This window comes from Anticarsia gemmatalis, chromosome 2, assembly GCF_050436995.1.
Source record: "Anticarsia gemmatalis isolate Benzon Research Colony breed Stoneville strain chromosome 2, ilAntGemm2 primary, whole genome shotgun sequence".
NCBI classification, from domain to species: Eukaryota; Metazoa; Arthropoda; class Insecta; order Lepidoptera; family Erebidae; genus Anticarsia; species Anticarsia gemmatalis.
In genome coordinates this window covers 4,103,733-4,392,090 of record NC_134746.1, presented here as the reverse complement: position 1 = coordinate 4,392,090, position 288,358 = coordinate 4,103,733, and the positions used below count along the sequence as shown (strand labels likewise).

Here is a 288,358-nt window from a genome sequence, read left to right as displayed (position 1 = left end):
CGACTTTTTACGTGCCCTCCGAAACACGGAGACGCCCTGTTCAATTACCACTATGCGGTCACCCATCTATGGAATGACCGCGCCAAGGTTTGCGTAACCCACAGATCGTTTACCGACCGGTGAGCGCAACTGGCTATGGGCGCCTCAATGGCTTCTAACTTAACAATGCTTTCAAGGCTTATAAGTAAAAATATGTATCTATTCGCTGTTTTACAAAGGGAAGAAAAAGGTCAGCTGTCAGAAATTGCCGAACGGATTGATTTACAGCTAAAACAGGCCACTTCGAGTTTCATCAAAAAGAGATTAAATAATTTTACGTTCAATTATGAGTTCGTTTTTACCAATTATAAACTCATTAACATTTTTATGTATGGCTAATAAAACGATAATGAAAATCGGCGAACCGCTAATTAAATTAAGTTACGATTAATTTGGACAGAGCTTTTTACTCCGCTTCATCTACGACATATATTTTTTTGGCTTAATAAATAATAACACCCTTTTCATTTTTCTTCTATTTCTTTTATGTACTTTTTTTTTATTCTCCAAAGGTTGCCAGTAGTAACGACGGCATTTTATGCTGATATATAAATACTGTAGTCAATAAATACCGATTCTTAAAATATGTTTTAAAAGTGCTAATGGCTACACAATTTTTTAACTGTTTCAGGGCTATAGTTAAGTTACAGTTTATATAATGTATTTAACTCCACTTGTGTTTTTCTCTTAGAGGCTAAGGGTCAACCAATTTTCTTAATTGTGTGCAGAAACTTAGTCGAGAATGCTTTGTTATTTGTATTAAATTATCTCTTATGTGTACAGCAATTACTTATAATGATAGCCGTGGTATCTCGGCACCATCAATGTTGATTGACATTCTTGACTTACAAGTACGTGTTTACATTGTTACGCAATGCAGTAGTCACTTGAAGCAACCCTTATTATTGGGGAGTTGTAAATTCTACGCACAGAAAAAAATAAGAGGTCATCGCGTTTATTTTAGCAATGGTCGATTTTGCGTATTTATTTTTTTGTTCTGTGGGTCTAACCGCAGGAAACTTTCATAGTTTTATCTCTATCATTTTTACTGCATTGTCTCAGACACATGTATGAAAATGCATGATGAATATGAAAACTGTGGCAATCTGAAAACCTTAAAAGTCTTATTGTGAGGATGTCATTAAGTTATGTAAGGGAACCTGTTGTACCTAGGCCGGTTTTTTAGAAATATATTTTTTATTGTGATTTGACGTGCAGCACACAAATCATATTTGCATATTTTGAAATGTCAATTATTTGGGTACTCACCAAAAAAATATCAGAAATGTATATTTAATACTTACATAATATTTTTAAATTTAAAAAAAAATGGGAAATGTGGCCAAGGTACAACATACCCTATGTACCTAGGCCAGTAGTACGTTGTACCTAGGCCACATTGAAATTTGGGGAAAATTTAAGCAAATTATCAAGTTTTGTTGACTAAAATCATTTTATTTGATTTATTACAGTACACAGTATTATTACAGTATACAGTATTTAACAAAACATTTAAAAAATTCTCAAATGATCAAAATTTAGAAATGATCAAAATTAAAATAATATTCATAGCTTTTTTTATGCTTTTCAAACAAAATATTTAAACAAAAACAACTAACTTTGGCCACCGTTTCGTTACATCACATCGCTGCGCCTGCCAAACTCCATATGTGTATTTTGATGTTAAAAAAAAATGAATATTGTGTCCCAAATAAGAAAAAAGGGTTTTCTAAAATCTCACAAAAGACACATGTGGAACTTGGCAGGCGCAGAGACGATATCACATAATATAATATAGCAAATCAATATACCTATATAGCATAGCAAAGGAAAACAAAATATTGAAACAACTTGCTGACCCGCGCAACTTCCCTTGCGTCACATAAGAAAGAATGGGTCATAATTTTCCCCTTTTTTGTAACATTTTTTACTGTTACTCTGCTCCTATTGGTCATAGCGTGATGATATATAGCCTATAGCCTTCCTCGATAAATGGGCTATCTAAAACTGAAAGAATTTTTCAAATCGGACCAGTAGTTCCTGAGATTAGCGCGTTCAAACAAACAAACAAACTCTTCAGCTTTTTAATAGTATAGATTATCTTTACCTATATATAAATTACTAGCTGACCCGCGCAACTTCGCTTGCGTCACCTTAGATAATGGGTCAACATTTTCCCCGTTTTTGTTACATTTTTCGTTGCTACTCCGCTCCTAATAACCGTAGCGTGATGTTATATAGCCTATAACCTTCCTCGATAAATGGGCTATCTAACACTGAAAGATTTTTTCAAATCGGACCAGTAGTTCCTGAGATTAGCGCGTTCAAACAAACAAACAAACAAACAAACAAACTCTTCAGCTTTATTATATTAGTATAGATTATTTCTCTCTTAAATTTTAATCAGTCATTTGGACTAGCTATTATAAAAACACTATCAATAATGTAGATATATTATTCAGCCTTAAGCATTTAGTAGAAATCCCAGTACTTCTGTATCTCTGGAACATAATAAATTTCTCTGTTCTTGTTAACTTTTTGCGGGGTTTTAAACTCCTCTTTTTCAGTTCATTTCCAGTTTTTAAGTGATTTTTGCATCGATTTCTGAAATAATAAAGATATTTCATTAGGAATATTATTACGTAAATGTGAAATAATTTAATAAAACATTCTCCTGGCCAAAGTATAACATCCAGGTTGTACCTTGGCCACTGGCCAAGGTACAGCTGATTGACAGTGACCGAGGTACAACACTACTCCAACTTCACTAAAACGGTGATTTTATATAGTTTAGAATTTAAGTATCTCGTAAGTTTTTTATTGTGTTAAGACTTGTAAAATCAAAGAACCGATAGCATATAACAGTTAAGTGACTATTAGAAAACTTTTAAAACTATTAGACTTTAAAATATATTTGAAATACTTACTTTTTCACACAAAAAAGTTTCAGCGTCGATAACACCAAACACCGGCTTAAAGGCGGAATGCGACTAACTTTACATTAAATAGTCTGTAGTGACGTATCGAATACCGTAAACAGTAGAATTTAGTATCGCGCGAATATTTGAAAACGAGCCCCGTGGCCTAGGTACACATAGTGCCAAGGTACAACAGGTTCCCCTACTACGAAGCTTGGTACGGAAATAGTGACTTTGATACTCATGGGAAAATTTGTTTTGTATCAGCGTGAGCTAGATAGAACTATGGTAGCAAAAGATTAAGAAGAATGATGATGTGGTGAGTCCATTGGCAACTAATGGAAAAACGCAGGCTCGCAGTAAAAGTATCCGGAAAGAGATCGTGATATTAGGTATTCCGTCCGTAAGTATGTTCGAGGGTTCTTATCCATATCCATACTAATATTATAAATGCGAAAGTAACTCTGTCTGTCTGTCTGTCTGCTACTCAATCACGCTTAAACTACTGAACCAATTTCCCTGAAATTTGGTATGGACATATTTTGATACCCGAGAAAGGACATAGGCTACTTTTTACCCCGGGAAAATGACGCATTTCCCGGGAAAATTCAGGTGGCGAACGAAGTCGCGAATAATTAATATAATAATGACATTAAATTAACAAAATTCCGTTGTCATGGCAACTGTTTTAATGGCGGATATGCCTTAGCGCGACTTCGTTATATTAAGAGATATAAATAATTTTAAGAATATTTTTTGTGAAAAAAAAAAACATATTTTATATCATCACGCTACGACCAATAGGAGCAGAGTAACAGAAAAAAGTGTTTCAAAAACGTGGAAAATTCTGACCCATTCTCTCTTATGTGACGCAAGCGAAGTTGCGCGGGTCAGCTAGTAAAACATAAAGCTAAGTTTTCGAGTTTAAAATTGCATATAAAACACAGATATAGTTACATTAAACTGTTTATATTTCTGACATGGAAAATTGGTTCTTTGAGAATAGTTTTAGCTATTAAGGGCACTTTAATTATTAAGATTTGTCAAAGAAAAATTATCGTACAACTTTTACTCGATTACAACGCCTATGTATATTTCCTGCTATTAAGATAAAGAAGTAAAATATTTTTTTGTATTGATAGCTCTTTGGAAAATATCTGTAGAACTATTTTTTTTTAATTTGCAAGCAACCTTTTATTTTCATTGGTTCAGCCAGTAACGGTAAGATTTAATCAAAAACAGAAAAGAACCAGGAACTTTTTTTATTCGTAATTATTATAATTCATATCATATCACTCGCCAATAATCTTAAAATCGCTAAGAAACGCAACAAATCACAGTTGATAAATATCAGATAACCAAAGGACAAGTGGTATATAGTTCGGCATAGGGCTGATGGACGTTCACATGTCCTTAGCCGGTGGAGTGGTGGTGGAGTAGTCAGTCGTTGGCAGTGCCGGCCGACATCGCGACCCGGCTGGCCGATACATCGGCTCCTCAATCGGTTTCCACATCTGTGCATTTTGCGAAACTATTCTGCGTTCATTGTGCAAGATTTATCGAAATGTTGCCCACCACGGTGCTTCTGTTCGTACTGCATTTTGTCGCCGCTGATCTACGTAAGTTTTAAAATTTCACTACTTTCTTTTCTAAAAAAATGTATTTTTTTATCGATTAATAATTTAATCAGATTTTTTTTTATAATTTTAATCGATTAGCTCAAAAAAGTTTAGACAACACAAACGCACTCATTCTAAACTCAAACCACTTATTTAATTATTGTAAAGCGACAATGAAAAAGAAAAATAAAGTTCGTTCAGTTTTCAAATATTTTTTCGCGCTCTATGTGTTATAAATATTTTTTTGGAAATTGAATTGGAATTTAAAAAAAATAAGGTGCTTTATTTGGTGAATCATCATCATCAGTACTGTTGTAATTCAACTTTCACGAAATTATAGTCATTGATTGATATAATAGTTAGAACTGCAATTCACAAATATGGAACTGTCGTTTCCTAATCGGCTAATCGGCAAATCTTGCAGCTTCAATTATTTTGTACAAGATTAATATCAAATGAGATCGATTAGATAGCTATTCCCACATTCTATGCAATGAAGTCATCAATAGAAATATATTTACGCAAAACTAGCAATTTTATTAATAAAAAAAGTGCGTCGCGTTACAAATATCTTGCAACGACGCGGGTGTCGGGCGCGGATCAAGCCGTGCGTTGTGACATTATTGCAGAACTCTGTGGGATTGCAATAAACGACTATTATAGACGGCCGACTGCTGACATACATGCTGATCTTGTAAAAACAACATTTGGATCCCATGTTTAGCTCAGATATTGATTTCCGCGATCATTTGTGTCGTACATAGAGACGAAATTACTTTCACGTTTAATATAAGTAATTTTCTCTTTACAACATACGGCTATAGATGAGATTATCTTTTATCCCAAACAAAAAATAGACGCTGATTGGTTTTGTTTAGAATTCTTCAAATGAAAAATGTACACTGCATGAGATGTCATACTGGGTATGTCGTAATAGAATTCTATGGTATAGGATAAAAAAGTTGATACGCCCATGCGTAGAAACATTATTTTCATAATTATACTCGGATTTTACATAAGATCGTATTGATAATTCCTATAATAACTATATACTACAAGTTCTCCTTAAATATTCACTTAAAGTTGAAGTCAAATAACATTACGTTTTGTTTGTTTTGGTATTTTCAATGCTATGTTAGGACATAACTGACATTGAATATAAAGTTCCAGATAAACATTTTCGCAATAAAGTACATGACACACATAATCATACGAGTACGAAAAATATCGCATATATTGATTTGTCAGCTATATATTTATTTCTAAATTCTTCAAACGCCAAAGTACTTAGCCGGTAATTTGCTTCTTCTAGAGATTATTTCTTAATGCATCGTGATTGGGACATTGCATCAAAATGTTGTAATATATTTGTGTTTTGCGTTAACTAATAGATAAGTCCGAGATTAGAAATTGAGTGTAACGGATAAATTCTGTGTCTATAATTAATTGTTTGTCTATTGAATCAAAAATATCCTGTCGAAAAAGAAAACAATTAATTTGTTTGTTTTCGCTGCTTAACTTAATTTTTTTTTGCGCGCTAATCTTAATTATCTTAACTCTCTTATTTATATAGGAGATATACATTTCTCAAATGACCAGTAAAGTATTGTTAAGATATATGGAATTGTATTTTCCTTTAATAATTTAAGCAGCAGCTTAGTAGTTGCGTAGTGATCTTACAATATGAAGAGGATAACCGGAAAACAAGACATTAACCGGGTGAAAAAAGTAAATTTATATTAATATCCGAATCACTATAACGAGCTCAAAATAATGTATTATATCGCCTATTTAATAAAATATTATTACAGTAATATGGTATCAATTTATAAAATTACAGTTCATTCAAAACATATTGTGGAAAATGAATGAATAACGAGAACATATTATTTAAAATTATTTATACTGATTTGCAGGCATTACCTTTAGTATAATTTTATAGCATTTTATTAGGTCCACAATTATACTAAGTTTAATAAATAAATTATCTCTATTATTAACGTATTAAAACTAAATAGTTATACTATTATGTCATTCAGCAGATTATGTAGGTAGTATTATTGAACAAAAACTGAAAAAAATGGAAACTATAATCATTAAAATAAAAACCGCGAAAGAATTACAGTTTTACGTTTTCGGTTCATTGCGTAATACAATCTAATCGACAAAACGAAAACAACAACAATGATTTGAAAACTGCTTTTGTTGACGGAATGTTAATAAAAAATATAAGCCATTGCTTTCGTTCTAATTTTTTGTGTGGACTTTTTGTCAAACATTGCAAGTTGTGCAACTTGAATGACTCGAGTCTTGAGGTCAATAGAACTTAATGACTTTATAGCCACGAGAACGCCTAGTAATTTATGTGTTGTAGTAAAAACGTAAGGTTGGTAAAATATTTAGAGTTAAAATGGGTGTATCCAAGGGTGACAAATTAGGAATCAGTTCGATTTTCAGAGATTAATACGCATAGAATGTCAAAGGATCACAAATTATCATGATGATAATTTGTGAAAAGATTTACTACGACTACAAGCAAGGTCGCTAAATAAGGGTTTATATAAATAGAAAAAGTTTATTAGAAATTATATCATAGTAGTTAATGGGTAGGCCTAATTAGCTTTAGACAATAATATCTTTGAGACGGTGATTTAAAGGGACAATCTAAAGGGTTGTCCATAAACAATAACAGCAATAAATGTACCTTTTTTTCAGTGTATATGATCTATTTGCGCTAGGCAGCGGTCGCATATTTCGGGGCCATACTAGTGTTTACCGCGATGTAACGTGTGACATAACTGCGCACGCGCGGTACCTGTTCTCAATTAGCGAAAGCGGGATATCTAGATTTTGTACTGTTTATTATTTACTCGTCAAAACATTGTGCATTACACGACTTATTCGATTAACCCCCGGTTTCTGAGGTACATTTAGCTGTAGTTTATCTATTCAATAGCTTTTAAACTCATATAAAAAGCGCTATTGAATAGATACACTACAGCTAAGTGTACCTCAGAAACCGGGGGTTAATCAAATTAGATGTGTTTTATAAACTGCAAATTTTGGAAAAAAATCGGTGCAGTATTTTTTAAGCAGTTTGGTCAAACATGCCACAACTACTAAAAACTTGACTGAAAACCTAGAAAACGCTACTATCGCAGGGTATAAATTAGAATCGCAATTCTACGGTTAACGAGCGTTTAACATTTATACAAAATAACTCTGGCGATATACGATAAATACGATAGTAGAAGATATTCGTATCTCTTGTTATTTCTATGCTATATGCACTTTTCCGGAATTTTCCTAAGATTTTTTCATGTTTAGTAATATTGTTTGTATTGTTACAGCGCCATACATCAAGGTGTGTCAGCGGAATGACCCCAACGTCGACAAATGCATCATGAACTCAGTCGAAGAGCTACGGCCAAAGATGATTGGGGTGAGTAGGCTTTATATAAATCAATAAACATTTTTTCAAAATAGGTACTAGATGTCTGCTTCTATCTGCGGGTTAGTTGTCAATTAGTGTTGTTGTTAACTAACAACAGGGTAAAAAAATGTGATCTAACATAATTATTATCGAGACAGCAAATTTTGTGCAAGAAAATTAGGCCGCTGTCTTAAAAAGCGTTATGTAAAGGTCCTAAATATTACGTTTCTTGATGAAAAACTAAAGCATTACATATTCAAGTTTATTTATTTACAAAAAGTTCTGGTAACAATTCGTATTTTATAACATTTTTATATAAATAACTACTTTAGTTCCGAACATAAACACTCACTGGTGACAGAATAATTATTTGGTGTTCATGTCCCTCTATTTCGATACAATATGAATGGTTTGCGTGTAGTCTTTATCTTCCATCTCTCTCGTTTATTACTGACCGTCGGAAGCAGCTCCGGTAGCAGCTCCTGCAGCGGCGTCTTGTCCAGTTGCAGCTGAGTCTGCTACGGACGCGGCGTCGCCAGCCTCACTTGCTGTGCCCGCTGCAGCCGCTGCATCATCATTATTAGCTGCAGGGTCCACTCCATCGCTACCAGCTCCAGTAGCAGGGTCAACACCATCGCTACCAGCCGCAGTAGCAGGGTCCACTCCGTCGTTGCCGGCCACTGCAGTAGGGTCCACTCCATCATTACCAGCTGCTGTAGCAGGGTCCACTCCATCATTACCGGCTACTGCCGTGGGGTCTGCTCCATCGCTACCGACTGGAGCTGTTGGGTCCACGCCGTCATTACCAACCGGAGCTACTGGGTCGTCTCCAGTCGCTGTTGGTTCATCTTTAACGGGTGGGGGTATGGCAGGCGGTGCGTCTTTAACAGGCGGGGGTCCAGCAGGGGGACCATCATTAACAGGCGGGGGTCCAGCAGGCGGCCCATCCTTTACAGGCGGCGGTCCGGCAGGCGGCCCATCTTTGACAGGTGGTGGTCCGGCCGGAGGCCCCCCTTTACCAGGTGGTGGTCCAGCAGGAGGTCCACCTTTACCGGGTGGGGGTCCGGCAGGTGGCCCACCATTACCTGGCGCAGGAGCATTATTACCAGCCGGTGCGTTTCCAGGTGCTGGTGCATTATTTCCAGTAGGAGCTCCACCATTTCCGGCCGCTGCTCCTGAACTTGCAGCAGCTGCTGATCCATCATTGCCAGCTGCAGCTCCTGAACTTGCCCCCGCTGCGGAGCCATCGTCTCCCACTGGCACTGCTGAGCCTGCTGCCGCAGCGGCATCATCGTTGTTAGTTGCTGGATTACCTGGGTTGTTATTTGAAGCTTGAGGTACATCCGCAGGGACCTCATCGATAGGGGCATCGCCACCACTATCGTCCTGTTCAGTTTTGTCGACATCTACTGTGACGTCGACGCCTGAATCATTACCATCAAACTCCGACTTGATAGACGATTGATCTCTAATTATGTTTCCGTCTTCGTCACGTCCAGCAGAAGAATCAGCACTAGTTGAAGTTTTTGTAACACCATCCTGCGGACTGTTCCCATTTTTCTTATTTTTAATTTCTACGATTACATTTACATTAGTCTTCTCACTGATGCGTTGTGGTGGATAATCATCAGTGACAACTGTGCCATTGCGTTTTCTAGTGTCAATTATGATATTAGTCCTTCCTGACCGTGTGTTCGTTGGCATAGAGATCTTTACTGCATTTGGTCGCAGACTCCCTTGGCCGCAATTGCTTTGACTATTTCTGAGGCAAGGGAATTGGAACGGGAAATTGATTGGGTAACCTGGGAAGCCATCTATGTAGCTAAACGGGAACCTTAACTGTATCGTTGTGCCTGCTGGTTTGACAGGTGCAGCTTGATACAAGTCACTCTGAAATAAAAACAAACAAACACGTTTAATTAACGTTTCCATACACTTGTCACGGTCCCTTGTAATAGTTTTTCTTTTATTTTTAGTGATTAAAATAATTAAAATTATGAATTTATGTAGGACCCCAAAAATAATAAATTGCTTACCATTGCAAAATGCGATAACTTCCAAATTACAGCCAAAGCTAAGTCATTAAACGGAATTAAACCTTATAGATATCTTCAATATCAAACATAAATCGAAGCAGGATTATTGAGAGTTAGTTACTACATTCATTATAGATGTTGGATCTATAATGAATGTAGTAACTAACTAATTGTAATACTATTTTACGAAAAAAATATTTTTCATTCACAGCTATACTAAACATCAGCAATATTGAAAAATTCGTAGCTTACCTGCAGAATTCCTAGGACCACAATCACAATAGCTTGATGCCAACCCATATTGAGTTTATGAATGTTGAAATATCGTCCCCGGCTTATATACCCTCGTGTAACAACTGATAGGATTAATTGACGTATTTGTTTAGTTTCATTGTTGGTATCATATCAGGAGTAGAGCACGTAGCGCTCGTTAGAACAGCGATGATAAGACAGTCAGGTGTAAAACTCACGAGGTCCGATATACTTGTTTACGTCATGAAGCACAAAGGTTTACGAATTCCTATTTGGTGATCGTAGGGCTGAAATATGTTCGTGAATAATTTGTTAAGTCAGTGGCTTGTTGCGAGGGGTGTGACGTGTGGATGATTCTGATAAACTTCTAACGCTAGGATGGAAACGGTAGTTATTCTTTCGATTGTCAGGCTCTGTGATATTAAAGTTTTATAAATTAAGGTAGGATATTCTTTATTTATGTTCCTTTTGTATTACATTGTCTAAGTCCCTGTATTGATATGCCAGTTTTGTCGTCATTGCATCTTTAGGTCTATTCTCTCGTTGATAATTTCGATATCTGGGGGCACGGAAGTGCCCCCGCAAGTCGAGCAAAAAAAAAGCGGCACGGCCGTAACATCCTTTTCTCGAAGCAATTCGGGCTATTTTTGACACCCCTATAATTTCGTTGTGGATAAAACAAGGAGCCTGGATTTTCAGCAACTAATTAGTCATTGTATAAACACGGTATATTTAAAATTTCAGTCAATTTGATCCAGTAGTTTAAGAATGATAACTTGTTAAAATTTCGAATTTTGTCACTCACTGATTCACTGACTCACTGACTCACCGATCATCAAAAGTATAAGGTACTTCTAGCAGACTTAGAAGCTTAAAATTTAGAATACAAATAGGGTTTAGTGTCTTAATCATGGGAAAAATTTAATATTTTCTAATTTCGGTCCAGTTTTCTAAATACACCAACTGTGACAATAACTTTGTAATCCCATATAAATGTATAAGATTACAAGGTTACATTTGCAGTTAATGAATTATTATTACTGTAGAAAATAAAATAAATAGGTGTAAATAGGTACCTACTATATGAGGCATAACGGGAGGGGGTATAGGGTGGGTAAGGGTGTTTAGCCCATGAAACTGAACAACATTCCCATAGGAAAATATGTTGAATTATGAAAAAAAACGTCTTTCCATACAAATTGGACTTATGTTTCCTCTACAAAAAGAAGTGAGATGCCATCAAAAACATTCTGTAAAAACCTCAAGTCTCGCCGTAAAAAGTTGTGAGATCTATATAATACCAAGTCGATTAATCTATTTAGTCTCTACTTAAAGGACCTTCTGTCTTAAGTTATTACGTATGTTATTATCATGCCAATTTAAAAAAAAATACCTTTAAAACAAATAGATCGACTTGGTCATCGCAAGAAAACACAAATTCACCATTAACATTTCAGGAGCATTAACTTCTCGTCGTGCTGTGTAGTGTGATACATAATAATAATCAAATCATGCGATGGCCAGGTCGGTCTATTTGTTTTAGAGGTATTTTTTTTTAAATTGGCATGATAATAACATACGTAATAACTTAAGACAGAAGGTCCTTTAAGTAGAGACTAAATAGATTAATCGACTTGGTATTATATAGATCTCACAACTTTTTACGGCGAGACTTGAGGTTTTTACAGAATGTTTTTGATGGCATTCCTTTGTTTCAGAACATTTGTCATTATAACTAGCCGCAGATAGTATCGATATTTCGATAAACCTGTATTTCATGTACTTTTGCGAAGTGACATTCTAAACAGATTGATATCAAGGATCAAGTCACGTATCTTATTTATTACTTCAAAAACCTTCGATGTAAACAAAACCCGTGTTTCTGAAAGTAAACATGTTGCAAGAGTCTCAGTCTTAGGGACTAGCACAGTTGTGTAAATACAAGGCACATATCCTTGGGCATTGAATTAGGGTGAGTGGCGACCGGTCTCTCGTTGGGAAACATCTAACACTAATAAATTGTTAATTTGATAGCTAACTTTACATGTATTAGGTATCTGATATTTTAGAGTACTTGATGCTTGATTGGGTTTTCATAATATGTCAACATATGACATCCTACCTTTAGTTAAAGTTGAGAAATATTTTAAAGTTTGTTGAAGACGTCAGAAGAGGTGTTTCATTTCAAGAATATAAACATGGGATATGTACGTTTAAAAAAATAACGAGGATAAGGTTGGGGATGTCATTGCTTGTTAGTTATTTGTAGAAAAAAATATACGCATGTTTTAATTCATCTTCTAAACTCTTAGTGAGATGTTTTAGTATATCTTTGAAAAAAAAAACGAGATATACTGAATTAAAGATAATAGTGTTAATATTATTACTTTATCTGATCCTGAAATCAGGGACGGACGTTTAAAAATGCATATTTTGTCAGTGAATTTGAAAGTATGTCATTGTCAACAATTTCATAACTATCTCCGGCAAGTATGTCAAGACGATATTTGCGAGTAACAAGTGTAAATTCAACAATATTATGTAGGGTCATTGTCGAGTGACTCATAAAGATTCATCTGTCACTTGCAAGCATGTTTTTGTGGCGTGTTAGGCTTAGTTTAGTCTTTCAATTTTATTTCAGTATATTTTTAATTTGCAGTTTGAAAAGTGTACAACCCGTATAGCTGTATTCTATTCTGTAGTTAGCCAAAAGCCTAACAACCCCTTTCATATTTTGGGAGAGTCTCTTACCTAGCTGTAAAACACCTAATGAAACGACTTGAGAATTGTTTGTTTTGCAGAATTAAAAAAGGACCGAGTGAATTTGAGTTTCTTACTCACATGAAAGTTAAATTGCACGTTTTCAATTTTACGCTTTTAATAAAATGAAATAACGAATATTCCAGGGTATCCCAGAGTTGAACGTGCCTGGCATCGAGCCGCTGAGCCTGGGACAGATCGCTTTGGCTCGAGGACCTCAGGGCGCGAAGCTGACGGCCGTCGTCAACGACGTCAAAGTGAGGGGACCTAGCAATTTCATTATTGAAGAGCTTAAGTGAGTATTACGCTATTTTATTTACATATCACTTATCTATTAACTTCTTAAAAAATTAATAGCCTCCTTTACGCCCTCTGTCTTACACTTGTTTATTATTCTAGAAATACATTCCTTTAATCACTTCTAAAATCATCACTCACTTTTAAAACCAAAATCAGTCAATTGTAAACCAAAATAATAATGTAAAAAAAAAGTTTGTTGAACCGAGTTTATTATCTATTACATTTTTAAATCCATACTTCCATACTTATATGTATTATAAATGCGAAAGTAACTCTGTCTGTTTATCTGTCTGTTACTCAATCACGCCTAAATTACTCAACCAATTTGCAAGAAAGTTGGTATGGAGATATTTTGATACCCGAGAAAGGACATAGACTTCTTTTTATTCCCATGGGAAAATTCAGGTGGCGGACGAAGTCGCGGGTAAAAGCTAGTATAAAATAAATGAAATAGTTTATTTTAAAATTTGTAAAAAACTGTAACTAGGTTTTCATTTTCAACATTCAAATTTTAATTTTGATGTCATTGGTCGTGACGTAGTAGATCCCTTTTACTAGATTTAATGAAGGCTTGCAAGTATGCACCGAAAGTTCAGTGCTCTTAAACTGGAATAATTATATTTTGTACAAACACAAGGCCAATTAGTTGTGAAACTTTACTTGCAGATAGATCACAACTTTTGTATTTATGAATGTATATTTATTTAGAGGTCATTGATTTAATATAGGATTGTTTAAAACGCCGTTACATTCAATAAAGTGTTGGCAAATGTTACGTTGAAAGTGATAATGCACGCACATCTTTTTTATATTATTATTATGCGCTTAATGTGTTTATAATGTTATATAATACTAGCTGATTTACGCGGCTTCGCTCTAACTAATATAGCAGTTTGAAGCTTCCATAATACATTCTCGACTTGTGTGATACTTATAAGACCCTAATCTATCTTAATCTCGCGGAGACCTGTAACTTAACCCTAACCTAGCAATTTGTTAAAAATATCTACATCACTCTCTAAATGGCTTTCGGGGAAAATGTAACGCAATTTTTTATTTTTTTCAAATAAAAGAAATTTACTAACTAACAATTTCCTTAGTTCTGTAGTATTCATATAGTGTATGTAAAGTACTAAAACTGACATAAAAATATATTATATTGTATTGTAGAAGTATCTCGTAAAACAATAATTGTCACTTGAGCTAATTTAGACGAGCGTGAAATAGAGTCGTTTCGTACGTGTTTCCTTCAAACAAAGAAACATATTTTACTATCATAGACACGTTTGTCTAGCGTAAATGTATAACAAAGTAAACTCTCTAACATTGATTATGAGCTACATATTTTGATGGCAGTAAACTAAACAATTTTGAAATAGATTTTTTGCGAGACATTGTTAAAATCGGTTATCAGTACCTTGATCCTCTACCACTATCGACTACCGATAACCGGCTAGCTATCGATAAATTTTGCATTTTTGCAATCTTATCAGCGCCCCTAGCGGTCTGCAAAGAAACCATTTTGGCAGTACATTTTAAATGTCAAATTCTTGATACTCGACAGTATCGATTCTAAAGAATATTGCTAGTATTAATTAACATTTTTGCGTTATATGGCATTAGTAGTGTGAATAAAATATTCTAGATCATTTAAATTACTTGTCCTTATCTAAAGTACAGTAAGCTCCAAAAGTCGGTGAACAGAATCAAATTTTGTGTACAGGTGTTTTGTACATTTGATTTTTGGACTCTTGGAGCTGACTACAAGCCGAGGACATGTTTATAAACATCTTATACACTCTGCGGTATTTGCATGTGTATTCTTAACCATGTTACATAAGAAGGCTATGTAAACCACAGAATGCATCTATAAATAAACCTTAATGATCTTATATTCATTAATATGGACAAAGTCACTCTCAAGTTAATTAATATGACAATCACTGTCTCAATCAGCCCTGTCCTATTGATCAGTGGTTCACAAAGAGCTGAAGCTTTTATCGTGACCTTGGATCAGCTCATGATGTATGCACAGTGTTCACTAGAATAGGCAATAAATGAAGGATGAGTGCTACAAACGTGCTTCAAATCGAAATGGCAGTTGATTCTCTGATAAAAATAGGTGTTGAATGTAAATACACGTATTTTCTAGTAGGTTCTTAAGATTCGTGAAACATGAGTGAAATATGTTCAGTTTTTTAAATTCTTATGTATAAATTGATCGTCACTTCTTTATTGATTTGTAATTTTATGGTGATACGTCTCATTTGATTTTAGGTATTGAGCCTTTCAGGGGAACGTGTTGTAGAGATGTTGTTTTTCGGCCTTCTTCAAATTTGAGAACATAACAGGCCAATTTCGGGATTTTAATTAAGTCTCTATTTATTTTATGATTTCCGCATTTTTTTATAGAAAACATGAAAAATGTTACATAATGCTAAATAAATATCTATAAAAAGTTCACGTAAACCTTATATTATTCTAATTTTTAGGCGCATTTAACTTATTTTGTGTATTTTGTGCTAACGTTTTACCGACTTATATTTCTAGGTCCGATCTAGACAAGAACAGGTTCGACTTCAAGCTGCTGTTGCCGAAGCTGGACTTCGCCGGCAAGTACAAGATGGACATCCAGGTGCTACTGCTGAGGCTGCAGGGCAGGGGGAACATCACTGGCACTTTTAGTTAGTATACTTTGTACTTATTAAACATCTTTAAAACAGTTATTTAGTAGATGTCTCACAAAATTACTGATGCAGTTTGACTGTAGGTAGGGTATGACAATATATTAACTATAATTAATTATAATGAAAAATTATAGTGAAAAAAGTTAGATGAGATTAAAAGTGGATTGACCCTTTCCACCAATTTAGTAGAACCTACCTAAAAAAAGACGGTTGTGTTCTAAGTAGGGTTGTAAATTATAATTATTGTGATAATTATCTTAATTATGTTAGTCGTAAAATGGACTGCAATTAAACAATAAATGATATCCGGCAATAAATCAAAGATAATATTGTCTCAATCCTAAATAATATTATAGAAATACGTAAGCATTTCTTGCTCTGTGCAACCCAAACAATGCACTCAGGAATTGCAGTACAAACATTCCTATCTATCGCTAAGTCAAACTCGTTCATGAAAGAAAGTGATCAAGCAAGTCAAGTCTGGAATGAATCGATGCGATGCGTTATGTAAACGTTTCTATGTCAAGATCACTGGACACGGTAATGTTGCTGAAAATATATTACATCATCACTATTGCTACTGATTTTTATCAAATTCAGGTTATAGTTATTGTTACCTTTTAAAACTATCTATGTCCTGCAGTTTCACTCGAGGTTGTAATTATGTCTCGACTCCTTTAGATTGAAAAGTGATATTAACTAGATTATTCTTATTCATTAATGTGCCCGTTTTTGTAATCCCACCGATAGTTTAAATTTTTTTAAAGTCTCACGACAATTCATCGTATCCCTTAAGGACTAACTTTAATCGGCGGGAAGAGACCCTTGCCTGGCAGTAGGACAGCTATAGGTTAAAGAAAGACTATCTTGATACAGTCGACAAGGCGCAGACGATAACATTTTCTTTTCTATAGTCTCAAAATAAATCCAATTAAAAATACATATAAAAATATAGTGTGACTCGAGTGGTTTATTCACGAGTGAAATGCACGTGTATTTCCCAAGCATTAGTAAATAGTAAAGAGTAATGTAGTTGGGTGCAGTTGCACCAGTGCGACGCGCGCCTGCCGGTGCGGTGGCGTCACGAGGGATTGCGGTCAGAACAAGCGGCTCACGGGACACGCGGGCGCGATATAATAATAGAACCTCACTACTTTGGGCTTTTGGGAACCCAAAGAATTAAATACTTATTGAAAGTTAGAAAAATAGAGACATTAGCTCCTACTGACTGACAAATGATACCTGAAAAATGTGTCAACGCCATCTGGTAATAAAATTGAATATAAGAGCTAAGGTAAAACGAAAAGTCTAACGCTGATATTTCAACAAAATCTAGTCATAAATAATTAAGGTACAATAAAAAATGTGCATTTATTTATTCAAGCTCAAAGATCATGGTCTGCATTAGCTATTTTAATGGTTTTTTATAGATTTGGTGATTAAGTCAGTCCGAGTGTCGTAGGTAGAACGTATCCGTATTGATCTACCCATCAAACATTGCAATCTGTTCTTTATAATAAAGATCTTTATTCTAGGTCTATCTAGAATATCTTTGACTATCTTCAAGGCTGTAGTGTCTACTTCCGTATATAACTATTAAATTAACAAATACTAAAAGTAATAAAGAGAGTCAACATAGACTTTATATTTGTGAATAAGTAATAATTACTTGTGAACAGCAAACTACCGTAGTCTATGTTAGATTAAAAGCAGAAATAAAATTGTTAGCTTTCCGTATTTAATGCCCAGATAATATTTACTTAGTAATAAATTATATGCTTGTTAGATGTAACGACTAGATTAAATATATTATTGCAATGTAAATACGTCATAGGTGGCTATTTAACATTTTGTATGTACTTATGAATAGAGTTAATAGGAAATACCTTAATGATTTATTTATCAAACCTAGTACAATCAAGGAAGTTTTCAGACTATATTTATTCAATGAAAACTTTTAAAAAATCCATGATGCTTTTGCGTTTGACTGTAAAATGTTAAAACGTAATTCACGTTTAAATAAATTTTCGGTACACGGGTTATCTTTGCTATCTTAAACATGCTAGACACAAAACCGGGGTAATTTAAGCTCGAACGGAATAAAAGACAAAATAGTGTCTCTTATTTTATGTTCATAGAAAGTACCTTGTGAATCCCTTTTTAAAATTTCTCTATCAACAAAATTTTACGTGAAGTTTCTTCTATCTTGTACTCAACACAGTTTACTAATGGGCTATGCAATGCTTAACATAGGTGTTAACATTACGCGAGCAGCGAGCAGCACGTGCGTCGTACTCGCACTAGGTAACTGTGTTCTAACATGCCACCAATTTATGTAATTTGCATTGTTAATACTATCCAATATGGTAAGGAAATATTGGGGAAAGAAACGCAATTGTATAGTAATCGGTCACAGCCTAATAGTGTCATTCACTGCGTTTCTAGATTGAGGTTTTGAAAACACAAGTTTTTTGGATTCTGCAGTTATGTCATTGTTGTGTAGTACATTATTCTGTTAGGATATTGGAAACTAACAATATTTTTTATTGGATTGAAGACATAATCGCTTTGGACAGAATAGAATTTGTGTATCAATATGTGTTGTCGTTTGGTTTTTATATAAATAAAGATGCTCCTTTTTGGACAATAGATTTACTGAAATCGAATCCAAAATATTTATTTTTTTATTTAATTTATACACTCCTGTCTTGCTGATTGTTACTGTGCAGGTAGTAACTGTGTATACGTTTTGATTTCATTAATTGATCTCAAGCATGACAACTAAGGAGATCAGTAATTTAGGGCTTCTTTTGAAGTTGTTGTATGCTTTGTACATATGTCAACAAATCGACAAGCTCAAAATGAAAAAAATGCTACGAACGAATAAAAAAAGGTACTACCGGAAACATCATACAGTTACGATTACGTTCCAATGTAAAACATTATCTAATATGAATCCTAACTCGGTTACTTTTCTAACTAGATACAATCTATAGATCAGTTGTGTGTAACGTAATTTTATACCTGTATTTCCACGCTTTCCGGTGTTATGTAGAGATTAGGTTTCTATCTGCACGTGCTCATATAACTCATTATCACGTAATACATCCAAGTTAATGTGTATCTCACGGCCAAAAGTCTTAAGCAAATTAATATTTGTTTTGTATATGTAGGTATAACGAGAATTTGAAGTCCTCATACTATACTTGGAATGATAATGCGTGATAGCGTCGTTTACCCTAATTGGTAGTATTTCTTGAATCTATTAATGAAATAAATAGCTTGTTAAACTAATGAATAAATTATTACCATCTTCCAGAGGACTACGCTTGCAACGTCACAATGCGAGGCCACAAGGAAATCCGCGGTGAGGACGAATATCTTCAGTTCGATCCCTTCAAAGTGAAGCTCCGTGTTGGTCAGTCCTCCATCTATCTGACCAACTTGTTCGACGGTGATCCAGTCCTCGGACCTGCCACCAACAGGGTTATCAACGAAAACTCAAACGTATTCTTAGAAGAAATAAGACCGGTCCTAGAGCGCAGCCTTGGAGAACTCTTCACTGAAATGGCGAATAAAATAACATCGAAGTTTACTTACAAAGAACTGTTTCCGTGATATCTGCTCAGTATAAAGATACTTTGTAGTTTTAAGTGTACTTTGTGATTTTTGCACGTTCATCTAAGTGTATGTTCATGGCGTAAGGTGTCAGAGGCTTGTGGAAATTCTAAAAATATCAAAAGAGTTGGATTAAATTTAAAATATCATTGAAACCATTACTCACATAGTTTATAGTGTTAGAAGAAGTTCAAACGCACAATATTTTCTTACACATTGTAGTTTACATCATCCATCATAATATTTAGGTCATTGGTCTATCATCATCAAAATCATATTTTATTTTGTCATCCAACTCTGAACTTAATAAAGAATTGTAACTGCGATTGTAAAGTTAGGCTTGCTGCACACATATTCGATTCGACAATATTAATAAATTATAGAACAACAAAACCGACTCGACTACTTGTTCGGCTTGTGTCGATCGGGTTAATCTACATTTGAATGCCGGTTGATACCGGATCGAATATGTGTGTAGCGTGCCTTATAAGCCTAAAAGAGTAAACATGAGACTAAATATAAGGTATCGGTAATTTAAGTGGTAGTCTAAGATTGTAAATAGTATTATTTAAAGGTAATAATGTAATCGACTGACGCAGCTCAGAATTGTATCAATTCAACGATTATTGGACTTTTTATTAATTAAACAATCTTGCTATTGTATGAACAATTCATTAGTTGTTTAAGAAAGTTCATATTTACTTATTTTCTTGTTTATTTAGATATTAATAAAAACGACTGAAGCATATTCGAAGAAATGTCGAGAATTTGTATGTATCAAATCTTTTTTATGTTAAAATTCTTTGACTTGTATTTTTTTATTTGTTCTATAATATTATGTTTTTACTATCATAGTTCTTTCAGTGATATAAATCGATCAGTTAAGTCTTGTAATCAAAATTTATTTTATAAATTACGGTATATGAATTAAGTGAGGAAATAAAAACTCGTCAGTGGATTTTTATAGTTGTTTTTTTATTTTATTTTATTTGTTAGAATCACACAACTAAATACTTACTACGTAAGAAGATATAATAGACAAAAACAATATCATTATATTCCGAAAACTGAGCAATTGCTCACTGACCGGACGCGGAGCATCGATTGCTCCGGGTTAATGGAAACGTAGTCTTTTGCATACTAACAGCTAAATAGTGCTAGCAAGCCATAAAAAACTATAATACAAGATTCCAAAGTGCTAAAAAGGATGTTAAGAATAAGAACAAAGGTAACCTAAAATGGAAACCAATAGCGCGATTAACACAAGCACGTTTGACTACGACAATCGTACCAATTCTGCAGCTTATAACCGCAGAGCTTCTTTTTTGCAATGTTCGTCATAACAAATGCGTGTTACCCACTCATTACTTCGCCAAAATGTTGCCAAATCACATCTTCCTATTTTTTGTTTTCTCTTGTACTCAATGTATAGCAATTAGCATGTCAGCGATAACAAATGATTTAAAAGATCAGCTCTAATCTACGGTCATTCGTTCCGTCATTCAATTAAGAACTTTAATTTCCTTTGAAAGAAATCTGGGTGAAGTACCGATTTGTTAGAAACTAGAAAACCCAATTGTTACGTGATCACAAAAACTAGTTTATTAAATTAATGGTGAACGACATTTTTTTATTTCTTTAACATCACGACTATTATACCAGATTTTGACGGGCATACGGGCACGTTACCAAACTCCTGTATTCCTTTCTCGCTCGTTTTCAAACGCCTAATCGTTTACAGATCTTATATTTCAGAAAAGTATTTGTGCGATACTCTTTAGTTACGAAACTTTAACAAACAAAACTGAGTTTTATACAACGATTTATATAAATCGCGCTTCCGCTCTCTTCCGCTTGGCGGCGCTACTGTAGGAAAGAATCTTGCCTGTTATGTTGCATCATAACAATAAATGACTTAAATTAAATCAAGTGCCAAGGATTTGATAATTATAAATCTCTGAATCCGGTACCAATAACGTAACAAAATATAATGTAACCACTAATAATTTTGTACATAACAATAAACGTAACATTAAAACTCTGAATGTCAATGTTTTAATTGAAATTATGACATTAATGTCATGGCTGTAATAAACAGAGTCGTTCATGTAGATCAGAAACAGAATGTAAAGCAAGATAAAGGCAGCACAGATGAAAAAATATGCTTAAAGGTTTTCTGAGCAGCTCTATAAACCTAGATGCAATGATACCATGACAAGCGCAATTGTACTTTTTCTCTTACATTAACAACTAACAGAGCACTTTTCCGTATCTTTACGAATATACTTATTTTTTAAAGTTTGTACATTGATAACTGATATAAAATCTAGTCTATCTGAGATAGAGTATCCCTTCAAACTGGCAATCTGAATTAACTCTCCCTACTAAATCCTAGAATAACATACCTAGAAATATGAGAAGATGCAAGTTAATATTTCGCGAGCAGCGTGTGTAGTCCATCAATCTATACTAATATTATATAACTGAAGCGTTTGTTTGTTTGATTGTTTGTTTGTTTGTTTGTTTGAACGCGCTAATCTCAGAAACTACCTACTGGTCCGATTTAAAAAAATAGTTCAGTGCTAGATAGCCCATTTATCGAGGAAGGCTATAGGCTATATATCATCACGCTACGACCAATAGCAGCAGAGTACCAGTAGAAAATGTAACAAAAACGGGGAAAATTTTGACCTAATCTCTCTTATGTGACGCAAGCGAAGTTGCGCGGGTCAGCTAGTAGTGTATATTACTGGAATCAAACAAAAGTATGAGAAGTTACTCGCTCTCGACCCCCGTTGAAGTGTAAAGCATTTAATATTCTGTTCTTGTATACGGAACATTTATAGGCAAAGCAGTGTGCTTACAAATAATGTAATTATGTAAAAGATGTTTGTTTGAGAATGAGTAGAAATATTTTTCTGAATTAATTGATGTGCATGGCAGAAGTGAAAAAAATATAATGATTTTTAAAATTTTATCATATATTACTAAACAATACCTTGGAGTTGTAAAGGATTGTTATCGATAATTATTTTTTGGTTAATAGTTCGTTAATCCCAAATAACCTTCGAAAAAAATCTGGTTAAAGAATTTTAATTACACACTTAAGCATTTAAGTACGAATTCTACTGTATTACAGTATTCTTAAAGCTAACATCTAAACAAACGTCTACGAGTGATCTACAAATTCATTCGCTTAAGAAAATATGGAATAAAATGACATTACGTTTTATCACCGTACCAGACGGAATAGTTATTAATAAATAATTTGCAGATCATCCACAAACGACTTACTATAGTCTATTTAAATCAGCTATAAGTTAGGTAAGAACCAATTCAAAAGTTAGATGTTTGTTCATTTTGAAACGGTCAACGATGTCTGAATCTTCACTTACAAAACGTATCAGAGTCTAACATATGAATCAAGTTGACGACCCAAGGCCTCCTGTATTTTGAAACTGACGTAACTTAGATTTCGTTAGCAGGATGTCACATCGTTTATTTCAACGATTTTTACGCAAAAGCGGACACAGGTAAGTAAATAAATGCCCGGCAATCACACTCTTATCTTATAATGATGAGGAAATATAGACAATTTTTGTCTATTACCGAAAGTTTCTTAAGAAAATGTATCGCTACGGTTTAAAGTGGTTCGGTGTGTCGTAAAATTAATGACACACATTACACATTCTTTTGTTCGGTTATGTATGGTTTTATTTTCGTCTGATTGTTAATGGTTAAAGATATTAAAGCAGTCAGTAGGCCTTACTTTACTGATGTTTGACAACAACCGCAATTGGCCTAACATAAGTACCCGATTTGGACACATTTGGTTATTGTGTTTCAGTTGATAAAACTATTTGATAGCCTCTACACTTATATGGATTTATCCTAAAATAATGGAGCTTACGTACGATACGGCAAAGTGGCGATGGACTACATAGTGACTATCAATTTGACGTACGCTGGTTGTAAAGAATACGCATGCTAGATGGGTGGCAAGGAATAGATGGTTGGCAAGGATCGTGATCGATGAAGGAGTTTAGAAGAGACTTTTGCCCAATAATGGGCAGGAAAAACAATATAGGCACTTAACATACTACTTACCAACTGGTTATGGGACTGTGCTAAAAGTTGCGTAACCCATTGATGCAAATGGCCTCAATAGGACATATGAATATATTGTTATGAAAAGAAAAAGAATGGTCCTTTATTATTCAAATAATCAGATAAACTATAACATGTCTCAATATTTTTTATATAATGAGAGATGAATAACAAGCGAATTGATGAGCAGGATAAAATCGGTAATGTGGTGAAGAAAACAAATGCATATTTTAACAGACTATCAATTTGCGTCCGGGTCGACCCGGTCTATTGAATGTAATAAAAAATATTAATAAGTGCTTGAATAACCTGCCGTTACCTGCCGTAGTTGAAACATTTCATTAAAAATGTTTTGTCTGGGGTTAAATGACTGACACAAAAAAAATAGTACTTTGATTTTACAGTACCAATATTTATTGTCTGATTTTTTACGCCCGTTTTCTATAAACGGATTGATTGTACTGACTTATATCAAAACTGTGCATACTCGTATATATAAGAACGATCTGTATTAAGACGAGATTGACATTTACAATAAATTTTGTAACTGACTATGTATTATGACTGACGTACTTTTGAGCGTGCCTAGGATTGACATAACGAAAATTCGCAGAAATATTGCTTAACGCATAACTTCTTTTTCCGCAATTCTTGCGATTTTTTATAGGATTCATTACTATTTTTTAATAAATAAACCTTTACTGTCCCAAAGCCGGGTAAGGTATTTTCATCTCGGAATGAAGAAGGGAGTCCTTGAGTCCACCACGCTGGCCAAATGCGGCTTAGGGATTTTTGCATTTCTTCAAAAAATGTGTTAAAGAAGAGTTTTTTTTATTGAAGGTTTATTTATAACTTGTTACAAAGGGTGGTATTAAGAACCTTGTCTACGGATATTGCAGCAGTAGTTCCCAATTTATGAGTGAGATAACGCTTGTGCAACGAGGTGATTGATCATTGCTCGCTACTTTATGCAATAGATCGCGGAACTACGCACAGATATCGACACTGTTACGGTATAGTTTTTATAACAAATTGCGCTCATTTGTTTTGTTTATTATTTTATAGTTCTAAGTGTTATGTGTGTTGTACAATGACAATGTATTTATAGATTGTTTGTCGTATAGTTAATGGTGAACCCAGTGTCAATGTCGTTCAGGCCGCAAGGCCTTTGACATGGCTTAACTGTTATCTGAGTAGACAACAACCGGGACCGACTTTTTACGTGCCCTCCGCACGGAGACGTGAAGCTCAATGTGGTCACCCATCTATGGAATGACCGCGCCAAAGGTTGCTTAACCCACCGATGGTTTACCAGCCGGTGAGCGCAACTGGCTATGGGCGTTTCGCGTATTTATGGATACGTTTCATGTTATCGTTAAAGATCCTAGGACTATAATTTTACAGCGTCCGTGGCGCAGCAGTAAAACTCGTCACTGCCCGCCGAGGATGGTGGTGCTGAGAGTAGTGGGTTTGATTCCATTGACGATGTGACAATGGAAACGGTGGCGGGTAGTGAAGTTGTAGTGAATAGGTTAGACCGTGGTATTATTATATTATCACTAGTGATTTAGGGTATTAAAGATTTCTGACGAGATATTTCTTTTAGCCGAAACTTCGTAACGAGACAGGTTTATAGGCAGGCGACAGGTTCTATCGAATTCAGTTTGAACAAGGCACGCAAATAGTTTAAACGCGGAAGTCAATGGTAGGAGTTAGTAAAACATATAATTAATGTTAAGTATTGGCTACTGTCCTATAAAACCCTAAAAATAACTTCCAACTTATTCTCTACATACGTATTAGTTTTTTCTATGACTCGACTTTAAACAGTAACCACAAACTAGGTAGGTAGCGTTATAATCAGTGGATGTAATGCGGACATGACGCAGCGGAACTGGAGCTAATTGTAGGTGAAGTTGACCATATCTGTGTGGATCTGATGTTCGTTAGCTGTTTACTTACATCGTGGCTTCTTCTCTTCCTGTCCCTTTAGGATATAGGGCATTGTACGTTCTGTATTCTTCTAGATGTTTCGATATGTGTCTTTTACTTTTGTTTGATTTCCGTAGTAGGTTTTAGGTGTTTATCTGTATGGATGGTTGTTAAAAGCAGGGGTTATGAAATGTAAGTTGATAGCTGAAAATTTGTCCTTTGAAAAATACGGCAGCGGTCAGGGAACCGAATGTTTAAACGTAGATTATGATAATAACATGTGAGTTAGTATTAATGTGACATCTGTAATGGTCCTACTAATTTACTCCCGACAATCGAATACAAATTCGATTGAGTCGGATTCTTGACTAATGTCAAATTCAATTGATGATCCCTACCTTGCCAGAGAACTTTATTTGCAAATAATGGAGTTTATATTTCAATATTGTCACACGAGTAGACCCTAGTTACGTTACTTTGATAAAGCATAACATTTATTATATTTTTATAGCAGACTATAAAAATAAATAATACTTTACTTAGCTGTGCATGATGTTATATAGTTGGTTAGGAAAATGAGTTTTGAAAGGGGAATATAAGGCAAACAGTAACTACATAATTCATGAGAGCATTCTCTTCTTCTATATCTCATCCCTATCCCAAATTAAGTAAGTCAGCACAGTATCTGGGGGCACGGAAGTGCCCCCGCAAGTCGAGCAAAAAAAAGCGGCACGGCCGTAACATCCTTTTCTCGAAGCAATTCGGGCTATTTTTGACACCCCTATAATTTAGTTGTGGATAAAACAAAAAGCCTGGATTTTCAGCAACTAATCAGTCATTGTATAAACACGGTATATTTAAAATTTCAGTCAATTTGAACCAGTAGTTTAAGAATGACAACTTGTTAAAATTTTGAATTTTGTCACTCACTGATTCACTGACTCACTGACTCACTGACTCACCGATCATCAAAAGTCTAAGGTACTTCTAGCAGACTTAGAAGCTTAAAATTTAGAATACAAATAGGGTTTAGTGTCTTAATCATGGGAAAAATTTAATATTTTCAAATTTCGGTCCAGTTTTCTAAATACACCAACTGCAACCATAACTTTGTAATCCTATATAAATGTATAAGATTACAAGGTTACGTTTGCAGTTAATGAATTATTATTACTGTAGAAAATAAAATAAATAGGTGTAAATAGGTACCTATTATATGAGGCATAACGGGAGGGGGTATAGGGTGGGTAAGGGTGTTTAGCCCATGAAACTGAACAACATCCCATAGAAAATATGTTGAATTGTGAAAAAAAAACGTCTTTCCATACAAATTGGACTTATGTTCGCTCTACAAAAAGAAGTGAGATGCCATCAAAAACATTCTGTAAAAACCTCAAGTCTCGCCGTAAAAAGTTGTGAGATCTATATAATACCAAGTCGATTAATCTATTTAGTCTCTACTTAACGGACCTTCTGTCTTAAGTTATTACGTATGTTATTATCATGCCAATTTAAAAAAAAAACCTTTAAAACAAATAGATCGACTTGGTCATCGCAAGAAAACACAAATTCGCCATTAACATTTCAGGAGCATTAACTTCTCGTCGTGCTGTGTAGTGTGATACATACTAATAATCAAATCATGCGATGGCCAGGTCGATCTATTTGTTTTAAAGGTATTTTTTTTAAAATTGGCATGATAATAACATACGTAATAACTTAAGACAGAAGGTCCGTTAAGTAGAGACTAAATAGATTAATCGACTTGGTATTATATAGATCTCACAACTTTTTACGGCGAGACTTGAGGTTTTTACAGAATGTTTTTGATGGCATGTTTTCTTCCTCAAAAACATGCTGTCTTCATCAGGCTAATGTCTTTACAAACGGCCGCCTACGTTAACCCTCCTTGGAAATTTTATACATTCTATGAAAGTTAAAATTAGTCTTGTTATGAAGGATATTCATATTCATGAACAACAGAAGTTTTTGTTAAAATGCGTCATGATATAAATGAACTCTCATCATTTTATTGTTGCAACTATATTTAACACAAGATTACTTTAATTCCTGCAATTAAGAGAGAATATTGTTCTGAAATATTCTTAATAGTAGTTTATGTAACCTTTACCGGCATTATTTACGAGTATTAAGGTATAATGCAGTAATACATAAACCTATAACTATTATAAATGCGAAAGTTTGTGAAGATTCGTGGATGTTTGTTATTCTTTCAAACTAAAATTGTAGAATTGATTTACATGAAATATACTACCGCGTAAACTACCTTTTAATCGGTAATAACATATTAAGCCCTATCTTATTGAGGCGCTAGTGAATACCAGTTACTTGCTAAGATAGTGGTAGCAGCGGGACTCATCAAAATATGTATATTCATATATGTAACTGATATTGCTTTTAAAGCCTTGCTCTTGGCGACAAACGTTTTTTTAACTAATCAACCAGTAAATAATTATTAATCACTTCAAATAAAATATTTTCAAATATCGACCCTCCTATTTAGAGAAACTCTAACTTCACACCAAATGTAGATGTCCTCTCCACCCGTTAACAAAATACGTAACTTTGTTTTTAAGTATTATGTATTATTGTAAAGTTACTTATTTTACGTAGTCTTTAAAATTAAGTTGACTACAGAGTAACAAAGATGGAATAAAGGAAAGACAAGTATCAACTATATAAGGTTAAACTAGTAATCCCAGGAAAGGCTACTCGAACTACAGCAAAATATCTTAAGTACCATATATTTAATTCCATAAAAAATGGTATTTCCCCAAATGATTTTCCTGTAGTTGCTTAAGCGTAGTACATGCAGGGGCGGCGGTGTTTAAATAACAGATAATTCGGCGCGGGCGCACATTCGCGCACACTCGCTGGCTGCAACCTCACCAATTGCATCCTGTGACTTGTTACTGAACCACGCTGACAATATGAAAGTGTTCGTAATCCTCTTGTTAAGTGCTATTTGTGTCCATGGGAGAGTTACCCGTAAGTACTTTGTGATATTATTTTTGAAATAGTGAAAATAGTGATTAATGATGTAGGAAAGGACATAGGAATTACAGTTGGATGTTCTACTTTAATGTAAATCTATAACAATTAAAATTAAATAACATAATTATTTAAAATTACAATTACTAAGTTTAAATAAGAGACAAAGAGGTCGGTTAATAGAAACAATAATAGTATAATTTTGTATAACTAGAAAATTTAAAACGTAAGGGTTTGTTTAATTCAAGTTAAACGCTTAAAATTGACGATTAACTGCGATTGAAGTCAGTAGTGACCTAAATATGAAATTATATTGTCATGGATTAATTTTATTAAATTAAGTAGGATTTAGTTAAAATGTAGATAGTCCTATAAAATTACGTAAGTTTAAACAAATTTTAGTTACGTTTATCGCTCTAACACGCATTTCTACAATCAGAATTAATCGATATTAATAAAATTACCAAACAATTTCCAAATTTGTCGCGAAATAAATCGATTTCATGATTCCAAGTTAACCTTGGCTTATCAATATGTGGATTACTGTCACCGGTCGTTTCGAACAAAAATAAACAAAAAGCATGTTAAAAATATATATTTTGTAATACTTATTGGAATGAACGTTGAACTGTAAACATGGTTTCGAGAGCAAGGTTAATATTAATTAATTTAACGAAAAATTTACTGAAAAATTAGTTTTCATGTCATTAGGTCAGGCTAGATTTAGACTGAAGGCTTTTTCATATTTTTGTTGAAATTAGGACGTAATTTTAAAGCTTAATTAATTAATCGACTACTGAAATTAAATTTGATTACTAAACCAAAACATGTAGACTGATTTTAAGCAATTGTTATAACTTTAACTAATACTATAAGCCTGCGTTATCCCACTGCTGGGCAACGGCCTCAGGTTAAACAATGCAATTGAATTTTATTAAGTTATTATTCAAATTTATTGTAAAGGCAGGTCAAAATTGTATAATAATTTATTTGTTGTATTACTTAGATCCGGAACATTTATGACTGAAATGGCTATAATATGATTTGTGCCCGAGTGTATCGCAAAGTTGATGGTTATTGTCAAATACTTTATAGTTACGATAATAAAAGTGATCAAAACTGTATTATAGAATCTTACAAAATAATGCTAATCGATATACTCCAGCTATCGAGATGAGTAAATTGACCGATAATAATATAATATACCTTATCATTGAATAATTCAGTTCTACCAGCCGTAATTAATAAAATTGAATTTTTTTTATTGTCAATACTAATTGCACCGAGATTGCGATTTGACCATAAACAGCTGTTTTAATATGTAGTAAAATAAAAGTGTACTTAAAGGCATAATTTTGCGTATGCGTTACGCTCTGTTAATTAAAGATTGCGATTGAGATTGCCAACATACCTTTGATATTCATTTACAAGCGGAACTTGGATAAGAAGAGCTCCAATATGGCCATTTTTGTAAACTAATTGACATTTTAGAAATTATGATCGTCTCTGGATCTCACCAACAAATTCTCACTTATATATTATTATGTGAGCATGTTTGTTTCTTTAACATATTTAGCACATATTACTTTAAAATAACTCCTGAGATTTGACATCTAAAACAAAAAAATAAAAACGCGATCATCCTACTATCCTACTAATACATATTATAAATACGAAAGTTTGTGATAGTGTATGTATATTGTATGTATGGATGTTTGTTACCCTTTCACGCAAATACTACTAAACCGATTACTATGAAATTTGGTACATAGGTGGCTGAAGACCCTGAATAACACATTTTTATCCCGGAGTTCCCAAGGGATCGGGATTTACACGGGAAGGGTTTCCACGCGGACGAAGTCGCGGACGGCCTCTAGAAGACTATAAAATGATAAGATTTAACCAAATAGTCATAACTGTTAACTAACCAATAAATTAAATCAAAGGTGCAGTAAACCATTGATACCCCGAGCGTTATGGGACATATGTATAGCGATCATAGACGACTATTATAACCACAGTCCGTCTTTCTATCACCATAATTTACAATATTCTGACATCAAATGTTATGTTCTGTTCAAACACGTATAATAATATTGTCTCCTCATAGCTGGAAAGTTGATTTCTAACTCAAAGTGGTATCTGTACAATAATAAGCGGAAAACGAGATCTTATTAAACTGTCTCCGTGTTTTACACTGTTCACGTATATTACGGATACTTCATTACGTCACAAGCCATCATCATCAGCTTAGACGTTCTTCCAACTATGTTGGAGTGGGCTTCCAGTATCAGATACAACTGAATATTAGTATTTTACATGTGAATCGGACCTCGACAACCCAGTTACCAATACGGTACCCTTCGGTAAGACTGATTCTCTGACTTTCAAGCTTCTGGCTACTGTTAACGGTTGTCGAAGATCTCTGAAAATAATATCTGGGCCACATAATTTAAAGTGACTTCTGAGTCACGGAGTGTATATGTTACTGTAAAAGCCCGAACGGTGGTAAATCCTAAGATTTTCCGGTATAACCTAAGATTTACCAACTCGCAATGGTAAAAGTCCGAACAATTCTTTTATTTCGAACTTTTACCTATATTCATTTGATGATGTCGAGATGTCGCCGGAGCCCCGCTTCGCGGGGCTCCTCCTTCTGGGTGGTTAAAAAAAAATAACCACGAAGACTAAGGTGGGAGCTTCGCTTCGCTCGCTTGCCCTTAGCCTTCTAACCTAACCTACCCATGTCGCTTTGCCCAAAACTCCTTCTTTATAAGTATGTCACAGTGTATAATTATACCGTGAAATAGTTATCAACATAGTTATGAAGAAGGATTTTTTTATATATCGTAACATAGTTTTTAAACTCTGGCTTGTTCGGACTTTTACCATTGAGAGTTGGTAAATCTTAGGTTTTACCGGAAAATCTTAGGATTTACCACAGTTCGGGCTTTTACAGTAACATATATATGCATAAAATGCTCACCCATTCCTATGCCTAACCTCGGCAAGCATAGCTTATCCTGAGAGATCGATTCGCGCGGCTGTCGTTACTGGAACTAGCTGTACTCGGGCATGAGTTTCTCGTTGCGTATTAAGTAACTGTACATAGCGAAAGAAATTCGATATTTTCCCATACTTACCACACACTACCTGGTTTTGTCTTTATTAGGTTATAAAACCGTATCGATGTGTAATAATTTTCTGTGAATCCCTACTTTAGTATAATTTGCGATGTTTCCTTGTTATGCCTAAACCGCTGAACTGATTTAGATAATTTTTTGTACAAAGGTAGTTTGGGATCCGAGAAAATACATGGAGTAGTTAGGTAGTGTAGTTTAAGCTATGTAATATAGTCGGATAAGAACTAGTAATTTATAATTGATAGTGTAACCGTGTTAGATAATTTAATTGCTCATAGCAGTAATGTACGATTATGTGATACAGTACGAGGTGTAACTCTGGTACTTTTCTAGATTACAATAATAATACGATTTGATAATAAATTACAAAGACCCTAATTTAGGACTATATTATTGTACTATGATTATGAGACTCCAATTCTTTTGTTTTTTAAAAAGACAACTCCCGCACTAAGAATTGCTCTTGTGTCGCGGGGACTTTTACAAATATACAAACAACGGACACAAAGCACAACCAGACCTGAAACAATTATTTGTGGATCACACAAATAATTGTCCCGTGTGGGAATCGAACCCATGATCTTTCAATACAGTGGTATCGGCGTGGCGACCTAAACTACTGCGCCACGGAGGCAATTGTCTTTATTTTAATGAAACTGTATAATAAACAATTTCTATACATAATATAACGACTTAAAATAAAGAGACAGTCTAGCCTTGAACAAATTACTTAATAAAAAGAAAGAAGTTGAACTTGGCATGAAATAATACCACATATTATATTACGTATGACGAAAAGTGATGCGAAACAATCGTATGAAATCGAAAGTACTTTCAATTATTACGGGCGTTGTGCCAAAAAGTTCACGTACACTCACGACGAAAAATATATGAATACACTGCTCACTACATTTTCAATTGCACTTTTTCGTAAGAAAATGTCGTGAAAAACATTAAACGGTAGTAAACGCTAGTAAGTTTACAATTTGTATTATAGAAATTCTGTTGAAAATGTCGCAGGCTAGGCTATACTCAATAGATAAATGTGTATTTATCTATTGTAGATCAAAACAATGTCGATCAATAACAAGCGACTCATTATTTAGAGTGCAATAATTTTTCGTTTTAATCATTTATTTGTCAGTTTACTTGTGACAGATTATAAAGTATCAAAACCATTGCGGTTTTGCGTTTATTTTAGTATAGTTTAAAATTTTTCAACATTCTTTAATCACTCGAGATAAATTATAAAGTAATAAAGGGGTTTATAATGTTTCGGTCACATATTTTTCCATTCGACTGTACCTTCGCAATTGGAAGGAGCCTCGGCCCGCCCTGTATGTAGGCCAGTGGTACATAAGTACTGGTTACGTGTAAATAACTTATAAGATATGCTTAAGGCGCGACACATTATGTGGTTGGCGGGAATATTGATGTCTGTATTAACCATTAGCGTTTTATGACCGTATTGTGTGGCCGGTACGTTAGGTATGTGATCGTCTGTAGTAAAATTATAAGATGTTATGCTTTGGTTTCTCGTATTTGTGGGAGTATATTTGGTGTGGAGAAGAATATAGGAGCTTCCTGAGGAGCAATTTTTATCTTGATCGACTAGAGCAGTTATCAGTAGCCCGATTCTCGACTACTGTCTAGCTATCGAAAATTTTGTATGAATATCTGATCAGCGCTTCTAGCGGACGTCGTAGAAACTATTTTGGCAGTACATTTTAAATGTCAAACTTATGTAACTCGATGTAGAGACTTCCGACTGTAGATAAACGCGCTAAAGCATGGTTAGCGTATCTCGACACAATTAATTTCTTTAATTACTATTTAAAATTATTATTTACGATGAAAGTGATTTAATCGTAATAGGTGTAGGTAATCGAACTGGAGGTTTTTTTTAGTAGCAGCTTGTTGCTATATTCAGAGCCATGAAGTTAAAACGCGCCTACTATACTTCTAATATTTATATTATTTTCATGTTTCGTTATATTGCTTTTATCTTTGTATTGATTCTGTCATGGTATGGAAATGTGTTACCAGGAAGCATAGGACACATGTATCTGACATACTAATAGACCGTTCGCTTGTGATATGAATGAATAACTCGTTATTGTTCGGGATGACAATGTGCTTGATTTTAGATAAACAATTATTATCTATGTAAAATAATATTTGGAAGGTTAAGGCTTTTCCAATCAGTGTATTTTATAAAGCTATTTTGTGAATTTTAGAGTTAAGTTTTAGCGTAGGCCCGCGGAAAACAGTAGCTTTTGAAATTTTTACCTATGATGAAAAAGTAGCCTATGATCTTTCAAGGATTTTATCTCGCACTTTGACAAACGTCATTCCAATTGATTTACCAGTGTTCGAGTGGAAAGACGGACCAACAAAAAGACACACATTAACATGTATTCTTAATTATATCGTGAAACATACAAATAAATGTGAATTTTATTGAATGTTTTTGATTAAAAGGTCTGCGTTAAACCCAGCCTTAATCGAAGGAAATGCATCTAGCCCAAGGTTCGTACGTTCACTGTGGACCGAATAGAGTTTAGGGCTAAACGTCCGATTACCGTTTTGTCGCTAATTCACGGTTTAACCAACGGAAATATTCGCGGTTGGTTGCCCTTTAAAATTATAAAAATGTTATGCAACTAGCTTGTGTTGGCATGCCCTCGTGTTTATTTGTGAAAAAATGACACATGTCCTTTAAACCATTGTTACTCAAAATCAGTTTAGAATACAGGCAAAGATTGTTTTCGCGATTTGGGCAGATAGATATTATTTCATTTTCTTATCCTGTATCACGTATCTCAGTTGACGACTAGTGTACGTCAAATTGATGTTCACTATTTAGTACATTTTATCAGTAAAAATTATAATCGTAAGGGAGAAAACAATGTACAGCATAGTGACTTTGAAAAAGTTGTCAATTAGCATACGTGATAGCTCTCCTGGTTTAGTGCCTTACTGACTTCCAGACCACTTTGTCATTCGTTGTTAATATAATATTACTTTCATACTGTAAACTAAACATTTACGTATTATACATATGTATGCGATATTTTTATACTATGTGACACACAAATATTTGTAACGGTTAAAAACCTTTCCGTGATTTCAATTCCAGTATTTCATTTTGACATTAAAAGGTCAAATGTGACATAATTATCAACTGTTTCTCAAGCTTTGTTGATGCAATTTCAGTTTGTCAATCTAAACTGAATTTTTTATTATAAAAAACTATATTTAAAGAAAAAAATTGCGATCACATTCCATTGCATTGATCACAGATCCAATCACATGAATTCGATTCTTTCTAAAATGTGCACACATCGCGAATCTTTCGTTTTAATAATAGTAAATTATTATGAATCTAGTAAATAATAATATATTTTTGTCCACAGCGGATTACTTCCCAGTATGCAAAAGGTCAGACCCTCAGGTGGACAAATGTGTCCTGGACGCTATCGAGGCCATGAGACCTCAGCTGAAGGTCGGGATCCCGGAGGTGGACATCCCTCCCCTAGACCCCTTCACTGTACCAACCCTTAAACTGGACAGAACAGCCCCTAACCTCAGACTAAAGGCAACAGTTAAAAATGGCAGAGCGTATGGTGGTGAAAACTTCAAGATAGAGAAGTTCAAGTAAGTTTTATACTATTACCTTTTAAATAGGCACAGTTGTTTAGTAAATTGTTATGTTGTTATATGCCATTCAACTTAGTTAATTACTTTTTACTAGACAATACCCATATAGCAGACGTGAATTGGTATGTTCACATGTGATTTGTAGGGTAAAAAGTATGCCATCAAAAACATCCTGTAAAAAACCCCAAGTCTCGCAGCTCAGTCTCTCGACCGTAAAAAGTTGTGAGATCTATGTAATACCAAGTCGATTAATCTATTTAGTCAATACTTAAGGACCTTCTGTCTTAAGTTATTACATAAGTTATTATCATGCAAATATTAAACATATTTTACGTTTAAAACAAATAGATCGACCTTGCCATCGCATGATTTGATTATTAGTATGTATCACACTACAAAGCACGACGGGCCACCAACCAAATTCCTCTCAAGAGTCTTTCCGAATATGATTATTGAGATTAGCTCCTGAAATTTTAATGGCGAATTTGTGTTTTCATGCGATGACCACGTCGATCTATTTGTTTGGTTACAACACACAGAATTGTGACACAATTAATGTAATAATGACTAGTTTTTTTATATTAATGAAGGCCTATTCGAACATTTCCAGACTGAACTTGAACAACAAATACGCGGCGGAGATCAAGATGACCCTGCCCAGGTTGTCGGTGACGGCGGACTACGACGTGCGCGGCTCCAAGATCCTCACCCTGGACATCAGCGGCAAGGGCAAGCTGGCTGGCAACTTCAGTAAGTATTCTTACACTATTATACATACATACATACATATTTCAATGTCTATTGATGAAATGGACCAGTCTAACCTTCTGTATTTACTAACATAAAAGGAGAGGTTTCAATAGTAATTTTGGTCTGATCTGACTGCAATATTCTTTTCGAAACTACAGCGAAGAATAGTTGCGGGTACGTAGTCATATTGTCTCTACACAACGTTTGCTCTTTATAGAGGCTACGGTACAGGGGTTAAGGAGAATTTACTAGTTAGTAATTAATTATATTCAAGGGAGTCGTTATATTACCCATTTTTAAGGGTATTGATGTATTGAATAACGGAATATAATATAGAGTTTTACTTGTTAATTAAACCATTATGACAAATTAATTCATTTTTAATTATATTCGGAACAACAAGTTGTTGGATATAACTCAACAGATTTTAATGATAATCACCGGATTTATAGTGTTTACGTTCATTTAGTTTCATTTGCTTGAAATTACGACGATTACCGAATCTTACCGGGTCAAGTGCGTATAACAAATGAATCGCTAACTTATTCACATATTTTTAATTATTATCATGCAAAAAAATTGTAATGTCATTGACCTTTGCTTAATACAATTTTTTGTGACATTTGTTGTTATTGTTATGTTATTTGTTTTTATTCTTATGTTTTAAAAGTTAAACATGAAAACAATGTTTTGTTCCGATTCACAGAAAAAAAAGGTTACCAAAAAAGCGGTTATTTTATTAATTATGGAAAACATAAGGTTATGCTTTACGAACTCATTAATTAATGTGTTTTCGGAAAGCAACTTTGAGATTGAATTTCATAAACGTTTTTCGTAATACATTACTTCGAGCTAATTACGAGTAAATAGCCGAGTAGCGTTTCCCCATACATATCGATGTAGATACGTTTCGTATGAAAAACTAACCTTCGCCCCTAGTGTAGCAATTGGGAACTAAAATATTATATGTCAAACTTTTAATACCGAAAGCAACGAGTGTAGAAAATTGAGTCACAGGATTGCTAAATTATTGTGTAATTTACAGAGTTTATCTTTAAAATAGTTAACTTTAAATGTTATTTATTTTCACTGATGGCATAATAAATGGCATAGTAAATAAGTTTCACAATAAACTCGGGAGCTGAAGCACTTAAAGGCTAAACATTTAAAGAGGAGTTACTAATGCTTGACATTTGCAAGCAAATACATTGCATTCAACATGTCCTTAGTCTATCTTACACATTGTTTACTGAATCTGTATTTGTTTGGAATTCTAATGTCAACAGGAAAGATCCTTCATTGAGAAATATTCTTAAGAACAGCTATGATAACTTACGAAAATATTTTTTAAGGTCTCAATGTTCTTGCCTAGACTTGGTTTGCTAGCTAGCTAAGTTAAATTTACTGAACTCTTTCAACATTTATTTGTCTTTATCTTATGATTTTTTTAAAGAATTAAACGTGTAGGCTATTCATACTAATTTTAAATACACTATTAACTTTATAATCAGATCAGAATATTAAGTATGTCAGTTTTATCACCCGGTTGTGCCTTTAGAGCTACAGCACCTAATATAATAACGGCAAAGCGATTTTGATTTAATACGTAATCTCTGTAAATATAATTCAAACAGAAAAATCTCTTGATGTTTAATAATCGTTAAGAACATCTTGAACGCAAGTAAAATTAGTATTAAACAAACAAATGTGCTTTATCCACAGCCGGAATCACGGTGATAGCCAAGGGTATCGCGAAGCCGACCGCCAAGGACGGCATGGAGTTCCTTCAGATTGAGAAGATCGTCACCAAAGTGAGGATCAACAACGCACAGATCGCTGTGGACGACACACAGAGACCCGTCGCAGGTAACGTATGCTATTATTATAAAAAAACGAGCTTCTGCCCAGGACTTTGACCGCGTGAAAAGATTTTAACATCATCCTATAATCCGGGCTATAAACTATCACTGTATCGAATTTCATTTAACTCCGTCCATCATCAAATACGTCCATAATAACAAAATTTTCACATATATAAAAGGATAATGGCTGTATAATAAGAATCTGGATTATGAGCTGTCATTGAATTTACAATAAAGATAAGAAAGGAAAACGCATATACTTAACTTAAGAACAAAGTGGTGCTAGCCTTTCATATGTCATCGTGAGTTATGTTTTTGACTCAAAAATTATATTGATTAACAGTGTACATAAAAATATACTCTTTCCAACCATAGGCAGTAATTGTCAAGCAAATACAATTTCTGTGCCCCTCAAAATTTTTGCAACTCATGTCATTAGACATTGCAACTCACTTTTGACTTCTCTTAATTCAATTTTAATGACGATATACAAATAATGTACCAATACTCAGTCCAAGTAGTTCCTAGAACGTAAGGCGTTTATTTAACTCGAGTTTAGATTAAACGCTCGAATCAAATGCTTTACAAACACGCAAGTTTACATAATATTCGCGTCACAGTTTATTACTTCATTTTAGTTCGAGATTAAAGTGACTTATGTAATTATAGGTATCTAAAAGTTTGTTTCTGCAACAGTTTCGTACTAGTTTTGCATTGTCCGGCCTGCTAATGCTAATTTGGTCTCCTAACCGAGTTTGAATGTTGCCAATATTATTTTTCCTAGAACTAAAACGCAAATCTGTATTGCTCCATTCTTAAGCCTATCCGAAAAACAGATCATTCAACAATGGTTTAAATACTGCTTTTGCAAATAGCAAAATGATAGACACCTATTATTTTTTTCTTGTATATTGCAAAATTAAATACGTTATTGTTTTTACGTTATATGGCGATCTGGCGACCACCTACAATGCTATTGTGTCAGCTTTTCAAAGAAGTGATGAACTACTTACGACCAAATTATCATAGGATCCTCAAAATTATTACAGTTGCTTCAATACACATCAAAATAACAGTGTTAATATGACACGTTAAGTTTGACTTAAAAAAAATATCTTTGGAGTTTAGGCCGTTAATTTTTTATTTACTTTTTTTATTAAAGTTTTCCAGAGTATTTAATCCAAGTTGTTTTTATTCTACAGCGACGTCAGCAGCGTCATTCTTCAACGCCAGTCCACAAGTAGTCCTGGACATCCTCAACCCCTTGATCGACGAGACCGCTGCAGCCGTCATCAAGGCCTTCGTCAACAAAGTCCTCGCTAAGATACCCATCAATGAAGTTCTTACAGAAAAGAAGTAGTGTAACTCTAGAACATTCCATTAGGAACCGATTTTTTCATTCGAGGAGTAACTTTGACAGTTATTGTTTGAAGTAAATGTCAAAGTAATTTTTGGAATAAAGTTTAAAGTGAAAATGTCGGCCTTGTGAAAAATGTTTTTTGATAATGTTAGATAGGTTATTTATAATAGATTAGATAGAAATAAGCCTAATAATAATGACAAAATATGTTATAATTTTGTATAAAATACTTATGTACATATTTTAATGTTCAAAGATGGGTATGTTCTAAAAGACAATTTGTTACTAACTGATGATAGGAAACTTCGTAAACCATTTCAATAGATAACCATTGTTAGTTTATTTGAAATACCGCTCACCAGCAGATATACCTGAGTTGTAAATAAAATCCTAAAATAGCTGGTAATTTATCGTTTTTTTATATAACAGTGATAAATAATTTTGCTTCTCAGTTTTGTAAGTGTTATAATATGATGTAAATCGCGTAATGCGTATAGAGCGAAAAGTATGTATTATGGTCCCTATTTCTGGTATGCTCAAATATTACGTATTCCTTAATTGTAAATAGCTTTAAACATTGATAATTCCTTCTACTGCTAAGTACAATATTTTGTGGTAGTCCAAAAATCTATTGTAGGTATTCAAAATGTGATATTTTTTTTACAAAATATTTGCCCCTGGGCTGAATGGATTGGATTAAGTACCTGCTTGTTTAGATGAAGGCTGTCTGAAGTTTGTTTTATAAGATTGACAAATCAAGATCGAAGGAAGTTTAATAAAAAATACAAAACAATGTTTTTGGATTTTATTATTTTCCTCTTCCCAAAGCAAAATTTTATTCATCCTTTTTCAATTGCAGTACGTTTTTTTAAAAAAAAATTGAGTAGACGTAGATACCCGACATTATTTTACCTTATCTTTTATTATTTAAAATATCGCGACAAATGAAAAACAAGACTTTATTTTTTTACGCTCATAATTTATATAAATGTACACATCATATCGGAATTGAATGATATCTTTTATTTTTCTCTACATAGGTTTAACCATTTGTGAATTGTAAATTACTTAAATTAAAAAACATAGGTATAGACTCCTGACGCAGCATACTGTTGGAGATCAGTCACCAAAAAACTGCCAATTTTTGAATAAATTTAATTAAATTGAAAAGAGGAAATGAAGAGTATTTTCTTTAAAGATAACCTAGTCTTTTCTTAGTAAGCATTTTACTATCAAAGTAAAATCAATTCTATTTATAGAAAAGGAGAGTCTCAGTACATACATATAATGTAGAACTGTGTAAGGTCTGTCAAGAGCAGTGTTTAAGGCCAGGGCTAACAGCCGCTTTTCCTTATTTCATTAGTAGCGGCAATAAAACATACTTCCTCGGTGTGCTCTACATGCGCGCGTAATGTTATATGGACTAGAATGCAAATGTTATACGGTTTGAACTTGTAAAAAAGTTTTTCATTAAGTATCGTTATCAAGTCTATTTTTTTTTATTATTTTGTAGACAAACTGTTTACGAATAGTTGAGATCCAGATGTTTTTAATTAGTAAACATATTTTCGTATCATATTCGAAGAAATTCGAAATGTATGAGACATTTTGGGAAAGTATCATCCATACTGTTAAGAAAATGCTAAAGTCGTTCTTTCTATCCATTTGTGACCTTTCGCGGCTCAACAAAATTTGATCAAACTTCGGGTACTTTCTTAAATCAACCCCTAAAAAAGAAAAAGTAAGCTAGGCCCTAATATTTTTAATGGACGGTAGTTTGAAGAAACCGAAGAAATCTTCAGAAATAAATAGATCTACATTAATAAACACGACGAACTATATTATGTGCATATTTCAAATGATTCTGTACCTACTTCGTAACCCCACAATTCTCAAACGAGGCTGTTCCCACATATGGCAACTAGTACATACATAGAAACTATTATAAACCACAGTTTTTCATCGCTTATATTAGATCTAGTCAGATTCTAAGTAAGAACGGTAAATATGGGGATTTTAAAGTTAATAATATTAGTTATATGTGCCTACGACGTGATTGGTGGACGAATTAGCAGGAATGGGACAGAAAATAATTATAATAAAGTGGAATTAGGTAAGTTTCAAGTCATATAATCGTCAGTGTAGCATAAATAATGGTTAGAATTGAATAGTTCATTATTAATTTCATTTCGACGTAATAAGGCAGCTAGCTCGTTAAAGGAACTATTAAGTGCCTATACAGTTGACCGTACCAAAATCTTTGTTTGATTGAAAAAATCCGCCCTTTCTAGGTACAGAACAGTTACTTGGTACAGTAGAAAAAGTAAAAATTCTATTGATGTCAGATTACTAAAACATGTTTATTTAAATTTTTCGGAGATATATTCATGCTGTCAAAACATGGAATAAAAAACAAACCGTCTTTCAAAACTCGCAGTCGTTATACAGCCCACCGTCTCACAACATCTAATTAAATTATTAACTCTAGCCAAATCAGCATGTCACTACACGGACCCCAACGTAGCGGACTGTATCCAGCGCATCGCGGAACAAGCGAGGCACCTCCTCGCTCAAGGAGTACCGTCGCTCCACATCCACCCTCTGGAACCTCTCAAGATCCCCAGCCTGAGACTTAGGCAGCACAACATGCCGAAGAACGCCTTCAAGTATGACGCCTGGCTGTCTGATGTATCGCTCGAAGGATTGACTAATTATACGTTTAATAAGTTGGAGTAAGTCTATTCTTGATGCTTTAGAAAGGACATGTGGTATGCTTGATTCATGAATGAAAAACGATAGAGGCAAATGGCGTACATTAAAAAAATTAAAAATTATGATTTAAAGTCAATTTTTCTCTAAAAAGTGGTAGGCTTGTAAATTTAAGTGCGAAAATGTATCTACTCGCTCATTGGGATCAATTACAGATAAAGTTGTGAGCAAAATAATTTTATAGATTCAGCAATACTAAGCATTGACAGTTGATCTTTAAAATAAATTTATACCACTTCCTTAGTTAATGGATACAATATAATTAATCTCATGGTGAATAAGTCTTAAGCGTATCTATTCTTTTAGCGTGTATCCCGAAGAGTTGAAGGTGACAGCGAACATCAGCGTGCCTCACTTACTCATGTCTGGAGAGTACGTCGTGTTGGGAGAATTCCAGATGCTTCCGGTCGAGTCTACCGGCAAAATGATTGCTAACTTTAGTAAGTAACCGTTAGAGGGACAATTGCACTCATTCTTGTCTCTGTACCTACATAACCGAGATGAGACAGATGTACCTGAAACGTTATTTATACATTTTTGCCATATCAAGATTGAAGCTAAACGAACATTAGATCTGTATAATAAAAAGTTTTAGTTTTCAGTATATTATTAAAGTTCCCACAAAACTACATTAATTTTATACAAGTATTAAGACTAATTCTTCAGAAGTATTTTTGTCAATGAGAGCAATATAAAAGTACTACTTATTCCACAGCCGTGTGTACAGCAGCTCTTGAGGCGCTAGGAGCCCGTGTTCATAAGAGGATGGTGATACGTGACGCTAACGTCCACCTGCGCTGTACTGGACCACTGAAGGCCAGTCTCATGGAGGCACATTCCACTACTGGCGAAATGGGTACAAAAATTACATCTACTTTTATTTATTTTTTTGTTATATCTACTTCAAGACAAGGAAAGCCACGATTAACTAACCCCAGTTTCTGAGTACATTTTGCGGTAGTTTATCTGTTCAATAGCGTTTTTTTTATGTGAGTTTAAACGCTATTATATAGATAAACTACCGCTAAATGTACTCAGAAACTGGGGGTAAGACCATTCCCATAAATGCAGAAAAAATATTAAGGTACCTGCGGGTATTAAGGCCTAGCTAAGGGAAATTTGTAATAAAATGAAGAATATCCAATATAATCAACCAATTTTTATAATAATCAGTCATGCACTTATATTACTACAGAGTTTAAACAAAAAATAGCTTCTCTAGCTTAAAACTAAAACAGTATATCACTTTTAAAAAAACGCAGTCTTTAGGCCTTATTATAATAGGGTAGGGTAAAAAGGCCTATACTATAAACTATTCAAAAATCAACTTAAACTACGTAAATTAGTATTCTTGACATCAATAATCATTAACATAAGGCAATAGAAAGCATAGTAGTCTTAATAAATTAAATAAATTGTCCTTATTCGCATCCATCAGGACATTGAAAATCATCAGTATATTCTGCAGTCAAACCGACACGTTCTTCGTGGTACCACTTGGAACATCGCGAACATTGTCCTTTTGCATCATCCATTCTATCCTCTTTGCAGGCATGACCGTACCGATCATTTTTTTTGTGATTTTTTTTTTGTCAGATCGCCTTCTGACCACAATGCTCGTTTGGGAGGCATTGTGACTGCAAGCACTGAAAACAATAATAAATAAATTGAAAATATAAACTACGTATATACTACCCACTAACAAACATTTAAAAAACACGCTCCTACTTATATAGCAGTAAAAAAAATAGGAGTATAATAAGGCCTATTGTAAAATTTTATAGGCCTTAATATCCGCCAACCACCTATTTACAGAAAAGAATAATAATATAATTTTTATAACTACAAACTCTCTTAAAACGGTAATCTACGGACAAGCATACGTTAATTAATAAGCGGACAGTCAATACAGGTTTGTAAATATGATATTTTTTAAACAACTTACGTTTTACTGGAGTCAATTTTTATAATTCGTGCTGCTGAACCGCACTTCTGAATGATTTCGACGATATTTGCGGGAGGAGAAGTGCTAGAGTGCGTCCGCCACTTTGCAGCGACTTGTATACGCTCTGAGCTTGTGTGACTGTAATCTTGATCGTCTACTACTGTATTTCGTACGTTTTTTGTTATTTAGGCCTTATTACCCGACAGGCCTTAATACCCGCAGGTACCTTACATCTAATCCTACTATACCTAACGTCATCGATCAAAGATATGGATTAGGCAAGTTTTATTTAGTGATATTTTAGTTAAACAATACTATTCTGTTTTACAGAAGTATTGCAAACCCCATTTGCAAATGCAAAATAAACATTTTAGGAACTCTTAAACATCTTAAAATAGCCATAAAGACCCAAACACGAATTGTTAAATGTACATGACGTGTATTATTTTACCTATTTTAAACAACAAAATATTAAGTTATCATTTTTGCTTAATTGTAAGATTTAAGACTAATTTTTAATACTCTAACTATTTAATAAACTTTGAATTATAGATTTAATGATTGCTAAGCCTTTAAGATTAAATTTATTATTAAATTCAACAATATTTTATACATTTTCAGAAATGATAACCGATCACATAGCTAGCATGCACTCGGCAGACATCGCTAAAGAAGTCCAGCCGGCCGTGGAGACAGCACTCGCGATGGTCCTTGAAGACATAGCTAACAAGTTCCTTAAGTATGTTCCTCCTGACATGGTGTTCCCTAACTAGAGGACATTGAACTTATCTAACAATGACATGCCGTAATAGCCTGTTTCAAATCGAACAAAATTTTGCAGGAAAAATACATATATAGATTTAAGGAACTCGTTTGTGAGCTTGTAAAAATATTTATGATTTTTGTAAGATAACCTTACCATATAATTCATTAACATACAATATTATTTATTTATATATTTAAAGCGTCGTAATTGTAGGCAATAGTCATTTTATAAATATTTTTTAACATAAAAGTGTAAAATAAAAGTAAATATATTAGTTTACTCTTTATGCTGTTAGTTATAATCTGTCTAATTTCGAACTTTATTTATTTAGCGTTAATAATTTATTTTTTAAAAGATATATTAATAGAATGTGAATATTTCAAAAACAATAAATACTACGAATCAGTCAATATTATCTTTAATATGTTAATATATTATTAAGAAAGCCTAATGCCATTTTAATTATTTATTGCATAAAATGTTACTACACACAAAAATATGTTTAAGTAACATGAGTACCAATAAGTACAAAATAAAGGTAATTGTTAGTTCATATTGTTTACTTATTATAACATCATTGTTATCTTGTGTTCACGTTCTGATAATTATTTAGTAAATGTATTACTTAACATGTGTCTTTATTTCTTCAAGAGCGGATGTCTTTAAAATCGTTGTTAATGGAAAACCTTTCTAGAACAACCATCATAAATAAGTACCTTCGTAAATTCATATATACATAGGTAATATCATGCCTTTTTCAGGGAAAGACCAAAGAACACCACTTGGCACGATTCTTACAAGTCCCTTTATTTGAGAGAATAGAAGAGCACTTTCTCTTATATTCCTCTTTGAAGTTTAAGGGCAACAAGAACTAACTAGTAAGTAACTAAAGTACCTACACTTTATTGTCAACGCAACATCAATAATTACCAGACGTCATCAGAGATCATCGTCATATCAATATCATCATCATCGTCAGCCAGAAATACATATAATATACATATACATACATTCATACATTATTCACGCCTTTTTCCCAAAGAGGTACACAGCTACCAAAGAAATAATACACAATAGAAATATTATTAATTATACCTATACCTTCTTCTATTACAAGTAAATCAGACGAAGTGACACTGCTTTGAGATAGAACGCACGATCAACAGATTATCCAGTTAAAACAATAAGTCTAAAACAATACAGATCTCATAATGAGATAACTTTCAACTAACCGTATAAAACCAGATCACTAATCAATCGATACACTTCACACTAATTCATTAAACAACATGCGATATTAGACCTTGTTCCCTTTACAAAGAAGCTATTGTGCAATGAGCCTAAAGTATGCCAATCTGTTAGGCCACGCGGTCAGCCTATGACCATATTACGTCACGACCAGTAAAGTTTGCGACACTACAACCACTTGCCAAATGTATTCTCAACCTAAATTTGTACTAATAAGATTTAAATTTCATTGATAGGATGCAAATGAATTGTTTTTAGGTCAAAAGACTCCAAAGTAGCATTGTCAGTGCAATTTCGATGTCGTACTATTATTTAATATATAGGTACAATGACATTTATAAGTAGTATTTAAAATGTAATCAGTATTTAAGATGTAGGAACAGAAGTAATTGTTGCAGTTGCAAGAACAAGTTTCATAAGATTTGCATGTAGACGGTATAAGTAAAAGTGTAGGCACTTGTATTTTGTTTATTTTCTTCTTATAATATTCAGTACTAATGCTTATGATGAGTATAGTTTCATCTGTGGTAAAGATCAAGTCGAGAAATAATTAAACGTAGTGAAAACTTGGCACTTAAAATATGGCACATTCTGAATTAAGTAGGCACTAAAACCGAAAATTTTAACTGTAGTCAATACATGTTGTCAACACTTTGCAGCTATGCCCATTGCCCATCGGTCTTTAGGTCGTTCAAAACGTTTGTCTGAATGTAAATATTTCTGCTATCGCAACACCCTAAGGAATTTTAAGATACATAGAAGTTAAAGTTCTTTGTGTTATGAAATCTGTTAGTTTTTATTGCTCAAGACACATTTAAGCACTAGAGAAAGGTAAATAAGATGAAATATGCGTGAAGATTGTGTTTAGTGCTGTTTGTTGGCAAACCTACTTCGTTGGCTTTGAGTAACTTTGTTCACTGTGTTGCTCACGTTAATTTATCAGGCGTTTTCTTGCACGTTTGTGAACAGATGTTGTAGTTTAAAAGATGTGGTTTTTTATACACTCGTACAAATATATTAACGACAGAGCACGCATAAATAAAAAGTGTTTGTACTGAATTAAAAGTTATTGTGATTTAAAAAAAACTGAAAGTTAAAGTATGTATTTGAAAGTATTATGCATGATTTTATGAAATTAGTTTAAGAAATTCCAATCAATACCTACTTGAAAAATAAATATAGATCAATCACCAATCTCCAATCAATATTATATATAGTTCTATATGCTACAAATGAGTGGACATAATCGATCTTTTAAAACATTATTTGAATAACGAAACAAAAAATCTACAAGACACCTATTTCAGTTCAGGAGCGCTTATTTGTTCACAGGCTACCAAAAATGATCAAACAATATCTATGAAAAGTGTCGTGCTGCAGTAATTGCGTAATCCTAAAGTAGCAAACCATCAATCTAAAACAATGAACAAGTTTATAACAAATCCGATCACGTGTCATCCCTGATAAGATGAAGATAATATTCTCTAAGATAACATTATGAGATGTTACTTAACTGATAACTTATAAGTTTATCATCACGTTCAAGTTTATACTTAAATAAGTGCTTGGTTAAGATGTTGGTATTCAGGAGACAGAATCAAAGATGTGGTCGTTTTTGTGTTTAGTGGGAGTGATCAGTGTTGCTGCGGGATCGAAGAGTTTTATCAATTGTAAGTTTGATAATTCATATGTGTAATTTTTTCATTAGTTTGCACGTATGATTACTTAATAAAACAAAACTCAAGTGTTTTGTGTATAAAATGTTTGTTTGGATCATTAATGGCTGTTTAACCACGTGCAACATCCTGTGGGTAGATAAAGACTGCGGGTGTAGCAGAAGGGACAACTAGTTGTTTGTGCGTCTTGTCGTGATATCATGAGGAAGTTTTGTTCAGGTGTTGAAAAGTGTTATATTCGATATTTCTTTTTAGTCGGAGGTTTCGTGTGTCCGAGAGAAGAAAAAGCATTGGGAAGATGTTTAAGAGATGCGCTCAATACTTATATTCCTCAGCTAGCTACGGGTATGTAGTCAGTCGCTAATCTTCTTCTTAATTAAGCCTTATACCATGGAGTTAATGAGTATAATGTTAATTTGCAGGAGTGCCAGAGTACGGAGTGCCACCCTGTGAGCCCCTATTAGTACCGTCGTTATCCATCCAGCAGTCGACCGGACCCATCTCTGTAGTGTCCAACTACTCTGACGTCACAGTCACTGGACCCGCTTCCATGAAAGTCAGAGAGGTCCAGTAAGTATCTACATGACATCTCCTTTTTTACCTCTTGTATCCAATAAGATAACGTGTAAGAATTACTCCTTCACTGGGCACCATGAATTTGTAGTCCTATTAAATGGCGGCGTCCTACCAAATAAAGGGTTGGTACTAAGAATATCTTAATATAACTTGGTAAACCCAAAAAACATCTTTTGGAACATGAGAATGGAACCCATGAATAAATAATTAGTCGCAGGAATTATAATAAGACATCAATTTATGGGACTGAAAATTCAGAAGCCGGCCATTTTTTTTATTTGATCATTCACTAGTATATTTGTTTTACAGCGTTAATTCAGCAGATCACAAAGTGATAGCGAGACTGTACATTCCCGAGCTGAAGATGAGAGGTAACTACAAACTGTCGGGACAACTCCTCATGCTGCCTATTGAAGGAGATGGAGACTTTGCTGCTAAGTATGGTGGGTAAAGCAACTTCTTTTGTTTGTTTAAGTAACTACAGAGAACCAGAAGGGCTGAGCCGTTGTGTATATTTAATTCAAGCCAAAATAAAAAATAATAGCTCCTTACCTAATGCGCAAACAAGGATATAAAACAATTGTGTCAACTACAAAGCGTTTTAATTCAATTTTAATATATATTCAACATTGAAAAAATACCTGACAGGCAATAACCTATTTTTGTAACAAAAATGTCAAGAGCGACTTCAGCTAGCACTCTTCTTATTGGCTTTTCTGGTGCTATTTTTACAATGTACCTATGTAATGTAATTCTTTGTCCAGGTGATATCGACGCATTAGTGACCATAGTCCTGGGTCGTCAGCATCGCCACAATGATGAAGACGCGCTCACTTGCGAGCACTTGGACGTGAGCTTCCATGTTGGATATGCGTCCATGCAGCTTGACAACCTGTTCGGTGATGGAGATGGTGAACTGAGTAAGTCTTCAAATTCATTACCGAACTCATAATTATGTACCTACTAACGATTTCTAAATAACTTTGATGCGCACAACTAAACGACTTCATTTCTTTTAATATCAAAAAGTTCCAGGTACAAATTTATTTAACTCAGAAAGGCTAAAAACTTCAGACTTTCTTCACCTGAGCGTGACAAATAATCATCTAGAATCGATCCCGAAATCCTGTTCTCGAAGATTGACGATACGTGTTAAGTGTTTTTTTAACATAAATATATGGGATTTTTTTCCATATTTTCTAATTCATTCATTTTCGATGAAATGATAATTATTGCAAAAGCAAAGTGGTTCTAATATATTTGAATCCCGATGAATGGTGATCAGTCAATTATTTTCTTTAGTGTAGCTGCATCTCTCTCACTTACCTTCATTTACTTCTATCTTCCCTCTTCTAGGCAACGCAATGAACCAGTTCCTCAATGAGAACTGGCAAAAGCTAGCCGAAGAGTTGCAGACCCCGATGGAGGAAGCTCTCAGGGACTTCCTCAAACCACTCGCTGATCACGCCTTCGGGACTTTGAACGCTGATGATATACTATCCAAGTGATAACTAATGTATTTATTGTAGATTTTAATAATTTATTAAAAGTATTTTTAAAGATTAGTTTCGGTGTTTCATTGGAGGATGAGTTTACAGTAGAGCTATTCGTAATTGCCAACACAAGTTTAATATTATGAATGGTTTTTATTGTTCAATATTTACGGAAATATTGAACAATACAACTAGGAAAAACTATTTTTTGCCACATATTTCTTTAGTTTTGCCATCTAGCGTAGTATAAAGTCAAGCCTTATAAATATTTTATTTACTTAAATGTGAGATTCGGAGCAATAAGGGTCATAGTAGTATTAATGTGGCTTGGTTTTGAAGATATGTAATGTACAAATAAAAATACAGTAAATAAGTTCGAAATAATATATTTTCACAAAGTACTGCTTATCACAATGTCGATTAAAAACAAATAAACGTATTTCTTACAAACATGAAGTATTAACTATCGTATATGTATCTACTTATGTTCTTAAATAAATAAAGCTTAGCTCTATGCCTTCAGAGGCTAACGTTAACTCACTAGGTATTACCGTAGTGCCATTGCTATTTTATATAGAAATATTACAAACTAGATTAATTTTGGTAACAATGCTTGTGTTATCATGGAATTTGCTCTCTCTTGTAGATGAAAATATATTTGAAAATTTGGTAGCTAATTCATATTTTTTAAACGTGTCAATTAATATAATTTACGCACTAATTAGCCGTTTAAGATAATCAAATGTTTAATGACCTAATTGGATAATGAGTGCGTAATATATTTTCACTGGGTATAAAAATGTTTATGTGAGTTCTAAGTTCTCGCTTAGAATTACATAATTATATAGCTGCATAGTAAAAACTAATTTAGTTTATAAAATTTGCTTCTGGCACCATTTCTCTAAATTGTATTTAACAAAATATTTTGAACACTTCATTTAAATACTAAATACCTATGGGTTGTTAAACAAAAGATCACACGGTAAAGAAATATAAAATATGTGATTGTTCTGTCGAAATAGTTGATTTAAAATTAAGTACAATTATTGTGTTCTGAAACAAAGAAACTGAAGGAAAAGTATTAAAAAAACATATTATTATGATTGTATTCGTAATACTGACGAATATTAAAAAAGAAAAACCTAATCTTTGAGATCAAAATTAAATGGAAAAATTTTATGCGGGCGAAATGTGACACGGACGGACGAATCAAAATGCATCTTTAATCATCGAGAAGACTAAAATATAATACTACTATACTATATGAAATGTGTAAAAAACAGTAAAAGTTATTAACACATGAATTTTAGCAAAGTAAATCCTCGTAGACGTGAAAAAACTAGATGTTACTTTATCTAAGGAAAGATTGTTCGAAAAAGTAACATCATTCTAAAAATCTTCGCTATAAAAACACAACCAAGCTATTGACACAACTATTTACACTATACAAACATCTTGCATACTGTGGACGCTATTCTACAACAAAATACTGCCCAAGATTATAGCTAGATATTGTCATATCAAACAAAAAGTTAGTACAAAATACAATTCAGTAATACAAAAATACTTGGTGGAACACAGACTAAAATTATGATCACTCACTTAGGGCTTAAGCCATACGTCGATGGGAATCTTTGAAAAGGCCGCGTTGACGAACGCTTGGAAATGCTTCGCAATAGACGATGCAGCCGCCGGTCTCATCTCTTCAATAATCTCTGCCGCGTTGTTGTTCAAAAACTGATTCATTGCCTCTCCTATAACACCACGAATAAAGGCTAATCATTTACATAAGTGTTTAATTGTATTTGTTAGCAAAAATCAATTCGGAAGTTGCAAGTAGAAATGGGCACTGGCATCTTTTGCTTTGGAACCCATTGTACTCCACTTTTTATCACTTTTGATTCTGACTAAATGTATCCTCTTTAGATTTTTTTATTGCTGCTGATTAAATGAAAAATCAGAGAAAAAGTCATGTTGAGTCTAATGACATGATAGTTTACATGCAAAAGAGTCACCCGCAGAAGTTACCATTAGCAAATGAAGTCGCTATTTTTATGCGTATGACTTGACATTTATATTACAAAGTAAGATGGAAATGTATGACAATGTACCCTGTATGGAAAAAGAACGTCGCATTATCTTAAATTAATAAACCAACACCAGCAGTTAAGCATACAAAAGTCCCAAATTCACCAAAAAGTAACCATAGCTTTGGAAGCACTATTTTCAATATTGGTTAAACCAAATGCCTTTAGAGCCCAAGGAAAGATCAGTAAGGGAAAGAAAGAAAAGGAAGGGGAAACAAAAGAAACGATAGATAGAAGCCAGAGGGAAGATAATAAAGATACATACCAATAACGCTTCCGTGGTTGACGGTGTCTCGGACTTTGAACCTGGATGTCCTAAGTTTGAAGTCTACTAGCAGTCTGTCGGCCAACATGTATCGCACGTCGTCACGGATTGATTCCTTACCGAAGATCTTTGCGATGGCCACTACGTCACCTGAAATGGAAACAAGAAACTATTATTCTCAAATATTATAAATTAAGATTGGCTAACGTACTTGAAATGTTGTTTTTTTATGCTATATTCTTGGTAACAATAGATTATATTAGAAACCAGTTAATGAATATATTGAATGAAAATCAGTCTCTTAAACGATAAAGGCAAATATAAATTGAATCGTCTCGTAACTTTATAGAATGTAGGGATCGTAGCAAGTAGCATTCTTTGGTGGCTTACTCCCAAAAGAAAAGACATGATTTTATGTGTGCATATAGGTATGGTAGACTACTATATCAAACAGGAAAAAGTTTTAGTCTGAGCACCACTTTTTGCAACAGAAAATCAACAAATTCTTACCGAATGATGCCCAGAAGTCACCCTGTGACCTGACAGGGAAGAGCAGCACTTGTCCAGACACCTCATAGCGGCCAGTGATCTCAATACGAGGGAGCACCAGCCCCATGTCGATACGCAGCTTCTTCACGTCAGACCTGCGAGCAAAACATTCCTTTTGTGTCGAGCTACACAAATGGGGAAGTGAAATGGTACATGGAAAGTGCATGGTTATTTTCATTGTCAAAGTCAGAGAAATTGAAGCGAGTTTTAGTTCTGCCTGTGTAATGATTCCTTTTTTTTCAATAGTATATTATAATAAGAGAAGGTTTATGATTTTGTCTATTATGAATTGAATAAATCCTGATACCTTTTACGTATTATAAGAGATTTCATAATTTCAGTGGAACATCATCTACTTATTATGTGTCAATAAGCTGAACTCGGGTAAAGTCTAGTCTAACCTTCACTTTCGTTTAATTTGGCCAAAAAAATAATTCAATAATTTGGTTTCTAAGATATACGTGAGTAGTACCAAATCTATAACAAGTTTAACTAAAAAAAATGGCAGTTGCGTATGAATTTCCACAAAAAGCATGACAAAGACAAACTTTTCTTGACCCTTTTCCCCGGCAGGTGCGTAAACATTACAACACTCGGCCTCAACGCTCCGCTAGCCCATAGCAACAATGTCGTAAGTTCCTAATTCCACAGTTACCACCATTACCCGAGTTCCCACACATTTTGACTCATCTAATGCAATTATAATGCAATAGTTAGTATTTCGACACTAAGTACTACACTCGTAATACTCGTAATATGGTACTGCACTCTTTAGCAAACAGAACAAAATTATGACATCAGTAGCGCAATTCTCGGTACCGTCGAGTATCGAGAGTTTGACATTTAAAATGTACTGCCAAAATAGTCCTTACGCTAGAGGCGTTTATCTGTAGTGCGATTCTGTACAATTGGATCCATCAAATATCGAGAAATTGACATTTAAAATGTACTGTCATAATAGTTTCTAAGACGCCCGATAGAGGCGCTGATCCGATTGTCATATAAAATTTCTCGACAGCAGCTGGCTGGTTGTCGGTAGTCGATAGTGGTAGAGCATCCAGCTATAGTACAATTCTTGAGCGATAGCCGTGCAATGGAGATTATAGTTTCTTTTATTGTTTTAGAGTGGCGCAAGGGAAAATGGATTTGTGGATCTACGACCTTTACAATAAACGTCGTTGATTCACAAAAAATGAAGTGCATAGAAGTAATGAATCTCTATTGTTTCGAAGTCGTTTGTAAAAAAACAATACACATTATTAGGAGGAAGAATCGTAGCGTTTGTCTTGTTTTACACTCGCTGCCAAATGGTTTGATATGCCTTATTAATATAAGGCGTATTGAGAGCGATTTTTTTACGGGTCATGACTGGCCTCTTAAATTCATCACCAATTGACCAATGACTTTGGCCTTTAAGAAATAGTAATATAAATTGTTTCAACTAAATAACGTTAAAGAAATCGTAAGGAAAAAATTGTCATCTGTGTTTGTAGTAAATTCTTCACAATATTGCAAATGATCTGCATCAAACGAATTGTCACAGAAATGTTTCATTACTTAAAGAGGAGCGGTGGTTTTCGTCATCGGCAAGCAACATGGGCGAAAGCTGTTTTTGGGTATTAAGGACAACAAAACGTTTATTACAATCAGTTATTTGTGTTGCCTCACAGACACATCTTATTTTGTCACAATCAAGTCATGAGCGAGTATACGCCATTATTACCACAACGCGTTGTAACGTCACTCTGTGAACTTGTCGGTTACGACAGTATTTACACCAATTTTATACTTATTCGTTAGCAATAGCGACAACACAGACTTGACCTCGATACAGACTCTCTAGATACTGAGTTTTCTTGTTTTAAACAATTAAATTAGAAATTTTTACGACATTTCACCTTGTAAGTAACCCACAGAATTCAATATCGGTCAAAATTGTTTGAATTTTCGCGTACGACGCTTTAGTTTATTTGCATATGTATGTATGCATAATAAATTATGCTGAATATGATTTAAGTCTATGTTACAACATTTTTGTAATCATTTATAACCGTATTATAATATGAAATTATGTAAATGTGTCGGTGTGTAAAAATTATGCATAATGAGGTTCTAGACTGTAGGCCCAAAGTCATTCGGTCACGGCAATCTTTCTCATCTATGTAATCAAAATGGTTATTTTTATTTGATAGGTTTATAACTTCACTTCAACTTGAAGATGGAAGGAAGGCTAAAGCAGTTACGGACTGGCGACCATGGAACGGGTGAAGATCGCAAGGAAGGCCTAGCCAACTAGATGATTGGATGACATCGTGTAATGTGTAAAAAATGTCGTACTAAGGGGAGGCCTATACTCAAAAATGGGTAGAAATGGGCTGAATAGATAGATATGCCAATGCTCTGGCTTCTATTTAAACTGATCACCACAACATCACTCTAAAGTAAATAAAATGCCACTTTAGGAAATCATTACAAATAAAATAGTGGATTCTCCGATATCTAACCTCTGGTTTCTGAGGTATATGTAGCGGTTACCTTCATTGCAACTCAATCAAACCACTAACCTGATCTTCGTGATAGTATAATTACTGGGTCCGACTACGGTGATGTTGTTGAAGGCAGCCGTTACCCTCACGGGGCCAGCAGAGTTCTCCATCACCAGTCTGTCAATGAACAGCGGCTCCACGGGCGGCACCCCCAACTCCGGGATACCCTGCGACAGGTACGGCCGGAGGTGGTTGAAGGAATTCTTGATACATGAGTCCAGGTTTGGATCGCTTTGGCTGCATGGCAGGATGTAATCCGCTGGAATAGAGAAAAGGGCTTGATTTAGTTTTATGAAGACAAGTACATTGGTCCGATTTGAAATGAAGAACTCATGAACAGCTAAGGAGATAATATTACTACGCCAAAGAGGTAGAGATTACCATAAACATTTAAAAAAAAATCTCAATCAAGATTTTAGTTAATGAATATTAAAAAAAACAATGATGTTTTAAAGCAAATGAAAGAGCTCCTTATCTAAATTGACTAATTTTTTTTGTCTCAAGACGATGTACGATGTGTATGAGTGTCTCGTATCTCAGTTGACAACTAGTGTACGTCAAATTGCTGCTATGAGGTAACGTGATAATCACTATTAGCTAAGGAAGAAAACAATGTACAGCGTGTTTGCAAATAGTTGTCAACTGAGATACGTGATAGCCCTGGTTATGACTACGGACCCATCTGTAGTGCAATTCTCTACAGTCGGTACTATCGAGTATCGCGAGTTTGACATTAAAAATGCACTGCCAAAATAGTTCTTACGGAGTCCGGTAGAGGCGCTAAACCGATTTTCGCGTAAAATTTCTCGATAGCTAGCCGGGTACTTTTAAACTCTCGCGTTGCATGTTTAACGTGTAATAGAATACGGGAATTAACGCGAACACGCATTTTAAGGTACATTAGCTAGCCGGTTGTCGGGAGTCGATAGTGGTAGAGAATCTCAGTACTGAATAGTGCATAGTTATGTCACACAAGAAACAATCGGCAATGGCCCTACAGCCTTCGTTACAGGGCGTATCTAACCGGACGATTTGTTCCTGCTTCCAAATGCGACAGTACATTACAACAGCTCGTATTAGCATACAAACATAACCTAGTGTTATGTCACTGTTCTAGTGGGCGCAAGTCAGAACAAACAAAGAAATATGAGATCGTGGTGAAATGTACACCTGACCTGCCTATTGTTCTATTATAATAATATGCGAAATTCAATTGCCTTGCAAAAATCAATTTTACGAATGTCAAACTTATACTGACAATAGGCTTACGCGGCGAAATAAAGGGCCTATATTATGACTAAATAACTGATAAACGCACTTAAATACTTCTTAACATAGACTCACTGATAAAATCATGCCCATCACACAAAGATTCGCCCTGGGTGGGATTCAAAACCACGACCCGAGGCGCTACGGTAGTCGGCACTGCGCCAACTGTGCAGTTAAACAACCCTATAAAGTATTTTTATGAGATTTATAAGCCTTTTTTTTAAATATTCACATCGTATAACCTGATGGCTTATTACAAAGCAATATACTATGATTCTAAGGTAAAGTTGGCACAATGTCACACATACCTACGCTGATTTTATTCAAAGTGGAGAATTATACAGCACTTATACTCATTATATATAGATCTGATCGACGGAGGCTTCACGTAGAATGTTAATAATGATCACTTGATAACATTCCTTAATCATTTGCTTGGATTACTAAGTACAATTAACAACTAGATGCACTTATTACAATCTAATGATTATGTATTAATCCATAAAGACGAATAATAATTATTGTCTTACTAAATCGGAGAAAAAGTATTTAATACTATTTAAATTATTACTAATATTCTAAATAACCTTTTATTAAAGTCAAATATTAATATTTTTAACTGAATAAAAAACATACTCGGAATTAAACAACTACATTCTTTCACATAAAACAAATCAACAATCAACATTTCAATTACAAAAACATAAAACCACTAAACGATCATAAATATCTAACATATCATAAACTCGTAAATAACGTCCATTAAATATAACAAATTTGTATTGAACTTGAACCAGTTACACGCGGTTACACAAGGTCACTGTGTTATGTAACTGTTATACAACACGACACGGTAACCCACTTGCACTGTTTGCAATAGAAACACAACACCGAGAAACTCCCATACAAAACTTGGAATTTGGAAGCTATACTAATATTATAAAGCTGACGAGTTTGTTTGTGTGTTTGTGTGTTTGAACGCGCTTATCTCAGGAACTACTGATCCGATTTGAAAAATTCTTTCAGTGTTACATAGCCCATTTATCGAGAAAAACTATAGGCTATATATCATTACGCTACGATCAATAGGAGCAGAGTACCAGTAAAAAGTACGAAAACTGGGAAAAATATGACCCATTCTCTCTTATGTGACGCAAGCGAAGTTGCGCGGGTCAGCTAGTATGTGATATAACTTGTTGATTTAGAAATTACGTCAGGTTATTAGCAAAGTTATGAAAGTTTACGATATTAGTATGATTTTGTTAATGTTTGTATGATGTCATCCATTCATCTAAATTGTAATATTGCGGGGTATCCCCTGTATTCAAATAGTCATTATTTTCTAACGTCTGTAGTGAAAGTTGAAAGAAATTATTCAGTTTGAGATATTAGAATGAGATGAATATAGTCAATGAGATTTATTTTTTATTCATATACTCGCGGTTTTAAGTTTCAATGAACTTGAAGATTTCAGAAAAAAAAAGGATTTTTACGATAGAGAGCATTAAACTGTAGAATATGAATTTAAGTTTCCGGACTTGTTTAGATTAATGGTAATTAAAAGGAATTTTTCATAGGTCTATATTTTTAAATTATCTATTTCTACAATTAGTATTACGGAAGTGATCAATGTCAACAGTGTTTTATAATTGCCCAATTGGCGGTGTCACCGGTCAAGTCATCATTGATAATGATACGATTGAACTTGTATGATATAATGTGATTATGAGTTAGCATCCCGACTCTAGACTGACTTCCTGAAGTTATAATATAAGTATTTGGCCAACATACATTGCGTATATATATTTTTTCCAATAGCTAGCAATCGCACTAACCTTAGTTCCTAGCGGCCGAAAAATTATAAAACATTTTATTCAAAGCGTTTTAATAAAACAGACAAAACAAAACAACCTGGGGTGTTGTCTTGTCTCATACGAATTTTAGGTGTTGCAACAAATGTGCAGCAATTGCAACTATAGAAAGGTATTCTAATGACTTAAATTAGATACCTCGCAATAAAAACCAGTTGTTAACTACTACAAATTGAAACTTCAGGTCAAATTGAAAATCAAATCAGTTACATTACAAGTCTTAACTTATTCGGCTTATTTAAATAAGGCTTGTAAAATGTATTGGTTTTTATCATTTACTTCAAAAATGAAACACAAAAATAATGTAACCTTTTTTATAAACCGTTCCTGAGTTACCAATTCTTCGTCCATTCTTCGAAATCCATCCATTTTACGTTCCAATTCAGTCAATTAATATCTAACTACTCCGTAGATTATGGCGAAACCATATTGTTTTTATAGGTATTGTGTCCCATTGTTTTACTATGTACAATTCTTAGACCAGCAAGTACAAAACACGATCAGAGTTGAAATAATATCAATGTTGCAACAAGAATGTGTTCACGTAACGAGGTGATTGCAAGCACCCTCTTGTGAAACTAATTGTGCTTGTGAACATTTAGCCCATGTCTGACCATCACTCAGATGAGATGCTCAGTTTTAATTAGATTTTTGAGATGCTTCAGATAGGAAGAGAAAATAAATGCGTAATAGAACTTTTTTTTTACAACTCCCGCACTTAGAATTGCTCTTGTGTCGCGGGGATTTTCACAAACACACAAACAACGGACACAAAGTACAAGCAGACCCGAAACAATTATTTGTGGATCGCACAAATAATTTTCCCGTGTGGCAATCGAACCCACGACATCCCGACGCTATGGTAGCGTCGTTAAGCTAACCTTAAAATCTATTTTTTTGTCTAATTCTTATGTTTCTATACAAACTTTTGGACTTTCAAACTGCGGCGTATTAAAAATGTGTCTAGATTAATTAATAAACCTAACACAATGAACTGCAGACGCACTCACAGTGATGTGTGAATTTAAGTAGAGTTTTTGTTAGTATGCTGTTTGACTTATAGCAGCGTTTTTTTTTGGTTATGCAGTCTAGACGGGGAACTTTTTTAACGCGTTGCATTCACTTATTTATTGAATCAGGCTAATTTATCAAATCTTTTTACATGACGTATAGATTATATGAAACCCAACGTGTGTGTTACAGTTGGACAGTAAATCTAAATTAATAAAACTGGAAATTCTCGAACCTTACTTTGGTAATAATTTATTTATTTATTCATCCTTACAACCATTTTAACATGTTTACCCCAATACAATAGTGTAGGTATATTATAATAATTAATTATTAACTATTTAGGTAATAATACAATTTATGCAGAGTTATATTCTAGACTAAATAGTAATTCTCCTTAAACTTGACCTCAGTGCAAATCGACGGTCCCTACGTACAATAACCTAATTGCAAAACGCAAATTTTACAGGAGAGCGGTTTGAAGTTTCAAACACTTGTATCTCAAGTTCTATCAATCGCAGAGCTATGAAATTTTGCACGAAGTCTTTATTTGTTGTCTTTTATGAGAAAATAAAATAAAAACGTTAAAATATATTCATTTTATTTCAACTTACCTGACGATATTTTGATGGCTTTACCTTTATCTTTTACATTTTTCATTTTCTTTTTTGCGCGAGCGCAACAAGCCCGCATGTGGGAGTTACGGGGGAGGCGCGCGGGGGTGTTGTTGACTTGCCAATGTAAAAATTAAATGTCTTAACTCTCACTAGTGACATTTTACATTGGAAGTGTTGTAGTTCTGGGGTTTGTCGAGTGTTGATTTAGGGTAGAATTAAAGCATTTTTACTAATTTTTCTTTGATCAATCGAAAGTATATGACAACCGGAAAGTCACGGAAACAAAAAAGGCAAATCCCGTAAGTACCACTTGAGGGAATGTACGTAGGGACCGTCGAAATGCAAGCGTGCGAACATTCTGCTTACAATGAACGGTTCTAGTAATCAACGGATCTGTGGTTATAATGATCGCTTTCCTTATTATCAGTTCGTGAATAGTTTTATTACATCGAATACATCGTTGTTAAACATATTCTTATTCTTTATGCTGGTTCTACATTTAATTATATCTACAATTAAATGCATGAACCCATACCATCTGCAGATCATGATGCAATTTTGAGAGTCGCTAGATCGGTTGTTGGACCAAAAACGTCTCAATATGATTTGGCAAAAACACTGCTAACATCTACGATTGTTCTTAATTGTAGGTACTGGGTGCTGAAAATAGCTTGTCAGTTTAGTTTACTTTTAGTTCTAACTTTAGGAATTAGACGATTCTACAAAAATTAAATATGCTAATGTTATTTTGTTCATCGTAAAACCCATTTCATTGTTCATTCCAAGCATTTTACGTAGCAAGGATCTCAGCAATCTATCGGAAGGTACATAAACAGAATAGCTCATTCATAAAATCAGTTGGCAATCGTGTTTACGACAGTTGTCAACAAATGAATATTCCTATTTTCCTTGTTAGTAGTTATCACGCGTGTGTAATGTATGCGAGGCAGGTGCCGCCACGGTACAACATAATGCAACACTCCAGTCATCTGTTGCAATTGTACAGTGCAATGTGACTGCCTTTTATTTTGTTGAAATGTTTTAAGTGCTTCTCTGAAAGCAAAAAACGATCATAATTGCACGTTGCACACAAAATTTGCCGTCTGATCAACAGATGGTTACGATTTTCTCGATAGAGAAGCAAAACATAGGATTTTTTTTGCACCGTTCACTTGATATGATAACGCTTTTTAAAGAAGAATGTTGAATTTTATTACAGTTATTTTGATTTTCTTTATAGCTAGTTATCATTTTCGACAAGTCGAAGTCGATCACATTTTGTATTACAAAACAATAACAAATCTATCTCTAATCCCAAATTAGGTACTACAGTATTTCAAATACGGGCAAGCAATTCCCTCAATTTTCTTCAACAACTCAATCTCCCTGACGAAACATTAATCACATGCATTAAATTAAACTCTACTAGCAATAAACTTAACATTTTCCTCTCAACGCAAGCGTGCTACTTTCTACCTTCTGTCGAAACATAACTACAAATAATTCCCAATTTCCAACTACGTTTCGCAAAAGTACAATTCCATAATAGTAAGTATGTTCCATTACTTCCATTATGTGTAATGAACAAGATCTCCTCACAAATGAGTGTTGCAGGACTCAAGTTAGCCAATTGATTGATGTGCGGTTTCGTTAGCGAAATGAAAGGTTTGATTAGGTTTAGTGTCTAAGAGTATGTCTACATAGAGCTATTGATGAGTGTTACTTAAGCAATAAATGCTGGTATCTTTTCTCTGTCGACAGGTCGTTGGTAGGTATATCTGCTAAATAAATAAATAGAGGACCAAGCAAAAATATACATATTTTGAAAAATCCCATCTATTTATTTCTTTCTCAAATGTATGTTATCTTATACAAAATTTATGTTTATACTGTACTTTTCGGAATAGGTACTGCTTTGTATTACGAACATTAATTTAATGAAGAGTTTTACTTAATTTTTTTATTATTATGAATAAAAATAAGTTAAATGAGCTCACGAATAAACACGAATCAAACTTATAAGAATAAGAGATTTCGTCATTAAGTTAACAAAGCAATAAACTAAGGCGTGTCCAATTCATCACAATCAAATAAAACCATGAAACGAAATGTCAATCAATTCATTTTTCGTACGATTTTTATAAATATTCATGAGAAAGCCATGCGTTCGAAGGCTGATATCATAAGTCTGGGAATTCGCGAGGGTACTCCGGCTGTGTGGTAATTCGTGACGCAAGAGTTGGTGTCAAGGCTGCACCTGCGCGGGCAAACTGCGGCCACTGACCAACTGACGTTGTTGGGTTACAATTTTGGAAACGTTTGGAAGTTTAGAGCCGTTCATTCTACAAATATTGACTTCGATGTGAATGATAATACGGTAGATATATCTATAGTCAATGAGGCTTTAGAATGCCGTAAACTGTATACGAATATTGATCATATGGTCGTTTTTTCGGTTCTCGCTTTGGGTATTATGAAATATCTAAATATTTTTTTACTGTTTAATTGGCGGAATTAAACAAAGCCAGGATCGCAATGAAGCTACAAAAAGTGTCTAATTTCTTGCGGGATATTCTGTAGCTTAGTGTTTGGGACCAATTCCCGTTTACTATCGATTTCATTAGTCCTAATAGGACTACTTATATTAAAGATGAAACGTGGTCGTATTATTTCATCTTAGTATATGAATATCACGTATATGGGTATAAAAAGTTGTATTGTTTTCTTAGCACATAAAAATGTCGTTCACAAACAATAAAACACAAACAAAAACAAATCAAATACTCCAATTGCTCCGGTGTAATTCTCTTCACGTACCACCAGTTAAAACAGTCCCACACATGGCGGGACAAGGCTACAGACTTCAGGACCCCATACGTTATTCCGCTCAGGTGTTCAAAGCAATCTTTCATTGTCAGAACTCTCAAGGATGAAGCACTCGATCCTAATGTACTATTGTTGTCCTATAACTAATATATCGTGACATTTGAAAATTGGTTGTAAGTGTCACTATGAACTTTTTATGTCGTGATATCAAGCATGGATTTGGTATTAAGGTTGCACGATATGGCGATTATTTTTAAGTGTGTGATGGCTGATTGTTTAATTATGTTATGTTAAGGTTAACTTTGAAATTCTATAACGAATGTAAAATATTTTATTGAAGACTCAGTGATGTTTAATATCATCTTAAATTGAACGGGAATTACCGCGAACATATATTTTACTTAACGTTTCGAAGCAGCTTATAATGGTTGTGATTGTTAAATAATGATTTTAAAAGTAAAGCTTAATTTTCAAATCACTACCAAACATTTTCTTTTTGTTACGTCTAGGTATCAAACCAATAAATCATGTGCGTAAACGTTACACGATCTGCAAACCTATGCAAAACAATTACAAAATACCTTCCGAACAGTAATTAAACTCAGGACATCTCGCCCCCTAAATCAAATAAAACCTTGTACCATCCTCGAAGGTAACATACGCCGGGAAATGATCTATTACATAAGTAAATAGGCATCAATGAACACGCGTAGCATGTAACAACGCATAATCAACGTAATGTCTGTATGTTTGGCTGAACTACAACTTTGACCCCAAGACGTACGCAGTAAGAAACGTGAGAGCGTTATTTTTACATGACACTGGCGTGATGAAAAACGTGAATAAAAACTGCGAAATAATTAATATTTATATGCTATTTTAGAAAATTTCTCATATAAGAAAGATAAAGGATTCGCGTCCCTTTTCAAATTGTATGAAATAAAGACGAGATAATAAATTTTATGTTACTTTACGACATCATTAAGTTTAGATAAAGGTAAGAAAAATAAATGTAGCTTTACAACTCACAACAAAACGCATTTCTGTTCATAATAATATATTCCAAATGGACTTGTAAAACACTGTTTTCGTGTTAGTTTATTCGAGCGCATAGAACTTTAAGGTGTCACGTCACTATTGTACAGGTATCGTGGATTCGTATCCTAGACGATATAATCACTCTACAGGTATACCCTTATATAGGTATCACTTATCTTAAGTGTGATTAGTACATAAGACATTAGCGCTCATTATGTGTATTCATGATTAGCTTACTGCCTGCAAAGCCAAGTTTACTTCTCTAATATTTATATTTGATGTACTAAAACGTCTAAATCATTCCAGAACCAATATTAATAATTACTTTTTTGCGTCTGCAGAATTCAGTGATTACTACATATTCTAAAATAAAATCTCCCACCGTGTCTGTATTTCTGTTCGAGAATTATTTGTACATGCTAAACAGACAATAATGCGGTTTTTTACCAATAAACAAAAGGAATAAAGTTTTCATATAATTTATTAAGTTTTAGTATAAATGAACTGTAATATGATGATTCAAGATATCGAAAATGATTATTGTGCTCGGATCGGGTACCAAATATGGACTGTACAGTCCCAAGTACGCTAGTTCCATTATGTAAGATCATTCGATATTATAGATAACATGAAAATCTTCTCGATATATACGTAATTAAAGACACGCAATGCAATCACTTACAACTAACTCTTAATTGAGATAATTTTATTGCGTTTAACCTGGTTCAGTTCCAAGTTTCACTACATATTTTAATAGGTACATAATAAATGGAAAAATATGTACTTTATCTATGTAATTAATGTTAATGATGAACAACGACGTTTTAAGACGTAGGCGCTAGATAAAAAATGCTTTCCGTCCACAGGTTTATCTGCTGCCATTATTATTTATTATTGTGTATTATTATTGTGTACATACATAAAGATAAAATTATCTACATAAACATTAATTAAACGCACGTAAAAACAATGTATTTTCAAGGACTTTGTCCAGAAGTGCTGACATTATGGCAAAAGGAAAAACTTTAAAGGTCGCAATCCATATTAGTTGAACAGATACTACTTACTTCATTAGACGAGATATACATACAAATTCTAATGCCTTGCTCTCATAGAAAATAAGGATACAACGACTAGCAATATAACTTTTTCCTCTACTTTAACAGTTTATATAAGAATAATTCTCTTCAGGAAATTAAAAAAAACCCTCTATCTGAACTGCCGATACTTAATTAAAATTCTGGGATATAAGCTGCAACGTTTAATTTTATCCGAATCGGTTCAGTGACCCGCGCAAGCGTTGTATTGTAGAGTCACCTTCGTATTTATATCCAGCGTGGACTTGAACAGATTGCCATATACCGCTTCAAAGATTATTACAATGAGCTATTAAAGTCTCCTAAAAGTACTCCTAGGATAAACAACTCTAAATATCAAGATTAAAAAGGTATGGAGAGGACAACTAGTCGTATGAATCAGCTGACCAACAATGGGAGTCTTACTTCATAATATTGAATATTCATATCGCTAAAACTCCGAATGGGTCGTAACGAAATGCACAATGGCCCAAAAAGGCGTCATAATTGGCTATAGAAATTAAAAAAGAAATGTGCATTTTGGAAAATGAAAAATACAGTCGCCTATCACAGGGACCATAGAGTAAGAGGACCTATAATATACATAAATATACCATAGAGAAATCTTTTAAAAAATGTAATAATATTCTCAAACAACAATTCTAGACGTATTCAGGAAAGTTAGCTTCATTGGGCATTTTTGAGGGCTATTATGAGTTTCCTTCAGGCTTACTCTAGACTGCCTATAAAGATAATATTCTTACGTATTGAACAAATACATATAACTAGAACTTTATCGTAGCGCCGTTGGAGCAGTTAACGTCTAAATAAATCGCTACTGTACCTCGATTCTCAAGCACTATTGACTACCGACAACCGGCTAGCTATCGACATTTTGACATTTAGAATGTACTGCCAAAATGTTTCCTACGACACCCGTCAGAGGCGCTGATCAGATTTTCATACAAAATTTCTCGATGACAGTTCGGTTGTCGGTAGTCGATAGTAGTAGAGAATCGAGCTACTGGTACATGGCCATCGGAATGGCTACCGAAGGCTTCTTAATCCACGATCACATAATAAATCTCACGTAAACTAATAAAGAGAGCACAGTAAGATCTGTTACTTAACAGTTGGGCAAGGCAGTGAAATGAACACCGGAGCTGGGCCGTGACGGCTTGTATAACGAGGAAGCCGATGAGTTACCAACTACTGTCACGCGAGATTACACCACTTATCAGTAGGGACATGTTTATCTTCAAAGGTGTGGTAGGTGCTGCACGGAAACTAGGTAGAGTTGCTAAAGTTAGAGACAATGTGCTGAGAAATACAACCGTAGTTTAGCCCTAAAGAAGTAATGGTTAGCTTATCAGGTGGAATTTTATCTACCGCATAGGTTAATCCACACTCATCCTTTAGCTATAAGACTGGTTGGGAATATCTGATAAGATAAGGGGCTTAGAGCAGAAGGTTTACATTACAGTTTTCAAAAGCTTACACTACAAGAGTTCTTATATTATAATTCTTATTGTCAGAAATTAAAAAATACGAAAAGTCTTCGAGTTCACTTTTCACGAAGAAAATGGAAAACAAACAATTTGAAAAAAAGACACTCAACATGCAGGAATCACAATTTTCTTTCAAAAGCAACAGTTTACATCAGCGAACACAACAAGATCAAAGCCAGCCGGCAGAACAAACTCACTCGCCCAAACTCGTCAACCAAACAACCATTTCAGCGAATTCTTAATCATAAAAACAAACAGACATAACGTATTTGCTAATTACTCGTCGGTTTCGTCACCGGTAACGACTCAGCCTTGACACAAATACACTAAATCACACCTTTTGACAATACAAAATTGACCATCATTGCTTGTTCACACAATTTGACTGGACAATTTTGGTTTGACACTGAATTGACAGGTCATGAGCGATTTGACCCCGCTTCTTTGCAGTGACAAATGATGATCGTTTTGGAAATGCTTATAAAATTAAAGGGCTTCGAAAAATATTTGCGTCTGCTATTACGGTTAAGTTCATAGATTTTTGCAAATTTTGCTCAATTTTTCCTGTCTCTTCCTGTTGTAAAATATCAATTTAATTGGTCCAGTTAAATAAAACTATGCATATTTTTTTATTAGCCTGTACCTATGTCCTACTGCTGAGCAAAACTTCTTACTTGAATTTTCAGTCCGCTCGGTGTACTGTTGCGTCCGGCCACCAATCACACATTTTATCATTTTCTAATTTTAATACGTTAATAATAACACGGGCTTGTCTAAAGCTCTTACTAATAAAAAATATAGTTTGTTCAGTTCTTTGACTCTACTATTTAGTAGCGAAAATATTGCACACTCCGTCAATCATCGCCAAGTGGGTCGAAATTGTATTGCAGTATTGCCAACCTACTCATATTATATTTACAAAAGCTAATTGTCACAATCCCCATTAAAGTTCATCATGAAACTTTTATGTGGCAACATTTGACATTTAAACTATGAAAAGGAGCGCTAACGACTTCCTAGACATACCTTTTCGAAATTTGAATTCGAATAACGAACTGTTAACTTTTTTAATTTATTGCGATTCAGGACATTTTTTTCGGAAACCTATATTTTTTTCATTAATATTATTATTTCGACTTCTTCACTATATATTTTTTTTATTTAAGCTATAGTGTTAAATTTAATAAATACTGCAAGATTTATTATAATTTTTTTCGGTTTGCTTTCGTTACAGATCTCATATTTTTGGCGCAAATATTGTAAGGCACAAAAATAGGTAGTACGGTGAAATGGTCTCCTGCAAGTCCAGTACTAAAGTCTATCACAACATTCGTACCTTCATCACTACTCGAGAAACAATCGCAGCGTCAACAAACAGAAAACTCATAGAGATTGAATAATTTTCTATTGTCACTATACGTATAGAGAGACCTTTGTTATAGAAACCCATTATTTCAACGATCTATGACCGATAAACATGGCATATAGTTATGTCCAAAATGTACCTACCTACCCGTAGGTGTGTAAGAGTGCATGAAATACACCCACGCTTCGCCATTTACAATGTTGATGCCACGGAATAGGGGGCGAGCTTATTGACATATACCACACATTTCTTCTTTTTTTTTTTTTTTTTTGGGCTCCTCTAAAGAAATATTCTATTATACATCTAAATATAGTAGCACTATGCCTGAATCGAAGTCGAGACCTTAAGATTAGCAGTCTAGTGTACTTTAGTCTAGTAGTAGTAGTAGCCTAGTCGGATAACCGGACCACAGAAACAGTCCTATGTACCTGTACCTACTTAAATAACATTCAAAGAGATCTTTACTATGCTATTTTATAACAACTCTACAGCACGTTGCAAGTAGTTCTTGAGGTATTTTATAGATGTCTTGCAATTTTAAAATACAACAAAACCTCGTGTAGCAATAAATTAGCAAACAAATATCAGCAGTGACTATTAAATCAGTTATATTAATATTCTAGGCCTCATACACAGCCTCTGTGCAACACGTAAAGGTCAATTTTCGAAAAGATAGTTGCAAAACAAAGTTGCTCCATACTCCGACACGCACACAATATCTGATTCACAATATTTCATAATGGCTCTGCAACCCATGGGTTCGAAACATAACAATACGAAAAAATAGAAGCAATCCTTATAGTGACATTGAAAAATTTACTAAGTGCCCAAAGAAGTTACAGGAGGTTAAAGATAATCAATTGAAACCTTTAAAAATACACGTAATTTTCATAAAATATTAATGTATTTGATGTTTTGATTTTTTTAATATATCAGGTCAAAATCTAGTCACAAAAAAAAAGAAAGAAGAAACTTGGTTATGGTAACTAAAATGTGCTGGAGCAAATTAAAATTTGTGAGGAGCATTTTTCAGCATTTAGGTATATAATCTAAGTTATTTATTTATAAACACAAATAAACAACTACATAATTTTATGGATAAAAAAACAAAACATGAAATATTTGATTGCGTTTATTTGTGTGCGTGTATTTTATTAATAACTATTGCACAGTTTACTCATGCTATTAATATTTGATCGAATAGAAATCGTCTACAATCGAGAATATTTAGTTCAAAACATTTTCTAAGCACCAATAGATTGTAATCAAACAAGAGTGTTAAAATTTTGATTACAACACGTAATTATTGCGTAGGCACAGCGTTAAGTAGTAAATATGTTAATAAAATGTCGGCCGCCGGCATAACTAGGCTGATTTTGACATTTATATTATGTCACTGCTATGTCAAATAATGCTAATGGAAGATATGTATAGAATTTGTTTACTTAAAACAAAAAATGCCGAATACGTAAATGCTTGGGTAACCAAATATTTGAATGCGTTTTGATCTTCGAAGGTCAAATAAAGTTTGATAAATTAAGATAATATGGCTATAGAATTTGATTTAATATTTAAAATAACCATAACACTAGCTCGTAAGAAAATAGAAGCTTGTTGTAAGACCACAACATGCAAATTTTATGACAGTTGTTATCTAAATTATCTATGAATGATTGATTGAACGAAAGATTCAGTTTCGTTTAAACAAATATGATTATTTTATTGTGATGTGAGAGTAGTTCATTTTACTATATTTTTGATTGTTAGTAAATTCTATTTCTGCGAATTATAAATATTGATAAAATTAATACTTACGTATATTGACTGCATTATCGTTTTCCGCAGCTTCACCATTGTGACATATTACCGTCAAACATAACAGCAACACCGACAATATACAACGATCGGCCATTTTCATTTTCGCTTCTAAATTTAAATTTGGAAAACAAACAAATTAAATTTATATTTTTTAATAAAAAAAAATATTTTATTTTTCAATGTCAACAATCCATTTTTCACTGAACATTCGATCACTAAGTTTTCGTATTTTCGTTTTTTTTTCTACGTTCGGAATTTAAAATAGCCCGCGTCCGTTGTACGTCGTTTTTACTTGGCAATAGGCTCGCGGTCGGACGGTAGGCGGACAGGCGCGCGTCTCATTTTGTTTGAGGTGAAAGCAAGGAGCTATGTGTTTTATTAGCTCATGATTTTCGACATCCCTGTGTACTCCCCACTACCTTCGAACTATTTACTAACTACTAAGGACGAGGAGTAAAGTTAGGATTAGTACGTCTCTTATGGTGTATGGTTTGATGAGTAATAATTGCGATTATGTCATGTAAGTGAACGTTACGAACAAAGAGAACACGGGTTAACCAACGTTTGTTTCCTCTATACTTTGTCATGCCCTAAAAGTACAACAGTACATCGGTATTTCGCTCGTTGCAAATTTAATGATCTATTGTTGAATGATTATTGAGGATAATTCATAGGAAATGTCCGCGTCGCGATTTTAATCGAGACTTCCTAAAAATGTATTGTGTTTAAGTCGCCTTGCAAATTGAGATAGTGCAAAATGTTTCCAATAAAATATAAGTTAATTTAACTTACGCTGGTACCCATTTCTTTAAAACTAACGAAAATAAATTAACTTGATCAGTTTCAGTTAGTAAACAAGAATTAATGCTCTGTGGCTCGATTTTCCAGATCTACCGTTAATTTGTTACCACTATGAACTTAAGAGGTCAAATACTAATTAATCTTACCAACTTTAAAAAACCTATAAATTGACAAATATTAAATATAAATCTGTGTTATTCAAATGTAATCGACAGGAGCGTGTAACCATGACCTTCGTGTTATATAACCACGGCAACACGTAACACCTGAGAAATCAACATTTTTACCAAACAGATCTCAATTCTCGCTAAAGTAAACCTCCTTCGTTTGACTATACAATGCTGTCAAAACTGTAAAAACCTTGCCCTTTTTACAAAAAAAAACAAATAATATAGCGCGGCCTCTTTTCAATGGTCTATATTTTAAAATTGTTCCTTATTTTTTTTTAATCACTCATATATATTACATTGTTAATGATCTCGTTTAATTTTTTAAACAACTCGCAAGTGTTAATTAAAGGGATTTTTTATCTGGTCTTAATAACTAAATAGTATTTTTGACTCAATTTTGTTTCCTTCATTTAACATAAAAAACACTGTTTTGGCGTCTTCCGCAATGTTAGTATTTAATTAATTAATTTGATTATTGTGAACTGTAAAATACATGATTTAAGTACAAAAAAAAAATACGATAAGATGACAATATATTGAGTAGTAACGAGCGGGTCGCGACAATATGGTGACCTCTGATATTTGCGTGTAGGAACACGAGATCGATACAAATTTGGCTTTATCTGTGCTATGGCAACTATCAATGTTTATTTTAGCGCCAGTTTACTGATGCCTTTTTTTTAAGAATTTTATAATAATATCATTATTTTCATGAATATTACATTTATTTTTATTATTTCACTTAAGGTTCGCCAAATCAGCATTCAATAATAAAAGTTGATTGAACTTTTTAAAGCTTCCTGAAAGTAAATTTTAGTTTTTTTCATCCGTTTGCAGACCTACACAATTTTAAAAATACCATTTTCTTCTCTCAGGACATAGGACCAACAAACGGGTAGGTAAGATGGTATAACTACCTCAGTAGTTTCGTTTCTCTTCCGACTCTACCTTCTATTATAAAGGGTTTTAATCGGGCAAAGTATAACTTTAAATGAATAAGCAACTGTAAAACCGCCTTTATTAATATCGACAAGTCAATTAAATACTTTAAATTCTTGTTAATTACAAACACCCGATTACACATGCTTTACGCGAATGAAAAACGTGATACAGATACGACAATGACGATGTAGTATTTTACATACAAATTGGACTCCAGGCCAATATTCAGCCAACTCCGACTACGCAGCAGTTAATTCATATTGGTCTTGTGTGTGGACACCTGCTATGCTCTATGGAGTACGCACTCTATGCCCTCATATATCGGCGAGCAAGTTTACCGACATAAGCCTACCTATGGCTATGTGTGCTTTTCAAAACACAGTCTAATAACCAGGCCAATCATTGAAAAACACTCTTAAATTGTGCTCACGTCCGCAATTTATAGCTATAATTCCTACATATTAATATAGTCTTAGAGATTTGCACATTACAGAAGATTAATTACAAGGGTAGTTACAAAATGTTTTTAACACGTATTTTGAACAAAATGCAGCCTTAGTGCAAGCACTAAGGCTCCTTATTACAAGTAAATAAATACAAAACATATGTAGCAAAAGGGTTAGCCTTTAATAAGTAATAAGAACACAGAATATAGATTTAAGTCAACTTTTCAAGAGCATTCCTATATAAGGATAACTTGCGAACTATGTTTAATTAGCGTTAAAAATACTAATAACATTAACATTATCTGTGGCTGATATTTTTGTCTCATTTATCTTTGATTCGGTCATTACTTCTTCTCATACTACCCCTAAACGTTTACCGAGATTCATTTAGAAGGAATCTTCGAGATGTTGACTTACATTGCTACTTTTGTACTGACATGCTGAGCAATCACCATACAAAACAATTAATGGATAGCATTTAAATATTTATGTTTAAAGTCTGTCGGTCGTAATGAGTGCATGATTATTATAAAGTAATAATTTACACGCTATCCAGAATAACGATGTGTCTTGACTCAGTATCTCTCCCGCTTTCGAAATATAAGCTCCATAGACTGTGACAAAAGTGGCTGTGATATAAATTTAATCGTCATTCATAATTTTAAAAAATAAATTTATTTTTTCTTTGAAATTATGTAGCGGCGTTAACACATTCTATTTTTAAAATAGTGCAATTTAAGACTTTAAAAACTTAGGACTTTTTTTTAAAACATTTTTTAATTATTCATTCAAAATGGGGTGGAATTTTACGCAAAAACAGTGGTTAACAATATTTGTTATAGCCATTGCTGACTTTTGTAACGCTATTTGTGTCGCGCTACAAGCACCATTTTATCCTCAAGAGGTTGGTATTTATTCTTATATTTGTATATTTTAGTTTTATCCCAGGTATAAGCATTTTTCGATTTTTCTTTAAGCAGTTTCGTAGGAAAACTGTTTCCGTAGAGTGAACTTTCAAAATTAAAATGTATAAAAAATAACATATTGCCTTTACAAACTGCCTAAAACATTTCTATCATACTGTCAATTATAAAAAAAATCAGTAACTTAATTTTCATATTTTCTCGATTAATCATATAAACCTTTTTTTAAATTAGTATAGGTACGTATTCAGTTTTTCTTTAATGAGAATGACATTTAAAAACTTTTTTTTATTTTAACATGCGTCGAATTTTTAAATCTATCAATAAGCACGAATATAAATTCGTCCTTGACAATTTGAAAACGATCAATCGCTCTCTAGTATTTCGTCATCAAAATGGACGAATTATAAAATTATATACAAATTTAAACATAATATTATAATTCGGTATTCGTCATCGTATAATAATCGTATCGAATAACACGTAATACTTTTTAAACTGAAGATAACTTAATAAAGTTAGCATTGAAAAACCGTGACAGTTATGATTATAGAATTATGCGCTCTCACTATGCAAATTGGTAGACCAGCGTTTTTTTTATAATAAATGATGAACATCATTGAACAATATCTAGTGATGAAAAAATAGTAAAGACCGGTTTCAGGTAACATATCCAATATATAAAGTGGCAGATAATGTACAAAAAAATCTGTTAATATTCCACCTGATAACTTAGCCGACATTTCAAAAGAGCCACAAAGCAATGTTTGTCACCAGGTTTCGATTAATTATAAAGTATATTTCAGGAGAAACATAAAGAGCGGCATGATGAATAATATAATAGAAAAAATGTAATAGAATATTAAATTTAGCCGAAAATTCGGAAAATGAAAAGGGTAGCCTTCAAATTTTCTCTTCGATTTTAGACCTATCTATGATATAATATAATATGTGCACAAGTCTCAATATTCTTCAAATGTTAAATTATAAATAACTACAAAACCTATCGCAGATATTTTATTTATTTAAGGAGTTTATTTGACGATTTAGCGGCATTTGCGGGTCCATCGTGGTGGAGCATGGCACAAGATAGACAGGTTTGGAAGGAAAGAGGGGAGGCCTTTGCCCAGCAGTGGGACACATAAAGGGCTAACAAAAAAAAAAAGGAGTTAAAGTTTACTGTGAACTTGCGAATAATGACAAAGCCTATGAGTGACCATTAAAATATAATTGAGACTAGAATAATTATGTACAAGTCATTCATGACTGTCCCAATTAGGTCTCCAACGTAAGCTTTTGACGGTCAGTGATGACTAAGATCATGTTCAGATGACGAGCGTTTAAAGACCGTCGCGCGCATGCGCTTGAAAAAATCCGTTTTCATGTAATGTTTCTTAAACATATGAACCAGCATCTTAGCATAGTCATGCAAATCAAAATTCAAAAGACATCAGTAACTCATTTCACAAAAATCGAAAATCATAGGAGAAGCTTCAAGTTAGTTGGTACCACGTCTGGGGCTCGCGATAACCTCCGCGCGAACTTATCAGCGCCGCGCCGCCACAATCGCTCGGCGCTGCGAGAGTGCGAGCACGCGGCTTATATAACAACACATAGCTTTACATTGTCTTCTTATGTATGTGCATTTTTAATTAACAGTATTTGTAACTGTAATTATTGTTGCGAAAATTTCGTTTTTGTTTTGCTACGTAGTGGTTTCGATGTTTGCAAATACTCCTAAATGACACGAATTCCAATTTTCGAGTTTTACCTGAAGCTGTTAAGGCCGGCTCCCTTCTTAGGCGAGCTTTCGGCAAGCATTTTACTTGCAAGTGCCTACTGCAATTAAACTAACAAAATTACTGCTGTAACGCCTTTAGGGAGGTCACGGAGTTCTTAAGAATGGCGTATAGTGAGAAGAAGCTATAAAATAAATTATTTACCCCCGGGTTCTGAGTACATTTAGCGGTAGTTTATCTATTCAATATAAAGCGATATAAATTGAACTCATTAATGTCCCACGGAATTAGGGAGGGGGTTGGGTCTAAACGCTGGCCAAGGTCGGGTTGGTGTGGCATTAGTTTGTCATTGGTTAGTCAATATCTCGCGTTTGACTAATGAAAATAAGTTCCTACACTCTTTTAAATAAGACGTATTTTCTTCTGAGTAAGGTTACAATACAAATTTCTAGAATCCATGCGTAACATAACATTAATTTATACGCAAATGTGTTAAGCATGTACAAAATCCCACGGTTCAATTAGTAATTTGATAAAGCAGTGCAAATGCGTAAATTCGTCCGTTACGTCACACATCTTGGGTACACACACTCCACACGTAACCCGAATATTGTTGACACACGAACTCAAACCACTTCGATTGAAGATTGAATTAAGTAAATGTAACAAAAGAATGAGGTAATCCCTAACTTTGATTATATAAATCAGTAAGGTTTTTGCGAAACTGAAATATGATGGAAATACCTTATGTACGCTGATCATTATCTGCCTGTTTCTGTTTCGTGATTGGGCAAACCATCATAGTTCTACCTTAAGAAAATGTTCAGTAGATTTTTGTTTCGAAAGGTTAACGGTAAATTGCTTGTCATTTATACTTGACAAAATAGTCAAATTAGAGACCTTTAGCTTTTAATGTTTGCATTTACTAGTTCATTCATACTTGCTTAATCCATATGCTGCCTGTACGGCTAAACCGCTGAACTGATTTCGAGTAAAATTTTGCTCAGAGATACTTGGAGAATAATCTATATCTTAGCTACTGGCATGTTAAATAAAAGACTGAAACGTAGCTAAGTTTCAATGATATTTCAATCTAAAGTTATACCTACAATACTGTAGCTCGATTCACTACCACTATCGACTACCGAAAACCGGCTAGCTAGCGCCTCTAGCGGGCCACATAAGAACTATTTTGGCAGTACATTTTAAATGTCAAACTCTCGATACTCGACAGTACCGACTGTAAGAGAATTACAGATGAATCTAGCGTGGAATACTAAAAACGTGGTGATTACAAAAGCAGTATTAAATCATAATCGGGTAGGGTCACAATAATTTGTGCAACGTTACCTTGAGAGCGCATGTTACGTGATCGTCATCAGTCACCGCACTCACCGCACTCGGCGCACTCGCGCGACGTACCAACATGTCATCATTCACATATTATTATCTAATTCAACACTCATTATCATATTTTAAGAATGAGAGCAAATTTTTAAATTTTCTTCCAAAAATCTTCTACTTACTGCAACTTTTGAGTCACTAATCCATAGGTATTCTTTCTATAAAATTAACTAGTGTAAAAAGAATTCTATGTTTTAATGCAGGTTAAAAAATATAAAAAAAAAATTTCTGTGTGTTTTATAATAATTTGTCCAGTCGTTTTGATTTGATTGAGCAACTAACATCCAAGACACTTAACGATTTAAGTATCAATATAATTAGAAGCAAGTAATAATCTTCACTCCTTCTTCAACTCTTTGGAAACATGTCAGACTTTATCTGAACTTCAAAGTTTAAAATATTGATATTGATCAGTTTTGCTAAAGTAATATATTTCCACAATATAGGTTACTCTTGCAATGGACTTAACTATATTTTATCAATTTTTCTTCTACTCTCGTAGTCTCAAAGTTAATTTACTTTAATGTTACCAAAATACATTTGTTTACATGTCATATCGTGTTCCCAATAAATTACGAAACGCCTGTTCTACATCACCATCGAATATTCCAACTTAATGTTGAATCGTTCCATAAACGTATCTTATCGTATGTTCTAGAACGCGACAAATGGTCCGTGTACTTGAATGATAAAGGGTGGTAAACAAAGTTCAATGCAAGTTGTTGATAGTTTAGCCGCTCTACTTCTCACTAACGATGTGTTGTGGTAGGCTTTATGTTATTCCTCGATGATTGTTTTTTATTGGTCGATTTATCCATGAAAAAAAGTACGCAACGGTATTTTTTCGTAGTACATTAAGTATTGTTTTAGCTTGGTGATTTAATGTTATAATACGAAGATACGTATATAATTATTTTTTACTACACACACTTTAAGTATTAGCTGTAAATTATACACGTACAAAAATTAGGAAAGAAAATTACTATCTTGATAATATCGATAACGAACTTATAGAGAAAATATCGAAATTATTCTACAAATAAAGTAGACGATAAATAAAACGGTTATTTTTTTTATTGAAATATACAAATAGGGACCCAGAGTAATAATGAAAACCAGATACGAGGCTATTTTAAATGTAGGTTATTTTAAACCTATCTAGTATGTCTAAGGAGAAATTATCTTTTTCCCAGCGAGCAAAACAAAGGTCGGACTTTAAACCGAGTATAACTTGTTTACTAAGATTATTTTTATTGTTAATGCAAATGCGGTAGTACGGTTATTTACTTTAATAATTATTGAGTAAATTAGGAATTTTTTGCATCAAAAAGAAATCAAATTTCTATTTTGCGACGTTTTTATTAAGAAAAATAAATATTCTTAGTACAATCAACCTGGGTAACTTTGAATCTTTTGAGTAACATTGACAGTGGGAATATGAACTAGTTTCGATTATTTTTTCATATGAAGCCAACACAATTGATATAGGTTTATTATAGTTTTGCAAACTTTTATCAATTGTGTTGGTTTCATATTGACCTAAATCTGCCTTAAGGGAAGGCCAGAACCACGGCTAACTTCCAAAAAAGTAGAAAGGTACGAGTACCTTTAACATACAGATTTTCCTAACTAAATTAAAGAAAAAAATCCTTTAGGAGTAATGCAGTAATAATCCATTTAAGTTGTCACATGACGGAATAATCGGTTCTTAATCTAATAAATCTTATACATACACGAACGAGTATATTAATTAGTCCAATTATACATTTGTATTGATGCATCTAGAGGTCAATTTCACTGACCGCGTAATACACAAGTAGCTAAAGTTAATTGATTTACTAGATGTTAGATAAAACATTCAATTAAAACCTCTTTATCTATGTATTACTTTGTATTTATCTTGATACAAACTTGTGTACGCGTGTCTAATACATTTTACATGGAATACAATACAAACGTCATTGAAAGACATTGAGATAAATTACTAATATTGTAATTATGTTGTGTTATCGGATTAATTATTATTTAGTAGAGGATACAGATTCTGGGTGGAGTTTTGATTGGAAGGCAGTTGACTTATAAACTTGTTTAAATTACAATACTTCAGCAATTTCCAGATAATTCTAAGTTTCTTGAAATTGAAATATATCTACATTGGACGTATTCAAAATTTCTTATAAGTTCCCTCTTAACATAGAAAACGGATCTCGCCATAATGTAATTCCTACTTGCGGCACTAATCTACACAATTGCCCAAACTTTTTTCATATAATTTATAATACGAAGAGTTTTTTTTTGTAACTAATAATTGGAACCAAAAGAAGAACATCCTATAATCGGTATTTAAAATTTATTTTATATTTCAGGCTGAAAAGAAAGGATGTACGGCAACAGAGTACGGTCTTGTGTTCGGCGTGTTCGAGCTGATCGTGTTCCTCGTGAGTCCACTATATGGAGCCCATCTAAACAGGATAGGACCCAAATTGCTCTTCAATGGCGGAATACTAACGACGGGAACATGCGCCATTTTGTTCGGGTAAGATAATTTTGTAATTGCCGACTATAACTTTGATCGAAATAATAAATAAAAGTATTAAATAACAACAGTATGGTGTTGAATCCTATTGCAAACAAAAAGGTTGAATATGTCAGGGAATGTTATCTACTTGAAAACCTACATTGTTTAGTAAAGAGGTTTAATTTGCAAATCGCAATTTTATTTATATATAACTGGCAGTTTTACTCGAAAAAAATAGCAAGATGCCTTTTTCCCAAAAAAAGAAACAAAAAAGAAAACTTTAATGGCATTCTAAATTTTTTTCGACAGTAAATGACAGTACTTACCAGAATAGAAAAAAAAATCGTGAATAAGTTTGTATTAAAATTAAATGAAATAAAATTCATGATTTAAACATTTATTTCTCTTGTATACAGAATGCTGGACAAGGTGGAAGGTCACGTGCCGTTCATCACGTTGAGCTTCATCATCCGTATCGTGGAGGCGATGGGCAATGCCGCCTTCCTCACGGCCTCCTTCGCCATCATCGCCAAGGAGTTCCCTAACAATGTCGCCACCATGTTTGTGAGTATTCCTTTACCTACTCTTTCTTACTCAAATATGGTTACTATGTTTTGCAATTTAATTGGCTTGTGTTGGAAACTTTAGCTTTCTCGCAGTGACAGTGTGTAAAAGATGTGTTACTTGATTTTTAGGCTACAGTAAATTGCCAGTAAAAATACTGATATTTTTTATTATTTGTGGAAATTAAATATCAAAGACTATTTAAGCTTCCATCTTGATTAGTGCGGGTGAGAATCCCGGCAAAAAACTAAAATAAATAATATTTTATATTTAACTAGCTGACCCGCGCAACTTCGCTTGCGTCACCTAAGAGAATGGGTCAAAATTTTCCCCGTTTTTGTAACATTTTTCGTTGCTACTCCGCTCCTAATTACCGTAGCGTGATGTTATATAGTCTATAGCCTTCCTCGATAAATGGGCTATCTAACACTGAAATAATTTTTCAAATCGGACCAGTAGTTCCTGAGATTAGCGCGTTCAAACAAACAAACAAACAAACAATCAAACAAACAAACAAACAAACAATCAAACAAACAAACAAACTCTTCAGCTTTATTATATTAGTATAGATTTAGATTAATTACCACAGGAATAAACATCTAATAAGAAGAATGTAATGTGTAAAGTCAGAAAGTTTGTATTGGTCGTACCAAGTGATGTTCTTTGGTCCCTGGCTACCCCTACGGGAAAAACCAAAAATAGTAGTTATTTGTTAATTGATACAAAATAAATATAATTGTATTATTAAGTCATTCTGAGCAATACTTAAAAATCTTTCGCAATGATGCAAAATGAACATTCAAAGACCACACAGGTCGTTTTTTCAGGCACATATCATACCGCGGGACATATAGAGTTCAGACCGCGGGGTCGTGGGGTTACTGACTAACGCGCTGATAACGTGCCATTGACCTCAAATGTACTGATAATTAATATACTGTGTACCTAGGGTTAGGATTATTAATTGAATTGTTTTACTGGAGATCTGTTATCGAAAGTTGAGTGTTTTATTCAAGATTCGATTTATTGTTAACTAGCTTTTACGACTTCGTCCGTCACCTGTATTTTCCCATGGGAATGCGTCATTTTCCCGGGGTAAAAAGCAGCCTATGTCCTTTCTCGGGTATCAAAATATCTCCATACCAAATTTCATGCAAATTGGTTCAGTAGTTTAGTCGTGACTGAGTAACAGAAAGACAAAGTAACTTTCAGTCAATAATTTCAGTTGTTTAGACGACAAGAATGTAACTACTAAATATATTTGAACGCATTATCATCGTTATTATACGTACTGCTATACTGCCTAACTGCTGGGCAAGGGTCTTCTCCCGGAATATGGGGCAGAGTCAGAGGACTTTGCCCCATTTTGCTTGCCCGTTACCTGAATTCCGGCATAAATTGTGAAAACTATTTTAATTAAAGGTTATTCCGTAACATCTTTTTTACTTACTTCTTACGTGTTATATCTTGTGTCTGTAACTAAAATATTTACAAATGGAAAATATGTAACTTCTAATTGAATTATTAATTTAGAAATAAAGCTGGAATTTAACATATTTTGTCACAAATTAATAAAAAAATGCTCATCATACACCAATGAATTGACTTTATAACGCCTGTAAAATTGTATGTAGCAATCTTTTAGTGCGTAAAGCTATCAACTATTTATTAGGGGTTGTAGAGTCATAAATACTACCGCACACTTCATTATTTTCCTTCCAAAAAACAAAAAAGAGGGCCAATTTCCTACCAACTTCGACGATCAACAACTGAGTAACTAATGACAAATTTTAGATAAAAAAATATCTGTGTACTTAGCATATCTAGTGGGACCAACATTTTTTAAGTAGATTTTAAACATCATAATATCGAATATAATATATTAAGTTATTTTTCTATACTAATGTATAAAGCTGGAGAGTTTGTTTGATTGTTTGAACGCGCTAATCTCAGGAATTACTGGTCAGGAATTCTTTCAGTGTTAGATAGCCCATTAATGGAGGAAGGCTATAGGCTATTATATAATCACACTACGACTAATAGGAGCAGAGTACCAGTTAAAAATGTTACAAAAACGGGGAAAATTTTACCCATTCTCTCGTACGTGTCGCAAGCGAAGTTGCGCGGGTCAGCTAGTACAACATAGTTCTATTCTCATTCCGCAGGCTTCCCTGGAAACGTTCTTCGGTCTCGGTCTGATCGTCGGTCCGACGCTAGGTGGCGCGCTGTACGCATTAGGCGGGTACTCGCTACCGTTCGCCGTGCTCGGCTCAGCGCTGTTCTGTGCGGCCGTCATGAGCTGCGTCGTGCTGCCCAGGAACCATGATGATGAGGATGTTAAGCCTAGTGGACGTGAGTATTATATAGGAAATCCATTAATTATTATTTAAATAATATGTGTTATTTCATAGATTTGTTAAAAGAAAGAAAGAACTCAAGTTTGTAGTTAAAATCATATGATTAAATTTAATTTTTTTGAACACATATTTAAAGTTATAGTCACGTTCATTTAGTCATAATCATAAAATTTATGAATTAGGTACCTTCTTTGGTTAAAGTTTACTCAAAATCGCTATAGATTTTTGTGGAAACGCTACTGTTTGCTATTCTGTTCCAATAGGCACATGCTGTAAAATATCAGCAGTAACAATTGAGTTACTTACATAAATATCAAAGTATCTATCTACTATCAGCTTATATCAATGAAAAATTCATTGATAAGGTTATTTAATTTTGTCTAATATGTAATCGCGATCAAGCATTGCAGTGCTATGCTATGTTAAAAATACACTGGTTGTGGTTGCAATTTCTGATTATCTGATATCTGCTGCTCCTGCAATGCAAATATATATTTTTATGTATAAATTTGACAGAAGAAATAAACAAAGTGGTTATTAATTTCCAGCGACAATGATATCGCTGTTGAAAGTGCCTGGCGTGGTGTTGTCCGCAATCAGTATTATATCTACCAGTATGAGCATCGGCTTCCTGCAGGCCACGCTCGAACCACATCTAAGACAAGTAAGTACATTATTCACTAACAAATCATTTTAGCCACCAACTAGCCTAAGATAATTTCTAATTCAGCATGCAGTTTTGTACTTCGATACTAAGTATCAACATTTTCGAATTCAAGACACTGTCTGTGAAAATGTTGCGAAAGTAATATTAAAAATATCTTACAATTTATACGTGAAACTAAAAAGTAAAACTTTTCACTAATCTACGTAGCCTAGGTATCATACTCGAAGATAAATCTTAAAACAGCAACTTGTAGGAAAGCAAATAAAAGTAGCTTACCTGAACTAAACTTAATGAAAATATCAAAGAATAGCAGAACTAGAAAACTAAAAATTTATTAGATTTTGTAGTGAAAATTTGAAACAATTCACATAAAAGACCAAATAATCATCATCTTGTTCTTCCTCCAGTTTAACTTCTCCCCGATGGTGCTTGGTCTTATGTTCGTGATCAACGGAGGCGTGTACGCGGTGTCAGCGCCGGTGTGGGGCTGGTTGTGTGACCATCCTGCTGTTAGACCTAAGGTCGTCATCGCTTTCGGCTGTATCTTCGTAGCAGCTGGCTTCCTGCTCGTAGGACCTGCTCCCTTCTTCGATATGCCTACGTAAGTATTTATATCCCCTATATTATTATTAACTTAAAAACAGTGGTTGGCAGACACCTCGTGATCCGAACTTACTTCAATTAATGTACAACTTTTAAGTTGTCTGTAATACTAATAGTATATTAGACTCTAGTTCTCATTGGCGGAACCCTTCTTCGAGATTGTAATAGACAATCATTGAAAGCATTCTTGTTTTTTGTTTTCTTACTTCATGAGTACTTTGAGAACATCTAAACACTAGTAAAATAAAGCCTATAAGGTATTTTATTGAACTCGCTAATTACTGAACTAGTCGGATTTTGGAGTCCCACGCCATTAGTTACAGAAGTGAAAAGTACGGCACATTGCTGATGTCTTAAAAGAGTATAATTCTAAAATGATGTATTTTGTTTGCAGAATGATGTGGGTGACTATAATGGGTCTGGTGCTCCACGGACTAGGTATGGGCAGTCAGCTCGTCGCCTCCTTCTCTGACGCACTTGGAACTGCCATGTAAGTTACACTTTACTTTATTACATAGAGTTGATTTCGTATCTCTAACGACTATCGACAACGAAATAGCTATCGAAAATCTTCCTATAAATAACGGATCAGCGCCCCTAACGTATCGTGTAGTAACTAATTTTAAATGTCTTACTCTCGATAGCACTGAGTGTTGGCAATTTCGATATGATTTTTGGTAGAGTGATAAGTGATTCGCCATGAACTGACATAGACTATTTATTTTAATTCATAGCTCATTGCTGCTTTATTTGATTACAGTATGTAATTTAAAAAATACCTAAGTAATATTTTCTTTCGAAGCAATGACCGGTTCCACAAATTTTTGCCTTCAAAAATACTTCTTAATAGTTTTTTTCACTGATGACATAATTGCATCCGAACATGTTATCAAGATAAAATTCCTGTATAATCGAAATATAATGACTATTATGAGCAACCACTAAAATATGCATATTTTTTATCTCTTTACCCGCTTTAAAGAATAAATACTGATAATGACAAGCATATTTTAAATACCATCATGTTTTTTAACCTTTAATTGTGTGATATTGCTACGAGAAGACTGGGCAGGGGACAGACTATCGTAATTTAGAAGACATAGTTTTATTTATTTACTTAAAAATACGCCATTTTAATCTTATTTTAGTAAATTTGACGGACATTGTTCTTTGAGAATTATTACGATGACGTTCTGCTCTGATCGTAATACTATATTTTTTCTACATTTTCAACATCTGATACATTTTACTTAATTGACACATTATCTTCTTTATATGTCAGTCTGTTTATTATTAAAAACCATATATGGATATTCGTTTAGTATATTTTGAATTCAGTAGAAACATATGCTGCACAGACGGAGAGGAAACTCTATTTCATTAATAGCTGTTAATTTCCTAACAATAAAATCTATTTTCATCAAACTATAGAACAAAAAGCCTTATTGAATCATGATCATATTTCCTAATTACATCTAAAACAGTGGCGTGACCAGAACAATTAACTACAAACTCCTGAAGATCATTAGTTTACAACATAGATTCGATTTTATGTAAATGATCGGTATTGTTTTCAAAACACGGATATTTATTATAATTGATAGCAATGAGGAATAAACCTTGCAGTATTGCACTATTGCAATAATCTATCAATATGAATGAACATCACGCAATAATAACTACAAACCTGAGAAATAATGAATTATCGATATACCTAATTAAAAAAAGAATTCTCTTAAAATGTTTAAAGAACCATTCTGTCTGGCATATAATAATAATATGTGTATTGTGTAGTACTAATTTTCAATGCATACAAATCGCCAAAATAGTCGGATAATAACTATCTATGGGCAACTCAAATATAACATGTTCTTCTCCAGAGTGTAAAATTGCTCTACCAAATTTTGTGGTTCAGTTGATTTCACTTACAGTCTACCACTTTTCTATCGAGTATCGAGCGTGTGACGTCTAAAATGCACTTTACAATGAGTTCCCATGACATCAATTACATTAGAAGCACTTCATACAAAATATGTCGACTTTGTTTCTCTTACCTTTTTTAAATTATACTCGACATTCGTAGAAAATCGTCACTCTATAGAGTACACGAAATCATAAAATTACTTGGTATAGTATAATAATCCCCTTAGTTTCAAATCTATTCTCTCTCTCTTAATTTCTTAACCTAAAACGTCTTATCCCTACAGTGCGAGTGGTCTCCCGAACTCGATAGAGACATATGGCCTGGTGTCAGGTATGTGGACGTCCACGTTCGCGCTGGGAGCGTTCATCGGACCCACAGTCTCCGGCTTCCTGTTTGACTACATCGGCTTCCGAAACTCTACTATGTTTATATTTGTTCTACATTGTGTTGTGGTGAGTTACCTTTTAAACTATAAATAACTATGGGAATGTCATTTAAAGTTGCAAATTTTATAAGGCGTTAATTCTAACAGGAATAATTACAAAAAAATGGATGCATTTAATTTAATCAACTTCAATGTAGATTCCCGAAACGCATCAATTCAAATAAATATTTACTCAATTTAAGCGTCTCGAAACTACAATCTTTAATTCAAAATGAAAAATGAATACTCGCAGAGTGGCCCACGTTTAGTATTAGAACTTATTGTCTTAAAAACCCGTAAACAATCCTTTCATTGATTCGCAAAACGTAATTTTGTAGCTTCTAGTTCTATGGCTTGACCAATGTCAATCTTCAGAACGGCTTTAGTCCTATGTACTCCCTTGTTTATTCCTGTACTCTTTTGTTGTCGTTTATGTACAGTTTCAATAGGTTTTTATAATTTATAGTAATTGTTCGCAGGCAATGTTAATGTTAATGTTCACGTGTGTATGTGACCGTACGTCCAAGATGGACGTGTCGGTGTCGGCGGGAGATCTGCTGCAGATCGACGGCACCCTCGACGAGTCTGTGCTGCTTGGAGATAAGATGCCGCCGCCCAGGACTAAGAGGTAAATATGTTATTGGATTTTCTGTACGTCGTACTTTTTGTTATAGGAAAATAACTCTGTCTGCTTCATGTCTCAATAAATCTCACATTTGGTTGCGATGCTCATACTGAGTGAAAATTTGTGAAGGGATTTTAATTGGGTTTGCAGTGGTGAACTCACCGACACTACTCGAAAGCTCCGTAAACACTTGATTGGAAATTCGATTTATTTCCCAAAACGTTACAGTTTTGTTGCAGTTACAAATTGCATTAAAATTTGATGCATTTTAAATCTGGTGCAGCACCTGCAATTGTTAAAGAGCCAGGCATACAAGTTCATCACGATGTTTTTATTACCGTTACGCCACAATAATTATTTTAACTTCGAATATTCGATGGTGTGTTGGATGTCGATGCTGCTGAAATCACCACTACCTCTATATATACCCCTTAACACCAACATCAAAATCACTACAGCATCGACATCTATATCCACAGGAACGAATACAAGAGATTCGACCACGAGCCATCAAACAGTCGTCGTTGCGGCATCAGCGTGGAGAAGTCCCGTCCTCCAGCGATGAACAGTCTCATCGCTTGCTCCAGCTACAAGAACAGACGGTCGCCCTGGAGCCAGCGGACTCCTAGGTACAGACCCACTTATGGCTCCCTCGACCATAGGTACAAGGGCGCTTATGGCACGTAAGATAATTTTATGTGTATTTTTTAAGGTCTTTTGGTACGAAGGGATTCTTATAAATTCAGTTCTAATAGCTGCATACATACGTACTTAAAGGCACGCTTCCTTCCCATAGGGATAGATAGAGTGTGTTTCATATAATTCTGATTTCAAATAATACTGAACGGCTCGAGTTTATACGGTGACGATCCCTTTAAGATTCGATACATCTGTTATGAGATTAGAATACTTCGTATCAAATTCTTAGATTATATTATTATCGTTTAATGGTACCTATGTATATAATGCAAGTTTCAGTGTTTTATACTTTTGTAAATATAGTATCTACTATTTTATTTTTTTATGTATTTTTGCTTAGACTTACTTTTCGTTTGAAGAAACTCTTAATTAATATAAACCTAAAGGTTTTTTTTGCTAGCACGTTCGAACAAAGAAATTCTTCACATTTATATTATTAGTAGGTACATTTACAAATCAATTTCCATTATTGTTACTGACCACGTGTAAATCTATTATGAATACTTAAAAACGGATTTTTGAACGTATATTTATATTATATTTAAAAATCACATACTTACTTGCATTTACCATACTTGTCGATATTTATTTTAGTCTCGATTTAGTGAGATTTTAGTAATAATCTTAATTAAGTAATAATATTAATGTATCGGTTTAAAACGATCAACATAATTATTTTCTACATTGCGAACCCTGATTTAAATTTATGATGATCTAATTAGATCAAAGGTGTCACTATTTTACACAAATAGAGTAAGATTTACTCAATTGGTTTTTTTTCAATAAATATAATATACTTACAGATTTCTTTTCAAATCAAAAGTTAGGTAAGTTCGTTATAATATTATTAATCTTTGTTTATAATTCCTATTAATGTTAAAACTTTGTAAATATATTGTAACTAGTATAACAATATGTTAAATCAATAAAATATACAATACACCTCTTGTTTTCTTTCAAAAAGTTTAAATTAATTAAGTAATTAAGATTCGAACAGAACAACCGCTGAACCATGAAGATGATTTTCGAAGACTCCTATAAGTTTTAACCCATGTGACAAATGGAAACGCGTCTTTATCCAGAATACAAGAAGTAATCCTTGTATTCGTCACACATGTTAAGGCCGAGCTAAGGGTTTGTTTTCGTTCATAAATAGTTAGAAGAACTCACAAGTATACAGGGTAAACTAAACTTATTTCCTAATCATAACTAAATAACCAAACCCAACCCGCACTTGGCCAGCGTGGTGGACTCAAGGCCTAACCCCTCCCCCTCGTTTAGGAGGAGACACTTGCTCTGCAGTGGGACAGTAATGGGATAAAAAAAAAAAAAACCACACATTTTCTTACGTGAAGACGCTAAATTATTTACGTGAAAGGTGAGTGCTTATATTTTTAACTATCAACTAAGGAACTATTCAAACCGGTTCAAAGTTTGTCATTTGTGTAAACAGGTATAAGTCTCAATGATTGACTGTTAAGTACTGTGACGCAACACTCCGCTTCGCAGATGATGCAACGTAATGAGACGGCAAATGACACCGGTTGGACCAATACCATCTTATTTGTGACTACTTTATAAGTACTACTCTTGCAATAATGATACAATTATTGTTATAACTACTGCTGAGTACAAGTCTTTTCTCGTTATGAGAAAAGTTTTCGGTCTAGAGTCAATAGCGCTCCTTAGTGGGAGTGGGACCTGTTAAAAAATATCTTTAACATACAAGGTACATTCACCATAAAAGCAAGCGTAAATTAGGTGCGTGTGTACGTGTATCCCTAAAGATTAAACAATCCTAATCGTAAACATGTAATATGCCTTTGTAAAAGTAGAGTTAATTTCAAATGTTTGTGGGTTTATGGACTATTATATCGTGGCCGCATGGACCATACTTTAATCAGCTGAAGAAGTGTTCTGCCCAGTTTTACCGCTATTAACATTTGCTTGGGTGCTATACTAAACCACTAAGACTACTTCACCGCCAACTAACATGATAACATTAAAATTCTTTATACAAGTTAAAGATGTTACTGAAATAAGAACAAGGTAAGTCATACATCTCACAAGATTTATTCGTTCCATAATTTTGGACGAATTCCAGAATAAAACGCTAAGAAACTATCAACAACCGTTTAGTATTCTACATTTGTATTGAATGTTTTACTTTCATCAAACATGACACGATTTGTGTTGTCGTGATATCGACACTTGCGATTGCAAAATTGTTTTGAACTGATCAATCGATAGATACCTATTTTATACCCGCAAGGCGTTGACAACGGCTTTGATTTTAAAACCGCAGTTCGGACATCTACTAAAGAGTTTATTATCTATTATAGAAAAAAATAAAGTAGTATGGAGATAGTTGAAGACGTTGGATAAATATGATACGTTTTATCTCCAAACGAAGATCTTAGGAACAAGTTCTTTAAAGAATTCCATAGTTATGCTGATGCAGTTCCGTTACAACCCTAATATAGATTACTCTATCGTCTAGGTTTGCTTGTTAAACCAAAAGATACGTGAAATCATGTATGTTTGTATGTATGTAAACCAAAGCTTAAAGTCTAAGAAGCAACATACATGAGGTCACTCCGTTACATAATAAAATACCTCTGCATTTCCCGTCGTAATCATCAACGTTTAAAATACCAGATTCTTTAGCTATGTACTCTTATCTGATGCAATAGTATGCACACAGCATTACGCTTAACGCAAATATACATGACTCTAATTATAAAATAAGCTTAAAATTAGTACCTACTACCTACCTAGCTAATCTTAAAATTTTAGACGATAAAACATAGAAAACTCCATTTCCTACAGTCGGTAGTAACGATTAATAGCGCAATTCTCTGCAGTCTGCAGAATTTGACATAAAGAATGTACTGCCAAAATAGTTCTTGTGGAGCCCAGTAGGGGCGTTAAACAGATTTTCGTGTAAAATTTCACGATAGCCGGCTGGTTGTCGGTAGACGATAGTGGTAGAGAATCGAGCTACTACAAGCGTTTGTCAATATTACAGGAAGACAATTTCGTTAACAAGTTTTTTCAAAATACGCTAAGGGCGCTGATCGGTATTTTATACAAGATTTGTAGATAGCTACAGTTACTCGAGTGTCGACATTCGATAGCGGTAAAAAATTGCTGATTTATATCAATTCTGCATAGCATTGGATACTTTTTGGTACATTACAGCGAATTCTTATAGAGTAGCTTATAAATCACATAAAATAAAAGCAACAAATCAACATTTGCAAGTTTATAACACACATTACTTAACATTAAATCGTAATCAACCTTGACATCGCAGATGTCATAAACAAATCATTATATAGGCACTACATTTACACTTATTTACCGTGGTAGCATTGAACTAGATACAATTTTTTGTCCTTACGATCTCAATATCAAACGTGAGATAACTAGACATATTTTCTTTGAAATAACATAAGCGTACACTAATTTAGGTTTTAAATAATACAACTCTTTCACGTTACACCAAATTCTAAAACTATTATTCTATTACAGTAAGTTTTCATTGCTGGTTATATAAGATTACGAAGTCTCGTTGTATCAACAAAAGCGTCAATGTATTTGAAAGAAGTTTTGTTTATCGTTTGTAGATTGTGTTTGAGTGTGAGGTGTGTAGAATTTTGCGAAAGCAAGGACGTTGTATTGGCTAAGGTGGCAGTTTACAAGCCAGGGCGGTTTCTCTCGCGCCGATGTCGAATCGAACATTGTTTACGATTCTCTTGATAAAATGACTTTGATTTAATCCATCTACGGATTTTACGGCATAATGCTCATTATGGAGTAAATAAACGATATTTTGTATAAGTTTATTATAGACTTTTTTGAGTTTTATGTGATTTATGTAGGCTTACTTTTCTAAGTTGGTTAAGGCTTTCTCCCCAAAGCTGGACAAGTATAGATCAGATAAGGCATAGTCCTTATTCTATTAATAACTCTTTAGTAGCTTAACGCACTGTTTTCTTTCAACATTTAAACAAGAAGCAAATACAACAGCAGCTAATTTTAACACTTACTAGTAAAATGTCTTGGCTTCACCACTTTTTCAAAATCACAAGTTTATGCTATAGTTATGACTGATCTTAAGTTGCATTCTACTCTGCAAGTCTTAACACGCAGTTCAGAATAAATAAATAATAATTAATAAACATAATATAATGAATAAGATCACGTCATCCCACAGAATAAGGTGCATTTATGCAGGAAACGTTCTACACAGATTTAAAACTCGAAACTCCAATTATACATCTTAGTTTGTATTTTATGTCTTACAATTAAATTTTGTGGAATTAGATCGATAAATGATAATCAAATTTGTCTTTTAAGCAAGATTCTGTACCCTCGCTAAATAATTTACATTTAAGTAGTAACCTATATGAGTTTGTGCGACCAAAAGAATAAGAGATTTGTGAAAATAGAGACCATTCCCAAAAATGAATTTGCAGACTGGAGTCGTCAACATTGCAGGTTTATTTAATTAGTAATGCTTAATCTAACTACTACTACGGGCCGAGACACAGCCCCGAGATACAACTTAGACTGCATGTAAATATGTATGCACTATGATCTTCCAACTACAGTTCCACAACTTAGTAGAGAGCTTGGGTACTCGTAATTTGACTAGAGTGTAATAAATAATTTCACCATATATGTCCAAAACAAAACAGCATTCTTAACACAGGCTTTTAAACAACATTTTATTTTTACAATCAAACATACAAACGATATATTATACACTGATTAGTGTACCTAGATGTTTAATGTAATTCCTATAACATGCACTATACAGTAAAGCCACTCATCCTTGTATTTCTCATTGCAACGACTGATCTCAAGAGGTCACGGGCCACTTGACACAGGCCCTCATACAACCTTCACTAATATACATAATAATAGTCGCTTGTGAAAGTCGCACACCGTTTACGGTAACATGACGGCTGAACATCTTTACTTGAAGACATTGCGAGCATGGACACAATCAATCATAAAAAATAGTAAGATTCAACTTTGAAAGGGGAATTGTAGTTTGTATACTTTGTGCCTACTAAGGAAATCAGCAAATTGCACAATCAGTACAGAATATTGCACTGATCAATATCTGTTTTTTCATTTGATTCTATGATAATATTTGGTAATAAGTGGATTGCTTTATTTCTTCATTATGAGATCTTGACTATGACTCTACAAAAAACAACATTTTAGCACGCCATCTGTTGGCTTGTATACTGCTACACACTGAGGGGTAGCTACCCCTAAATGTAATGACAATGTAAGGAACGTAGGGGATGTAGGGTCGCGCGCAATATTGAGATGGCGACACAGGAAAAATTAAAAGTCGGTGTTAAGATTCTCCGCGAGTGAATGACTACCGCGAGCCTTTAGACGGAAGTCATACTTACCTGGCATAGGGGACACCGTGATCAAGAAGGCGGTTCCCCCAGGGCGAGACCTCTCCATTGCACTGCGGTTTGGTTGACCCCTGCGATTATCCCTAATGCGGATAACTCGGATGCGTAATTTTTGGTAGTGGGGACTGCGTACGCGCTGTCCCCCTTGTAAAAGTTATAAAAACACCTAATTATAAAGATTCTGGCCCTTGATTATATTAAGCTTGTCGTTCTACTCCGGAGATTGATCCTCTATGTAATCTCTACATCGTACGTCTAGCGCAATAAGGACAGAAGCACGAGTGGATAAATTCAATCTTTTTTAGCTATGAATAATACATATACAGTCTTATTATATCAATTTAAATATTCGTAATGACTATAACTACGTATATATTAATTACCATAATCTATGCAAAATATAGAATAACCAAATTCAGAATGATCGATCAAAATATTATACGTTAGGCAAAAAAAAATAGCCCGGAAGAAAATATGTCAGGCTAGATGTCAAATTAAAAAAGAACAAATTTTTAAAGTGATGACGCATCAAAAACCGCAAAAAACTTTGCGATTCTCATTACAGTGACGTCACATTTTAGTCGGTTAGTCACGTTTGGGATCTTCTTGAGACTACCAGTCTGACTGCAGTCTTTAATTTGGAATTTTATTTTGAAATATTGCATTGTAAAAATTTAAATTTGTAATTGATATCTAATTTCGTTTTGTTATTTATTTATTTATCTGATGAATAAATGAATCTAGAGAACAATTCTTATTTTATTTAGACTGGATTAGGTTTCCATATCAAGGTCTTTATGACCTTCCCATGGCTTCCTATCTCACCTGATGGTTAGGAAAGACGAAGACGAATTAATTAAGATAATCTGCTGTGCAAACTACATTTTGGTGGAATTCCATTTTGGTAGAAATACAAGAATGTAGTTTACCCTTGCGAGTTTAGCGAAGTCATTAATGGGTCCGTTCCGCTCGCGGTGGAAACCGGGCTTAAGATGCCTTATCAGAAAGTAAATCAAAATTACTTATTTCGGGCTACTGCCCATAGATAAATACCTTAACTTACCAAGTATATAATATATACCTAAACACTTTCTTTCAATAACACACTATCATATGTCAGTAATACCTATGCCTTAGCGCCAACATCAATCAGTCATAACTACCAATATTATAATCTTGCAAGGCCGCGGTACTGGTGAAATAAAATGATCGAGTTATCAGAACAGTTGGGTAAGATCTATTACACAATAAACCTGCACAAACTCACGAGCAATCATTATACTTGATAACAAGTTCTCATTATTATATTACGTAATTGTTTAATAAATATAATCAGGCTTACTATGACACTACTATACTAGGACAATTAGGGCTTTTTTTCGATAATAACACAATAGAAAGAAGCTCTTAAGATAGAGAGTAGAGAGCAGAGATTGTATGAAAACTATTTTATGAGAGAGAAAGTTTGTAGGATTGTTTTTTTTTTTTTCATTAAATGTGAGTCTGTAGCTAACAAAATTTTATTATATTATGAAAGAATTGTTATTGAAAAATAGCCGAAAACTAATAAAAAAAAATATTTTCTTGCGGTCGCAGACACGAGCGCAGCGTCCTTTAAACGTTTATAGTACTTAAAGGTATTAGAATCAGTACCTAGTCTTGAATTCAAGTGACGTCACAAGGCGCCACCACTGATTATCACACCACGAAATGAACATTAAGTCATTATCAGATGTAAATAGATTCGTATTGTCATTGTACAAATATTTTATGTGATTTACACCCACGCTCGATCTATGTTGGTCTGTGTATGGACGTGTATGGACGTCTTGACCTTGCCTCATGATCATTTGAATCAACGGCTTTTTGTGTTATTACTTAAATGTAGGTTAATTTGAATAAGGACGGTTTTAACGTATGATGACATTTTGTGATAGACTTTGAATAACTACATGTTGATGTTTTGTGTTCTAGACAAGTCTCATACTATCTTGAAGATCAATTCTCAGATTTCATTAAGTATAATGAAGGACTTTGCCTGAAAACTTTCGACCATATAAGTATTACTAGGGAATTCATAAGATTATTTCTACTTCTAGGCCAAAAATACTTAAACCACATGAAATTACACTACTTGTATGTTTTAAAAGTAATAGAGTACAAATAATTATACATATACATAAGTAGTTGTTCCACAGAGACTGCGACAAAAACGGTGAGTCGGCAATGTTGCCGGTACTGTAACAGGAAGGTCCTGATATCATCGCGAAGACCCGCTATGTGGGGTGGAAGTACCAATACTTGGCTTTATTATAATATTTATTTAGTAAAGTATATAACCATTTCTCAAATCATTAAATAAAATATATGGTAAGAAATAACTTTTGAAATGATAACTCAGAACGAAATTACAAGACATATTTTCAAGTTTTATAGAAAGTGCGGGGTGACAGTTTTCACTGAAATAAATTACAACTTAATGGTTCAGTATTTATAGTTTGCTTTTAAGAGTAACAAATTAAAGTACATGTAAGACAGGCTAAATCACCATCAATTCTCAAAACACCACTGACATTGAGATTATAAATACAATCCAAAAAAAACAAAATCTTTTGTCAGAAAGACGCTGAACCGATTCAAATATCACCGCCGATTGACCGCCATTAAAATTCTCAACCAATCAATTACAATGCCGGTATTATTCGTTCACCTTACGACGATGGCGTACTATGGCCGACCAGTCGGGCAACACTGAGTCACGACTCGCGGTTCAAATTTCCAACCGTTTGCACCCCGAGACTAAATAAAACCGGTAATCGGTAAAGTAGTAAAACACCGACTTTAAGGTATTTAGGGCTAAGGTTGAAGCAAAAACCTTTTAGTAAAAGGTTTTGGAATTTCTATACCAAATATTTTAGCTTTCATTCGTTACTGGGGACTTAGGGTATTGTTTACGGGATATTTGTTGCCTCTCTCTCTCTTCTTCAGTTAATGACAACGCAATGATAAAGTAAAGATTCAACGTGATTTAAGACATATCTGCGCAGTAGTTAGATTCATTTTTATTTTCCGCTTAAGAAAATGGCACGCAAAATGGCGATCACTATGTAAACATGTCAAGGAAAACTAAAGGAAAGTGACGAGCCCTAGCACAAACTAATTACTGCAAGGCAAAGACAACATTGTCATTCAGCCTACCTTCTTTAAAAAGTAAATACCTACTTGAACGAGCGCCAGAAAAGCGAAAAGCCACAGATTAAAAACATTGCAAAGTAAGTTTATTATCGGCTTGCAAGTGATCGAAAGTCAAGTGCGAGTTGTTTTAAGTCATGGACACACCTGACGACGCGTGACCCTTTGGGTAACTTTCCTTTGGCAGGGGAGCGCAACCTTTTTTTGCAAAATGTTTTTTTTTTTCAAGACGCAATAATTTTTAATTGTTCCAAGGCCTAATTATCAGTCTACCGAATAACATTGGACATTTTCATTAATTTAGAATGATTTTCTGTTTTGCGTTAAACTATAACCAATCTTAAGAAAATATTATTATTTTTGCTCTTTGTGAATTAGTCAGATGAAGTCGATAAAAATCTTAAAAAAAAGGTTATTTTATTGAATGTTATTATTCTGAAGATAAAGGGAGGTGTTTATATCCCTCGTGTGATAACTTATAAATATTCTAAATCGGTTGGTTTATAATCTGGTCGGTGCAGATTCAAACAGGATATTCTAATTATTTACAAGAATCCTGTATAAATAAATAACAGGTTTTCTTCTCCTTATGTTACCTAAACAAGTCGATATCATTACCATGGCTGGTTTTAAAACAATAATGAAAAAATACAAATATGAATATTTCTTTACAATATACGATTTAAATTATTTTCTTTGCAGTTTTTTTGTTGTTGTTGTATAGTTGTTATAGCTAACAAATTTTAATTGGCATAAGTGTAATAAGTGATCTACGTACATAACATTACGCCTGTTATAATCCCCGAAGGTATAGGCAGAAGTGTATGAAATTCACACGAATTCCGCGATTTACAATGGCGGTCTCATATAATAGGGACGTGTCTTCAAATAAGATACCAAAATAGCTCAAAACTCGAAAATGTTCTAAGCACATATTTTTTACACTTTTTTACGTGTTGTCAACTAATTTAAAAAAGCAGAAGCGCCATAAAGTTCGTGGGACCGGTTTAACGGACCTATTGAAGGTTCACCTTGACTCCTTCGCAAATGTCAGCCATGGAGAAACAAAAAACTAAACAATACAATATCTAGGTATAATGTTTGATGATATAATAGTTTGAGAGGTCGTTGGCAAAAACTGTAGTACCATTAGTTTTTTTTTATAATTGTCCGTTATAGTTAGAGTTCTATGTATTATTAATTTGACTGTAATCTGCAGCGCGACTTTTCTACTCTCAGTACTATGGAGTACCGAACGTTTGAAAAATAATTTGGAAATATAGTTAGCGAAAAATACGAAATGAACGCTGAATGCAATCGGTACTCTCCAGGTACTAAAATTCAGATGCAGTTCTCATGCTATATATGTATATATATAGCATGAGAATATAAAATACTTATTTTTTTGATAGCTTTTTGGTTGACGCAAGTTAATGACATAAAATTATTTTGGAAATAGGTAACTTTGTAAATTTATGTATGTAGGACGTAGGTAGTTAGTACAGGTATCGAAGTATTTTTAACAATTTTATGCTCTTAAGATATCAATAATATATAAGAATCGATGTTTTTATAACCTGATATAAAAATGGTTTTGAAAACATGATTTTTAGTAATAATTCGATATTTTTATGATTAATGGATTAAAATCGTGTTCTTTATTTCTATTAATCTTGTTTTTAAAATATGTCGCTCTTGTAGGCTCATGTTTTGGCCACGTGTCTTGTCAAAAAATATTTAAATTCGGACAACCTTTACAAGCCTACAGCATATTATTAAATTTGAATACTAGGAGTTATTCATGTTTTACTTGGTTTTTAATTAGTAACGCTAATTAATAATAATTGAGCATTGAACTTATAGGCGGATTAGGGATTAGCAAAACTTCAAAAGGGCCGAAAGTAATAAAAACCTTTAAAACTTCGATCCTAATTATTCTTTCCGTTGATTCTTACACGCAAAAAAGGTACTTTGGTATCAAATAAATAAGATATCATAACCTTTAATTTTCAATTACGTTTTAAACCCCATAAACAATACAATATTAATATGTCAAATGTCGGTGTAGTGTCAAAATGTTGAGCACCCCTGCTCCGCACGCAACTTTTTTATTTTCTTCAGAACATTGGAAAGGAATGACGTCAGCTTTTCAAGGACTCACCGCACATCAGAGTAATGTTTTAAAAAGTAAAACTTTGAAGGGCCCGCTTTACTTTCGTTAATACTTCTTTCGAGTTTAACTAGTTATTGACAAATACACTCAGTTACTGAATAATATAAAGTAATATATTTAGAAATAATAGATACGCAACAGATTTTAAATCAACCTCTTCGGTATTTAATTTCAGGATTCTATAGAGTTAAGAAAATTCTTCTACTGTGTAATTGCAATATAATAGAAAAGCTAGACATTTGAAGATAAATAAACTGAGTGCAGTTATTTTTATAAAAAGTATGTTTTTCTAAGTAAATGATTAACATATCCTTAGCGACCTGATATTTTCTTTTCCACCGTGCTTTGAACCGATCAATTACTATTTATTCATTCATCGTATGGTCAGTGGTTAACGACTATTATCTAATTTAACAACAACCAGTACTGACTTTTCACGTACCTTCGGAAGCGCAGAGACGCTCAGCTCAAATGCTACCACAACGCGACTACCCATCTATAGAATGTACGCATTAAGGTTGCTTACTTGGTCCTTTATCGTTAGCTAAGAAGGCAGCAAAATCTGTATACAACAGGCTTTTTAGCTTCTATTTCAACACAAATACGTCTATTTAAAACTGTCAAAGTTGTGAAACACTGCATTTTTAGTAACGTATTGTGCTAGTATTTTCTTTCTTTTAACCAAAGACAAACAAAGACAAATTAGGCTGTCGTTTACTTTCTATTCTTCTCTGATAACCGCTGTTAGGAGAGTTTTGAAATACTCTTATTATTGTGAAAGACTAACTATTACTAAAGAACAAGAGAAACACAAAAGCACCAATAAAGATAAAACAGTCCGGGGGATTAAAAAAAGAATACTATATTATTTGAGTACCTATAGTAAACGATCTTAGAACCTAATCTACTATTACACTATTCCTACATTTTATTTGCTAAGCAAAAAAGGGGCACTATCTACTACTACTACTACAGTGAAACTGACATTTCTTGAAAATGATTTCTATTCATACTAGCGGACCCAACAGACGTTGTCCTGTCTAATTAATTAAAAAAACATTGTCCAGCGGACAAAATTGTGAATCTAAACCATTCTCAGATCCCCTTGAACACACACAAAAAAATTCATCAAAATCGGTCCAGTCGTTTAAGAGAAGTTCAGTGACATACACACTTACAGAAGAATTATATATATTAAGATTAGCACGCCCTAGAGCTGTCTAGATTAAAAAAGGAGTCGTATTACCCCTTAAATTGTAATATTCCTCAATCCTTCCCGTAAGCAAGTAGAAGGAAGTATATTACTTATTACCTCAACAAAGCTAACATGGTTTCCAAATTAACACCACTGCGTGAATAGGATTAGGTATTTACCCTAATACGCGATTGTATTAACTACCGGTTACAGTTTTACACATAATTTGTTCATAGGACATTCAACCCTAAAATAACTACGTAGAGTTGTAATTGCGATGACATTTTTTTGAGATATATCACTTTTGAATACTAAATTGCTACTATTTACTAAAAATAGCATTTTTATCTTTGTATCCAAGTTTTTAAGTTGAATTTACCGCGCCATTATATTGAGATATATCACGTTTTGATGTTCGTTTTGTGCTTGCTAAATGCAAAATTAAATTAAGGACTTACATCCTTATTGTCGAGCCATAAAGTTGAATGTACCTTGGCATTTCTTTGGCACATGTTGCGTTTTGCTCTCGAAAGTGATAATGTCCTTTTGTTGATAGAATCCGTGTGGTCGTATTAGTGACAATTAGGCACTGTGAGTGTAAATTCGAATTAATGTCCACCTCGATTCGATGTTCCTAGTTAGTAGAAGTTAATTGTAAATAGGATTGGTTACTAATTAATTTATCGGCAATTTCAAAACATTTTCAAAAGGGGAAATGATCATAATCAAAAGACTTATCGTATAATTCAAATTATATAATCAAGCATACTATTTTAAAAGGCACATAATTTTGGAATAAAATTTACGTTACTATTTTGTTTAAACAATTACTAAAAATTTTGTTATACCCCAGAAATTACTGAAACAATATGAAACCCGATTTCTAATACCTTATCAACAACAAAGAACCACTACAAAAAGCTACTAGGTATTACAAATAAAAAGGGTTTACATACAGGTCAAAAGGCCACACATACAGCCTTTTAACACAACTGATATCAGAGGTATTCTTAAAAGGCATTGTTTACAATCCTTTCAGTGTCACGGAGTTATGAGACGCGTGCCAAAAGGCCGAGATACAAACACGACATGTTTCAGCTTTCGTTTTCTTTGAGATATGATAACAAAACGCACTTTCACTTAGCCTACTAATTTATTGGGCAATCGACTGAAAATGTTGACAGGATCTATGGTCACTTTAAAAATAGATGTTATTTTTTTCCTTTTGTTGTGTAGTTTAAACAGCTTTCTTTCTACTGAAAACTGACTGTAATATTCCGATACCGGTAGAATTAGACTACTCCTCTTACAGAAAACAGATTCCTCTAATGACAAATACTTTTTCGATCAAATATTTTTAAGTAGAAAATCAGTTCAGACTTAAAAATGCATAAATAGTAAGTTATTTTATTGCATAAAATATTGTACAGATCTAAATTATGACTAACAAATAGAAGAAAAATAATGAAACAAACAGGAATCACATAAAACCCCATTTAAAACCATCACAGTATTAAAATTAATTTTAAAGTATCATTTCAAAATAGCGTTTGATGACAAAGCAATTTGTATCCAGAAGTTGTCTTAGTGGCGATTACTTCCTATCTTAAAATGGTGTTATTTATTAATTTTAATTAAGGTGACGTTTAATTTTAACGGCAACGTTCGATATTTTAGTTGGTCGAATGCTCATAGCCAGTCCTAACGTGGTAGTACAAGCTTTAGAAAATATTTCCGGACAGATACTTTGGAATATACACCAAAAAGGTGACAAAGATTGTACAATATGACAAAAAAACATTAGAAGTTGATTTCAGCAGATGAAGTTCTAGGTTTGGGTAGAGCAATTTCGGCTAGTCCTAGCTAAAGGTTATATATATATAGATTTGGCTCTATAAGGCCATTTCTTAATTGTCCCAGTACTGGACAAAGGCATCTCCCATAATAATTTTATACATATAGTACAACAAGTTATCGACTAACTTGATGCCGAAAACTCTTAATTCCAAAATAAACATATCGCTGACTTGTAGACTGGCTGAGAAATAGAGCCTATACACATAAGTCTGTAGACTCTGTGAGACTTAGAGACCCCACATTCGCTTTCTGTCTCTAGCCAACGTGCCTAGACTAAGTTAACCTCTAATTAAAAAGAGTTGAGACATACCGGAACCCAGGTCAGTCAAGGTCTATCATTCAATAAGTCTGAACTAGAGGTCATTGGCACGACCGCTCTATATAACCACTTTTTATTTACTTACCTTCGAAAAGGACAACCTCGGAAATACTAAGAAAAGTAATTATTTTGATTTGAGTCAACCTTTCATGAGTGACTTAGTTAGTATTTCTACTTGTATGTATGTATACGAAACATTCAATAATATTTTATTTCATATACATACATACCTAAAACCACGCCTTGGCCTCATGAATCTAAGTAGAGTAGGTAGAGACCGAAAAATGACACTTACTAAGTTTATTTTAAAAGATTTTTGCGCTCATACAATATACTTGTCAATTTAGCGCTTATTTTTAGATTGTATTAACCAACAAAATTCATTATTATATGGTTTACAATGAAAGATTTTCAAGCAATAATTAGGAGTAAAACCTTCTTGACTAGCAAGGTTTGGGGTCCAAATATTCACTTTACGCAGTCGTTTCCGAAAAATCAACTACTAATTGTGCAACTTTTTCATTGCTAAAACTTAATGGCCCATTTCAATTCCAAAAAATCAACCACACAAGGCTTATCTGCGATAATAGCAAATGAAACATACAATTTTACATAGCTCCTCTAAGACATAATAAGATGATTTGTGATTCATACAAATGTTATTGTATTGTTATAATATCTAAGTGACGTCATCTGAAATACGTAGCGTGTTACGTTTTATCTGGAAATCTTAAACAGGCTTTGGGGTATTTGAGTGACGTCACCTAACGATGAGAACATCCTTTTGAACCTGATTCATGTATCTATAGGTACTAATGTATTGTAAGAAGTAGTACTTACATTAGTTTCTTTTAATGTTTTCGTACTTAAACGGTGAGAGGGGAATCCTATTGCTAAGACTTCGCTGTCTGTTTGTCTGTCACCAGGCTGTATCTCTTGAGCCGTTCAAATTAAACTGTTTTTAAATTTCCACAGATGATATATTTCCGTAAAGTTTTTATAAAGAAATAGACATGATTTATTAGCGTTTTTTTAAATTATAGTACAGAAGTTCAACTCGCACTTGGCCGGTATTTATACTAACACCTGAATTAAAGGAGGAGTTATGCCTTGAGTCCGCAATGATCGCCAACTGCAAATTGGGGTCGGTTGTACATGTTTCACTATATAACAAAAATGCATAAACATATTCTATAAAATAATTTGGTAATGATTTTTATTTCCAATGACAAAAATTCCAATAGTTACTTAACAGCAGATAAGTATTGGGAATTCCCTCTTCTAAAGTGACGCTCACTGGCTATTATAGTTTCAAAATAAATGTAATTTAAATGCAGCCTCCGCTCTGACCACATGTGCTAACTTAGAAATACCTAATGCCTATGAAACAGGTAACTGACTCATGTATTTTGTAATCATTTACTTGTAAATTCATATGAGAATCTTGGATTTTTTCTTGCGGTTTTTTGACCTTGCAATTTAGTTTAAGGCCTAGGACACGAACTTATGACTGGGCGATGACAACATTGTAGCAAATTCGTAAGATGCACAATGGGTCTTATACGCGGTAAATATTTTAAAAGTTATATCTTACTAGCTGACCCGCGCAACTTCGCTTGCGTCCAATAAGAGAGAATGGGTGTACTTTTTCCACGTTTTTGTAGCATTTCTCATTGCTATTCCGCTCCTAATGGCCCTAGCGTGATGTTATACAGCCTATAGCCTTCCTCGATATATGGACTATCTAACACTGAAAAAAAATTTCAAATCGGACCAGAAGATCCTGAGATTAGCGCGTTCAAACAAACAAACAAACTCTTCAGCTTTATAATATTAGTGTAGATTTACTGCCCGACGTTTAGATCGACCTATTTGCATCTAAGTATTATATGCACAAGTCGCGATAGTTTAAAAACGTTAACATTAAAGCATTTTACGTCGAAGTACTTCAAAATATTGGTTTACCTACCTACTGAAATTCCGTTGAATTTTATAATCTTGATTTATTATGCAAATTCGTTCATATGAAACTATGAATCACTTGTAGAGGTCATTCATCTGTTAAATAGCTGTAGATTCTCGTGAAGATGTAGACTCAAAGGCCATAGGGTCGTATTTACTTACCTGTACGTATTACATCATTCTGTTCGTGAAAGAAAAGTATTTTTATCTTCTGTTACAAACTAATATTGTTTTAGCATCATTAGTAATTTTTCCTGCTGTGACCTGATACTCATAACACAAGTTAGATCTTACCATGGGTATCAGTGTTCCAAATTGCTTTGTGTTTAAAGATTGTTTCAATTGTTTTAGATCTGAATAAATAAAAAATAAATACTTTAAAATTAATCTAGAAGAATGTGCAGTAACTTAACATAAGAATACCCGTTTGATTACTTTTACTATTCGAAACTTTTATATCGTTTGCAAATGAATAAATAATTTTCTTTTAATTAAAGACGTAACAAACTACATAGCAAGGTGGGCTGTTTTTCACCCTTCGCTTTGTTCTTCCACACCGACGAATGTAATTAATTATGTATAAATCACAAACATTTAAGTAACGTGCAACATTGTTGCAAGGGAAACATATAATCAATTACAACTGGATTGGGAGACTGCGCCACTTGATTTCGAACAAGAAATGTATTTTACATTACAAATTAAAGAAAAATTGTTTTAAATCAACTTCAGGATATAGTCCGCTACTCTATCTTGAAGATAGCTATCTAAAAGTTGACGAGGTGTTGGAAATGTAACAATGATACTTCTTGCACAAAACACCACATTACAGTTTTCGATGCTTTTTATAACATAATATCACGCCTGTTTTACTATAAGCTGTAGCAAAAAAAATATAAAATATCTCGTATCCAAATGATGCGATATATTTTAAAAATTAATATTTAATAGTCTCATGCAATAGTTGTGATTTTACAGTCATATACCGGACACGTTTCCAACCTCCATGCTACTATTGGGAAATAATCTAACGTTAATTAAAAAAGACCAACAGTACTTTACACGAGCAGGGAACTGAACCCGAGACAATTCAATCAGCAGTTAGCTTCTCTACAGAATGCGCCACAGAGGCGGTTAACTATTAAAGTATTAATATTTTTATATAGCAACAGTATTCGCATAACAATGACAGCGCGGGATCCTTCATGTTATAGTCGATGAGTCACCGCACTCCTCGTCCGTGAGGCCCAACTGTCCCTGGCGTTCAACGGTCGGGACTTTAACAAAAACAAGCCTTTATGACGCTATCAATCGAACTTCACTGTAGTTGTAACTTCTGGGTACGAAGTCTACCGCGTGGGAAGCTTCTCCGAGTACAAATATATACTACTTATATTGATGTTAATCCAGATAGGTAAGAGAACTATCGGATTACCAAATTTCTGAATGAAAAGGATTTTAACCAAGTAAGAAACATTCAAATCTGAGACTGAGCTTTTGGTCCTTCTTGGCATTTAAGTTACAGCACTGACAAATAACATCTCAATCATTTAATTCGTTCAGCAACGAACGTTTTACTTGCTACTATTGTGTTAATCATACGCTTTTTTTGGTAAATACCTACCTATATTTTGGAAATATTTACTATTTGGATATCCGTGTTTCCATAGCGATTTCATCCTTTTATTTTATTTCTAGTTAAAGGAAAAGATCCACATCGTAAAGGAAGGAAAACTTAAAACAATGTTACGTTTTTCTTGAGGATGAGAAACCCAAAATTTGCATACATCTGACGCAAATAGTAGACTACTAACAGTTTTAAACAGATACTTAAAATGTCATCTGCATTCCAGTTACGTAATGAATAATATTATCTTTACAATGATACATCGACATCTTGTTTAAACGGAAGCTAAAAATATTAAGTAAACATTATATCCAACTTCTTCCTAAGCATCTCCTTCTGGAATAAAAAACAAGTCCACAGACAAGTACAAACAAGTAGACAGGCTGGGGACTTTGCAACCTTTAAGAACGGTTTTAATGAACTCATAAACATGCTAAGTTTTGCACGATAATTTCTTTCACGGTAAGAACAAGTAAACAATATTAACTTTATAAATAAACCATTTCGCTATTAATAACCAAAACAAGGCTTAAATATCTTCTGCATTTCCATCAATAAAATCAGGTTCATCATCAAAACCAATAACACGATTTTATAATTCCGCCATGACGCATAACCTATTTATAATCTTAAACAAAGCAGCATTGTGCATGCTTGTATAGTGACATCACAGAGGCTTCTCCGCACATCCTTTCATTCATGACCCCCGGCCGACGCAGGTAGATAGATAATGTCGGAAATGCAACGCTTATTGTTCCTCCAGGTAGACATAGAGATGCCCAAAAAGGTGTATTGTATCGATATATCGTGTCGTAACTGTATCGAATGTATTTTTTTTACATATATGGTGAAATAAACATAGATTGATACAAAGGTCTCTATTTCTAATGATTCTAATTAATATATTATTTTGTATAAAATACGTCTCTCGTATAAATATAAAAATAATTCATATTCTGTAATAGATTTTATCAGAGTTGTTGTTCAACAAAATGTAAAACAAAAATAAACCTATACGATATCTGTATATAAAATTATTTTGTTATGATATATTAAGAGTTTTATAATTATAAAGCATGGTCAAACTTCGATGTGATATGCTTATTTCGATATAATATCGAAGAATATCGTATGGTCAAAATATCGTATGAAATATCGATATATCGTATAGTGTTGGATCGATAATCGTATAGTGTTGGATCGATATATCGTACCGTAATGGGCACCCGTAGGCAGATATTAGGCGAGGTGCACACGCAATGCAGAAAAAACTGCCTCAATTACTCGTGGGAATAGTCTATAACTGTCCGCTCCTTCTGGGAATTACTTTTGCGGAATTTTTGGCGTTATCGATTTGGTTTTGTTAGAAATGGCGATGAGAGTCGTCCAATGGTATCTAATACTTGTAATTTAAGTGAGCTTAAATCGAATCGCTTTTATTTAACAAAAGGCTTAAACTTAGAACTTTAGATAACGTAGAATTTAAGCATATATAGACTTAAATACATACATACATTAAATCACCGTATTTTCTTCTTTTTTTTTCTATAGAGGCAGTCAGAGACCATAGAAAAAAAAACATAATTAAACTTACAGTTACCGGTTAAAATAATAAGTAATTTGAATATCACTATATATTTAAATCATGGGGGATCTAAATCCCATTAAAATAATATTGTTATTTAAAGCAAGTGTTTCCCCGAGGCGCATGTTTTGAGGCGCCTCAGGGAAACACGGTCGGTGAGCCCTCACCTTGAGGTCAGACGTATAACTTTATATATGTTTGAGCTTTTTGTTCATGTTTCTAGATGGCAGATAGAGGTTGTATTAGCTGTATTGTTATATTTGGTGGTTACTGAAAATACGTTAAAGCTACGTCTACAATTACAGGTTTCTTGAGTCATAAAATCACGTTTTTTTCGCCTGGAGTTAGAACCAAAAAACTCTACTTGCAACGGTTCCTAAAACTTACGTTACTTCATTCACGTCCATACAGCTTATCTTACAGTATCTAAAGGAGTATTATGTTTATTCTGCAAACCTTACAGGTCATCTCGACTAACACACAATTGCAGTTCTATAAAACATCAAAGGCACACGCTTCCCATACGACCGCCCTACAAGTATCAAGTGTATTCTACCGGCACACATCGCAATCAGTCCTGACATGGTCACATGCCCACCGGCTTAAGACAGGAAGCCGAGTACCTCCGAGTAATGCCGAGTGCCACCGAAGGGAGACGAGCAAGTGTGCCGTCGGTCAAGCGAAACCACTGGGCTTGTGAACTCTTGTAACATACTAACCTTGGAGTTTGAGTTACTGCTTGAAAGTAGGGTGTTCGGATTTAAAAATAAAGAAAAAAGTAATTGTTTTCTTTTTTGTTCGAAGTAATGTTGTTGTAAAAAAAAGGTAATGTTGCCAGTAAAATCTGTGTGTAGGAGGGTTGCAAACACAAAAATAACGGGCTAGTTTCACAGTGTTTGAATAAGTGCCCGATAAATATCTATTAGATAAAGAGACAGCCAAACACACGAAAACTACTTTAAAAATTCACCTGTTAAACTATTTTAACTAACTAACTAAACTATCTTATGGATAATTAGAAATGACGAAACAGGACCTAAATGATGAAATCTATAGAATTTATCATAATTTCGTGCAAACAATATTAATTAAACTTGTAAAGAAACGTTAATATATTCGGAAATGTGAATTACTCGAAAACGACACATAATACGTAGTTTTAATACAACTACCGCAAATTACATACATCGTTAGTAAGAACAATTAACTTTCAATTTCACTTTTTAGTAATCATTATATGATAATATAACCTTACACATAGTGAGGTTACCACGAAATAATGTAAATATAACGATACTGATCTCAATGAATGATCTTTCAACTTAAAAAAAAATGTTTATAGTACTCCAGTAAGTTCTCAAAAGTATTATATAACTAATGTTTTAGTAGTTGGAGTAGAATTAATTTTCTCTAAAACCAAAGGCTGGCACATTAAACGACATTTAATATAATATAAGTGATATTAGTATGTGGACGTTCTTTGATAACTTTTGTACGCAAATCCCCTCGAGATGCTTGAGCTTTGATGACACTCGGTCATCTGATTCTAACCTAAGCAGAGCTTGTACTATGGTAACCAGATAACTGATAAACATGCTTATATATTTCTAAATACATACTCATATAGATAAATTTACAAACAGGCTCAGAACAAATACTTGTGCTCATTACATTAATATTTGTCCTGGGTAGGATCCGAACCCGTCATACGTAGCGTGGCGAGACTACGTTAACCACTGAGCCAAAGGTGCAGTTAAAGTTTTTATTAAACAAAATATTTAACATCGAAAGTGTTTGCATCGAAAGTTGGTAATCACATCACTCGCTACATGTTACTATAGGATATTTGAAAGCTTTCCATCATTTGAGCGATGACTCGCCTCGTCAGTCAATTACCATAATTGCACACGTACTTTTTACCTTGGCACCGCTTCACAACATTGAAAGTAGTTTTTTCGATAATATTATATCAGAACGATTCTAGATTTGATTTTTTTAAACTGCTCTCGAATTAAAATTAATTTGAAGTGGCGATAGGGCTGACAAACTTGCGAAATGTCGCGAAATGTTACGTATCTCAGTTGACAACGGTACATTCGTTGTCAACTGAGATACGTAACTACTTAAGTTCATGATTACTTTTCAGTACATTGCTGCTTTAACGTAACGCGTAAATCACCATATTCTAAGATAGAAAACAATGTACAATGGTAGGCCCCTGGATTAGAAATAAACTTATATAATGTAACTTAAAACAAGTAATGCCATCAAAAACATTCTGTAAAAACCTCAAGTCTCGCCGTAAAAAGTTGTGAGATCTATATAATACCAAGTCGATTAATCTATTTAGTCTCTACTTAAAGGACCTTCTGTCTTAAGTTATTACGTATGTTATTATCATGCCAATTTAAAAAAAATACCTTTGAAACAAATAGACCGACCTGGCCATCGCATGATTTGATTATTAGTATAATGTATCACACTACACAGCACGATGAGAAGTTAATGCTCCTGAAATGTTAATGGCGAATTTGTGTTTTCTTGCGATGACCAAGTCGATCTATTTGTTTTAAAGGTATTTTTTTTTAATTGGCATGATAATAACATACGTAATAACTTAAGACAGAAGGTCCTTTAAGTAGAGACTAAATAGATTAATCGACTTGGTATTATATAGATCTCACAACTTTTTACGGCGAGACTTGAGGTTTTTACAGAATGTTTTTGATGGCATCTCACTTCTTTTTGTAGAGCGAACATAAGTCCAATTTGTATGGAAAGACGTTTTTTTTTTCATAATTCAACATATTTTGCTTATGGGAATGTTGTTCAGTTTCATGGGCTAAACACCCTTACCCGCCCTATACCCCTTCCGTTATGCCTTATATAGTAGGTACCTATTTACACCTATTTATTTTATTGTCGACAGTAATAATAATTCATTAACTGCAAATGTAACCTTGTAATCTTATGCATTTATATGGGATTACAAAGTTATTGTTGCAGTTGATGTATTTAGAAAACTGGACCGAAATTAGAAAATATTAAATTTTTCCCATGATTAAAACACTAAACCCTATTTGTATTCTAAATTTTAAGCTTCTAAGTCTGCTAGAAGTACCTCATACTTTTGATGATCGGTGAGTCAGTGAGTCAGTGAATCAGTGAGTGACAAAATTCAAAATTTTAACAAGTTGTCATTCTTAAACTACTGGTTCAAATTGACTGAAATTTTAAATATACCGTGTTTATACAATGACTGATTAGTTGCTGAAAATCCAGGCTTCTTGTTTTATCCACAACGAAATTATAGGGGTGTCAAAAATAGCCCGAATTGCTTCGAGAAAAGGATGTTACGGCCGTGCCGCTTTTTTTTGCTCGACTTGCGGGGGCACTTCCGTGCCCCCAGATTATTAATAGTCTATGAATTGCGGCTGTAATAGTTTTCTTAATGAACTCGTAGACATGACTTTGACACAATGACATGTTAAATTACGAGTATTGTCGTCTGTAAACCCTGTCTGGTTTGCGGGCACGAGAAAAGACAACGATCTCTCGACCGCTTATGAAATTTCTTGATGAAAAGCAAGTGTAAACCTACAAGTTTTCGTAGAGAAAATGTTTTAGCCTGAAGATTTAAATGTTATGATAATAATACGGGCTTATGATTAATCTGAACGTTTTCAAAATACGTCTCAATCATCATAAAAAAAACTTCGTTTTACAAAATTAATCACTTTCTAGTTCATCGAAGGCACTTGTCATAAACAAAGCGTTTATTCTTAATTTGGAGTTAAGTAAATAATCATTCAAGCAAGTCAGAGACAATGTTCTATAACTTCTTACAGTATGTGGGAAATGCCCATGTATAGCAGATGACTTTATGAGCTTGGACTTCATTGAATGGACTATTATTACACCCAATAAGGAGTAGCAATGACGTACTATAATTATTGTATTATAACTAAGAAACGCGGCTTTCGTTACTTGATGATAACTGCTGATGATGTATGATTCAAATCGGGCAAGTAGTTTCTAAATAAACGTTTTCGAACTAACAAACTATCACTTTTAAGCCCTAACCTTTAGGGTTCTGTAACCAAATGGCTAAAATTAGAACCGTTATACATTCGTCATGTCTGTCTGTCAGTCTGTCCCTTTGTCACAGGCATTTTATTCCGAAACTGTAAGGACTACACAATTTAAACTTAGTAGGTGCATGTGTTGTTAACCGCTGTAAGATTTTTTTTCGTTTAGGACAAGCATATCTGCTTTTCTTTCACGTCTTTTCCTTTTTAAATTACGATTATTTTCAGATGATGACCAATAGATATTGTTTTCAGATAAATTCGTAAAGCATAACAAAAGGTTATCCGGTTATACCCAGTACATATGTCATGATCAAATCCCTTTGTCTATATACAAAAGACAATAGATCTTATGACGTTTTCATAGAACAAACGACAAAACATTGGTTTTTACGTGAAAATATGGAAAAATAAAAACTTGATTATCTTGATGGATCGATAACGATGTGGTTTTATATGATCGGTAGGTTACTTATTCGTGATAAGTGGTCGAGGAAGCGATACTAGTAATACAAGTATCTATGGAAATTCCCGATCGTGTTTTGTATGTACTACATGACTGTCTTATTTCTTGAAATCTTGGAGTTTTTATTAAAAAAAGGAATTATAAGCTAGGGGCAAGTTAGATTCATATTAGGAATAAATAACTTTATATACACATTTTAACATAATTTGTAGAAAAAAAGTTAAACTAGGCTTTAAAATAAGGTATGTAATATACCTATGTCAAAATATTTTGTTTCACGTAGGAAAGCATTACGCGACATTGATTCTACATCTTCCACAACGCCACATGGATGGGAGCTCATTAATTTATACTTCAAAAGTTTAAACTCAAATAATAGCTTCCGGAAAACACTATAGAAAATCCCGCTATAGAAAAACATATTTAAGAAGATTTGAACTTCAGCTATGAACTGAAGTAAAGTTCCTTATGACTGTACAGTGTACACTCATCGATGAATACAAATTCCAAAAAACAATTCAAAAGCATAATTCGCATACGGAATTCCATTATCATGTCAAAATGTTTGAAATTGTCGATAGCTTCAATCGAGTAAAGTCTTTAGAGCGCAGTGGCAACACTCTTCGTTTCCGAGTATCCACTGCGATAAGCTTGCATTACCTGAACTTTTGCACATAACCCGAGCAAATTGAGAAGGCCCGCGCTTCCATGACAGTTCTTTATTGTTTTTAAAATTATTTGGCATAACGTTGGCATAAGACCGGTAACTTTTTTAATTGCTGCTGTCATGTTTTTTTTAATATTGGTAAATCTTTTTTATAAGCTTTTTGTCATACTTTTTTTTAAATATTAATGTTGTTGTATGTTTTTTATTTGTTTGTTTTTGTGGCGCCAAAGCTTCCAATTAGTTTTGTGATTCTATAAACCATGGTCAAACAAAACCAATAAGTAATATTCGTCAAATTTGTTGAGATTACTGTTCATCTCGTATGTAGAGACTAAACTCCGTAGGTACGTTGTCTTATTCTACTGAAGCTTAAAGTTAGAGAGGATTAGTAGATTTTCTTAATTACTTAAATTGAATATTGCAAATCATGATAACCTTGCCTTTAAAGCCTTTAGTAATAAATACATAAAAACAATATACACATGAATTAACTAACACGTATTCTAAAAGTTTGCTATTTGCTATAGTAAGGCACCAAGATATATTGAATGGAGTGTTGTTTTTCTATTAAACAATAAATCAAACACTAGAATCGAAATCGGCCTTCCAAAAAGGTAGAAATTATAATTATAGGCCACTGTACCGAAGTTAAAACAGGTGTACCGGAGATCAATAAATCTAAATGGAAACATGTAATTGTTCGAAAATATATAATTTCACACTAAAATGCAATTGATAGATAATTTAAACAATATCCTTTTAACTATTCAATACAATACGTTAATTTAATTAAACGGAAAACGCATGTCCTAATGTAATGAATATCGTTTTTCCGTAATAAAAACTTATTGAAAGTTTCAATGGCAACCTTGGAGGTTTTTTCGAGTCTCATTATAAATAATTAGAAAGGAATTGTTTCAGTGACTGAGTTATACCTTACTCTTAGAATAATCACTTTCAGTTATTTGCTATGACACAGTTTAGACCAATTATATTCTAGACGACGAGGAAAAAAATATTGCTAGTTTATATCATTACTTTTAAGATATGTATTATTTATTTTGTAAAAAAGTGACTTATAAAATTGAATATAGCTAGTAGTAGATGTCAATACAACCTTAGTTAAATCAAAATAGACAATCACGAAACTCTTTCCGTCAACACAGAAAAAAAAACAAGCGTTCTATATTTAAAAACACGCCTGTCGCAAGATATCTGACGTCTGATATCAAAAGGAAGCGGAAAAGGGAAAAAACTTGAAAGAAAAAAAAATGCATCGGGGTGTCGTATTCTACTCGGTTGGGTAACAGGTGTCGCCGGGTGCAGCACGTGATCGCCCACCGGCCGCCACTCGCGCGCGCACCGCCACCGCCGCCGCTCCGAACGAACGCGACCCGCGCGCTATCCGTTAATTTTGAATATTCAAATTCATATTCCAAGTGCTGTGCAACGAACTTGTCTGGGATTTTGTGCGTGTGATTTTTTTTTCTTTTTATTTTTTAATTTGGTTGTGCCACTTCTTTGAACAGGTTGGTGATTTTTTTTTTTTGTGCAAATTTTTATTTTTATTCATTTACTTTAATTCAATCTTCTTATAAATAAAAAAAAATGTGGTAAAATATAAACAATTCAGTCAATAAACGTACGTATTTAAGTGATATTTGCCGCAAAGCATGGAATGTCTTAAGAAAAGATATCAACGAGCGACGAAGCTACATAATGAGCTTTAACGTTCCAACGGAAACGCGAAGATGTTCGTAATAAAACTATCAACGATACTAATGGATGAATTATACTATTTTAGTAACTATTCGGAAATAGTAATACTAATTATTAAGTCATTTTATGGTTTTTAAACAGTTTTTTTAATGTCGAAACGATATATGTTACGTAGTTTAGTATTCAAATTACGACACAGACTTTTGTAATTGTACTAAAGCCTTAACATAGTAAGAATTGGAAAGTATCTAAGTTAAGGACAATGGTTTGAATGCAATATAGCGGACAATTGATACAATTTATTACACGCTTAATAACTATTTATTGAACCAGGAAATTGCGTTTTAGCTATTAATTAAATACACCGGTCCGTGAACGATCTGTGGGTTAAGCAGCCGTTGGCGCGGTCATTCTTTGGATGGGTGAGCGCTTAGTGGTATTTGGACTAAGCGTCTCCGTGCTTCGGAGGGCACGTAAAATGTCCCGGTTGTTGTCAATTAAGATAACAGTCGTTAAGCCATGTCAAAGGCTCGGGAGGCTTGAACAACTTTGACACTAGGTTGACCACTAACCATACGAAAGATAGAGAGATAGACCTTACATGGAATCACGATCAACTTATGTATAGCTCAATAGACATAATGAGTTGCAATATTCAGTTTTAAAAAGGCGTAAGGAACTTTATCTCGGTATTAGCATAAGACCTTCTTATTTTATAGTCGCTGGACTTAAGTATTCAGTTAATCCTTTCACTAAGATTTAAGTACTTACCTGATAACAAAAACGCACCATGTATAAGCTCTGTATTTAATGACTCCTTGGAAGTACAGTACAGAGTAATGGAAAGAGTTTTACTACAATATATAGACGTCGCCAAACAACTTGAACCAAATTTGCGGTATAAGATAGTAAACAGAATGTAGACCCAGTGCAGAGGACACTTGGTTGGCTGTTATACCAGTTGGGTGGTCGAAGCTGAAACGCCCTCGCCTTTGCGCAAAGCTATTATACCTAAACTGACCTAAAAATCGTTCACTAAGATGTAGCGAAATTGTTCAAGTTGTTTTGCGGCACCTATACCATTCTTAAGAAGAAGGTACGATTTGACTACCATCAGGATAAATAAAGATAAATAAGACTAGAAAAACGATAGATTGTCCGTTTTACTTTTTAGAAAACAGGTAGTTTTATGAATCAATTCTTATTTTTCATATATATTTGCTAATATTTACTTCGTATTGCTAAGAAGAAAGCAGGTTATTTTACTACGGGCTGTTCTTCCATAGTCAACTTACTTTTGACCATTAATTCTGACCTTTTTGATAGATGACGTACGAGAAGAATTTGAAAATCTTTACTTTTTTGTCAAGTTACGTATAAATAATGTAGTCCAAAGGTAACTGTTAAGAATAATGCTAGCTTTTAATAAAAAAAACGGATTTTAATCATCAAAAATATAAAAAAACAGGGAAGTAAGAAATATAAGTTTTCAATAACTTAAAGTGTCGATATTTCTTCATACGTAAAGATTATGTTTTTGTTCAAACTAAATGTTTCTCCGTGACTTATCATCACGCTTCACACAGGGTTCTAAGCAGTTAAGTAAAGAACATAATTATATTTACTTACTTATGTAACAACGATGTCATGAGTTTTTGCTTATCAGCTATATGAGGCAATGTGAACTTTATTGCGAAAGCAATTAGATAAGAATTTGATTGGTTATTTGAATATTAATATGGAGCTGCAGTTTTAAATGGTTTGGTAAAAAATCTGCTTGGATGTTTGTTGCTTTTTTAAGCAAAATATGCCACTAAATGTCATTTGAGTCTAACGTTACATTAGCTCTAATTAAAAAACAACAAAAATGACTGCCATTTTGTGACGAAAATTTATAAAATTGACGTCTTTGGTTCACTTTCTATACTTAAGAATAAGTGTTCGGTAACCTACCTGCTGGATAAAGTGATTAATGTAATAAAACAACTGTCAAAATGCTAACAGGTAAACTACCTAATATTTAACCAGAAGTAGCAAAAACGGTTTTAAGTGAAAGAAAAAACCTATAGAATTTATCTCCCGCGGACGGAGTCACAGTACTTAGTACATAATGAAGTGTTTTTCAAATCGTGTTAAAATCATAACGATATTTGCTATGTATTTATCGATGATATTCAAATTATATTTACAAACACGATACACTGATATAAGTGACTTGATGGACGCTCTATATTAATTAGTATAAACCTATATGTATCTGTTCACTGTTTTTTGTTAGTCTAGACTATAGTCTATATTGCTAAGAAGTATGTTTTCACTTTGTTCAAAAATATATGGTTACCGAATTTACTGATGTAAACAACTATACAATATTATAAAAAATGTTCGCGCTGAAAAATATCACGTACTAGCTCTGGCCCGCCACTTCGCCCTCATGGACAAAACATCAGAACTGTCTGAACTTTTTCTAAGCTTGTATGTTGTTCTCTTACTTAAGCTACAACACTGTTTAGTTTTATCAAAGTCCGTTCAGTAGTTTTAGCACGATTGGGAAATGAACATCCATTCGAACATCTCTAAACATCTTAACTTTGGTATTTTTTATTACTTAGGAGAACTATGTATGCGAAATTTTATCGAAAATGAATTACCTTTTTTATTCACCACGTTTAAGCTGCATCGATCGAGATATTGCTTCTAATATTTTATTTATGTATTTAAATACTAGTATTTAAAAGTATATTGGTGTCGTGACCGTGTGTCCTTCAGCTTATCAAAGATAATGAATTGGCAAAACGTATTGGTTTTTTGACTTAATTAACTAGATTTTATTATAGAAAACACACTCCAAGTTTTGCTAATGTAATGAATGCGAGATTTTAAGAACGAATCTGTGATTGTTCCTCATTTATACCGAAACTACTGAACGGATTCCCATGAAATTTTGCATACAGTTAGCTTACAACTTAGATGAACGCATAGTAGTATTATAAGTCGTAAAAAATTGTATCCTTATCCACATCCTATGTATGAATTCAGGTTAGGTATATAAAGTCAATTTGTGTGTCAAATAAATTCGTTACTTGAAGCAAGCTGAAGCGAGTAACAAACAGACATCGTATTTATAAACGTTGGCGTATAAACTAACATGAATATGCTTAATCTATACATTGGTTAATAGAGACGGCTAAGACGGCTAACCTAATAGGTTACGAAGTATCTATGTAATACAACTTTACCTAACTTTTCTAGGTAACGAACGTAATTTTATAATTATTATCACGTAATGAAGCAATCTGTTGAACTTGCTTCTACCCGATGTTTACCTATAACTTTTCGTATTATCGAAAGTAGATATTTTTAATATTTTTTTTATTAGCATAAAACTAAACGAAGTATTGGTTTTGGAAAAATATTTTGTAAAATGACTCTACCTCATTATCTAAGGAACGTTTGTAACTTTTCATTTATACAATCGTAAAATATGATCTTGCGTGGATTTTTATTGAGAAACCATTTAATGTATAAGTCAGTCGATATATTTTTTTAATTCTCGTGCAAAGACTCCAATCCGCACTTGGCCAGCAAGGTGTACTCAATACCCAACCTCTTGCTCTTTCCGGTAGAAAAGCCGAGCCCAACAGGAGCATTTTAATAGCCCATATTTTTTGTATCGGTCTCATATACAAATACACTTTCAATTCACAAGATAAAGTGCACATATGTATATTAGTCTGGTATCCTAATCGAAGGGAAAGGCATCTCGATTAGCAGCGCGTCACTCATGACATGCCAGTGGCGAAACTGTTACATCACTAGCATGTGCTTCACATACCTTTTAAACTTAGTTGATGCACTTTCATTTGAATTTAGAAACGTTCTAGGATGCTGTCATCTTGACAGATAGTTCCCGCCTTTTTTATAAAAAAAAGATGGTTGTTGAGTAGAATCTTGTGTACCTATGGATTTTTATTTTGTGAAGTTTGTGTGTTTGTTAATCTGTAGAGGCAAAATTGAGAAATTTGTCTCTAAAAATGCTCTGGTGAAGAAAAAAAATATTATCCGTGGCCTGATATGCATTATTTACTTGTAACAAAGTTGCTCAGTCATATTTTACTTATACTAACGATATGCCTCGGATTCTCCCGATTTACGAACTTATTTGTAACACACAAAAAAAAATTAAATGACTATCTATTTCAGTTTCGAGGCATTTCGAGTTTACCACGAACAGACAGATAAACGTAGCTAGAGAACTTAATTTTATAACATTAGTGATTGTCAAATAGTTGTCCATACAAGGATGCAAATGTTATTCCGCCAGTGTGTCGTGTGTCCACCACGAGTGGTCAAGGTCATAGCTTGAACTTCGGAACCAGTCTACGGTTTGATGGAAAAATTACTCGTTTAGCGACAATTTTGTGTTTCATACTCACTTCCTGAAATCCGACGTATGATATGGTAATTTCTTACTTGTGGCTTTGTCATGGTTAAAATATGGTGGTGTGGTCGATTAACTTGCATCTGTACAGTGTCTACATACGTATATAAGATCAGGCCTTTTTCATATAGGGGTAGACAGAATAAGTAACGCCACTTGCTACGATCATATGTAACTTTTTTGTTTTATTTATATCCATACATCTTGTCAAAGTGTTTATATTTTTACTTTTTTTACTCCTCTTTGCTACTCATATCTCACCCCTGACTCTACCATATAACATTAATTAATTCAACAAGAGCTCTAGCCTTAAAATGTACTCAGTCAGCATTCTAAAGCTATTCTTTCGTATTAATCCAAATAAAATCAGTAGTTTCATCGTAAAAACAAAAGCATAACGGTCGCATTTAGAATATATTTATAACGCCTTAATAATAAAACGACAATGCCATTTAGAATGTTAAATAAGTCCACAATAAAGAATAGCGACATTTAATAGTCTATGCAAGTTTTCCTAACATCAACCTTGGAGGAATGCCACAGATTATAAATGAAAGAAGATCAAACGCGTTAACAAAACTGAGGCCAGATTTTATCTGCTGACGTCTCTTGGATTCAGTAAAAATATTCGCTTAGATAAAAAACGTATTGTTTGGTTTTATTTGCGTATCAGTGCTGTGTATGAATAATAATTAATTAAATTATATTTTTTTTTTGCCAGAGGTTTTGACAAAAAATAACGTATAAAAGTTAATTGAAAATAGGTAAAAGGAAATACTAAAAACATATTTCATAAAAGAGACGTCATTACCTTGTAGACTCTACTACAAGGTAATGACAATTGACAAACAGAGAAACTTTAAAAAAACTTTTCCATTTATCGATCCATTTTAACACAAACTAGTTTAAATTCCTCTAACAATAATGAACTGGGTAATAGTATTTCATAACAAAAGTTTGTATAATTGGGGAGAGCGTTCAAATCGCAACCCTTGTGATTGTGTACACCCCCTAATGTTTCACTTCCTGTATTGATGAAACAAACGGCAAAACACATCACTAGGTGAATATAACAATGTGTATTAACCAGGTGACAGTATTCAAATACACTGTACATAGATTGTGATAAAATTCCCACCTCTACAGGTTTTTCGATGTTGTTTCGCTACCTTTTGCTTGCTTTAAACTTCAGTTTTTAAATTAATATCACGATGAATGTTGTGCCCATAGTTTTAGGCAGGTGTGTATCCAAATACTCGAGCCTATCGCCGCAAACCGTTTACCCGGTTACTAATGAAAAAAATTCAATAGAAATAAGAAAATTGCAATACCACTTGGCTCTCGATTTAAATTCGACATTAGTGCTACAATAACAAATCTCAAAATGATTACAGAAGGATCCAAACTCTCCTCTAAACTAAATAAAAAAACAAAAGAACACAATACCTTTGCGTCGCGTCGCAATAAAATCATTGGAGAAAAAGTCCCTAACATTTGACAATATTTTAGCCACAATACAGGTTCTGTATACATATAATATAATGCAATATACAGCTTCAGCATACTTGCAGTCGTGTATTTACAAACAGTCGTCACAGTGTGACAGAGACGGGTGGTGAGCGAGAGAGAGGGAGAATGTTTCGGCGTCGTGCGCTGCGACTTGCCAGCGTGCACTATGCGTTTTTGCGCCTGCATTTCTGCAGTTTTGGGTACGGTGCAATTGTTAAGAGAAAGCGGATGACCTTATTACACCAGACATCTGGCATTCAGTTCGGCAGAATTATAGTTAACGTAATGTTTACCAAATTGATAAGAGTATGAATAACCAAACCTTTAAAAATGTTACATGTAAATTGACCAGCTCATTGTAATTTAAACCTTGGCAATACGTCTATAAAAACCAACATCTTTTTTGACTGATTATCGTTGTTTTAATTTTGCAATTAAAATTCAACTTCATATCTGCCCCATCTTGCCATAACAAACTAATCAACCGACACAAAAAACTGAGCATCAAAGAACAGAATACAGGATTTCCTTCACATTTCCCGCTCCCGCTTCCTCTCGTGACTCACGCACAAGCGTTAGACAAAAGCGGGCGGACGGCCTTCGCTCGACCGGTTGCCGGCGGCTTACTTTCGCATTGCAAGCCACCACTCGGTACTATTCAATTATTGGTCCAAATCGAACGACTAACATGCCAACATTTCATACTAACACATCAATCGTGGTTTAAAAAAGTAATGAAAAATGATTGTTTTGAAATAGAATTTCAGTAGGGGTTATAGAAAAACGCTTTACACTTGTATTGCGAAACTCAACTACCGCAATTATTTGGTAGAAAACTTGTGTATTTTAAGACTACCTATCTGAATTAATTGAAGAAAAATCTAAAATGACTGAGAGCTAAGATATATTTTTTTTATATTTATGACAGACGGGTCTTTTCAGCTTTAAAATACTCCAGCTCTCTACAAGACAGACGTACTCTGCTCTTTGCAGGTCTCCACGATACGAAATGTTTAAAAATAACCCCATATTGAGATCCGTCTTCATTTTACTACTCTCCCTGCTTTTTTCCTACTCATATATTATACATATGCACAAAGGTGCAATGTTAGCAAGTAATTTTCCTAGCCATAACACTTTAAATATATAGTACTAATAATTGCGCAGGAGCTTTAAGCCCACATTGTGATGGTATTAGTGTCACCAGAACCTGTTCTAAGTACCCAACAGATTAACACACAGACCGCTATTAGCGCTAAACCATAGAGCCTTATAAAGAACTACCTTCTGAAGCGAGAAGATTTTAACATAGGCTGATAATTTGAAAAATTTATGTTTTCGACAAATTCATCATTTCAGTGTTGTATATAATATGTGTATAATTACGGTCAATACTTATATTTGAATACTTTGCTAAATAAAAATAAGCTATCATAACTCAAAAATAATAAGGCTTTCTACTAAAGAAATTAAGATTGTAAATTGACTAAGTTCGGACATTATGTACAACGATATTTGTCATAATATTGCAATGATAATAACATGTTACTAAAGATTAATTTACAGAAACGATTCTACTTTCCACATAAAAATCCGTGATAAATAAGAAATATATAATTTATATTGTTTTGTAATTAACCTTACCAATATTAAGTATATTAATTACTGCGTATAAACTTAATTGTAATTACGCACGCAACACGGGGTAATGCAACAAGCAAATGGGTTCAAGTAATAGTTCAAAGATCACATACATACTTGAGTACGTTATGTGATGACAACTGGCCCGTCCCTAACAAGTAAACTTATGTTTAATTATATAGTAGCTAATAGACTTTACTACATACAGAACGTCGCTAAAGTTCTTTATCTACGTAAGTAATTTTTAGCAGTTTTGACATTTTAATGTCATTGGCTAAACAATCGAAAGACGAAATTGAATTTTCTCTCCCCTGAAAAGTTGCTAAAAATTACTTACGTGGTGATAGAACTTAAACCGCGATAAGTAATATAAAACTTCAGGTTTCTTTTTATGTAATCTGTTTTACACCCTTCGCTATGCAAAAAAATCAGTACAGGTGCTTTTCTATAATATAATTTGATTTGGTCGTTTCGATAATTTAGTTGGTTTTATCAGATCATTGAAAATATCGAGAGCAAAATATATTTAGATTTTTTTTTTAACTGACAAGTATGTAAAATGAGGTTTATCGCTAGTATTATTACGGTTAAAGTGTAGAATGTTTGTCTATATTCATGAAAACGACTTAAAGATTACCAACGTTTGACCTAGAATTTCATAAAGACGTCATCAAAGAACAAAGATTTAAAAAATCCTATTATTGTCTGTAAAAAGCGTATTGTTTTATTTTCATAGAAAATAACGTCATTAGTATTTTCCTCAACAAGATTACGTTGCACACAATAGCACGAATTCAAATCATCCATGGCCAATATGATATAACCATAAAGGTGATTAATTATCTTTCAAGAGAAATTCAATCCAGCCAGTGTCCGTAATAGATGATGAATAGTTCCGTGCGAATGTGAAATAATAAATAATTACAGTTCTGAGTATAATATCTTCGTTCTCAAGTACAAGGGTATTTTGTTTAGCGTCATAAACTAGAGAATTAACTAAGACATAAAACCTTTTTCTAAGAAACTCTATTAGTAATCAAGCCAAAGAAAAAGGTCGATTTAGAAAAGAATTGCATTTTTTTGTTGTGCTATTTGACATTTAATTTTGAAAATGGAGCAGTCGTACTCGCATTGATTAGTTTCACATAAAATTTTATGTGACAATTAATTTAAGTTAGTAAACCTAAAAAACTAAAATTTCAATTTTAATTAAACAAGTGACATTTAACTATTAATTAATAATTTATTCCAATACGTATGTAAATACAAAATTTTGATAGGTACGGCTCAGAGTTCAATGAAATTAAAGGCTGAATGTGAATTGCCTTCGCCCACTCGCGGTCAGACGACGAGTTTGTGACTTTGTAAGATGGCTACCAACGCTCAGGTCTAGTTTTAATGGACCGTTTACCTTTAAGCTGACCTCTAGAGCTGGATCTGACAAAACTTGAACGACTTGAAGATATTATTGACCAATATTTTCCTTACTTTATAAATATAGAAGGATACTTATCAAAATATCATCGTTTTAAATCATGTCTGACGTTTTGATTCTTTTTAATTTTGAGAAGGTACAGGTTCATAATTTATCAAACGAAATTGATTTACAATTTGAAATATAGTAAACAAATTTAATAGCGCACGTAAATCAATACATAAACATGTATTGTTTCGTTACATGAGCAAATATAAACAGTAAACTTTATGGTCACACGGAGACTCGCGAATGGCGGAAAATACCACTACGAGATGACAATGTAGATACTCTAACACTAGATACCTGTTTAGTGTTTTCATTATTTATTTCCTTATAATAAATTTCACTGTTTATTTACTTAGATATTACGCGCCAGAGCTGTAGCATTTAATTTATTTTTCTGTTTTATGTTGGCATTATAGTATTACGTATTGCTAAGTTATATAAAATTTAACCCATTAATGTCCCACTGCTGGGCAAGGGTCTCCTCCCGTAATGAGGGAGGGGTTAGGCTTTGAGTCCGTCACGCTGGCCAAGTGCGGGTTGGGGACTAGATATTAAACGAAAATAAATAGAAATTGGGAATAATGATTGATTATCAAGTTCATAAATTCTTATTAAACTAAGCTTAATGTGTTACATTTTCAATTTAAATCTTGATCAATATACTTAATTATACTCGTAGTTTTACTTTTTGAGAGTATTAGATACAGGGATATCTGTCTTGTGACGCGCTAACCAGTTTATAGACTTTATAGTAAACAAGAAGGTTTAACATGCCATGTGGTCCACCTTCATTTCCCGGACGTGTGTCAAGTGTCGAAAAACATCAGATGGCAAAAAGTAACTGTCATCACTGTCATATCATTTTCGTCAAATATAAAATGTTTCATAAGGGTTGAGGTTTGCAAAACAAATCAACTTTGTTTGACCTCTGACTTTCAACTACAACTATGCTAACCTCAGTGCAAAATTCGTCTTTCATCAAGAGAAGTTCGGTGGTTTAGCTATAGGTAGAGGAAAAACACTGTCTGTCTGCTACCCACCACAGATGCGCATCCAATTTTAGTAGTGGTTTAAAATATTACTATATTCTTAATAGTTCTTTATTTCACCTTAGTTTTAAATTTATACGACCGTTGAGTCTATGAATAGGTAACGAAACTGCGCAATATCTAGTTTAGAAAAACGAACAAATATTGATAGAATTCTAGTTTCCAAAACTAGTTATAACCAAATGGAAATCCAAATTTAGATTTAAAATATAATCATGGCTTTTTATTTTGTTATGGGCGTCTTCTCATCATGTTGTCGATTTTCTGACTAAATGTTTGAAATAACAAAACTGCAATTTTAATATTTGATGTCGAAATTCTACGATTTTAAAGAATTGCAATAGTCTGTCAACGTCTATTCATTATTGACATTATGTAAACAAGAGTATATATTACCGAAATACCACACTTATTAGGTATTAACCACAATAGTTTTAGTGGTTTTATACATAAGAATTTTTATACCCTTTGTTACTTATTTTTCTGTTTAAATAACCTACGTTTTTTATTTTATTGTGGAATAAAAATGTCATTTGTGTTATTAAAAAATGTGACTAATGTTGTCATATCATAGATAAGGGTTATTTTTAACAAGAATGACGAAAGTAAGATACGGCACGCGCCGTAATAGTTTAGTTAGCGTATTTCTTAAGTCATGTCCACACTATTACGTTGGTACGAATTACGTAAAATCGGTTAACAGGTGGCAGCACTGGGTCAGCGGTATCGTGACGAGGCCGCCAACTGGTGACATTTTAAAATTCGAACCTAATGTCTAGTGATGTGATTGACGTAATGTTTGTAGAATTGAGACGACCTTGTGAGGTTCACGTGATGGAAAGCTTAAAAAGGCTATTAGACAGTTTACTGGTCGAAGGTTTTGGGTGTAAATTGTATTATGTAAACTCTTTGACAAACTGACTAATATTAGCTAGGAGCACACTAAATGAAGTTAGTGATGCAGACTAGTTCATTTTATTTTTATTGTAGGCTGAAGTTTACAGTTCTAAATATATTTTTTTTACGAAAATTTATGACAGTACGTACGAAAATAAATCAAAAATAAACATTACCAAGTTCCCATTCACGCTAATATCGAGTAAAAAATGAATAATTCACATCAATTTGCCAATCAATTACATTCTGACTTCGCAACGGTTGCAATTCGACGCATCAGCGAATTAATAAGCTCATGCATCTAGTGCAGAATACGCAACACTAACTTGCAACATGCGAATTCGTGGCTACTCGGGCGTCTCGCGTTGTGTCGATGTACCTTTACAATCGATATAATTGATTATAACGAATTATCGATTTGTAATTCACGAATCGATTATGATACCATGATTTTACATAGATATTTTGTTTTTTTTTTGTAGCTGGTCGGTAAATGTCACAAGCTGAAAGCCAAACAAAGGAGTTATACAATTGAGAAATCCTTCACTATACGATATCGATAAGTAACTGATTTCAAGTTACTTCGCTGTAGAAGTCTAGTTGACCCAAATACTTAGTTGTAATTATCCATAATCACCAGTTTACAATATCCTAACCTTAATACCAAGGAATTTATTAACAAGAACACAAATAGCAATAACACTGGCTGGAAAATTCCCAACTTAGCATAAATACTGTTTAATAAAATAAGTATTTAATGTATTTATGGTTATTTTGTTTTGAACTCGTGACCGGTATATGAGCAAAACGGTCCATGTATTTAAATATTGTAAATTGCACTTCAATGTTGTCCAGCCTAATTGCAAATTGTATCGTAAATGTTTAATGCTTTGTTCAATAAAATTTCAACTTTATTAGACTACTTTTGAATAATTTAATTAATACTATTGTACATTAGATTTGTGCCTACATACAAAACAATTTCTTGAGTGCGATTTCAAAAAGGAACAAAATGCAGACTGACTCTACTACAGTTCGAAAATATAACAGAGAAAGTAATCAAAACTATTGTCATACAATTTACGGGAATTCAACGAACAGAATTCCTAACCCCTCAATAATTATAGGAGGAAACTTTTGTTTAACAATGGGACAGTAATAGTACTCATAAGTATTGAATACCCAAAGAGATTTGATGTCAGGCCTGAGGCCAGCCAAATCTCTCAACAGCATGAATTAAAGTAGGAAAACCTGTTATGCTGATCATTTCCAAAGACAAGGCAAGACAAAGAAGAAAAGACTCATAAGTATTGAGTACTAAGCTTAGAGTCCAAAATCAAATACCATAGAGCAGTTAGCCTAAGTATGTAGCCGTTTAAATCAGTCATACTGGCCCTCGACCCCAACATACTTGTTAGTTAAAAGGTTAACTTAATGATGTGTTTACTACACACTTAGTTATGTACTTAGTCATATACAGGGTGTTTTGTTTGTAAAGGATTTGTATACAGGCTGGTGTTTAATGAGCAGTTTTATTCTTTTTTACATTTTAGAGCTTGTATGAACTTTATAAATATTATAGGAATATACTAAATGAAGATCTATTAAAGTGTTTAATAACATTTTCATAATTTACAAGATTCCATTAAAACGAAATATGAAGTAAAGTAAAGTTCGTTAAATGGTTTTTACGACTTTCATGCTAATATAACATTTCTCATTAAAAAACTAATAGACAGACATTCCTCTAAATTTAAAAATCAAATTTTCAAACTATGATTCATAATAATTTAAAACTGACTCATAACAAAAAAAAAACAACACAATAATTTGTGTAATATAACCTTTATGCACCCCAAAAAAAAAACAACTTAATGTCAGATATCTTGACGCATCGTCCTAAAATAATATTATTTTGTTTGACAATTGTGGCTTCGTTCGCCAACACTACTTGCAAGTGTTTTGGTACAATGACCGTGGATATCATTGCGTTCATCAAACGTCTAGAAATAAGGAATATAGCCGCTCTTGTTCTTCCTAAAAAGGAAAACAAGTTTAAAGATAATGTCAGATAGTTTTTGCTGTAAAAAGAATAAATTTGACTGACAGTACGTGTGGAAATAAGTTCAGGTTGAATAAATGTACTCTAGGTAGATGATTCAAACCGGATCTGGCTTAAGTCTGAGCTAACACCTCAGTTTCTATTCAATCTTATAGTGTTTTATTCTTAAAATATATTTCTTCATAGATACATGTACTCGTAACCGGCGGCAGTCCTATACAACAAGTTGTACGGGTGTGCATGGGCAAGGGAAGTTTGTAAGGATTGTACCAAGTATTTCTTTTGTCTCTGCCTACCCCTATAGGAAAATGGCGTGATATAATGAATGTATGCATGTATACATGTACTTGTGTTCTATTAAAAAACGTTAATTTAAAAGTGTAATTTCAGCAAAATATTTACACTAATACCCATATTTTTGGTAGCACATCGATCCATGACTCATAAAAAACAAATGTCGTTAACATTATATATTTTTTAAATTAACCTCCTCGGTAGGACTGGTTAACACGACATTATTGGCAGAAAGATTTATGCCTTTGCCGTCCAAGTGAGAAGTTGATGTTAGAGTAAATAATTTACGAGTGGTGGGTTTTTCCACGTGTTCGACATAATGGTGGCTTATTGGCTTATTGACAACACTTCGACGCATTAAAATCACATCATCATTCGTAATAGGAATTTAGAACATACAAATATTGCTTAAGCTTTTATTTCTCGATTACATATTAGCAAATAAATACATTCTCTAACCTTAATTGACGTATTAACACCATTTTTTTGTATATGCTCTGGTGATGATTCGCCTAACTTTGATTCCCATGATTTAGCTTCGAAAGTATTTTTAGCTACAATGCTATTACTATACAAATAAATAATTGAATTCCAAACAACAGCAGGGGACTTTTTTTTCAAAATTCAGGTGATAAATAAAAAACAATATTCAACTGATCTTTACCCAAACGACAATTCTATTGCTCTACGCTTTACTTAGTGCAATAATAGATATTATTTCTATAAACGTTTTGCGTCTAAATTATCTATTTTACATACGTATCCAATAGAACGTAATTTCTTGTCGTGCAACTACTATAAAGTAATGATTCATTCACTATTCAAACCGCATCCGGTATACCAAAGAGAATATTTTATACCTATTTGTATTTCAAAGCCTTAAATCAAACAGGTTAACCAAAAAAAAACTATTATTTTAAACTCTGTTACTTTTTTACCTTTTTAAAATTACATTACCAAAAGCCATATAATTTACAACTTAATTTAAAAGCAAAGCCACAGCGGTAGTGATGGGAATTCTAATCGATTACGATCTAAACTGTATCGATACCGATTTCAATTACACTTACTGTCTATCATGGGAATTACTCAGCAATCATATTATGAACAAAAAGCTATAATGGAATTTCTCACGTACTTACATTTTGTCGAATTATCTTGTTTTGCTTTTAATCATGTTGTGGTTAGTACCGTTATTTATGATTGATATTTTATGACTGACTGTGAATGAGATGTACGTGAATTATTGCTGCATTGTTGGTATTGTATTTAACTATAAAGTAGTACAATATTTTAGATTTCATTGAGACATTTTAATTAGTAGAGTCCTAGACGGCGCCATTCTTATTTTTACGCCATTCCTGCTTTGGTGGTCATAATAAAACACTGATTTTATTAAAATTAGAATACTTTTTTACCGATTTAAAAAGGAGAATGTTCTTAATTCAACAATTTTTTTAAGTATGGCTTCTCTAGTTTGAAATTATTATGAGCTAATTTTCTTTTTTTATTGTTTCAGAACACAAAGGAGTTTGAGAAACATCGCTGACTGTGCAATGTTAAAAGTGTTTAGTTAGAATCGTCTTGTTAGTAACAATATCTGTGAGAATCGACTAAAGTGTAGTGCTCTGTGTCCCGGATACATTGGACAACACTCTACAACTCGGCTGTATTGCCTTGGTAAGTAGATTTTTTTATAGTACCAAGGATCTTTTTCAAATTCACATAGGATCTGGATTTAGTTTTGACTAACTTAGTTTCGTTTTTAACCTACGACCGTATTTGTATGGAAATTAATAACATAAGCAAGAAAATAATAGTCTGAAGTGCTGAAAAACATGTCACATTCATATTTGGCGCTTAGTTAGTCTTTCTCATTAGAGTTAACTTAAAAATGTAAATATTTTTGTATTAAAAAATCATTGCTTTTAAGTCTTATGTCTAGTACTAGGTCATTATTTATACCTTATTCTTTCTCCAAATATCATTTCATAATCCTATTTTATAATCAGAAAAATATGTTTATCTCAAAAATGCCATCAAAATGATAGAAATATAATCAATGACCGACGTCATGTATTAAAGAAATTATTATAATAAATCGTATATTTAATAGGCTCACTGAAGAGTGTGGGCGTGAAATATGTGACCGGAGTTCTGTGGCCAAGTTATATAAGATACTTATGCAATAGTGGCTAGATTGATGACTCCTAACAACTGTCTGTTAGGCCGTAAATACAGCCTTTGAAAAGAGATAGTCTTTGAATTGAGATAGGAATAGTTGAATTATTTTTGTGTCTCTATGCATCTCTGCTTTATTCGTCTATGTCGCAAAGTACATATATCATGTACATTATTATTACAGTATAGGCGTAACTATATCTTTTTTTTCACAGCTTGATATTCTAGTTTTCCTCTCATGATAGATTAGATGATAGAGATAGATTAGGGAATAAAAAAATGTTAAAAAATAAGTTGGAGACTGCAAAATAAATTGTATATAAAATTCGGAAGTATATTGAAACTGTACGTAAAAGTTTCATCTTCAAAACCAGACATAAAAAACGTCCTATCGAATTTCGGCCACATGTAACGATATTACATAACGTCGTTTTATATGACAGCTACCGGACTGAAGGCCTCTTGTATACCGGTTCACACATCCGGCTTCACGTGAACTTGTACAACCTTTCTTAAGGTTTTTTCGCGACAATTTTTGTCAGCAGCCTAAATTCACACAAGACAATTTCAACATAAGAAATAGGCATAAACAATCACGATAACATTTATTCGTTCAACGTAATTGTACTAGTTATTTGCAAAGTTAACTAAAATTTAAACAATGTCGAAATCGATTGCCAAAAAATCCTTATTTCAAAACTTCACGGTTAAACATTCACACCAATCACACAACAACACGTTTTTAGTTACTACAGTTTATTACAAAACAACAATTAACAGATTACAGTAACAAAGTAACAGTATTAACAACGGATCGATTATGAAACTCGGTACGTTGACAGCACTAGTTTTCCCGCGTTTTTTTGCAATTATGGCGGATAAAATGGCGGGTGTCAGAGTGATGGGGCTGTTCCGGCGTTGTTTCCGGTGGACGTGATTGCCGTCCTTGACTACAATGGCCAAGGTCTTGGACGTGTGACAGATGCGATGTCATGAGAAATTGTTGCGTGATTTAGGTCAGCCAGTATTCTTGTTTGAAAATAAGTTGACACATTATTCAATAGAATAATAGATAAAAATAGGCACTAAATTAACTTCATTATACTTACGTTCATAAAACAGTTATGAAAAAATCGCAACATATACCCGATACTGTCAATTCCATGCAACCTGTTCTTAGTTCTTTCAATTTCTCGCAGCCAATCATTTCAATACCCTGTATTTATATAAAAATATTCCTCGATACAAAATAAGGAGTTTAACCCTTTAATACGGGTACTGTACCGTCACGTCCACGCGTGTGGTCCACGGGACCCGCCTCGGGCGCAACTGATCACTTGTATTATGCACCGTGAGACCGCGGCGAAAGTGCCGGACACTGGGTGTGTCCCATAACACAGACACTTGCATACACTTGCAGGAACTGCAAAGTGATAAAATTATAGATTGTGGGGAAATAATGTGACCGTGTGTCTTGTCAATTATGTGAAGATGATAGTAAAGAATTATGGTTTATTACGTTCTAGGGTAAGTCTGTATATTTATTGCTAAAGTTTTTATCGACGTGGTTTTACAAAATAGTAAAATTATAAAGTTAATTAGTTTTGTCAATTTTGTAATTTACCGACATTGGCAGTTATGCTAAGTGACTGGACACCAAGGGCTTAACTACTTAATAACACGGCAAATTATTTATTTATAGTGATATTAAATACATAATAACACGGCGAATTATTTTAATACGCTCCACGGTATTTAGAACATCATTCATGGGTGAACCATCACGGCCTTCGAGTGAATTTGACGCACCTCTCGTTACTGCGAGCCTCATAGCTTGGGCAACAACATTAGAGCTCTTAGCACTGTGCTATGCAATACTGAGGTATGCATAGGATCGTAAAGCATTCAGGCGGTGGTTCCGTACGAGGGCATGGACCTTCGCTGGAAAGCTCGCCGACCCAGTTCCTACACGCAACCCGTTCTGCCTTTACATAATTCCGACTCTCGCTACTGAGTTTATCACAAATATTTTGTTAAAAGGCATTTTTTTCAACCGGTCGTATCGACCAACCCACGGGCTATCATTTGCGGGTTAAGTAACGTTACGTGATCGAGAAAGGCGATCGAAAGCAGAATTTAAAATAAACACAGCGAAATAATTGCTTGTGTATGACAATATTTGCTCGTGAATTGCATCGACAGCGAGTTGGGATGTGGGTCATCGTTACTTACATGCTTAAATAGGAATTTATTAAAGAAGTTCTTGACTGTTTAAGGCAAGGGCCTCTTTTACATGACACTGTGGTGTTGCAATAGAGCATAAGTGCCTAATAAATATTACCAGGGCAAAAAAATATTTCACACCCTAGTACGATCGCAAAAAAAAAAATTTTGTATCCAATAACTGAATTTAAACCGATAATTTTCCGGAATAATATATTTTATAGGAAATATATTACCAATACGAACTCGTGTGTCTAGTTTGAATTCAATCCAGCCATAAATATTTTCACTAGTACTATAAAGCAGCAACATGGGCCAGGAAACTGCAAACCGGAATACCTGCCCTGTACCTGCACGACCAGATGTCCTCTGCACATGGCATGTCAACAGATTTTATAAAACGGATGTAAGGAGTGTACTACTGGTCATCAGCAATGAGATATCTTAATGAGGATGTAGTACTTCCTAAAGGAACTTTTATAAAGAAACTAGCTGTCCTACGCAACTGTGCACACTTGAAAGTGCACTTCCCCTTCTTTTAGCCTCAGAGATTGGTTTTAGAAATTATACAAGCCTATTTTCGAACTCGGTTCTTTGTATATCTCTATGCTAAATTTCTTCAAAATCGATACTGTAGTTCAACTGTAAAACCGTAAAAAATTGATAGGATTTTACATCTATACTTAATATTATAAAGCTGAAGAGTTTGTTTGTTTGTTTGTTTGTTTGTTTGTTTGAACGCGCTAATCTCAGGAACTACTGGTCCGATTTGAAAAATTCTTTCAGTGTTAGATAGCCTATTTATGGAGGAAGGCTATAGGCTATATATCATCACGCTACGACTAATAGGAGCGGAGTAGCAACGAGAAATGTTACAAAAACGGGGGAAATTATGACGCATTCTCTCTTATGTGACGCAAGCGAAGTTGCGCGGGTCAGCTAGTTTATAATATAAGAACGGGATGTTGTAAGACCAAAATGTATGGTTACTGAAAATTTTATTTAAACGTATTACATGTTATACTAATGTAATCTGTTTGCAAATATGCACATACAGGTTAGTTCTTAGTTCACTATCAAAAAAGTCTAACTATCTATAAAACATTTTATATCCAGATAACGGCTTAGTGATATTGACCGAAGCGTCTGAGCCTCGGGGGCACGCAAAAACTACGGCTATTGTTATCACCAGACACTCATAAAGAACGAGACAGGCCGACACAGGTATATAACAAAATAATATTCTATAACAAAACCTGTAGCTAAACTTGCTCCTAGGTTTTTAAACTAGGCTCTACTCACGTCCAAGCTTTTACATCGTATTTAAGGCCCCTGACAGCCGAAATTAAATTAAAAACCAGTAATAAATAGTAAGCCTAATAGACCTTATGCCTCCAACTATCTCCAGGCTAAATTGTATTAATGGCTTTTGTGTTCTATAACCGTCACAATAAAGTCAGAAATACAGACAGTATTTGTGATATAAGTATGAACATGAATTTAAATAACTTGACCATACTAAATGCAAGCCAAAAAACTTACAGCAGTCGACCTCGAACTACTTAAATTAATTTATAACTAGTTGAGCAAAAATCGCAATCGCGACAAATTTGGCGACCACTAACATTATGCAGTGAAATAAAAATTTATCAATCCGTTAGCCCATAGCCAGTTGCGCTCAGTGGTCGGTAAACGGTCTGCGGGTTAAGTAGCCCTTGGTGCGGTCATTACATAGATGGGTGACCGTAAAGTCACATTTGAACTGAGCGTCTCCGTGCTTTGGAAGGCATGTTAAGAGTCGGTCCCGGTTGTTGTTTACTAAGATAGCAGTCGTTAAGTCATGTCAAAAGCCTTCCGGATGGCTTGAACAACATTGACACTAGCACTAACCATACGATAAGAAGAAGAATCCGTTAGTTCCGTCACTTGGTCACAGTTTTTTGTTCATAACACAAAAGGTAAATGAACTGTAGTTAATAAAGAGTAACAGTATTCTTTAATGGATTTGAAATAAAACAAGATGTCTAGCGAAAGTGAATCGCTGGTTTTGAGACGTTCAGTCGATTGTACTTGTTACTTCCTATTATAAAGGCTTAGTGTGCACATTCTGTTTGTGAAGTTTATTCAACAGTTTTAAAGTACCACGTAATATAAAATAAACATGAGTTAAGATTTCACACTCGGATTCCTTTTAATAAAGATCGTAAGCATTAAATTTTGAATTTCAATAGGCAAATTACTTATTGTGGTTTCTTGATTTTTGTTAAATTTGTTATTTTTTAACAAAAATCGTAAACGTAACAACGTCTTGCCATACGTTTAAAATGTAGAATGAGAGGTATCTACTAAAAGAAAACCCGTAATTGTAATTAAATAAAAAAACATTATTTCCAATATTTCTAAACAGTCAATGTCGATTTTAATTGCTTCAATCATTTAAATAGTAAGCTATTACATCTAACCTTAGTATCTAAATAATTGCCAAACAACTTTCGAGAAGACCATCTTTACACATTCCCGATTGTCTATGGTCAATAAATGGAGAAACGTGCAAAAAGTTCGGTAATGTTGTGCAGGACACCAGAAAGTTAAGCTGTTTTACTTAATATGGCAACACAACTTTCGAAGTACTATGGTCAACGACACTGGCCACTAAAGCTGTTTAATGGTACGGTAAAATAAATGGCTAATAGGAAAAAGATTATCTTCGCTCGTAATTTTATTACCACTAAAATGTTGTTAACTAATTAAAAGAGTGTTGTCAACTTCTTCATGAATGCTTTTTGTCGTTTTCAGACTTTCAAACTTCAGGTGAATAAATCAATTGTTGCCCGTTTTATTTTCCATTTAAGATTGTCTAGTTTATGCAATTACCTCTTAGTTTCCTGGATTATAGAGAACGTTTGTCTAGGTACTACTTGGGTAAATAATTACTTATCTAATAACCATAACGGGTAGTATGTTAGCACGTGAATAATAATAATATTTTACTGTCATCATAAATAGATATTCTTAATCGCATTCAAAAGCAATTCTCGTAAATACACATTAATCGATATCATTATAATGCAGTTTCTTTAAAACGTTTTGCATTTTTATTCAAAGGCGTTAAGAAGAACATACTAATACTGTATCAGGAGGATGTATTGACATTTTCTTTAAAAACTTTTCGCTAAAATTAAACTGCAATTACCTTAGTTCCAAAATGATTTTAAGCAAAGTTTAATGTGGTTACCATAATTATATTACCAGACATTTATGAAAACATTAATAATAATGATTAATATATTAAAAATATTGCTAAGTAATGGCTCAATAATTTTAATCTGACAAATATTATATTTTCTATTCAAAAATAGGTGGCGACATTAAAATAGACTCTTCTATCCCTTAATTTTGAAGTAAGGTGCTAAATTATTGCTTAAATTGTTCACGTGTCTAGTTTCCATAGACTTAATGTCAAACGTGACATAAGTTTGGCGCCATTTACTACATAAACTGTCACGCGGGTGCAACGTCACAGCCGTGAACACCAAATTAGCAAGTTCTAAATTAAAATAAAATGGCCAGTTGCAAAAATAGTTTGTATTCAGTGAAATCGCAAATATGGCGGCGTGATCTACTCATCTGTTGACTGCGTAACGTGTCAATAAGTGAACTGTTACGTATCATTAGATTTGCCTTTTACTTTTATGTTTGTAAATAGTTATGTTGATTTGAATCCGAAGAGCTATGGCTGCGAACTTTGACTCATGACTTTATGATGACCGCACTGTGGGATTCTTCCTCAAACTTTTTAATTTTATTTCCGTAACTTTTACATTTTTAGAAGTAATATTTTTAACCAAAATTATCAATAAATAATCTTATTATTGGCTTTAATTCCAAGCAGTAATATTCATACACTCGTTAATGAACAAATTTAAACTGCAAATACTATCCAATTATTCAATTACGTATTCGGTAATAACAGTTAAACTCGTCAAACGAACCAACTAGACGAACAAGTCACTCAAGTTACCTCAAGTACCGAGTACGGGCGCTGTCTACACTCGAGGCGAAAGTGAACCCAACTCATTAGCACTTACTGAAACAACCAATTTGCAAGCAATACAACGTAATTGAATTTTGAAATGAAAGAAAGTTTTCCTCTGCTATCCAAAGCACTGTTATTACTATTAGGCGATAATTTTAGGTGATTGCAACTCGAATGAGCTACACTTAAATATCTTATCAACGAAAACGCGGTATCACCATTCCGAAAGTGTTACGGTTATTGAAAAGTAGACGAGTTTCGAGTGAAATAGTTAACTTTTCCAATGCTACAGGCTGTCGACATTGTACCTATTATCTGAAGTATAACAAAGAATTATAATGAAAATTTCTCACGACTGCTGAAATCAGCAGCTTGTCGTAGATGTTATTTTGGTTTAAACTTACTAAAAATAAAAACACCACGACTGTTTATACAGCGTGGTCGGTATGATATCTGTCTGCTAAGTATGAGATTTTAGGCTCGATTCCTGGGTCGAACAAAATACTATTAATCTTATATCAGTAAGTATATGACTCAATAGTAGCCCAGATATTGGTGACGTGCTTGGTAAATGGCATTAACCTCGCCCGCTATTACATAGGCCTTATATCGTTTATGGCGAATCGTAAATGTATTTCACACTCCTCTCCCTGCACCTTCAGTTATAACAGGCGTAATATGATTTATAAGAACCAAAATAGTCTTAAAATTCATAAATTAACGAAGTGTGACATTATGTGCATTTATTTATATATGTTTCGCTGAAACTACTGAGCGTAAAATACGCACGTTGTCTACTTAGCCTTGATACACTTTAACTCTACTTACGTAGCATGTCCAATTGCCTAAATTACATTAAAGCATAACATTAAGATTTAACAAAATTATAGTCTAATCATGTTAAAAATAAGCAATGCTATAAATAACAAGTAAAGACATAGTCATCTACATCCCGTTGCATATAGTATGTACTTGTATTTTTCAAGTCATATGTATTTCCGCAAATATATGTATTTGATACTTACTAAATTCACGATGGAAAACATCGTGAGGAAACTTTGTATGCCTGAAAGTTCTTTTAACAATATTTAAATTGGAGAGAAGTTCTCAATCCTAGCGTATTCCGTACTTCTACTTCATAAATTTAAGACATCGAAGGCCTAACCCCTCTAATTTTAAATGGCCCAAACAATTTGCTGATAAAAAGCTTACTTAAAAAATACATCAGGCATCTCATCTCATCAAAATGAATCTGTACATTTTAGTGTATGCGTGTTAATAGTAACTGGGTATTTTCAGTCAATGTTCAGTTTACTGGCTGTATCAGACTGTATAGTTATATCATCAATGTCACGCAACACATCTCGTGCAACGAAATATTCAGTTAACTGGTCTAGGTACACTTTTATTTTACACTTTTTGGTATTCAGACGATTGGATACTTTGTTCAGTGCACGTTTATTCACTGGAAAATTTCCTGCTTTAGAAATTCAGATACAATGCTTGCTGTAAAGCCTTTAATTGGAGACCAAATCATTTGAACAAAGTTAGAGCTCATTGTGTACATTAACACTAGACAAAATGCATTTGCGGAGTAAGGCTGCGTTCACACCAACATTCGGTTTTAGGATCTTAAAACCAAACGTTCGTGTATATAGAAATATAAAATTGCTATTGATCCGGATCCTACAAAAAATAAGAACCGTCAGAGTAAGATACTACTCCGTGTGAAGGCAGCGTAGGGAACCAAAAGACGAAATCGCATCTAGAGGTAATCACAATATAGCAGCTCATCTGTACAAACTTGCATATATCAATATGCAGGTCATTATATAGTCAGTTCGCACATATTCGAGAGTATTACCAAATAAGTCAAATAACACATTAATCACACATCACCTAGATCAATCTTACGACCGTGTTACATACGATTAGCTTGAGCACTAGTGACCGCACCTACAGTTGACAAGCTGTGGCAATCGCGCCAAATTGATTGTATAATGTCTCTGTAATGTTTGCCGGTGATCTGTTGCACAACTCGCTTTCTACGGAGAAGACACACGAATTGAGAACGGCAAGTAATTGTGGAAAGTATTGAGTATGTTGTTTAGTACGATAGTGTGAGTTTCCTGAGTTTTCGCGGGACGCGGCCGGTTCAGCGAGAGTGTTATGTGAAGGCAAGTTATACTGGAATGTCGACATGACCATACTGTCTACTATCAGGAATTGTTAATTGGAAAATTGTTAATTGGTAAATTCACTCTCTGTATCATTAACTATCATAAGTGTCAGCATTTGACCTAAATGAATAAATGATTTCATTTTGATTTTGATCCTTTGAAGTAATTATATCGAACCCTAAATACTATAGTATCAAAAGATCGTATTTTTCTTGGTGACTGAAATATAAACAATTTTTTATTGTGAACATATAAGTGAATACGGTTAAATACCACAGTAATTTATAACGTATTGCAGTTAAGTATTAAAATTACAACCCTAGACTGAAAACACCGAGGCAAAACATCAGTAATTTATACAAAACATGATACTTAAAAGTATCTGTAAGGAAGTAACTAAAGAAACTAAACATTCCTTATTTATATTAGCTGAAATCTACAGGATTGCTACATTTAAACTAATATCCCGCCATTATAATAAAAGTAGGTTTTATCTCCTCACAGCACCGTACATTATCTATTACTTTACAAACGTCTAAGTGCGATAACTATTAGATAATCAGGTGAAATTGGAGAAAATTATTAACAACAGAATTACTATAAGTATACTAACAACTATCATTAAGAAATATTTTCACTGATATAGAGCGCTGGAGATTCGCTTGCTTTATCTTTTACTATTTGTCTGATATGCAATACTGACCACTTTTAACACATTCCTAAGATGTATCGTTGCTCATCGTTTTGAATACTAAAACCAGTTGTGAAAAATGGGTAAAATATTTATAGCTTTAAAACTTTGCGTTGCATGACTAATTAGCTAATAACTAATATTACACGTGGTATGAAGCCTACTTACCAAAAATGTTAAAAGAAAATATTGAAATATGGGTGGTTACCTATCTAAGGTTACTAATTCTTTAATCACGTGAGAGATGACTCATAAAGCGACTGCACTACCCTGCCCTTCAAAAAGAAAACATCCTGTTTCCCTACAGTAATAAAATCCATCAATAAATAGTACATAAGAATTAACCTTCGTACATAAGGAATGAAATACACATGTACGATCAGATAACTGCATATTAAAACATTTCCTTCCGTTGACTTTACTTACAAACTAGCTGACCCGCGCAACTTCGCTTGCGTCACTTAAGATAATCATAATTTTCCCCGTTTTTGTAACATTTTTCACTGTTACTCTGCTCCTATTGATCGTAGCGTGATGATATATAGCCTATAGCCATCTTCGATAAATGGGCTATCTAACACTGAAAGAACTTTTCAAATCGGACCAGTAGTTCCCGAGATTAGCGCGTTCAAACAAACAAACAAACAAACAAACAATCAAACAAACAAACAAACTCTTCAGCTTTATAATATTAGTATAGATTACAACAAATTACACTGGTATTAGTTGTACAGGATAGTTACTTGTTACATAGATTTAAAACTGGTGAATGTCATTGGCAAGGTTTCCTTCCGAAACGAATCCAAGGCTGCCATGATCTTGTCTTATTATATTAGACGTTTTTTAGACGTGTGTATGTATAATTTGACAGGAAAAGTCAGTGTACCGTAGACTATTATTGCAGTTGTGTAGCGGAAAATTATTTTTTTATTTAAACATCTATTTTATGTATGTTATTTTTTAAAGTTTATTTTAAATTTATAATTATTTATTTGTTTTAAAATCGTTCCGTTAAAATAATAGAGTCTAGTCTTTTTACGTTTCTGACCAAGACCAATTCGTTGGTTTATCTACACTAAAGTATGGCTCATAATAATCTCTCTTGGGCTAGAAAAAAATACAAATCTATACTATACTAATATTATAAAGCTGAAGAGTTTGTTTGTTTGTTTGTTTGTTTGTTTGTTTGAACGCGCTAATCTCAGGAACTACTGGACCGATTTGAAAAATTCTTTCAGTGTTAGATAGCCCATTTATCGAGGAAGGCTATAGGCTATATAACATCACGCTACGGTCATTAGGAGCGGAGTAGCAACGAAAAATGTTACAAAAACGGGGAAAATTTTGACCAATTCTCTTAGGTGACGCAAGCGAAGTTGCGCGGGTCAGCTAGTCTATTATAAACTCTCTAAAATTAAAAGACCCTTTCAAGCTATCAAACACCGCGATATTTATCTCAAACTAAATTGATCTAATACTTAACCAGTCGTTTATAAAATTAATCAATCGCTACTTTCACTGATCATAATTTGACAGAAGTCAATAGCTGTCAATCAAATAACATCGAAGTTATATCAGTCATACATAATAGAATATCAGTCCATCCATTATTATGTTATGAACACGTAATATGCAAACAAGACATTAATTTCTACAGTCATTAAAACTCTTGTCTTTGTTTAACTAAAGGAGGTTAGTATTCTCATTTCGCTTATCAATTAACTTCCATGGAATTGTGGTAACTACTTTAAAACCTTCTTGAAATATGCCAACTTGTATTTCATAATTTTAGCCGAAACACATGTTGGACTAACTCATGTGTTGATAAAATGTCAAGTAGTTTATCAGGGACCCATTAAAAGGAACTATTAGACTGAAAGCTCCATGCCCTTTAACTGCATAATAAAATGCTCCGATGTTTCATTGTCATTTTCTATTTAAGTCTTAAGCTTTTAGATCTAGGAATTTCTGCATAAACCTACGTAAAAGATAACAATACAACAGATAATCGCATAATCCTTTATCCACAAGCAACGACCTATGATTAATACACGAACTATGAACATTCTCTGCTCTCGTATGAAGGCGTCACGTCAGGGCCACGCACCTACACAGATACACAACACTTTCGTTTTCTACTGCGTATGCGTCAATTTAACGGGCCAGCATCACTTTGACGTGTGAAAAAAGTTTGCCAATGATTGACGTGATTGATGTGTCATTTGACTAACAGGGTAGAGGACTATTAGTAAAATGAGCTACTTTTTACGAAATGTCAAAAAATCTGTTTTTAAATAGTGATAGCATATTATCCTTTACATAGGTTGTCTGTAATCATTTCTAATGTTTAACACCATGAAAGAAATAGTTACTAAAGCTTAAGGCATTTAAGGGGTCCATTTTGTAGGTATCCGTCGTTTTTTTTTTTTACCTAGAACTAAGCCAATTTATCTTAAGTTAGTGCCTACCAATTTGTCTAAAAGTCACCTTGACATCGGCAAACCATTGTGAAACGGTTTTTTTATGACGCACAATGTTATGTGATTATGTAGATCAATGTACGATTAATTTAAGATAATCATAGAGTTAAGTAATTGTAACCTTAAACTAGTTTGACAAATTACTATCTGTCAACGCATTGCAAAGAATTCGAAAGTTTTTAATGATACGTTTCATACATACTTTATTTATTCGCCATTTTTATTTGTGAAGTAAAACTTACGTGTTTATTACATAATTAAGTGTATTTTTACGGAACAATCGCCAATTATTGACAACAATTACAAAGTTTCGCGCGTGTAACGTCAGACGTTATAAAATGATCACACGACTTCGATGGCCGTCAGCTAATAAAAGCCGTTCACATTTGGTACATCCGGTTGCAGCGGAAGTAACGGTGCAAAAGTCGCGTGCGCAGATTGTTAGTACGTTCTAGGGCTGTGCCATAAACAAGAAATATATTGAATGTTATTGAAATATAAACTGCCCTCGTTTAAAAGGGACACCTTTTTCTGGGAAATGTTCTTTCAGTACATTTTTTTCCGCAGCTTTGGTTTCAGCACCTAAGCAAAGAATTCCTATTTTCCTATAGCTTAAGCTGCTGACAAACGCGGGAAAAAAATTAAAGGCTTTCTAAAAAGTATTTGAGTCACAAGACAAAATCAAAGACAACCTGCGATCTAAAGATTTATTTTTAAGAACATTTCGTTACAGTGTCTGGCCATAAATAGTTTACAAATACAGAAGTAACTTAATAATAAAAATTATAAGTACAATAGTTGTGACTACAATAGTGATTGATTGCAATTTCATTATAAAACATGAAAGGAAACTATTTCTATTGCTAAACTGTAGATCTCACTTTTACAATTGTCATTTACAAGGTATTTTACACAAAACCAAATTTGTTAAAAATTACACTACAATCTTTTACGGGAATCGCTCTATTGGTGAAAACTGTATGAAAATCCGTTCAGTTTATTTTGAGGTTATTGGGTACAGCCAGACAAATTCAGGGAGGCGAGTTTATTTTTTAATTATGTAGTAATACAGTTATCTACGCAATATAATATACATATAGGTGTATAAAATATTCTACTTTTTATTAGTATTAACGTTTTTTGCCCACATATATTATTAAGCTTCGTTGCACTCAAAGAATGTAGTTATATTGACCTTTATTGGTACAGATAAAATCAAAGGTATTGATTGATGAATGTAACTCGTAACAGCCCTAAGCAAATCGATCTATGATCAATACATAATACAGTCCGAGAGTTAGCCACGAGGTTATAGTTGTGCGAGTTCATTGTCAAGTAAAAGTTGTATGGAATATTAATAGCTACTAGTTGACCAGTGAGTTAAGTGTAGATATTTCAGCCCCTAATTCAGTTGTTTAGGGGCAGATTTTTGGGGAAAAATTTAGCCTTCGTTAAGCTAAGCTATCCTAAATTATATTAGAATAGATTCACCAGCTTAACGGCTGAAACGTATTCCGTATTCTATTATACATTAAACATGCAACGCGAGAGTTTAAAAGTTATGGTAATAGATCGATGTTTTCGTATTGAATTCAAGTACAGATGAAATATATAAAACCATTCATATTGTAACTGTAAACACACGTAATTGCATTAATATTTCGTAAATCGTAATTGAACAATTTAATTGAAAGATGGTAATTATTCTTTTTTAATTATTTATTAACGATTCAATGTAATTTTTGGATGAAATTGATTGGAGAACGCAATACGCGTGATGCATTATAATTTGTTCACATAAATTACAAGTTTCTTGCAAGACATTGCAAGTAATAAATATATATAGCTCAATTTGCACTGAATGAATACTCAGAAAGTTCACCTACATTAACACAGGCACAAAGACAAATTATATGCAAATGATATTGCGAAAAACTGTCTCAACAACTACCTACGCAGCTTGTGGCGCCAAATAGCAACGCTTATATGGAGTACCAATTAAGTATAGTGCAACCACTTAGTAGAGAGCCTTGTTTGTAAGGTTCGCGACTTAATAAACAAAATTATGAATTTAGATCTTCTGTAACCCGCAGGCTTATGCGGCCGACGGTGGCTAGGTTGATGCAGCTACTTTAATTGTGTGCATAATCATAATTTATTTAATTTATATATTTATTTAGGGTCAACTGACAATTGCTTACACATGACTTTAGTATTTTACAATTTGCTAAAACATACAAATGTAACAATTACTTATAGGTTACATATTACGCATATTAGGGTTATAAAGATAGTTTAACATAGACTAAGTTGTCGAACTATTACTGGATCATTTCACGGAACGATTTCATCAACTGTCAATATAAAAGCTCAGTCACAATCACAATGGAATGTCCGTTACAATCAAAGGAATTCACACCCTTTGTCCCACAGCTTAAAGGTAATTTTCATCTCAATTGTCATGCCTGAGCGTTTCTTTCGATGATAATCAGGCTCGGAGTCTATTGTGCGCATGCGCGGGCGTGACACTCCGCGCCCGAATTCTTGCGCACTGACAGCTTACGGCAAGTGTCATAATCTGCGCTTATTATTAGTTAGTCATGGTGTTGAGCAAAAGTTTTGTTAACTGGTGAGGAATGAATGTAAAAATTGGCTTGGAATACCGTAAAATTATGTTTAGTTAACGGGAATTTAGCTTTTAGCCTCTACCTTATTTTAAGAGACCTTGCCCAGTATTGAGACTGTAATGGATTTTTTAAGGTACGTTGAGAAGAAATAATGATAAATTGGCAAATTTCTTTGTTAGCCATGTTTCTTTGTTGCTCTAGGATATATTTATGTCATTAAAGACCCAAAAAAAATCTTAGACCGGTCTGTAGACTATCAACTCTAACCAGAGCGAAAAGTTTAACTCCATACCTTATATTATAACAAAACAATAGTTCCACATTTATCACAAGCGCAAATCTACTTCCTGCAGCCGACAACAATCTGTCACTCGAGTTTTTGTTCTCACTCGATACTCGATCACGATCTCAGGTATCGATAGATTTCCTTCATTGTTAGGAACGCGGGTGCGGCCTTGTATCAATAGGACTTGCCGGTCACTTTTTAACGGCGCAACGTAGAAATATTTTTCCGGTGTGCAACAAAGGATTGACAAAGACTAGGTTTTGCCGCTGAGAATTTATTGCGGTATTGGTTCCTAGATAAGAGAAATCAGTGTTAAATAGATATTTTCGTTCTAAATCAAGATCTAATTGTCAAATCGATTTCAATGACTTAATTACTTTAGTCAATGATTTAATTTTAATTTCCATCTCTAAATATAGTGTTAGTTTCACGACTTATGGATAAGTATCAGATAACCTATCCGGTAGATAAAATTATAGGAAAAATACTGAAAACAGCTAACAAAGTTTATTGGATACGTTTATATGTAGGGAGGCTAAAGAATAATTATCCTTGCCGATGTTGATAATGGGCACTGGGCCAGAGTGTTGTAGAATGCCATACAGTCTCTACAATTGCACCTGAAGGAAATCCGTTCAAGAACTGAATTGGAAAAAATAGTCCAGTGCTTAAATTGTCTTGCCTTTGTGGAAATAAACATCGATAACATTCACCAGCTTTTTCAAAAATGGGTGAAGAATGTAGCAACATTTCATAACAATATAATAATAATATATTATGTAGTTGCGTATAGTATGTGGTTATTTTGTTACAGATAATAAATACATAAGTAAAGAGTTTAGAACTTCCTCATTACATCAATTATCGTGAGCACCTTCATAATCATATTATGACTTGTCTACTTTTACCATTTTTATAACAACCTTGTGTTAAACAAAGAAATAATAATAATATAAACTTTATGATGAAAAGTTTTATGTTATTTTTTTTTCTTATTCATTGTGAGGTTAATTATAGTTCATTTCTGTATATAATGATAGTCTTTTAGGTAAGATCTTGAGTAACGTAAAAAGCTTACGGAAGAAAAAAGAAAAAATAATCTTTAATATTCTAGTAGTAAGTACTTATTTTTTTAATGCTGCAGTTAATTAAAATAAAAGAATCTTAGAATATCTTTGCTTACCTCCGGCTATGCTTTCAAATTGACTTATAAACACAATCACGCAACTTGAAAGCTTATCGTTATGATTTGATGTCAGAGGCCAAGACACATGTATTCTTGGGGTCGCAAAGCCCGAATACATACAAACAGTAGAGTCTACATATAAACATACATACATACATATAATCACGCTTGTAATACCCGAAGATGAAGGCAGAAGTGCATAAAACATACACGTTTTCCACCGTTTAACACAGTGGTTCCCAACCAGTGGTCCGTGAAAGTCAAAATATGTTCCGCAAATGATGTTAAAATTCAAAAATTTCAGGATCATTATTACACTTTATTTTAATGTACTACACAGTGGTCCCTGCCTACAAGAATAATATGAAAGTGGTCCCGGACTAAGAAAAGGTTGGGAACCCCTTGTTTAACATAATACAATTGCTTACCTAATATTTATCCTCTCCTGTAGTTACAATAGTGAATCAAAGAGCCTACTACCTTATTAATTACGTGATGCTAAGTACACAGTAAATTGTCTTCCTAATTGCTCATAACATAGTTTATAGTAAGGAAAGCTCTAACGTTACGCAATACGAGGCAACAGCCAGGTATTATTGCATGAATACTACTGAATACAGCTTTATAACAATGAACAAACAAACCAACATTAGTGGCGTAATGGTTAGCCGTTTAGCAATATTGCAAATATCAAGTTTCGGTTTAGTGTTTAAGCAAATTAAAAAATATTTGAAATATTTGCTATATCTTAAACGGGAGACTGCTATAACATTACCTGGATGTGTAGGTATACAAAAATTCTTCACAATGAACGAAACACGACGTAATCAGGATACGAAAGTCTTCACTTTTAATTGCAACGACTGTCATAAGTGTCAACATTTGACCTAAATTAATAAATGATATGATTTTGTGCTGAAAATTTTCAGATTTAGGTGGATTGGATGCCATTTTTTTTTCAAAAACGAACAAAATAATCTTCTATTAGAACTTATAATTAGCGAATAGTGGTCGCCCAAAAAATGTTTCGACCGAAACACATTTGCGATTTTTTCTTCTTAACCTTCAGTTAAATAAATTCTATATAACGGAAGTTAAACCAATTCAAGTAAAAGATAGAAATTAAATCAAAGCACGTCGAGCCCTGGACCATAAAGAGAGTACATAGGCTGTAAAACTAGATGGAACACGCCGGAGTACTCTATAAAACATGATTGATCTCAGACTGACGCGATTTCAACCACTCCCACGCAGATTCGATTACCTATCCAGTTCTTATTAGTCGGCTGTGATATTGACTTGTACGATTGTGATTCTCTGTTGGCTTCTTATCATATGGATGGTAGACGCCGCTGACACTTTGACCATTGCTACAAAGACAAAAGGAAAAAAAATAGTGTAAATAAAGTAAAGTTTAGACACCGCATCAATTAAAAAATGCGTATAGGTTTTGCCTATTTTCTTCTCTGTCATAGTTTTTGCAAATAACTTCTCGCTGTTACCTAAGACAAACCGACACCTCGTAATAAGGAAGTGTGGATTCGCAGTTCGCGCACATACAACTTCTAATATTCCCACAGCCCTATGACCGATGGCCACTGTGGTCAGTGACCACATCTACAGTTAGTTAGTAGTGGTCGAAACTCGGAACCGTTTCCGTCTAAGACTACGTGACCACTAACACTTGTTATGTAGAGACTCCACTCGCTCAGATATTACTTGGACAGTCCTAAAGCTATAAATTATTGTCCAACTTGATACATAATAATGTAGACAATTCACGATTTGAAATTTGTGTTCTAAGATCCACGAAAAGTATGATACGATAAATAATATCACACCTATTCTGCTGCATTCAATTTCTACGAAAACATAAAATGTGTGTTCCATTTTCACTAAGAGCTGATCCGACTGAGATAAAATATTCTCGGAATCCGTGATTACATTCTTAAAATTTGTATACTACCATTTCTTATAACCCTCCCCTGCGTTGTGCAGTCAAGTACAGCTATTCCTAAGCTTTAGTAACATATAATACATATATACTCAAAACAGCCCATAAACGCTAGCAGTCCTGAGTTTTCAACCTAAATGTGGTTACCAGTATTGTGATCAATCACTTGGACGAGACGCGGCGTCGGCTAATTCATAAGGTGCTTATAACTGTCGTTTACGATGGTGTGAACATTCGACATAATATATGATTCATTGCACACGAAAATTCTATGGTCAAGTGGAAGTTTTGGGCCGATACTGTGGTCGGCAAGGTTTATGTTTGTTAGTAAGATAAATCACGATGTTTAGTATTAATGAAAAACATATAATTTGGTGAAATAATTTATAAAAAATATATATATTAACATTAACATATTGAAGGTAATAGTTTTTGTTACTCATTCACGCAAAAAAGTACTGTAAAAGTAAAAAGGATATAATAATATATGGATGGTAGGCAAATAGTTTGTAATCTTCACTAACAAGATGACAGGATTTTAAACTGGGCAATATGTTTAGGCAGTGGAAGACGTGGGTAGAAACTACTCCTTTATAAATTAAAAGTCGACGTTAAAGTTTACGAAACCAGTTCTAAACTGACAAATTTGCATTGAAACTAATTTGGGATCCAATGCAACTTTAAACAAACTTGGGCAATATCAAATTGGATATCTATTTTTAGACTGTACAACAAAAAATCATTACACTCAAAAACTGAGGATAATTTTGTAAACGAGTACCTTTTAAACTTCAACAAATAATTTAAAAGTATTAAAGTATCAAAGTGCGATTATATTTCATAAACGTCAATCACGCATTTAATACGGGATTGCGACAAAATTGCTTGAGCACGATCATCGTTTAATCTGCGCATGCGCGGGCACGAGCTTCTTACAATATTTATATACAATTTGTAAAACAACCAGCAATTATGCGGAATAATTACAATATTGCACTAACTCTTGAGTATATGTCTAGAGACACACCTGCGCAACATTCTGCGACGAATGTTCTGTTCTTCATGCTCGCTGTGTTATTAAAGTGACATATGACAAATCAGCCTGAATTACGTCGCGTCCAGCGTAGTTCCAAACCTTTCGTTGCCGAGAAATCGACAGGTGTGTCGCTACACTAATACAAGTCAAAGTAGTTGCTTAAAGGAAAATATTTACTTGCCACTTAGTACGTAAATAGTATAATATGTATTCTGCGATTATTCTAATCGATTATTATTTATGGTTATCTCGCTTCAAGAACTAAACTAGTCATGTTTGTATCGTACTATGGTGCAGTAAGCTTATGCAATATCATTTAACAACTCTACTAACCCGTACTATACTATCAAAGCACTTTTACAATATGCTTGCTCTCAAATTTCAGTTAAATTTGATAAGATAACTGGCTGAGTTTGTTTGACTAAGGACAGAATTTTCATACAAAATTTCATCCCCCATTTTATCCAAAATCCTTTGTTAGCGGATGCCTACGTCATAACATCTACCTGCATGTCAAATTTCAGCCCGATCCGTCCAGTGGTTTGCGCTGTGAGTTGATAGATCACTATATCAGTCAGTCAGGTCAGTCTGACTCACCTTCATCTTCACCTTTGAGTTGTATTGTATATATTTAAATTAATAAACGTAACTAAACGTTCAACTAACGTAACTATTTTAATTCAGAGTTTCAGAAGTATTAAGAACAAAAATAAAACTTTAATATCTTCCATTGCTTCATAATCTGCTCGTTAAATCTCATTCTCGGGTATTTTCCTTGAATCCGATAAAAATACAATTAAAAATCAAGATACTTGGCCATCTTGGTTTTACGATCACCTTTAGTGACGCACACGGCTACCCTTTCTGCTACATTTGTAATTCAGGCCTCTGATTGATTTCAAACACGCGCACTACAATTTCAAAGTCGTTTGAAGGCTGCAGGTGGCACGACTAGTGACTGAACGAATTATTGCGAAAGACACAATCGATACGAAATTATCGCGGTCACGCTACCCTTAAGTGGTTTAGGAAAGCTAATCTTATCTACTGTCAATTGTGTATAGAAGTTTTGTAGAAAATATAGTCCAATTCAATATTTATTAATACTCTTACTCAACTCAACGCAACTCGCAATAGCTTTAATAATAATTTTATCAATCTCTCTCTCGAACGAGCTTTGTACTTAATGTCATCAGTATCGATTTAGTTGTATTAGCATGCAGAGGGACGGTCAGACAAACAGACAGACGCGTTTATAATATTTGTAGAGTAATCCCTAGTAATCAAATAGTAATCTATTTGGCCCGCAAAAGCAATTTTGGAAGTTCAAGTCACACGAAACATACTGGTATGGGGTTCAAACAAGTTGGATACATTATGATGTTAATATCGCATATAAAACTACTTGGTAAGTTTAGTTTTGTGAACTAGTCTAAGTGATAATAAATTCATAATAATAAATACTAATGATCGAAATCATTGGTCCAGTACGAAATTATAAAATCTATTGTCGGAATTTGCAGTAGACGAATAATGCAGAATTTAGTAAGCCAATTGCCTCGCCGGTAAACACGAGTGCATAAACAAAGGATCGTTATTAATAATAAATTAAAACAGGACATTTATATGCTGAATGCATAATATAAATAAGCACTGACAGTCTGAATGTAGATTTATAAAACCGCCATAACGCTATGCACAAAACTGGTATTGATCATTCAAGAGATAGATCTATTGCGACGTAGATGAAATGCTTTTTCATCTTTTACTATAAAAACTGTATAAGGTTAGTAAACATTCATACACACGTACATACTCATATAAAATTACGCCTATTTCCTATCGGCAGTAAGCAGGCACCAGTTAACCCCGTTCGCTAAGATCCCCACAAATTTATTTTGCTTCATAAACATCCATACATCTTGTCATACAAGACAAAATGTATACAAGCCCTCATGATTAGCACAAAATTATATTTATTTCAACAGCCTACATATTTCTTTTATTTTTTTAAACCATAACTGTCCCACTGCTAGGGTCTCCTTCCAAACGGGGAAAGGTTTAGGCCTTGACTCTACCACGCTGGCCAAGTGCCGGTTGTGAATTTTACTTTGCCTACAAAAATTTAGGAAACAAAAACCACTGACTCCCTATATTTGAATCCAATCCAAACGTCAGATTCAACAATGACAAACATTTAAGAAACAAAACACACTGACTTTATTTAAATCAAATTCCTACCAAACGTCAGATTCAACAATATGACTGGCCAAAAGCTAGTCCGGTTGCATTTTGAGTCTGTCCACAGTGCATGAGTGTCCAAAGTCGCCTCGAGGTCGGCCAGTGTCACGACACTCGGCAACTGTTGCGAGTGTTGCGACACTTCAATACCTTGTTCTGAATCTGGACATTTCACTGACGTATCGAATGTGTTTGCAAGGAGATTTTAAGATCATGTATAGAATTATAATAGGGAGATAACATGACGTCATTTAAATCGTCGTCGTCCTCTTTGGTTCGATTCCTCTGTCAAGCAAAGTGTTATTTAACCTGTCTTGTTTAAATCGGAATATTTTCAGTAGAAACTCGGTGTTTGATAGTGCCTGGTATATATGGCAATAGGGTCACTCACTATTACATGGGACTGTAACTGTTGTGAACATGTGGACTTGTATACATTAGTATATATTATTACACCACTGCCTAAACCTTCAGGTATTACAGGAGTGATGTTATGAACGTATGTTTAACACTACTATACCTGTCTTTCTAAGGTTTTATTCTATACAGTATTAAAGACTTGATCCGGAGGAATTTCCCAACAGTAACTTGTACATTTGTACAAAGGAAATGTCGGCCCAAAATTCTTAAAGCGCTTATTACGCACTATGTTAAGCACTCATAAGGTAGTCATAAAGCTTTAGCGTGTTACGACATGAGAGGAAATAGTTGGAATAGCAAACCGAAAGCCTTCGTCAAGGTTGTGCGTTCAAAAGCAAGCCTTAACTGTTGTGAGTCATAGACGACCTCTTGAAGCACATTGTTCGATTTGACGATATGCTGCTTTCTTACCAAATACCTTATTACTTCCTACAAGAAATATGGTCTAAAGATGTAAGGATTTTGCTTCTTACTCACATCTCATAAATGATGTTTCGTGATAATTTTACTGGAACAGCAGTAGAACTAAGTGAGTGGACAAGATACAAAATGTGACGGACGTTGGTTTAAAAGAAATCCACAGTGAGTAAACCACGGATAGCTATATGAATGCCATGGACGCTCGCAATTGTAACGAACGGTTATGTAAAATAATTTTACTCAGTCGTGCCATCACGGATATTTAATAACTAGCAGTAAAATTGCTATGAAAATCATAAATAAGTCAATTGATTGAGGAAAAACATATAAATAAAATAAATTAAACACATTATAAATACAAAGCGTTCAAGCTTAGCTCATCCTTATGTTAAAAGATAATTGCGCAACATTGCCTCTCGTCACCGCTAGATGGCACGTAGGTATGAACATCTGAACAATACACCAACTCCCACGCGTGTCTGAGAATACAGCACCGTTACCTTTGCACAATTAATTGAGTTAAATCTAAGGTCGAAGAACAATTTATCTGTCAAAATACCGCGCGCAAAGACAGCCATATTAGCTGCAATTTGAATAAAAAATACCATTCACTAGCCTTATCGGTGATCACCTATTTCAAACGCTTAATGTTAAGTCAGTAATTAAAGCTTTACGTAATTCATTGCTAAATTGATATATGAATTAAATAATGAGTGAGAACATATACCTAATGAGTTCAACGGCTGAACATAATAATACAGAACAAAAACAACTAGATTTTAATAAAAAATAAATCATCATAACTGTCAATTTAACAAACAATGCTAGGATCCGCCTCATAATCTTAATCTCAGTCATAAAAGGAAACATTCATATTATCTGAAGCAAATCCTATGGAATGGAAACATTGTTGGCTGGTGGCTGGCGATTGTATGCAGATGACGTGTCGTAAGACATGATCGGAATTGCCTAATATTGGCTAGAGTGAGGCTTGAATCTGCGATGAACTGAGGCAATTTGTAAACATGCCTCATGGCAAGACCTCACGGCCTTGAAGAATCATGCGAGGAATTCTCAATCGAATCCAAAGGCTACGCTTAAGGGCGATTGGGTAAACGTGAATTGCAGTTGTTCTCGTTACATTCTATAAATATGTATATGTATGAATTTCGTAGTAGACGTCTGGCGAAACTGGAAGCTGACGTGCACCTTGACGGGTGCTTTATGCATGACTTACTTCAAGTTTGAACTAAAGAGTTTCTGTTCCGTGTTAGGCTTGCTGCACGTATTCGGTTCGGCAATATTTATCGAAAAACAAAACCGACTCAACTCAGTTTTTCGACTTGTGCCGATCGCGTAAGCCGATTCATGCCGAACCGAACATGTGTGTAGCAAGCCTAACTGACAATACTTGAATAACTAGTGCATAGAGCTTTTAATTATCACTCAAACATCCTGTATAAACTCTAGGACGTAGATCAGGAAAATTCGCAGTTAGCATGATTTTCTCAATGTCTTCCGCTTTACGTGATCGGTGCGGGATTGACTCACAAACGGGTTTTCCTTCCTTTGTTCTAGTGTGCACTTGTATCGGTAATCATCGGTAACTCCAGGTAGAATAAGGACATTACTGAAGGAGTCTGTTTCAAAGAGGATAATGATAGAGCATTTTGACATGCCACTCAAGATGGTTGTGTAAATAAAGTATTCTTAGGCCATTGTAATGTTACATTTTTTAGGCCTTAGCTTAAACCCTTGTCCCCGGCCGCCATTTTGGAAATAGACGTCCTCTGAAAAACGCAAAACAAAATGTAACTTTTAGTAGACTATCTGAGGTTGGGGTCTTCTTTTTTGTTTTGCATGCATGTTAATTCGTATTTCAAATCCTAATTTCTCGACGGCCAGCTTGTAATACCTATTAAATTGAATCTCCAATAAAGATAATCACACCTTTTTGCTCATAAACCTGTTAAGCACTAAAAATAAAATGCAACCGTGATTTGCGCTTTCTCGAAGGCATGTTAAAATATAAAAATACAATAGTACTGATGTCACCTCGAACGGTCGCAGCCGGATGCTTGTCGATATCGCGACTTTTTTTTCACAAATCCATAGACTGGTATGTTATTTTAAGAAGGTTTTATACGTAAATGTGACTTTTGGGTCACTGTTGATCTTCATGCTGTGTTTACGTGTGTTTATCGTCCTATATGGTAGTATTTAAGAATCCATTGTATAATTCACACCTACTTAGTAGTATGAAGCGTCTAGTTAGTTGTTTATCTGCATTTTTTTATCTGTAAACCGTAAGGTTAACTTACTCTATAAAAGAATACACATTGCGTGCGGCACTATTGCTCTTACAGTCAATAAAAATATATATAACTCGATTATATACTATACTCTATATAAGTTTAGCAGCTGTAACTAAGTCACAACCTTTAACTTAGCAATTATCATCAAACTAGATCACCTTTAGCGTTATACTCTAAATACACCCAAAACTAAATGTGTCTTCGTCAACCACTTGCCTAATTCACTGGAACAGGGTTTAACACGAAAATAACTTGCTTAAAACGACTGTAAGTATGTTAGGTGACCTCCTCTTTACCTTTCACTGGGAGGCTGTGGCACAAACGAGCCACGGTTCAACAAGCAAGCACAAAGAAACCTGTGCTATAGAGAAAACACTAACGCACTAGATTTTATAAATGACTGCTAAAAGATATCGACGATGTTTTGTTTTATTTTGAAGTTGATAATATAGATTAGAAGGATTATAAGATTCAATATTGTCTAGTCTGTTTGTTTCTAAAGTAAAATCCATTGGTGTGCAAATTTCAACTAAGAAACTAACTTGGAAGTTTTCATAGCTTTTACATTCTTAGTTCTTAAACAATTTAAATGAAATCTATCTATTAGTGTGAGGTTATCATCTCACACTCCTTACTCTACATGGGTTCATATAAAAAGCATTGTATAAAGTACAATATTAACATTTTCCTTGCTAACAGGTAAGAAAAAAGTATGCACCTGTCTCAAGTAAATAAATTCATATCTTACCTCTTCTTTTACATGTAAACAATTTAATCCCCTTATATCTCAAGATTAGTAATTACTTGATGACGTCACAATCAAACTTCAATGTGACTCTAATATCTTCATTATAATCCATTAAAACAAAACGTTACTAACTAAGTATTTAAAAATGCTTGAGAAAAACCTCAGCAGGATGGTCGATTTAGTTTTTATTGCACAGTCAATGAACTTTGATTACGTAAACTGAGGACATGCACCTTAATGTAATTTGTGCTGAATTAGTCATGAATACCACCCAGGGAAATAAACGCATAACTGGAATAAACTGACTTTACAAGAGAGCCAAAGATCAGTTCAACATATATTTTACGTCTCCCATTCTCTGATATTTTGCTATATAAGAAAATATAGTAAACTCTACAGTCGGTATTAACAAGAATTGGGAATTTGACGTTAAAAATTTACGGAATAATTACTAAGTTCTTACGGAACCCACTAGGCGCTGATCAGATTTTGGTTTAGGTAGCTGATTGTCGAATGTAGTAGGGAATTTCCCTCTGGTATATTTTTGTTTCTGATATTGTGTTGTATAGACCAAAAAATAAGTACTTAACATTTAAGTACAGTGGGTATATTTTTATACTATTTTATATGCGTATGTTGGTTTATTGTCTCAATTGACATGAAAACTGACGAACTTATATGACGCCACAAAGATTTTTTTTTTAACACCATTTTACGTTACGATTTAACCAAAATATTAACTGTGTGTATCTTTACTTGCACTATTGAAAACTGCAATTATAAAATGTTTGTATTTGTACTTACATCTTTGTTGCACTGGGTGAACGAATTCATGAGCATTTAATGGTCACTGGTTTTACTTATCATGATATTGCGATGCCGCATTTAATGAAAATCTTAGTACATCCAAGATTTTATCTTTTAACTTGAGAAATGAAACTAATAGGATTAGGATGCTAATTGATTCGTTTTAGTATTAACGGATGATTTGATGATGATTTTATTGACCTTGGTTTAACCGACTTAAAAAAAAGGTTCTTGTTTTGACTTATATGTATTTAGTTTATATGCGATTATTTCGCGTTGGTCTAAACCAAATCGGATGCGACTTTTATTAAAGACAAAATAAATTGAAATTATCATTAACAACATGTAAGTTTTTTGTTCGCGATTATCTAGCATTGAGCTGCACCGATTTTTATGTGGTTTGTTAAAGACAAACAAAACACTGAAATTATCAATCTTCAAAAGTATCTGTATTAAATCTTCACGCTTGAAATTCTTTAGCGTTAAACATAACAAGCTAACTCATTAACTAACATAATTACGTTTGATAAACGTCCAAAACATTGCACATTTTAATTTTATACCCTAAATTGGGTACATTTCGTAAACACGCGCATTTTGCTTAACAGGGTGTAAAGTTGTACGTCATGGCTCGCAAGTAATGTTGCGACATTACACATTCCGACAAACGATTGACATATTGATAAAAGCTGTGATAATTTCTGTTATCTTTGGAATAATCTGGTTAATTAATAATGACAATTATGGTAATATATTTCGTAACAAGACACCTTGTTGTACTGGACAGGTAATGCAGAATTCGAGCCTAGTTAAAGTGTTATCTATTATTAGGCAAACTTACGAATTACTAACTATTTTTTCACTGTCATAGCTAATAGAAAGAAATATCTATATTGTCTGATCCTGTAGCGCGATTCTGGACATTTCAGGATAGTTAGCTGGTTGTCGATAGTTGATAGTGGTAGAGTATCGCGCTACTGTTTTCTACGAAATTTCAATTTTATTCGATACAAAAAAAAAGTTTTTTTTAAACCTTTACAGACCCATTGCCGGGAAAAGGTCCCACTCGAGCTACTCTCTTGTTCCAAAATATGCTTACATAGTTTTATTATTTACCGTTAATATCCTCCTAATAATAATTTAAAAATCCCTAGCTAAATTGTTATTGTTCACTAGTTTCAAAGATCTAGTGAAATATTGAAACCTTGATATAAATTCGTTCAAGCAGATATTTCTAAACCTAGGCTATGAGGAAATTGCTCAGCCAAATTGGAAATCTATTTTGATTAGCAAACCAAACCTAATGACATCACACCGTTATAAAAAAATATTAAACTGTATTTATAATACAGAAGATATTAAAATAATAATTTACCCAATTGTAGGTACAATACACACAATTTCTACAATCGATGATAAACTTAGATTAATTGACTTCACTGAGAAATAAGTAGTACAATTAAGAAAATCACTTACTCTGAGTAAGTGATTTTCTTAATTGTACTACTTATTTCTACTACTACTACTAATAATAATAAACTAAAGTCAACTTAATAACAATGTTTAATTGTTAAGCTCGCGAATAAACGAATGACATAAGAGTTAACCAGTTAACAAAGGCGTATAAGCTCATTATTAGATAACAAGAAAACGAAAGTTACAACACTTTATGACAGTTGTAAATGTTAAAAATAATACAATAGGCCGCACTCTCCCTTTCCACGTATCATAAGTTTTCACATAAAAAACTAAAACAATGAAGGTTATCGTCAATACAGGTCTGGTTATTAAAAATTCACTACGGCTGAACATGAATCAGGCGAAGTGGCGAGACTAATTTGTGCCTTGCATGACGCCGCGTGAAAGTGCAAGTTGCATGGACTTGCGTGTCCCTGAAGCTGAGAGATGCTTCATGAACAACTAAACATCATCTAACACACCTGCAAAACATATAAATCTGTAAAAAATATACAAAATCTATATTGATTGCTTAGGATACCGTTACGAACGCTTAAGGCAAGTCAAACTTCCGATTAAATAAATAAAAAAATCCGATTAAATATAATTATATGTATATCATCTCACGGCTAAATAATTTATTACTATCTCTCCAAATATAGATTATAACGGTCTAGACAAAAATAATGTGATCACAATTACCGTTGAACACGTAACATTAGAAATGTAACTAACGGATGTAGTTTAAAACAAAAAATTGTAAAAGATCGCTGAACTTAATGATGCAAGATTATTTTGATATGGAGATCTTCACAGGAAGTTTAACTGAAAAATTATGTAAACTTTACCAAGATGGATTAAGCGATAAACCAAATTATTAAATGGCAAAGCATCTATACTAATATTATAAAGCTGAAGAGTTTGTTTGTTTGTTTGTTTGTTTGTTTGAACGCGCTAATCTCAGGAACTACTGGTCCGATTTGAAAAATTCTTTCAGTGTTAGATAGTCCATTTATCGAGGAAGGTTATAGGCTATATATCATCACGCTACTACCAATAGGAGCAGAGTACGGGTGAAAAATGTTACAAAAACGGGGACAATTTTGACCCATTCTCTCTTATGTGACGCAAGCGAAGTTGCGCGGGTCAGCTAGTTTGATATAAAATAAAATCATAATTATACCTGAAATCCTTTATGCGAATACAGGAAACAGGAAAGCATACATTTAAACAGTACCAGATGACATAAATAGGTTATCCTAGGTCAAGCAGGTAATAAGAATCCAACAAATGCAATACTTGTGCCAGCAATTAGCTCGGAGCAGGTGACATCGTACGTCATCGTGATTGAAATGCAGTTAGTCTAGTATTTGCTAAGGCCTAAGCCTTTCACAACGGCGTGCCAAGAATTCCTGCAAGCGGCAGGCGCGCCGACTCGCCGTGCTTTATAAGTGATTTACCTATTTAGTAAGATTGAAAGCGAAATATTGATGCAGCTGATTGCTGTTTTACAGGAAAATATGTTTAACATCGTAAAAGTAGTAGGTGATGTGGAATAAAGGGATTTCTGTAAAGAAATGTTTGTGAATGTAGTGATTTCTGTCTAACTTTTTATAGAAGAAATGCATTTTAAATGAAAATCATGCATACGTTATCTTTTTATACGTGTTTCTATTCAATAGTTTTAATTTGTATGAATCTATAAATGGTAGAAAATAGCCTTCGAATGTAACCTAAGCTATGGTCTCGAATTTAAGATAACAATTAAAACAACTCTATAATTAGGATTTAGTATGGAAGACTGGTAGTAAACAAAATGTATCTGGTTGATATTGTTCTGCTATCAAAGGTTATTCTCTGAATGGTCACACATTCACATCGCTACTGTATTCTTTTAGCATGAAGTCATTAATGTTGAAAATATTCCGATACAGGATGCTACACAATACGCAGACCATTTTTACCTTGTTCAACTATGTTGATCAGTTTTGCTACTTTAAAACATAGTCTTGAATTAAATATGATAATATTTGTTCCCAAGTTCGTATCATGATTTTACACCAAAATCAAAAAGTAAAACTTTGAGTATGAGTCACAAAAATGGCTCAGTCATGGGTTAAAAATACTTTATGGCTATAGCATTTCGAGCAACAGATTTGAATTAAAAACTGGTTTAAAAGGGATACAAAGTCAGCATTCAAGTCGTCATCTTAAGGGCATGAAACAAGGCTTTGGGGAACAACCGAGACCCATTCCACAACCGAGAGAGTGTATAGGTAGTGATGATAATGAGCCTCGATCATCCAAACTATGAACAAACAATTTAGAGCATCCCGTACGCAGTGGATCACAATAATATTATTGTTTACATGATTGTTTTCTTCGTCACCTGAACACGGGTACGTCGCGAGCCGCGCGCACGTCAGTGCTCTGATCAGAATCAATCAAATCGCTACTTCACCTTCCTAAAACTGCCGAAAATGTGCACGTGTTTATGTAACCGGTAGCATTATAAGTGCATCATGCCTATAGGTGAATTGAGGGGTGAGAGGTTCCGGAAAGCGCCCCGGACTCCTCGTACCGCTCATGCTCGGTACTATTACACCAGGTCTTTGGTACTGGAATCTCCTGTTAAGAGAAGGCCTGCTACTCCTAGGGCCAGGTGAGAAACCTAAATTCATAGTTCTGACTCCTGTATATCAAAAAATGTTTCAGATAGTTTACATATAACTACAAATTATGGAACGATTTAGGTTAAAATACAAGTTACATTCCCAAAACGAATGCATGTCGACAAAGTAAATCGTTTTATTGTGCTTTGTTTTACAAAATACCATCACATTAGTTACATAAATGATAGTATTAAATCTAATGAGCATTCTCTGAGTGGAGTCACGCCTGACGCTTGCGACACAGCCTGCGAAGATGCCAGCAAGCCTTACTACCTACCACTATTGTAAAGGTTATTTTGTACCACGCTAGCATGACTTTTGACTATCGGAGCGTCTTCATATCGAAATATTTTCCATCAAGGTTGATTCTAACTTTTATGTTTTTTGCACTCCTCTATTTATGTTGTTTGTTTTAATGCAAAAAATGTTCTTTATATCAATGAGTCTGGAGAAACCGGATCTCGTAGAATACCTATTTAAAGTCTAGAATATCATTGTATTAACATTTAATTTTCTATGTTTATATTTTTAAGTTTGTTTATGAAGTGTAATCTAGCAAACTTCTAAGCCAATTTATAAAATAGTTTTATTCATAGAAAGCAACGTTATCAATTATAATTCCTTTTAACATAAAACATTTGTCTTAAAATCAGAAAGAATCATTTCATGCATTTAAAACGATTATTCAAAGTTCGAGCCATTGATGATTCTAATGACATGTGTATTCAACATGTCCAAAAACAAAAACATTAGGTATAATAGCTGTAGTGGAACAGTTATTCAGTCTATGTTTTGATCGTCATCTCAACAGAATTGGTAAACAATAATATTGTTTTAACTAGGCCACACCAGGCTATTGTTTAATGTGTATTTGACATATTCAGCTTGTATTGATTATATTCGAAGCAATAGACGACCTTTGTGATATCATTCTTAAGAATTTAGACAGACCGGTTATGTTTCGATCTGAAAAAAAAAGATGTAGTTATAAACTTATTTACTCGGTTTCTAATTCTTCAGAATTTAGGTAACGAAGTGATATTTGATCTGGGCAAGGGTGTAAAAACACGTTAGCCGGTGTAGTTTATGTTTTCGTGGATTCTAAACCTAATGTCAAGGTCTATCCCTACAGTTGAACCTAAAGGCTTGTAGGGACAAATGTATTGTTAAGCATGAGATTCGATATCATCACATCCATAATTCCTATACCTAAATAACAACAATTTTTAAAAATAAGGATAACAACCAGGAAATAAATCAGGAATCTTCTTCGACGTGTGACCTTGACCTCTAACCCTCAACTTAACCTAACAAACGTGACAACCACGATTGATACAACCTCTGACCTCTAAGTTCGCAATTATAACAGCTCTGAGCACAATGCAGGTAAAAGGTGGCTTACCTCGACGACACACGGCTATTGGGACTAAGGACATACGCTTGTTCTCAAGCTCTCATGTGATATACCCACGGCACGTCGTTTAGGATTAATAACAGTTCATGATTGGGCAATCAAATTGTCGTCAATGAGAACACAGAAAATAATATTATCAGCTCTTCTTAATCTATTTATCAGAATTGTGTTCTCAAGGGCAACGTCAGCAAAGGCATTTTTCAATCGTATAGCTAAAAACAGACGTAAAGAGGACTTCATTTTTTTTTATTTAGTCGCAGAAAGTACATTTTGAACTACATATGTCTGGACGTTGGCAATTGGCAAACAAACCGACATAAACTGTTTTAACACGCTGTAAATTAGCATCAGTTTCAAATGTATATAGGTTCGTTTTACCCACATTCAATTTGCTAATGTGGTTCTCTGGTTCTTTCCAAGCAGTCTTTCTAATAAAAGCAATCAAGTAATCTATGTATCCGAAATTACGCCATTAAGAAAGTAGTTACGGTGTACTGCATGAAAACGGTTATAGGAACATCGGCGCAGGTCTACGATAGCGGTACTAATAATTGGTTTGTTCGGCCTTCCTCGAAATATCTACTGAAACCTCTAGCATCTGTCCAACTTTTTACTTGATGAAAAAATTGTTGAGTAAATAGTCTTGTGGAGATTTCTTATGTACATTTTTGTAAAATATTTGGTAGGATTTCTTTTGTACGATATTGTTTAGAGTTCATTTTAATATAATTCTTCGGTTGCTGTTTGTTGTTATTTACCTTTATCTTTCTTATTCTAGCATTATTTCTTCTCACCTCGTTTTTATTTAATAGTCAAATAACAGAATTATTTAGAAATGTATCTGTCAAAATTGTACCGAGCAAAATAGGCTTAAAAACTCTTAATTTTATGGCCATGAACATCCATAGTTAACATAAACGATGGACATATTCTTCAACCCTTTCGTTACACACTACGTTCTATGGCAAACGATCGTGTAGTTTAACAAATTGGAGCACGCCTCAACGAGCCATCACGACCACTAAACCCATACAACAAACTATATTAAAATAGATATAAGCTCGAGCTTAGACTCATTGTTATAAACCACTGCAAACCGTGACCAAAATGCTTCATTCCAAGTTATTCGTAACACTCTAATTTGGCATGCTAAAAGGTTTTTATGCTATGTACTTCCGCGGCCATTTAAATGGCTTAAGCAATCCGTTGAGATGGAAATGTCGCGTCATTGTGATCAGAGCCTGTTGCTGAATCAAAACACGCCTTAGAAGTTACAAACACACACTTACATGATTCTGTTATTAGTATACGCGCTGACTACGTAAAGTCCGAGTATTATGAAAACGCAAATTGTCTTGAAGATTGAGGAAGAAAGGCCAAATTAAGGAACCGCTTAACTGCTCACGTAAATCCGTGTCTAGCTACCGGTACTTACTCGTTGCATTATATTATTGCATTCCTGAACTAAGTATCATATTGTGGCCTTCAAAACAAATGCACGCTTTACTTTTGTTACCATTACACACAATCATTTTATATGCGTTAGTAACATTAGTATAAAACTTTAACCTTTTCATTTCTTAAAATGTTATGTAAACATCTAAGATCACGGCACCGTCTCATCTTTGTAACATTTCGAAAATGTCAGCCACTCTCAAAACAAAAACTTAGCTCTAAATCATTTGCAAAAACAATAGCCACCTAATGCGTTCTCAAAGACATAATTTGCGTAATTTATGCAGCTTATAAGTAGTTAGAATACGTATTAATGACCCACATAGTCGCAAATCACCACTTAAGGTGCGAATTAGGTAATGTTGATAAAGGTGTATGTTGGACTTATTGGTGTTCATTTGTTAACAGATGTCAGTCCGCTCCAAAAGTAATGGATAGTCACAGTAGATCGGCGTCGCCGCGGGAGCCCACGAGGCCGCAGCACAGGCCTCCTTCCCCACCAGCCTCACAAGCCGCCTTCGACAACCGCGCTTACGAACATGACGAATCAGACCAGAACCACAACGATTCCTTCGCCTCCAACGGACCCCAACAGAACGGACACACGAAGGAACCAAATGGAGTGTCCGACACTAAAACTCTAGAGGCAGTGAACCTAGAGCTGATCAACCTCACGCCGAAGAATGGCAACGCGAAGAAGAAAGACGTGGAGGTGGATATGAACGCCGCCAATCCTTACGACGAGTACTTCGTGCCTGTCAACGAACACAGGAAATATATGAGGTTAGTGAAACTTCTTATTAAGACCTAGTAACGTAAATTTATGTGACCGGGAATAATGGCTCCGTTGAAACGATTTTAGTCATTCCTATTGTGTGAGATCAGGAACTTACGTTGAAAACATTGTCAAATAAAGCTATAGCTAGGTACTTATACTAAAAGCTCCACCTGCGAATTAAACGAGACAGTTGAAAATACTAACTACGAAACTTCATTTTTATTAATCAGTTGCCAATCTGTTCTAGTAATTAAATCTTAAGAGATCAACAAACAAAGAATCATTGATATCATTCAATTTAATGATATATCTACGTCTCGCAGTATTAATTGTTTCAAACCGTGGTTGTAGCTTTGATAGTTCAAAGATTTCAATTAGATTCGGCTGTTGATTGCGTGACGAATCCCGTACAAGTCAAGATCGCACTTCTTGCTTTTGAAATAACCGTTACTTGGCTTCAAATAAAACATACCTAAATAGACTTGAGGCATTCTGTATCGTGAAATACTCCGGTTATAAGTTCAGTGAGCCAATCATGCTATAATGCTCTAATTTGTCTATAAATCATAATTTGGGATCAAAATTATATGTTACTCTTGAATGCCATGCCATTTGCTTTGGCCCACATACTTGAAAACAAAAATAATGCACTTGACTGTACACAGTTAGTTCTACCTAATTATGAGACCATTACAGCATAATAAAGATTATACGAAATAGATGAAAACATTATTGAACAAATTACACATTTCTATGCCACTGATAATACTAACATTTCGAGGATCCAAATCTTATTTTTTTACTCAAAATTGCAACATAGATTGTCTTAAACCAGTAACAACGCACGAAAATTGAAACTCAGTACTTCGCTTATTTAAACAGAACATCTTACAGTAGTTAGCAGATGTACTCGATCAACTGCAAGAGATAGTTATCGAATAGTCCCGTTCACAAGCGGTACAAATTGAATGACTCTGGTACGAATCTGTGACCTCAACGGATTGCACGTGAACCTACAATTGCTTGTGAGACTGCAGTTGTGGTGCGAGTGTTTATAGTTAAGGATAAAAAGCGGTGAGCGAACAAAAGGATTTATCACTCCTTTGCAATAGATTTAGACTGCGTTGCCTCTAGAAATGAACGAGGGGTTAGGCTGTACATGGCGAATAACTCAACCAATAGAATAAGTTGTGCTAAGCGTCGCTGTATCCTAAAGCAAACCTATTGGTGGGATTTCTCCTTGCAATCGTTCAGTACGTCTGTGGTAGAAACGCAGCCTCAAGCACCGATTGTTTTCGACGCTGCTAGCATCTTTAATAGTTATATTCACTCCAGTGTGGTTTTGCCAGCTTTTATCCTACTTCCTACAAGGTTTTCAATGTTTTTCGTTGCCAATGCAACAATACACATCATTGCATTGTGTCTTTAAAAGACCAACTACGTATTTTAAAACTGACGTAAGTTAGATCGATCAAGTCCTGAATTAGCGCAAAGTTTTCAGACTAAATGATTCTGCGTATAAATGTATACATTTTAAGAATCCATATTTAGCTTAAGTAAAAAGTATAATTTGCTTAATAGAGTTTAAACCTTTTAAATAACCCCAAAGAAAAATCTATACTAATATTATAAAGCGGAATGTTTGTTTGTTTGAACGCGCTAATCTCAGGAACTACAGATCCGATTTGAAAAATTCTTTCAGTTTTAGATAGTCCATTTATCGAGGAAGGTTATAGGCTATATATCATCACGCTACTACCAATAGGAGCAGAGCGCCAGTAAAAAATGTTTCGAAAACGGGGAAAATTTTGACCCATTCTCTCTTATGTGACGCAAGCGAAGTTGCGCGGGTCAGCTAGTTAACTATAAAATCATAAGAATTTTTTGAATATATTTTTAACCAAAACAGCATGGCAGAACGCAAACTGCATAGCAAATAAAATAACAATTGATGGGCATATAAGAATTTTATATTCCGGCGCAACTTAACGATGATTGAAAACTGTTTGCACTGTATTTAAGTCAGGGTTAATGGCTAGAACATTCCACGGTAAATCGTACACTCATTTGTTTCCAGTCCCGGTCTACACGTACCTTGAGAAATGGATATTATTATGAATCAACTGTTAGTCTAAATGCTGATCTTTGTGGTTTAGTGAACTGTGAATATAGAGAAGGTTATAAAAATGAGATCTTGAACAATAAGTGCCTTAACTTTGTTGCACATAATTGCTAATCCGCATTTGTATGTCTCAAATCTCTGTTTTGGAAAACTTATTTACAGAAAGTATTTATAACAATATGTACTTAGACGCAGACATAAAATCGCGCCTTGTTCGCATTATACGTACTATCCCTGCATACTTTTTTACTCCTTCCAAATTCAATAATGTCTGTAACAAGTTATGACAAAGTCCCGTCCAAACCATTATAAATTTCATCTGCCGATGATCGCTTTGTAAAGCCTCAAGCTCGGTCAGTAACACTAAATAAATTTTGACACTACATTCACAAACATTAGCTACGTCTCTCATAACAATATGCAGTGAGACAAGTGTGCGACAAGCCTACAGGCAACAAATACCATTATTACACGACATATGAACAGTTGAACACTACTCACCATGTATTTTGATTCGCATGAATATAACAACGTAATGACGGTCTCCGTAATTATGACCATGACAATTTGAACGGCAAGGATAACCATAGAATAGAACAATAGTTTTACATCAATCAGAAGAAAAATTACGATTTTCATTCATCTATTTCACTGAGTAGCTGTCAGATTTGTAGGTAATTGAATAAGTGATGTGAGATCTTAGGTCATCATCTAACCACAAGAACTTGGTAAAGATTTCATGTTCTGAATAATTATCGTGGTTTCAACTCGCAATATCCAGTTTTGTTCAGGCAACTCCAGTCCAAAGTAAGCTGACTAATTAGCGTAAAATTTATTGTTCAAGTTTCAACCAAAATATGCCAAGCTCCTTAATTTTGCGTAATTCTGTCCACCGAAGGTACTTTTTGTCCACATCTTGCGTAAATGATTGTCAAGAAACTGGTATATCATGTTGTGGTTTCAGAAAGCTGGGCAATTGAGCACACGGTGTTGAAAGAGTAGGTGCTAGGTTTTTAAATATTGCGTTTATTGACAACCGCAACTGGTACTGCTATTTTTATCTTTACACTACATGCATTTCCAATAAACACTTGGACTGAAGCTGCGGTCATAATTACGCTCATTATCACGGTATATTTTTTTTGCTGCCGAAAAAAAAACCGTACCGTTCCTGTGTCCCAATTCCTTAATTTGGTGTCTGATTCTTTTTAATTCTTGATATCGCATGAAGTGTAACTAGTAAGTGGCGTAATATTTACAGTTAAACAACGATATTTTTGCAATCGATCGTGAGTTTTCCTCGTTTTGACGAGTCACCATAAATTTCGCATAAAGCTGAAATAGGGGACAGAGAACTCCAGATCTTTGGAGCGTGTCTCAGTTTAGTCACGGACCCGCATTTCCGCTTCACTAACACCTTAAATCATTCCTGAATAGACCGAAGTCCTTGGGGTTTATGACCGCACTGTGAAATTCAAATTAGCATTTGCTTGTTTTTAAAAGCCCGTGACTTTTCTACTAAAACTTTTCAAATAAATAGCCACCGGTCGGATTTGTTTATTTAGTTTCACTGAATGACATCGGATATGCTATTTTTACAAAACAGATTTTTCTTTCATTTTTACGCGGAGACTGCCCGTTGAGTAGAAAATACGGAAAATATTTTTGCTCGGAAGTTGCGTAAGCGAGCTTACGAAACAGGCTAATGAATTGTGATTTCCAATATACCGTACAAAAGAATCTGAATTACAGCAATTGTATTACATTAACCTTTTTGGAACAGTATCGCAAAACATGTTATTTCATAAAAATGGTATGTTGAGTTACTACTTCCTAATAGTAACTAGTATAACGTGAAAATATGTAAAACAACAAATGTAGTAATCCATCATTAGGGCAAGCGATGAACCATTCAATTATGGCGGCGTGTTCAACTGCGCGTGCGCAACCTCAGCAAAAAGGTTCACACTCCGCGACCTCCGTGGAATGTAAACAAACGACAACAATCACTTCTATTATAATAATACACTATTATTGTTTTTGTAATGGCATTCAATTATTTTTTCATCATCACATTAGAGAATTTGATGGTGCATTTTGATTGATCTCTCTCATTCAATAAGTCTAGTAAGCAAGAAAGTCTACCCAAAATAACTATGTATATCCATTAATTTGTAGTGCGTACGGAATTAATTGCAATAGATTGCATACAGCGGCCTATCAGCATAATAGTAAAATATCGCGTGGCGTGGGCACTAGCGGGCAGTCTGTCACCAGCGCAGGCGCAGTTATGCAAGCGACCAGTGAACCGCATCGTCACTCAATAATGCGACGCCATTGATTTACTCTCGCGTTTCTATTGTCTGACACCGATATTGAATCAACCGATGGCTTTTCGTAATTCCAATAATAGAGGAATCACGGTTAATATTGTAAATTAGAGCAATACTTTTGAATTACAACTTTATTAACTGGTTTACTTAAAACGCTGTGAATTAACAACTGAAGTAGTCTTCGAAATGTCGAAACTTAAAATGCGTAGTCCTAATTCTAATCAATTTTGTTTACAAGCAGATCAGAATACATAAGGTTTTATTCATTTTCATTAAGGCGTTTAATCAAAAATCTCATGAATTTGAATGTATATGTGAGGCGAATTAAACACAATCTAATATTCGTGTCCTTGACACGTTTGCTAGATTCCAAAGCGAATCATCGTCACATAACTAAACGTGTATTTTAGAATTGCAAATCAGCAAACGACACTATGTTAGACAAAATTAGCTAGCCACAAACCAGCCCCTTCAATATGTATATTATTATTATTTTACTATAGTATTTGATTATTTTATTTAAATTTTAACGATGTCCTCCTTTAAATAATAAATGATTTTGGTTGTATTTTAAGAAATTCTACCAGTTTTTTTATCATATCTCAAGCACGTGTACTCACGTGTTTCACCTAGTATTAAATCGAAAATCAAGACTTATTAAAACTTAGTTTTTAGTTTAAATTTTAATGTCCAACATTAAAGTTATTGAGATAAGTACAAGCCCTGGCCCCGGTTTGTGAAGTACATTTAGCGGTAGTTTATCTATTCAATAGCGTTTAAACTCATATAAAAAACGTTAATAAATGGATAAACTACCGCTAAATATACTCAGAAACCGGGGGTGAGTCATGTAACAATGGTAACAAAGTTATCTTTACGCAAATAAGTCCTATTTACAAAAGCTAAATACACATCTCTTGACAAGAATAACTTAGCTAACTAAGAGTTTAATCAGCCCGGCTTATCTCAGGTACTCAACCTGCGACTCGTAACTTTGCGTAACTACAAACTAAAACATTCGCGTTTTAATTACTTCTTCCTAGGGAAGTGTTTAAGGATTTTTGCAACGAACAATATCCCTTTCCTCAAGAACCATATAAGGAGTACGTTTTCACGAAATCCGCAATTACTGTCAATACATTTTTTTGTATAAAAACGGATGATTAATGACATAATCCCGGCGTTAGGCCGTTTTCGGCTAATATTGACCTTCGCGCTACTAATTAGAAAATTACGTCTTTCCGTTTAAAAAAATAAAAAACATTATTTCGCTGACATAAATCTTTTAAGCGTCTACAAAAGGTAGGCTGTTCTTGACTCGTCGCAACATATATTAGTTTTACTAATTTTGTATAATGAGCATAAAAATCCTCATTTTAGGTATATACCGAAAAATCAAGTATTTTGGTAGGCTTTTGATACAAATCGCGCGAAGGCCGTCCACTCTATAATTAACGATAAAAAAAACAACGTTCACTTCAATAGATTGTTTCCACTATAATTGGATCATTCCTACCGTACCTGAGTAAAAAATATACAGAAATAGAATTGATAATTACCTTTCATAATGGCTGAGGTAGAGCGGATATTCTCGTTTACCTGGATCGACTAAATTGGCTGAGGTAATAGATAATTGTTAGGAATAAAAACCGACTATTTGCTTTAGCAAAAAAGTAGATTGTTTAGTAATTACTGTAAGCTTTGATACTTAGATAATGGTCGTCTCTGTTTTTGGTAGAGGTATTTGTAACGAGCATTCAGGGTACGCCTATACCTGAATCAATAGAGCAGCTGTTGCTTCCAGTTTAATATAGTATAGACTTTCAGTGTCTATAATACATACCTAATGTAGAAAATTATAAGTAAAACTATTGTACTTTCAATAAATACTGTGTTTAAAATTAAATTCAAGTGCAATAACAATACAAGTAAATAAAAAAACTCATTAATGGCACTTCCTTGTTTATTTTTTGACAACAACTAATCAATAGTCTTGAACTTGTCCTTGATTGACTAGACATAAAATAGTTAACCGACAGCCTTCACCATGCCTTCACCGTTCTATTAAATAACCACAATCAGTTCTAATACCCCTCATTACGTGATCTACGCAAGTAAAAGGCAATTACTGAGCTATGTCTTAATGGAGCCATTTACAACGATAACACGCAAACTATTTATCTAAATATGTAAAATATTATGTCATTTGTCTTAATGACACATACATACTGGTATTTATTTAAAGAAATAGATAATTGTCTGACTCACCGGCGCCCATCCTAAATGATATGCAATTATGCAGGTTTTTATATCTATAGTTCGAAATTACGTTGATAGATTTAGTAAAAATATGACGATAAATAAATAATTATGTGTTTTTTTTTATTAAATAAAAATATCTGTCTTATATTCCTCCGTTTTCATTCATTTAAAAGGTTTATATCCAACTCTATGAAAAGCAATAGACAATCACTTCCGTATCTAAATATTGGTCTACAGATTATATAGATTTATCCATTAGATAATCTTCGATAAATATTTTAACTGACATCAAGTGATTTCGACCTCTCAAATCTCTTCCTTATAAAAACAAGCATTCCTAAGAATGTTTATTGCACTCGAGAGCTACTTTCACCGTCCGAATAATATAAAAATATGAACCCGAACATGTTGGTCCCACGGCAGGTGAGTATTGTTAAACAGCGGAAGCTAGGAAGTGCACATCACGAAGTCGTTCATTATGCAATGCATCACTTTGACATGACTTGACTTTGCCGCCAAACGGTCAGCGTCATCGCCGTCATCGCGCCAATGTGTTGCTTTATTTGAATTTAATCTGTGTTCTGTTCAGTTTTTTTTTTTTTGTTGAACGATTAATCGATTAAAATTAATTTTGAATTTGGAATGTCTGAATTCAATTATGTTTGACGTACCTAATAACAAAGGTACAAACTATGGAAAAAAACTCTTAAGATTTTTATTTTTAAATTGTCTTTGTATCACGACATCTCAGCATCTTCATTAATCTTTCAGAGATAAAATCCAACTACGTATAATGTTCAGTTAATGTTAATTAGAAAGTATGTGAAGATTCCATTTATAATATGCTGCTTTCCAATATTGTCGCTCTCTACGGGGTGTATGACTTTGGAAAATGAATTGACAAGCTGATTTAGTTATGAAAGTGCTACATCGTAAATAGCCATAGCTGCCCATACACACATCACACATGATAATTATTGTATTGCGTAGATTTGTTTACTACAAATACATTATAATACCCTCAAAACAGACCCACGCCCAGCAGTTATTAGTATGTAAAACATTTGCGTCCTACAAATCAGAAACTGAAATCTTATTACCGTTACCTAACTTATTGTCTCGGAGCGAAACATGACTACCGTAACTTGTTATTTGGCCACAGCTTTCAGTATTCGCACAGCCAACACTCGATTAGTTTCCTTGACTTTCAAATTACTCCTAAACAGTTTCAGGTTACACAACTGTTTTGTTACAAACTAGAATCCGGCAGAAAGTTTTTAAAACAACCTGGACTAGTTGTAAACAAAAAAATAACACGTTAGCTATTTAGTATTGTTTCTAGAAAGCCGTTGCATATTCAAACGAGGTGTACTAACCACAATGAGATGTCGTGGACTGAAAGAAATTCATAACAATACGAATGGAGCTCGGTAAGCGGCGGCCATGTCGAAAACATTGGCATTGCATTTCAAAGCCGTCGCCTCGCTATTGTATACTGTAACAAACTATTTAGTAATTAAATGTAGATGCGCTAGAATCGATTGTTTTGTGATTTAGTCGATTGACTCGTGACTCACGATTTGAATAAACAACGTGAACGTGTTACACTTGGTCAAAATATATTGTCTCTCAAAATTAGTTTTTATTCGTCGAATGTTTATTGGTTTCCAAGATCCGCTTGGAAACCAATAAACATTCGACTGTTCAATAACATACAATCTATATCTTTTACTCCATACAATAAGATGCCTTTTTCATTCAAGGCCTAATCAAATACGGCACGAACTCTTAAATGACATTGGTATGGACAGCTTCTGACTTTGTAAAAGCTTTTTAATTGATCACTAATTCGATTAATAACATTAACATACATGATTGAACCAAAAAAGTAACTTATACACCGTATTTCCCTCTTCCAAAGAGCTGCGTAAAAACCCGTGGTTTAAGTTAAATATTTAATTAATTTCACCTGTAACTCATTACCTCAGTGTAAGTGATTCCGAGCGCGTGGCGCGGCCATGGGAGCAGAGAGGCCGAAACTGCGCCTGTGTCGCCCAAAGGAATATAAAACGGACCTCACATGGCGGCCATTGCTTATTTTAACTTATTCTCCAGTATAATGTACAGTCAAGAGCAAATAATACTCGTTTTCATAGTTACTTACCATCAGTTGATATGGCAGACGAATGCCTAATACAATATTAGATTTTAAAATAAATGTATTAAATTTATTTTACTTTTTTTCATGAAATTATCAATTTTATTATTGCTTTTAGTCAACAATAAATTCACAATAATAGAATATTTACTTTAAAGATAGTACACAATAGTAATGTTTCGAATAAAGCCTATTGAAAATGTGATAGTGTATTACATATTTTTGCTTGTGACTATACACATATTTGTAGGAAATTCGATACAACCAGTTGGACCACATACGTTGACAATCAAACTAGTATTTTTATCTATTTCATACCGGATCCGAGATTGTTTGCGACTTTTCGTGTTTCCCGATCAAAGACAGGTTAATTTTATTGATTTACATTTTTATTCTTTTATACCAACTCATTAAGCTTGTATATTATTACTCCTTGTACTCCGACTGCTGACCATAAGGTCTCGTTTTCAATTCCTGGATCTGACAAAGCAGTATTAGTATTTTCTTAGTAATAAGTATTAATGTATTTTTCATTAATGTTCCCGGTCAATGACAATAGTCTCTCCTCCTATTATAAATTTAAATAAATTTAACCCACCAATGTCCCACTGCTGGGCAAGGGTCTCCTCCCGTAATGAGGGAGGGGTCAGGCCCTGAGTCCACCACGCTGGCCAAGTGCGGGTTGGGGACTTTGCATGCCCTCAATAAATGTTTTAAACAAATTTTAGGCATGCAAGGTTTCCTCACGATGTTTTCCTTCACCGTTGGAGCATGTGATAATTATTTTCTAATACACACATAACTTCGAAAAGTCATTGGTGTGTTGCCTCGGATTCGAACCTGCGACCACTTGCGTGGAAGGTGTCAACTTGTACCACTCGGCTATCACTGCTATTATACCTACCTCCTTTAGTTAACTTGGTTAATGTTTTAACGTGAACAAAAACAAAGTTCACACAGATTAAAGCTAAGTAGTTAGTCTATTGTCTTCTGAAACAGTTCTTTGACCTATAATGAATACAAAAGCTTGTTCTAAACACGGTGGCATCTTTACCAAAACTGTTGAGACACGGAACGTTTTAAAACGCACGTGGAGAGAAACCTTTTTAAACAACTATGCAGTAATATTATCTACTATTAAGGTAGATGCTCAAATATTAACTTATTAGCTGCCGACTTACTCGGCTCTGGACACGTTCAAAGTTACGTCCCGTTTTTAATCGATCAAGGATTGGTTTTTGAAATCAAACAGGCCTGTTTTAGACCCCTGGTCTTTAACCATCTGTTGAAAAATTTATTATTACTTATATCTCTGATAAAGTTAATAAAAACCGATTCAACATTTTTGTCTTGAAAGCGTAAAAGGTAGACAGACTTTTGGAAGGATGTACCATGTTTTCGAAAGCATATTGCGTGTATTTCAATGGCTTATATCCTAAGGAAAATGTAATGAAGGATACAGGTTATAAATCCTGATTATTACCCAACGCCATTTATTATATAGTGCAACACTTAGAGTATGATTTACTGTAGTAAGTAGTAGTAGGTTCCTCCCCTTTTTGCTTTTTTCGTACACCGGTATAGCAAATATTAACCAACGTATGAAAATTAAATCAAAATATCGGACTCAAATTCGTACAACTTAAATTTCTTCGGCCATATTGTTGAACTGATATACAATAAAAAGAACACCATTAAAAAGACGTTCAGGAACTCTAAAACAATATTAACCTAAGTACAAAACAAAAGAAACTTAGAAAAGGAAAGATAGGAAAAAAAGTAAAATAATACTCAATTTTAATTGAACGGTACTGAAGGATGCTTGTTCCATTCCCACGCCCTTTCCCTGTGGTTACGTTACTAAGAAAAGGTGAAGATGTACTCGTCTTGTTTATTATAATAAGTAAAATGTACCTGTAGTTGATAAACAACTTCCTTGTCGCTACTTCCTAAACCTTTATAAAAGTTCTTTAAAACTTTATTCACATTTTACAAATATGTTATGTCCATTTTTCGTTCTATTTACACTCAAAGACGTATAAAATTGTTTTATACAGACATTCTTTCTCGTCTTAACTAATTCGCTGTCTTTATAACAATAGCATGGTCACATGTGATTCATAGGACAGGAGATTTCTACTAACTTACTACCTATTTCACAATGTCTTAAAAATATGAAGACTTTAGGGTTGATTCAATGGCTTTATTAAATATCGTATATTAAACAAAAAGGGCACGATTTTCTCCCAGTTGCGTAACACACGACACACTGATATTTGAGCCCATTCATGATTTGAATAGACTTGCCCAACGACTCATGCTCTGATTGATCAGTGCTCACACACGCTCCCAATGTAGGTCACAAATCGTTCGCGGCTTCAAACAAACGGGTTTGCACTCGCTAATTGATGCTTAAAAGTATTTGACGGTGGCCTTACAACTGTTTGCAGTTGCGTAAGGCTGAATATTTCGCGTTGTTACTACAGGCAACTGCCTATAAGACAGCCTTTTAACATATGCTGGTGCTTTAAACATATCAAAACTTCTGCATTTGTCAATGTTGACGAGGCCTAAGAATCTACTATCCCTTTTTCGAACAATTCACAATTTGGACAACAAGTTCTTTCTAAGATTAAAGAATTAGGTATAAGAAACCCAAACGACCTAAAACTATTAGCAGCAACAAGTCAGATTAACATTGACATACAAATGATCCTAACAGGAGTCTCACGTCAAACCTTGGGGAATAAGGACCAACGGCTTGTGTGGACTACAGCGGGGGGGTTACCGTGAAACGGGGCGGCGGGGGCGAGAGAGAGGGGGGTAAGGAACAAAGCGCAGGGCGACGACCTGCCGATCGCGGTAACCTCACGCGACTCCGACCACCGGCGACTTGTAATATCTGACATGTCTCACTGGTCGAACTCACTATGCCGCTAGCTTTTGCACGAACGCTCACGACGTCATGTTCCTTTTATGGCTATTTTATCCTTACGTACACATAAGAACATACATTTTTAAGGATACGCAGACCCACAAACGTAAACGTATATGCACCAGGACTGACCAAGTCCTAAATAATCGGTCATTTAATTCAAATAAAAGGTAAAGTAACTAAAACTTGCAACAGACTGCAAGTATTGATTTAGCAGACGTTCTTTCAAAATACAGAATAAAGATAACATCTTCATCTTTAGTATTTATCTGGAAACTTAATCCTAGTCGTTTTTAGCCGAGTCGTTAAGCTTATTACAGGCTTTAAATTTATGCGTAAGTCGTTTTAAAACCACCTGCTTACATAACAGGGTGGAACTAGTTACTAGAATCACTTGCGCTTAGAACACCTGGCACTAGCCACTATTAATATGTTAAGTCTTTGAACTTAGTTCGTAACGCCTAGTCTCACGTAATAGCAACGCGACATATTCGCTGTTTGCATAAAAGCCAGTTAACGAGTCAAACCAAAGTTGCCGATTGTAGCTTTATTATTTCTTCAAGCCGATTATTTGTGTTAAATAGAAACGGAGTTATTACTGGAGAAGTTAGTCAAAACTTTAGATAGTTTGAAAAAGCCGCACGTTACACGTTCTCTAAAAAATTCTACTGAAAATAAGAACGCATCTAATTCTTAACAATCGAGAAATATGAGACATTGTAATCTGGAAAGAAATATAGGTAACTTCCTGGATTATCGAAATGGCAATATCCTGGCAATAATGACAGACATACTATACAACAAATTTCCGGCCATAACATATGCACTTTTTGTCAAAATGTTTAATTTTTTTTTAACTATAAACGTATTCTTGCGATGTCTCGTCTACACATTCTCGTCATAATAATCTATTGAGTGAGAACTATGTCAGCTCCTCATTTCTGAACGACACAACCTTTCAAATCAGGAATGCGCCACGCCCAGGCTGCTGGCTTCCGACCTTCAAATATTTCCATGTATTTGCATAGGTGCATCCGAAATCAGACTCAAAAGACACCATTGACAATGACACTAGCTATTATCTCTACGAAATAATGTTGCTACAGAATATTGCACCTTATTTTGAAAGCCGCTAGGGCATGCCTACAGTCGTGAAACATCTTAAAAGAAATTGTTGGAAAAATAGTTTGAATATTTTGTCACGCATGTGTTTGTTGTTACTTTTATGTCCAACTTTAAGGATAACTACACTTTAAGCTTCAAACTGAAGGTACAATAGTTTGTACCTTCAGTTTAAACACTAGTCATTTCTTAGGGGAAATGGCATAGACAATTGTCACTATAGACAATTATATACCGGATTAAGCAACTCGATCTTAATAGAAACTACACAACACACATGTTTTTAATTAAAATATTTGTTAAGGAATGGCATATTTAATATTAACAAAAATAATGACAAACAAATCAAAATATTTTAACGTTCCATTACACTCATCCGCATTTACAACAAATTATTATAATGAGGGTATAACGCAAAACATCGAGATCGCAGATTAAACGTTAGAAAAAATGTTGTTCATCCATTTTATCGGACTGAATAGTTTAAGTTCGTACTGGTGGCTGTTCACGATGGAAAACCCTTCGGAAAGACTTCTGGACTCACCAGAAGACATTGAGAAGTGCGTACTCTTTAAAAATAAGGTTTTATTTGAGCATTGATTATAACCACGATTTTAACCGTTTGACCTCTAAAGATAGGGAGATTCCAGTAATCGTGTCCGTTAAAAAATATATTTCGTATTTGAATTAACGGTATTTTTAACGACCATTTTCCTTTATATTAGTTGTTATCATCGAATTATTTCTTACGAACTGTCTTTTAACGAAAATTTTATTGAACCTGTACGTAACTTTAATGTTGGTTGTAGGTAGAAAAAATAATTAAACGTTTAACAGAAAACAGTATTTGATGATTTCGTAATCGGTTTTTAATAAATGGTTTGTATTTTAACAATTTTTAACCAGATCCTTGTTTATTTCCAGGGGCGAGAAGCTGTATGTAACGGCAGACAAGCGCGGTGAGAAGGGAGGCTGCAAACGGCCTCTATGCTGGACCTTACTGGGGCTCGTCGTCGCTGCTATAGTTGCCATCATCGTGCTAGCAGCCAGTGAGTTTTGTTCAAAAAATATATTAGCTTACCCACCAACCAGTTCATTTTGGCAACTAGAATTATTACATAGTTTTAGAATGTTTGGTCATTTATATAAATTAAATTAAATGTTTACACCCTATACTATTATGATAAGTGGCTAGATCTATCTGTCTATATAGTGACAAAGTTTTTTAAATGAAGACCCCACTCTTTCTAATAATTACTTTTTGAAAACGATAAACAGGGGTAATTTCTTAAAGACAATAACTTGGCAATAACACCATATTTTTCATTGACTTATCTGTCAGCGGTTTATATTCTTTGCAATAAATACTTAATTATCTAACAAGAAAATGTATAATTTCAGCCGGTATCCTATTCACCAACTCTCCAAGTCCATTGGAGCCGTACAACTCGTCCATCAGCACCGCGAGAGCGCTAGGCGGTATCGGAGAACACGTGCACCACGATCATAGCCAACATGACCACGACCATAGCAGCCACGACCACAGCGGACACGACCACAGCGGGCATGACCACAGTGCCGACCCCAGCTCGGACCACAGTGCAGAGCCCGACGTCAGCAAGGAGCCAGCCGAGAAACACGGACCTGAAACACAAAGCGACGAGGGAAGGGAACACTCCATCGTATCGCAAGAAATAGGCGACTCCAACTATGTTTACGGTATGTTTTAATGAGCATTTTTGAGTAAAAATGCCATGTAAGAGACAACATAAGAGTTTGAAGTGAATATCCACTTTTTTGATTGTTCATATATATATTTTTGGTCTGCCAGTAGTTTATATTACGAACGTCATTGTTTCTTATCATGAATTTATTAAAAAAATCGAATACCTGAGAATGTTTTTAACGATGTCTATCAAAAAAATATGCCACGATCCAATTTCATCCAAATCCAAGATTGAACAAAATCCAAATTTGTTGTTAAGAACACAAATTGAACAAGATATTTGAGACAACCTTTTACCATAAGCTGATATGTCTCTGAATCACTGAAGATTAACCAACTTTCTTAAATTTCAGTGCCAAGAACTGTGGAAGGAGAGCTGAAGGTGGACAATGAGGACTACACGGCGGCACTCCACGACCCTGAGAGTAACGAGTACAGAGAGTTTGTGGAGTCCTTCACCGACGGCCTGAAGCGAGCACTCTTCGACCGGGAGAGCCTGGAAAATGGCGACCACGATATTATGGTCGAGGTTATACAACTTAGGTGAGCAAACATTTACTAAAACTTTTTTGAGTGTTTGATTGCTTTTTTATGTAGTCTATATATTTTGGGGCAGCTCATTAGATTTAGGTGACTTAAAAACAAACAGAAATTAGAGTAAAATACTTCTTTTTCCGCTTTCAGGCAAGGATCAGTCATCGTCACCTACAGAATTCAATGGAAACCGAAACCGAACGCCGAACCTTCCGAACAATTGTTGACACCCGAATCATTGAAAACTCAACTGAACGATTATCTCGAAAAGAACAACAGAATGATCAGCGTCTACCACATCGCTGAGGATAAAATGGCCACCAGACAAGTACTCGATGTTTGTCAGAACAACAAAAATGAATGTGAATTCGGTTGCGAATTCGATGAAGCAACTCTCGATTTTGTCTGCACATGCCCACCTGGCCAAATAACAAACATGTCCAATCCTAAGAAATGCGTATCTCTACTTGGTAACACTGAGAGTGGACAGAACAGCAACGAATTTCCTAAACAGTTTACACCCGATCCCGAACAAGAAACAAAGAGAACTAACTCCGATGAAGGTTCAGCTGAACAGCCTGCACACGCGCACGGATTCGACTGGCAAGAAACTCATCATATGATGCCAGAAACTACTACTGACGGCGAAACTATAGTTAACTTCTCTCATATATTCGGACAGTCAACCGAAAAGCCTAACGAAGCTGAAACACATAAAATGGAGTCTGGTGAGGGTGGTGCTGTACCAGAACCGACTGCTGAACCTAAAGCGGAACCCGAGCCGGAACCGACAGCTGAGCCGGCGCCCACCCCTGAGCCTGTAGCTACTGCGGAACCAACCGCTGAACCTGAACCAGAACCGAAATCGGAGCCGGAGCCAGAACCTACGTCAGAACCAGAACCGGAACCTAAATCCGAACCCGAACCCAAAGCAGAACCGGAACCAACAGCTGAACCTGAATCTAAAACTGAAACATCCAACGCGTATTCAGGCGCAGTGACTGAAATTGAGCCTGAACACGAGCCTAAAGCTGAACCCGAACCCGAACCTAAATCGGAGCCGGAGCCGGAACCCGAGCCAGAACCAGCACAAACAACTACCACTGAACATAACCCTATGATCCTTACCTTCATTGCTCCTGAAGATTCACAGTCAGAACCAGAGCCTGCTTCTAAGCCTGAGCCTACAGCCGAGCCACAACCTGAACCGGAACCCACGCAAGTGACACCGATCTCCGAAACAACTCCAGAATCCATTCAGAGCATAATTGATACCATTAAAACTGTCCAACATGAGATGCAGCCAATGCACGATGCAGAGGATTCTGAAGCCACAAAAACTAAAGACTCTGACACTAAATCTGATGATGAAGAAACATCCATTCTCTACACTAATGAAGGCAAATTCGAGTACAAACCTAGCAACGTTGTGGAATCTCCTGAAACAACAACTGTGAGAGTATCCATATCGGAGCCTAACATCATAAATGAGCCATCTTACGAACCGAAACCAGAGATCATTTCTATCTTCAACGGTGCTAAACCAATCCCAACAACTACAGTGGCAGAAGAGGCAATTACTACCACTGAATCTAACGACTGGCTTGAAGATAAAAATAATATGAAAACAACTTCAGTAGATTCAGATATGCAAAATCAAACTGACAACAAAATTTATGCGGATATCTTAAACAGCGCTGCAAACAAAATCATGGAGCAATCAGAAGCGAGATCATTTAAATCTTTTGATGACGAAGATTTCTTGTTCGAAACGACTACGGCTAATACGAAAACTAAAGAATTGAACGAAGAGGCTGTGTATGCCTCTATTATGAAAGATAATGCACCACCGGCTACGGAGATGAGCCAGACTACGAGGAACGGCGACGAAGACAAAGCACCTGAGAGCAATGAATCGTCGGAAGATGAAACGACCAAAATAATGTTGGATGTAACTACACCAATCGCACCAGTAGCTATTGGAGGAGAAGACAATTACTTCGCTATGTCCAAAAATGAAAGTGAACCTATGGATGACAAAAAAGTGGATGGCGATAAGGAATCTATGATTACTTCTATTTTAGAGGAAGCTAAATTATTAGATACCAACAAAACTGTATCAGTTGAAACAACAACAACTACTTTAGAACCCGAAATTGTGAGTGAGTTTTCCATTAACAAACATTATCAAAGCTCTGATGAGAAGTTAACAGAGATTTTAGAGAAAAAGACGTCTCCCAGTCCTACAACCGAAATAACAACTGAACGCGAACCTGAAGAAACTGTAGATATCACTTTTGATTCTATCAACATGTTATACAATCGATCTTCAAAATCTATCGAAAACCAGTCCAACGATACTAACATTAATGCAACTCAGGAAATAGTACCACCTAATGATAGAGAAACACAAGGTTTAACGACTATCTCCGATTGGTTGGCAGAGCCCGTTACTGAAATAAACTACGAAATAGCTATGAACAACATGGGCAAACCAGCAACAACTGAAAACTCTGTGAGCAAAATAGACGATATTATGCATCATGGTCTTGCCAAAGATGATTTCGAGCCTGACTACCTAAATAATATGGAATCTGGTAATAACAAGCAGGATCAAGATGAACCTCTGTACGGCATGGTACAATATTATGAAACTGACGATACCCATTTCAAGAGAGTTAACAAAGAAGCGAAGAACGAGAAGAGTGCCGTGAACGCCACTACTGAACTTAAAGAAACAAACAGCACTAATGATGAGACTAAAACTACAAATGATGAATCAAAAAGTACTTACGAAAGCGTCCTACCTATCATGACTAAACCTATTGAAACAACAACTGTAAGTGAATACATCTACAAAGTATCAGAGCAGGCCGCTAAAGAGAGTGAAGTGACCCTAGTGGCGGTAGAGGATTTGACGACTCCATCACCGCTCATTACCGCAGCACCGGCGCCAGTTTGGGAAGAATCTGAAGCAGATCGTTTCCTCACAGTAAAAGAACTGCCCAAAAAAGTTGAAGAATTGAATCAAACCAATATCGAAGTTATACAACCAACGACCGTTGCACCCAGCAGCACGATCGCAAATGTCGATTCTGAAAACTCTGACGTCATTACTGAAGATACGTCTGCAAACCCCGTTCAAAACTCAACACAATCAAATAATCTGAATGTAAATATTTACGAAATATCTAGTCATAACGATAACAATTCCTCTGCCTCGAAATCTAACCCGCAATCAGCTGAGTACGATGATCATGAAACAGAAATGAATCCTTTCTTACCTGACGTGGAAAACAATAAAAGCTTGGTGAAGAAACTTCAAGAGGGACATGATCTCGAGCCTGCCAACTTGAACGAGACTCAAAACGAAAACACTGAAGATCACAGTGTAGCCGTGTCACAGGGTCTGGTGAACAAAGATTCTACAACAACTATGGCTCCAAATGCTTCAGAAAACAAAGAACAGTCAGAAGATGTCACCACTGTCGCTCCCGAAGGAAACGCTGCTCTCAGTGAACAAGACAACACAAACGTTAATTCTCAAGAAAACGTGACTGACAGTGCAACTGAAAACACGGAAACTAAGCCACAGGAGAAAGAAAACAACGATCAAACTAAAACAGAGACAAGGGAAAGAGAAGCAGTGCCTATATCTACATTCTTGATGGACACTGACGATCTAGTGGATACTAAGGAGTCTTCGACAACAAACGCTGGCAACCAACTAGATAACGAAGCCGCGAGCTCTACTGTGTCGCCGCCTATTACTGATAACAGCGCATTCCTCAGCGTCGTGCCCATCGCAGAAGAAAAGGAAGAGTTGCTGAACGGCCATAAAAACAAAAACATTGAAGAACTCAATGATATAACGGATATAAGTGATTTGCCAAAAAGTGATAAAAGGACATTAGATGCTACCAAATTTGATTCAGTAATCACTAATGAAGCGTAGTCAGCCGCTCACTATGATGTAACTTAAACACACACAATTAGTTTTATATTATTATTTCATTTTCTGTGATTCAATTGACATTGTCGATCAAATTCATTTTAAACACTATTTAATACCAATGTAAATGCAATATTACGAGTTAAATATTTGTATAATTAATAACACTCACGGGTTTTGGTCCTGAGAAACATACACGGTACCTATATAAATAATTTTCCTGTATCGATATCATGAACATTTTATTCGTTAGACTAGTCAAACTAGGGAAGAGTCATCGTCGTGGGTCGTCAAAGAAAGATTTAGATTTATTTATTGCTTTGTCTATATAAAATTTAGTTGTATTGCGCATATATACGATACGGTAAATTGTTCGTAGCTGAAGTCGCGCACTCCATGTTCTGATGAAGGTACGCGGAACGTTTCGTCTCGCACTACGATGAAGCCTCGCCTCAGAGGATTACCTGACAGTCCTATCTTGTAATTGTTACCATAGCTAAATGTATATTATTATTATTATTTTAAATAAAATTACTCTTGAATCGGAAGCTGTAACGAGTTGGAAGATAAATTGTAAGCGTTAGGTTTACGTGGCAATATATTTTCTTGTGATTGTCTGCCATTCCGTAATGTGATAACTCGCCGGTAACTACATTCCGTTCGTACTTATTAACTTAGTGATACTACACAGAAGTGAGGTCTGATTGTAAAATAATAATTAATTTAGTACTTGTTAACTAAGATAAATATTTTGTATAAATGGTTGATTTGTAAAATAATGAATTATGTTGTAAATAAATATAAAGTTAATAATAATAATTATACACTTGTATTTATTTTATCTAATCCTAAACCTATGATAATGAAGAATAATCCATAACCTAGCAAATAAAAACAAAGATTTGTCAAATTACTCAAACACATTACTTACCTACCTATTTACCTGGTCTCTTTAATAATTCAATGGAATAATGTTCTAAAGGAAACAAACACTATTTAAACCTCATATAAACTTTAATAAGTACCAACAAGTTAATCAATTCCTTGAACAGCGCATACAAATAAATCTTATACTAAATATCAATGGCCATCCCCCCACAGGGATGAGGCGTGATATCCTCAATTTCTTGAGCAGTGACCTGATCATCAACGATCATCTTTGCACACAGACATCCATCTCCAATCGTGCCATTACCACTCACTATACAATTACCTAAAACAGCTTTACAACTATTATAAGGCACGAATTTCACTTCACTTTTTGTATCTACAGAAAAGTCTATATCTAGAAATTCTTTAATTTTCACAGTGCCATCAGTCTTGTATTCTATTACAGGCATTTCATCTTGAGGTGCGATTTCTTTATTCCCCCCGCATTTACCACCGCAGCATAATTCTCCGCAATCATTGTTGATGGTTAATTTATTCAAATTTATTGTTTCATCTTCGACCGGCGTGAAGTCATAGTCTTCAGTGACAGTCTTGGTCAGTTCTACACACACGCATTTCTCTTCGCTCATGATACAAGTGCCTAATGCTAGCTTACAGTCAGTGAGGTCATTAATACTCGTGCTTTGTTTATAATCCGATGTTATTGATAAGTCCTCAGCTAATTCTACGCAATCGTCGGTTTGTACCACTGTGGTATCATGCTCCGTTTTGGAGATAATGCTGGCAATTGATGGAGTTGTCTCATCTGAAAGAAAGGATTTTGATGACGTCATTATAGTTTTATAGAAGAAACTGTTATAGATGCTGCCACATGCCAGACGGCCTCCGTGGCGCAGTGGTTAAGGTGGGCGCCACGTCACTACCAGTCAGTGCATCGAGAGGCCGTGGGTTCGATTCACACAAATAGTTTTTGTGTTTGTAAAAGTCCCCGCGACACAGTCCAGACACGTCCCTACTTAGTATGGGAATTGTCTTTTTAAAAAAATAAAAGAAACGCTACATCATAATAAATGATTTTAGGGCGCAATGGCAACGACTATTGCGCTTCGTCCGATTGGTAGAACAGTCTACCAAAAGTCCTGTGCATTACATTCAGTTGCATTGCAGTACATTCAGTTTGCTTCCAAAACCTACTTGTGTTAAAGTTGTTTAGCGACACCTATACCCTACTGTTACAGTGTAGATAAGTGTTCACCACTCAATCATGTTTACGCTAGGGCTAGCCAAAATTATATATTAGTAGTACTTGATTTAGATAAGGTATCTGGCACTAGGTATGTTCCTATACGGAAGTACAAAGGTTTGATACTAGATTAAGCTTTAGAAGGAAAATGATAATAAACTATTTTTGAAATTATGTTGCAATATTCTCAGTAATAGCTTGGTATAGACACAATATCTTAGAAATAATACTACTATTATAATCCGATGATTTATCTGTCTGTAGGGCTTGCTACTCACGTATTCGGTTCGACAGTAATCGGCCTAGCTGGGCGGCAAAACCGAATATAGTAGATGCGCCTGCCTATCGGACCTTCACAACTGAGTTACCTAAGCCCGGTAAGACTGGTTGTCATCATTTCAAACTTCTGACTACTGGTAACCACTGTCATATATTTGAAAATAACAGCACCCACAATTCACCTTGTCTTTCCTAGCACGAAGGAACTCGGTAAGTATGTATTATATGGTTCCCCATTCACTGACCAAACTCGGAAAGTGTAGCTTAACCCCTCTTTTGTTACTAACAGCACGCTTGGCGCAGTGGGTAAAGTGATAACTTCGCCGTAAAAACCGTAGCGCTATGGTGGGTTCGAATCCCACCCGGGACAAATCTTTGTGTGATGAGCACGAGTTTTTGTTCTGAGCCTGGTTGCCAAATGTATGTAAATAAGTATGTTTATCAGTTATTTGGTTACCATAGTACTAGCTTTGCTTAGTCTAGAATTTAATGCCGTGTGTGAGTTGTCCAATTATATTTATTATTATTTACTACTTAGCTTGAATATAGACGTGAAGAAAGGAAATAAAGGTCTAATCTTACCACGAGTACTAAATTGTTCTTTGGTAACCTTCGCCGACATATCATACGCAGAATTAGAATCAGATGATATACCGCTATCTGTCTTGATGTCTGCAAAGATAACTTCAGTTTAGTAAAATAATAAAACCTCTTTATGACATCATACTTGTATTGAGGTGTATGAAACATACTACAGTTTTGACATCTGTCAGGGCCGAGCCTAATCGTCGTATATGTTCCATCACCACGTAAGTAATTTTTTGGTAGTTTTGACATTTTGATGTCATTAGGTGCTTACACACAGGCTCCTACGCGCGTGAAACAACAAAGGAAAGAGCGCGCGCCGCCCTCATCTGTCAAGCCCGCGAAGAAAACCTGAGCGAAGGGCGCGCCGTCTGACTGACGATGATTGACTAGAGAATTGAAATACGAAACTGAAATTAGTATCTCCTGAAAAGTTGCAAGAAATGACTTACGTGGTGATAGAACTTAAACGACGATTAGAAATATACCGAGCACGTTACCAAACTCCGGACTAGGTACTATTGAAAATATTCTAGTGTAAATTAAACAAGACCATTGGCGCTTTGGTCGACTCGGGAATCGAACCCAAGACATTGCGATAGCCGTATATTCAAGCTATGTGTTCAATCATGGTCATAACATTACTTAAAACAATTAGTAGGTAATATGACTCAATAATTTATAGTTATTGCGCATGAAAAAGGCTCAGGTCATATATTGTTCTAAGGAAAAGTGTGATTCAATGTGAAATATTATTATATTAGGTAATATTTATTATTATGAAGTAGTATAAGAACTGTGTCAACTACACAGTCAAAGCGCATATTGACAAACCCATACCTAAAATTGATGATTCTTTATTACGATAGAGAACAATACCACATTAAACAACAAAATAATAGAATATCTTTTATTACTTTAATACTTTTAATGGTTTCATGATATCGATTGCAGTTTAAATCAATTGTAAAAATACACCTGTCAGTAGAACAATGAACTGTAACAGTTCTTACCAACTACTACTTATATATTTTGTTGACAACCTGTTCAAAAATCTGTTCAGTAGTTTTTGAGTTTAACAGTAATAGAAAGAGACATTGGGACTTCACATTATCATATAGTTTATAAAATATCCTGTGTTAATCCAGATTAAAAACTATCTGTGTAGCACATTTCATCAAAATGTGTTCAGTAGTTTTGGCGTGAGTGAGTAAGAAACATTTATGCATATTTCAAATTTACGCATTTTTAATTTAAGTTAAATGTTTTACTTACGATATTTAGCGACATGTCTCTTCTTTGCGTATTCAGTAGCGAATCTTTTGTTACAATCGGGGAAAGTACAATACAACGATGAGTCAGCAGTATGGGTCTTGAGATGTGTCTTCAAATGGTGAGACTGAATGAAGCCTGAAACACCAAGAACACATAAGTGAAAAGATGTTTATTGGAGCAAAATGAATACAATGGATTTGTGTAACTTATTTATATTTTTAATGGTTTTTAATGTCTGTCCTTACGGCCCAGGATGGGTGTGTGACGACGCGACGCAAGCGCCATATTTTACCAGTGCACGGTTGGCATTACATAGTAGGTAGGTACCTACCGACTAGTAGCAGTAGTAATAAAAGACATCGCTGTATTCTTCTCGTGCTGACAATCTTCATTTTTAGGACATATCAATCTCCAGATGAATGTATAAACTTACATTGCAGTGACACGCAAATACACATTTACACAAAAATCAATAATTTGAACAAAATAACAGTAGGTAGGTACTGTAAGGAAATCGAAAATACTTTCGCACACTGAAATATCTACCTACTGACTATTTACTGAAATAAAAAGTCTATTAAAAGTGACAATGATACTTTATATAACTAAAACAAATACAGCTGGCCATTATTTACTTAACAAAAACTTCATAGAAAAAGTAAAACTGATGACGAATTAAACTTATTAGGTGGCACTTGTTTCTTCCGCACAAGTGTCATTGAAATAATAATTAAATTTATCCTCTTTACATAAACGGTACGGATTATATTCCATACACTAATTTAAATATCATACATACATTTATCTATCTAATATATAAAAATGAATTTCTGTTCGTTAGTCTCGCTAAAACTCGAGAACGGCTGGACCGATTTGGCTAATTTTGGTCTTAAATAATTTGTGGAGATCCAGAGGTGTAAAAGTAGAATAAATGTGAAAATGCGTGGTATTAAATAAAAACAAGAAAGCATCAGCGGAGCTGCGCGGGTCAGCTAGTAGGTACATAAAATCACGCCTTCTGCCTAAAGGTAGGCAGAGACCAGAGATCGTCACTTGGTACGATCCTTACAAACTTTCTTTGCTTCATGCACATGCACATATTATGAACATAGATCTCATTTCATCTCATCATACAAGAATATTAATTTCAATATCAATCTCACCTTTTCCACATATTTTACAATAGTGTTGTTTCGAGTTAGTATGTGTCAATTCATGGTGCTTTAGATGATGGGCAAAGTTGAATTTCTTGCCGCATCCTTCAAAACTACATTGATATCGTCTCTCCGCCTCTACCTTGTGCGTTTGCATGTGTGTACGTAAGGCAGGCTCACTGTAAAATACTGTATCACATTTTGAACACGTGTATGATCCTGAAAGTACAATTGTAATTAGTTATGGTGTTTTCAGTCAGTAACTTGGCCTTGAACTTCAATTTACGAGTTGTTTTGATGAATCATCAGTTTTTCCAACAAATATAACAAATACCAATTAATTTAATGGAAGTATTAACTGACTAAGAATGCACAACCAAAAAACCATATTTGACCATATTACAGAATTTAAAAGTGGGTAGGTACAGACATACATATCCTCGTTGCGCGTACTAAATTCTTTTTGCGTTGTTACTACATTTTACATGCTTTACAGCTGCATTTTTTTTCAGAACTAATTCTAAGTCCACAATTAATTTCGAATAAGAACTCTATGTACGAGATAACAATTAAAACGTATCAACATCGAAAGAATCTACTTAAACACATAGGGAATTAGGCACGCGTAACGGCAATATGTAGACAATTTATGAAATATATTTTGTTTTATTTTCGTTGAAAATTACAGAGCCAATCTAAAATCTAAATAATATTTACCTGCATGTGCGTATTTAGTATGTCTTTTTAGAAGTATTTGATCACGGAACTCTCTGCTGCATTCCTCACATGTTACAGTTCCTTTTCGTTCATGTTGTTTCTCATGACGCCGGAGAGCAGATCTAAAATATCAAATCATTTCAACAAAATTATACTAATTTAAAATGATACTTGATAGCCAAGTGGTATAAGTTGACACCTCCCATGCAAGTGGTCGCAGGTTCGAACCCGAGGCAACACACCAACGACTTTTCGAAGTTATGTGTGTATTAGAAATAATTATCACATGCACCAACGGTGAAGGAAAACATAGAGAAACCTTGCATGTTAAAATTTGTATAACACATTTATTGAGGGCATGCAAAGTCCCCAACCTGCACTTGGCCAGCGTGGAAGGCCCAACTCCTTCCTCACTATGGGAGGAGACCCTTGCCCAGTAGTGGAACATTAATGGGTTAAATACAATTAATTCATTCATTATCTACATGGGAATTCAGGGCCATGATTCATTGTTTGAAATGAATTCAACATAGGTATATATTATTCAAAAAGGATACTAATGACTAATACTTTGTTTCTTTACAAAGCTTTTAGCTACTTATAAGACAAATAATATAAAAATCTTGCATAGAAACAAGCCTGTTTATATGTGGTTAACCTATTTTATTATTATGAATCATACAAAAGAGATAAATGGATTACAACGTCTGTTTGCACAAACAACAGCATGAATCACCAAACAACATGATTTTACTTGACACTATACACTTAGAAAGAATATTGAGAAATTTCTTTGTAACATTACTTTACATTATTTTATGTTCTTTAGAAAAAAAGTGGATGAGGGGGAATTTTATGTAATTGAATAATTTTAATTATTATATCTTCAGGGATAGAGCAAGTACTGGAATTGGAAAATACTGTGTATCTGCATTCAATTAAATTTTACATGAGGAAGTAGATTTTTATTAATATTCCTATTTTAATGGTCTTTGGGCTCATTTTCACAAAAGGAGTAATAATTGATGTTGTTTTATGATAAATATACATGCTTTATACTGGTAATTGAATGTTGGCTACATTTGTTAGATATGCATTATAATCCAATGCTTGTGAAGTAGATTTACACCACCCCCCTCAATATGCAGAAGAATAGGGGTGCTTTATTTTTCTAAAGTAGTAATCTTTATATGAACAAATAATACACAGAACGATGACAATAAGTAATGCCTAAGACCATAAATATTTAAAGTAGGTATTTAGACAGAAAGTAAATAGCATAAAGTAAGACCTTGTTTTAAAAGTGGGTGGATGGAAAAAAAATGTGAGTTAGTTACATACTCAGAAATATATCATAAAAATTGCGCCCCCTTTGAACTTACAAAATATTAAAATGACTTGTTACCTCAAACAATATCAATTCTCTTAAAGATTTATGTTGCATTGATACTTTGTTGATAAGTGAGTAGATACTCAGCTGTAGAATAAGTGTCAAACTTTGTCAAAGTGCTGATAAAGAGTATTCAAATGAATGATTGACTTTAATTATTTTAAACAAACACTTACATGAAACTGAAGTTTTTACTACAAATTTTACATTGGAACTGAGGAAAATGGCTCTGCTCATGCCTCTTCCTCTCGCTGTCGTATTTAAATTTCTTGCTACAGTGACTGCAGCTATGCACAGTTTTCTCAGCAGTCATATTAAACTGAAATATTTACTTCTTCTTAATTCTATACCGGCCAAATTTACGTTATCACTTCAAAGCTTGCGCGCACTTCGTTTACACTGCGAGGTCTTGTCTAATTGTTTACTTTTATAATCAAATTCAAAGATAAACAAAATAATAGAATTAGGTACACGAAACCCACATCTGATCATCTGACAGCCAAGAACTGTCACTGAATAAATATATTTTCAAGACGTCAAAAGCTATCAGCTGTTGGTTTTCGTTCTGAAACCACTTTGTAGCGTGATCATTAAGTTAGTGTTAATAATTTTTATATGGATTTACGTAGATATTTGTTTATCGGTATGCTATCTCTACGCTTTTATAAAATTAAGATTATTATTACTGTCTCGCTAATAGCACCCATACGGCAATGTAAATGCAAATTAAACTTGTCCATGCAATTACATAAATAGATTTTTGTGACGTTTTCTACTGACGCAACGCAATGCAACTGTCAAGAGCATGTGATCATGACAATGTTTTGATGACGACATTCAAGTTTACTTTCCAAAATAATATATTAGATATTAATAGACTTACATAGTTTGAATGCAGGAAATGATTTCATGCTTAGAATATAAATACAAGAAGTATAATCTGTATCTAAACGAAAATAAAGCCTTACCGGCAATCTAACCAAAACATCAGAAAAAAACGCTTAATTTGTGGAAATATATCAATAAATACAAGTTATTTCTTTGATTTAAGTGCTTAAATGTCACCAAAACAAATTGGTATTAAAACAGTAAACAAGTGTTGTAAGCTCAAACTGAAAAAATGTGTGTTTTATGTTTTACGTAAGATCGATAGCGAAGACAGATGCTTGAGGTTTTAATCGCAATTAGTAAGCAATGTGTGAAACGACGCGGTTGCAGTGTGGTATAACGTGCAGTCGGCGGGAGCGCGCGACACGTGAACATAGTGCGCGCATGAACGCAGGCTGGTTCAAAGTTCTGTACACGTTCTCATCCTTTTTCATAACTTAAAATCAGCTTCCAAAATGCTGTCATGGATACACATTACGTTGATCTTGTGCGCGTTCGGCTTGATGCGGGAGATCAGGCCGTCGGAGCCGTTTGTGTCGGAGTTCCTGCTTGGAGAGTGGAGGAACATAACTGAAGACCAACTGAACAGAGAAGTGTACCCTATAGGAACATACTCGTACCTGGTCCTGCTAGGTGTTGTGTTCCTTATTACAGATTTGTTGAGATTCAAGCCCGTTATCATTTTATCCGGTAAGTCTTTTGACTGTTTTAATGTATCGTAAACATTGATAGATAGCTATATTAATTAATGGAAGATAATTTACAGACAGATTAATGTGTTTGATAATCACGATGCTAACAATTATAATTACGTTTATGGTCTATGAAGTTGCAAGGTTATTCATATTTTTTCTACATAATTATTCGATGTAATTTTTTTCACAACCCAACACTACTACTATATTTGTTGTGAACAGATACTTATATAATTTGTCAGATTTATGTTTGTCTCAAATTTGAATATTTGATACTATGTCATGTAGCCCAATCTTAGAATAATTCTTTCTGACACTCCTCTAACTAAGCAGTTACTTAGAAATTGATCTCATTAATATTTGTCTTCCCAAATAGGTAGAAGTTATACAGCAGAAACAATGATTCTTTCTATTAATTTATAAAAAAAATAACTATAATATAAAAATAGAGAAATTATTTATGGGGACAACAATGTCCAACAGTGGGGCAATAATCAATTGAATGTTCATTTTTTTTCATGTATAGAAAAGTTTGTCTAAAACAAATTGCATTTGTAATATACTTATTTTTTAAAACTAGTACTAGTAACTAGTATCTCCAGAATAGATTTCAATACGCACAGTTTTTTTTACAAATTAAAAAAAAAAAAAATTGTAATTTTTTTTAAACATTAACAATTACTTTTTTTTGTACTTAATCCTTTAAAGAAAAAAAAATGAGTGGTTTTTGATTAGCGTGCCTACACATAATTTCTAAACATAGAAAGTAGTAATACTAAACATAGTACTCCTAAATATTACAAGATAAGGAAATAAATTGAAGTTGGAGAAATGCAATAATCACAATTAACAATGAATATCTCTTGAACATTATAATCTTATCATGCAAATGCATTTCATAGCAATTGTTGGCAAATAGATAACAACCTACCTCACATGGCTATTTTATGTGCCATATAAAAGCATACTTTGAAAAAGTTTCTTGTGCAGTACTTACCCCCGGTTTCCGAGTTACATTTTGCGGTAGATTATCTATTCAATAGCGTTTAAACTCATATTAAAAAACGCTATTAAATGGATAAACTACCACTAAATGTACTCAGAAACTGGGGGTTACTTATAAGTCGAAACCTACCAACCTGAAAAGATGTAGGAATGTGAAAGCTGTGGTAGTTTGTAGGGATCGCTACAAGTGCCATTCTTCGTCTCAGCCTACCCCCATGGTATAAAGGCGTGATTTTATGTATGTATGTATGTTTAAGTGCTCCAATGATTAATTGGACTTTGCATTGTTGTATAACAAATCATTTCAATAAACATGAGAGCTATACCTATCTACTTATTATGTTATATACTCAAGTATATGATATTGAAGACATAGCTACTTAAAGATAGCTCTTTAGATTATGACCAATGTATCTTGACTTAAATATAAATAAATACTTCTGTCCAATAAAAAAGACACATTTTTGGGGACTATGCAGAAAGGTCAATGACCTTTTTGCATAGTTTTTTATGTGATGCCCCAAGGGATGAATACCATGATACACCGAGAAGCAACTAAGAAAACATGATACTTAGAGTTGCTTGAAGTTCAGGCATGTACATCTGCATTCGTCCAATAATTAGTTACCCGAAAGCTCAGATTAGTGAATAGCTACCCGGTTTCCACCGCAACCGCCATTAATGGCTTCGATAAACTCTCGAGCGCAAACTGCATATATTATCTACTTGTATTTCCACCAAAATGGAATTCCAAAGTATGCAGTTTGCGCTTGCGAGTTTAACGAAGTTTCTAATGAATTGTTTCGCTCGCGGTGGAAACCGGGCTTTACTCGGAAATCGGTATGGTCAAAACCTTGTTGGACACAGCGAGACTGGCGAGACACATAGTCTGACAGCGGGACTATCCTGCTTAATTGCACGACGTATAGTCAAGTGTAAAAAGTAGACTAAAGCGATTTGTTGCGCTAGTGTAGTACTTAATATTAGTCACATCACAAGCATCACTTGTGAGGATGAAGATATCACGTTGCTCATTGGTATAATGGGATATTACAAGTGTGCCTCTGTGGCGCAGTGGTAAAGGTGGTCGCCACGCCATTACTATTGCATCGGGTCGTGTGTTTGATAACGTGGAAGAATGATTTGTACGATTCATTAATAGTTTTATCGGGTCTGTTTGTAATTTATGTTTGTTGTTTGTATGTTTGTAAAGGTCTTTGCGACACAAGAGCAATTCTTTAAAAAAAAAACGTATTACAAGTGCACATGCTTACTGTAATTGTACAAATAGCATATAGGTACTTGAAACTTTATGATACTTAACGCTATTGCAAATTCCACCTCAAATCTGATTCATCAACTATTTCTATGTTGTTTGTCTGTATGTAAAATATCTGCAGTAATCGAAACATGAAACCACTGAATGCGAAATCTAACACGTTATGCGACATACCATTTGAACTTACCTATTGTTGAACAAGCACTTGTAATATTATTTACCTTTAGCCCATGTTTACATTACTGAGAGACGGCTTGACACCTTCACACCAGAATGGTATCAGACCGCCGGAGATAGGCTACAATGGGCCCAGCAGTGGGACGATACGGGCTTATAATAATAATAATTATAATAATTACATTACTCTAGGTACCTGTGATGGGACACCTACGTTGAATTCTGCAAGGCATAGTTTCACGTGAAAGAAGAATACTGGACCAAGTTTTGCCTTCTCCCCGACGCTCTTTTTCGCGCTAGTTCCCATCGCGAACGGTCTTAAGTTGACACTGTCAAGCCAAGCCTCAAGCACATTCATGTGCCTCACAGGGTCGGTTCACATCTGACGGAAGATGCGTCGGACATAGCTTAAGTAGTATGGGCTTCGCACTGAAGTATACTATTATAATTGCTGCAAAAAAAAAAGTTACTATTCGTTTTGGCTCTAGCATACAATACATTTTTTAGTTCTAAAATATTTCATCTATATCATCTATCTATCTATAATTCAACGCATTAGCACTCAAGTCCAGTCTAGATGACTTGAGAGCTAGATTCTATCTAAATTGGGAGCGTATGTAAACACCAAAACAACACGCTTTCGGGTTATCACAACTCGCACACCACAAATCTTTTATTGTTGACTTGTCGGCTTTATAGATTAATACTATGTATTGGTACTTTGATAATAAATAATAATATAATAAACATGTGTAAGCAATATAATAGGTATCTTAATCCGCTGATAAACCAAGATAAGACGAAATAACTAGATGAACTTGGATCTTTTCTGCATCGAGGATGCGGAATGCGGATATAATTTGATCTGATGACTCTTGACTTGACTTATTCTGCGAAAGTGATAATTTCATCGTACCGGGAAAACATTTTCGTTAATTTTATTGTCGATCGGATTTTTTTATCGCCTGAGGCTGATTTTCAATCATTATCGATGTTATCAACTAGAATAGCTGTTGAGAAAACTTGTATAAAAATCGCATAAGTAAGTAATCTTAGCGTTAATCTACAAAAATATTATCCGTTTCTTTTTCTTTTCTTAAGCGCAGAATCGCACCATAAATTAATCAACAAAGTAAAGAAAACATTTTACATAATAAATATCATAAATATTTCTAGTACGAAGATCAACAAGAAATATGTTCGCCAATTAATATTTCAATTTATCAATCACGACGAGGCTCGATAAGTGTGTTGGCGCATTGAATGAATTATTATAGGAACAACGTAAATAAGTGTAGCACGCGTCAAATGACTTTGTCGGTCTGAATATAGCCACGAATCAGTGCGAGGAAGCAAAAAAGGGATTCTGGAGGAGATTCCAGTGGTCTTGGAGACTTAAAGATGATCTACGTCGCATATTTTTTTAAATGAAATGAGTTCGTTCGAGGCTAGTAAGTCAGCACGCACGAATTTTGTACTCGGCTCCTTTAGTGTAGACCCGGAGCATTCATCCGTTCCGTCATCTGTAGCTCTACCATGAGTTGGCAACTATAGTCTCCCGCAGACACTGTAGTTGAAAAAATGTATGAAAACTCGAACAGCGCCTCTAGCGGATAGTTAAGGTACCAACATTGCTACCATGAGTCCCCATAGTTAGTAACGTGTAGTTAAATCAAACAACAGTGCATGTAGATTGGCTTTGTCGTTCATTCTTTCCGTACGATAATGGTACCATGAGTTACCAATTTGACAGATGCTATAGTAACGAACTATTACTATAGTAGTAGCGGCACTCACCGACTTTTAGCTTCGTGAGAGCGTATTGTTTTACAAATAATTGAAGTTATTTTCCATTAAAAAATGATCGGTAGAACAAATATTGGTTGCGATATGTTTGAAACTGCTGCATACAAAGATGAACGATGTGAACAAAGACATTTCAAAGTGGTATGCGTGAATTAAGTGGAAATCCCCTCAATAATTGTAAAACAAAGTTTACAAAAGTATATCGACTAACAAAGAAGTGTTTATAGAATTATGTGATTTATTATGTCAACACACGGGTTTAAAATCATCTCAAAGAGTTTCATTAGCATCAAAGGTAAGCTGGTAAGCTGTTAAACTTACCTTTGATTAGTATGTTAATACATCTTAGCTATTTTGTTTTGTTCCGATAACCTCTCAAGAACAAATAAGTTTCTTATACGTTTTTACATGTATTAAGTGGTATACTTATTCACGCTCACGATGTCTATCAGCGAGTTGTTGGGGAGGCGAACCATTTTTTCCCAAGAGGCCACAAGTGTGATCATTGTAAAAGTTACTTCAGCTTTAAACCATGCTTTAAATCATGCCAAGTTTTTGCAAACATGTTCATAAAGTTTCCTAAGACGCGGCAGGAAAGAGGATTATTTAAACAAAGGTGAAAATAAAATTAGTTGTTAATTAGAATCCTTGCACTAGCACTAAAACGTAACTGAGGTGTTTTGTTTCGTCCCCGGCTGACAATAAACAAAAAGCAATAACACAAAATCAAAAATACACGAAAACGTACCAAATTATATGTAAGCGACGACTTCCTATTTTTGTTGGTTAATACTACCATATCAATTTGAAACGTGTGTCGTATTTTCTCTCTGTCTGTCTTATGTGAATAGAAGGAGATAGAACTACAACACTCAAGCTTAGTCAAGTTACAGATTGAATGTAGACATTATGTCGCAAAACCACAGATTAAAAATCCTACTACGAATGATATAGTTTTAACTATAACGAGAGTAGTTAACGTCAACACAACTCATGGTACGAACATTTAAGCCCACTGTTGTAGTTGCGTTTTCACGTTAACTACTCTTGTTAAGTAAGATGTTTTTACTACGCCAACTCATGGTAGAGCTACAGTACTGCTCTTCTTGGTCTCTTCTTTTTATTTATTCAGTTTCTCGCGACGAATTGCGGCTATATCGAGACAGACGTGTTGGCGCGTGCTAACTATACGTGTACTAGGTCTACGTTAATGGAGCTAGGCTAGAGCGGAGCAAGATCCTGACACAAACTTATTTTTCAAGTGCGTTCGAGGCTTGTTAGTCAGGCTATACTAAACGAATTTATGATTTCTTACTCTTCTAGCCCACTGATCTTAATGCCTTGTTAACATATTCATAACATAAATTCACGCCTTGTTTCCATAGGGGTAGGCATATGCCAAAGAACGCCACTTGGCACGATCCTTGGAAACTTCCATTGGTTCATTCGCATCCATACATCTTGTCTTACAGTAGGTACTACTAGGTACCGCCGGTTACTATTACTACAAACCCCGTAGATCAAAATATAATAAACCTTTTCAGATTCCCCTATAATGTGCCAAAACAATGGCTCTTTATTAAGATAAGCTTTATAGGAAATCAAAGCTTATCTATGCTATCTATCGTAAGCGATGACATAATATTAACGCTGTTTAGCATTTCTATTGAAGTACATATTTACATGCTTCTAATCTATAGGGAACATCTAATATTAATAGAAATGTTACAAGGGAATGGTATAACATGCTTTTAGTAGACCATTTTACAGCGCTGTATGGGACAAAGTAAAAAAACCGTCCGATACCTTAGTTGAGAGGGTTGTACACAAGATGCGAGAGTCGCCCATTACTGGTTTAAAACCTTGCTTGGGGTATTAATTATTATACACAAAAACAAATTGAACGCAAATCTGTTATTATGCGCATACTCATCTCTAAGTGAAAGACTGTCTGCACGTACTTATATAAAGTATATAAATGTCACTAAGCGTCACTATTACGCATAGAAAATATAGGAAAATATAGTTGAATACTTAGGTAGTTTCCGCTTACATCAATCACTTGGGAAATCCAGACCTATGTTCTCTGACTTATGCCCTAGGTCATACTCATTCATCATTTAAAGTATATTGTAGATAAACAGAAAGACAAACGGGCCTATAAATAATATATTATCGACCGGAAACTATACTTCACTTTCTTGTCGCGTTAAGTCCATTCTCTTCTTTGTTATTTATAGCTATTCTATTTTAAACTAGGTATTCTGATGTGTATCGACTGTAGGTAGAAAATTTTCTTTGAAGAACTTAGCAGAATGTTTGAAGTGACATGATATTTGAAAATTAAAGTATGATAGAATACTTACTGATAGGGAACATGCTTAGGTAACACTGTTAATCAAATTTTCCCAAGGGAATGGAATCAACGGGATAAAAATGTACCTAGTTTATAATCTGTACTAATATTATAAAGCTAAAGAGTTTGTTTGTTTGAACGCGATAATGTCAGGAACTACTGGTTCGATTTGAAAAATTATGTCAGTGTTAGATAGCCCATTTATTGAGCTATAGGCTGTATATCATCACGCTACGACCAATAGGAGCAGAGTAACAGTAAAAAATGTTACAAAAACGGGGAAAATTTTGAGCCATTCTCTCTGTAACGCAAGCGAAGTTGTATTGGATTCAATCAATTACCTGCCCATTCATGCAAATATATATACAATCATGTTAATCTTTTGAACATAATTGTGCTAATAGAGCCATATCGCTCGAGGAAATACTAACAACGACATACTTAGTCACTTCTTGCGCAATAAGCGTGGCGTACACAATAGGTATCAAAACGTAGGTATAGTACTTCCTATAAGTTAAAAAATTCTGCAGAAACTAACAACCAGCAAAATATTATAAGGATGTAAACTGATACAACAATGTTATTTGCAGCCATGCGAAACGTTTTATGAACTTAACAAAAAATACACGTTTTTTTTTTCGTTGTAATCTATTTACTCATCCATTTCAATCTAACAAAAAAAAGTTCTTTATGAGACCCTAAAATGAGACTTGGTTTGGGACTTTGAATCCCTTTAAGAACTGATTTAATTATGTAATATGCAGTTGCAGGGTTTAATTACGATGCCACTTCGGTACACACAGTAAGTACAAGCTAAGCTACCCAAGAGGCTAGGCAGCTAGGGTTAAGGAGGCAGTCATAAATAGTTAGTTCTTTAAATAAGGAATTGATGGCTATGGTGTGGATTGTTCCAGGGTTAAGTGGTATCGCAGTATACGCCGTGCTACTATGGACCACCAGTCTAAGCTGGCTGCAGGCCTCGCAGCTCTTCTACGGGCTGTACATGGCCACGGAAGTCGCCTACTATACTTATATTTACGCTAAGGTAAATTATGTTGACAGTAAAAGAAAAGTCAAGGTTTTTGTAAATCATAAATTTGTCTGATTTGCTTTCACGACTAAAAGCTGAACCCTAATGTTCAAGATCTATCAGACTATTGCTCTGTAAGAAGTTCACTGCTAAATTATAATACGGAATGGAACTGTATAATTGCGCGCGCGGAGATGAGCTGGTAACGTAATGAAAAAACTCGGGATGAAACCTTGCATGCCTAAAAGTTTTTAAAACAGTTCTTGAAGGGTGCATAGCTTGGCCTGCAAAGTGGGCTAAGGCCTAGCAGGGGCTAGGCCTTAGTCCTTAGAACTGTGGGCAATGTTGAGCAATATAAGGGAGGGCCCTCATATTGCTCAACATTGCCCTTGCCCAACAGTGGGAAAGTAATGAGTTAAACTGTTTTATTCAGGTGGAGCCTGCGAAATACCCGCGGGTGTCATCATACACTCGCATCGCAGCGCTCATCGGCCGGTTCCTGTCTGGCGTTAGCTCTCAACTACTCACACACTTTGCAATCATGGACTACAGGCAGCTCAACTATATCACATTTACAGGTCTGCTTATACAGTAAATGGAGTTGCAAGCCTTAAGCACTTAGACCAATGTAACTGACTACCTACTGTCTGATTGGGTTTGCCAGACTAAAAAAGTTAGAATAACAAGTGGTTACTGTTAAGGACTGTGGATTATTATTTATTTATAACATCACACGGTGATGTTGTTCTCGATGGCCTTATGCAGGTAGTATGTACAAAATCAAGTATTATACGGAAATAATACATGTAGATTTCGATTGAAAACTTTCAATTTACTATTGTAGTGAAAAAGGTTTCTTATCTTACGAGTAGCCAAACAAAACAACTACTTACAATTTCTCGTATAATATTAGATAATAATATTGTCCTCAGCTCAGATCGTGGCAACGTTTTGGGCGTTCTGGCTGCCGACGGTGCAGTACGGCATCTACTTCCATCGCAACACGGCCAACAACAGTCCCGACCATAAACAACTTGAACCAGCTCCTAATGAGGTACTATATACCGTTTAGATTAAAAAAATGGACTGTTACTGAAAAATAATAAAATGTTCGCAAATATATAGACTAGAGAGTAGGAGTTATCTTGCAGTAGTATCAGAATCCTGAATTGGTACAAAATTCAAAAAGGTCTCTCGTTTCGCGATATGGCAAATATACTTTTGTGGGTACTACATCAGGTACATAATAAATAAATATATATACATAAAATAGACAACAATTTAATAAATTATACATAAAATAGATAACAATTTAATAAATTATACATAAAATAGATAACAATTTAATCAGAATATCAAAACTACATTGATCTAAAATTAGATTTAAAATGTCGTGAAACTCGTTTGCATTTCATATTGTCATTCAAGTTTGAAACAATGTTTGTCTTTATCAAACAAATAATACAACAAACTCGTTTCGCAGACGAATATAATCTTGTTATCTTATTTCTTTTGACTGTTTTATAAAACTGTTCAAATTTATTTAAGCTAATGTCTTGTTAAATTATGTCGGGATTTTTCTTTTTCTTGTGTAGTTTATCAAATATGGATTAGCATTAAATGAACGCTTTGTTTTGACAATAGTCATTAATTCGATAACAGTTGAACCCTCTTATTCATAAAAATATATGAAGTGATTAAAGGCTTATAAAGAGTTTTGTTTCGTTCACTCCTTAGCGAAATGAAAAAGAGAAAACATTCGTAGTTTTTTAACTAAAATAGGTTTATAGTTTGTTTATGAATTAGAGGGTGAATCTGTATAATAAATTACAAAGTCTGACTGTCTTTTAGGCGCAGCTAACATGGCACCGAGTCTGAGCGTAGCAACGGGTCAATTTTATCGGCATTTCTATTCAATAGCTTTTAAGCTCATATAAACATGTCAATTTGAATAGAAACCACCGCTAAATGTGCCTCAGAAACCGGTCATTAATCTATTTAAAGTTCATCTTATTATTAGTAATAGTGCAGGTAGGAATGTCTTCTTTAAAGCTAGAAATATAAAAGTATTAATTTGATTATCACTCTAATATGCTTAATTTGTTCTAAAATATTTAATGTGTCCCAGAAAGAAGGGCGCCCATAGCCAGTTGCGCTCACCGCTCTGACTGTCATTCTGTAGACGGGTGACCGCATAGTGGTATTTGAGCAAGGCGTCTCCGTGCTTCGGATGGCACGTAAAAAGTTGGTCCCGGTTGTTGTCTACTTAGATAACAGTCGTTAAGCCATGTTAAAGACCTTTCGGGCGGCTTGAACAACTTTGACACTAGGTCGATCACTAACCATACGATAAGAAGAAGACTTCTCTTCTTCTTATCGTATGGTTAGTGATCAAGGAGGTCTTAAGTTACTTAACTTAACTTTATCTTTCTGAGGTCTTAAGTTACTTAACTTAACTTTATTTTTCTGAGGTCTTAAGAAGTAAGTTTAAGTGAAAGTTCAAAATCATTTTGTTTTATATTTCAAGCGTACATTCCGTTCGGACCTATCCGAAGCATCGGCACTGATCTACAAGCACGCCCGCGCGGCGTACTCTCGGCCGCGCGTGCTGGTGTGGTCGGCGCTGTACGCCGTGGCTCTCGCGCTCTTCGTGCAAGCGCAGACCTACATGCAGATACTCTGGAAACAGATACAGGAGAGCACCACTGATGATTCTAGTACTTATGTGAGTAGCGTAAACAATAATAGTTTGATTCTGTCTCACAAGCTAAGGTTTCCTTCTGGAATTAATGTGGGTCTTGAGTACACCAAGCTGGCCAGTTATTTTTCGGCTATTTGTAGTTGTTATTTCACGCAAAATCTACTAAACGAATTGTTAAATTAAATACACAAATGTATGTAACACAAAGGATATTTATCCAGAAAAATCTTTACATGCGAACGAATTCGCAAACAGAAGCTAGTTGATCAAATATCGAAAAATCTGTGGTGAGCCGATCCATCGATACGTCGTTTACTTAGCTGCATATACTCGAGCTATCACATAAATTCTAATATATTATGTGATTTTTTCAGGTGGCATACAACGGTGCAGTAGAAGCAGTACAGACACTGCTAGGCGCGGGGGCGGCGTACACGGCGTCGTTGTACAGCGCGAGCGGCGTGCCGGCGCCCGTGGCCGCGCTGCAGGCGCTCGCCGTGTTCCTGGGCACGTACCTCAACGACGTGTGGGTCTCCTACGTCGGGTACATCGTCATGGGATGCCTTTATCATTACACTATCACGCTTGCTAGGTATGTTAATTAAATTTTAAAGAGAAATTAGAGCAAAAGCTGATTTTAAAAAAATACTGCCTCTATGACGCATGGCGCAGAGGTCTCAGGTTCGAATCCCGAGTCAGGCTAAAAAGTTGTTGCTGAGTATTTCCGTTAAGAATTTGTCTATTTTTTGTGATTGCCCGAAGTTATGAAGATACCGTAGCCCTTCGTTCCTTAGAGAGCCCGAAAACCGTGGATTACGACAGTGGTAACCGGTAACCGTCGAATCGGTTACCGGTTACCACAAATATATAATAGGAATCGTAACTATTATCTAAACAATACCTACCTAACATAAAAGTATTAAAAAACATGTATTTTCTTTTCCAGCGCAAAAATAGCGAGCCAGCTAAGCGACGAGAGCTGCTTCGGGCTAATATTCGGCATCAACACGTTAGTAGGCACTGCTTTACAGTCCATCATGATGTTCGTACTGATGCAGACGTTAGAACTGAATGTCGCCGTAATGTACTACGTCATCAGTGGCTTGTTCGTCGTACTAGCGACGGTGTGGCTCCTCGGCTGGGCAATAATCACCTTCACACAACGACAAGCAGTTGATTCCAATAGTCAGTATTCTTAGGCGTAATTTATTTGTTTTATTGTACAAATGGCGTTGTTTTTAGTATTGAAAGAAAGCGTGAAGAATGAAAAGTAAAACTATTTTTCTCTCAATTTATATTGGTGAGAATATAAGTTTGTTTCAAAATAACATATTCTAAGTTCTTCAAACAGAAAATGCGCTGAGAAGTCGAAAAATAATTTATTGTTATTCTTGGAGTCCAGTTTCAGGCAAAGGAATGCAACAATGTAGCTAGCAATACGATACCTTATGAAATGTATGTACCGTAATATTAATATAATAATATGCTGCTGTGCTGCATATACCTATTATGTGCATAATTATATACCTATTGTAATGTCCACCTAACTTGTCTGACATCGATTCTAAAAACAACAATTAACTAATTTTCTACTTTTTAGAACACCTTTTGTTTTAGAAATATTCGAATATTTTACTCTGAAGTCAGTTTCAGTTTTGTGAAATTGTATTTGAATAATTTCTTGCTTTTTAGTGAATCTGGAATTTAATAACTCAATTTAGTTACAGCCGACCAATAGTTTGTCACCTTTTAGTACCACAACGGGACCACATAAAGAGTTTCAAGTAGCTGGGTATCTTTCCATAGAAGGGAGACTCTATTCCTACAGTGATATCCATAATAATGCGTACTTATTTAACTTCGTATTATACAGTCTCATGTTATGTCAATAGCCGCGTCCACACTAAGCGAGCAGCTTCGCGAGGCAATATCTCGGTCTCGCTCATTTCGATTTTAAAGAAAAGAGACAGATATTGACTCGCTCGGCTGCTCGCTTAGTCTGGACGCGGCTATTCAAAATTGCTATCAGTACGGAATCAAATTAAAATAGAACTACAAAAAAAACGCCAGCTTTAAAATAAAAAAGAATCATTCAAATTGGTTCTTCTGCAAAAATGTCAGGTGGCAACATACATTACACACACAACATCCGTTTTTTTTTAAACGATTCAAAGAGGACGTAAGTATTGCGGGAAAATTTTCGGTACGTGGGAAATATGATATAAAGTTTTTATTATTTTTAACTATAGCAGGAGCAGGGGGGCGGGAACTTCAACCACTATACACACATGAAAACCAGCGGGGAGGGGTGAGGGAAATATAGTCACATATGTACAAGATTGTATTGAAGACACATTTTGAGTCGTACACTAACTTGTGAATTTTAATTGAGGTTATAACGGAGCTTTGATCCGTCCATCAATGTAACTATGTAATGATAATGATTTTCTGATCTGATCTGATAATGTAATGATTTTCCTCAAGGAATAACGTTTCAGGGTCCGCAAAACTTAACGTGTGTTAATCAGAAATGTTCTTTCAACAGTGTACTTAGACCTATGTACTTATTCGCTCGAAAGTCAAGCGTATGTCTCCTAAATGTCAGAACACTTCGCATGCGGCTTTAGGTGCAACGCAGACGTCAGACTACCCGTGACGCACTTTTTAGTCTGTCTGTGAAAATAGAACTTACGCAATTATATGTAAGTAGTAACGCGCCGGACTTTTTACGCGTTGTGTGCGTTACTGCATATAATGGCATAAGTTCTATTTACACAGACTAAAAAGTGCGTCACGGAAAGTCTGTCGTCTGCGCTGCACCTTAATAAAACATTCGATTGAATTTAAAACTTTGCAACACAAAACTTAACGAACGGTGATGAAACTCTATGTCACATTAGTTTAAATTTAGTAAAGTTCAATAAATAATTTTGAAAGCTTATCGCATGCTTTAATGTACCAAAAGTCTCTAACTTCGATTCACGTCCGATAAAATTCCGTTACAACTCTCATTCTAGCTAACAACAAAACTAGTGACTCTTACACATTACTTATTACTTATACAAATAACTGGTAGCCCTGGTAGGTGCTAAATAAGTAAGTAGTGTATATTCTTTTTTTACTGTTTATATAAATCTAGTTATTAACCCTCTTATTCATAAAAATATATGAAGTTTTCAAAGGCTTATAAAGAGTTTTCTTTCTTTCACTCCTTAGCGAAATGAAAAAGAGAAAACATAATATAGTAGTTTTTAAACTAAAATAGGTTTATAGTGTGTTTATGAATAAGAAGGTAAATATTATAATTATATTGTCTAGTTATCCAGTGATATAAAATATTATATTAAGCTCCGGTTTCACGGTTTTTAAATAAATGTCAGATAGCTAATCAGATAGAATTGGGTAGTTGACTGGGTAAATGTAAAAATATTAAACTTGTACCCGTAAAAGGTTTACCCATAATGCTCAGACTATATAAGATTTTTCGCAAATTATGTTGAAATTGTAATGATACAGACTGATTTTTTTTATTAGGTGACGTCACTACGCTCTATTTCTTACTATACTAAAATGTGTATTTGACATTTCATTAAGAGTAGCTAATTTGACTGTAGTCAAGTACCCAATTTTTTTGTGTTGAGTTTGGCAGTTGTTTTCATGTATGTCTCACCTTATCCATAGGATTATCTGACACTTATTCAGAAGCTGCGAACTGGCCTTTAATGTTTAAATTTATTAAAATATAATATTGTTGAAACAAAAGTATTCAAAATTTCATTTGGCTCATAGCCTGCTTATTGAAATAAGGTATGATAATTAAAATTTTAGGAACATGTTATAGGTTTTTTGGTATGTGATACTAACATTATTTAATTATTATTGTGATATGTATATTCTCAATCTGCGTAGCTTATTTTATAGAGGGATAAATTATTTTATTCATTTTTCGTTGTTATATATTAATAATGTTAAAGTTGTGTAATAGTCTACAGCGAAGAAATCACTTTAGATATTTCACTTCGCTGCTAAAAATACCGTAAAAAATGTAAATGTAAAAGTTGACTATTTAAACAGACAGCTGTAGTTAAGTGCACAGTAATTAGTATTTAGTTCCATATATCCTTTATAGGACACACCGTTTAACTTAACATATCTGAATGTAGCAACGAGACACTGCGCTGCAGGCTTAAAATACATATTTTTATAATAGTTTTTAAATAATTTAACACTTAAAAACACATAAAAGCAAATAATCTGTACCCTCTTATTTTGAAATCGGTTAAAATAAATTTAAAGTAATCATTCAGATTTCCGACAGTGTGTCAGTGCAGTCATCAAAATGGTGCGTGCTATACAGGTACATAGAGACAATAGTGAGAGTAGCAGTAACCTCGCATTATTTCGTAATTCATATTATCATGCTAGTATCGTAATGACTAAGTAGTAAAATAAGTATTATAAGTAATTACGTATGTTTAAACTAACTTTTTTTTTTAATATTAGATTGGTTCTATTCATTGTGCATACTTTGTATAATTACTTTGAGATTGTTAGGCACATACTTAATTAATGGTTTACAAATTTCTTATGTACTTACTTAAATTATATTTTCATTGGCCTTAATAAAGTATGTATTTTTAATTGTTAATTGGTCCTAGACGCAAACGCGTGTCAATATTAGTTCAGCCGTTTTCGAGAGACGTGGCTACAGACGTACTTACAATAAATTTACATACCATCGTAAGACCGTCATGGTTAATTAAATAATGTTCACGATATCACTTAAACTTAAATATTTTTTTATGTCTCACGACCTATGTAAAATGGTTGAACATTTTATCGGCATGTCTAATGGTAGTACTTAGCTATCTTTATTTAATATTCCGTTACCATGTTTATTTTGAGTATCTCCTAATATTCGAGAATGTTATCTATTAATTTTAGCTTAATGTAGTTTTTTCAAATGCCACATTGAAAAAGTACCTCTCCTTTATATTTTGTTAAATAATGTTAAACAAAATTTATTTGTTACGATGGGATAAAATGTGTTTATTTTTATTAATTTCTTGTATCCAGTGTAAAAAAGCTATAAAATTTTATTTTTATTGTAGCTTTTGCGTTGTTTGTTTCTTGGAAGAAGTTTCTTTAAGGAGCTAAGGACTTAATTTCGATGTACTTAGAACATTAAATAGATAACCAATTCGGAAAAGATAATTTATCTTAACGCAGCAGATACTTAATCTTTATCAGGGAAAGATAAATAATATCTTGTTTGAAATATTGCAGAAGTTAACCCAAGAATAAAACGTAACATTATCGTCTTGGTATATGCGGACGATATGCTTTAGCTATACGATTAACGATACGATTTGCTTTAGCATTTAGCATGTGAACGTGTGAACGTATGTCAAAAAGCGAAAATAACTCATCACGTACCTATGCAATATTATTATGTTTATTGTCGCACTTTAGTCAACCGCAAAACTATTAACAACAAAAAAATAAAACAATGGCTTTACAAAAATCGAACTGCAAAGTAAAAAAAATCAGACAAATCAACAAGTCCTGATTTTTCTTGAATTCGGTTAAAAATGTGCACGACGTTGGATAGAAGTTCGGCTCTAATTTAATCAATATGTCGAATAATACCTACCTGCATATAAATGGGTTCAACCAAAATAGACTTTATCAAATGATTGCACTAGTATGTATAGTAATCATAATTAATTTGACATGGTCCATGTAGGCGCGAATTTTATTTTTAAACATTGTAGTCATGTGCTGTATGCCTTATGCCTTGTAGCAAAATTATTTAACCGAATTTTATTTCATATTTTCGATAGGTCCAATGTTCTACAGCATGTTTCATTATTTTTTAATGTAACTAGGTACTAAAATAACAGCAGCATTTGATAATTTACTATATAATTTCTACTTACTTCAAACTTGTTTATTGTATGTGTACTTACCATTAAAATTATATAATATGTACTTAGAAACCAGCATGTAAGTGGTTAGTGGTACATTGCATAGTGTTAATTCTTTTTTGTTATAAAAAAAAATAAATTTTTCCTTTGTGCAATAATTTTCGTAGTGACTACATATCAATCTTATTTTACATATCAATCTTATTTTATTTTACTCATTACGTTTGCAAGTTGAAGTTGTTTTTTTATTGGTTTTTTTCCTAATGTCAAATTCTTAGAGATAATTAAAAATAATGTATCTACTTTTTAAAGGAAAGGTGGTAAGTAAGACACTGTTTTTGTGCTTAAATGAATAGACTGACTAATGTAGATTCACAGTTATATCTTTGAAGAAAGATAAAAAATATTAAAGATAGTTTTAGTAGCATCCATCTAATTTAGGCGCAACATATGCATTACTTATGATTTTGTAATAAAGCTGTTTAAAAGATATATTATATTGTTTTTAAAACCAACCCCTCGCATCAGCTCGTTAAAAATATAGACATAATAAAAAACATTTACTCATCTTATTATTTTTGTCCACAAAAATTGTATTTATTAGGAAAGAGCAGATAATTAAACGCACAAACATTAGGTAACTTTCATATATTCTAGTATTTACATTAATTTAGTTACATTTCTAACACTGAAATGCTGATATGTGGACGAATAACATGGAATGTTTGAATAAACACATTGTAATGATTACAATATTGTTACATCTACACATTATGTGCTTTCTCAATATATCACTTGTGCGAAGTGTTTCCGACACCATTCCATTACATTTTCATAGAACTCACAACCATCGAAGACTTTAAATAAATTTTCCCAAACCAATATAACTGATAGTATTTACTATGTACAATTTAAACACACTGTTATCCTATCATTATGTTACGCGTACTGCATCGACGACGGCCTGGTCTTCAAATATACGTAAACGCAGATTAATAAGAAAATAACCGCGAAAGTCGGCAAAACTACTGTATGAATTTGTTGTCGCATTTTAGCGAACTCCTGTTTCCTCTCCCGCTTCTGCTTCGCTGTTTCCTTTACTGCTCCTTTTAGTTTCCTCATGATGCGGCTGGAAAAAAATCGTAGAATATTGTAGAACTCTGCCACGTCCAATTTCTAATTTATATTTACATTCTTATCAACATGACACAAACGAGAAACACTATCAGTGAATAAACTTTATGACGGATAACAACAATATATTTGACAGTACCTTTTGTTTCTACGAAACTCAAAATGTTAAATGATTTAGTTGAATTAAAATAATTTCAAAAGTTCTCGATATTTTTAAAGGAAATACACACGTCACATCATATCACGAAAGTGGAAACGTCAGTGTCACATTTCATTTCACAATTTCCAATTTTCCACATCCTTACGTGACGTTGTCAAATAGTGTTGCCAGAATAGCAATAACATGTACCAGTCCCCTTTTTTATACATATTACTAACGGTACCATCATTATTTGAAAACAGTTAATACAAAGCCAGTAAAGGGAATAAATATCCTGAAATGATGGTATGTGAAAGACTATTCTTTATCACACCTTAAACGACGCCATTTCAATGGGAAGTGGGACCTGCTACAACTCGATACTTCTGACTGCGGTTTTTTTGTTCCTATCTGAAAATCGGTAGATAAAATTGTAATAAAATATGCCAGAGTCACTATGATTAAATATTTTAATCATAGAATAATTCAATTTTTACCTTCTACATAAGTAAATAAAAGACACTTCGTAAAATTAAATCATCGGCCAACATTCACTATTTGACATACCCATAGCGCAGCTTATAGATACTCGGCAATAATTTATCCTACATTTAAAAACCAAGGACACCGCTCGTGTCTTTCTTCGTAATTTCTATTATTTCATAGCTACTTGCTTCAGCAGCATGTAATCTACACATTCAATTTGAACTTATTACTTTGAACAAATTTTCTTCAGGCAGGGGAAAATTAAAATACAACAAAATGTATTAATAATTTAATATATTAAATTCAACTTTTCAAATATCACTCGCTTTTACACAATAATTAGATATTTAAGATTCATAACAAACTATTTTGCACCATTTAAATTAATTATTTGTATTTCACAATTTAAGTTATACAAATTAATTAATTTAACAATAAGAGCACTACTCATGACAAGTTATTTTCAACTTAGTAGCTACAATCACAGGACTCGAAATATGTCTGGTTACTTTATAATTACAATGATGTTTTAGCATCGAAATAAGCTGACTGCTACATCAATTTTAAAAACGTTACATTTGTTCAACAGTCCATCTCAAACAACATTTATCATTAGTGTGTATTTGGTTAAGTTGTGTATCTTATAACTAAGCGTACAATTTTATACGTGAAACTCTCCGCCCTCAACTTTTTCACTTGACAATGAGACAACAATACTCTCCGAGGTACTTTGGGAGAACCACAGCAGACACATTAGAAGGCCTTCAAGTAGACCAATGCCGACTCCTCCGAACACATCTAAGATGTAATGCCTTTCTGCTAGGACCCTTGACAGACAGACAGTGGACACCCAGGCCATGAGTGGAGGGTAGAAGATGAAGCTAATGGGATCCGCGTACATTAGCATGAAAGCTATCATGGTGGCTCTGCTCGCGTGTCCTGATGGGAAGGAGAACTTGTCAGGTCCAACTTCCAATAGTTTGTTCATGGGGACTGGTCGGCGTCTTCTTACAGCTGCTTTTATTACGGCTATGATTATGATGTCCAAGATTAGAGCTGTAAAACATAAAATTGTTTTGTGAGTATTTACAAAGATAAATACCTACACTTTTTAAAAATAATGATTCCTCCTCCTAACTCCTCCGACTCCTAACATATTTTTAAGACACGATTGAAATTTAGAAAAAAAACCTAAAATTGCGTTCAATGTGCATCACTGAAATAGTTGAGCCGAGTTTGAACATTAAATTTATGCAAAATAGCGTGTGAGTGAGATCTCATTAGAAATTCCAAACGCAAGCACTGTTGTGAACTAATTTGAATATTAAAGAACTATTCTCTCTGGAATTCCTAACAATAGTGAGTTTCGACGCAAACATCTTTTAAGTTTTTAAGGTCTGTTTTTCATTATAATTGTGAATTCATTATAATGATACAAAAAACCTATTTAAGATGCTGTTTATATTCGTTGTAGGTTATTTTTAAAAACAATTCACCTACTTAAAGCTTACAGATAGATCAATGCGGTCGATGCGTCATACAAATATTTGTTCCGTGTTGCAATCAAACCTACATTGCATTACGTAATTAATTAAAATTAGATAAAGCTTGGCCTTAGTAATATAAATATAATTCTGACTGTCTCTTCTTCATGCCTAAACTACTGATCCGAATTGAATGACATTTTGTACAAATCAAATTTGAGATCCGGGAACTAATTTATCGTGTAATTTAACACAAACGGGAACCATGCGGGTAATAAAATAAGCCATATGACAAGTAACTACAGTCAAAGCATATGAGCAAAAATATATTGATAAAGGAATGCAGCTGAAATTATAAAGCTTTTGTACGGGTCTTCGATATTTTTCGACACATTAATTACTTTACGAAATTGTTTAATAAAAAATGCATTTTTCAATCCATTCTTAAATGTGACTAACTTCGGCAATTTTGTGAATCAATTTCCCGTAAACCAATCCTAATTTAAATTATGCAATACACTAAACAGGAATCGAATATCTTGCTTTTGCATTTAATAAGCGAAAAAAGTTTCATTATCAAATACGTCTTAACCCACATACATAAATACATAAGTGTCGTGTTATCAATGCAGATAAAACATCAATGAGAAGTTAATCACATATCTTGATTAACTTTCATACCACTAATTTTCAGATTATTGTCGAGGAAAGTATTGTTGATAATATGTGTTTACCTATCAGCATGTTGACTTGCAGCTGATAAAGTTCCTTGTAACTGAACAGCCAGATAAACGTGAGCCACCCGGCCAACCAGACGATGCCGTGACATGATACCTGCAAATTAGATTGGGGGAATTACTTTATTTGTCTTATCAATTTAATTTCACTGTAAATAGTATTAAATGTATTTGTTTTTCATTCATTTAGGAAGTATGAATCATTAAAAAAATATTTATTGTGATTTCTAAGGACTGATAAAAAGATTTCTGAAAGGAAATAATTGTGGTCATTGAAAATAACATTTTCAATTATAGTGTTATTTGAGTTCAGTAGTATATAATATATAATAGAGTTGCTAGTAAATGCAAAAATAATATATGTTTATTTTTTTCCTATTTAAATCTGTGCTTTAAAGGCACTCTAAACTAAACAAATCAAATTTTCTACCAACTGCAAATTAACTGTATTTTCACAATAATAAACTGACACAGTTTAGATAGCATGATATTGAATGCAATGACTACAGAGCCTTTAAAATTCAGGTCCGTAGTATATTATGATCATTTCTATTGAATGTATATTTAAGCAATGCTTGTCTTACGTCAATAGCAATGGCTCCCTAGTCCCTATGTAGTCGAATCATCCGATAAGTCTGAATGTGTGATGAACAATATCATCATCGTCGTCATAAGCCTGTGTCCATTTTTTGCAGATGAACAACAGTCATTATAAAAATATATGAGTAAACAATAACTAAGACTTACCTCAAACAGCTGTGAGTGGTTGCGGATTGATCTCAAGGCGGTGACTTTTAACGCCATTTCCACAAACTTTTTGGTGATTTGTACATCGTACTGTAATATTTTCTTCAACATTGGTGGAACCTGTCGCTTCTTCTCTACTTCCCCAAGCTGGAATTATTTACAAAATAGACAGAAACTTTATCTCATTGTCTTGAGAACAACATGACCAATTTATAAATTGTTTTTATCATACTATTCTTCTTTCTTTAAGGATGATTTTCATTGAGGGATAAATCTAAGAAAATGCAAAGGAAACAATAAAAAATATTACATATGAGCAGAATGCAGAGCTAGATATTAACAAATAAATGATCACAAACTAAAATATAAGTCAACAAGTCAGGTCTTTTCAAACATATTTTTTTATTGATTGAAGTTAAGTTTTGTTTTTATTGAGTTTCAAGATAACTGAAGTCATGTAAAGATTGTTTAAATAATAGATCTCTATTTTATTGTATTAACACAAAATAAAATTATTTCCTATGGCACTTGATTAATATGTTCCATGTAAAAATAAATTTAGCCAAGTTGAAAACCCATATTATTAAAATTAACAATGTGCAAATAACCATAAAATCCCTTAAGTGAGCAGAATCAGTAAAAAAATTAAATTTAAGAACCGAAAAAGTACAATTAAAATACAAATAAATACTGTTAAAAAGACATGCAAAATGAAATTAATAAAATGTAGTAAAATTTACAGTGAGTGGAATAGATCTTACCATATCCATGTTGTTAACTGAAACTAGAGTGATTGTTTAATGTTTCAAACGCAAGCCGGCACACCTGTACAAATGAACACGCCAATATTACTAAAGAATATTTACAAATTTGCGACAAGTTGTCTATTTTCACTACTACAATATTGTCTAAATTTAGGAAACTCTGAAGAGGTTTATATAGTGCACAAATATACCGGTGATAAGAGGATTAGATATACGAAGCGCTACACCGAGCTGACGTAGAAACAGCGGTATGATGTAGGTATACAAGCATTACTAAGTGTATGATCTAATGATTTATTTACACAATAATACTATCGAAAAACCATTTTTAAGGCCGCAAGTGCAATGTAATTAACTTTGAGAGTTATGTTTTGAATAAACTGCAACTAATTCTGTTAATATAATAACTTACAAATAACAAGAGTTAAAATAGGTCTTCGAATTGGTCAGAATTTACAGACGATGACGATATTCAGTAATTTGACATTGCCGTCATATGTCATTCTGAAATGACAGAAAAACAAAAAGTCGTAGGGACGTACTAATATAGTAGTCTTCTTAATCAATTTGAAAACCTAGTTAAAAAGATACTTGCCTTAGTACAAGTGCATCGCGTGCGAGTACTTACGTTATTCTTTGTTCTTCTTCGACAGATTGAACTTAGAATTATCTTCTCCATGGTAAGGTATACAAAAATAGAAACTAAAGATTAAGTACCTATAAATAACACAATGTGTGTGTTAGTTATTCCAGTATTAGTAATTCCATGAGTTAACGAATAATATAACAAGATAATTAAAGAAACTTTTCAAATACCTTACACTAGACCTTTGAACCGTTTTGTTTTAATCGTCCGCAACCAGAAACTTGCTCTCACAATAAACGGAAACTCCTTTGATGAAATGCTTTTCTTTTTTCAAATGATAACCAGTACAAATGTCATGTTGATGCAATTTGAAGCACATAGCACTTATTGATTTGAAGTTTATTTAATGATTTTAACTGATTGATTTGATGTGTATGCGTATTATTTAATATACATTGAATACATTGTATTTTTTTGCAGTTTCTATTATGGAGTTTTTCGGTATCACTCTTTACGGGCCGCAGAACTATATTAAGGATTTGATGAGGGAAGAATATAAAGAACCAATGTCAAAAGATGATGTTAAACCTATGATGAATAAAGTTAATGAATATTCAACACTTCCAAAGAATGTAACTATACTTCCTATACTAATCACATAAGCAATATCTTTATAATCTTTTATCATCATAATGCCACGTCCATAACTCAAGACTCCAGACTGAGCGAGCACCTAAATGAGCGATAGAGTGAGCAGTCTGGCGAGGATACTTCTTTCTTGCTTCTAGAGAAAAAAGACTGAGATTATTTATTGTATTTTGAGTCTGATCGCTCAGTCTGAGTGCGGTTTCACGACATAAATGTATCACATTTCAGATAGAACGGCCAAATGTAGATGTTATTAGAGTAATTGATATATACATTGGACGAGTTAATGGGTTTGCTTATGGTTCAAAAGAAAGATTTATCAAGATGAAACGCAAAGGAGTAATAAAACCACCATTTCCTTGTGATATGTATAGAGGTCCACCCACAACTTCTGTGGAGGTAAGAACGAATAATGGTTTGAAAATAATCACAATAATCTCGTCTGAATGTTCATAAAAGTAAATATTTTTTTATAGTACGGCTGGTGGCAACATGATCCAGAAATATTGAACTCAGACTGGCATAAAACTCGAACAAGATGTCCAGCACCAATATCACCTAACTCCTATATTTTGGACATTGTGAGAAAGAACAACAAATACGCTACACTATTTTGATTTTTAAGGTTTCGCTGTGAAAATATTCTTTCAAACATTTGAATATTATCTTTGTCGTTGAATGTTGAACATTGACTTTATTCAATGAATATACGATAATTTGATTAACCTGTTATGTTTAATTTCATTAATAAATCTCACCTACTGTAGTCGATTAGTAACCAAAAACTTCTCAACTTCACGATATTGGCACTTCACTTTAAACGTCAAAGTGACGTTGAACATTCTTTCAATTCGTTGACAACGAGAAGGGAGGACATCTCTCATCTTCATCATGTAAGTATTTACTTTGTAATCAGAATTTATTCCTAAGATCACTTTGCCCTATTGTAAAATTTGCTGGCCAGCAATCTGCAACCATGTAATAGACTTTTCTCGACATATATTTTTAGTAAATAACTATCATACAATATGTTTTGGACATAACCTGTAATTCGGTATCGTGATGTTTATTCTCGTGTTCTTTATTTTAGGTCTAAAGTATCGCGTGATACACTCTACGAGTGCGTCAATGCCGTCCTTCAGTCATCAAAGGACAAGAAACGCAACTTTTTGGAGACGGTAGAACTCCAGATCGGTCTGAAGAACTATGACCCCCAGAAGGACAAGCGTTTCTCCGGCACCGTCAAGTACGTTTACCTGAAAAGCGCATTTTAGTGGAACATTTTGATGTAATATGAGTTGCACCAAATTGCGTCTGGACAGGGAGTCGGCGAAAGCTGACGGGACTCGACCCAGAGTCTCTAAATAACGGGTAGGCAAGCTTCGGCTTTCCGATCTAGATTAAGTTCTTGAAGTTTCGGATGAAGGTATGCCTAGCGATAAGAAATGTTGTATGCAATAGCACATGTTTATTTACTATTGTCCCTATTAAATGATGTATTATATTGCATGTATTATCTGTTGATATTGTAGACAACCTTATAACTGATAGTTTTGCTCTTTGAACCTTGTATTCTGTTCATAATGCTTTGTATTAATAAGTCGTAAATTTTTAGGTTAAAGTACATTCCCCGGCCAAAGATGCAGGTGTGCATTTTGGGTGACCAACAGCACTGTGATGAGGCCAAGACACAGAGTTTTCCTTGCATGGACGCCGAGGCTCTCAAGAAGCTGAACAAGAACAAGAAGCTTGTTAAGAAACTAGCCAAGAAGTAAGTAGCACTACCTTATATTGATTAATTATAATAGACTTTTAGGCACAATAGTTCTTGAAAACTATATTTAGTTTAACATATAACTGATCTTGTTTATTTTGGCACTGAGTAGCCAACCAGTAGTATTAGCTAAGCATGCTCTATATTCTTGTAACATAGTTGCACTAAACTTTCATTTTATAGTAGAGTTGTGATGACAGTCAAATGAAATATCAACAAAATTTTGTGGTTATAATATCATCGCATTATGCAGATATATGTTAATCATTTTTTTTTAATTTTTCAGGTATGATGCTTTCCTGGCGTCAGAATCCCTCATCAAACAGATCCCACGTCTGCTGGGTCCTGGTCTCAACAAGGCCGGCAAGTTCCCTGGTCTTCTCTCCCACCAGGAGTCCATGACACAGAAGATTGATGAGGTCAAGGCCACCATCAAGTTCCAGATGAAGAAGGTATGATTAAAATTCAACTATCTACCTTATACATTCTGAGACCTGTCTTAATAGTTGTCTCAAATTGATAAAGTAGGAAAAACCAAAGATTTTAATAACCACCTTCGTACTTAGGCCCAATGACTTTATTATTGGAAAGAACAAAATGTTAATCAAATTTAATATTTCCAAAATTCCTTGAACAACAATTAATTGGGTGATCATCTTTGCATTTTATGTAGATGGTATAAAACAAAGCAAATCTAGAATATTAAATAGTAAACTGTTCTAAAAGTCCATTCTCTGTTTTCCAGGTATTGTGCCTGTCTGTGGCGGTCGGCCACGTGGACATGACTCCCGATGAGCTCGCACAGAACGTGCACTTGTCGATCAACTTCCTCGTGTCGCTGCTCAAGAAGCACTGGCAGAACGTACGCTCCCTACACATGAAGTCCACCATGGGCCCACCCCAGAGATTGTACTAAGCCTACTTCAATAAACTTGACTTTACACTACTCTGCATTTTATTTTTACATGGCTTAGCTCAGAACTTCAGGGACTAACCCCATATATTTTACATTATAAATTCTCATACATACATAGTATCACCTATTGCTTTCAAAATTATTTGAAACACCCTATCCTTAGTTCATGTAATAGGCTTGCTATTGTCACTACCGGGTACGTTACCAAATTTGAGACATAAGAAATTAACTACTATCACTGCACCACCCAGGTTTGAACTTAAGACCTAATGATCTGATAATACATATATTCTTAACCTTTTCACCGCCACGGACGTTAAGAGACGTAAAATTGAAAATCGCTCACGACGCCATCGACGTGATAGCACGTCAAAAATATCACTTTTTTATAGTTCAAAATAAACATACAACAATACGTTTCAAGTGTTTTCTTTCTCCTGTTATTATTACCTAAACATATTTATTACATTATTACACAAAGACATATAATAATTAGACAGTTGTACCTGAAAAAAAAACAAAGTAAATCATCATGCAAAATGTATAAATTTAGCCCGCAAATCCACGCCACAGACGTGAAGACGCGTCAACTAGTGATGTGCAAGGAAAAGGACTACAATCTAAACACTTTATGCAATATTTCGAAAACAAATTGAAATACTTCACTCCTTTCTGAAAAAAAAATTTTTTGTCTGATATGTTTTAAATTAGATTCAATACAAACCTAAATATGTAATAAAACTACCATATCTAGTGATAAACTCATGACTAAATAAGTGCAAATCGATCATTTTGTGGCAACTCTCGCGCATCTCTATTAGCGGAATCCCTTACAGTGCTTCGTACGCCACTGACGGAATCAGACGGCGCGCTCTGACGTCACCCGCGCTGCTGGACACTCGTAGTGTTGTTGCAATACGTTATTAATAATAGGTACATAAATTCTTGTGTATAATAAATTTTTCGTACACCATCTGCGCCACAAAAATGTCTTCAAGTAAAATGACGACAGAAGAGCTGTTGAGAGTGTTAGAAGGTGTAGAAGATGATGTTACATATTCTGAAGCAGAATCTTTAAGGAGTGACGATTTAGAGGTAAGTTATTGTTTGAATACATTAAACAAACAATAAAGGTATTATTAATGTTGTAGGACTAACAAAAAAACACAGTTATCATGCCAATACGTACTATCTATGTTTATTGTACCTTTTAGGTATAGTTACTACTTTTGTCGTTATTCAATATTAGAAATATGTTATCACTACATAGTATATTTGTATGCTTAAATCTTTAAAACTACGCAACAGATATTGATGCGTTTTTTTAATAGATAGAATGATTAAAAAGGAATGTTTTATGTATAATATTACATTCAAGAAATAGTGGAGAAATATTGTTATTAAATACCCGTGCTAAGCAGGAGCGGGTCACACTGGTACATCTCTAATATAAGGCGGCAAAATTTGAAATCGCAGCGCTGACCACGCCAGTGGCGTTTCTTAACGTCAAAAGGTGTCGTCACAACTGGGATTAGTGCTGTGACTTTTTGAATAAAATATTTGAATTAAGTACTTTTTTTATGCAAATTGTTCGTGTATATCATTGTTATTTTTGGGTAATGAGTACTGAGTAGTGTAAAGTTGACACATGGGAGAAATTCAATAAAATTTTGTGGTACTTTTATGCAATTTTTACTCATAATATAAGAACACGTAAAATTAATCGAAGTTTTATCGATATACACTTTTCCCGTGACTATTATTTTGTAGGTATAAACGAAGGAATTTATTGCTTGGCGTGGGGAACACCGATTTTCAATATTACTCTGGCGGTGAAAAGGTTAACTGCGCTACAGAGACTGTAAATTACCTCTATCATTTAGAATCTAACATAAGAGCTAACAACGTGCCACCACTGGAATGGCCAAAGGCTGACCCTTACATACCTTATTAGCGATTACGCTGCTCGAACGTAACATCTGAGCAACCCCTCGCTCTATATACTCTATGCCCCCTCACACATAATAACATATTTTTGAAATAAATAATTACAACAACAGAACAGAATGCCAATTGTAAAATAAAACATCCGTTAATAATAGAAGGCATTGTATTAATTTCAAACAATATCACTAACGCTTCTTGATCCAGGATTAATCATTTCATCATCACTATCATCTGAGACTTCGTCTTCAGGTAGTTGTTCATCACAGTCGTCGACAGATTCCTCGTCTTCAACACTTTGCTGAGAGGCTATCACCTCCCCATGAATATCTTTGTTCTTAAGGTTACCCATCCAAAATGCTTCAGAACATTTATTTGCAGCCAAAACTGCCTTTACCTTATAAATCAAGGTTTCAAGTAACTGTCTCATATGCGGTACTTTGCTCATTAATACGGTGTCTTTCTTCAGTCGCGAGTGACAACATAAAGTTTGTAAAAATCTAGTCGTTTGTTGCAGAATCTTTAAAATCTCCAGTACTTCTTCTGTGTCATTTTTGAACTGTATTTCCAGAATGGGAATGCCCTGAGAAAGGAAGAGCTTAAGAACTGGCAGAGATTTCTTGAAAAAAGCTGACAAGTTGTTTCTAGTTTCTAGACTTTTGGCTATTTCAGACATATTCTTTAGTACTGTCGCCACATCTTTCCACAATCCCAAATGTTCCGAATTGGTCATTCCTTTATCTAAACGGGTTTTGGTAGCGTCGTAGAGTGCCGTGCCTAGATTCCTGTATAATATAGGAAAATTGTTTTTGTTGATACACTTCAAATTACTTAAGGTATTTGTCCGAGTTCTCAATAATTTAATTTCGCTGGTTAGCTGCAAAGTCAAATTCTTCAGCGCCAGAACTTCGTTGTTTATGAAATAAATAGACGCAAAACGATCGACGCTTTGATTAAAATATAAGCCCTTTTCAGGGACTCCTTCAGGGGTCTTCCATTGTTTAGATAAAAAGCTTTCAGCTAAATTTCTTAAAATATTAAGCACGATTCTATTATCTGAATAGTTTTGAATACTCTTCAAAAACTCTATCAGAGACACAGCAGTAGACAGTTGTAGGCAATACTTCTCATGTTTTTGTAAGAACTGAACAACAGCTATAATCAAGTCTTTCAAAGATACTGTTGCTGCAGCTGGATTAGCGATAGTTCTCAAAGAACTCTTCAGTAATGCATTGTGTTGTTGATTTCTAAATCCTATCCACTTGAAGTAGATTGTGCATAAGTTGTAAATGTATTCCAAACAAGTGAGATAGCTGATATTTTCTGCTGTGAATAATACTTCTGTTTCATCTTCTTCATCTTCATTTATAAACTTCTCTATTAAAGCAGACACACATTTTAAATGTTCCATCAATTTTGGTAATATTTCACTTACTGATTTGGCACACTTCTCAGCATTAACAGCATCATATGCCTCAGGTTCTTGTTTAGTTAAGAATGTCTGTCTTTTAATTTTTGATATGAGGACATTCTCTATATTGCTGTTAATACACTTGAGTAAGAAGTTGAGAGTTTTGACTGTCAGCTCTGTGTCTGATTCCTTATCATCAGACATGTCAGTGTTCAGCAAATGTAGTATGTTTAAATTGAGTTGTCTCATAGGTAAGTTGTGAGATATTTCTAGACTATTTTTAACAGACTGGTTGTTCTGTGTTGCCTGAGACTTTGCTGTCTCTGGTAACACTGTGTCATCTTGAGCAGCTTTCTTTGAAACCTTTTTCTTATTTGTAGAATTTGCAGGCATCTTCGCAGGTCTCTTGCTTCCTTGTTCTCCAGTATATTTATTTACATTAAATGTACAAACTGGTGGTTTGTATGATATTTTGGTTTTCATCAAAATTTCAGTAATAAATGTTTCTAACTCTTCAATTTGTACTATCCTTTTCAAGGTTTTAGTTTTCAAATCTTCTTCATCTTGAAGAGCAAAGGCATTAAGTAGTTCTCTGAACCAATTAACACAGTGAACAAGGCAATCAAGTATGTTAGTTATAGCAGCAGAGTCCATGTCTTCAATCATGTCTATATTGAACTTAGGCATCACAACTGGACATCCAAGTAAAGCATCTATACTAGATAGATTACCACTATGTTGCTTACAATGTAAGATCTGAACTAATTGAAATAATGGTGACAGAATTGCCACACAAACTTCTGAGTTTGTTTGTAGAGTCAATCCAGCGATGTTAATAGCTATTACTTCATCCATTTCACTCTCAGCATTCAGGCAGTATTGCATAGACAGCTTTAATTCACCAATTCTATCAGTTTCTATATTATCCACAATAAAATTTTGTTGCAAATCATTAGTAACAGCATCAGTCAGCCACACTAAGAAATTCTTATTAATGACCGAAGCAGAAGATATCACTTTTGATAGTTCATCATAGAAGAATGCAATCATATCAGGAAATTGTCTTGTGCTGCAGCTAATCAATTCTATGATTTTTGCTGCTTCTCGGAGATCACCTTCAGCGAGGAACGTAACCGAACCATAACTCACATCATCTGGCAGTTCTCTTGTTTCATTGTCATCAGAGTTGGCTATCATTAAATATTTGACAGCATGAATTGCTGCTAGTATGCCTTGTACTTTAATAGTTGGGTTAGAAGAACCCAGTTCTTTTCTGATAATCATGTGTATATCATCTCTTATGACAGAGTTTTCGTAACTATAAGCTAGTCCACACAATAAGTTCATGACAGCTCTCACTTCATTGAGTGGCATGTCATCCATTCTATCCAAAAGTGTTAACATTTGAACACTCTGTGGTTTTAAGACTGACATGTCCTTAAGAGCCACTTTGTTCAGTATAAGTAGTATGTTCATAACACACTGTTTAGAGTCCAGGCCTAGTTGCAACAGCTCAGCAACTATTGTCTGACAACACTCCTCTAATTCTGCAAACATTAAAGTATACAAATGAGAAGCAAAGGCCTCCACAGTGGGATCACCTTTAGTTTTTAACAAAGAGTTTGCAAGTTCAATAAGATTTCTCAAATATTCCTTAAGTATAGGTTTAAACTTGCTGAATGCTTCATCCAACAATTCTTCTTTTAGAGTATTTAATTTTATTTGTTTTCTTATCAAATTGTCAACTTGTCGTTGTTTTTCTTCAGATGTAGAATATGAAATGAGGAGCAATATAAAGTCTATAGGTTTATGGTCAGTATGTACTTTGCAGGAGGATATTACTTTCAACCAAGAATTTCCAATTACTTTAGATGATACTATAGAATTCCTAATAGCTGTAGCAGTGAGCACCTGACTTGTTGCTATTTCTTGAGGCTGGGCTGCAGTTGAGGGCCAGCCTAAAGCATTTCTCAGTCCTTGCACAGCTTCGAGATATGCAGCATCACTCATGCGACCAGGTATGAGTAGAAACTTAACAAAATTTGGGAAATAGTTACACTTTGACAGGCTTGAGAGGAGAGTTAAAGTTTTCTTCTGCAGTTGTTCATACTGTTCATCAGACAAGCACAGATATGACAGACAATCTAATATGGCAGGTATTAGATCATGATCTTCACTTAGAATTCTGCTCATTTCTGCAGCTATGTTGTCATGTTCTTGGTCCCCGATTATATCAGGTATAGCTGTTATTATTTCTAGTTTTACCATTTTCTCCTCTGCAACATCTAGCAGGTTTATCAGGTTTGTGGACATCTTGTCTGTGTTTGCTATGGTGTCTAGGGAAGAGATACATTTTAACAGCATTTGTATCCATGGTCCACATTTTAATTCAGCAGCTAAGTCAATAGCTTTTTCAAATATGTAATCTGTAAGTTTGCTCTGCAGTATTGGAACACTTAATAATATTTTTATAACACTGTCGCCTACCGGGTATTCGTCGCCGCTGTCTTCTGATAATCTTACAATATTGGGAAACAAGTAATGTTTAAATATATTTAAATCTTTACACTCCTTTTCGAAATTAGAAAATAGATCAGAGAGATTTCGCGGATAGTCAAAGTGCTTTTCAAGATTTTTCTTTATATTACGAATGATGTGAATAGTTTCCTGTGATGCTACGCACTTATCTGGAGGGTGCTTTAAGTTGAGGCCACTTTCACGTAGTGTTACGTGAAAATAGTTTGTTGAATCGGTAGTTCTTGATTTCTTGTTAGGGCTAGTATGATTCTTTTGAGACAAACTTCTTTTACTCATTTTCGTATTCAAGTCACACTGAACACTGTACACAAACTTTTGTGATTTATTTGTTTGCGCCGCCTTTTTCAGTTAAATTTGACATTAGTGACACAAAATTAATAACATTTATAGTAACGTCTCTATATATATGAAAAGTCGATTTATAAATTAAATACTACAATTATAATTACATCGCTAAATAATTGCTATTCTGATGCTCTAATTCGGATTTAGTGATTTGTACCACCAGGTCTGGTTTACGTTCAAATTTTTACTTGAGAAAGTTTAGAGATCTATGATACTTTTTATAGCCCTTAATACCTACATAAACGTTCAAATTGTTTTGCAATAAACATCAATGCGCAATATTAAGTACCTACTAAGCTTATTAACGTTAATTTTACCATGTTCATCTAGAAATCTATAATCGACTAAGTATAATATACGTGTCACTAGTAATCTCTAATAGTTATTCTAATTTAGTTTTATTTTGTCTGATTATCTGACAATATCTGTCAAAAACGCGAATTGAGCGAATTCAAAATAACCTAAAAACTAGCTAAAATAAAATACAATAAACATGAATTTAAATATATCTGGTCTTGCAAAATTTGTTTGGAAATCACAAACAATCGCTGGTTGTGGGGTAAGCATTTAGACGAATGTAGTATTTGTGTAATTTGACCAAGACAACTAACCGTTAAATAAAGTTATAAAAAAAAAAAAAAAAAAGTTAATAGTTAGTTATATATTTTGATTGCATTTATATTATAATACTCACATAAAATTTCGATTATTTGCAGTATCAGCAAGTAAGGAATAAGTGGGCGAACTGGCTTATGGTCCGTGATGTCAAAAGACGTAGAATGAGCGCTGAAAACTATCTCGAAAGAACTCGTATCAACGCTCTTAGGAAAAATGATGTTCTGCCTTTGGAGATACGAGAGATTGCTGATAAAGAAATCAACAAGTTTGAGTTGAATGCTACTCCTATGAGAATTAACAACAGATGTGTTGTTACTTCGAGGTATGCTTACTATAATGTTTTTTATACAGTGTATTATACCAAATTAACTATCTTACTATTGTGGTATGAAGTAGCAAAAAAACCTAAATATGACACTATCCCTATAAATTTGCACCCTACTTCTAGAGATGTTGTGACAGTTCAATAACTTAGTAGAAAACAATTTATAACCTTAGCTATACAAAACAGTTGAGGTATACCAAATTTTGAATCTTCAGAATGCTCATTACTTTCTGATACCTGTAGTGGCTAGTTGCCTTTTTGCCAAAGCTTTGTTACATTGGGAATTATTAATAATACTCTAGAAAAATAGTGCCTGCAAAGGCTCTGTACCAAGTTGATAATGCATTATAATAAGTTATTTTTGGATTTGGTATTAAAATTTTGAATTTTCCAGAACTGATTATCCTATCCAATATTATACAGGAGTTATAAATTCTTTCCGCACTGTAGTCACACTGGCTGGCCAAAAATAATGCCTATCTTTGCATATCTAATAAAATATTTTCTTTTCAGACCCAGAGGTATTGTAAAGGAGTGGCGTATGAGCCGTATTGTATGGCGCCATCTGGCTGATTATAACAAACTATCAGGAGTCCAGAGAGCTATGTGGGGATAAAATTATTTATTTGTAGAACTAGTTAAATGTAATGTAGGTTTAAATAAATTGTTGATGCTTTACTTTGTAGTTTTACTAGCCTATAAATATTAGTTTGTTTGCATGTTCCGACTGAATAGTAATGACAAGCTGCAGCAGTCAATTACAGGTATTATGAGTCAATTGCAAGATAAGTTTAGCAAATATCCAAATATGGCCTTTTTGTAAATCATTGATTAATTATACTATCTTTAATCTTAGCAAGAAGTACTAAGTGGGTAGTAAAAATGTCAAGTAAATAAGGTAATTCTAATATTGCCACTTCCTAATCTATTAAGAGCATTATTATTGTACTACCTTTATACTGTCTCAGAATTTAGGTCGATGAACTTCGCATCTGGAACAGGTTTGAAACACATTGTTGGCAGACTTTTTGCAGGTTTGTGCCCATCTGTGGTAAGTCTAACAGTTGTAAGTCTTCAACATGACTACCCCAAGCAAATAAGACTTTGTTGAAAATAGGCTTGTAACAAAAATCTTTGTATTTGTTGTATTTTACACTCTAACTGTAACTAAACGGTTTACACAGAAAATGTTGTTTGATAGTTTCATTCTTGTTGTTTTACACTTGATTCAGAAAAGAGTCTGCAAAAACAAGTACATTATGGGTGATAGGTAGGTAGGTATACCATAAAATGACAAATAAAATACTTGTTCTTTTCTGTTTTTACAACTTTATTATAAAGTTTATTTAATTCTTAAAACTAAATAAGCTTCATAAAGCTTACAATGGAATACCACAGCTTTTATATAAAGCTGTTTAGTCGAACAGACCTGAAACAAAGATAATAGCACAATTAAAAATCGGCTCAAACAAAATGACAATAGTATTTGTGTACTTTTTAAGTTCTCAGTAAATAAATAGCTCTCAATCATAAAATCAGAAGCTAATACATGCTAGACATCATTGAAACTGCTATATAAATTGGATTTAGTTAAACAATAGATAAACAAAACAATGACATGTGGTCAAAATAGTGTGTAACAACATCTTACTTGTAATTCAAGATGATTTAGAAGTAAGTATGGAAGTCGTTATGTAGTAAAAAAAATACTTGGATCCTTATACTTTTAGCGATTATTTAGAAAAACTTCGCAATGTTTTTAAGATAATGAGGCTGAATACTAACCGAAGCCCATGTCGTCATCGGACTCCTCGGGTTCTTCCTCCTTCTTCTTCTCCTCCTTGGCCTCAGCGGCAGGCGCTGCGGCAGCGGCCGCGGGCGCGGCGCCGGCAGCCGGAGCAGCTCCCACGCCGGATCCGATGTTCGTGATCAAGTCGCGCACGTTCACTCCTTCAAGCGCCTTAGCGAACAAACCCGGCCAGTAGGGTTCTACGTCCACGTTAGCGGCCTTCAGGATGGTGGAGATCTTCTCACCCTAACAACACAAACAACGAACATGATGAAAACACATTTCGCGCCATATCACTCCACTAAAATATTATATCCAAGGGTTGCACTGGTAGATTAGGAAATTACTATTACGTTCAAATTCTATGTTTTGGCATGGATTCATTAGATTTCCACGGATAAAACTCTAAGCTACGAATATAACCTCAAACACAATACACTTTTGGAGATATTTAATAAATACTTACGGTAACGGCAACGTCATCATCAACAAGGATGAGAGCGGAGTATACACAAGCTAATTCAGCCTTTGATGCCATTTTTATTTAATAACGTGCAAGTTGCCGACAGGCCTTAGCTCACAGAGAACAAGCACGTTTGACTTCTTGATTTGAAGAGAAACAAAAAGATAGAGAGCTGTCAATCGGTATACATCTGTCAAAGTCGTGTTTCAGGTACAGATATTGCTTTCTTTAGCATTAAATGTGTCTCTGTCCTGTTCTACAGATACTTTTTTTTTTTCATTTTAGGATCTGGATTGGTCTACTATGTTGCCAGCTACAAATTCGAAAAGCTCAAATAGTTAAAGTTCTATAAAGCCCGCTGCACACGACGCTTGTTTTGCTGCTGGATTGCTTGCGGGGCCCTCTGCTGGCTACTCTGCTGGCAGCGCTGCGAGAAAGTGACGTCACTGCTGGCTCTGCAGCGTGGTTGCGTGCTGGCTGTCGATGATAGAACGTGTGCTATTTTTCGTGACGGCTTGCTTGCGTGTTCTCTTTTTTTCGTGCTCTGTTGTTGAAAAAATATGTCGCAAAGGTGGTCTTCGGAGCAAATTAATGCTTTAATTGACGCATACAAAGAAGAACCGTGTTTGTATGCAACAAATACTCCGAATTACCACAACAAGCGTCTTCGAACTGAGGCTCTTGATAGAGTGAGGAACGCAGTTTTGGGGTTAAAGCCAACCGTGACGGCAAAAGAGTGCTCAACCAAGTTTCACAATTTGAGAAATCAATTTAATATCACTTCGATGCACGCCTAGCGACAAGCACCGTGTGAAGCCAACCTACCAAGGGAGCCATCAGCGCACCCAGCGCCACAGCCAACTTCGAACCCAGCGGCAAATTCTAGCAAGCTATCTAGCAGCAAAACAAGCGTCGTGTGCGTTGGGCTTTACAAACAAGTCGTATTTTACGTTCCATGTTGGATCTCAGAAGCCTTGTTTCTGCGTTAGACAGTTATCGATTGTCTTGTGTAAAAGGTTTCTCTTTAAAAAACTTAACAGTTTTAAAACAATAATGAAAACAAATATATTTGAAGCATATAATTTATTAGCTTTTTAAATTAGCGTCATAGTTTAAAAACGTAAAAGTTACACATAAAATTAGGCAAAGTGTGCACAGGTACTAATTATTTATCTTATTTACAGTTAAATATATTTAAACATTTAAGTACTATAAATGACTACAGGTCCCAAGAGAATAAATGGTGTTTTACAAGCATGTCTCGAACTCCTTCCTTGAGTGGTTGATTTTGGGTATCTTTTTTTAATGGAAGCTCCCAGTCTGGGTTTAAGTTAAAACCAAATTGTGATAATATTCTCAACTCACATTTGATCTGTACCCATCCAGGGGAGTTTATAAACGACCAAGGATGGTACCACTTTTGAACTACATCTACACAAGAGCATAGAACTTCAAGCCATAAATGCAGTGCTTCTTCGTTAAGGCCCATGCATATAAGAGTACGTAGCTTCACATCCATTTGAGCATGAGCATTATCATGGGACAAATTAATAGCTTGCACGCATCTATACAATAGTTCTTCTGGTGTTAAAACTTTTCCATCCTCGTCTAACCGATATGTCTTACAAAGAACTAGGCGGCTGTATACTGAATTGAAGTCTTTTTCCACTTCTCGGGATGATGCTTCTTCTATAAAAAGCCAAGGATGGCAGGGCCCATCTAAAAAGCTAGGCCTCTTTATCCCGTGTAACAAAACCCTTTTAAATGCTGGAGCCAAAACACCTCTGACTAAATGGGCGGCTTTCTCTGTAACCGAGTCATCACCAGCTCTGCTGTACTTGACGCCCTTTTCATCCAATAATTTTACGAAGCGTGCCGGAAACCATCCTCTTAATCCATTTAATTCTCCAATCCAACAGTGTTCATCTCTGGAACTAATGACCTCAATAACGTCATTTTTTCTGAAACCCAATTCATCACCATCACGCCTTTCAAAGTCCAAGAGTGCTTTAGCTCGTCGTCTTTTACTACGTGAGACATTAACATATCTTTCTCGATCAGCTGCATGACTTTGCATTGTGTAGTCGGCTGTTAACTGTACCTCTGACGCTAGTTGAGGTTCAAGAGCTAAAAAATGACGAGCTACTTGTAAAATTGCTTCTCTGAGATCAACCAAAATTTCGGTCTGTTTGACGTTCTTTGAAACGGCATCTTCATTGTTACTATCTTCGCCAAAAAGAATTGTCTGTATAACAGATTTATTTTTCTTTATTTGCCGTCTTTGGAGTTGTTGCTTGGGTAAATTCGGCACTGCGCTAGGATTACCGACCAAAGCTCCTTGATCAGCCATGAGATATGCGAGATGTCTTCGTCGGTGAGTGTCTATCAAAGTGGAGCTCAAAGTGTCGCCACAAACTTCATCTATTGTTTTAATAAGAAGATCGACGTCATCGATTTCACCGGGAATGTCCGAGAGTGCATTAAATATCTGAGCTGAATTTGATATCTCTGTAAATCTATTCTCTTTTATTTTCAACATGGCAAGTGTTACCTTGAAAAGCACCAGGGAGCCATCTAAGAAAAACAAGTCCCATATTCTAAGTAATATTTTCATATGGACTACATTAGCGTAAAGCGTCAAAAACCAGTGCATTGTTATAAGAGAGAGCTCAATGTCATGTGCGTTTAATACTTGATCGATTCCAGGAAGGTACGTTGAAATAAGACTTCTTAACACTTTCTGATCAGCCTGGATCCCAATCAAAGTGGAAGAATAATAGGAAGCTGGAAGAAGATCTTCTACTGTAGTACACATGATCCAGAAGGCATCTTCTTCTTCCATTAGCAAAAGTAGTGATGCCGCAATCATTCCTGTACCCTGACAATATCCGATGTCTGGATAAAGCCATGCCAATGCTCTCAAAATTCGACGTAGTCTCGGCACACCAGTGCTAGTTGGATGAGAAAAACAGACATTGTTGGGTAAGATTTGTACCAAGTCTTTCTCTATTTGTTTGCTTGTTACTAGTCCATCATCACTTGATGCTCTCACAATTTCGTGATAAGTAATTTCTGTAGATGCTCTTTTTTTGTTAGCGCCACATAGATGCATCCAAACTTGAGGGCGTAGTGAATGTGGTACACCGTCTTTCACCAATTTTTGTAATTTATCAGTTTTTTCAAGTTTTCCCTCGCTTTCAGAAAAACTTATTTCTTTACTGTAAAATTCCCATTGTAGTCGGTGTTGGTCATCTTCAACAAAAGCGTCTACCAATACACTACTTTGACTTTGGTCCGCTCCATCTTCATCCTCTACACAAAATCCGAATTCATCAAAACGGTAGTCGGGAAGTCCACCACCGTGACCTTCAGACTCTGGTTGTGCCAGTTTTGCCATTATATCTTGAGGTACCATACTTGGAGTAAGCGCCGAGAAGGGCCCGCCAGGGGCTGGAAGCAGTTCATCAGCGATGTTTAAGCCTCGAATCGCATCGATAACATCTTCTGGGTCGTCATCAGCCAGTGCTGCACTAATTTTGCGTTCGTGATCCTCTCGTCCCACATAGCCTTCGTGGTCTCGTGAACTAAACAGGGATTTAGCTAAATCCATGTTTTAAAACCAATTGCCGATCAGAAGGAACACTATTTCTTGTTATAAACAATTTCACGTACACTTATTATCGTTGCAGGTATAAAACGTCAAAATAAATAAAGGTCAAACGTCATTGAGTAATATTACACTTTCTAAAATATCGTTGTTAATATAGTTCTTATAGCACAATTATCTGCTATCCTTTACGCACTCGTTCGATCTACTATATCACAATGCTGCTTTAATAAGCTTTCGCTACGTCAATATAACACGGAACGGCAAAGTTTATTTGGTTCTTGTAATGCTATCGATTTTGCTTGTCCAAAGACAAGGAGTGACGAGCCATAGGTAAAGAGAAATAAGAACTTTTATATTATATTTCGTAACTTTGCTTTGATATATTTTTTCATATCACATATTTATCAAATAATTATTAAGATATAATTTATTGAGCTTACATTATAATAATTGTGATTTTTTTAGTATAAATTGGTGTTTAATGTTACATGGACAAGATTCTAAAAAATATTTAATGAGTGGGAACGCGACAACAAGACAACACAAGACAAATCTAATTTTAAAGTACCTTTTTACTCTGTGGACAAATCAAACTGTCAAACAAGCGATCAATAATGCATTGCGAAGTAAAATAATTTGCCCGTACCTATCTTGTTTAATTACTTGAAAGCAAAAAAGATTCTTATTGTGATTCAAGACATTTACAAAAACAATACGATTACAAACAGTGTAATGCGTTGAAAAATAGCGCCCAGCTTACATCAGGTTTGTAAAATTTCGTATTTGTATTGCGTTAGGTGGTGTTAAATTTTGTTTATATTATAGATAACTAGAATCAGTTTCGAAATTAGCAATCAATATAGGGTGTTAAAACTTATAAGACCCATGGCTTAGAATTATAGAAACTATCTTTTGCTTAGAAATGTACACCATAGTAAAATAAAACTCAGGGTGTCATGTTGTTTTTCAATTAACCTCGGCGTAAATGTGAAGAAGGTTCTTGTACATAGTTCTTTGTAAAGAGATTTTAGAAAATACATGTATTATTTCATCACATTGTATTATGTTGGGGGAGGACTAGGACTTTCATGCTTCAAATAATATGAAAAACACTAAATACTTGAATACATACACAAATTTACTGTATAAAGTAAGCTTCCCCTTCTGCTATATCTTATATAATATTTTGTACTGGGTTATCAAGTATTTTAATATAAATTTGTATCTTTGTCTATCAACTTGCACTCTGTTTACAATATTGACTACATTAAAATATATTAACATTAGGATGGCAGTAAAAAAGTGTTGTATTGACAACTGTAAATCATGTTCAACAAGAAAGGAAGACAAGGGTGTCACATACCACAAGTTTCCCAAAGATATCAGTTTACGTGACATTTGGATGTCCAAAACACATAAAATACACATAGGCACTGACTCGCCTATGTATGTATGCTCGCGACATTTCTATAAAAATGATTTTCAAATGTACAAGGACTCTAAATATGTGTTGAGATCAGGTACTTTGTAGTCTGTCCTTAATGCTTGATGGGTTATTTTTTATCAATAAATGGTTTAAGTTTATTATGTTTTCTATTATTTTTTATGTAGATACTTTATGTAGATGTTCTATTTTTCATATTGAATGATATATTGTAGTTTTGGTTGCTAATTTTAAGGGCACTCTAGGAGCTGCATTTTGTTGTTTTATTTCTGTTACTCTCATCAATTATTGTGATTAATACAATGATTGAATGCACTGACAAGATGGAACTTTACTTTTTATTCTTTCTAAAATTTTGGATTGCTGTCAAATTGTACTGCTTTTGATGTAATTATTGGCATAAGTTTTTATTTTTCAAACTTCCAGAGTGCACTTGTAGTAGATTTCATTGCATATACTTTGCATGTTGTACTGTATACATCAAACAAAATGTAGAACTTTAGTGTATTACAGATGCGGTGCCATCAATATTTCCATGGTGTACTTTGAAAGATAAGAAAGAGATGGAGTCTAAAAGCCAAGTTATAGAACCGGCGGACGACAGTCAGCTTACTTCAACAAGTGTTATGGAGAGTGATATAGAATGTGTGGATTCAATAAAGAAGTTCATTGAAGAGCAGGAGAAAGAGATACAAGAACGTAGACTGCGTACATCTCCGAGTATAGACACAATAAACAATGACAGTGTGGACAGTAAGATCAGTCAGTGTGAGAATATGCCCGGCAGCTACACAGACATGACAATAAATGATTCTGATTTGGAGATAGCTGAAAAGAAAAGTATGGAGAGTAAGATCATGAGTCCAAGTGATAAAAGTAAGTGAGTGATAAAAAACCATCCATAGTTAGAATATTTATTGTGGTGGCTTTTCTATTAAGAACTCTAAAGTACTAAGTTTAGGTACTTCACAATAGTAAAAGAACAGGTTACTGGAAGCAGTCCTCAGATTTTTATTGTACAACACTGAAGCAGTCCTCATATTTCTTTAGACTGGTTGTACAACACTTGATAGGATGTTAGAGTAGCTTTTCTACAGAGCTAGTTGTCACATGTACCACTGTTAAAGTTCTTAATTTTGTTATGATCCTTTTTATACCTCAAAGTAATGCTTTTAAAAAAAAAGATTAAAAAAAATGGTTATTACATGCAGTACCAGAGATAAGTTCTTAGAAATATTGTTTTTTTTCAGTTCATAGCAGCATGGCCCTCTCAGTTGGGTCTAGAGTGGAAGCAAAAGACTTTGGTGGTGAGTGGCATTGTGCAGAGATCACTGAAGTAGACTATGATGAAATGGAAGTGCTGGTACATTATGAAAATGACACAAAAAAGTAAGTTTTAGTCTATCATATTTCTAATTTGGTTTTGATATCTATATCATCTGTTCAATTACTTACCCTTAAAGGTACAAGTACCTAGAATGATATGTTTAAAAAGATGTAGGTCATTTAAATATCTCATCCAGCGACTTGTGTTATGTACTTATTTAACATTTTGAATTTTTATTGCTGCCTGCCCTGTATTAAATCTTGTTAATCTAATTTATAAGATTATTTCTTTTATAAACATGTAGGTAAAATTAAAAACTTGGCATCATGCAAAAAAAAAAAGCTAATCATCGATTTCGCGCCAATTTCTCGAATGAGGTCTGTTTACTGTTTCACTTCAAATGACGTACTGGCCACGAAGACATAAAAAATTGAATATTAAAAAAAATTCAATGTCATTATTGATTGTGTAATTTTTTATTGATTCAATTGTGAATTTATTAATTAATAAACGTGTTTTTAATGTCTTTCTCGTATAATACACGCTTTAAATCCTCTCGTCGGCCACACAGGTAACCAAACAATTGGATCCTATCATGAATACTGTTTGTAAACTTTTATCTGATATTGATTTTCGTCTGCCATACCCTTGAGATAATTTCTTCTTTTGATTAGATAAAAGTAAAAATATATGCATTTTGAAAATAAACTTTTAGAATACCGCATGCATTCATTTACTGAGGTAAAATGTTTTTATTTGAAGTCAAATATTACGGATAATTCTAACCGTGTCAAGTTTATGTTAGCACATCATAATATATGGTATTTCCTTTTTTTTTTGGTAACTATTATTCACATAAGTTTGGTTTCTGACAAACAATAATTATGGCAAAAAATTATATTTGCAGGCACGATGAATGGATAAGCGTGAGCAGTCCTCGCCTACGACCGGTCGGCAGTTCAACCGTCAAACCAGGACCGAGTTCCATAGACACATTTTCAACGGACAGCAATAGCATGCCTTCAACTAGCAGCAGTGTGAAGGATGAGCCCAAATTGGAGGAGAAGGAGAAACCAACCTTCGTGGTTGGCGAGAGGTGTCTCGCCAGGTGGCGCGATAATAGACGATTTGTGGCAACTATACGTAAAGATTTGGAGAATGGTAAGTTTAATACAATGCCTTCAATAACAGGGGTTCCCAACCTTTTCTTAGTTAACTTTTATATTATTCTTGTTAGCAGGGACCACTATTTCAGTATATTAAAAATAAAGTGTAATAATCATCCTGAAAATTTTAAATGTTTAAATCATTCGCGGACCATATTTTGACTTCTGCAGACCACTGGTTGGGAACCACTGTTTTATAAAAATGAATCGCCAAATGTGTTGCTAAGCGCATAATTCAAGAACGTTTTCGACTTATTGTTATTGAATAATTGTCTAAGACACGGGTTTCTATGGCGAAAAAGAAAAAAATAAAAACAACAAAAAATGGCGAGTGGAGCTCCGCGGGTAAGCTAGTTTAATAATTTGGTCGCGGTTATTATTTCCGCATAGGCCTTTTAAGCCACAAACGATGTTACTTAGATACAAATATTCCTCACCAGACCAATAACCACCTGCAATAGATGGACTAAGGTCAATGATGATGATTAACAAATATTATACGCCAGATTTTTTTTCTATTTTAATATCAGACTAGTTAATTTTTTTTTGTATATTTATTGTTTTTTTTCTTTTTTTTTGGCAGGCAGTTACGAGATAGTGTTCGATGACGGGTGCCCTTGGACATGTAAAGCTTCGAGGCTTTACAAACTGAAACCTGAGAAGGAGGTACTAAATGGCTCCGAATCCCCCCCTGCCAGGCCTATATACCCTACGGGACCTACTACAATGACCCTCTATCCGGCCTACCATACGCATCTATTTGACCCCACCCGAGACTACTTGGGGTCAAAAAGTGAACGGCGGGAAATGAAACGCAAATTGAATATAAAAGAAATATTTAACATAGGACAGAAGAGGCCAAAGACTGTTCATAAGGATAAAGCACAGAAACCTGTTGCAAAGAAACCAAGAATTATAAAGAAGAGTACTAAGATCAAAACAGAGAGTGTTGTGAAGCCTGAGGTAAAAAGTAACAGCAATGGTGAGTGTTATTTATACACATTTAACTATAATATGATTAGGATGTTGTATCACCAGCTAGTTAGCTTAACATGGGCGTAAAAAAACGAATTACCATCGTGAAATTTGGGTAAATTTTTGACATATTACGAAAAGAACAATAATTTATTTCTTTGTACACAAATTCACCGGTATTGTATCTACTGCTTAGGTTCAGTAGGCATAGTATCAAGGACTTTGGTTATTATTATGCTATACACATTTTTATGTGATGAAATTGGTGTCTAATTATTAAAAATCTTTAAGCATAGCATTTGTTTTCAAACAAATAACAGTAAGCTCAATATCTTTTTTATAGTATCTATGTTGCATGCTTCAATGTGCTTGGTAGTTTAGTAAATACTTTTGAGAGAAGCTGACTCTGACATAGTTGGAAAAAGGCTAGGATGATTATTTACTACAATTTTCATTAATTATATTTTAGCTGCTAGTGCCGTGGCTTCAATCATTGGTACCGTTGGCGAAGAAAAGCCAGAGGTTAAAGACCTTCCCATAGACAACTTCGAAGATGTGCCCAAGGAGGAACCTATGGAGGTTACAGAGGATAATGCCTCTTTAGACGACAATGCTGTTGAGTTAAATGTTACAGCAGATGATGAAATGAATTCTGAGTTTGATAAAGTACAGTTGGAAGATTTGAAGCCTTTCTTAGATCCAGAGGTAAGATTTTATTCCTGTGTTGTCTTACGTCGGTCATTCTGTGTAGGCTGATGTAATTTGGCCGAAATGTCAAGGAATATAGCTACATTTTTATTGTGTTTTAGACCTCTTTGCATTGTAATGTAGGCATGATTTGTAATTGTTAATTTTATGTGTAATTAACGAAATGATAATTTTGTTCTAAAGCAGCCTTTTGATGAAATATTGCAAGTAAGTGAAGGTCTATCACTCATTGTTGTCCTTTTATCTATGCTTTTTTAAATTATTATAATAATATAGTAGATAAAAACGTAATACTCTTAAAATCATAATCTTACGACAGGTATTAGAAGAAGAGGTGGAACTAGAGAAATTTGAGAAGCCAGACGAGGTTCAACACGAAGAAGTGATAGACCGGATCAAGGAAGTCATCAACAAACTCGAGGACGGTATAAACCAAGCCACAACCAGTTCACCCAAACCAGATATTAAATTCGAAACACCAACAACAGAGACTGAACCAAAGTATGAAGTTGGTACACCGGAGACATCTCCAGAGAAAAAGAACAAGCGACCAAAAGCGAAGAAAGGGAAGAAATTAAGACATAAGATTCGAGAGACGAATGTCAAACAACAAGTGGAGAAAGTGAAGAGTGAGTTAGAAGTGGTGAGGAGGCAGATGGAAGAGATGAGGAAGCAGATGTTCTTGGACCAGGAGCAGGAGGAGAAGCCGGCGAGCTGTCTGTTGCCGGGCGAGTGGTGCTGCAAGTGGGTGAATGGCCAGCCTGTGGGGACTGTCAGTGAGATCGAGTGTGAGGTGAAGCAGCCTGATCCTACTGGGAAGGCTCCGTTGCCTAGGAGGAGTGTGCAGGTAAATAATGTATAAAAAATTACCAAATTTTGTTTAGCAGACTATGTCCTCTCTGGTTTGCTTTTGGTACTTTGCTTTAAATAAAGTATTGAAACCTTGTTACTTCGACCGCAATTTGCGCTTATCGTTTGCGCGGGCGTTTATGACGTTAAGCGTTAATCAGTCTATCATCGAATATGGTAACGAATGCTGGATGTAAGAAGCACTATTAGAGTAGTAGGCTGGTAGGACATAGTAGTTTATTGCATAAAGAGTGATTTTCAAAGGTAAATATAACTTAGATTGTATTACATTATAGGTGGAAGACAACAGATTGCCAGAAGGTTGGACGAAGCACATGGTCCGCAGAAGCTTGGGACATTCTGCCGGCAAGTGGGACGTCGTGCTTGTTAAGTAAGTTCATGATAAAATATCACACATTATCCTTTACATATTTAGTTTAGTTGCCACCTAGGTTACTTATGTTGACCATAGTTTCAGTGAAAAAGAAAAATATTTTGGTGTTAGTTTAGGAGATAACTTACTAAAAAATAATTTGTTGTTTTTGAAATTGATTACTTGACGCCCGGTTTTCGTTTATTCGCCCAGTGTAGCCACGCCGAATCGTCAAGCATCTTAGAGATGAAAATCATTTTCTCTCTTACTCCCGTATACTATTTTCTTGACACAATTTTAAATCACTTATTGCAGTCCGGACAACCGTCGATTCCACACGAAGAATGAAATGCGTATATACTTAGAAAACAATCCAGACAAGAACTTGCAAGCGTACGAGCACGCGCTCACAGACTTTGGCGTGCACTTGAAACTCGCTCGTCGTATGCACTGGATCACTCGCACGCCGGACGGACTGGCCCACGGACCGGACAGCCCGCTGCCGGCCGGGACCCTGCCTTGCACCTCACCGCTCATTAAACGAAGGAGCTTGGGGCTTAAGAGGAAAGATAAGAAGATCAAGAATAAGATACCGAAGCTCACTATTAAGATGAAACCCTCGCCAGAGACTGTAAGTAACAGACTTTGATTTTTTTACGACATAATTTAAGAAAGTAACTACCTACTTATCTGCAATGTCCTACTAAAGTACTACATAATCAATCATTTGACTGAAACGCGAGTAAAAATTAATGTGGATCGCAAAAATCATAACTTAAATGCACTCATATTTAATTTATCTAATATAAATAAAAATAATATAATGTACGCACCTTTCAAATGTTGTTTTTTTCTAATTAACGTTCAGTGGTTCCATTAATTGCCCTTAACATAAATGTCTTATTCTCTCCTTTAAAATTAAATTACATTAATGTTCCCGGTCTTGGATAAATTTTAGGTGGCGCCTACAGAAGAATCCGGTCTATCAACAGCTATCGTTCCTACCGAGGATATGTCTGCACCTGCTGTGGACTCTAACCCCGAACAATTTAACACTCCTACACTGGAAGATGGATATGGTATGTTTGTACTGTTTAGTTGGTAGTGGACCTAATTATAAGAATATTGATGATATATTTATAAAAAAAAAACTAAAGTTTTGAACCTTTAAGCTCTCAGAAGTAGGTGTATTTGTGAAAATACGGTGTTTCGTAAAATTTACCAGTTTCCGTACTGCAGCTCTTTTATTAACTTTAAGAACACTTGCCTATTTTCTCTCCCACCGTACGTATTTATTATTGTTCTTTTTACAGTGTTCGTCGGGTCTCTAAAGGTCCAGATAATAGAGAACCTACTCCGTTGTCCCGCCGAAGGTTGTGTCAAGAACTTCCGCAACAACACGCTCCTACAGATGCACATTAAACATTACCACCGGGAGCTCAGGAAAATGATGGGAGCCACGCCCAAAGTACTAGACCTCGCGTATGCAAGAACCATGCCAGGAGAAATTGAATCACCGAAGCCCAAAGACGACCAGAAAATCATTAAGGTCAAAATACCAAGACCACCAAAGCCTAAAGTGGAAAAAGAGGAGCCTAAATTGGAAATTAAATTAGACAAACTAGAGTTACCAGTTGATATGACACCTACAACACCGGTTAGAGAGCCTGAAATTATAATACCGAGGAGCCAGGACTCGCCTAAATTACGTCAAGCGTTGATCAACAAGCCGGTGAAACGTCCTCGAGTGTTACTGCCAGTGCGTCGAGTGGAACCTGAGCCGGTCGTCCCTGACCCCTTGAACGATGACATAGACCTTGAAGGGCCACCATTAGACCCGATGCTAGACGTACCTATGGAAGTCGAGTCGATGGATTATGAAGCGGCTATTTCTACTCATACAGTGACGAAGCCATTACCTGAAAAGAAACGTAAAGGTGAGAAGAAAAAGAAGACGTTGGCTCCACCTCCAAAAGGTCCTACGAGTGAGGAGGATGACTGGTACGGGATGAACTCTGATGATGTTGAAACAAGGTCTAGTTTCCCTCGCTCCGGCACGCCTGATTCTAAGGTGGAGAAAACCGCTCCCGTGTCGTCCGAGTCGAATGAAGAGAACAAAGATAGTGGCTATATGTATAATGAAAGTAAGTAAAGATGTAACTATATTATATTACATAACACTTTGTAGATTACGAACATGCTATATTTTTTACAATTTTGTCTACATCTGTCAAAATAAATAACTGATTTTATTGGTGAAGAAATGACAATATCATCTTGTGGTTTTAGATGGCGAGCGTGTAAAGATAGAGCATATGAAGCGCGAGGAGATAATCAACTGTCACTGCGGGTACCGCGACGAGGACGGCCTGATGGTGCAGTGCGAACTGTGTCTGTGCTGGCAACACGCGCTCTGTCATAATATACAGCGAGCGACCGACGTGAGTGTACATAATATGAGTAACACATTGAGTGCGATAGATATAGCTATTATTTGTAGTTGAGTCGTAATTTGGCATTTTTTGAAGTCTTATTTATCTAATTATTCAATATATCAAATTCTCGTGTCACAATGTAAGTTAGTGCTCCTCCGAAACAGTTTTATCGATATTTACCCAATTTTATATATATTTTTTAATTTTTCAAGATTTTTTATTTTATTTATATGGCAAAAAAATGTATGACAATGTTTGTAGGGTTAGTTATGAGTATATGATTATGAATTCTAAACCAACTTTCTGATACCCAACGTAATTTCATTCGGAATCTTCCGTAGCCTATAGTGCGCGAGCGACCAATGTGGCACGGTGACGCCGCGCTGTCGGTCGCTTGCGTCTGTCGTACATAGAAGTGGCTTCGTGCGTTGACATAACTCGGTCTCTCGTCGAACATAATTTGTCGACATCCCACTGTTTTCGAAGCTATTCAGCGGTATGTCATCACACGGAGCTAGTTACATAAGCGGTGGTGCCTTAGGTGCCGGAGGGCTACACGTGCAGCACGTGCCTGTGGCCGCGGCGCGGGCGGCGCGGCGCGCGGCACCGGCACGCGCAGGAGCGCCTGTACGCGGGCGCGCTGGCCGGCGCCGCGCCCTGCGACGCGCTGCGCCGCTCGCACGAGCTCACCGGCAACCTGCTGCGCCTCGCCGACGCGCTGCACGCCATGCGCATCAAGTGCTACGTCGCCAGGTACAGCCACCCGTACACGTCAAACCATGTGCATCCTTGTTTAGCCGCATACTGACTGAGCGAGCAGCCTCGCGAGGCAATATCTCGGTCCCGCTCATTTCGATCTGAAAGAATACCGCTCGGTCAGTCAGTACGCGGCTTTTCATGTAAACGTAGATTTACATCAACATAACCTCTCTACCGGCGCGTACGTTTGCGAAGCTTTTTGCAATCCTATTACAGCCGTGTTGGCGTCTTTTCCCGGTGGCGGTTTTGGGCAGGATTATTACCGTCAGCGTAAAATATAAGCTACTGAGGTACGATGATACAAAAATCTCGTTCTTAGTCACGATGATCCTATACGATGACATGAAATACCACAGCTACTGTATAAACCCTGCTAATGTTTTTCATTATTAGGGGTATTTTCACCAAATCGAAGTTATCAGACATTTTTGGTCTAAAGCAAACATTTGGATTTCTTTATTGATCTTGTCCTATTTCACTGAGATCTCAAAATTTAATACCTCGCATCAGCACCTTAGATACACCTATAGAATATCATAACTCTAATTTGTCTACAGCAAGAAGAACCACCCCAAACTGTACCTATGGGCTCAAGACTGGGAGCAAGGCGATATACAATACTCGCAGGAGAAGTTGGCCGCTGACTACTCGGACCTGAACATGATGATCAACTCAATGGACAAGGAGAACCTGCCCCTCAAACCTGATGAAAAGGAAATGCCTATAGAGATCCGAACGGAATACTTGGACGACCTAGATAGTGATAGGTATGCTAAACAAATCTTAAGTCAATTTTCAATAATAGATTTACGAGAGAAAAGAGGCAGTATGCTATAGATCTGGATATTATGTAGTAATTGTCTGTGATAATATAATATTGTTGAATGAACGAAAGTTTGTAAGGTTTGTACGACGTGGCGTTCGTTGGAATGCAGATATTGAATTTTAGATTTTTTTTATTATTGAAGCTATTAACTGTATGCTTGGAAAGTTGTCAGTCCTGTATTTGACATGCAGGAACATATCACAGCTATTCGGCTAGGTATTTTAATAAGTGATATGAAATTGTTGTAGGTTTTCACAAAGAGATGGCACCCAGTCATTGTTGAGCGGCCTGCTGTCAAGTCCTAGCGGTACGTCACTTGAGCTGCCCATCAGCGCGTCGGATCTGGAACAACTGGCTAAGTCTGTGGAAGGTATGCTTAGTATAAAACTAGAGAAATATTTTGTTAAGGTACATTAGAATGGCTAAACTGTTTCTATACTCCTAATTCAATGGGTCTGAGAATTATATGCTATAAAATACAAAGTTGCAGTCCAGAATAACTGATTTATTTCTGTGTACATCGCTGTGTAAGGCTATAGAGACAAGCGCAAAACCGTAGCAAATTGTGAATTTAGGGTGAGCGTAATAGTCAACAGTGTGGGTAGAACTGGGTTTACTATTAGTCTCATTACATCGTTATTCTGCAGGCGTAATAATCCTCTACATTATTTTCTCTCTTTATATTAATTTTATGTTGTATTGTATAGAACAAGAGAGCCCACGGCCGGCTATAGTCGCGCCACAGCCCGAGGCGGCGATAGAGAACGACGCGTGTCGCGAGCGGTTGTGGAAGCACCTACAACGATGCCAGTCGCTCATCGACGCCAGGCTCGACTCTATTGAGGCACAGATCGTTGGTATGTAAACATTACCTTTTATTCTTTGGTCTCTTTTCAACAGTGTGTAATAATAATGTTTTGTTTTATCACCTATATGTCAATCATGATTATTAAGAAGGAGTACTTATGAAACAATTTCATTTATCGTTCGGTAATTCAAGAGTCGAACCCCCAACCCGCACTTAACCAGCGTGGTGGACTCAAGTCCTAACCCCCGCCTGATTCCGGGAGGAGACCCTGGCCCTGCTGTCGGACATAAATGGGTTAAATTATTTTATAATTCGAGGGTCAGAATTTTCTTAAGTTGTAATGATACAACATTGTTTATACTTAAGTATGTTTATCAGTTATTTGGTTACCATAGTACAAGCTCTGCTTAGTTTGGAATTATATGACCATGTGTGAGTTGTCCAATGTTTTATTTTTATTATTATTCAACAGAACTGGAATCTCAAGACCCATCGTTCGTGCATGAAGAGACGCCGAAGTGTTTCCCGCGCACAAAGCAGACTATACAGATGTTAATACGAGATCTCAACACTATGGAGGACCTCGGCGTCATCACTTAGTTTTAATGTCTATATTTCTTAGGTTTTGTTTTAAGCTAACATTTTGAAGTAGCTTTACCTCATTGATTCAGCACCTTATACATCGCCTGGGCAGTCTGTAATCTGCATGCCTGTATAAATGTACGTTTATAATGACTGCTGTGTAGGTATCTATAAGATTCTGAGAGTATACATTACAGTGAACGCGGAAAGTAGATTTGGGAATATTGACCGTATGCCGTGTGGCTGACGCCTTGTAACATAACATCCTTATTTTGTTGGTTAACCCTAATTTGCTGGTAATATTATTATGTTCTAAGCTGTCATAGTAATAATATAATTCAAATATCAGTATATCTTGCGGACATTATAAAGTCTTCAACATATTGAATATAGATGTATGCATTGTAATCTGTTAGCTAAGTAGGTAATAAGTAGTACTGTGATCCCAAATAAAGTTGTGTCAAGACAACATAGATGTAAATACCAAAGTGTAATAAACATTATAAATATTCTTTCTTGGTTTTGTATTTCAAATTAGTACTCCACAATTGAATACTGACTACTATACTCGGGCCGTTACAAACGTGTGAACTACGTCATAATGAAAAGAATCATAGGAATGCGACAATGTGTAATTGCGTGTGAGAGACTATGATAAAATGACATGATTTATTTCGCACGTTACAAATGGTCTGAGTATAGTAATGGAAATGTTGCAGGTATACAAAAACAAAAAATTAAAAGAATACTTTTAAAAATTTTATTACCTTCAAAATTACAAATACCAAAAGTTAACCCTCATAGAACTTGGGGAGTTGGTTGCCGAGAATGACAGAGCGTTCTACACCGGCTTCGGAGATCACACCGAGACGGACCACACCACCGGATGAACCGTCACGAAGCATGGCCAGTGTTAATGTGTTGGTAACAAACTTGACGGCCTCCTCCTTGCTCATCTTAGGCTTGAAGTTAGCGTCAACGTAACCATACACGTAGCTGGAACCGGAACCTCCGATAGACACAGCTTGGCGTTGCACCATACCACCAATTGGCACTGAATAGATTTGACCTGAAAAACATGATAAGTTGTTTTAGTTTGTCAATAAATGATGTATGTTATCAGAAATGTTACTCAAGTTAGCTAAATACATTTTAATCTTATAAGAAACTGAAAGACAACTGAGAAAATAATTTGGATGAAATTTTGTACAAAGACAGTTTAGGACCAGATTCTAGACAATAATTTTTAGATAATAATATTTTCCAATGGACATATTTCTTAAGACTCATGGAACTAATCTAGAAAAAGATTTATACAAGAAGGTTGTTGAAATGTCTTACCTCCATTCTTCTTGTCCCAGCCAGCGACAAGGATACCAGCGACCAGGGAATCACGGTAATTGTAGCACAGCTCACGGAATATAGCCGCTGCAGTCTGCACTAAGGGCTGCTCTCCTAACTCCATTTTGTGGAAATCTGTTCATTGAACAAGAAAATTAATAACATGCAAAATATACAGAATCCATACAATTGACAACTATACAACCAGTATGATCTTAGTGACATTTCCATCAATATTTTTATTTTTACACAAGACTTGAGAAATCATAACTTTTCCAGGCACACTTGATACAAGTGCTTTCCAGTACTTTTTTTTCCTTCACTGTTTTCTAAAGTGTAGGCATGGCAACCTGATCTAAACTCTCTTCTGTGCTCAAGATCACTCTAGTCACAGTAGGGTCAATTTATGTATAGCATATCACTTCACCTTAATACACTCATGTTGTGTCCTCTATATAAAGACAACAGCAAACTTACAGGTTTAAACTGGTAAGAGTGAACTGTGAAGAGCAATATAAAATGTTTGTGAAATAAACTTTACATCATTACTTTTAAACTCTCGCGTTGCATGTTTAATGTATAATAGAATACGGGAATTAACGCGAACACGCATTTTACCTTAAAATGCCTAACGTTTCGGCGCAGGTTGCACTCGCCGTGGTCCCAGGCAGACTGGAGCAGCGATGACAGGACTTCGTGTATATGAGGCGGACGAATGTCCATCCACCCTCATATTTTGATTTTTCCAACCGCCAACACACACTACACTAACCGTGTCCCTATTCTGTGAGCTAACCGATTGCGAAACATAGCGAGGTTTTGTAACAGTAATCACTGGATTCCACGTCGCGGATAATTTGAAGCCGTCTTCCCGATTGAAATTTGGATGTTTCTTGATTTCGATCGCTTCACGAACAATCCTCGAGTAGAAATGTCGTTCAGTGGAGAGGACTTGAGGGCGATGGAATTCAATCCAGTGATTAGTTCCTGCTTCGAGTAGATGTTCCGCAATGGCTGACTTGCTGATTTGACGGTTCTTAACAGCGGCGATATGTTCCTTGACCCTTTCAGCTATCGACCGCTTAGTCTGGCCTATGTAGGAACTACCGCAGCTGCAGTTGATCTTGTAGACACCTGGTGTTTGAAACGGTAGTACATCCTTCGGTGTGCCCACCATGCTGCTGACTTTTGCCCCCGGCGTGAACACTGTGCTGATGCTGTATTGTTTCAATACATTCCCGATCTTATCAGTCACTCCTCTGACGTAGGGCAAGTAGGCGGGCTGTCTGTTGACCTCCGGATGTTTACTCCGTTTCGTGATCCTGTTCCTTCGTCGACTTACGTGGTATCCGTTCATTCGTAGTACCTCCTGAACATGTTCCAGCTCCTTCCCAACATGTTCAGGGTCACAGAGGTCATGAGCTCTGTTCTTCAGTGACGTCATAACGGACTGCAAGTGACGGGGATGGTGATGTGATGTAGCGTGCAGGTATCTATCTGTGTGTGTCGGTTTCCGGTAAACACAGTGTGATAAGGATCCGTCGGGTTTCGCGGCAACCCTCACATCTAGGAATGACAACGACCTGTCCGTCTCCATTTCGTAGGTGAACCTCATCTTAGGGTGAATGGAGTTTAGGTGTTCTAGATATTGATCTACTTCCTGTTGACCTCCTTGGATAATGCAGAAGATGTCGTCCACATATCTTTTCCAAAGCCGTATGGTTTTTGGTCCGAGTGCCAATGCTTTCTCCTCAAAGTGCTCCATCCAGAGATTAGCCAGTGCAGGGGCAACGGGGCTGCCCATTGCGACGCCATCAATCTGAAGGTAATGTTGGCCTTGGAAAAGGAAGTAGTTGCCGTCCAAACAGTTTTTAAGAAGATCAATATAGTTAAACGGCATCTCGTTGTCCTCTAGCTTGGTCTTTACCACGTCCAAACACTCCTTAATTGGAACATTGGTGAAGAGCGACTCGACGTCAAAACTCACCATGACATCGCCCGGTTCCAATCTAAGGTCCTTAATAATTTGGACGAAGTGCCGCGAATCTTTCACAAAAGACGGTGTATTTCCCACAAGTGGCTGCAATACTGACGCAACGTACTTTGCAAGGTCGTAAGTAGGAGAGGCGATTTGACTCACGATAGGCCGCAGTGGTACGTTGGACTTGTGTATTTTGGGCAGGCCATATAATTTCGGTGGTTGGTGCGACTTCGGTTTATACAGTCTTTCGTACTCGTCTTCCGTGAAAAGGTCCTTGTTGTCCTGTATCAGCGTCCGTATTCGTCGTGTTACTCTAGCCGTAGGGTTATATGATACCGGTTTATATACCTTGTTATCACATAACAAATCCCGAACTTTCTGTTGGTAATCAGTTGTATTCATCACTACAGTGGCGTTTCCCTTGTCGGCCTTAAGCACTAATATATCCCGGTTATCCCGAATAAGTTTCAGTGCTTGACGCTCTTCTGCAGTGGTATTACTCGCTGGAACCTTCGATCCTTATCACACTGTGTTTACCGGAAACCGACACACACAGATAGATACCTGCACGCTACATCACATCACCATCCCCGTCACTTGCAGTCCGTTATGACGTCACTGAAGAACAGAGCTCATGACCTCTGTGACCCTGAACATGTTGGGAAGGAGCTGGAACATGTTCAGGAGGTACTACGAATGAACGGATACCACGTAAGTCGACGAAGGAACAGGATCACGAAACGGAGTAAACATCCGGAGGTCAACAGACAGCCCGCCTACTTGCCCTACGTCAGAGGAGTGACTGATAAGATCGGGAATGTATTGAAACAATACAGCATCAGCACAGTGTTCACGCCGGGGGCAAAAGTCAGCAGCATGGTGGGCACACCGAAGGATGTACTACCGTTTCAAACACCAGGTGTCTACAAGATCAACTGCAGCTGCGGTAGTTCCTACATAGGCCAGACTAAGCGGTCGATAGCTGAAAGGGTCAAGGAACATATCGCCGCTGTTAAGAACCGTCAAATCAGCAAGTCAGCCATTGCGGAACATCTACTCGAAGCAGGAACTAATCACTGGATTGAATTCCATCGCCCTCAAGTCCTCTCCACTGAACGACATTTCTACTCGAGGATTGTTCGTGAAGCGATCGAAATCAAGAAACATCCAAATTTCAATCGGGAAGACGGCTTCAAATTATCCGCGACGTGGAATCCAGTGATTACTGTTACAAAACCTCGCTATGTTTCGCAATCGGTTAGCTCACAGAATAGGGACACGGTTAGTGTAGTGTGTGTTGGCGGTTGGAAAAATCAAAATATGAGGGTGGATGGACATTCGTCCGCCTCATATACACGAAGTCCTGTCATCGCTGCTCCAGTCTGCCTGGGACCACGGCGAGTGCAACCTGCGCCGAAACGTTAGGCATTTTAAGGTAAAATGCGTGTTCGCGTTAATTCCCGTATTCTATTATACATTAAACTTTACATGTTCAACAAAACATTAAATACTAGAATACATAGAACAAATAGGTTGAATACATTGAACTATGCATTGCTGCAATTTGTCACATTAGAAACAAAGGTATTTGAAACTTACTCAAGTGATAAGTAACAATATCAGCGATGGCTTGTGTATCAGCGGCCGACCCGGAGCGACAACAGTAGATGTGGTCAGTGATCTTAGTGAGCTTGTCAGTCACTCTGTTAGCGATGTACGCGCCCGTGGTGGTGCGGGAGTCAGCGCCGATCACCACACCACCATCGAACTCACACGCCATGATCGACGTTCCCGTGCTGTGGGCTGCACTCATCCATTCCGGCAGACAAGGGTCTGTGTATGCGTTTACTACTGATGCCGCCATATTTCTGAAATTAGCATATAACAAGCTTCTTTAACACGTTTTAAGACTAATGTAGATGTGTATGATGATAGATTTCGATGAGAAACGGTGGTTTCGTGAATAGTTTTGTTTGGTTGTTTGTTGTAGCGTCACTATGAAAAGGTTATGGAGTAAGATTGTTTTTTTTTTAAAGCAGATACAATCTATTAAAGGAATAGATCCCTATTATTGGTAAACTTACATTTAATAAAAGGTAATGCAAGGATATTTAGTAAATTAATTTTTGAAAGTCACGGTTTCACTGCGGCGAATGACTGTCACTGTCAAATTGCAAACGTCATTGAAAATATCAACTCATTGGTTTCGTTTCGTTGAACGCAGTCATCATAATGTACTTGTACATATATGTTTAGTAATCAAGAATATTTTTTAAAAAATACTGCTAATCCGCTATAAAATTGGTATAAAAACACAATTCATTTTACGATGCACTAGTATAAGTAAACTTAAATGCTAATCATTTATAGATTTCTATAAAACATTTTTTCACTTACGTGGATTGCGTCAAATGAAACGTAGTTTAATTACGATTCGTTGTACGCTATTTCTCAAATTCATCGCTAGTAACAATTGTATCGTGATTTTGTAACAAAACGATAATAAGTTAACTTCTTGTTATTAGCTGAGTTTATTCTACTTTTGTCGTGTTTGTGCCTCAAAGCTATGTTTTATTACATTTTTTACTTATTTATTTATATCTTACTAGCTGACCCGCGCAACTTCGCTTGCGTCACATAAGAGAGAATGCCTCATAATTTTCCCCGTTTTTTCAACATTTTTCATTGCTACTCCGCTCCTAATGGCCGTAGCGTGATGTTATATAGCCTATAACCTTCCTCGATAAATGGACTATCTAACACTGAAAGAATTTTTCAAATCGGACCAGTAGTTCCTGAGATTAGCGCGTTCAAACAAACAAACAAACAAACAAACAAACAAACTCTTCAGCTTTATAATATTAGTATAGATCAGTGCCTATCATCATCATTGTTTAGCCTTTCTTCCAAACTATTTTGGAGTCGGCTTCCAGTCTCACCGGATGCAGCTGAATACCTGTGTTTTACATGGAGCGACTGTCAAATATCATCGAAATTGACAGCCGGTACCCACAATTTAACGTGCCTTTCGAAACACGGAGGATAGGAATAGGATAAGATGGTCACCCATCCACAGATCAACCTCGGGAAGCATTGTTTAACCTCAAAGATCGACCCGCACGGCTGTTGTTATCTAAGCCACGAGCTCCTCCTTACCAGTCCTTACCAGTGCTTATGATACTATTAAATAACAATAAAATACTGACACTAATTTGAGTAATTTTCACCAGTTTTCCTAATAAACTTTTTTTTCAGGCTTGGAGTTTTAGGTATTCACCAGTCAGTAATGCAAACAAACAGGCGCACCTGGTCTGGACCGTTTGCTGCCGACATGTTTGCATTAATCAACCTACAGGATTCACCATTTCGAAGACCTAGGATACTGTTTGTTCTTGAAGCTTTCCCAGGAGGAGTAAATTAGAGATTTTTACATATTATTTACTCAGTTTTGGAAAGCCTTCGACACATTATTTAAAAAGGTATGTACTAAAAAAGGTTTTTAGGGAAGTTGGAAACTTATCTTTTGCAAGTTTTTGATAAATCAAAATACCTGGGTCATAAACCTATCATTATTATTTATTTCATTAGAGTGAGCATGATACCTCTTTTACTATTCTCTTAGGCTTTACGCGTTTAATGAAAAAGCTGAGGGTGCTTCTGATAAGATACAAGGAAAACACTCACCTTGGTTCCTACCTTTTTATTCGATCTCGAAGGTATTGCTTATGACTTATCAATGCTGACCTATTCATAAAAGATACCTACCTAGTCATTGCCAGCTAAATATGAAAACCAAAATACAGATGGCAAAGGGGATTGGCAAACATTGTCGAATTTATAAAGAAAATGCATAATCATTCTCGCGTGGGTGTCCTCCACTCATTAGCATCCCTTGTCCCACTAAAAACTGTGATAAAAAAAATTCGCTACGCGCCATTTTGTACGTCATCCCAAAAACGATGTTTATTTAAAAGTTATAAAAGACTATCCGCAGTGAATGCGTGCGACGTTTATGATAAATCACCTTTTTATTCGACATTTTTATTGTAAAAGAATATCGAATTTATATTTATTCATGAAGTTTGCGATTCGCCACCGTTGTTCAGTATGATGGCACACGTCTTAGAAAAATCCTTATTCCGAGTTTTTTTAAGAATATTAAACTCAATTCGTCTTGATACTTGAATAATAAATTATTGTTTTTATGTACATCTTATTTATTTATATGGACTGTGGTAGGGAGGCAAGTATATAGGTGGGCAGGATTGATAAAGACAATAGACTGTTATGAGGCATCGGTTTCGACCAAAACAATTAATTATATTTCTGTTACATTCCTATTTGTTATCTATCTACTAGTTTAATGGCAAATCGAATATCGCTTTTAGCTGTAAATAAGTTACATGTTCTTCTAGCTCTATTCTCAAACGGAGGGTTGTAAGCAGATTAAGTACCGACATACCTACTCATATAATACGAATAATATTAATGTTCTAGGTATTGGTTATAGATTAGATACCCACTATTTTTTGGTGAGCTTTATGTTCTTTTTTCAGTTATGAGCTGCCTAAATAAAAGTATCAAGCACAAAGTTCGCAGTATTACAACACATTGCTCGTCGGCAATAAGTAGGCGTATTATTGAGGTCGCGGCGACCCCGCGCCGCGCACAATACCTACGGCCGGTGGAAGTGGCTGTCAATCGCACTTGAATAATGACGCGTGCGGTGGCGACGTTTTGTTATTTATTTATTTATTTCACTCCACGACTCCCCCGCGAACTTAACAATGGCCAGATGTTGATATTTTTTTCTACATTACAATGTATTTTAAATTTCGATAGCCATTGTTGTTCCTATTTCCGTTAGACCCTCAGTACCCGTCAGTTGAATTGTCAGTCGCTATCACGGTTCATTTGATTCATTATCTAAGACTACCCACATAAGTGTGCTAAAGTATCAAGTATTTTCGGCACGCGGTAGTTTTGCCATTGACGTAGGTACTTTTCATACATTTTTCCATGGAATTGGGGCGCAGATTTAATAACTATTTCCACAGGTGCTGTTATGTAAATATGTTGTGTTTGTAAAAAACGTTACGTTTATTTGAACTAAACGTCACCGTTATGTAAGGGTACTAATATATTATGCCTATTCTATATAGGTACCTACCGACCATAGTGTTGTGACAGCGCGGTTACCAAGCCGACAGCTGTAAAACGTAAAGGAACCTACGCCTGAAATACATGTAACGCTTTCTGATTTAGCTAACTAAGGGCCAAGAAATACTGAAAGACTTCCTTTCAGTCTAAAGTAAAAACATAGTCTATCCATCATTTGCATTAACATTAACATTTTGCAAGAATTCTTAGGGCGTTTATGTGATACTGCTTCGGCAAACAAAATTTGTTGTGAAGACTTATAATGTCGTAAAACAGCAATAGTTCGTTTACGCCGGCACTACAGTTACTGCTTACTTACTAGTGCCTATAAACTTATTTGTGCACAACTTTATCCTCAAGTTTTAGGTAATATTTATAGTGTACAAATACTAGCCTCTGAACACTAGTTTCTCCACTAAAAGTCTTCGAGCAAGATTTCAAAGAGGCAAGAATAACATAACCTGTGCAAAATTCAATTTTAATACGTTCTGCATTCTTTGCTTGTAAACGCTACATACATCCTGTCAAACTTTTTTGTTTAAAATTGTAGTAGGTCCTATATTTCGATTTTAGTATAAAATGCAGTTAAACTATAAGGCCTAGTTAGACCGCTTGTAAATCTGTTAGATAATTTATCAAACGGAAGTTGGACAGTCGTATCCATACATTTGCTGTCACTCTATTTAGTAGATAGGTTAATTGGCACTTATTCATATGTAAGCTGTAAATCTGTAGTACAATTCTCTACAGACGGTAGTTTCGAGTATCCAGAATTTGACATTTAAAATGTACTGCCAAAATAATTCCTATGAATCCCGCTGATTAGATTTTCTATAAGAAATAGAAAATAGAAAATTACTCGATAGCTAGCCGGTCGTTGGTAGTGGTAGAGAATTGAGCTACTGTTCTGAATTTTTGCGTCAAATAGTTACTAACATCCTTGCAAACTTTCTTGTTTATGATTGGGTAAGGACCTATATTCTGATTTCTGTAAGGATAGAATGTAGTAAATCTATGGTAGAAACTATAATCTTTAATTATCTTATCATAGTCTACATAGGTCTTAAAACCTTGATGACTTAGTACCGTTGTTTTCTTTGGGGTCGTTATTTGGATATTCCGTTTTATTCGGCATTAAACGTGTAGTATAGCGACGATAAAACAGTAGTGAACAAGCAGACGAGATGTTGTTACTTGTGTTTTTGTTAAGTGCTTTCGAGTTAATTGTTCAACTGTCTCTCTCGGTCAAAATGGCGACATACCAGTACATAATTTTATCGGATTTCTATGTTTAGATCCTATTATTATTAATGCGATAGCGTGTGTGTTTATCTGTCACACTTTCATGGCTTAAAAACTAAAACAATTTTTATGAAATTGTAGATAGTTGAAATCCCGCTATCTTTTACCGAAAATGGACTCACAATCCATTATTTATTTTATCAATGGTGAGCCGCTGGTTTCTGCTAATGTTTAATTTACCCTTTTACATAAATGTACCAAAGGAATCTACCGTAACATTTACCTACTAGGTGATACCGCGGTATTGGTATTTACCCTCTATTACCAACAAAATAGTCCTAAATTTTAGTATATTTGTACCCTGACACGGCAACTTTATGATGAACGACCGCCGATAAATAGTCTGGTAGAAAAACTAGGGCTAATCTATACTTATAGTTGAACGAAATCATTACATCAAAGCTTAATCCCGTTCCTTGGCTTCCGACCAACATTCAACGCAATAGCAATACTTAGTTTTACAACTTCAGTTAGGTATGAAACCTTTCAGCGAGAGAACTTAAGAAATTTAATACGACCCTGTACAAAATAAAACACACATATTACGCTTTTAAGTTAAAATTCTTTTAAACTCTCGCGTTGCATGTTTAATGTATAATAGAATACGGGAATTAACGCGAACACGCATTTTACCTTAAAATGCCTAACGTTTCGGCGCAGGTTGCACTCGCCGTGGTCCCAGGCAGACTGGAGCAGCGATGACAGGACTTCGTGTATATGAGGCGGACGAATGTCCATCCACCCTCATATTTTGATTTTTCCAACCGCCACCACACACTACACTAACCGTGTCCCTATTCTGTGAGCTAACCGATTGCGAAACATAGCGAGGTTTTGTAACAGTAATCACTGGATTCCACGTCGCGGATAATTTGAAGCCGTCTTCCCGATTGAAATTTGAGTGTTTCTTGATTTCGATCGCTTCACGAACAATCCTCGAGTAGAAATGTCGTTCAGTGGAGAGGACTTGAGGGCGATGGAACTCAATCCAGTGATTAGTTCCTGCTTCGAGTAGATGTTCCGCAATGGCTGACTTGCTGATTTGACGGTTCTTAACAGCGGCGATATGTTCCTTGACCCTTTCAGCTATCGACCGCTTAGTCTGGCCTATGTAGGAACTACCGCAGCTGCAGTTGATCTTGTAGACACCTGGTGTTTGAAACGGTAGTACATCCTTCGGTGTGCCCACCATGCTGCTGACTTTTGCCCCCGGCGTGAACACTGTGCTGATGCTGTATTGTTTCAATACATTCCCGATCTTATCAGTCACTCCTCTGACGTAGGGCAAGTAGGCGGGCTGTCTGTTGACCTCCGGATGTTTACTCCGTTTCGTGATCCTGTTCCTTCGTCGACTTGCGTGGTATCCGTTCATTCGTAGTACCTCCTGAACATGTTCCAGCTCCTTCCCAACATGTTCAGGGTCACAGAGGTCATGAGCTCTGTTCTTCAGTGACGTCATAACGGACTGCAAGTGACGGGGATGGTGATGTGATGTAGCGTGCAGGTATCTATCTGTGTGTGTCGGTTTCCGGTAAACACAGTGTGATAAGGATCCATCGGGTTTCGCGGCAACCCCCACATCTAGGAATTCCATTCCATTTACTGTATTTACCCGACTTGCTACTAACAATAATTTTAAATGCGAAAGTTTGTGAAAATGTACATATTTTTTACTTATTCACGCAAAAAATTCTAAACCTCCCGATTGTTTTTAATGAAATTTTGTACAAAATTAGTTTAAAAATTTCATCACCACAGGATACCTTTTACTCTGAACGAAATATATCCACGAGAATGCAGTCTCGAGCATAAACTAATGAATATAATAATAATCTAATCAGCAGTATAGACTGTTCAATTTGCTTTCATATAACGGCTAACGAAACTGTAGCACTTTTCGTGTAAGTTTCAAGTGCATCCATCTTTATTAAGCACTTGCAGTCCTTGATTGAAGAGTCTGCTGACTCATTGTGACGGACCCTCGTTTAATACTAGCTCCAGACTGAACTCGCTACCTATATAGCTTTAGGTATGAATAAATTGTAACTTTTTAAAGATTTGTTGACTTTTAATGGCTATGCCCGCGGCAAAGATTGTCCTGTGGACGTTAATCTTGATAAACTGTGTGAAAAGTCATCTAAATCCATTTAAACCTTATTATTGCGCGAACGAGTAACTAATATACATCCATGCGTAAAAACTTTCGCATTTTAAAACATCACAGTAATGTGTAGAAGGTAACAGTTTTATGTTGCAAAAATACAATAAGATAAATACACATCTACTAGATATAACTGTCACTTGATGTTTTAGCTGAACGTGTCCCTTCAGATTGCTAAGTAATATCCACGGTTCGCTTCCCTAAATCTATCAAAACAACCCTAATATCCTGGTCCTTTCAGAAATAAGTTTTTTTCCTCCTTCCCCGTGCCAACAAAAGCACTTCCTATTATATAAATTTGATACGATATTTTATAGAGTATTGTAAGCACGCGCGGGAGCTCGCGTCGCTTTTTTTATATATTTCGGTAGGTGGCACAGGCGGCAGGCGGGCCGGGGAGGAGGTAGGGGACCGCAGGGAGACGGCCGGCCCCTAAAAAGTTATGTATTTTTTTTCCTCTTTTTTCCCATCGACGTGATGAAACGGCGAGGGATATTGATCCGCCTCGTGTTATAACCTCGCACACACTTGATATTTTCTTCGCTTTATTTCGTTAGAAGTTTATTTTATGAAATTGTTGTTTTGTACTTCAAACAAAATCTTTCAGAGTTTGTTTGTTAATGTTTAAATTATAATTTCTAATCTCTGCAAAAAAATATTTACGGGTCAGAGGTTAATTCCGCGTAGGTCTGAAACGTAAACTATTTACTTATTTTACATGTATTACCATAATATTACAAAGACCTTTTTTTTTATAAAGAACTTATTTAGGGTTTGTTTCTTACTCTTTCGAGAGTGTATGTAACGTTCCGAATAGCAGTTTGATTAATTAGCGTATATTAGTAACATAGTAATGAAGACCACTATAATATTAATGGCGTCACTTTATAGACGCTACATTGATATCACTTATTATGATCGATCGACTGATCAATTTACCTTATTACTTACTTCTTGATATTACTCTACGCATACAAAAATCTTGCACGTTTTTGTTAAATTACGGCAAAAGTATATTTTTCTCTTTCATTTTGAGAGTTCAGTCCTTTAGTTTCAGTTTGAGTGAGAAAAATATTTTACTTTATGTCGTCTTTATTCGTATTCCGTAAAAAAACCATTGATTTGTTAAATATATTTGTGTTAGTTAATTATATTGTTGCAAATAGCAGCCAGTTTGGTTCCGAGTCTTCAACTCTTTCCTTTCATGCTAAATTACATACACATCTACATCAGAATCTGTGGTTTTGCAGTAAAAGCATAACACACAGACAAACGTGTCATATTTATAATATCAGTATGGAGAGCTGTTCGTTTACTCGTGTACATAATGAGTATTATTACTTATTAGCAAAAATATTCTTTATATTTTTATTATAATTTGTTTTAAAGCCAAAGGTTTAAGCCATAGGCTTGTCATCGCTTGTCAATCGGTACTTAAGTTCGTTTAAATATGTATTAGATATATTTTTATTTATTTGTTTATACGTTTATGATGCAAATTTATTTAACACGTTTAAAGTTCGATAAACACGTATGTTCTGTCATAGTTTTAAAGAAAACGTTATCACACAATGCCTCATTTTTGTTTTAAGAAGCCTAAATTACCTAGTGAAAGTTTTATTATCGTCACACAGGAAAAATTTGTAGATTATTTTCTAAAAAGATTTTTTAGTTTATTCTTAATATTATAAAAATTCTAATCTATAAAGTTCAGTATTTTTGTTCTAGCGATTTTTTTACAGGAGCAAGCAAGGGCGCGCAGGTGTGAGACCGGCGCGGGCCGACAGTGGCGCGCGACCATCCCTTTATGTGGACTATTATGTGAAGGCCGGGGGACAAGCTGCCCATACACGCATTCATCTCCACACATGCCACCCTACAGGACGATGCCGAAATATATCAGGTCGGGGAAAAAGTCTTTTCGCATTACAGTATGTATGAACTTGTAATAAAATCTCTTTGGCTTCAAGAATCACAAATGAGAACACAGCAGTGAGTACACAGCATCACGTTTGAAAAGCTTTACAAGTTATAAATCAAAAGACATTATTTCTGGTGACTAAATTCGTTTTCAGTTAAGACTAGTTCTTAAGTCAATTGTGTTACAATTTGCGAGAATGTATGTGAACACGTAGCGCAGGCTATGGTTTAAAAATCTGTTAAAAAAATGCTCAAAAATTTCCCAATTTTCTCAACAAAGTGCTACATTTTATAATAAAACAATTATGTTTTACTTATGATTTTTTGTACTATCGTTAATCTCTCAGTATATAATTTATACCAAGGTTCCTACTAGCTATTGTTTTTGTGGTTTAAGTATAGGTACGTAGGTATTCATTATAATAGTATTAGTAATTGTCATTACTTTATTGTTTTCTTTTCAGTTTCCTTTCCAGTGCAAGGGTCAAGAGCATGTTTGTTTTTTTAATGATAGCAACTTGCAAATTTTAAGCATTTGTACTTTTGTTAAGTACGTCCCAGACAAAATATTCATAATAAATTTCGAAATGTGTACCTAATATTGAACAAGTTGGTTAGTTAATGGTACCAACTCTTTTATATAAAGATTTTAATGTTCATCAAATAATTCGCGTATATAGAGTTATTTTGTGCCACCTACGTCATGATACACACCTGAGACAACACACAGGCTATAAATAGCACAAGTATTTGTACTAAGTTATGTTACCAGCCTTACGTAGTGTACTTTACAAGTGTGAGGGCGGCCCCGGGGGGAGCGCGCGGCGCGGGGAGGGACGTGATTTCAGTTTTTAATTGTTTTCAATTTGGAAGAACAGAGTTGTTGAAACAGTTGGAATTATTATGATAAATTTGTTAGTACAACCATCCTTGAAAGTAAATAACGAATGTGTAGTAAATACAACAATAAAAAGGTATCAACGTCACAACACGCTGTATATCAGAGTTGTTCAAATATACGATTATATTTTTTTCGGACGCGCCGCTGCGTCAGGACTCAGGACCACATTTACAATTCCAAGCACTCTTTGGGGTCACTTTTTGGAGATTATTGCGCATTGTGAAGACCAAAAAGTCGGACAAAGAGAAGAGGTACTATTGACTGACCGGATTTTTTTGAAAACGGATAAAGTAACGGCGGATTACTGCCGCTGGTATCGTTTACATCTTGATGTTGGTCTCGTGTCGAGTGCTTGGAAAATGTGCAACAGATACAAATCTCTAGATTAAGATATTTTATTACTCGTGAAATTACTTTTAAATAAAAAAAATGAAGACTCAATTAGGTGCTTCGAATTTAAAGTTGGGATAGAATTACGTATAAATCTGTATGAAGTATTGATTTATCAGTCATTTCCTAAGACCATTAATTTCTGAACCAACTAAGTTTGCTTGAATAATATTAAGTTTCAAAATGATATGAGCAGGTTAGCCTTTTTCCTTAATTAACATTTAAGTACAGTTTCGTGATCACGTAGCCTGTTGATTAAAATAAAGTCAAGATGATTCAAAATGACAAAGAACCGATTTCTGAGGCACATTTAGCGGTAGTTTATCTATTCGAACTGTAATTTTTATTTGAGCTTAAACGCTATTGAATAGATAAACTACCGCTAAATGTAATGCTCAGAAACCGAGGGTTAAGTGTTTTCTAACGATTTTATAATGACTAAGCATTTTTATGAAGGTTTATAGAAATGGTTATATAAAATAATATGAGTGCACGTTTGGCGCAGTGGTTAACGTGGTCACCTCGCCGCAATAACCGTAGCGCCACGTGTGGTGAGTTCGAATCCCACCCGGCGCAAATATTTGTGTGAAGAGCCTATCCGTTATGACTCTGATCGTTTATGTATCTATATAGTATAAAGGCATGTATTTAGAAGTATATAAGTATGTTTATCAGATATTACAATTATCAATTAGTGTTAGTATTAGCTCTGCTTAGTTTGGAATCAATATTTATAGAGTACGATATTGTATTTAATTTAGCAAATTTTGCAACTTATTGTTACCTAGTTAACCTGACTAGGTACCATTTTTTTAATAAAAGTAGGTATTGTCTTTATACAGTGACAAGTGTTCGTAACGATGAAATAAAAATATTGTTTTAATAATTAATATAAGTACCTCATTTTCAATGACAAGTTTCGTTATTTTAAGTTTTTAAAATTATATAATTGTCAATGTTAACACAACCGGTCTTGATACTTGGGGTGCCATATTGTCAATATACAATATTTATTTTAATTTCCAGTGTCCACAATTATTTCTTTCGTATATTTATTTTGTTATTAATAAATTACGGAAGGATCTTTTTGGTGACATAGTTACTTTATTTGGGATACGGTGTGCTTAATTTTCTATTTAATATACCTATTATATGTTATATCCTTGTGCATCAGCAAATAAGTAACGAAAAATTGTAGAAGTTTTTTCAAGAGTTCGTAAAACGTAAGCTACCTACCTCACAATAAATAGTAGGTTTCACCCGCAATTTCGTCCAGGCAAAAAGTTTTCCCGCGGTAAAAAGTATCCTATTTGTTATATAAAAAGTATCAGATTTGATTAAAATATGTTCAGAAGTTTTGACGTGAAAGAGTAACAAACATACGTACGTCCGTCCTCGCAAACTTTCGCATTTATAATATTAGTAGGATTAGTTTAATAAGGAATTTAAGTCAAACTTCAGGCGCTAACTTAAAAAGTCACGAAACGGTAACGTTTCTATTTAAACCCAAACTACAATAAAGATGTTTCACTAATCAAATAATCATTTTATATCACCACATTATGTAAAAAACACCCCACCATTAAAAAATAATCTTGTTTATCCGCATTTTTACAAGGGGACCTTTTTATGACCACAGATTAGTAATGACGGAAATAAGGGCGTCAAAAAAGTTACGCACACTTTTTTACTTTATGGTTAAAAAATAAAAAGTTGGGACCACAATTTTATGGTGGTATGATTACCAAGGGTTTTTACCACCCAAGGAACTTTGGTGAGTGTCAGTATCTTATCAGTAATTAACTAAAGTAATTAGTAATAAACGAGAAGAATTTCGATATTTTTAATTTGTTTATTTAGGTACTGAGGCGGCAAGTTAAGTGAAAATATTAATGGATATTGTTAGCTAATGGTTTACTTAGTGTTAGTGTATAATAAGTACCTTTGTAGCAAACTGTTTTATTATGTGCCAGGAAAAAAATAAGACACGGATTTGTCCTGAGTCTAGAACAGATTGAGGACTTTGCACTTAATAAAAATAGTTCGAAGAATTTTCAGGCATGCAAGAGGTGTTTTTTTCCTTCACTGGTTGAGCTGTTGATCGCTATCTGTAATACACAATTTGAAAAATACCCGCAAAATCATTATTAGCTAATTATAACGATAATAATATATATCTGTCGTCCTAAACGAATACAGGTAAAAATCTTTCACAAAACTTCAAGCCCTCGCTTTAAAAACTGTCAAAATAAAAAGGTGGAACAACTTAAAACCCCTAATCACGTCATCAAGTATCAATTACACGCGTGTTCAACAAAAAATACAAAAAAAGCATTACTGAGGGGTTCAAAAACTTATAAATAAACAATGTATAGTACAAATGCTCGTTTTTTGACGTTCGCGTGCGAGTTTTTAACCGCGGGGTGAATGTCAAGTGAGCACGCTTCCGGTATTGTGTGCAACCCTCCTTAAGTGCAGGGAGGATAAAGGTTAGTGCACAATGTGTGGAAAGGTGAACGTCTTTGAATTATTGAATGAGTGGGAACGTGCCGCTAATGTGGCTTGATTCGGTTCTAATTTTTGATTTGATTGGTATTAAATGTTTTATGTGGTTTTTGAAGGACTATTAATCATTGAATAGTTAAAAAGATGAGTAGTATTTTGTAATAGCAGTAACGTAAAGCTCATGTTTCATTTAGGTAATGTTAATTAGGTTTGTTCTTATTTATTACAGTAAATGCTAAAAGGATTATTGGATTTAAATATTGTCGGCAAACTGTAATCCAAGAATAAAACAGTTAAATCCTATTTGCAGATCCACGTTGGATTTTTTGGCAAAAACCAGCCGGGCACATGAAAGTCAGTAATACACTTCACCGTTATTCTAAAATGGCCGGCCTAACTAAACAAAGCATTAGAAAAATTAAAACTTTTGTCCATTAATCAAGTTAAAAGGATTTCGAATCGCAAAAACTGTCCGCTTTTGATGTCCAACCCTTTTTTTATTCGGCCGGTCGTTGGGCCCGTTACTTCGGTAATATTTAGAACAATTTCTTTGTGTATTTTCTAAGCTTTTTACGACGGTCCACGACGTCGGGTGCCGCTCTTTTGTTGTCAAACTTAGAGTAATATATTTGCATATTCAAACACGGAAATTTGCATTTTGTACCCATAGAGCTATTGACGGGTTAGCTAAATTTTATTTCGTCCACGTCCCACGGAGTGACAAAGAGTTAAAATAATAAAATGCAAATCAATAGAAAATGGACGAAGTGTTTTACTGTTTGAAAAGTTTGAAGGTATTGTTAAGTTAACTGTGTTGTCTCTTCAACTCTTGTCACCAGCTTTAATATGCAAAGAAGGGCTGTGTTTTTCCTTACATATTAACTTTTTGCTTTTAGGTTTCTTACAATGACTCTTTTGCAATAATACGGCAACTATGAAATAACTTAACAAACGTTTTTAATTTTCTCCTTCCGTATTTTGGTATAGAGATAGATAGATACGAAAAGAAAATAATATTTAGTTCCATTGTTACAATATGTACAACCTTGTCAATTTACAATTTGTCACATTTCGTTTATTTAACCAAGCGAAAGTCTTTACAATTTAAGTTTTGTAACAAAAATTTAAATACATGCACAGCATAAAAGGATTAAAATTTGGAGCATATTCCGCGTTCATATTCTTTACATGTGCACAAAGAAGTTGCAATATGACAAAAGGATTTTTTCGCGAAGCAAAGATGGACAATTTATGAAAGATATTTTTTTGATGTAGCAATCACTGGAATAACATTTAAAAATGGAATGTGCATGTGGCTGTAAAGGGACAGTGCGGGCAGGTACTCGCGTTTTTGCATTTCCTTTCCTTACTTTTTACAATAAAAACTTTCTTTTAAATAAATAATCCCTACATCAGTTGACGGGATTCATCTCAACCATAATTGTTACCACCGCTTGATTTTTTAAATTTGAAAATCATTTGTGTAGTTGCTATTGGCATAAGTATTTACTTTCTAGACTTTAAACTGCTAAGTTAATTCAGGAATCGCAAAAATACATTATAATATATCTAAATATAAATTAAAGGAAAAAAAACTGAAAAAACTCAAAATACATGCTTAATAAATAAAACTTTTTTCCTGGAATATAACCTTTATATATTTAAATCATGAAGCAAAATTCTAATAATTGAAAACCATTAAAAAACAATGCAAAATCAAAAGTCCGAAACAACATCAAGGGAAATATTTTCTTTTGTTTCAAAAATAACGTATTCGGTCATGAATACGCAACGATTTTCCCCCCAAAACACTACGAAGGTTACTCATAAAAGTTCCTATATCTATCCATAGGTGTAAGTAAAAAGAGGGAGAGTGCTCTATGGTCGGAGGGAGCGTGCCATAAATTCGGCCAGTCTCATTTGAATTTCCAATCAGTGCATCTATTAGGGGTAACAGGGGGCGATAGGACGGCAATGTATAGCTAGCTATATGTTACTTGAATACATATGAAGATTCGTTTATTTATTTTTTTCTGTTGTTTGTTCTTGGTGTATAACTTATTCTCTCCCCACTAAGAGATTGGCAACGAAAGGCGAGAATATGGTATAGGGAATTGTACTGAGAAATTCTGCGTTTCGTAAGGTTATTAGATAATTATTAACTGTTATTAGATAATTATTGTAGTAAGTGGCGTGGCGTTCTTTGGTATCTGCTAGCCGACTGGAAAAAAGGCGAGACTTTTTGTATGCACGTAACCTATCCAACATGTTGTGAACTGGGTATGTAGGGCGTAGGCTGATGAAAAAAAACTCTAAATGACCGAATGAAAAAGGCCAGAAAGTGATTGAAATAAAAATGCTGAATCCTACAAAATTCTACTCAGCTATGACATAGCAATGACTTTTTACTCTGTGTACAAAGACTGTTTTCTATATAATAGTCTTAACCAGTTACTCTTCTACACATTACCGATGACAAGCCATTCTTTACCAAGTACTCATTTAATTAAATTTCTAAGAAAACACATTAACACCTTTTACGCAACTCACTAAAACCACACAAAAGATTTCAAAGCTTCTTATAACTGATAAAGTGATGAAATAACACAATGTTTTCTACAAAATTATGTTTGCACGAATTAAGGATTGATTTTGATAATATTTTGTTACCTGTCATTTGGAATAACTTGTGAATCGATAATATCTGAACACAAGCGTTGTAATATTCTACAAAAGTTTCATTCTTATCGTATTGCCTTAATCCCTGCCACAGACGTCCAGTGGTGTCGATTGCTGGTTAGATATAAGTTTTGTAAAATAAAGTCTTCAAAAGATTATTATGCTTCGTTTTTCTTGATTTGTATTCGATTTAGATAGTATTCGCTCGGTTTAACGAATGTAGTTTATCTATACCCGTAAATTTAAACAACTGAAATTGTTACTAAGCTATTAAACAACCGGTACTCGTTACTTTCGTTATTCTTTGGGAAATTGGTTATTTTTTTAAAACGTTCTTATCTTCGATAGTAAATTGTAATGAAGCTATTTTCAGGACTGAAAAAATAGTAAGAATTTAACACACAACTTCGTAAACGTAATTCGTAAATTGACACGTTGTCACTTCAATTTACGAAATCAACCGATCATCATTCGACAGCCGAACGAATTTTGTTCTATTCCTCATTTATTTAGTGAATAAAAAACTTAGAAATGCATAACACGTGTCGTGGCGAAATAATCCGAAGTTTTACGAAGACGCACGACAGATTAAGCAAGTGCACCCTATTCTGAGAAACGGCAAATTGATTTTTATTCTAATACATCCATCGTTCCCGCTTGTTTTGAGGATTAGGACAGTTTTTATAGGCTGTGGCGCAAAAAATATATTTTTGCATTCGTATTTATTTTAGGAAGAAAGAAGAATTATGCACCTGGCTAGTTGGCCAGATGATATTTAAGAGTTAATGCTATGCTAGCTGTGTAAGCTTATAACGAAAACTTCATTGCACTGTTAGTAAACCTTATACTTTTTTGTAAAGTGAATTGTCCATCGCTGGATCCAGGATTTAGGTGTTGCTATTTTTTTTATGGAAGCTATAAATATCAAATACTCCAAGCTTCACTCGGGTACAAGTAAAACAAACCAGATGCTTCTGGTGCTTTCTTCTTTTTGATCCAGCTTTGGTCGGTATTGTACCCAAAAAACAGCTTGAAAGTAAAGCCCAGAATTCTTAAGCGGTTGAAATATACAGCTGATATATCTGTACTCTTTTTTCTTCATAATCACCATGAAAATGTATCAAAGCAAACAAAATAATCACGGATAATACGATATTAAGTAACGGTAGTTTATTTCAATGCATCTGGTAGACTTCGATACTTCAATCAAAGTATCGGCTATCATACAAGGATGAACAAAAAATAGCCAAGTACGAGTGGTCATCGAACAACAGCTGTATGTAAGATATTATCTTTTGTAGCAAAAAACATAGGTTTTGTGTAGAAGAAATCGCGCATTTTTGAGGTTTTGAAGCGTGCCGCCCAGTACGCCCCTTATTGCAGTTTTTACTCAATTTTTACTAAGAAGTGGGTTGGTACCCGTATGTGGTCAGTGGCCACGTGGAAGGCATATGGTTTTGATTAATTCTGATAATGATCAGCAAAGAGGTGTGTGATCTGCGTGCGATTTGAAAAAATCCATGGTGTGATGGTAGTAATTTGTAATAGATACTTTTAAATGCGTTATGTTTATGTTTATGAAGATTTACCGAGCTTTTTCTAATGTTTTAGGTTTTGAAAGCAGATTGCCCGATTGCTTTACCGGAGAGAAAATTTGAGGGATAAGTTCAGACCTTTTGTAGTCTGTAATGGATTATTCTATTTTATAACATTAGCTTGCAGAAGCTACTAAAATGATATTTTCCTTGATTTATAAAATTTTAATTTTAATTCAAAACATGTTTTTGTAGTTTTGTTTCTAAATTATACAGGAACTAACGTTTCTGTGTGTGAGAAGTAAACTAATGTGTTTGTGGGTAATATAGATCGGTTTTCATACGATATGAAATAGTTAAATTAAGGTAATTTTTGTGAGGCGAAATTTTGGATCATGGAGTGAAGAATTTTAGAGATTTTTTTTTTCGAGTGATAATATTTTCATGTGTCTAGCCAATAGTGACAAATATGAGATATGAAGTAGTTGTATGTAACAACTACATTCATATCTCATACTATCTGTCTTTTACACGATGCTTCATTAAATTGTCTACAAGTTTTCGATAGGAATACCGTTTTTTACATTTCTAAATCAATTAATCATCATTTTTTGGGCCTTTATCAAGCTTTTATGCGAATATTATTCTGGGTGTGTGTGAAAAATCACAAATTAGAGATCTTTTGCAGTTAAAAGGTACCCTTGTAACGTAGGCGCCGCCTTCTGATGTACGGACTGTAAGATTAATGGGTTTATTAAATTGTGTTTTAGGTAGCTACGTTTATGGACAGCTTTTTATTTTTTGGAAGGAATTGGTCGAATTCTTTAGCTAGTGCTAAATTGAAAAACATAGTTCGATATTTGAGGCACTTAATACAAGATGAGCTTATCGTTTGTAAACAAGAGCGGGAAAATCCTAGGACAATCTATAGATAAGTGACTACATAGTAGTATAATTTTGAGCTGAGCGTCTCCGTGCGTAAGAGGATAAGTATAAAGCCAGTCCCGATTGTTTTCAATTAACATTTTTGACACTAGGTCTACACATGAACCATACGATGATGAAAAGATTTTCTAGGAAGTCCTAGATATGAGTGGCTTTAAACAAGAATGACTAGTTTATAACCTGGATTAACACAGGATACATTCTTTAACGTGAAAAATGTACACGCGAATGAAGAAGCTAGAATTGTAATAAAACATGTAAAAATAATATTCAGATCACCTTGCGTTTCACGCATATTGGACGCAAATACCTACTCGACGCTGAATGGTTGAACGTTACACAGCGCTATTGTGTTGTAACATTACGACCAAGTGCACGTTTTACACAGGTCGATATTTTTTACTTGTATTACCACCTGCATGGCACGATCCTCGCAAAAAAACCACACATTATTCCATCCACACACCGATTCATGGATTTATTGAGAAATGGTTTTGGCAATGCAGTTCTGTAGAGACGAACTGTTTAAAATATTTTGGTTTAGTGTCTTGTCTATGGGGAACTACAGTAACGATGGTTTTCCATTATTCTCAATCCTGAAACAAAAGTGGTATGCAAGAAATATAGTTAAGTTTAGTTAGCAAATTAGCGTTCGTAAATCTGTGCTTTCTCTAGCAACTTCCAGCTACACACCTAAGCTCTACGTGTCAAGAGTAAGTTAGTAAAGCAATGGGGAAATTCAAGTCCGCAAAACTTTTGTTGCAACCGATGACTTACGTATTAATGTATAATAAAATACGGGAATTATCGCTAACACGCATTTTACCTTAAAATGCCTAACGTTTCGGCGCAGGTTCAGCCTGCGACCACGGCGAGTGCAACCTGCGCCGAAACGTTAGGCATTTTAAGGTAAACACGGTAAGGACGACACTAAACATGCAACGCGAGAGTTTAAAAATTATGACCTACGTAGTCCCACTAATTAATATATATCCGCCGGGGTACACAAACATGTCGGTATTCCTGTTATTATTAAAAATAATGATTTAAAATCATAATACCTAAATGCATAAACGTACCTAATTAAAATAATATTAAATAATATTACCATTTACGAATAAGCATCGACATAATCTTCTAAAAATAGTATGTATGTCGACTCTGTATATTTTATCCTCATACCACTCGTATGGAGTTAAGCCGAATTCTTTTTACGTTAGTTTTTTGTTAAAACGGTCGTTCATTGAAAATGAAACATCCGCTGGATTTGGGTCAGCGAGGCGACAGTCATTGTGCACTACTCCTTACATCTACTATCCATTAAATTATTGTGAAATGTCGCAAGTGTCGTATTTTTTTTCTACGTAGAAGGCCCAATTCGAGACGGCAGGATATTCTGAATGTTTTCCTGGAAGGATGGTCAGTAACAACTGATGAAAATGTCTGGAAATCCAGGAGAGAAGCCTTCAAGAGACAGTATTAGGGGGAATGAAAAAAACCTGGTTTAGTGTCCTACTGCTAAACGAAGATTTCACCCCTGCACTTACAAACACTGCTAGTCATCCACCTAGGAATGTATCCAGATCAACCCGCTATCTCCGTTCGTACCTTTCCTCTATGACTTCAAGCACCTTGCGTCGCCAATTTGTAACAATTTTAACAAAACTTTTTGGGTATATTTTGTGTCAAGGTGTAATTCTAGGAATCGGTGATTCATTTCGTTCTTTTGTCGTTAAATTGTGAAAAAGGTTGACTAATGTTAAATCCTGGTTTATTGTTGTTATCTTGTATCCATCTTCAAACCAGGAGCTTAACTTGATCAACGGAATACTAAAAAAATAAAATAATTAATTACAAAAATAATTTTCATAAAAGATGTGATCAAAATATTTCTGTCAGTATTGATTTTCCTCTAAAATTAGGGAAGCTGGATACACAAAAAGTAGTTTCATTGATCATTTATTACAAAGACACTTCAGCTCTTGTTGAAGATGTTTATTAAAGTTAAATTATGTTAATGTAAACTCTTGTTAATTACATATCCAATGAATGTTCCAAAAATACATATAATTATATAACTGTAACACAAGTGCGTATTACAATAACAAAAGAACGACTTGTTAAAACAAATATCTAACTCATTATTTGGAAATCCGGCCTAAAAATGATTCACGAATCGGAATATTTTTTTGTTCAAAACACATAAATCTGCATATATTTTGAAACATAGTAAACAGTGGGTGATACAAACAATGGTTTAAAAAACAAAACCACGTGTAAGTTTTGTTTTTCGGGGACACATCTGCGATGAAATTTTCCATTCGCTACTAACTAAATGCGGTATCAGTTTATTTTTTAATGTACAAGTTAAATTGGTCCACCTTGTCGTTAAGCAACTATTTGTAATCAATAAAGAGTAGTAATTTTTCAGGTTTTTATTTTATTCCAATGTAATTTAGTCGTAGATTTATTTTAGGTAGGGAGATTATATTTTAATATGTTTGTAAGTGCGGGGACAAAATATGTATAGGATCGCTAGGATCAGTATATACGTGGTAATGGAATCAAGTAGATAAAATTGTACTATCCTTGGACGAAGGCGGGCCTTGTAAAAATATAATTCTTTAACCGCTTGACCCCCCCCGGGAAGAGGGAATAGTTAGATATTCATTCGACCTAATCAAATGCGGGTTTGGCCCTAGAAACTTTTAAATTCTGAGACGAGTCATTGGTATCTGGAGGTACAGGCTGGAGGTTTAGCCTGGTGTTTGAGAGTATATTGGTGATGAAAGGATTAGTAAGCCTAGGTTCTGCGTTACCGAACCTAGCTGTTTCCAGGGTGCGCCGCGAGGAGGTTTCTATCAACTGCACGTTTGGCGCAGTGGTTTAAGTGGTCACCTCGCAGCAATAACCGTAGCGCCGCATGTGGCGGGTTCGAATCTCACCCGGGATATAACTTTGTGTAATGAGCACGAGTATTTTTTCTGAGCCTGTATAATACCTGCATATCTATATAAGCATATATTTGGAAGTAAATAAGTATGTGTATCAGTTATTTGGTTATAATAGTACAGGCTCTGCTTAGTTTGGAATCACATGACCGTGTGTGAGTTGTCCAATGATATTTATTTATTTATCATACCTACTTATAAAATTAAATGTCTGAACCTCAGACAACAAAAACAGGTTGTTTTAAATAATTTCCAACAAAGGTATTTTTTGTTTCGTCACTCGTAGTAATCAACACTTATTGGTAATTAACGCTGGTGCTAAAATAAGAAGGTTATAAATAGAATTGAGTGATAACACTTTGTGTTAAGGAAATGCGTGGAAGTCAACGTTTTCGACACAACAACACGACTGAATGTTTGAATACATATACATGTTGCTCAATAATATGTAGTTCGGAGTTTGGTAACGTGCCCAGTATATGGCAATGGCAATAGACTCGCGCCCTATTACATGGGACTTACATTGCAAATAGCGAAACGTTGGTGTATTTTATATAAATAAATAAAAATAAATTAAACCCATTACTATCCTGCTGGGCAAGGGTCTCCTCCCGTAATGAGGGAGGGGTTAGGCCTTAAGTCCACCACGCTGGCCAAGTGCGGGTTGGGGACTTTGCATGCCCTCAATAAATGTATGAAACAAATTTTAGGCATGCAAGGTTTCCTCACGATGTTTTCCTTCACCTTTTTAATACACACATAACTTCGAAAAGTCATTGGTGTGTTGCCTCGGATTCGAACCTGCGACCACTGGCGTGGGAGGTGTCAACTTATACCATTCAGCTATCACTGCTCTTTATATACCTAAGAATAAACCTTAAACTGCCTATAACAGCCGGGATATTAGGTATGTTTGTATGTACTTATATACAAACGTATTTTCTTGTCGTATAGTTATAAGTCAACCTAGAATCAAAGTAGTTCAAGCCCCTCAAAGGCCTATGACGTGACTTAACAACAGTTATATGAGTAGACAAGAAACCGGGATCGACTTTATGTGTCCTACTTAACACGGAGACACCCAGTTCAAATGTCACTAAGCGGTCACCCATCTAGGGAGTGACCGCGCAAAGTGTTGCTTAACCCAGATCGTCATCGACTTAGTCAATAAACGTATTATTTCGAGTTTATTGAATTCGAAAGTAACAAAACATTAATGAACGTTTTAAATATCCCGTATTCTTTTTTTGTATTTTCATACAGTTGATAATCAAACTTGTTTTTTTAATGGTTCAAAAAAGTTTGATCTTGTATTTTAAATTCAGTAAAAAAAACTAAATAAGTGTTTCGGTGATAGTTAAAAATTGCATTTGTTAGATAAATACAACATTATTTCAGTGGCAGTTTAATACTAAGCCAATCAATTTATTTATTTACTAGCTGTGCCCGCGACTTCGTTCGCGTGGAATATTGACTATGAGCAGCGTTTTTTTTTAAATATATACTTATTTTTATTTTGGATCATAATCTCAGTCATTTTGGGTAGCTAAAAAACCTACTTTACTGTAATGCTTCTCTATATACATATTAGACGTATGGCCATCGGGGGTGAAAGCATACAGGCTGCTGGGATTGCTAACACGGGACAGAGCCACATACAATTGACCGTGCGAAAAACAGCTGATACTTAGATCTACACCCACAACTTTTAGAGTATGACCTTGAGCTTTATTAATTGTCATGGCGAAAAATAGGCTCACTGGAAACTGAATTCGTTTAAAACTAAACGGAAAATTGTTTGGAATGAGAGGAATCCGAGGAATAAAAACACTATCACCTTTTCCGCACCCTGTTAAAATCTCTGCTTCTATCAGATTTCGTTGTAAATTTGTTACTTTTAATCTAGCACCGTTGCAAAGGGCTTAAATTTCTAAGGAGCATTATGGGTACGCCGATTTTTAATTTTATTTTGTGAGCTGGAGGTCCAGGAGAAACAAACACTAAAGCATAACTGAAGCATACCACAATATATTCGTGAAAACTGCATCCAACTCGGATCAGCCGTTTCTGAGATTAGCGTGAACAGACAAACAGACAAAAAAAAAGTTAATTACATTTTTGGGTTCGACATCGACATAACAATAACCCCTGCTATTTTTTTTATTTTTATTTTCAATGTACAGACAGCACTTTTCTACAATTTTATTATATGTATATATATAAAGTAAAATGACACCTCCCAGGCAAGTGGTCGCAGGTTCGAACCCGAGGCAACACACCAATGACTTTTCGAAGTTATGTGTGTATTAGAAATAATTATCACATGCTCCAACGGTGAAGGAAAACATCGTGAGGAAACCTTGCATGCCTAAAATTCGTTTAAAACATTTATTGAGGGCATGCAAAGTCCCCAACCCGCACTTGGCCAGAGTGGTGGACTCAAGGCCTAACCCCTCCCTCATTACGGGAGGAGACTCTTGCCCAGCAGTGGGACATTAATGGGTTAAAATGTATTTATTTATTTTATACATAAACATACAACATGACAGATTCATATCCAAGTCATTGTACATTTCAAAGTAACAGAGTAATCTGTATATAATATAGAAAACAAAAACACACAAAGAAAAAAGATCACAACATCAAAATTAACTCTACTGTTAAACATAATATTCTTATTATATGCCAATATTCCTTCTCACAAAAATGAAAACTTTGACGACATAAGTTGGCCCGACTCGAGGCAAATAAATCACGTTGTGGTGCTGCCGCCAGGAGAGCATTAAGCAGCGCATACGTACGAGAGGCGAGTTCGCCGACAGGCAAAAATAAGCATTTATAAAATTCTTCCGTTTAACTGAGTGACGGTCGACGGACTGCCTGACTGATGATTGACTGATGGACAATGCACAGCCGAAACTACTGTTAAGTTGAAATTTCGTATGAAGATTCCTTAGGAAATCTAGTGGAGCACTAAGAGAGGATTCTAGAAAATCCCGCGAAGGTGTAAACCCGCGGCAGGAAGCTAGTGTTAAAATAACGACAATGTTTTACTAAAACATGATCGGAAAATTACCGGAATACTCGTAGAGGAAGTCGGGTATTCAAAATTGAATATTTCGACTTATGTTCGATTCATCCTCCTTTATTCCTACCTACGTATCGTGTTATTTCTGTAATAATAAGACTATAATATAATATTAGGTCGGGGAAAAAGTCTTTTCGCATTATAGTATGTATAAAACTTGTAATAAAATATTTTTTCTACACATAAAAACTCGTTATTTGGGTACCTCACTAGCTCACTGAAAGAAACCTAATGAACCGTGTACTCATTTGTGATTCTTGAAGCCAAAGAGATTTTGTTACAAGTTCATAGGTACATACTATAATGCGAAAAGACTTTTTCCCAGACCTAATATATTATACTAATAATACACGCTCGCCGGTTTGTCTGCGAATAATTTCTAGGATAAAAATTGTTTAATGTGTTAATCCGGGTAAAAAACTATCTGTCTACCAAATTTTGTTGTTAACCAATTAGTATTTGTTATTATAGCGGCAACGAAATTATATAATTTGTGAAAATTTTAGCTTTCTAGCTATTACGGGTTATGAGGTAAAGCCTGGTGACAGACGGTCAAGGCAGCGAAAGGCTTATAAATAGGGTTTTGTTTTTACCCTTTGGGTATAATACAAGATAAAATTGTTTATTCAAAATGCCTATAAAACCTTGTTTTCACCGACTAATGACTAACCTATCATACCTACTTAGAAAGTAATTTCGTGACTCAGTTTTCCATAAACTAAGTAAATATATAATTTTGTATTTATAGCAATTAATACTATGACTAATTGATTTCAGGTTAATAATATATTACAATTAAAAATACCATAAAAGACTTAATAAGAACCACATTTTCCTAGCCCATTTGTGGTTAGCCTGAAACCGCATCGCAACCTTTAACTGAACACTCGTTTTCAATACTATATCTGTCCACTGTATACTTACTAAAGACTTTCGATACTCCACTTTCTACAGCCCATCCATGGATAGCTATTCTACTGGAATCAGTTCTTGAGCGATCATTTTGACGTAATCCCTATATGCAAGATGCGCGGGGGCAGAAGCAAACGTGAGTTCTTTGCCGTTTCTTCCCACGAGCAACAGCTTTTCCGAAGCGTTCTTTCTGAAGCTTAGATGGTATTTAGACCCTATAGTGACTTTTAGGAGTCGATTTCCCGTAGTAAAGGTTTTCGAGGAATTTCTTGGTAATCATTTGACAGATAATGTAATGAAAAACTGTAAAAACGAGAAAGTTACTGTCCGTAGTTTCAATTTGTTAGTTATTTTTATCGATAGGCATTTTAGCGTTCCTAAATTTATTACCTAGGCTGTGTTGATAAAGACTATAATAAAATTTTATAGTACCTAATTACTATCACCACGAGATAGGCACCGTTTCGGGGTCCGCTTTTAGAAAAAAGTCATTATAATTTTGTTACTGAAAATATCATTTAAATAAAATGAGACTACCAAATTTTGTGTAATTATATATTTTTTTTAGACAAGGCACAGGTATGATATTTTAAACTTTTAAAATTACGAGAATTGACCTTTATATTTACCTATGAAGTATCTTATTGCTATAGCTGATGATATGCATAGCAAAACTGTTAAGTTGTGCTATGCATATCATCACCCCCAACGTCTAGAGTATCGAAGGAGGGGAAGACACAAAGGATCAGGAATGGTCGAAGTGTCAGCCAGGCATTCACTGGCACCCCCACCCCTAACATAACATAAGACTATCGCTAAAAAACCATTAACTCTAGCCTATACTCATCTAACTACAATCTGACGGTATTGCAACCAGCTGATTGTAAGAACCCAAATATGTATTATAAGTAGCAGAAACGTCTTTTTGAATTCACAGCAACGAATAACAATAAGTTTCCTAAAACTATATATTTTAAACAGGAAAAACATTTTCTAATTAGCATTCTGTTCTTTTGTCGTTTTAACTCCACTATCACGTGTTTGTGGTCATTATGCAACTGTCTTTATACAAGATACCTTTTGTCATGGTAATGTCTTACATTTTCTATGAAGATGTGAAATGAATGAAGAAAAGGAAATATGTAGAGTTTCGGATATACGATATAATGTTGTTTTACCCGAAGGAAGGTTATAAAAATAATACAGCCATTTTGCGCCGTATGTATCTTTGGTCCCACGTAAAAAAATCAAGCTTCAGGAACTCGAGGCAACCGGGCTATTATTGGGAAAAAAATTACATAAATTTGAAAATCTAGTCTAAAATGTGATTATCTTTTATTTTCTGGTGCTTTGGTCTCTGCCTACTCCTATGAGAAAAAGGCATGAAATTATGTATGTAAATTTAAAAATTTTTGCACTTTGCACGATTGATGAATGCTCGTGATAACCGCTGAGACTACATAGATAGTTATGAATAAAAGTCACTTAAAAATATACATTTTGAAATTTTCTTACACTATAATTTCCGTAATGAACTGAACAGAAACAGTTGGGGCAGGTTGGGATTTAGAATATTAGTGACTATTGTTTCTGCAACCGTATAATTAGTGTATAGAGTTTCGAAATATTTATACCGCCGGCAGTTCAAGTAATTTTTCAAAATTGACAATCGACTACAATAATCAAATATTAGGAGTGACAAAATTATAATAAATGTACTGCTTTGTCGAGTTCTGTGGTGTCATTTCTCTGGCCAACCAAGAAATTGTTTCAGAGTTTTTGTCAATATTTTCTTAACGATTGCCGAGTGTTCACTTTGTTTTCGGGACTCTCTGAATAATCGTTGGACTATAGTATTGTGTACTGAAAATAATTAACAAATGAGTTATTTGGCGGTATTACCGAACAGTCAAAGAGATTTTCTGTTTCGTTTTTTGACATTCATAAAAGAATGACAATAACTTAATTTTTTTGATCCCAACACATTATACTATACTTATGACGTCAAAGCTAGTACGTATGCTAACTTACGAATGAACATTTTTTGACATTTTATAAAGATAATCTGTTTTGACTAGTAGTTAAAACCTTTCTCTCCATTACGTATACTGATCAGCTCTATTTAAAACTAAAGCCACAATTCGTGATATAATATTTTTTTTTACAATATTTCTTTTTCTTTCAGTTATTCACAGATGTCGAGGTTATTTTTACGTGGAGTAAATATGGTGCTATGTTTATTGAATTAATAATATGTTCTTTTGTTAATTAAGTAAACAATTAAGTTATTGTTAGAAGCGTATTTACGACACGTTTATAATTAACATTATGTAGGTAGGCTAGAAGGCTTAAATTACAGGCATTTGAAATGCTGTTCTATATTATACTAGTATTATATTCTAGCCAATAGGAAGAATCGTAGAAAATTTGTAGTTCTAGCTGTTCCAGAAGCCGGATTCTGTAAAACCTTTAGGCGTGAGTATCAACCTTACAAAACTGTTGTTATTCTGAAAAGCCATTGAAAACACGTGGCTTGAGTGTGGTCCCACTTATATCTAAAATGAATAGGTAAACCCCATATCACTAGTATTTATTCCGATCCATAAAACAGGCCCATTACCTCGTGGCAAGCAATCGTGTACGCGTAACAGAACACGCATATTATTATCAATCTACTAGTTGTTTAATTTATTACTAAAACTAGCTGACCCGCGCAACTACGCTTGCGTCCAATAATAAGAGAGAAGGGGTGAAATTTTTCACCGTTTTTGTAACATTGTTTACTGGTACTCTGCTCCTTTTGGTCGTAGCGTGATGATATATAGCCTATGTCCTTTCTCGGGTATCAAATTATCTCTGTACCAAATTTCATGCAAATTGGTTCAGTAGTTTAGGCGTGATTGAGTAGCAGACAGACAGACAGACAGAGTTACTTTCGCATTTATAATATTAGTATGGATAGCTAAAAATAACACACGAAATAACTAAATTCAACGCGGAACACGTATAATGAAAGATACAGAATGAACCGTATCGTTACCAAGTAGAATATTCGTACAAATTTAACATATGTATGTTTTAAATAGCAGTTTTACAAAAATACCTTCATTGCGAACGTGATGTATCAATATTCATGAAAAGTTTTTACCCGTTACGGTGACATAAAAATAGTATTGTGTGGTAAAAAAATACTCGACAGTAACAATTGAGTTGAAAACAAAAGAATATGTAATGCTAAGAACGTTTTCTATTTGACTTGTTGCTCGATTGTGGGTAACCGTTTTAAAAAGTGAGTTTGTCGGACATTTTCATCTTAATAACTAAAACCTGCTAGTGCTTAGCTGTGATACCTGAGTGGTATACTCGAATTCTGGTAAATGATCGACAGTTTGGGCCCGAGGCAACATATCTACCTCTATGACTGTAAGAAGTTAAATGTGCATTAGAAATAATTATTATTTAGCACTGACGAAGGAAAACATTGTGATGAAATATTGCATGACTAAAAGATTTTCAACACATTTCCCGCTGACCAAGTTCCCAATCCGCACTCGGCCAGCGTGGTGGACTCGAGGCCCAAGGCTCTGTAAGTGTGCAAAGATTTCCCAAGATAGAGAAACGCTCGTGTTAACCTAGGTTATTATCTATCAGTGTATTGTATTGAATACAGTTCAATAGTTTTGCGTGATTGAGCGCGTATAGTATTAGGTAATGAAAATGCAACGCGAAGTTGAAAAGTTGTGACCGCTAAAAATATTTGTTGAGTTTTCCTGTCGTGATTGTAAAGTTAAGCAATTGAAGTTATCAAATTCCTTTCTTAAGAGCAGCAAAGCGGACGTAAAGTAGCTATTGCTGGTTTCACAGCTGACCTCTTTAACTCTAGGTTAACCAACCATACGATATAATACTATAAATAACTAAGTTATTTTCTAAATATCCTCCGCAGACGTGTTGCAAAATAAGGTAAATAAATTAAAATCTGGAATGGTCTCGTAAATTGAAATAAAAAGGAAAACATAATGGCTACCAGGTAAAGTCTTGGTTAAACTGAATACAGGGAAATATTCAAATGATAAGAGTTTTAGTGCTTTAGTCGCAAGTCACGGTCAATTGTACAGTAATGAGCAAAAATGTTGCTCATGTTTGGCAATGTAATTAAATTACTTTATTAATGAGTGAAATTCATATTGAGTTATTCTTAGTAATACAATATTAGTGAAATCCTGCCAGTCTATCTGTTACGCTGTTATGGTGAAGCTAATTATTTTGATAAAAAAATTACGTGGGTGTTGTTGATGACCAAGGGCCAAACACAGGCTACTTTCAAGTTCAACAATCATTTTTAACTTTAACATTCAGCTGCTAAAGTAGTTCCTGAAACTTTGTACCAGAGCGAAGCGGCGTACCACTGTACAACTCATCAGCCTAACCTTTCTTGCAACTACCTTAGAGTTGGCCTACAGTCTCACGAGGCGCAGCTGATTGCATTTGCTCCATGTGAAACACTGGTAGTGCTTTACATGAAGCAAATGCCTATCAGACATGTTTGTTTGTTTTGTTACCTATGGGTTAACATTTAATAAACGGGTTAATATTTTTGCTTGCGACTGTACAGTGTAACTATAGAGACAATATTATTATGCACCTAATGCTAATAATAAATAATTACGTAAATTTTGATATTGCTTTGTAAACCTTTAAGGAAAGAGAGTTAATTAATTCTAAATATGTTTTAAGCTTCCGAAGCACAAGTCAGTTATAGCTTCATACATACATAAAATCACATTTTCCCGTAGGGGTAGGCAAAAAAACAGACCAAAGAACTCACAAAGTCACTTACCCCTGGTTACTGACTACATTTAGCGGTAGTTTATGTATTCGATAACGTTTTTTTATATCAGTTTAAGCGCTTTTGAATAGATAAACTACCGCTAAATGTACCTCAGAAACCGGGAGTTATTAGGTTCCGTACAAACTTCAATTGCCTCATTCACATCATGCATCTTGTCATATGTGATTGCCGGCAACGAGTACTACGCACCTGACCTTTTTCCAAGACATCGTCGATATGAAGACAGAGTTATACTTGAAAGCTTTGAAAGTAAGGTTCGCGACGGGCAGGTATTCAACATTCAGAATTTAAAACATCAATGACCTGGCTTGTACAAGCTGATGGTGGTCTATTCAATAAAGCTAGTTTACTTTGAAAATACACAGAAGTCTTAATTGTAATCTTGATAAGTAATACAGTGACAAAGCTGACAACTTAGTTGTTAGACTAGAGCTTCGGATTTAGGCTGTACCTGCATAACTTTTGATTAAATATGTATCTAAGTACATTGATTCTCAGCTTTCGTTCTATCACCACTTAAAGTATTGCTGAATTCTGTTCAGCCTTTTGGGCGTAAGAATTGATAGTTAAAGCATAATATTAGATTATTTAGAAAGCCTCATTTTCTTTTGTCAACGTTTAGATGTGAACATTTCCTAAGATTTTTGGAACTTGTAAAGACTGCCTTTATAAATCCACCGACATCAACTTGTCGACATGTATCTGAGGGTCTAATTTTGACTAATTGTTTTACACAATTTGTATTGAGCAGCTTGCCTATTAGGCTTTTACTATGTATTATCTCTCTTACTACTCACCGGTAATTAATCTGTCAAGTCTCAATGACGAAAGAATTATCAGAATTATTTGTTTATTTAGTCTTCAGTTAGTGTTTAAAGAAGCCTCGTTGATTGCTATATGAGTCACGAATACTTGAGCTGTTGGGAAGCTCTTCACATTATTGAATCCATGACACTTTATAGATGCCTTTAACCGACTCTAAAAAAGGAGGAGATTATCAATTTGATGCGACATTTGCATCGCCGTATACTTCATTGGACCACTGTACTTTGTTTGGTTAAATGTTTGGACAGATTAGGAATGTCATGGGCAACCGTCTTTGCTTCTTTTTCTTCATAGACAGGAAGATTTAGGTGTAAAGTCTATCCCTCTTATTCATAAACACACTATAAACCTACTTTAGTTAAACAACTACTATAATATGTTTTCTCTTTTTTCTTTCGCTAAGGAGTAAAAGAAACAAAACTCTATAAAAGTCTTTCATAACTTCATATACTTTTATGAATGTGTATGACTTTACAAGAGACCTGAGAAAAGTGCTGGTGATGTTGACCTAACAACTGTCTCGTCCTTTCACACAACACCCGCACTTCTCGCGGTGGCCTGTTGCTATATCGAGGTGCACGAAGTTAAGTGGTGCATACTTTTTTAATTTGAAAGGGAGGCTATAAATAAAATGTCAAATTAAGATAAAACTTTCAATTTTATTATGTATCCAGCACACAAAATTCATTCATCAATAATTTACATTCAATTTCATACATTAAACTTTATTACAATAATTCATTAATGTACAACAGATTTACAACGGTCGTCGTTTTTGCGACTAAGCAATTATTACTTGAAATAACCTTGTTGTATTTCAATGTTGATTACATGACATTTTTTATACCTAAGTACCTAACTTTTATGCATATTTTACCCATTTTTTATTCGACAAGTTATTTTTATAGTCACAATTGACTGCAACGAGTCGAATAAAAAAAGTCATACAAGTTATGTCGATGTGATGTTTGTTTTTTATGTGTAACAATGTAACAGTATTGTTTTAACAAAGCAAGGTCATATTGCGACATACGAACAACAATATCGAAATCAAAATGCCACGATACAGAATCACGACATCCGCACACACTACAGTAAGGATAAATAAATAAAATAAAATCTTTCTTCGCACTTCATAAATACACTCTGTTTTAATTATAATATACATTATATTGTTATTGTAATTTTTTATGTTTTATTCTACTGTTTAACACTATGACTAATAGGTAACTTTACCGTTTATTGTGTTCAATGTACAGCCGTAAACTAAATTGTTCTTCTATAATGTTACATTTCGCAACAAAAGAGCTATATATAGCACGAATACAATACATACGTGTTTTGTTAAGGTTAAAAATAAATAACATTTACCAAATGTTCCACGCAAATGTGGTGAATTGATACCTACGGTTTACGAAATGTGACGTTTAGAAGAAGCGTAATTGAAATAAATAGGACTTACACATAAGACCTTCTTGACAATATCAAGTTATAAACTAAAAGTAATGTGAACTATGAACTGTTTTGTACTTACTCGAGAGTTACAGTCTTGTTTATACATTGGTCACTCGTTGCTACTCTGTCTACGCTACACCTACTTACACAGGGTAACAAACACCTACTACCTATACTATATCTACTACACGTAAGCATAAATGTACCTATTTACATAATATTAAAGGCGAAATTTAAAACAAGCAACTAAAGAAAACCGTTCCTAGTTCGTCATCTGTTGCTTATTTCAAACTTCGTTCTATAAAGATTAAACACAAACTATTGAAATCAAAAGTGAATCGTTACAATTTGAAACTTTATCAAGCACTCTAAGTTAATTACAAACTTGTCTGAACTATCCGATTCACTTTCGTTACACTTTTACATAGAATACAAAGTCTTTGGCCTTAATAAATATAGTCTACAATAAGTTAATGTACCGTAGCCTCTATGAAGAGCAAGCGTTGACTAGGGACTATATGACTACGTACTCACAGCTAGGCGTGCTGGGCTCTCCCGAGGTGAATAAAGAACGCGACGCGGTCGGCGCTGCGCTCCCCGCACTTGTTACACATGAACGGGTCGTTGTATCCGTGGAAACCCATGTGAATCGTGTGCATCGTCAGGTCGCCGAAAGTAATGTCGCAGAATTGACACGAGTAGCTCTGTGTCGTAGCGGGCGCTTCAACAGATCCCTCAGATTCTGAGTCGGAGATCTCCATGTCCCTATTTTTCTCATCCTCGTGTTGAAGGCGCAACGCCGCCGGTTGAAGCTTGTAAGCGCGGCCTTTTCTCCTGTTTTTAAGAGCGGTGGTCGGCGTAACAGGCGTCGCTCGCTCTGTGCTGGGAGGTGGCGTTCCTGCCTCGCTGGTCTTGGTATTCGTAAGATCAAGAGCATCGTTGGCCGCAGCGGCGGGTGCCTCTCGGGGAGTTGTCGGCGTTTGCGGCAAACTCGCCGGAGATTTTACAGGAGGCGATGTGGTGCCGTTCTCTGGTCTTTCGCCAAAAGAGAGGCGTTGATGTAGTAGAGACGGAGGTGGCGTAATAGGTTGCGGTTTCTCCGGTTGCATCTCTAGGAGTTTAGGCGAAGTTCTTTGTTCGTAGTTGTTGTTCGGCGGGAATAAGAATGAATGAGGTAAAAGTGGTGGCAGATACGGCAAGTTTACGGGGAAATGATTGCCGAAGAGCGGGTGTGTCGGTGGTGGAGGCTGCGGCGTGTTATTGTTGTTCATGGATTGTTGCGGCTCAAACATCTTGGATAACGGCTTCTGTTTGGGTCCGCGCCGTGTGCCGTACACGTCGATTATGGGTAGAGGGTTGGGCGTGCCGTCAGGGTTAAGTACCATCGCTGGATTGTGCTGGTACTTGCGCAAGTGTAACTTGAGCGAGTGGCAGTATTTAGTCGCGTAGTTACAGTCCGCGCAACGATATTGATACACGTTGGAATGTGACTTCAAGTGCGAGTTGAGCATAGACTTGTTGACGCACGAGTATGAGCACTGAGTGCATTGGAACGGCTTCGATCCCAAATGATTTCTCATGTGATATTCGAGATGGTGTTTGTACTCTGTCACGAAGGGACACTTCCTGCAGCACAACATCTTTTCAGGTTTGATGTGCTCTTTGCTGTGTTCCCAGAAGCTTAGTTTAGTGACGGCGACGAATTCACACTGTTTGCATTTAAATGTCTTCACTTTACCGTGGGAGTTGACGGCGGGGACGCGGAGGCCGGGCTCGTCGTCAAAGTCTTCGTCACCGGAGCCGTCCCGGCCATCATCGCCATCAGGCTTTTGTCCCATACCATCGAAACCAGAGTCATGGTAACGCTCGAAAGATCTGCGCTCATGATCGCGGTCGGGAGATGAAGGTGTCCTTGGGGGTGATTTCGGTGGGGTGGCGTCGGCACGTGCTAATGGGGTTGACACGTGAGCGGGGGGTGCCAAATTTCTTGGGGAGTAAGATGTCTCGTAGCCGGGGGACGGCTCGCGGCCGTCATTGTTGCGCGGCTCAAAACCGGGCGGAGTTAGGAGACTGTATGGTAGACTATTACGGAATGAGTCTAAGTGCATGCCAAGATTTGCCTTGGCTTTCAATGACATGGTATCGTAGAACGGCGAAGGTTCGCCGGAGCTTCCCACACTGCGTGGAGAATGTCCGTTGGAGTCCTTACTTGAAGATGATGGAGACGCGCTGTGGAAACCTTCCGAGTAGAAGCCGCTGGTTTGATCCTTCAGAAAGCTTCCGTCTTCCATAGGTTCCGATTTCTATAAAGAAGAAGATTGTTATAGAACATTCAAAGTTATTTAATAGTATGAGGAAAAATATCTAATAGATTTTATAGGTTTTCATTGAAATTGCCCAACTCAATTAGTTTATATTATCGCTGAACAAACCAATATACCTATTCCTACTTCCTGTTTGAATCGAGGTAACCGCATTTTTTGTGCGACCGCAATTGCGCAAGATCCTCATATCATAATGTTATAAAAACGCGCATTTGGTAGAAAGTAATGATGATTGTTTTAGAATGTGATACATACCACTGTGGGGGGTTGAAGTAATGATCCCCAGGACTGAGGGTGGGCGGAGTGATGCGCGGGCGCCATGCCGGCGGGAGACGCGCAACTGATCATACCTGATGAAATAAAGGAAATTATTAGATACAAGTTTTATAAAACATCTCAATATAACAGTATGATTATAATATTTATACGCCCTGTAACCATAAATAAGTTGAATGTAATGTATTTCTCTGACCTAGTTAAGGTTCGGATGTATTTTGACAATGAACTAGATATTCGTTTTAAGTACACGCTTGCTTAATTATTAAACTAATAACATGTCTGCTAAGCAAATAAGTGTTTATTAAAAAAATGCGGAACAAGTCACGTATTCTGAAATATACTTATTTGAAATGTTTTAAATGTAACTATGTTTTTTTATATTATTTGTAGATATAAGATATTTAACCATTATTATTAACTTTAACTAAACCCCGTTCCTAATTATTCATATGAATTGGAAACAATAGCAAAAATTTATTTGTCATTGTTAAATTTTACCAATTTTTCAAAATTAAAAGAAGAATTTAGTTATTTGAGGTTAGTTAGAGGGTATACTAGAATGAGAATATTAATGCACTTTTAAAAACACATTAAGTAGACATTTGCATTTGCATATTGAAGAGAATTTCCTCCATCTTAGAAGCGTACATTTACCGAATTGAAAGATTTCCGGTGTATTTATTGTAATATAAAATAAAAAGTAGTAAAAGAAAACGCGAATTCAATAAAGAAGAAAAAAGTAATCAAATATATTTCTATAAAGACAGGGTTACTAAGAAATTAATTTTAATTGGTATTTTACTTCCAAAGATTATTCTTTACATGAGATATTATTCCATCCTTTCCGCTCAATTATACTATTATAACTACTTAAAGGTAATCTTATTACAATTATAAATTAGTACTATTATTTTAATAGCTATTTTAGGCCATACAGTTGTTAAAATCAAGGATAATAATGTCTAAAATTAAGACTTGTTTTTAAGTTGAAACAATGTGCATTGTATTCAGTTTCCTTAGGGAAATAAAAATTACCTTATTTTGAATATTTCTGTTGAATTCTTGTTTTTCTACATATTATTATAACAATGGGTTAACTAACTCATTATTTTTTATCCCTGTTTTCAATTAACTTGATTTGATAATATTTATATGTGTAGTTACTACTTAACTAAACGTTAAGAACTAGCTTTTATAAGAGTTAAGGCTTTAATATTAGGGTTATATCTTATATTAAAGAATACAAGCTCAAACATATTTTTTATTAACTTAAAAATAAAGAAAGCTCGAAAACCAGCTGAATAAATAAAAGCTTCTTCATTTTTAACACGAAAGCTCTACATGACTTTTTAAACAACGAAAAATAAAAACAATTTAACTAAAAATATTAAAGTAAGTTAAATATAAAACTCACCGTAAGTTTTCAACTCGTAAAGTTTCAAAACACAACACAACAATGTTTCATTAAACTAATTCCATCAAGTTCACTATTTTCTATAAGTTCCACTGATAAATATATTTTCATACACACGAAAAAGCCTTGAGCGTTTTATGAAACAACCCTTCGGTGCGACGGTCTCGGGACGTGTGACCGCCGCCACTTCTCACAATGAACTGAAAAAAATCTGTCAATTTTTATGCTCCAAACATCGATAAATGTATTCTATGTTTGAAGGCGACGTGTTTTCTGGTGCGACCGAGATACAAACAGTCCCAGATAACTCCGTCCCTCTCGCACCCCCACAGCCTATTTTTACTCGAACCAATACCGCGCGAGCTACTGTGGGTGGGGATCAACTTATTAAGTTATTGTTTATGCTATATTAATAATAAAAAAATAAGCAACCCCCGCTATTTTGCCAGTTGTTATTATAATAAAGCACAGTTATTATATCGGTTATTATTGGCCGATAAAACTGCGTGTAGGGAAATGAGACTGTTTTCGTATTGTATCACTTAATGTTTACGGTTATAATGTGATTTTTATGTTTGTTTATCCCATTAATTAGATGTTAGACAGTAAAATATTGGGTGGTAGTAAAATAAATGGGTTGTTGGCATAATCTTCATTAGTAATAAACTTAAGATGTGGCTAATTACAAAACTAACGCTAGAATTACATCTGACTTCTATATACAGTTAATATTCTGCCTCCCTGTAGCATTATTATGTATAAGTTCCCCCATCTATGTATGTTTTTTATGCGTTAAAAAGATGAATGAATAAAAAGTGGTGGCGAGGCCGCCCGAGCGAGGGGCGGTGAGCTTTTTACGACGTACGCCAGCCAATAGCGGCCTTTAGATTAAAAAAGGAATGCCGTTTACTTTTTTCGACGCTGAACAACCAATTAAAACCAGTATACTATTTTTGATTGAAAAAAAAAGTGATACGATGAGTAGATAAAAGTTTGGTGATACATAGAAATGCAGCCAAATTTTGTACCACACATGACTAATGACTTATTTTCTCTTTGTAGCGATTAAAATGTATCTGAATTGAATAATGATTAAATATTATACCATGTGGCTAACATATTAACATATACACAGCATTTCTTTTGTATTTTTTGGGTGACTTCGAATATATTTTAATTGTATTCACGCGGATTGCGGAAACATGTAAGTACCTAAAATATTTACGTCGTGTGGTATGCTATGTGTTTGTAAATGTTTAAAATGAAAGAGTCACTTAAAGAGAAATAAAACTTAATAGACTATTCCGTTATTTTTTAAAAATGTAGAGTTATATGAGATGAAAATGTACTGAGCCGAAACGTCAAGCCACCCAAGGCAAAATTAAAAAAAAAATAATTAAATCTAAGTATTTTTAAGACGTATTTTTAAAGGAAGTACAAGCGGAAGGATTTTGCCTACCCGTAGCACCAGAAAGCAGAAAATTCAATATTTAATTATTTCGTTAACCCTTTACTCGTGGGCCCATTTATAGTAAGTACTACTTTTTGACCGCGAATTCCTCCGCGTGGTTTAAGACTTAGGACAGAATTTTCACACAAATTTACATCCCCCATTTTCGCGCCTTTGGGGTATAATTGACCAAAATACTTTCTTAGCAGGTGCCTACGTCATAACATCTACCTGCATGCCAAATTTCCGCTCGATCTGCCTAGTGGTTTGAGCCACTCTCATTCGATAGCGTTTTTTTTAAATGAGTTTAAACGCTATTGAATAGATAAACTACCGCTAAATGTACTTCAGAAACTGGGGTTATGTCAGTCAGTCACCTTTACATTTAGATTGTACTTGTTATGTCATATTATTTATAAACAAATTTTGGAATTCCATATGATGGGCCTCCTAGCACAGGTATATATTTACTTAAAAGGAGGTCCTCATTAATGTTTATCTGTAAACGATTTGTATAAGTTAAAGAAATATTTTTTTTGTATTTTGTATTTTGTAATGGTCCCACTTGTGGTAAAGAGTTAAGGACGGTGTTGTCACTTGATAGTTTTAAATTGCAAATATTTTCAAACGAACTACTAATATATTAATATTAAATGAGGAAGTATTATCACACACTATTTAATTTAATTTAAATAAAACAACTACTTCCAGCAACAAAGAGTATGTAGAAATGGTTTTAATCATTTATTTATGTGTGCGAAACGTGAAATTTATATAATCCGATAATTTAGTACTTAGACTTATATCTGACTAATGTAATAAAAGTGTGTGAGGATGGATCGATTGTTTGTTACTCTTTCTTCGATCTTAATAAAATTTGGTATATTGATAGCTTATAACCAGGATGAACTCCTTTTTAAAATTTTTTAAGAGATTGTTGTTTCTCCAAAAGAACTAAGACAATCTAACTGAAACGTAATTCTTCTACAAACTATTTTTTGTCGGCATTATCAATGTTTTTCTCAAAAACCTAATTCCTTTGCGGCTTTTATTTTCTAATTACGTTAACGATAATAGCATTTAATAGGCTTAACGATTAATTACATATAGCGGCGAACAAAAAAGAAAAAGTAATCGTTAAAAAATTAAGGGAACTCGTTAATTCATTAACTGACATAACATGTCGGTTATCTATTGAAGTTAGAACAATGTCATTAGTTAATTATATGTAGAAAATATGTCATTACATATTTATTAAATTGATCGCCATTTGTACTAATTTTAGTCACAATTGCGAAGTATTGTTGTTCTAAATTGACTTTCATTTCGTTATTGGGCATGGATAATATGATAAAATTTTGTAATTATGCATTAAATATGTACGGTAAAACAGGTTTACTTTTAAATACAGGGGCTACTTTAAAATGGGTATGTTAAAGGTCAATTACACTATTTGAAATGCTACAATTTTATTCATAGCGATATTTAGTACCTTGAACCGGAAAGCTGAACACGTCGTTAGCTTTTTATGCGAGCTATTTACTTATTTCTATAATCGAATTAACTGACAATTTTCCTAAATTAACCCAATTCTACGGTGTATGAGTACTTTGAAAAAACAATTTATTACAATATACATAAGTGCAGAATTACAAGCTAAAGAAAAAAAATACTTTTTCAGATGTCTAGTCTATGAATATAACAGCTTTTGCCCGCCAAAAAGCTTTTAGGTTATAAAAACTAATTCCGTCTTTTGCACCGTTGTTTTATGTTTTTAGGATTAGTTGAGAATAAAAATAAAGAATTTACCAAAACATAATCCCGTAGTCAAATTCTAAAATAATAAATATTTTGAAGTTAATCTCTAAGTGTTAATTATACCGACGGTGAAATAAGTTAATCCCATAAATGCTAGCGGCACCGACCAGAGAGGTACCGTTCCATTTTTTTATTTGTTTTCAATTATGTCGCACTCCTTTGTATACTTAATAGGGATTAAAAGTATATTTTTTATTGTTTAGTTTTAGTGAGATTTTCCCGCTGGCCTGTTAGTTTTTGAGGGATTTAATACCTTTTGAAAAGGCGGAAAGTATAAGCTGAAGTTGTAAAATAATTTTGGATTTTTTATAGGTTTAAAACACAATTATTTATAGTAAAAGTATAGAGTTAAGTAGTCCGTTGTTTATATTGGTTGTAAGGTTCAAAATTCTTCTAAACTTAGAGTATCACTGTCACTATATTATTATATTTTAAAACAAAGCCGCCCGTCACGATTTTTGATGGTGATAAACTCAAAATTAATCTACTGAAATAATTAACGTGCGGTTTTTACCGATAGATAGAGCATTTCTCGGAGAAGCTTTAAGTTTATAAGTTTTTAGGGTTAACCTGGACGAATTATAAGTATTGAGTACTCTTAAGAACTATATTAGATATGCATTCATTTTATTACGAGCCATCCGATTCAACGAATTCGTCCGTTCGAAAGATTTCTCGCGATAAAAAATACCATACCTATAAGTTAATCCAGTTTATAAACTATTTGCATGGCGATATTCATCAAATTGCATTTGGTAGTTCTTTTTGATAGGCGTGTATTTATAGGTACAAAATATACAGCCATCTATATAAACTTCGCAATTGTATCGAAGTAGGAGTTAATATAAATATGGCTATATTGTTTTTTATTTTTAACGAGACATGTAAATTGTACACACCTGTATCCATATTATGGCTAAATATTAATTATTTTGTGACAAAAAGTGGAAGTTTTCGCAAAACAAAGTTATTTACTTTTCAATTTAAATTACAATAAGGAAAGCATATGTTTCCAGTCTGTAATGATAAAATATGCTATTTATAAAAATACGTATGTTTTACAGGATTATACATTGGCAATGTATGGTACATATTTTGATTATATTTTTGAGTTAAATAAAATATTTTATTACGGTACAAAGTTCGAAATCTAAGTCCGTGACCTCGAGATAGACTCTACCATAAAATTATTCGTTTGAACAAAATTAAATAGTTTCGCCATGTCAGCAAAGCAAATTGCGTTCTTTGGTCTTCCAATGGAAAAGGCATGATCGTACATAATGTATATATTGTGTACATATGTATATAGGTCCGTATTTTTGGCGTGATTGTGTAACAAACATCCAACCATCAAAGCTTTCGCTTTTATAATATTATGTTGTATAGAATTTAATAGGGATAATATAAACTCGAAACATGATACATAACAGTGGCGCCGACAAACACAGTTATCTGTCAACTAATTACAAATAATGGTAACGTCGTCACGTGATTACTACGCATTTAAATAAACGTACATAATATACTACTAATAATATAAATGCGAAAGATTTTTTTTTTCGTCTTTTTTTTTTAAGACAACTCCCGCACTAAGAATTGCTCTTGTGTCGCGGGGACTTTTACAAACATACAAACAACGAACACAAAGCACAACCAGACCCGAAACAATTATTTGTGGATCGCACAAATAATTGCTCCATGTGGGAATCGAACCCACGACCTCCTGACGCAGTGGTATCGGCGTGGCGACCTAAACCACTGTGCCACGGAGGCAGTCAAGATTTGATGTTTGTTGCTGTTTTACGTAAAAAATGTTGGATAGTTTTTGATGCTTCGAGCAAATACAGTTTGTAATCTGGATTAACAGATTTGATATTTAGACTTAACTTTAGGAATCTGTCTTTACGCTAAGTTAAGCTTATAATATAGAAGATAGTAGCTGTATTTTACATAAATCAATACTATTTATATAGAAAACAATGTGATAGGCATACAAATGTGAGTGTGAACTGCGCCTGTAAACCTAGACATCAAATATTTAAAGAAAACATCGCGATGAAGCCTTGTGTGCCTGAAAGTTATTTAAAACAGTAATGAAAAGTAGCATTTGGTTATGGTGGACTACTCGTATTATGAAGGACTAGCTTCTGTTCACGACTCTGTCCACGTGAAACGATTTCCCGAGGTAAAAAGTATCATAAGTGTTACTCCAGGTTACAAAATATTACTATGGCAAATTTCGTAAAATTTTAAACATATCTACATACATTTGTCTGCACAAACTTTCGCGTTTACAATATTAGTAGAATTATACCAAGGAAATTTAAGATTTAGTAGTGTTTTACGCGTTCACAGTGGTACAACAATGTACCGTACTATTAAGTAGTAACAAACAACCCTTATCAGCTTCCATAGAATTCTCCAAACATTAAATGTAACCCAATTTTTTATTTACACAAACAAAAATAATGTTTGCACCCGATAGCGTTGGCGTCAGTCGCGTCAATACAATGTCTAAATAAATACAATTAATAATGTCTTCTCCTACTGTTTTGTTATAATTTTAATAAGATATCTTTGTTATATTACCTAAATACTTTATTTGTTTGTTGACTGCATCGATAATATCTTTATGAAGTTAAAAACAAATCGTAAGCACAGTTACTTTAAATAAAGAGCGCTAATTAAAAATAAAGTTTTGATGTTCCATTTCAAATAGTTGCTATTAACACAAAAAAGAAAGGAATTGTCCTTTTTTAAAACTTAAGACGCATTAGTTCAAACATTTTTTTTTAATGAGGTCAACAAAGATATTTTTTTGTATTTTAGCGATTTTCTTTTATAGTTTTCGTTGAGATTTTGCAGACAATATGTAGAGTATAGTATAACTCTGATATCTTTATGCTATACTGAGGGGAAAATAGTATGAAGACCACTAAAATTCAGCTAACGGTCGTGCATGGAGCGCCGTATCCCATATTTTGGTAATAACTGCCCCCGATCGTTGGGAAAAATCCCATTTTCCG

General features: G+C 34.7%; 20 protein-coding genes and 1 non-coding gene across 28 annotated transcripts; 11 read left to right on the top strand and 10 right to left on the bottom strand.

Annotated features, from left to right (window-relative positions):
• The first annotated feature begins 4,367 nt into the window (after window positions 1-4,367).
• LOC142980048 (protein takeout-like) lies at window positions 4,368-20,626 on the top strand. The gene is made up of 5 exons (XM_076125330.1): window positions 4,368-4,576; window positions 7,927-8,018; window positions 13,204-13,352; window positions 15,908-16,041; window positions 19,364-20,626. The coding sequence occupies exons 1-5, from the start codon at window positions 4,522-4,524 to the stop codon at window positions 19,660-19,662; spliced, it is 729 nt and encodes a 242-aa protein (XP_075981445.1). The 5' UTR covers window positions 4,368-4,521; the 3' UTR covers window positions 19,663-20,626.
• Window positions 8,258-10,448, bottom strand: LOC142980032 (uncharacterized). Its single transcript, XM_076125306.1, has 2 exons — window positions 10,298-10,448; window positions 8,258-9,899 (listed from the first exon to the last, which is right to left on the bottom strand). The coding sequence occupies exons 1-2, from the start codon at window positions 10,343-10,345 to the stop codon at window positions 8,457-8,459; spliced, it is 1,491 nt and encodes a 496-aa protein (XP_075981421.1). The 5' UTR covers window positions 10,346-10,448; the 3' UTR covers window positions 8,258-8,456.
• A 7,945-nt stretch (window positions 20,627-28,571) lies between the features above and the next one.
• Window positions 28,572-50,033, top strand: LOC142986231 (uncharacterized). Its single transcript, XM_076134594.1, has 12 exons — window positions 28,572-28,710; window positions 35,273-35,513; window positions 36,127-36,266; window positions 37,989-38,132; window positions 39,331-39,487; window positions 40,108-40,121; window positions 47,791-47,886; window positions 48,148-48,237; window positions 48,315-48,462; window positions 48,778-48,911; window positions 49,233-49,388; window positions 49,825-50,033. The coding sequence occupies exons 1-12, from the start codon at window positions 28,653-28,655 to the stop codon at window positions 49,974-49,976; spliced, it is 1,530 nt and encodes a 509-aa protein (XP_075990709.1). The 5' UTR covers window positions 28,572-28,652; the 3' UTR covers window positions 49,977-50,033.
• LOC142980023 (uncharacterized) lies at window positions 41,469-45,368 on the top strand. Its single transcript, XM_076125296.1, has 5 exons — window positions 41,469-41,601; window positions 41,977-42,220; window positions 42,564-42,697; window positions 42,973-43,113; window positions 44,824-45,368. Exons 1-5 carry the CDS (start codon window positions 41,496-41,498, stop codon window positions 44,973-44,975), a joined length of 777 nt encoding a protein of 258 aa, XP_075981411.1. The 5' UTR covers window positions 41,469-41,495; the 3' UTR covers window positions 44,976-45,368.
• A 298-nt stretch (window positions 50,034-50,331) lies between the features above and the next one.
• On the bottom strand, window positions 50,332-70,276 carry LOC142980015 (protein takeout-like). Its single transcript, XM_076125284.1, has 5 exons — window positions 69,806-70,276; window positions 55,427-55,667; window positions 52,824-52,957; window positions 52,314-52,463; window positions 50,332-51,715 (listed from the first exon to the last, which is right to left on the bottom strand). The coding sequence occupies exons 1-5, from the start codon at window positions 69,906-69,908 to the stop codon at window positions 51,564-51,566; spliced, it is 780 nt and encodes a 259-aa protein (XP_075981399.1). The 5' UTR covers window positions 69,909-70,276; the 3' UTR covers window positions 50,332-51,563.
• Window positions 70,277-72,748: 2,472 nt separating this feature from the next.
• Window positions 72,749-87,507, top strand: LOC142980008 (MFS-type transporter SLC18B1-like). The gene is made up of 10 exons (XM_076125271.1): window positions 72,749-73,071; window positions 78,600-78,769; window positions 79,168-79,315; window positions 81,481-81,667; window positions 82,221-82,336; window positions 82,747-82,940; window positions 83,337-83,432; window positions 85,150-85,318; window positions 85,770-85,918; window positions 86,395-87,507. The coding sequence occupies exons 1-10, from the start codon at window positions 72,961-72,963 to the stop codon at window positions 86,600-86,602; spliced, it is 1,548 nt and encodes a 515-aa protein (XP_075981386.1). The 5' UTR covers window positions 72,749-72,960; the 3' UTR covers window positions 86,603-87,507.
• Window positions 87,508-92,041: 4,534 nt separating this feature from the next.
• LOC142986450 (U1 spliceosomal RNA) lies at window positions 92,042-92,203 on the top strand. Its single transcript, XR_012960371.1, has one exon. It is a non-coding gene; the product is annotated as a U1 spliceosomal RNA (small nuclear RNA).
• Window positions 92,204-112,527: 20,324 nt separating this feature from the next.
• On the top strand, window positions 112,528-181,858 carry LOC142979993 (uncharacterized). 2 transcript variants are annotated; one of them, XM_076125250.1, is made up of 7 exons: window positions 112,528-112,718; window positions 127,804-127,964; window positions 161,523-161,897; window positions 175,749-175,873; window positions 176,226-176,543; window positions 176,904-177,093; window positions 177,235-181,858. In XM_076125250.1, exons 3-7 carry the CDS (start codon window positions 161,545-161,547, stop codon window positions 181,037-181,039), a joined length of 4,791 nt encoding a protein of 1,596 aa, XP_075981365.1. In that variant the 5' UTR covers window positions 112,528-112,718; window positions 127,804-127,964; window positions 161,523-161,544; the 3' UTR covers window positions 181,040-181,858. The 2 variants fall into 2 exon arrangements, with proteins under 2 accessions (XP_075981365.1, XP_075981373.1); XM_076125258.1 differs by lacking the exons at window positions 112,528-112,718; window positions 127,804-127,964; window positions 161,523-161,897 and adding an exon at window positions 175,246-175,384.
• A 173-nt stretch (window positions 181,859-182,031) lies between these two features.
• On the bottom strand, window positions 182,032-189,071 carry LOC142979984 (uncharacterized). Its single transcript, XM_076125239.1, has 6 exons — window positions 188,747-189,071; window positions 187,181-187,302; window positions 186,473-186,682; window positions 185,310-185,444; window positions 184,032-184,121; window positions 182,032-182,732 (listed from the first exon to the last, which is right to left on the bottom strand). The coding sequence occupies exons 1-6, from the start codon at window positions 188,881-188,883 to the stop codon at window positions 182,110-182,112; spliced, it is 1,317 nt and encodes a 438-aa protein (XP_075981354.1). The 5' UTR covers window positions 188,884-189,071; the 3' UTR covers window positions 182,032-182,109.
• A 336-nt stretch (window positions 189,072-189,407) lies between these two features.
• LOC142979964 (thiamine transporter 2-like) lies at window positions 189,408-206,929 on the top strand. The gene is made up of 7 exons (XM_076125215.1): window positions 189,408-190,148; window positions 197,691-197,821; window positions 198,240-198,384; window positions 198,739-198,860; window positions 200,334-200,531; window positions 200,882-201,099; window positions 201,454-206,929. The coding sequence occupies exons 1-7, from the start codon at window positions 189,914-189,916 to the stop codon at window positions 201,704-201,706; spliced, it is 1,302 nt and encodes a 433-aa protein (XP_075981330.1). The 5' UTR covers window positions 189,408-189,913; the 3' UTR covers window positions 201,707-206,929.
• A 136-nt stretch (window positions 206,930-207,065) lies between these two features.
• LOC142979974 (single-pass membrane and coiled-coil domain-containing protein 4) lies at window positions 207,066-207,868 on the bottom strand. The gene is made up of 2 exons (XM_076125226.1): window positions 207,708-207,868; window positions 207,066-207,563 (listed from the first exon to the last, which is right to left on the bottom strand). Exon 2 carries the CDS (start codon window positions 207,554-207,556, stop codon window positions 207,374-207,376), a length of 183 nt encoding a protein of 60 aa, XP_075981341.1. The 5' UTR covers window positions 207,557-207,563; window positions 207,708-207,868; the 3' UTR covers window positions 207,066-207,373.
• A 601-nt stretch (window positions 207,869-208,469) lies between these two features.
• LOC142979951 (polyisoprenoid diphosphate/phosphate phosphohydrolase PLPP6) lies at window positions 208,470-212,432 on the bottom strand. 2 transcript variants are annotated; one of them, XM_076125195.1, is made up of 5 exons: window positions 212,338-212,432; window positions 211,923-211,986; window positions 211,162-211,308; window positions 210,412-210,511; window positions 208,470-209,249 (listed from the first exon to the last, which is right to left on the bottom strand). In XM_076125195.1, the coding sequence occupies exons 2-5, from the start codon at window positions 211,929-211,931 to the stop codon at window positions 208,855-208,857; spliced, it is 651 nt and encodes a 216-aa protein (XP_075981310.1). In that variant the 5' UTR covers window positions 211,932-211,986; window positions 212,338-212,432; the 3' UTR covers window positions 208,470-208,854. The 2 variants fall into 2 exon arrangements, with proteins under 2 accessions (XP_075981310.1, XP_075981318.1); XM_076125203.1 differs by lacking the exon at window positions 211,923-211,986.
• Window positions 212,433-212,873: 441 nt separating this feature from the next.
• LOC142978151 (uncharacterized) lies at window positions 212,874-213,852 on the top strand. Its single transcript, XM_076122474.1, has 3 exons — window positions 212,874-213,143; window positions 213,388-213,558; window positions 213,636-213,852. The coding sequence occupies exons 1-3, from the start codon at window positions 213,000-213,002 to the stop codon at window positions 213,774-213,776; spliced, it is 456 nt and encodes a 151-aa protein (XP_075978589.1). The 5' UTR covers window positions 212,874-212,999; the 3' UTR covers window positions 213,777-213,852.
• Window positions 213,853-213,955: 103 nt separating this feature from the next.
• RpL10Ab (ribosomal protein L10Ab) lies at window positions 213,956-215,879 on the top strand. 2 transcript variants are annotated; one of them, XM_076125164.1, is made up of 5 exons: window positions 213,956-214,052; window positions 214,250-214,405; window positions 214,775-214,930; window positions 215,220-215,385; window positions 215,679-215,879. In XM_076125164.1, coding segments are annotated over exons 1-5 (651 nt in total). In that variant the 5' UTR covers window positions 213,956-214,050; the 3' UTR covers window positions 215,850-215,879. The 2 variants fall into 2 exon arrangements, with proteins under 2 accessions (XP_075981279.1, XP_075981287.1); XM_076125172.1 differs by lacking the exon at window positions 213,956-214,052 and adding an exon at window positions 214,121-214,137.
• A 2,062-nt stretch (window positions 215,880-217,941) lies between these two features.
• On the bottom strand, window positions 217,942-222,117 carry Fancd2. Its single transcript, XM_076125151.1, has one exon. It carries the CDS (start codon window positions 222,016-222,018, stop codon window positions 217,969-217,971), a length of 4,050 nt encoding a protein of 1,349 aa, XP_075981266.1. The 5' UTR covers window positions 222,019-222,117; the 3' UTR covers window positions 217,942-217,968.
• A 369-nt stretch (window positions 222,118-222,486) lies between these two features.
• Window positions 222,487-223,708, top strand: mRpS14 (mitochondrial ribosomal protein S14). The gene is made up of 3 exons (XM_076125184.1): window positions 222,487-222,646; window positions 222,804-223,027; window positions 223,544-223,708. Exons 1-3 carry the CDS (start codon window positions 222,581-222,583, stop codon window positions 223,644-223,646), a joined length of 393 nt encoding a protein of 130 aa, XP_075981299.1. The 5' UTR covers window positions 222,487-222,580; the 3' UTR covers window positions 223,647-223,708.
• Window positions 223,709-224,336: 628 nt separating this feature from the next.
• On the bottom strand, window positions 224,337-225,453 carry RpLP1 (Ribosomal protein LP1). Its single transcript, XM_076125139.1, has 3 exons — window positions 225,286-225,453; window positions 224,816-225,065; window positions 224,337-224,459 (listed from the first exon to the last, which is right to left on the bottom strand). Exons 1-3 carry the CDS (start codon window positions 225,355-225,357, stop codon window positions 224,446-224,448), a joined length of 336 nt encoding a protein of 111 aa, XP_075981254.1. The 5' UTR covers window positions 225,358-225,453; the 3' UTR covers window positions 224,337-224,445.
• An 884-nt stretch (window positions 225,454-226,337) lies between these two features.
• LOC142979898 (small G protein signaling modulator 3 homolog) lies at window positions 226,338-229,172 on the bottom strand. The gene has a single exon (XM_076125128.1). The coding sequence runs from the start codon at window positions 228,890-228,892 to the stop codon at window positions 226,502-226,504; it is 2,391 nt and encodes a 796-aa protein (XP_075981243.1). The 5' UTR covers window positions 228,893-229,172; the 3' UTR covers window positions 226,338-226,501.
• A 299-nt stretch (window positions 229,173-229,471) lies between these two features.
• MBD-R2 (PHD finger protein MBD-R2) lies at window positions 229,472-241,656 on the top strand. 5 transcript variants are annotated; one of them, XM_076125093.1, is made up of 19 exons: window positions 229,472-229,657; window positions 230,180-230,412; window positions 230,850-231,212; window positions 231,587-231,725; window positions 232,571-232,824; window positions 233,413-233,811; window positions 234,274-234,509; window positions 234,699-234,719; window positions 234,832-235,359; window positions 235,658-235,752; window positions 236,050-236,365; window positions 236,693-236,813; window positions 237,048-237,878; window positions 238,024-238,175; window positions 238,711-238,922; window positions 239,486-239,695; window positions 240,003-240,124; window positions 240,462-240,611; window positions 241,035-241,656. In XM_076125093.1, the coding sequence occupies exons 2-19, from the start codon at window positions 230,181-230,183 to the stop codon at window positions 241,160-241,162; spliced, it is 4,509 nt and encodes a 1,502-aa protein (XP_075981208.1). In that variant the 5' UTR covers window positions 229,472-229,657; window position 230,180; the 3' UTR covers window positions 241,163-241,656. The 5 variants fall into 5 exon arrangements, with proteins under 5 accessions (XP_075981208.1, XP_075981199.1, XP_075981223.1 ...); XM_076125084.1 differs by having other exon boundaries at window positions 234,696-234,719; XM_076125108.1 differs by lacking the exon at window positions 230,180-230,412 and having other exon boundaries at window positions 234,696-234,719.
• Window positions 241,657-241,881: 225 nt separating this feature from the next.
• Prosbeta1 (proteasome beta1 subunit) lies at window positions 241,882-246,669 on the bottom strand. Its single transcript, XM_076125072.1, has 4 exons — window positions 246,551-246,669; window positions 246,066-246,334; window positions 242,486-242,620; window positions 241,882-242,213 (listed from the first exon to the last, which is right to left on the bottom strand). Exons 2-4 carry the CDS (start codon window positions 246,328-246,330, stop codon window positions 241,936-241,938), a joined length of 678 nt encoding a protein of 225 aa, XP_075981187.1. The 5' UTR covers window positions 246,331-246,334; window positions 246,551-246,669; the 3' UTR covers window positions 241,882-241,935.
• A 30,598-nt stretch (window positions 246,670-277,267) lies between these two features.
• Window positions 277,268-282,245, bottom strand: hb (zinc finger protein hunchback). The gene is made up of 3 exons (XM_076125062.1): window positions 282,065-282,245; window positions 280,627-280,721; window positions 277,268-280,350 (listed from the first exon to the last, which is right to left on the bottom strand). Exons 2-3 carry the CDS (start codon window positions 280,717-280,719, stop codon window positions 278,584-278,586), a joined length of 1,860 nt encoding a protein of 619 aa, XP_075981177.1. The 5' UTR covers window positions 280,720-280,721; window positions 282,065-282,245; the 3' UTR covers window positions 277,268-278,583.
• Window positions 282,246-288,358: the final 6,113 nt, after the last annotated feature.

What these genes read in the sequence shown, in the direction of transcription:
- LOC142980048 (XM_076125330.1), top strand. Translation starts at nt 4,522, where the DNA reads ATGTTGCCCACCACGGTGCTTCTGTTCGTACTGCATTTTGTCGCCGCT. An exon ending in TACGGCCAAAGATGATTGGG is followed by an intron (nt 8,019 to 13,203) that starts GTGAGTAGGCTT and finishes CGAATATTCCAG; the next exon opens with GGTATCCCAGAGTTGAACGT. An exon ending in GAACATCACTGGCACTTTTA is followed by an intron (nt 16,042 to 19,363) that starts GTTAGTATACTT and finishes ACCATCTTCCAG; the next exon opens with AGGACTACGCTTGCAACGTC.
- LOC142980032 (XM_076125306.1), bottom strand. Translation starts at nt 10,345, where the DNA reads ATGGGTTGGCATCAAGCTATTGTGATTGTGGTCCTAGGAATTCTGCAG. An exon ending in TGGTCCTAGGAATTCTGCAG is followed by an intron (nt 9,900 to 10,297) that starts GTAAGCTACGAA and finishes TTTTTATTTCAG; the next exon opens with AGTGACTTGTATCAAGCTGC.
- LOC142986231 (XM_076134594.1), top strand. Translation starts at nt 28,653, where the DNA reads ATGAAAGTGTTCGTAATCCTCTTGTTAAGTGCTATTTGTGTCCATGGG. An exon ending in CAAGCTGGCTGGCAACTTCA is followed by an intron (nt 36,267 to 37,988) that starts GTAAGTATTCTT and finishes CTTTATCCACAG; the next exon opens with CCGGAATCACGGTGATAGCC. An exon ending in ATCGAAGAGTTTTATCAATT is followed by an intron (nt 47,887 to 48,147) that starts GTAAGTTTGATA and finishes ATTTCTTTTTAG; the next exon opens with TCGGAGGTTTCGTGTGTCCG.
- LOC142980023 (XM_076125296.1), top strand. Translation starts at nt 41,496, where the DNA reads ATGGGGATTTTAAAGTTAATAATATTAGTTATATGTGCCTACGACGTG. An exon ending in TATACGTTTAATAAGTTGGA is followed by an intron (nt 42,221 to 42,563) that starts GTAAGTCTATTC and finishes CTATTCTTTTAG; the next exon opens with CGTGTATCCCGAAGAGTTGA. An exon ending in TTCCACTACTGGCGAAATGG is followed by an intron (nt 43,114 to 44,823) that starts GTACAAAAATTA and finishes ATACATTTTCAG; the next exon opens with AAATGATAACCGATCACATA.
- LOC142980015 (XM_076125284.1), bottom strand. Translation starts at nt 69,908, where the DNA reads ATGAAAATGGCCGATCGTTGTATATTGTCGGTGTTGCTGTTATGTTTG. An exon ending in TATACTATCACGAAGATCAG is followed by an intron (nt 52,958 to 55,426) that starts GTTAGTGGTTTG and finishes TTTTGCTCGCAG; the next exon opens with GTCTGACGTGAAGAAGCTGC. An exon ending in CAACCACGGAAGCGTTATTG is followed by an intron (nt 51,716 to 52,313) that starts GTATGTATCTTT and finishes GTGGTGTTATAG; the next exon opens with GAGAGGCAATGAATCAGTTT.
- LOC142980008 (XM_076125271.1), top strand. Translation starts at nt 72,961, where the DNA reads ATGGGGTGGAATTTTACGCAAAAACAGTGGTTAACAATATTTGTTATA. An exon ending in TCGAACCACATCTAAGACAA is followed by an intron (nt 82,337 to 82,746) that starts GTAAGTACATTA and finishes TTCTTCCTCCAG; the next exon opens with TTTAACTTCTCCCCGATGGT. An exon ending in CCGCCGCCCAGGACTAAGAG is followed by an intron (nt 85,919 to 86,394) that starts GTAAATATGTTA and finishes CTATATCCACAG; the next exon opens with GAACGAATACAAGAGATTCG.
- LOC142979993 (XM_076125250.1), top strand. Translation starts at nt 161,545, where the DNA reads ATGGATAGTCACAGTAGATCGGCGTCGCCGCGGGAGCCCACGAGGCCG. An exon ending in GAACACAGGAAATATATGAG is followed by an intron (nt 161,898 to 175,748) that starts GTTAGTGAAACT and finishes GTTTATTTCCAG; the next exon opens with GGGCGAGAAGCTGTATGTAA. An exon ending in CGACTCCAACTATGTTTACG is followed by an intron (nt 176,544 to 176,903) that starts GTATGTTTTAAT and finishes CTTAAATTTCAG; the next exon opens with TGCCAAGAACTGTGGAAGGA.
- LOC142979984 (XM_076125239.1), bottom strand. Translation starts at nt 188,883, where the DNA reads ATGACTGCTGAGAAAACTGTGCATAGCTGCAGTCACTGTAGCAAGAAA. An exon ending in AGTAAAAACTTCAGTTTCAT is followed by an intron (nt 187,303 to 188,746) that starts GTAAGTGTTTGT and finishes TTGATATTTTAG; the next exon opens with ATCTGCTCTCCGGCGTCATG. An exon ending in TTGTAAAATATGTGGAAAAG is followed by an intron (nt 185,445 to 186,472) that starts GTGAGATTGATA and finishes TTGGTGTTTCAG; the next exon opens with GCTTCATTCAGTCTCACCAT.
- LOC142979964 (XM_076125215.1), top strand. Translation starts at nt 189,914, where the DNA reads ATGCTGTCATGGATACACATTACGTTGATCTTGTGCGCGTTCGGCTTG. An exon ending in GCCCGTTATCATTTTATCCG is followed by an intron (nt 190,149 to 197,690) that starts GTAAGTCTTTTG and finishes GGATTGTTCCAG; the next exon opens with GGTTAAGTGGTATCGCAGTA. An exon ending in TTGAACCAGCTCCTAATGAG is followed by an intron (nt 198,861 to 200,333) that starts GTACTATATACC and finishes TTATATTTCAAG; the next exon opens with CGTACATTCCGTTCGGACCT.
- LOC142979974 (XM_076125226.1), bottom strand. Translation starts at nt 207,556, where the DNA reads ATGAGGAAACTAAAAGGAGCAGTAAAGGAAACAGCGAAGCAGAAGCGG.
- LOC142979951 (XM_076125195.1), bottom strand. An exon ending in ACCACTCACAGCTGTTTGAG is followed by an intron (nt 210,512 to 211,161) that starts GTAAGTCTTAGT and finishes TCTAATTTGCAG; the next exon opens with GTATCATGTCACGGCATCGT. An exon ending in GCAAGTCAACATGCTGATAG is followed by an intron (nt 209,250 to 210,411) that starts GTAAACACATAT and finishes TATGTTTTACAG; the next exon opens with CTCTAATCTTGGACATCATA.
- LOC142978151 (XM_076122474.1), top strand. Translation starts at nt 213,000, where the DNA reads ATGGAGTTTTTCGGTATCACTCTTTACGGGCCGCAGAACTATATTAAG. An exon ending in ATTCAACACTTCCAAAGAAT is followed by an intron (nt 213,144 to 213,387) that starts GTAACTATACTT and finishes ATCACATTTCAG; the next exon opens with ATAGAACGGCCAAATGTAGA. An exon ending in CACCCACAACTTCTGTGGAG is followed by an intron (nt 213,559 to 213,635) that starts GTAAGAACGAAT and finishes ATTTTTTTATAG; the next exon opens with TACGGCTGGTGGCAACATGA.
- RpL10Ab (XM_076125164.1), top strand. An exon ending in CGTTTCTCCGGCACCGTCAA is followed by an intron (nt 214,406 to 214,774) that starts GTACGTTTACCT and finishes GTAAATTTTTAG; the next exon opens with GTTAAAGTACATTCCCCGGC. An exon ending in TCAAGTTCCAGATGAAGAAG is followed by an intron (nt 215,386 to 215,678) that starts GTATGATTAAAA and finishes TCTGTTTTCCAG; the next exon opens with GTATTGTGCCTGTCTGTGGC.
- Fancd2 (XM_076125151.1), bottom strand. Translation starts at nt 222,018, where the DNA reads ATGAGTAAAAGAAGTTTGTCTCAAAAGAATCATACTAGCCCTAACAAG.
- mRpS14 (XM_076125184.1), top strand. Translation starts at nt 222,581, where the DNA reads ATGAATTTAAATATATCTGGTCTTGCAAAATTTGTTTGGAAATCACAA. An exon ending in AAACAATCGCTGGTTGTGGG is followed by an intron (nt 222,647 to 222,803) that starts GTAAGCATTTAG and finishes GATTATTTGCAG; the next exon opens with TATCAGCAAGTAAGGAATAA. An exon ending in AGATGTGTTGTTACTTCGAG is followed by an intron (nt 223,028 to 223,543) that starts GTATGCTTACTA and finishes TTTTCTTTTCAG; the next exon opens with ACCCAGAGGTATTGTAAAGG.
- RpLP1 (XM_076125139.1), bottom strand. Translation starts at nt 225,357, where the DNA reads ATGGCATCAAAGGCTGAATTAGCTTGTGTATACTCCGCTCTCATCCTT. An exon ending in ATGATGACGTTGCCGTTACC is followed by an intron (nt 225,066 to 225,285) that starts GTAAGTATTTAT and finishes TTGTGTTGTTAG; the next exon opens with GGTGAGAAGATCTCCACCAT.
- LOC142979898 (XM_076125128.1), bottom strand. Translation starts at nt 228,892, where the DNA reads ATGGATTTAGCTAAATCCCTGTTTAGTTCACGAGACCACGAAGGCTAT.
- MBD-R2 (XM_076125084.1), top strand. Translation starts at nt 230,181, where the DNA reads ATGGCAGTAAAAAAGTGTTGTATTGACAACTGTAAATCATGTTCAACA. An exon ending in TACACTGGAAGATGGATATG is followed by an intron (nt 236,814 to 237,047) that starts GTATGTTTGTAC and finishes TTCTTTTTACAG; the next exon opens with TGTTCGTCGGGTCTCTAAAG. An exon ending in TGGCTATATGTATAATGAAA is followed by an intron (nt 237,879 to 238,023) that starts GTAAGTAAAGAT and finishes TTGTGGTTTTAG; the next exon opens with ATGGCGAGCGTGTAAAGATA.
- Prosbeta1 (XM_076125072.1), bottom strand. Translation starts at nt 246,330, where the DNA reads ATGGCGGCATCAGTAGTAAACGCATACACAGACCCTTGTCTGCCGGAA. An exon ending in TATTGTTACTTATCACTTGA is followed by an intron (nt 242,621 to 246,065) that starts GTAAGTTTCAAA and finishes TTCAATGAACAG; the next exon opens with ATTTCCACAAAATGGAGTTA. An exon ending in CTGGGACAAGAAGAATGGAG is followed by an intron (nt 242,214 to 242,485) that starts GTAAGACATTTC and finishes CATGTTTTTCAG; the next exon opens with GTCAAATCTATTCAGTGCCA.
- hb (XM_076125062.1), bottom strand. Translation starts at nt 280,719, where the DNA reads ATGATCAGTTGCGCGTCTCCCGCCGGCATGGCGCCCGCGCATCACTCC. An exon ending in TACTTCAACCCCCCACAGTG is followed by an intron (nt 280,351 to 280,626) that starts GTATGTATCACA and finishes TCTTCTTTATAG; the next exon opens with AAATCGGAACCTATGGAAGA.